Source organism: Trachypithecus francoisi, unplaced genomic scaffold (assembly GCF_009764315.1).
Source record: "Trachypithecus francoisi isolate TF-2019V2 unplaced genomic scaffold, Tfra_2.0 Lachesis_group8, whole genome shotgun sequence".
Classification (NCBI taxonomy): domain Eukaryota; kingdom Metazoa; phylum Chordata; class Mammalia; order Primates; family Cercopithecidae; genus Trachypithecus; species Trachypithecus francoisi.
The window spans coordinates 9,430,093-9,711,975 of record NW_022681473.1 but is presented as its reverse complement, the minus strand read 5'-3'; the positions used below and the strand labels follow the sequence as shown (position 1 = coordinate 9,711,975).

Below are 281,883 nucleotides of genomic sequence, written 5' to 3'. Positions count from 1 at the left end.
TGTGTCTGTCTGTGTCTGTCTGTCTGTCTATGTCTGCATCTGTGTCTGTGTCTGTGTCTGTGTCTATGTCTGTATCTGTATCTGCGTCTGTGTCTGTGTCTGCATCTGTGTCTGTGTCTGTCTGTGTCTGTCTATGTCTGCATCTGTGTCTGTGTGTCTGTGTCTATGTCTATGTCTGCATCTGTATCTGCGTCTGTGTCTGTGTCTGCATCTGTGTCTGTGTCTGTCTGTGTCTGTCTGTGTCTGTCTATGTCTGCATCTGTGTCTGTGTCTGTCTGTGTCTGTCTGTCTGTCTATGTCTGCATCTGTGTCTGTGTCTGTGTCTGTGTCTATGTCTGTATCTGTATCTGCGTCTGTGTCTGTGTCTGCATCTGTGTCTGTGTCTGTCTGTGTCTGTCTATGTCTGCATCTGTGTCTGTGTCTGTCTGTGTCTGTCTGTGTCTGTCTATGTCTGCATCTGTGTCTGTGCCTGTGTCTATATCTATGTCTGCATCTGTATCTGCGTCTGTGTCTGTGTCTGTGTCTGCATCTGTGTCTGTGTCTGTCTGTGTCTGTCTATGTCTGCATCTGTGTCTGTGTCTGCGTCTGCGTCTGTGTCTGCGTCTGCGTCTATGTCTGCGTCTGCATCTGCATCTGCGTCTGCCTCTGCGTCTATGTCTATGTCTGCGTCTGCATCTATGTCTATGTCTGCGTCTGGGTCTGTGTCTATGTCTGTGTCTGTGTCTATGTCTGCGTCTATGTCTGTGTCTGTCTGTGTCTATGTCTATGTCTACATCTGCATCTGCGTCTGTGTCTATGTCTGTGGCTGTGTCTGTCTGTGTCTGTGTCAGTGTCTATGTCTGCGTCTACGTCTATATCTATAGTAGTCAGGATTTTCCAGAGAAACAGAACCAATGGGATATAGATAGATGATAGATGTGTACATAATATACATAGATGGATAGATAGATGATAGATAGATATGAGAGGAGCGTTATTGGGGACCTGGCTCAGGTAATCAAAAGTCGAGAAGCCCTGCAATATGCCATCTGAGAACAGGAGAAATAGGGAAACTGGTAGCATGGCTCAGTCCAGGCACAAAGTTCTGAGAACCAGGGAGCCAATGGGGTAACTTTCAGTAGGAGCCAGGGGCCTGAGAAACAGGGATCTGATGGTGCAAGTCTCAGAGTCCAAAGGTCAGAGAACCTGGAGTTGTGATGTCCAAGGGCAGGAGAAGAAAGATGTCCTAGCTCCAGGAGAAAGAGAGCAAGCAAATTGGACCTTCCCAAGCCTTTTTGTCTGTCCTGGCCCTCAGCCAAGTGGATGGTGCTCCCCGCACACTGAGTAAGGGTAGACGTTCCTTACTCAGCTTACTGATTCAAATGCCAGTCTCTTCCAGAAACATCCCCAGACACACCCAGAAATCATGCTTTACCAGCTGTTTCATATTCCATAATTTTGTCAGGTTGACACCAAAAATTAACTATCACAATCTCTATATGTATGATCTAGATCTGTATCTCTATCTGTCTGTCATCTAGCTGAGAGATGTATTAGAAGGTACTGGCTCATGTTATTATGGAGGCCAAGAGGTCCCATACATAGTCTGTTGTTTGCAAACTGGAGACCCAGGAGAGCTGAAGACCCAGAAGCTGGAGACCTGGTAGAGCTGGAAACCCAGAAGCTGGAGACCCAGGAGAGCTGGTGATGTAGTTCGAAGGTCTGAGAGCTTGATGGTCAATGGTGCAGATTCCAGTCTGAGTCTGAAGGTGTGAGAACCAGGAGCACCAAGGACGGAAGATGGATGTTCCAGCCCAAGCAGTCAGGCAGACAGGGAATTCAGCCTTCCTTTGCCTTGTTGTTCTCATCAGGCCCTTAACGGGTTGTATAATGCTCGCCCACATTGGGAAGACCACCTGCTATCCTCAGCCCACTGATTTAAATGCTCATCTCTTCTGGAAACACCTTAATGTAAACACCGGAAATGATGCTTAGCCAGCTACCTGGGCATCTTGTGGCCCAGTCAAGTTGACACATAAACTTAACCATCACATCACCCTCCTCTTTCAATCAAATATTGGTTAGGGGGTCATGCACTCCAAGGAAGCTGGCCTGGTGGCTGGCCCACTCTGCACTGGCCCCTCTATGCAGGCTCTGGCCCCCTCAGCTTTAGAGGGAATTAAAGGGTACTTCTTTAAGGGTCATTTGGAATGAATTCATTCTTGCCAGGCACTGAGCCAGGGGATGCTGCAGTGACCATGACAGGCCAGATGCTGCCGTGGCAGAGGGGGTATCAGAGGAACCTAAACTGGCCATCATGGTGAGAGCAATGGTTTCTTTCGGGGAGTGGCATGATTCGATGGGGAATGTGGAGGAGGAAGAGGGAAGTCAGCCAGACCCTTGAGGAGGCCATGGCAGTTGTTCTCTGATAGTTCTCTGCATCAGGATGCTGGCCATGGAGACGGGGAAAAAGTGAACAGATTCAAGAAATGTCTTGGAGACGGAGCATACGATTTGGTAATAGATCAGATGAGGGGTTTTTAGATTATGTTGTCACAGAGGCAAACCAGGAAATGGGACTCACGTGCAAAGGACTTATTAAAGAAGTGTTTGCAGGACAAGTGGGAAGGACAGTGGCCATGCAGGACAAATCCCAGATGGCCTTGGCCACCCAGCTCTTCCCCACTTTCTTGCTTGTCATTTTCAGAATAACTGTTGATTGTGCTGGGAGTGCAATATCTTGATATAAGGAGGAACTGGCCGGAACAGTCCAGGGTCTCTCCCTGTCCCTCCTAGAACAAGACGTCCTGCAACATTTGAGCTCAGTGAGTCAAATTCCCCTAGGTATAAAACCTAGAGTGGAGCATCCTTTGGCATCCCTCAGCTGTGGTGCTGCCTAGGGCATGTGCAGATGGACTCCACCCTCCCTGGCCAGCTTGCCTGAGCCTTGTTGGGGGGCAGGGACCCTAGGCTCCTGCTGTCTCCTGATGCCGGTCTGTGAATAAAAAAGTTGCTTTGCTTAATTCACAGTGTGAGCTTTCTGTCTCATCCAGCTCAAGCAAGTGGTAGAGTAACCTTCCTTACAGAGGGAAGCAGCATCGGGAGGAAACCACACAAAGGTGCAGTCTCAGGTGAGAGCTGAGCCCCAGCCAGATCCCGCAGGTTACTCTGCAGCCTTAATGATGTCCCAGAGCTCATCCCACCTCGAAGCAAGGGAGCTGGGCTCTCACAGGGCTGCAGCAGTCAGCCACAGGCTCCCAGACACTTCTGGCTTTTAGGGGTATCTTGTTAAAGTGGCAGGGAGAAGACAAGGGAGACTTCAAGGATCACATCAGGTTATCTGCCGCTGGGTGGATGGTGCCACCATGATTGAGATGGAAAGATAAGGGGCGGCAGGGGTTCGGGGGATCAAGGACTGGACTCCTTGACTGTGAAGTGCCTGTTAGACGTTCCAGTGGTGATGTTAGGTAGACCATGGGTATGAATCTGGGGTCTGGGAATGTGTATGGGGGGGTTGGACTGAAGGTACGGTTCTGGGAGTCACTGGGTGTGGCTGGTGTCTGAAGCCATGCCAGTATCCACAGGACCTTGGCATATGCCATCCCTTCTGCTGGGAACTCGCTGGCCTCCTCCTCACTTGTTAACTTCTACTCATGCTGAGGCTCTTGGCTCAAGCATCGCTTCCTTAGGGAGTGTCTCTGACCTCCCTGGCTGCACCAAAGCTCCCTGTCAACCTTGTTCTCCTGAGAACCTGAACTTCCTCTCTGTAGCAATGGCCGTAGCTGAGGGTTGGATCTATTTGTGTGATTTTGTGGGTTTTATCCACCACGGGGCCCTCAGCTTCCTCCTCCCGTGCTTGACAGAGTATTGGAGTGTCTCGCCGCTGATGGCTCTGCTCTGACGAGGTCTCTCTAGCCCCAGGAGCTTGTTCACGGGGTCCCTTTCATCCCACCAATTTATTTGTCCAGCTTCATCTCTTGCTGAGCTGTGAAATGCCAGGAGACCTAACTGCTCACCCTCCCCGAGTCGGCTGTGTGCGATCCTGTCCCATGACTCTGCAGATGCCATGTGACCCAGTTCGCAGTCGCCTCCTGTCCCCATTGCTGGAGCCAGCCTCTCAGTGGTCCTTTCTGAGACCAGACAGATGAAATGAGGCGTGTTTAGGGTGGTATGGCTGTAGCCGAGGTGGCCTTTCAAAAATGCCTTCTCCTCGAGGCTCTCTCCAGCCCTCTCTCCTAGAGGAGCACGTTTCTCCTGCTCTGTGTCTCCCCTTGGACCCTGTAACGTGGTCTGTGTTTTTTGAATATCCCTCGGCAAAACTAGGGTGTGTGCTTTCTTGCCTGAGGGCTGCAACCAAGCCTGAGTCCACGTCGAGACTCCCTGGAGCAGAGCCCAGCCCTGGCATGCAGTAGTCAGAGTGCGTGGAGTCGCGCACTGCTGCTGTGTGCGTCTGTGTGTGTTCAGTACAAAACTGCAGAAGCGACAGCCCTTCATCCCTGGGGGTCACAGAAGTCCCTATTGTCAGGAAAAAGGCCTGAAAACCTCAGCCTCTGCTTCCAGATCCTGACTCACACAGGTCACCTCGACCTTATAAACAGCTCCTGCAAACCTGTGTTATTTTATGGCTTTGTTTTTGTCAGTGTGTTTTGTCTAACATATTCTGAAAAATTTAGGACTTCCCAAAAATATCCCATTTACATGTAAAAGAGTCTGCTGAGAATAGCCAAAAGGAATCACATACATTTTTGCATGGGAAAGAAGTCTTTTAACATTTAGTATTGTTTTTAGGGTGGTAAAATATACATAGCATCAAATGTATACCGTTTTTAAACATATGGTTCAGCGGCATTTAGTCCATTGACATTGCTGTGCAGCCGTCGCCACCACCCAGCTCCCGAATGCTTCATCTTTCCAAACTGAAGCTCTGTCTATTAAATACTCTGCTCCTCCTTCCCCAGCCCCTGAGAAACATTATTCTTTCTGTCTCTATGAATTTGGGTACTCCAGGCACTTCCTATGTGTGGAATTATACAGATTTGTCCTTTTGTGACTGGCTTATGTCACTTTGCATAATGTCTTCAAGATTCATCTGTGTTGCAGCCTGAATTTCCTTCCTTTTTAAGGTTGAATAATATTCTATCATCTGTAGATGCCCCTATATCGACAATGTTTTCTTATTTTCTGTGTTCTCCGTGCTCTGGCATTGGGATCCTTGATCCTGGAGAGTCTGCCCCCCACGGGGCTAGCTGAGTTCTAGAGCTAGCAGATGACTCCCCTGCAACACACCTTTGACACGCAGACCATCCAACCCGGAGCCCACATTCCCAGCCGCCTTCTTTATCACAAATTCACACACTGAGCCAATAATCCACCTGGCCAAGTCACCCCAGAGCCAGGTCCTGGACAAGTAGGGACAGGCCCTATACTCCAGAGTCCACCAAAATTATTCAAACCATCCAATTGAAACAGCGCACCTACCCCATCATGCCCATTCTATCCCAATAAAACCCCAGTAAGGGCCATGGGCCACTCTGTCACCTGACAGTCCTGATGCTTCCTCATGTGGCCCTGGGTGGCCAGCCGTGATCCTGTTTCTAGGGTGAGGACAAGCTTCCTCCTTCATGGTGATCATTTCCTTGTCTGGGTGTCTCCCCTCTCCTGATTAAAACAAACTGAGGCAACGTTTTAACACATCATGTTTATCCATTCATCCAACGATGGACTTCTGGGTCATTTCCACTTTTTGGCTGTTGTTTCTTAGTGGAATGTTTCAAGCAAAAAAAAAAAAAATTGTATGCAAAAGAAGCAGCAAGCATGGGCCGGGTATGGTGGCTCAAGCCTGTAATCCCAGCACTTTGGGAGGCCGAGGCGGGTGAATCACGAGGTCAGGAGAGCGAGACCAGCCTGGCTAACACAGTGAAACCCCATCTCTACTAAAAATACAAAAATTAGCCGGGCGTGGTGGTGGGCGCCTGTAGTCCCAGCTACTCAGGAGGCTGAGACAGGAGAATGGCATGAACCCAGGAGGCCGAGCTTGCAGTGAGCCAAGATTGCACCACTGCACTCCAGACTAGGTGACAGAGTGAGACTCCAGCTCAAAACAAAAAAACAAAAAAAACAAAAAACAAAAATTAGCCGAGTGTGGTGGTGCATGCCTGTAATCCCAGCTACTTGGGAGGCTGAGGCCGGAGAATTGCTTGAACCTGGGAGGCAGAGGTTGCAGTGAGCTGAGATCGCACCACTGCATGCCAGCCTGGGTGAGAGTGAGACTCCACCTCAAGAGGAAGAAGAGGAAGAGGAAGAGGAAGAGGAAGAAGAAGAAGAAGAAGAAGAGGAGGAGGAGGAAGAGGAGGAGGAGGAGGAAAAGGAGGCAGCAAGCATAACAAATACAAGGACTATCCATGTGCTGTCACCGACCTAAGAAACCAGAGGTTCCAACTTCCCCTGACTTCTCCTGAAGCCTCCATGTGTCCTCTGGTCCCCATCTCCTTCCTTCCCAAGGGAATTGCTCTACCCTATTAGCGTCATTGTTACCGAACGGACCTGGAGTCTGCTAGCCCAGCACAGTAAGCCAAATATCTACACTGAGGTTTTGAGGTGGGAGGAAGGAGGGTGTTTGTTTACTGGGTGCCAGTCGGGAGCTCCCGGAATCCATGGTGGCCTACACACAAGGGTTGTAAAGGCAGCGATAAATTTCAAGAAAGCAGAAGTTACAAGCAAAATCGTATCAGTACATGGAGGTTCTACCTTGGTCTGGCCTAAAGAGGAGGAATATCTTGAAGCAGAGGCTTGTAGGTCATAGGCAGATTCAAAGATTTTTGATTTGTGATTGGTTAAGGAAGCAAAGCTTTGTCTAAAAACTTGGGGTCAGGGCCAGGCTCAGCGGCTCACGACTGTAATCCCAGCACTTTGGGAGGCTGAGACAGGCAGATAACCTGAGGTCGGGAGTTCGAGATCAGCCCAACCAATATGGAGAAACCCCATCTCTACTAAAAATACAAAATTAGCCGGGCATAGTGGCGCATGTTTGTAATCCCAGCTACTCGCTTGAACCCAGGAGGGGGAGGTTGTGGCCAGCCGAGACTGCACCATTGCACTCCAGCCTGAGCAACAAGAGCGAAACTGTGTCTCAAAACAAACAAACAAAAAAACATTTGGGGTCAGCAGAAAGAAATGTTAAGGTCTGGCCTGTGGCTGTGCCCTCAGGAAGAAATTCAGAACAAAAAACAGCAGTCAGAATTCAGGCCTCAGTCCCCCTGGTCTAAGTCTACATGGCAGCCGATGCCATTTGCCATTCATTGGAGATCTGGGCTCTGAAAAACAACTCGGGACATAGGTCAGGATGTTGTATTTCGTTTCTGTAGGGAACCAAACCTCTGGTGGCACTAACTTATTTGGGCAGGTATCGCTTTAAGACACTGTTACAGTCTTGCTTATCAAGGAAGTTGCTGTTTACTTCTCGAGGCTAGCTAAGTGCAGGGAATTTCCCTTGAAGGAATTCAAGATTTTCCTTTATTTCCATGCTTGGGAGGCTCGGCAGGCCCCTACGAGGGGTCCCTGCTGTCCCCGTCCCAGGCAGGATTGCAACTTTCACTACACATGAATGTCCTCATAAACAGCATATGGTATAGTCTTGTACATTCTTGAATTTTACAAGGAATAGCATTATTTGATCCAGACATGGGCCTGTTTCATGCAGCCATATGTTTTTGAGATGCATTCATGCAGAGGCCAGCAGCTTTAATTCATCCGTCTTCCTGGCTGTGTAATATTCTGTGGTTCGAAGGCATCACATTTTATGTATCCACTCTCCTATTGATGAGCACTCAGATGTTTCCAGTTTTTTAAACTAAATCATGAACATTGTGTGTCTGTGTGTGTTGGGGGTGGGGGCATCTCTAGGGGACAGAGTCTGGAAGAGAATTGAGGGAGGAGGATATGTACATTTTTATTTTACCAGATAGGACCAAACTGTTTTCCAACTGATAAACCAGTTTGCACTGTGACCAGCCAGGTCTGAGGATTCCTGGTGAGACAGAGGAGCTGACTCCCACCCCTCACAGCTCCTCCACACTGGAGACATCCTTTTGTTCATGCTGCCCTCCCCTGCGGGTGATTTGGCATTTGGGAGAGTGGTTTCCTGGAGCTTCTTGCAACCACGAATGAAATTGTTTGGCCAGGACATTTCTGGAAGGAAACCCCTTGTTTCTGTTGCAGGGACCCCAAGGGGTGCATTAGGCAGCAGAGACAGCCCGGCCAACCATCACACTGTTTCTGCTTTTGAGAGAGTTCTCAGGACCCCGGAGAGGCACCCCCTGGCTGTTGGTGGATGTGCGTGCTGACTCTCTCCCTGTCCCTGGGAAGGAGATCTCCCTGAGACGCACCCCAGCCCCTTCTCTGACCTGGAGTTTTGGTGTCCTGCCGATCCCAGGCGACAGTGGACAGTGGCTCCATCAGTTTGTGGAAATCGATTTGGCAGATGTACAGGCATCAAACAAAAAAAAATTTGCTTAATAACGTGCGTGTAGTGAAGTGTTTTTGTGCCAGTGTGCTGTGACAATGCAAAGCGTTTCAGTAAAGAGGAGGCAAATTTCTTTGAAATTAGAATATTCAAAGTAACTACTCAACTCAGGCCTTTTGATATTGCCTTAAGAAATCTGTTTTGCCCATAAAATCATGTCTCCACTGTTCGCACCACTCAGCTGACATTTATTTCAATTTTCAGATAGCAACTTCTTCCACTTTGCCTTCTGTAATTCAAAATAGAAATCTTGACGTCCTCGGGAAATTGTTTTTATAATATTCTAAAGTGAAAATACTTGCAAATGTGTACTTTTTAGAACAAGCGTAAATTTTAAATTCAGGACTAAAGTAATCTTTTATGTGTGAACTTGTCTCTACTGAAAATCACAAGTGTTTTATTCTTTATTCTTTGAGCATGTCTCAACTGCCCTGCGTTTTCCTGAGACTGGCATTGCTGGGTAGGGGGTTGAGCTGGGCTCGGAGGCTGCTCTGTGTGCTTCATATGCTTCCAGTGTTTGCTTGTACAGCTGGTGCGGCCGCAGGCCTCTCCAGCCTATGGGCACCAATAATAATCTGGTAATGCCTGCTATGGGTTCTTGCCCCCATCCTCAGTTGGGGTCTTGGCTCCCTGCAAATTTCTCTCAATTCCCCCATATATCGTGGGTGTCCCACCTGTGCTCAGGCCCAGGCAGCTGCCAGCTGGCATCTGATGGGCACCAACACTGCTGATGCTTGGCACACCAGCGCTAGTCTTTGCTGGACAAAGCCATCTCTTCCCTTGGCCCAGCCCCTGGCGTCTGTCTCCTAGTGCTCTGGGTGGCAGGTGGGGAGAAGGCTCATCTCTGTGGTTTGCTGAAGGGCTCAGGCTATGCCATTAAGCCCTATGTGCCTGGAAGGTTTTGCAAGAATAGCTCTTTCACGTTTTACTTAGTCTTTCTAGGACCCGGATATGGCCAGGCTAGGCAGGGGCCTGGGCTGAGCACAGAGGTTGAGGCCGGTTATGGTCTCGGGGTCCTGCTCCCTGCAGTGCAATCTGCACTTGTTAATGCATCAGCCTCTGCTGCCCGCTCCTGCCCCCTGTTCCTCCAGGAAACAGGGTTCTAGGGCTGCCCCATCATTTGCTAGAAACTCGCATCCCAGCTTGAGCTCACACTGTATTTGGAATACAGTTTCCTCACAGCCAGAAATGCGCATCAACCCATTAGCCATATTCCTAAATGTGCAGCATCTCAGACCCTTCCATGGAGCATCTGGTACTATTGCTGTTGGGTGCCACTGAGCACAGGAAGGGTGAGGGACACCTTCAAATGTCAGGAGAAGGTGGGGACAGAGTTGAAGTCTCCAGAGTTCTTCTGATTTCAGTTCTCCAACCAGGAAATGAGCAGGTTGTACCCATTGACCTCCAAGGACACTTTAAGCTCTTTAAACTATTAGGAGAAAGAATTAAACCTTATTGGCTGGGTGTGGTGGCTCACGCCTGGAATCCCAGTCGTTTGGGAGGTCAAGGGAGGATCACTTGAGGCCAGGAGTTTGAGACCAGCCTGGGTAACATAGCGAGACCCCATGTCTACAAAATATTAAAAAATTTGTTGGGTGTGGTGACACAAACCTGTAGTCCCAGCTATTCAGGAGGCTGAGGCAGGAGGATCACTTGAGCAAAAGAGTTTGAGGCTGCAGTGAACTACAATCATGGCACTGCACTCTAGCCTGGGTGACAGAGTGAGACCCTGTCTTCAAACAAACTAACAAACAAAAGCTTACCTGAGCCGCCTCTCTTTCAGTGACCTCGTTTGGAATGTCCATCCATTTTCAGCCTATTTTCTTCTCAAATAGGAACATTATGGTTACGAATTTCCCTACAAGCATTGCTTTGGTTGCATCCCACAAGTTTTGGTGGGCAGTATTTTCACTACCATTCAGTTCTGAGTATTTTTAAATTTCCACTATGATTTCTCAATGGACTCGTGAATGATTTAGAGGCATAGGGTTAATTTGTCTTTTGATGAAAGGGTAGGTAATACATTCAAAAGTTTCAATATTCAAAACGCATAAAAAGTCTACAAGGAAAACTATTTCTTCTACTCCTGTCCCCCAGCCAGTCACCTATAGGCAATTAATATTATTCATTAGTTGAGAGTCCATCCAGGTAAAGTTTATGCACACAAAGTAAAATGTGTATATATTAATTTAGAAATATATATTATGTATGTGTGTAAATATGCATATATTGCTTTTCCTAGACAAACCTTACTCCTTCAACTCTGAAGTGTGTTTTAGCTTGTCCTTGGTAAAATGTCTTAGAGATCATTTGGCATCAGTATGTAAAGAGCTTCCTCATTTGTTTTTACAAATGCATTGTACTTCATTGAATTTGATGAGCCATAATCTAAATGGCAGGTTCTCTATTGATATATATTTATGTTGTTTATAGTTATTTGAAATTTATAAACAACATTGTAATAAAAACCCTTTCTTTTACACATTATTTCATAGGCAGCAAGCGGATCAGTACAAGTGGGGTTGCTAAATCAAAGTGTATGTGCATTTCAATTTTGACAGCTGTTGCCAAATGCTTTCCATTGAGGCTGCGCCGTATCCACCTAGAGTGCCCAGTGCTTTCCACTGAGGCTGCGCCGTATCTACCTAGAGTGCCCAGTGCTTTCCACTGAGGCTGCGCCGTATCCACCTAGAGTGCCCAGTGCTTTCAACTGAGGCTGCGCCGTATCTACCTAGAGTGCCGAATGCTTTCCATTGAGGCTGCGCCATATCTACCTAGAGTGCCGAATGCTTTCCACTGAGGCTGTGCCGTATCCACCCAGAGCAGCGTAGGGTGAGAGGTCGTATTTACCTCCTGGCTTTTCCAACAAAACATCCTACCAAATCTTGGTTCTTTGTTGATCTATTAGTGAGTAACAGCATCATTCTAGCTTTACTGGTATTTCTGTTATTGTAAGTGAGGTTGAGCGTCTTTTCACGTTTTAAAGTAATTTATATAGATCTTGGTTTTGAAATGCCATTCTCCAGTGAAAGGAACTGGGGATCCTTGGAGAAATGGCTGAATCTAGGTCTGGGGCAGGGAATATACAACATCAGCCTGAAGCATCTTGCAGTGTCAGAAGCAAGGAAGCACTCAAAACACAAGGAAACCAAAACAACCCACAGTGACGGGGGAATGTCAAAGGCTCACGGGAGCAAACTGCAAAGGCTCCCAGTGGCCTAAGCTAGAACCACCTGAGCAGCAAAATAAATAATGTAGTGCTGGACTATAACCCAACATATTAAATAAATATACATCGGTCCACATATAAATAAATACACATCAGCCCGCATATAAATAAATATACATCAGTTCACATATAAATAAATATACATCAGCCCACATATAAATAAATATACATCAGTCCACATATAAATAAATATACATTAGCCCGCATATAAATAAATATACATCAGTCCACACATAAATAAATATACATCAGCCCGCATATAAATAAATATACATCAGTCCACACATAAATAAATATACATCGGTCCACATATAAATAAATATACATCAGTCTACATATAAATAAATGATTGAATAAATAAATAAATGGGGGGAGAAGGGACAAATCATCCTTACAGAAGAATTCCAAAAATATATGTAGATATGTCCTCCTGTAGATGGTGAAGTTTAATTCCCCTCCCCTTGAGCGTGGGCTGGATTTAGTGATTGGCTTCCTAAGAATAGCAGATGGGAAGCAACAACAGTAACTTTACCATGGAGGAAATTGCAGACACCCTCCAAACCACGTGATGATGGTCAACATCACCAATGATGCCGTGTGAGTACCACACACACCCCCTGCTGTGATGTGATGAACAGAGCCCTTAAACTCATATCCCCTCTCTAGTCATGAAAAAAGTCAGACAACCCCAAATTGAGGGACATTCTATGAGATACCTGACTACTACTCTTCAAAACTGTCAAGGTTATGATAAACAAAAACAGATGGAGACACTGTCACCAACCACGGGACACCAAAGAGACGCGTACATATGAGTGGCACCCTAGATTTCAGCCTGGGACAGATAAGGGAATTATTGAGGAAAATTAGTAAAATATGAGCAAAGCTTATAATTTGGTTAATAGTAACGAATGTGCTAATGCTAATACTTTAGTTTTGACAAATACACCACCGTTATTATGTAAAATGTTAACATTAGAGGAACTGAAAGAAAGGTGTACAGGAAATCTTTGTATTATCTTTGTAACTTTTCTGTAAATCTAAAATTGTTCCAAAGTATAAAAGGTTATTTTTTAAAAGTTATTTGTATTATTTTATTTTATTTTATTTTTATTATTGTTTTTTAGACGAAGTCTTGCTCTGTTACCCAGGCTGGAGTGCAGTGGCGCAATCTCGGCTCACTGCAAGCTCCGCCTCCTGGGTTCACGCCATTCTCCTGCCTCAGCCTCCTACAGGCACCCACCACCACGCCCAGCTAAGTTTTTGTATTTTCTTTTTTTTTTTTAGCAGAGAAGGAGTTTCACCGTGTTAGCCAGGATGGTCTCGATGTCCTGACCTTGTGATCCACCTGCCTCAGTCTCCCGAAGTGGTGGGATTATGGGCATGAGCCACCGCGCCTGTCCTTTGTATTTTTTAAATGAATAGTTTACTCATCCCTTTTGCCCATTTTTTCTTTTAGTGTTTAGCCTCTTTCTTGTTTATTTATAGAAGCTCTTTACATATTAGTCTTTGATTATAATATGAGTTATACTTATTTTCTCCAATTTGACTATTTTTAAATTTTACTTAAAGTCATCTTTTCCCATTCAGATTTTTTTTTTTTTTTTTTAATACAGGATCTCTGTCACCTGGGCTGGAGTACTGTGGCGCAATCATGGCCGACTGCAGTGCTGACTTCTTTTTTTTTTTTTTTTTTGAGACAGAGTCTCGCTCTGTCGCCTAGGCTGGAGTCCTGTGGCCAGATCTCAGCTCACTGCAAGCTCCGCCTCCCGGGTTTACGCCATTCTCCTGCCTCAGCCTCCCGAGTAGCTGGGACTACAGGCGCCCGCCACCTCGCCCGGCTAGTTTTTTGTATTTTTTAGTAGAGACGGGGTTTCACCGTGTTAGCCAGGATGGTCTCGATCTCCTGACCTCGTGATCCGCCCGTCTCGGCCTCCCAAAGTGCTGGGATTACAGGCTTGAGCCACCGCGCCCGGCCTAGTGCTGACTTCTTGAGCTCAGGTGATCCTCCACCTCAGTCTCCTGAATAACTGGGACCACAGGTGCACATCGCCATGCCCAACTAATTTAAAAAACATTATTTGTAGAGACAGGTGTCATTATGTTGCCCAGGCTGGTCTCAAACTCCTGAGCTCAAGCGTTCCTCCCAACTCAGCCTCCCAAAGTACTGGGTGTAAGCCACTGCACCCAGCCCAGAAATGTTTTAATTTATATAGTCAAATTTCTTCATTTTTTATTTCTTTTGTGCCTCAACTTTGTATTATAGTTGGTAAGGGCTTCTCCCATTTCAATCTTATAAAATAATTATCCTATGTTCATTCAGAGCTTTTATTTTAAGAAGTACTGCTTTTACTTTTCCAGTGTTGTGTTCCACCAGTTTTTAGAAATGTATTAATTTCTGAAGCTGCATCAGTTAGCACACAGCCAAGAGACAGGAACCACCCCAGTTATTTGAACAGAGAGGATTTAATATAAATAATTGTTAACTAGGTAGAGAGTTGTTAACTAGGTAAATAAAATGGTAAAAAAGAGAAATTTAGCCTATCAAGGGATTAGCAACCACAGGCAGTAGCTGCCACCCCCAGGGCTGAGGGAGCAAAGGGAAGAGGCTGGAATTATTAAAGCTTAGTAATTAGAGGAGAGGCCCCCTGGGTCTGGGACCCAGACTTCTGAGGAGAAACTCTGGCTGGTGCTGGTGTATCTGTGGGATGTGGAGGGGACAAGATGAAATTGGTTTGCAAATGTCTAAAAAACTGCAAGCTGGATTTCACAGCTGCAGGAACTGCTGCAGCCAGGGTGAAGCAGCTCTGCTGGGAGGATGCTCATCAGAACAAGAAGCCGACTGGAAGGAGCAGGTCTGTTCTTCCAGCCCAGCTTGTTAGTCTGCCCTGTTGGCAGACCCTAACAGGGACGTGGCTGTCAAAGCAGAAATGTGTGCAGAGTTCCATCACCAGTATCACAAAACCGAATACAGAAGGCTGGTTTGGAAATGAGACAGTAGTTTAATAATGGACCCACCTGCTTATTGAAAACAATTTAATGACATTTGAACACTTCAATTCACCTTATTCCATCTTATTTTTTTGCCAGCAAATTACAGTGACTACAAAAAGTTGCCTTAGCTTTAGTTTGTTTTTAATATTTCAAAATAAGTAATATATTACTATTTTATATAGTCTATACATTTTAAGATTTATCCACATCACATGTGTACCTGTTCATTTGCGCATAATTTCTTCTTCTTTTTTCCTCTATAAACTTCTCCATTCTCCTATTAGTGCTTCCTAAGACTACAAAAACCATCAAGCTGTACACAAATACTTGTGTCATGGTCAGCTTCTAGGATAGCTAAAATTAAAACAAAGCCCAAAGGCTCCTGTATCAGAATTAATGAATGTAGCATTTTAAGCAAACTGTATTTATACTGTTAAAATAAATAAAAGATGGAATTGAAAACATGAGTAAGAAATAAGAGACTTCAAACATAACTAGGCACATTTTTTTAAAAAGCTTACAGAATTCCTAGAACTGAAAGTATTATTATTTATATTAAAGACTCAATGTATAGACTGCAGAACATACTGAACACAAGTGAAGAGAGAATTGGTGAAATGGAAGGTAGACACTATACAGTAAAAGTCTAAAGAGGAGTTGGGCGTGGCGGCTTACACCTGTAATCCCAGCACATTGGGAGGCTGAGGCAGGTGGATCACAAGGTCAGGAGATCGAGACCAGCCTGGCTAACATGGTGAAACCCTGACTCTACTAAAAATACAAAAAAAATTAGCCAGGACTGGTGGAGGGCGCCTGTAGCCCCAGCTACTCAGGAGGCTGAGGCAGGAGAATGGCGTGAACCTGGGAGGCAGAGCTTGCAGTGAGACAAGATTGCGCCACTGCAATCCAGCCTGGGCTACACAGTGAGACTCCGTTTCAAAAAAAAAAAAAAAAAGTCTAAAGAGGAAAGTAGAGAAAGCCCATGGATGCATTTCCAAGCAGGTGTCAATGTGAGCCACAGGAATGCAAACCAGAGGAACTCTGGAGACAGTACAGAACCTGCATGGGGGCTAGTCCAGCCAAGGGGCAAGAAATCTGGAGGTATTTATCCTCCAACTTCCTTTCATCACTGGCTGAAGGATGTTGCAGGGGAATTAATTCCCAGGCACCTCCAGTCTTCTCCCTGTGCACTGGGACAGAGCCTTTAGACAGACACTTGAAAAGGATGCCACCAGCATGCACTGGAACAGTGAGGGCTGAGGAGACTTGGGTGGGGCACCTATAACGTCTGCTGTCATTCACCCCTTTAACAGCTCAGATGCACTCATGCTCCATGTAAAGTTGACTCTGCTCCATCCTTGCTTCTTCAAAGTAGTGGCCTGTCACAATTTCTAAAAAATAACAGGCAGGTCAGGTGTGGTGGTTCATGCCTGTAGTCCCAGCACTTTGGAAGCCTGAGGCAGGAGGATCACTTGAGCCCAAGAATTCAAGACCAGCCTGGGCAACACAGTGAGACCCCAGTATCTACTAAATAAATAAAACAATTAGCCGGGCATGGTGGTGCACACCTGTAGTCCCAGCTACTTGGGAGGCTGAGGTGAGAGGATCACTTCAGCACAGTAGGTGGAGGATGCAGTGAGCTGTGATTGTGCCGCTGCATTCCAGCAGCCTGGGCGACAGAGTGAAACCCTGTCTCAATAAAAGAAAAAAGTACAACAGGAAGATTAGCAGGACGAAGTGCAGTCCCTGCCGCCTCAGTGGGTCCCAGGGCCATACCTGACATTCATGATCTCTTTCCTCTACTGACTATTCTGGATTCCCTGCACCCGGGACCTGCACTTCTGCTGGTCTCGGTGACTTGCCTGGTGGGGTGATGCAAACTTCATCCCTGAGGTGTCTGAGCCCCTGGTCACCACACCGTGTGAGACCATGGTTGCTGCAGTTGCCCGTTCAGACTTATCACTGTAGCAAGCACTAGGAGGGGCTGCAGCAAATTCCTCAGTCTTCAGACAAACTCCTTCCTGCTCCTCTCACCTGGCAGCACGCAACCACCCTCACCAAATGCCACCTACTAACTGGAATCCTTAACACGTCCCCAGTGAAGCATTCCCCTTCCCCAACAGGAAATAACACCTCTAGTCCAAGCAGAGCAAGAAGTCGTGGAGATGGGAAACTCATTCACCAGGGAGTCCTGGGGATGATGGTGAGAGCCTCCACCCCCTACTTCCACCCCTTGGGTCCTCTCACTATCAGAGACACACACCATGGAGTGGCCATTGGTTCAAAGTATAGATTGCACCTTCCAACTCAGTGTCCCAGTGCCTAGGGTGTCTTCCCCAAACTGATGTCTTCCCCAAACATTCCACCTGGCCAGCAGATGCTTAGATGGACACCCTAGTGGGTCCTGCGGTCCTGCCCGTCGTCACAACTCTTTTGCTTAGATGGACACCCTAGTGGGTCCTGCGGTCCTGCCCGTCGTCACAACTCTTTTGCTTAGATGGACACCCTAGTGGGTCCTGCGGTCCTGCCCGTCGTCACAACTCTTTTGCTTAGATGGACACCCTAGTGGGTCCTGCGGTCCTGCCCGTCGTCACAACTCTTTTGCTTAGATGGACACCCTAGTGGGTCCTGCGGTCCTGCCCGTCGTCACAACTCTTTTGCTTAGATGGACCCCTAGTGGGTCCTGCGGTCCTGCCCGTCGTCACAACTCTTTTGCTTAGATGGACACCTAGTGGGTCCTGCGGTCCTGCCGTCGTCACAACTCTTTTGCTTAGATGGACCCCTAGTGGGTCCTGCGGTCCTGCCGTCGTCACAACTCTTTTGCTTAGATGGACACCCTAGTGGGTCCTGCGGTCCTGCCCGTCGTCACAACTCTTTTGCTTAGATGGACACCCTAGTGGGTCCTGCGGTCCTGCCCGTCGTCACAACTCTTTTGCTTAGATGGACACCCTAGTGGGTCCTGCGGTCCTGCCGTCGTCACAACTCTTTTGCTTAGATGGACACCCTAGTGGGTCCTGCGGTCCTGCCCGTCGTCACAACTCTTTTGCTTAGATGGACACCCTAGTGGGTCCTGCGGTCCTGCCCGTCGTCACAACTCTTTTGCTGTAATTTGACTCTCTCAGTTCAAGGCCATGTTATTTGCAATCCCATAATGGCAAACTGGACACTCCGTGAGCCCGCAGACAGAGTGCTAGCCGGAGCCCTGCAGTCAGGCAAGGTAAATTCATACCTAGAGTATGGGTCAGTTCTGGTCCAGATGGCTCGCTGCTCTCTCCAGTGTAGGGGGATTAAGTGCAATCAAGCTGCTGCCACATAACGAGTTGGTCTCCTCCAGGGACAACACCATGGTGAGGGCCTAGCGTTAGTCTCTTCTGCTGAATACGCAGGTGTTTAGCCAAAGCTGGATCAGCCTTTGTGAGCCGGACTCCAGGCACGGATGGAGTGAACCCACGCACGGCCTCCCACACCGCCACGGTGGCGACTCCCCGCACACACTCATTGTGCAAGCGCAGAGGTGGCTGTGGGTAGAGGCTGGCTGAGCTCTGCTGGCCGAGTCACCTTTTCTATCTGGTTCTTCAGTGCTTCATCTGCAGTTGATAATTTCAGCGGGCCAGGGGTAGTGTTGACGTGAGACAATGTGCTCACTCCCATTTGCTCATTCCCATCACTCTTTCCCAGGCCATTTTTTTCTGATCTTCCAATCTCATTCCTTCCAAGTCTCTGACGAACCAGCCCAATCACTTACCATTGCGCAGAGTCTGTGTACATCCTTACCTGAGTGGATAACCAGGTGCTTGCCTGAAGCTCTGCTGGCTGGACTGGCCTGGAGTGAGGCAGCATCCATTTTTTATTCGCCCCAATATATCAAGCCAATGAATGAGGCCCAGAGGATCCCAGCCTCTGTCAGCCAGGTGAGGTGTGAGCTGAGAGAGGCAGCAATGCACGGGAGATGGGTGACGTGGGGTCTGGGCCACCTGTTTGTGTAACCTGTTTATACCATTAGGACCTGCTCAGGCATGTTGCTGGCTGTTCCATTTTCATCATTCAGTGGATTGTTGTCTTTACAGCCAAACACTCCAACTTGGCAAGCCTGGTAATGCCCAGCTCAAGATGGGCAGCTCTACCGCAGAGTCACTGTTGTCCCATGCCAGGCATGAGTGTCTGTCTAGGAACTACTTTTCAATGGTGACCAATTCTCTGCTGCTGCCAGTATTGCCCGGTTCTTGTGTCCACACCGTGAATCCCCTATCCATTCTTTCCAGATGCTTTCCACGCTTTCCACAGCATCCTTCTCTACCATGGGCATCTCTGGTACCACAGGATATGAAGAGACACAGCCCAAGTGGCAGAGTTCCTTATCTGGCACCTGAACCTTCTAGAGAGAGAGCCATTTCTTGCTCTCAGATTCAACGAAACTGGCAGTCTCCAAGTCATCTGATAAAGAGGTTGGAGCAGTATTCTCAAGTGTGCCATGACAAGGGATCATCTCCAAAGTCCCAAGAGGCTTACCAAGGTCTGTGCCTCTTCCTTAGCGGTAGAAGACACAAGATGATGTAACTCCTCCTTTACTTTGGAGGGAATGTCTCAGAATGACCCACACCACTGGATTTTTTTTTTTTTTTTTTTTAGTCTCGATTTGCTCCCCAGGCTGGAGTGCAGTGGCGTGCTCATAGCTCACTGCAGCCTCAACTTCCCAGGCTCAAGCAATCCTCCCACCTCAACCTCTGGAGTAGCTGGGATCACAGGTGCACGCTACCATGCCCAGCTAATTTTTAAACTTTTTTGTAGAAATGGGGTCTCTCTATGTTGTCCAAGCTGGTCTTGACCTCCTGGGCTCAAGCAATTCTCCTGCCTCAGCCTCCCGAGTAGCTGGAACCACAGGCATGCACCACCATGTGCAGCTACTTAAAAACATTTTTTTAGACATGGAGTCTTGCTATATTGCCTAGCATAGACCCCTGGATCTTTACTGAGATAGCAGACCCTTGAACCACTCTAGGGCTTATCTCCCACTCTCTGCAATGCATGGGTGCCTTACAAGGGCATGTAGGGTATGTTCCACTTCCTGCTTACCAGGTCTGATTAGCATGACATCTTCAATGTAGCATCCGGATGTGATGTTCTGTGGGATGTCCAGATGACTAAGGTCCTTGTAAATGTGTAATGCTGCTGTTCCAGGTAAATGCAAATCAGTTTAGATACATCTTCCTATAGGGTTTCAGAGGGTACACACACCAGATCAACAGCTTTACACCGAATTCCAAGGCTATGCTGATCTGTTCTACAGAAGACGTTGTACGTGGCACAACAGCAGCACTTGGGGCTCCCACGCAGTCAGGTTTACAGGAGTCCATCATCATCTGCTACGATTCAGATGACTTTTTCAAGGGCCGTACTGGCGAATTAAAGAGGGATATAATGGGGACCACCCTCTTTGCATCCTGTAAGTGAATAAGGGTAACACTCATCTCTCTCATAATGCTCAGACTTAGTATTGCTTCTGGTTTTTCATCTTGTTAAGTGTCTCCAACCTAAACATGCGCTCAGAGACTGAAGAAATGGCCACAGATGGTTCTCCAGACTCACTGGCTTCCTGAAAGGTAGACTTGGGCCAGAACTTCATTTATCACATGGCTTCTGTAGACCCCACTCTAATGGGGGTGGTCACGATGGTATTTTGGGTTCCCTGGTACCAGTGTCAGATCTGACCTGTATCCATCAGCCCTTGAGAGGTCTGGGCATCACACTTCCCCGCTATAAAAGCTATTCTGATAAATAAGCAGAGCAGAGGGATTGGGAGAATCCTACTATGTGGGCTTTCAGGATCCTTCCTCAAGAGGACCTTTCTTCCCTTCAATCTGCGGGCTCTGAGTCTGAGAACTGGTGCAAATCTAGAAGTTGGGGGAGAGATAATAATGCTTCCATTGAGGTGGCTGGCCTCAGCCTTCTGCTCACACATTCTTATCCTTTTTTCGTTACATAAGTCAAATAAGCACACTGGCTGCCCATCTACCCTGCCTCTAGAAAGAACACAGCCTTTTTTTTTTTTTTTTTCTTGTTTTTCTAGATGGAGTCTCGCTCTGTTGCCACGCTGGAGTGCAGTGGCACGATCTCAGCTCACTGCAACCTCCACCTCCCAGGTTCAAGCAATTCTCCTGCCTCAGCCTCCCGAGTAGCTGGATTACAGGCATGTGCCACCACACTCAGCTAATTTTTGTATTTTTAGTAGAGATGGGGTTTCACCATGTTGGCCAGGATGGTCTCGATCTCTTGACTTCGTGATCCACCTGCCTTGACCTCCCAAAGTGCTGGAATTACAGGCATGAGCCACTGCACCCGGCCAGAACGCAGTCTATTATTCATTACCACAGAGCCCTGCATGTCAGGCTCCTGGTGACCTTTCCACCCTCACTGCCCATTTTGGTAACGACATCGTCTTGCCTCTGAGGGTTAAGGGTGCTACATGGCCTCTGTTGTTTTGGGATCCTCTCTTCTCCACGGACACTAGGGAGGTCAGTTCTATAGCAGCCTCCTGTCATCAATCCTGTCCTGCAGATGATGACCACAACCGGACTTGGCAACACCACCGGGGCTTCCTTCACTAGTGCGTGTCTTACAGTCTTCGCAAGCAGAGTCTTCTGGGACTCCTTGGGAACATACAGAGGGAGTAAGTTCTCCAGTCTTCCATTGTAACTTCATTGTAACACATGCACCTTCCGAGCCATTTGATCCCTTTCTTGATCAAAATCTGCCAAGGTAACTCCAGCATTTCTTCCTCATCTACTGCAGGCCATTGTTGTTGCTAAATCTCAAGATGGCAGCCCAGTAGAGCATTAGGGGCGGCTCAAGCTGCCCTTGTCATGATGAAGACTCCTGAGTCACAGGACGGTGCCCCTCATTGTAAATTCTTCCCTACCTGGCCTGCTATTCCACCCCTAATCTCGCCAAGCACACTCCATCCACTCCCAGGCATGTGCTTCCAGGTTTGTAGGTGCACATTAGCAGGAACCTGCAGTTCCCCTCCCTCTCTTCCCTCTCCTCTTCTCTTGTATTCGGCCACAGCCAGGCAAGCCTTCCCAGCTGGCCATGCAGAGACTTGACCATCCATACAATCTCTGTGCTGCAGGTGGGATTGTTCTAGCCCACCTTTCATGAAGGAGGCAGCCTCTCAGGGGTTCCAGGCTTATAGGGAGGAGGGGGCTGTCGTTCCATCTCTTCCCTTCCCATGGGCTCCTAGCCTTATTTCCCATTCCCATGGGACTCTTAAAACCAAGACCTCCGTTCAATTCCACAAAAACCCTTTGCTCCTAATTGCTCAGGCTTTCTCTTCCATTTCCCTGTTTGTTCCATGGAGTATTTCTTTTACGTTCTTGTAAATGTTAGGCATTTCAAAGAATATCTGTGGTATTTAATCTAGCATGTTTACAGGCTTCATCGTTTTCGTTGTTGTTGCTATTGTTTTCATAATATTGAGTCCTTGATATTGTAGGAAGCAGAACTCCTTGTGGTTTCTCTTTGCTTTTAGCTTCTGTCACAAAAAAGTCATTTTCTGTTGCAGAACAAATTGAACCATGGTTTCCGTGCTAGCATGTTCCAAACAATTAAAGTACTTCTTGCCTCTTTCCACCCCCGGAACTTTGGGGGAATTAATTTGGGAGTTGGGAGCAGGTTGAAATTTGTAGTGGGAGGGTCGTATTAATGTAGGATAAAATCACTGTGATGTGGGGCAGGGCACATCCTATCGAGCCCTCCCAACGCCCACATAGAGCCTGCTTTTGATTGGTACTTTATCTTTATTTATTATGACTATTTATAAATATTTAGTTTTGTTTTCTTCTAGGTCTTTGCAGTTCATTTTTCCCCTCCTTTGACACATGTGCAATCTATTTCTGTGTGTGGAGTGAGCTATGAATCCAACTTTCCTCCCCCATATGGCCAGTGAATAGTCCTGGTTCTACTTCTGAAGACACTCCTGCTCTTGCCCACTGAGTATGACACATCCATTATTTCTGGGCAGGTGGTTCTGTTCCACTGACCGGCTGTTCATCCATGCATGGAATCAGTAGGAGTGTGTTTGGCTGCAAGTAGGAGAAAAAGAACCCCCAACCAGCTACACCTTAGACAGGTGGTGGGTCTCTTTTTCGTGTGTAGCCGTGAATCCAGAATGGACAGTTTCTGGCATTGGTTCAGTTACCTAACGTGCCACCAGGGACCACACCCTCCCCTTCTCTCTTTCCATCCATGTCATAACCATGTCTGTCACCTCCTGGGTACAGATGGCCACTGTAGCACCAGGCCTCTCCTCTGCTCTCGGGACAACAGAACAAAGCATGCCAGCAGCATCTGCCCTTTCATTGGGAGTGTGAGGTTTTCTAGAGCCCCAGTCGACTTCTGTTCATGCCTTCTTGGCCAGCACCAAGGCGCATTCTGCTTCCTCCAATTGTAGGGAAAGCTGGAAAAGTGGGTAACTGGGCTGTCCTAAGTGACTTAGAGCAAAGGTGATTACCTTGGGCTGGGTGTGAAGGCAGGAGCTCCGGTCTGAACCGCTGTAGCATTGCCCTAAGAGAATATTGTGCCTCAGGGGTACTTGTGCAGGAAAAACCAAACCAACGCCAGAATTCCTGGATGTGGCTGTTTTCCCACAGGGCTTGCATTCCACTGGTGGGGGGTGTGACACACCCAACCTCCCCCAGCAGGACTGGATGATCTGTTTAAACCACACTCCACTTGACTCCACAGGAGAAGGTGGAGAGCACGATGTGCCTTGGGGACCCCAACTGAGTGGGGTGGGCAGCAGAGGGTGGTATACAGAATGACACTTGTGATATTACCATACCATAAGAAATCTATATTTGGTCTCTGCTCCTGGTTCTTGGCACACAGCCTCTAAAACCCTTAGAATCTCTGGCGTGGTAAGAGTGCCTTTAGTATGCTCATCAGATGACTAGTGTCTGGGGGCCCCTAGGTAGCCTTAGGATGGGACTGGTCACCAGAAAGACCAAGGCAGGACTAGCCAGCCCTACCTCCCGACCTCCAGGGAGGGGAGAGGGGCTGAATGTGGAGTTGGTCACCAATGGCCAATGACGCAATCAATTCCGCCTACATAGTGAAGCTTCCATAAAACCCAAAAAGACTGGGTTTGGAGAGCTTCCGGGTTGCTGAACACGTGGTGGTGTCTTGAGAATGGCGCCCGGGTAGGGTGTGGAAGCTCCGCAGCCCCCCTCACAGCCTTGCCCCATGTGCCCCCCTCCATCTCACAGTTCATCTGTGTCCTTTGTAATCTTCTTCACAATAAACTATAACTGTAAGCGTCTCCCCGAATTCTGTGAGCAGTCCTAGCCAGTGAATGAACCTGAGGAAGAGGTCGTGGGGACCCTGACTTACAGCTGATTGGTCAGAAGCATAAGTCACCACCTGGGGCCTGTGGTTGGCATCAGAAGCAGGGGCAGTCTTGTGGGACTGAACCCTCACCCTGTGAAAATTGACGCTAACTGCAGGTAGGTGGTGTCAGAACTGGGTTAAATTATAGGACACCCTGCTGGTGCCCCCTGAGAGCCGCCACCCCCCGCACATCTGGGCACAGGCATATTCTGTGTTGAGTGGTGCGGGATGTTCAGGAGAGCAGAAAACGCTCTGCTATTTCCTGTATCTTACACAGCAGCTCACGCCCTGCCGAGGCTGTAAAAATTCCCCACCAGTGTAGTGGCTTAAGAGCAGCACTGACTTATTATCTTACAGTTCTGGGGGTCAGAAGTCTGAAGTGGGTCTCACTGGGCTAAGATGAAGGCGGCAGTGGGGCCAGTTGTTTCTGGAAGCTCTGGGGGTCCCAGCTACTGGAAGCCTCTCCTCCATCTTCAAACCAGCAGCCTCGCATCTGCCAGTCTCTCAGCTTCCGTCTGCACATCAGCTTCTCTCTTCGGAGGACCCCTGTGATTCCTTCCAGCCCCTCAGGATCATCCCCCACCTCCAGATCCTGAACTCGGTCTCAGCCGCAAAGTCCCTTTTGCATATCAGGTAACACTCACAGGTTCCGTGGGTTAGGACCAAGCTGTTCTCCATGTTGTCCCAGGTGAGAGGCAACGGTGGCTTCTCCCTGCAAACGGAAACCCAACGCAGGGTGAATCGTCCCAGTCTAGGAAACCAAGAGACTCAAGCATAACCAATGAGAAACTGCCAAGTAACCTCTAACTAGGGACTTTCCACTTTAATTAACCAAATGTTTTCTTTGTCTGGCTCTTGCAAACCTCTTATAAAAGTTTCCCCCTCATGGCCCCTTGGCGGAGTCCTGAGTAGCTCTAGATCCAGTGCTGCTCGATTCATGAATTGCTGACTGTTCAAATAAACTTATTGGAAATTTTAACGTGCTCAAGTTTGTCTTTCAACACACCCAGCAGGAATGAGTGTGGATGTCCCCCAAGACATTATTCCATGAGTGTCGATATCAGCTTTACTTAAGAGAGCCTTGAACTGGAATCACCCCAGTGAAATCTTGTAACAGCTCTGAACACTGAAGCACGGGGAGCTTCCTGGCTGGTGAGCACATGGATGTCCCAGGTAGCTGAGCTGCCTGGTTCTCTAGAGAGAAGGCATGAGGCTCGGGGTTCAGGACCCCCCCGACCTTGTCCCACACATCTCTGCATCCGGCCAGCGCCGATCTGTATATTTTATAATAAAACTGTTATTGTAAGTACAGTGCTTCCCTGAGTTCTGTGAGTTGTTGCAGCAATTTATTGAACCTGAGGGGTTTGTGGGAACTCCTGAATTTGTAGCCAGTCAAAAGTGCAGGTGGCCTGGGGACCCCTGAACTTGCCGCTGGTATCTGAAGTGGGGGCCGTCTTGCTGGGAACCACGTCCTCAAGCCGGTGGAGTCTGACACTAACTCTAGGCAGCTGTCAGAACTGAATTACCATCCGCCAGTCAGGGTTGAAACAGAATATTCAGAAATCCCATGTAGCTGAGCAGAAACGTGCTTGAGAAGGGAACCCCACATCTGTTTAGAAAACGGTTTTAACACAGACATCCAGAATCAAGTATAGCAATGATGAAGTAGATCAAAATGACAGCATTTATATTTTTGTGCTAAGTTCAGAAATATATATCTTTGGCATTTTAAGAACTTACAAAGTTTAAGAGAATTTGGCATATTTGAGTCTTCACATCAGACGTGTGATTCTAATTTTAAATGTGCTCTTGAGTCATGGATTTCGGAGTCCTTTCAGCAACCCATGAGCTCAACCCATGATCCCTTCAACCAACTAGCCTGACACCAACAATCATCCTCTGTGGCTGCAGGCTGAAATCTTACCAAGTTGGTAAACAGTTTTTGAATATTTAAAAATCACCGTAATTATACATTTAATGTATTTGATTTATAAGCATCACGTAAGGACTTGGGAAAATTTGTTAGTCAGATAATTGAAAAACTTAGAAAATGGAATATAATAAATTTTGATTGCAGCTTAAAATGTTTAAAGGAATTTAAATTAAGTAGGTAAATAATACAAACATTAATTAAATTCCTCCTTATAAATGATGATTAAAATTTGCTGGATCTATTCACAGAATAAGATTTGTAAGTTGCATTTGAAAGCTCATGGAGGGTGGGTTGAGGAACGGGCAGTTGCTGTTCAATAGGTATAGAGTTTCAGTTATACGAGGCGTCAAGTTCCAGAGACGCACACAGCACAGGGCCTACAGTTAACGGTACCACACTGTACACTTAGAAGCTTATGGAGAGAGTCGATCTTGTGTTAAGTGTTCTTACCACAATTTTTATAAAAGCAATAGAGCTAAAAGTTCAAGGAAGAATTAGGGCTTAAAATCAACTTTACTTATATTTATTTATTTGTTTATTTTTGAGACAGGATCTCGCTCTGTTGCCCAGGCTGGAGTACAGTGGTGTGATCATGGCTCCATCAGCCTCCACCTCTCAGGCTCAAGCAATCCACCCACCTCAGCCTCCTGAGCAGCTGGGACTACAGGTGCATGCCATCATGCCCGGCTAATTTTTATATTTTTTTGCGAGACGGGGTTTCACCATGTTGTCCAGACTGGTCTTGACCTCCTGGGCTCAAGTGATCCTCTCACCTCGGCCTCCCAAAGTACTGGGATTACAGGTGCGAGCCACCGAGCCTGGCCTAAAAAACAACTTTAAAAACCAAACTATTTCTGAAGTCTTTTTCCTCCTCAAAGGCTGCCTTCAAGAACACTCAAAAAAATCACTGGAGCTGGACCAGAAGGAGGCTGGAATAAGGTGGATCCAGCTGTCACCTGCCTAGATGAGGCCCACAACAAATGGGACGGTAGGCACAGCAGGCGGTGGCCTCGAGGGCTCAGTAGGAGCCCTGGACCTAGGCTCCCAGCATTGAACACGTCCCCAAACTCAGGGACAGGCTGAGGGAGCTCAGAGAGAACAGAGGATGAAATTGTGGATGGAGATGAATTACAAGCACAAGCAAAACAGGCTCTATTTATTCCTCACTTGAGGTTGTGGCCCAAGAATGGATCCACCTTGTTTCCTCCCAGGGACTGGAGGGGAACTGAAGGGCAGCTATGAGGTGCATCTCGCCGGCCAGAGAGGCGCTCAGTGCTGGGTAAGCAGCGAGCCCTGTGTCTCTTCCCCTCCTTTCCCTTTATTTCCTTTCTTCTTCTTTGCTTTTTAGGCTTTTTGCTGTTTTCTTGCTCCCTCCTCCTCCCTGCATCTTGCTGGTTGCACTGCTGCGGAGTCTGGGGCCAGCACGTCCGTCGTCCCCCGAACATGCGGGTATTTGCCCATCATGACACCCCCAAGCCCCAGCTACCATGGAGGCCTAGGGCGGGGGTCTGATCCCCGCGGGGGCCCTCCCCACAGTGCTCAGGCACTTCCTTATCAGCGACAGCTGTGGAACCAATGGAGAAATCACCACGACCTTGGCTAAGCCCCTCTCTGGAGATGGGTGGGTCTCACCAGGGCCCCATCTGGGAAAACAAAATAGTCCCATTGACGACTCTGTCCTCGGCACCCAGAGTCAGAGCTTGGGATGGGAGAGAGGGGGGTGGGGCTGTCTCAGACGTGGGGCCTCTGGAAAACACCGTTCAGATGCCGAACCCCAGGAGCTTAGGACTTGCCCAAGCACTCTGAGATCCGACTGTTGCTATAGGCTGTGTGACGGTCCCCACAGTGGCCTCAACCAGCCCAGCCCACAGCATTGGAAAGAACCACTTTTCTCATTTCCCTTTTGATCTTACTCTGAAAGTGAAACTTTAAAAGAAATGGGACTTTATTCTTGTGCTTATCACCTCGGTCTGCCACAGAGTACTCACCTTCAGCCAGCAGCTCCGGACCTGGAGGTGCTCCCCAAAGCAGCCCTCAGGACAGTCTGCAGTGCCCTGGGGTCACCAAAGCATCCCAGCCACTGTGCCTCACAGCCTCTGTGAACACGAGCCACGACAGCCCAACCACCCGGGTCTTCAGAGCTCCTTGCCTACTTGGCGTTGCCCTCTGTGACTGGCAGAAGAACGCCTCCCAAAGATGTTCAGGTCCTAATCCCTGGAACCTTATATGGCAACAGAGACTTTGCAGATGTGATTAAGTTTAGGTTCTTGAGATTAAGGGAGATTATCCCGCATTATCTGAGAGGTCCCTAAATGTAATCACAAGTGTCCTTCTGAGAGGGAGGTGGAGGGAGATTTGGTGAAAGACAGTCACTGAGCACTGAAGCCAGGAGCATGGCTTGGAAGCCGGAGGAGGTGAGGATGGGCTCTCCCCAGAGCCTCTGGAGGGTGCACGTCCCTGCTGCCACCTTGGTGTCAGCCCAGAGAGGCTGATTTTGGACTCTTGGATTCAAGACTGTTAGAGAATAAAGGTGTGTGATTTTAAGCCACTGCATTGGTGGTTATTGTTACAGCAGCTGCAGGAAGAAGACACACTTGCCCAGAGCCCCTCCTTGCTCTCGGCTCACCTGGATGCCTGAGCTCCTCCTCCAGGGCCCATGGCCCCTGCTGACCTCCCGGACCCAGCCATCATCTTCCCTGGCACGCTGCTGACATCTCACCATCTGGTGGAGAGCTTCTGGGCATCTGTCTCTGAACTTGACAATGACACTGCCCCCACCCCAAACGCCAAGCAAAGTTTCCATCGCAGTGCCCTCCTGGAGGTCTTCATCCGCCTGGACTCACATCAGCCAGAGAAATCCTGGTTATTCCTGAATCTACAGTGACAGTTTTTACACAAGCAAGGGGCAGGTGCTGGTGCAGGACACGAAGCCTGTGGCCAGACGGTGCACAACAGAAACCTTTTACTCCACCATTGCCACTGAGATGTGAGTCCCCACCATGCCCCACAGACTGTGGCTGCTTGGATATCTCCCAGGCCCTTCATGCAGGGGAGGGTGTCCACTGCTGCCTTCCATACAGGTCTGTCTCCTGGGACACAGTGCGGGTGTGGAAGGATGCAGAGTGTTTCTGGAGGTGAAAATGGAAGACATCCAGCACCAAAATTATTTACTCATTCACTCAACAAACATTAATTGGCATCCATGCAAGCCTAGCTCTGTTCTCTTAGGAAGTGACATGGTGGGTCAAAGCATGAGCCTTGGAGGCCAGTGACCTGGACTCAAATCTTGGCTCGACCACCTTCTGGCTGTGTGATGTTGGGCAACTTACTTGGCCTCTCGGTGCCTCAAGTAATTGTAGTACTAACTTGCTGCACTCCAACAAGGTAGGAGGAAGACATGCGATGAGGTGGGAATGACACAGCACAGCGCGTGGCATGCAGCAGGCACAGGCCCACTCAGCAAAGGGCAACAAGAGTCACAGCAGGAGAGGCAATGCGGGAATCAGTAGGATTTAAGGAAAGGTGGGTGCCCCAGACTTGAAGGACAGCAAGTAATTCTGGAAGTACCAAAAGCATCAGTGAGGGGCAGGGCCAGCAAGAATTTAACTTACAAGAAAGGCAGTGAGAACAAAGGGAAGAGACGGGCTGGCTGTGGCGCTGCCTCTCTGAGACAGATCACAGAGGGAAGTGGCCCGGATCTCCTCTCCTGCTCCCTCCACAGAAGATCCATGTCCCCTGCCATTTCAGTGGGGCCTGGTGTGTGATTCCCGGGACTCGAAGCAGTTGCCACAGGCCCTGCTCACAGGTGGGCAGCTGGTGGGAGGACTTGCAAGCAGCCAGCTGTCTGGCAGTTGAGCTTCCCCTGGCCCCGTGTCAAGCTGTGGGCTCTGTTCTCTGCTCCCGGTCTTGCAGCAAATGCCATTTCTGTGACCAGGTCAGGGAGGCTGTTGGTGCTGAACGGGGAGCTCCCTGCTGGCTGCTGTTATGGGCAGCACCTTCCGCAGTCACTGCTGGCTGTGCTTCCTGGTGGAAGTGGCTGAGACTAGCATGAGAATGAACTTAGGTCTCTTCTGTGAGGCTGCAGGAGGGAATCCCCCAGGGTCCGACATCAGAGCTGCCAGCCTTTTTCTTTGCCCACTGTCTTATCTGCTTTCTGCCGCTATGACAGAGTACCTGAGACTGGGTGATTTATAAAAACAGAAATTCATTTCTCCCAGTTCTGGAGGTTGGGAAGTCCAGTACCAAGGTGTGGGCATCTGGTGAGGGCTTTCATGCTGCATCACCTTATGGCAGAAGGTGGAAGGGCAAGAGAGCTTGGGGGAAAGAGAGGAGCACCAAGGGCTAGTCCTGCTTTATAACAAACCACTCTTGAGATAACAATCCCACTCCCATGATAACAGGATTAATCCATTCATGAGAGTGGGACCCTATGACCCAATTACCTCTTAAAGGCTCCACCTCCCAATACCATCACAGTGGCAATTAAATTTCAACATGAGTTTTGGAGGGGACATTCAGACCCTAGCACCTACCTTTCCTGGTGTGGCCTTCTTCTGCAGCTTCCCTGCTGTGGTGGAGTGTATTGCAAACTGGGCCAGGTTGTCACAGTGGCCATCACCACCTGTCACTTCCCATGGGCCTCATACTGCTGGAGTCCTGAACTACTGTACCCCAGACTGGCACCTCTTGTACCTCACCATTCCCACTCCCCATGGTTGCCCTCTTCCTGTACCCTTGGCAAGTGTGGTCTGGGTTCCCACGGTGGCTCAGAAGTGCCTGGTGTTGGACTTTGGGAAGACAGCCCAACATTTCCCAACAAACCCCACAGGCCAAGCCAATTCACATCACGGTTATGCTGAAGTTCACAGGAAACCAGATGTGTCTGTGTGACTGCCTCCAATTCAGAAGTCTCTAAGTAATGCCAGACAATTTGCTGGGATATGGGAAGAAATATCAGAACTTCCATTTACATTTATTTTTAGCTCATTCTTTTATATCGCCATTCTTTAAATATCTTTTATACTTAATATATTAAAACAGGGTTGTAAGTATATAATTATAAAGAAAGAAACATAAAACGGTAGTATAACGCTTCAAAATCTTTAGATATGATGACAACTAGTAAAGAAAGTTTTCCCACCATTAATCGAATTGATGAGCATTTATTGATCATCTACCATGTACAAAGAACTGTGCTAATTGCTGTGGGAATATTTTACAAAGAGAGAAAGCACAGGGTGTAGTCTTTAGCAGAGAGCGGAGAAGTGCCGAGTCTGAATGACCAACTGGGAGAATATTTGTAACTCATATCTCAGACAGGACTATAAGGAACATCCACAAATCAACAAGACAATGGCCATCAGCCTAATGTGGGGAGGGTAGAATGGGCAGAAGAGATTCACAAAGCGAGCTGTTACACAGCCAAAAAGATGCCCACTCATCAGAGGAGAGCTGCATGAGGCGAGGATGCTGAGAGGCCAGTTTGCAGAATCACACCCCCACATACACACAAGCTGGCCACTCATCTGGGAATTGACTGATAAATATCCTCACCTGTAAAAAATGAATTACATACATCCATAGGGTGGAGTATTACTCAGGCTTAAAGAAGAGTCAGGACGCCCTGTATGTGCTGATATGAAATGAGTTCCAAGAAATATTGTTAGTGGAAATGGCCAGGGGCTATGATTTGTAAACAAAAGGAAGAAAAAAGAATACACACACACACACACACACACACACACAGAGAGAGAGAGAGAGAGAGACTGAGAGACATATCCTTGGAAGGCAGGTGCAGAAGGAGAGGAGGGACCAGCACCTTGGCCAGGTTGGGGGGTGAGCTGGAACAGGCCTCGCTGAGACTGGGAGAGCCCAGCCCCAGGTCTTCATGGAGCTGTGCCAGCCTCAGTTTTCTTGTTGGACATGAACACCACCCACCCCTTAAGCCCCTAGGGTGACTGATGTCAGGTTGACAAACCCAACAGCTCTTCCGTCACTCACTGGGGGGTCCTCTGGGAGCCAGGGTCTCTGCTCCAAGCCTCACCTATGTGATCTTTAGGAAACCTCACAACAGCTACCTTTTGCATCTCAATTTCCAGGCCCTGAAAGTGAGGCTTCTAGAGGTGAAATAATTGGCCCAGGTCACACAGTGACCTGGCTGTGTCCTTGCAAAGCCCTCCCCCAGGCTGTGTCCTTCCAAAGCCAAGCTTTGTGTTCCTTTCTTGTCACTGTGAAACAACAAACCCAGCTGGTGCTGCGCATGTCATAAGGGCCCTGCTCACACAGCCCTTGTGCTCACCCGGGAGCACTGGTTCCTAAGAGTTGCTACCTCACATGCTGTCCTTGTCCCCATGGGTAGGTGCTGGCTGCCCCCCTCCTTCCTTCCCATCCTGGGGAACAAAGTGCCCCACCGATGGGGGCCCAGAAGCAACATGCTGGACGGCAACAGGGAGGGGGTTCCTGGCACCCAGAGAGGAGGCGAGGGCTGACACAGCCACAGAGGAGAAAAGTCCCCTGGTGCCCCTGAATCACCCTCACGAAAGAAGAAGAAATCCGCAGCCACACCAGGCGGGCCATCAGGGCTCTAATACCGCCTGCTTCCACTTAGCTTGACGCCTTGACTCCACAGTACAGGGACTCCGACCCGCGGAGGCACGTCCACCAATAATCCAGGCGCCCACTCTAGCTAACGCCTCCCACCTTCCCCTTAATTTCTTCTCTTCTTAGTGCTGCTGGCAGGCAGCAAGACCGGAATTCAAGTATTCCTCTCTCTAAGGGAAGCAGGGATGCTGGGAGGCTTTAAATTGCCCTTTGGGGACAGCAGGCAGAAGGAGGAAGATTTACAAATGGATCACTCAGGAGACTGAGCCCCAGCCACGTTCTGGAGTCACTCTCTCCACCACCCTCGCTGGGAAGGCTTTTGAAACTCAGCAGCCAGTCTGAGAACTGTCATCCCCAGGGAACATTCCCCAGGGAGAGGGAGGGCCGCCAAAGATCCTGGAGAAGGGGGTGAGGTTTGTAACTCCCCTGCTCTCTGCAGGCCTCTTAGTCATCTGGGGGGCAGTGGCGAGGCCTGCTCGTTGCATATCACAGGCAAAGCAGAGCGTGGTGGCAGGAACCTAGAGAGGTGGCCAGAGCACAGGAGAGCAAAGGGATGGCAGAGATGTTGACCACAGACTGAGGCAGAAGAGTTGGGCTGTGATGACTGGGAGGGATGTCCTGGTGTATTCGCTAACTCACCTGTTCCATGATTTCATTCATTCATTCAACAGACATGTATTGGGTCCTTACAAATGATATGTCTGATTCAAAGGCTAATAACCCCCTTCCACCCCATGTATTTGCACACCCCATACAAGTCCATGGATGATCAGATACAATTATTGAGGTGAGCTCTTGAGCTGCTTACTCCAGCCTGCGCCCACTTTTTGGTGTGTACTTTCGTTTCAATACATCTGTGCTTTTGTTGCTTCAAAAATATTATTTTGTCTAAAACTAAAAAAAAAGTATCAAGTTAACTTTGAAACTTAGAAAGCTAAATAAAAAGAAAACACTATAATGAACAGAGATCACAGCCACTCAAAGCAAACAGATTTTACGATTTTCTGCAAACATGACCTTTTGCAAGTTTCACCTTTTTTTTCCAGCTGTTTCAGGAGCTCTGCTGAGCAGAGCCAAGAAAGCTCCATACACCATGGTAGGCTGGAATTCCCAGGTAAGGAAGCAGATTTGGGGGCAGGAGTCAGGACACTGGGGAGGAAAGAAGGGACTTGGATGGGCAGGGGAGCAGCTGAACTGAGATGGTTGCCAGAGAGGCCCCAGACCATGCTAAGGGAGCTCTGAGCTGGGATGACACTTCAGAGGTCCCTTCCTGCCAGCTCTGAGCTGGGCTGGCTTTGGTCCTAAAGGAGGCGGCGGGGAGGGAACAGCAGCACAGACTACAAATGGTAAAGTGAGCCAAATGGCTCACCCCACTATTTCATTCCAGTCTCTGCTCAAATGCAACCTTTTCAGAGACTTTCCTTCACCACCTGCATTACAGGAATGCCCCAACCCCTCTTTTTTTAAATTTTTTATTTTATTTTATTTTTTGAGGGGAAGTCTCGCTCTGTCACCCAGGCTGGAGTGCAGTAGCACAATCTCGGCTCACTGCAACCTCCGCCTCCTGGGTTCAAGCGATTCTCCTGCCTCAGCCTCCCGAGTAGCTGAGACTATAAGTGTGCACCACCATGCCCGGCTAATTTTTGTATTTTAGTAGAGATGGGGTTTCACCATGTTGGTCAGGCACCCCAGCCTCTCTTGATCCCTTCTGCTCTGTCGTCCCCACCCTTGATTCCATCTTTGAGTATTTATTGCTTGTTGCCTCTCTTCTGCTGCAAGAATGATGACTCCGTGAGGCAGGGCTTTGTGTCCTATCTCGGGGCCTGCTACGCAGCATGCACTCGGGAAATGTCTGCAGCATGAATGAATGAATGAATGAACGAGAGTGTAGGGTTAGCCCCTGGAATTCTGCCTGCTCCCAGGGATGAGGACTGTGTGGGGAGACCTGAAGGACCATGATGAGTGTGACTCATCAACTGTCTCTCTTTGTATCCAAAATGATTGTCTCTGCAGAAAATCCCGGGGACTTATAAAACAAACAGACAAATAAAAACCTTCCTGTAACATAAGGGTTTAGCAAGATCATAGATACAAGGTCAATATACAAAAGTCAATTGTATTTCTACACTAGAAATAAACAATTGAAAACTAAAAATTTAAGGTGTTGTTAACTCCAAAAACTGAAATACTTGGGCATAAATCTAACAAAATATGTGCAGGTTCTGTATGGTGAAACTATAAAATATAGATGAAAGAAATCCAAGAAGACCTCAAGAAATGGGCAGAAGTACTGTGTGCGTTGAATGAGGGCTCTGAGTGGTTAAGGTATCAGTTCTCCCAAGTCCTGGTCCCTTTCCTTTAATTCTGGCTAACCCAGAACCTCCCTGGAGGCCATGCACCTTCCTGGCTCCATCAGGTGGCCATGGAACAGAAGTTCAGGGACAGAGGTTTTGGTTTATAATGACAATTGGACCTACTCTTTGGGAAAAAAAAAATCCAATCATAGGTAAGTATATAAAGCCAAAATTCAAGTTCTTTCTGAAAACTTCTCTCAGCTTATACTCACCACAGGAACCACTGCTAGCAACGAGGTCTCATAACAAGGCCTTAAGACAAGGACTCTGGAATCCAACTGTCTGGGTTCAAGTCCTGGCTCCATCATTCCTTGGCTATGTGACCGTGGCAAATTTCTTTCCTTTTCTTTTTGAGATAGGGTCTCACTGCGTCGCCCAGGCTGGAGTGCAGTGGTGTGATCATAGCTAACTGCAGCCTCAAACTCCTGGGGTCCAAGCCATCCTCCTACCTCAAGCTAGGACTACAGGCATGTACCATCACACCTAGCTAGGGTTTGTTTTTTTTTTTTTAATTATTTTTAGTAGAGGTGAAGTCATGCTATGTTGCCTAGGCTAGTCTCCTAGGCCTCAAGCAATCCTCCCTCCGCGGCCTCTCAGAGTGCTAGGACTATAGGCATGAGTCACCGTGCCTGGCCACCTCAGCGAATTTCTTAACCTCTATGAGCCTTAGTTTTCTCATGTGTAAATAAGGATTAAGTTTGATATCGATCATAAAGTTTGCATCATGTAAAAGCCCCAGTAGAAGTTAACTTTATTTATGAGGCTCTCACTATATACAAAAATTTGTCATTATTTTTACTACTGTGAAAATAAGCGAAGACCAACCAAATGAGAACAAGCAAAGCTGTTTGTTCAGAATTTGCTAGAGCCAGGGAGTCAATCACTGTCAGTTGTTCGGCAGTGACTCAAAAGTGGCCGGGGAGTGAGGACGCCAGACAGTGGGAAAGGTGGCGGGCTTGGCTGTGCCCTGATGCGGCTGGCACGTGGGGAAGCTGTAGGGCCTCTTGGGAGTCTGGGTAGGGAGCAGGTTGGCTTTCTTTTCTTTCCCTTCCCTTCCCTTCCCTCCCCTCCCCTCCCCTTCCCTTCCCTTTCTTTCTTTTTTTTTTTTTTCTGAGACAGGTCTTCTTTTTGTTGTTGTTGTTTTGTTCTGTCATCCAGGCTAGAGCGCAGTGGTGCGATCTCTGCTCACTGCAACCTCCGCCTCCCAGGTTCAAATGATTCTTCTGCCTCAGCCTCCTGAATAGCTGGGACTACAGACACACACCACCACGCCCAGCTAATTTTTGTATTTTTAGTAGAGATGGGGTTTCACCGTGCTAGCCAGGATGGTCTCGATCTCCTGACCTCGTGATCTGCCCGCCTCAGCCTCCCAAAGTGCTGGGATTACAGGCATGAGCCACCGCGCCTGGCCGGCTTTCTTTAGTTGATCCTAAATTGAAAACTGTGACCAAAATTAGGGAAACTGGCAGTTGCCGGCCAAGTCCTGGCCATCTGGGACGTTGCTGTGGAGGCTGTGGCTTCCTGTGCTGGTTGTGGCAGGCAGTGAGGCGTTCTGTTTTCTCGTGTGATCTGCCCTTTGTCCATAGTTCCTGTCACTATCCTCACTGCCCTGGGCTTGCCTTGGCACGCAGTGCTGGGGCACCCGAGGCCATCCTCAGCATGCCCCTAGCACAGGGTCACCCTCACTGGGCCCTGCAGGCTGTGTGGCGAAATGGCAACCTGCTGCAGGCAAAGCAGGATCTGGCATGCCTGCCCTGTGTCACTGCAGCAGCCTCTACCTGCACCTGGTGGAGCCGGTGTGCTTGTCACCACCTGGCACCCACGTGAGGTGTGCAGGGTGGGTGGGGCGGCCAGCGCCCCAGGGGTCCTCAGTCTCACCCACCTCTTCGAGCTGCTTCCTAGATCGCCGGACCCTGGATTCCTACTATCTGGGTTCAAGTCCTGCCTCCATTGTTTATTCTGTACCTGTTGGTTTTCTCAGATTCCACAAAGCCATCCACACAGACCCTTCTTCTTAGTGGGTGGGGTGGGCCGTGAAGCCACGCTGGTGGAGCCAGAGGTGGGCGGGGGGCTGTGCAGAGGTGGAGAGAAGCCTCAGGCTGCCGTGGGGGTCTGGGCGTCTGGGGGTCTGCCCTACCCTGACAGAGGACCTGAGGCAACAGGAGGAGGAGGGTGGGGCAGAGCCTGGCACTGCCATTCGCCCTGAGAGACATACATACCCTTCAGTGCCCAGGACTCCAGGGCAGGGACCCAGCTCTCTTCTACCAGGTCCAGAGCCCAGGTGCCCGCTTCCCCAACCAGAGGCAGCAGGAGGCTGGGCCTGTAGCCAGAGGCCCCCAGGAAGACCCCATCTGCCCCGGCCTCTCCTCTGGGTAAAAGCCCTGCCCTCATCAGGTGAGGTCTGGTCTGACCCAGGGCCTGGCTGCAGTGGGCTCAACAAATGTTCTTTACTGCCAGACTGGGTTCCCCAAGGTGGGGGCACATAGCCCTGTGGGGCAGGGATCCTCCACACAGCAGCAGAAAGGGAGTTCAACGTGCCTTCACACACTAGGATGCTTAGTCCCTTTTCAATTTTTTCTTTTCTTTCTTTCTTTCTTTCTTTCTTTTCTTTTCTTTTCTTTTTCCTTCCCTCCCTCCCTCCCTCCCTCCCTCCCTCCCTTCCTTCCGTCTTTCATGACGAGGTCTTGCTATGTTGCCCAGGCTGGTCTTGAACTCCTGGGCTTAAGCAATCCTCCCACCTCGGCCTCCCAAAGTGCTGCGATTACAAGTGTGAGCCATCGTGGCTGGCTCCCTTTGCAATTTTCTTTCAGTCCCCTTAAGTCACTCGAGCAGGAGAATCTGCCTCCTGAGGCTAGTCATGCCTTATTCTTAAAAACAAAGAGAACGCTGGCCTCAGTTCGGCGCCCTTGGCAGGCAAAGACACCCAGCCAGAACTGTCACACTCGTTTCATTTGCACAGCAGGATATTTTTACAGTTTTCTTCTATTTGTGGCGAGTGATCCTGGTTTTCCAGTTATGATAGTTGCTGTAGACATTCTGGGGCACATAAATAATTTAGAAGTCAGTTCACTGAGAGAAAACCATGAATTAGATAATAGTCCATGTGATCTGAGATGTGGCAGAAGTCAGAAAGATATGTAAATGACACAGGTTTGGAAAATGCTGCTCTGAGGCAAGACAAGGATCACTTGCTGGGTCAGGGATGCGTTATTTTGTGACTGCGTCTTGCTCTCGGGCTATCGTGGCCCAGAGGATTTGGGAGCCCCGGAACGGATATGAGTTGATGAAGCATACACATGGCACTTTCTTTGTGGCTGGGCACTCCCCTAAGTGCTTTTCTGATGTGGCCTCACTTCATCCTCACACACTATGCCATCAGTCCAATGTTCCCATTTTACAGCTGAGAAAACTGAGGCGAGCCGGTGAGTGGCAGAGCTGGGGTCTGAATGTGGCTGCCTGGCCAAGTGTCTGTGCTGTGAGCTCCCACCACGGTCCCAGCGTCTCAGCCCTTACGCCCTGCAGGGGAGTTGTTGATGCTGCGGTTGTGTCCCTGGGTCACCTTTTCAACGTGTGCCCTGAAGGAAACGCAGGCCTGGCCCTGCCTGGTGCTGGTGCCTCAGAGCCTCTTAGAGCTGTTTTGTCATTTACTGGCTTAGGGGCCGTAGCCTCCTCCAGGGTCCCTGCTGTGTGGGCACCAAGGGAGACTCAACAGCCTTGGGGGTGGAAATCCTCTCCTGAGACTAGGTGCTGCTGCTGTGGCTGGTATCCCCAGGCCAGGGAAGCTGAAGCACGAAGTGTGACGGTTACTGTCCTTCCAGGGCAGAGTTAGGGGAGTACTGGTCACCGGAGTGTGAAACGGGCACCACCAGGCTCCCCTCCAGGATGGGGCATTTGGAGAAGGTGCCCACCCTCCTTTCAGGACAGCGGCTGGGGAGTGGGTCAGATATAAGCTCACCCCCGGTTCTGAAGATCTGAGGATGCCTGAAGAACATTTCACTCCGCTCCCTCTTATCACCGACCACATCCTCCTGGGCACGGCCAGCCTGGGGAATTTTCTCCTTCTGCCTGGAACTGACATTACCCAGGACTCAGAGGACAGTGAGCAAGGTCCTAGAGAAAGGGCCGATGATGGAGAAACGTGAAGACAAGGTCTTAGAGACAAAGTTGTGAGGATGAGGGCTCCCTGGTGGCTACAGGGAGAGCCCAGAGGTGCCCAGGTCCTGCTGGGCTGGGATGTCCTGTCCTTAGTCTCCCAAGAGGCTCTGGGGTCCAGCTGTCTCCTTGGCTCCAGGTTCTGGTCTGCCTGCGTTGTCAGCAGCTGGAGGCCCCTACTCTGCAGGGGACCCTGCCTAGGGGCCGAAGTCACTGACCCAAGGCCTCAGTGGCCAGAGATGTCCTAGGCATCTAGGCATGATGGAACCCGTCTGGCACTCGGGTTCATGGGCTGCCAGTCCCTGTGCCGCCCTGGCTGCAGGTCTCCCAACCACATGTCCAGCCCCTCAAGAGGAGCATCTGCACTCCATATTCATCGTTCTAGAAGCAGGAGGAAGTCAGGAAGTGAAATTGTGACTATAATAGAAAAGGGGTCTTGATCCAGACCCTAAGAGAGGGTTCTTGGATCTCACCCAGGAAGGAATTCAAGGCAAGTCACAGAGTGCAGTGAAAGAAGCAAGTTTATTAAAACTCCTCCATTCCCGGCCTGGCGCGGTGGCTCACACCTGTAATCGCAGAACTTTGGGAGGCCGAGGCAGGAGGATCACTTGAGGTCAGGAGTTCAAGACCAGCCTGGCCAACATGGTAAGACCCCGTTTCTACTAAAAATACAAAAACTAGCCAGGCTAGGGGCTCGTGCTTGTAATCCCAGCTACTCAGGAAGCTGAGGCAGGAGAATCACTTGAACCTGGGAGGCAGAAGTTGCAGTGAGCTGAGATTGCGCCACTGCACTCCAGCCTGGGCAACAGAGTGAGACGCTGCTTCAAAAAAAAAAAAAAAATCCTTGAGCATTCTCAGAAAGCGAGCAGAGGACCGCCCCGTCCTTAAGTTTCTCTTATGTAGGGGTCTTATCTGTGTAAAGACTAACCTAAGCTGTGCCTACGTGTGGCTGGGCTGACAGCATGACAACAATGATTATGCTATTGATTTAAGAAAGCTATCCTTGACATCTTCGTGAGTGAGTACATCAAAGCATAACTATAATTTTTTGAAAGCGTATATTGTTATGGGTATTGGGACATCTGAACTTTCTGCTGTTGTAGGAGCATGTCCTTGCAAGCATCTTCAGGCTGTGTTCTTCGTAGATGTAATTATCTTATGACCCTGAGTCACGACCGGAAAGGAATGTGCCTGTTTGTGTCGAGATGGAGCCGAATTTAAAATGGCATCACTGTGGCTCTCCCTGCTCCCGAATTTAAAATGGCATCACCGTGGCTCTCCCTGCTCCTGCTTCCGTAACATAATCCTTCAAGGGAAGAAGAGAATCATCGAGTGAACATTGTGTCTGTACTCCTGGGGCGTCATAGAAACCTAGATTCAAATTTCCCTGCTTCCAAGACCCCCACCCAGAGGTGGCACTTCTGCTCCCCACACCCTGTGTCCCTGAGGGCAAGCCCCAAGAAGGGAGTGTGGCCCGAACCCCCTTGTCCCAGCCCACCTCACAGTCACCTCCCCTGCCGCCCTTCCAGAAGGACAGAGCAGCCTCCCACACCCCGTCATCTTCATCTGTCAGGGCCCTCCCCGCCCACCAATTGGCCCTGGCCTGAGGCATTGGGGGCTGAGAAACGGTGATGTGCTGAGAAGAAATCAGGGTGTGGATGAGCAGAAATACCTAATCGCTTGTGAAATCTCTAGCATGCTGGGGCAGCTTCCTCCGGGCCCTGGTGACACCGCAGTCTTTGTCAGCATAACCCGGACAGGAAGTGACAAGCCGAGGGCCCAGGGCAGCAGCCTGATGTGCTTCACATGCACTGGGTGGACAGCGGAGGCCCCGGGCCCGGGGAGGTGGCAGCGGCCACTCAAGTGACCCCGGGTCTGGAAGCTTCTTACAGCACGATGATGCCCAGGCCTGGCCGGGCAGCTCCCTGGACCCCTCGAGGAGGGTCAGGCACTGCTGTTACACTCCCACATCCCTGGTGGTCCTCATGGTTAGCATTTACCATGGTCTTTCCGTATTTATCCAACTCTCACTTAGTGCTTCCTTTTACTGTGTGTGGTCACTGTCCTAAGTGCTCTACTTACACCTTCAAAACAACCTACGAGACAGGAACTACTATTATACATTGTACATGGAAGGAAACTGAGGCACAGAGAGGGTCAGTCACTTGCCTGAAGTGACTGAGCTGGTAACAGGCAGAGCTGGACTCCGAGCCGGTGTGTCGGCCCCAGTGCAGTTGCCTGTTTTCTCATCTGTTCCCCTGTTAGACGGGGCTTTTGAAGTCAGGGTCTATGTCTGTTTTATTCTCCTTTACCTTCATAGGAATTGACAGAGCCCTCAGGTTGTCAGTAAAGATCTGCTGATTGAAATAATGAATGAGACTGGGCACGGTGGCTCACACCTGCAATCCTAGCACTTTGGGAGGCCAAGGAGAGCGGATCATTTGAGTGCAGGAGTTGGAAAGCAGCGTGGGAAACATAGCGAGACCCAATCTCTATTAAAAAAAAATTTTTTTTTTTAATTAGCTGGGCATGATGGCTGCATCTGTAGTCCCAGCTACTAGGGAGGCTAAGGCAGGAGGATTGCTTCAACCCAGGAGTTTGAGGCTGCAGTGAACCATGATCACACCACTGCACTCCAGCCTGGGCAACAGAGTAAGACCCTGTCTCTGAGATAGAAAGAAAGAAAGAGAGAGAGAGGGAGGGAAGGAGGGAGGGAGGGAAAGAAGGAAGGAAGGAAGGAAGGAAGGGAAAGGAAAGCAAGGAAAGCAAGAAAACAAGCAAGCAAGAGAGAAAGAGAGAAAGAAAGAAAGAGAGGGAGGGACAGAGGGAAGGAGGGGAAAGAAGGAAAGGAAGGAAGGAAGGAAGGAAGGAAGGAAGGAAGGAAGGAAGGAAGAAAGCAAGAAAGAAATAAAGAAAGAGAAAGAAAGAAAGAAAAAGAGAGAGAAAGAGAGAAAGAAAGAGAGAAAGAGACAGGAAGGGAAGGAAAGGAAAGGGAAGAGAAGGGAAGGGAAGGGAAGGAAAAAGATGAATGAAGGCCAAGGTAACCTATAAATTGAAGAGTTATGGTGGACATTTAATGTACAAACCTACCTCCATTCTTGGAGTTTAGACATTTTACCAGGCATGTGCCAATTTTTCATCCTTGCTACCCAAAGCTACTGGGACATTGTAGCCTAAACATTTCCATTTTCTTCAGCTCAGAGGTCCTTTCTTTTCTTCCTTTTCATCTCTCTGTGCTTTTGCACTGGATTCCAGGAAACTCCTTTGTCAAGAACTTCCAGGTCACTGTATTCCCCTCATTATTCAATCTATTAATTAGTGGTTTCAGAATTTGTCCGTCACGTTGGCAATTTCCAAAACCGAAAAGGTTTCCTTTTCTCAGGAACCTGTTTCTTTTAAAAAATAGATGTCCTCTCAAATTTCCCCGGAAATAGAAAGTACAGCTGTTTTACCTTTTTCTTCTGTTTACTGCATTACTTCATCGGCCTCCTGTGTTGGTTCTTTTGTTTGTCGAGTTTGGTGTCTCTCTTTCGGTGCATTGGATTCTTGCATTTTTAGTGTTTGTTGGTTGCCTCTTCATATTTGAAGATGGTGCGGGGAGGGATCTGGACAAAATTGTTGTTTCCTAGAATGTCCTTCCTCAGGCTAAGTGGGAATTCCTGTTGGCTTAGCCATGCATGAAATCTTTGTGCTGGAGAGCCCTATCTACAGTAATTGTCGCGTGTGGGCAAGTGAAAGAGGCCTGTGGCCAGGAGGAGCTGGTGGATCTGATTTTCTGAGTAAAGGGTTCTGCCTCCCTGTGGGACGCTTAAGTTACCTGGGGTGCTGCCCTTTTTCTCTGGCCTAGTATGCAGTTTCAGAACTCTATTTAGCTGTTCTTGCGCCGTGACCTCCAGGCAAACATGAAATTCAATGCCAAATGGTGTTTGGTGGAGGAAGGGTGGGACACAGTCAATCTGCTCACCCTGACACTGTTAATTACCCAGATGTCCTTGGCCTGTGCCCACTCTGCAGCCTCTCACCTAGTGCTGTCCTCCTAGGAAGGCTCAGGGGTTTGGGCCTCCTTTCCCTCCTGCATGGGGCGTGGGTCCCTTGGTCTGTGGGTTTCATTGCCCGTCTGTCCCATGACCTTTATGTCTTATGCAGATTCAGATTCTTTCCGTAGTTTTCCATTTCTCAGCTTTCCCATGCTGCTCTGGGACTGCCAGACTATTTCCTTCTTTGATCCACTTGGATTTGACTGGGGGGAGATAAATGAGTGCCCCATCAGCCATCCTGAACCCCGAGCCCCTCCATGTCCCTGGAAAACAGACAGCAAGTGGTCAGGAGACCTGTGTGACCCAGAACTTCGGGTTCCTGCATCTCTTGGGGGATGTCACCCAGTAGGTTCCTTAAGGGCAGGATTCTTAGTTGGCAAAGAAGTGGCTGAGTGAGCTCAGTCTGCAGCTGGGTCAAGACCAATGAAGAAAAGGGTCTGAAATCTACCTGCCGCCAGGGCAAAGGCACATGTGTCGGGGAGAGTGGGAAGGGGGGTGGGGGGAACGTAGGCCCCCAGGCTTCTGCCTCTCTAGTTGTCTGTGCAAAGAACAAATCCTAGCGCGTTGTGGCAGGGGTGGCACATCTCTTTGCTCTCACATGCCACTCTGTTCCTTGTTCCATTGCCTGATGATGCAGAGGATAGAAAGGGACTTGGCCCTGGCGCGCTGCCAGTCTGCATGGTGACACACATCCCCTCGTTTATTCAGCAAGCACTGAGTAGGCACCTCCAGTGTGCAGGCAGGGCTCAGGCACTGAAGGGTTTAGGGATACACGTTCCCATCCATAAGGAGCTTATATTTTGACGGAGAGGCAGACATGGAAATAAGCATAAAGCCCTTCCCGGAAACCCCTTCTGAGGAGACAGAAGGTGTGGAACAGTCGTGGCTGTGGAGAATGGTCAAGGCCAGGGCATATTAAACTTCAGTGGGCACATAGATCACTTGGGGCTCTTAGTAAATGCAGATTCTGACTCTGGAGGTCTGGGCTGGGATCTGAGATTCTGCGTTTCTAAAGAACTCCCAAGTGACACTGATGCAGCAGCAAGGGTAGAGGGAAGCCCCAGCTTCCTGCCATACCTTGATGCTGTCCTGTAGGTGCTGGGGGCACCTGTGGGAGCCCACCAGGAACAGTTGCCCCCGAGGCCTCTGAAAGAGGCCCTGTCCCAACCCCAGGCCCAGGGGCAGGATGGAGGCTGGCTTCCAGGTCAGCCTGGCCTGCAGTTCCCCCACTGCCCTTCATGCTGCTCCAGAGGGAAAGTGCTGGGAGGTGGCTTTGCCTGGACAGGACACAACCCAGCAGCTCTGGACTGGGTCAGGGAAGACCTCTCTCCAGAATTTTGGGGGTTGGCTCTGTTCTTGGGGGAAGCCTGGTCAGATGAGGTTCTGTGGCCGCCCACACGGCCCTGGGGCTTCAGAGCTTGTAGTAAGGTCCTCGTGAGCACTGAGACCTCTGCATGAAGCTAACACAGGGTGGGTGCCCAGGGACCCTTGGGTGTCTTGGGGGCCAGATGACTCAGCAGCGGTCACTGCTGCCGTCAGGCTTGGCTCCCTCAGGTCACTCAGGGTCAAGGTAAAGGCTCCAGACAACTGGAGAGTCATGCCCCGCTGCCTGTGACAGTGGCTCAGGGCCAGGTCAGATGTGGCCATCCTCGGGACCAGGCTGGGAACTCGCTCCCTAACCAGGGAGCTCTGGGGCTCCTTTCAAGGTGGCGGAGGATGTTGAGCCATGGTTAATAGGCTTACAGGTTAATCCAGCATGTGACCAGGACAGGCGCATGCTTCGGCGGGTGGAGGTCAGGATGCTGCCCCCTTACCAAAAAAAGATGCTCTGAAATTCTGGAACTCTGTGCATGCCATTGAGATCACTACAAGAGCCAGCAAGACTTTGCTAGGACCACAAAGCACTCTAGGCAGTCCCTGCCCATCCACCTCTGGGCTGGAGTGCAGTGGCACGATCAGGGCTCACTGCAACCTCCGCTTCCCAGGTGTAAGCGATTCGCCTGTCACAGTCTCCTGAGTAGCTGGGACAGGCAAGTGCTACCACGCCCAGCTAATATTTTTATTTTTAGTAGAGATGGGGTTTCACCACATTGGCCAGGCTGGTCTTGAACTCCTGGTCTTAAGTGATCTGCCCGCCTTGGCCTCCCAAAGTGCTGGGATTACAGGTGTGAGCCACTGCGCCTGTTCCCCACCTCTTTAAAATGTGTTGAATTCACATTCTCCTCACCATCTCCATAGTCTGTGCCCAGTTCAGGCCAGGAAAAGCCTCTTCCTGGTTCTCCTCTCTGTAGCCCTGTCTCATCTGAGCCCACCTTACATTTTCATCCATCCAAGACATTTTCCTAGTAATCGGACACTCCTCCCCCATCTCTCCTGGTCTGGCCTCAGGGCCTTTGCACATGCTGTTCTTGCTCTCAGAACACCCATCCTCACCTCCCCACACCCTCTCAAACCTGTGCTTTCTCTCAGCTCTTTCTTCTCTGTACTTCCTAGTTACGTTTTTGGCCTTTGTCCTGTGGTGTGCTGAGTTGGCTGACACTGCCCTGATGCAGTGGTTTTTACATCTGTCTCCCCACTGGACGCACCTCCTTGCTGGTTCACCTTGGGTCTCCAGGGCCCAGCATGGGGCCTGGAATCTTGTACACCTTTAATACATGTTTGTGGAGCTGACATGATGATGAATTATTTCACAACCTTCAGATGTGTATCTGTTAGGTGGAAGGAAATTGCTGGGAAACAATTTTCAGAACTAAGTGCATTTGCTGTTGCGCTTGGAGAAGCCATTTAACTTCTCTGAGCCTCACTACCCCACCGGTCACCCACCTGTGCAATTGTTCTAAGCATGACCAGGGGGTGGTGCCAGTGATCAGCAGGGGACAGGCTTGTCGTTGCAGGGCTGCCACTAACCAGCTGTCGCACCTCACAAAAGAGGGTTGGGGGCCGGGCGCGGTGGCTCAAGCCTGTAATCCCAGCACTTTGGGAGGCCGAGACGGGCGGATCACGAGGTCAGGAGATCGAGACCATCCTGGCTAACACGGTGAAACCCCGTCTCTACTAAAAAGTACAAAAAACTAGCCAGGCGAGGTGGCGGGCGCCTGTAGTCCCAGCTACTCAGGAGGCTGAGGCAGGAGAATGGCGTAAACCCGGGAGGCGGAGCTTGCAGTGAGCTGAGATCCGGCCACTGTACTCCAGCCTGGGCGACAGAGCAAGACTCCGTCTCAAAAAAAAAAAAAAAAAAAAAAAGAGGGTTGGGAACCCCGCCTTAAGTTGGGTCCCCTCCAAAGCCAACATAAAATAAAGATTTGAATGTAAATCATCTACTTGGGAGGCGAACCCAGGAGGCACTGGTAGGGGAAGTGAGACGGGGAATGGAAGAAAGTCAGCAAAGGGTGTGGCATCGAGCAAGTTATTGCTGTGAGCAACTTGGGCCAGGGAGCTGGGGTATTGATCCGCCAGGTCCCAACAGTCACTGAGTGGAGGCTACCCTGCGGGTACTAAGTCCTCAACACTAATTCTGTCTTGCTCTCAGTAGACCCTTTGAGTTCCTGAAGCCAGGGAAGTGCTGGAGTACTTGCAGTATGTGGTGTCAGAAGGCACCAGAAAAGAAGGCTTGGGGACCTATTCCTGGTAAAATGAAAGGAAATAAGCAGAAACCAAATAGCAAAGAACGAACCCCCATCACTGGAGCTCAGGGCAAGTCCAGCCTCAGCTTACCTGCTTTGAGCAGGACCTGCAGGACAGCTCTGTGGGTGGCTGTGTAAGTCTACCAGTTTTCAGACACTCTGATTCTTGCAGCCGGTCAAAGTCCAAACGGGCATATGGTGATGGAGACACATGTGAGAATGAGAACAAACCCCTGCCCAAGATCACATGACAGTCTGGACCCATCTGAGGAAATGAAGCCCACAGGTGAGACTGGTTAAAACCTGGTCTCCCGGAAACTGCAAAAAAAAAAAGAGAAAATTAATACACAGAACCTAGCAGTACATTAAAGAAATAACACAATCTGTCCAGCTCTGTGTGTGGCTGTGTAACTCTACTTAAACCTATGAATATGATGAATTATATTAATGGATTTCCTAATACTGAACCATCCTTTCATTCTAGAAGTGAGTAGAGATTTTACCAGAAAAGAAAGGAAACTACAGCCCAATCTCACATGTAAAGATTAAGGGAAACCTCTACATAAAAGACTAATAAATAGGCTGGGCATGGTGGTTCATGCCTATAATCCTAGCACTTTGGGAGGCTGAGGCCGGCGGATCACCCGGCCTCGGCCACCCTGCCTCGGCTTCCCTTTCATCCAATGAAAGGGTGGTTCAGCATTAGGAAATCCATTAATATAATTCATCTTATTCATAAATTTAAGAAGAAAAGTCAACTCTACAGGTATTGGAGAGGAAAGTGACAAATCCAACAAGCATTCTGGATTTAAAAATCCAACCATGAAACAATTCCTTTATCACCATGGAGTAGAGAGGGCTGTTCTAATGATGACTAAAACCCAAAAATCAAAAAAGAAAATGATAAATTCAATTACAAAAAAAATCTGCATGCAGAAAAGTATCAATAACAACATGAGTTGTTAAAAGACAAAGTGGGCTGGGCACGGTGGCTCATGCCTGTAATCCCAGCACTTTGGGAGGCCAAGGTGGGACGATTGCTTGAGCTCAGGAGTTCGAGACCAACCAAAGCAACATGTCGAAACCCCGTCTCTTCTAAAAATACAAAAATTAGTTGGGTGTGGTCGTGTGTACCTGTAGTCCCAGCTACTTGAGGGGCTGAGGATTGCTTCCCAAGTAGCTGGGGCTACAGATATGCACCACCTACTCCCTCTTCCACAGTAGTGGGAGGATCGCTTGAGCCTGGGAAGTTGAGTCTGCAGTGAGTCCTGAATGCACCACTGCATTCCAGCCAGGATGACAGAGTGAGACTCTGTCAAAAAAAAAAAAAAAATCCAGTCTCCCTAATTTATAAAGGGTTTGTAGATATTGGTAAGGAAATAACCTACAATTGAAATAGGTAAGTGGTATGAAGAAATAACAGAAAAAGAGAAATACAAATGCATCTCAAATATATTAAAAGGTGCTCAGCCTCACTCATAAGAAAAGAAATGCAAAGTAAAGCTACACTGAGAAATCACTTTTTATCCATGATATTGGGAAAACCCCACAACTGTGACACTGGCTTTCTGAGTTAAGGAGCTGGGGACAGGATACACACCTATGTCCTTGGGGAGGCAGTGGGCTGCCTCTCAAAACCACGGCTCACTCACCCTTCAAGGAAGCAATCCCACTTCTGGAATTTTATTCTACAGACATACTAACAAACATTTGAAATAGTATGTATGTAAAGTTATTCATTCGAGCATTTTAAATAATGTTTTAACTTTTATTTTAGGTTCTAGGGGTACATGTGAAGATTTGTTACATTGGGGAACTCATGTCGTGGGGTTTGTTGGTACAGGTGATTTCATCACCCAGGTACTGAGTCCAGTGCCCAACAGTTATCTTTCCTGCTCCTCTCCCTCCGCTCACCCTCCACCCTCAAGTGGGCTCCAGTGTTGTCTGTTGTTCCCTGCTTTGTATTCATGAGTTCTCATCATTTAGCTCCCACTTATACGTGAGAACATGTGGTATTTGGTTTTCTGTTCCTGCATTAGTTTGCTGAGGATAATGGCCTCTAGCTCGACACATGTTGCCACAAGAGACATGAGCTCGTTCTTTTTTATGGCTGCATAGTATTCCACGTGTATATGTAGCACAATTTCTTTATCCAATCTACCATGGATGGGCATTTAGATGATTCCATGTCTTTGTTATTGTGACTAGTGCTGCAGTGAACACACATGTGCATATGTCTTTATGGTAGAATGATTTACATTCCTCTAGGTATATGCCCAGTAATGGAATTGCTGGGTTGAATGGTAGTTCTGTTTTTAGCTCTTTGAGGAATCACCACACTGCTTTGCACAATGGGTTGAACTAATTTACACTCCCACCAGCGATTTACAAGCATTCCTTTTTCTTCACAACCTTGCCAGCATCTGTTGTTTTCTAATGTTTTAATCAATAGCCATTCTGACTGGTGTGAGATGGTTTCTCACTGTGGTTTTGATTTGCATTCTCTAGTGATCAGTGATATGGAGCTTTTTTTCATAGTTTTAAAAATACTCTTTGAAATATGAAAATTTTAGGGCCAGGCAAGGTGGCTCACGCCTGTAATCCCAGCACTTTGGAAGACTGAGGCAGGTAGATTACCTGAGGTCAGGAGTTCGAGACCAGACTGACCAACATGATGAAATCCCATCTCTACAAAAAATACAAAAATTAGCCAGGCTTGGTGGCAGGCGCGTGTAATCCCAGCACTCTGGGAGGCTAAGGCAGAAGAATCACTCGAACCCAGAGGTTACAGTGAGCCGAGATCATGCCATTGCACTCCAGCCTAGGGGACAAAGTGAGACTCTATCTCAAAAAAACAAACAAACAAACAAATCAAAATTTTAGACACAGTCCAAGTGACCATGAATGGGAGGGTGGTTAAATGTGTGATGGTAAATCCATGCAGTGGGTTACCATGCTACTGTGAAATGGGAAGGAGGATGTTCACAAAGCACGAGGAAAGGCGTCCGAGGTACACTGTTGTGGGAAATCAATGCAAAGGGGAAGAGTACCTTTGTGTAAAAAGAGTAAAATCAGAATGTGCGTCTCCCCTCGCTTATATTTTCAGAAAGAAAATCTGGAAGGATGCGCAAGAAACTAAAAATGGTTCCCTGAGGGTGGGTGGAGGTGGGATGGGAGAGAGCCTCTTCACTCTACACTTGTTCGTAAGTTTTCTATTTTTGAACGATGTGAATTTACTACCTATTGAAAAATTTTAAAACTTTAAGAATGTGTTTGAAGGTACATTATGATTTTTCTGGAAGAATATAACTTGTTGGTGGCAGTTGCCCCAGGCAGTTGGGGATTAGAGGAGAAAAGGACTTTTACTTGCCACTTTATACACTTTGAGATCATTTTGGTTGTTATCATATACATTAAGACTTCTCAGGTATAAATGACTAATGATAATGATTTATGTTGACATATTTCTAAATACGTAGGTGTTTTAAATAAAGGACCTGGGGTCCTTTGAGCAGTGTGATTGTTGGAGTCAGGGGGGAAAAAGGGGGCCTTCCTTTCATTCCTCACATGATTCTGTGGTTTTTGCAACATGTACACTTTAAGAAAAGACAAGAAAATTGAATTAAGGCAGTCCCTATCATCCTCCCTCCCTGCAAAAGGGCACGTGGGTGAATTTAGGAAGATTTGCAAAAATGAGTTCTTATAAGGCATAATAAGATCTAAGAGCTCTAAGCTGCTGCTGGGCAGTGAATTGAAGAGGAATTCAAAAACGAAGAAAAATGATTTAAGTTTGTAGTGTTACTGGTGGAGGAGGGATAGTCCCCAAATTTATGTCCCTCAAAGAGGAATTAAAGAACTGAAGAGGTGAGATCTGCTTTTGGCCTTATGTGGCTCATCAATATCTCCTGTTCAGTGAGGTGAGGCCTGTTCTCTGGAGCAGGAGGATAATTTGATATTTTATGGTTAATGTTTCTTTGACTTTCTGATGGATCATTGGGCATCTTTACAAGGGTACAGTGGAAAAAGCAATCAAACTGGAGTCAGGATCTGAGACCCTGGAGAGCCCTGTCCCTACAGCAGTATGAAACTAAGAAAAAGCTTCACCTTCTGCCGACTCCAGATTCTTCCAGGATTTCAGGGAGGAGTCAAACAAGAAATCCCTGTGATTCCAGTTGGATCTGAAATACTGCAGCTTCAACTGGAAAAGAAAAAAAGGAAGAACGATGGGTCTGCTATGATGGTTGTGGTGATGGTGTGATGGTGATGGTGGTGGTGGTGATGGTGATGATGGTGGTGATGGTGGTCATGGTGATGGTTGTGACAGTGGTAGTAATGATGGTGGTGGTAATGGTAATGATGATGGTGATGATAGTGATGGTGATGGTGGTAATGATGGTGGTGATGATAGTGGTGGTGAGGGTGGTGATGATGATGGTGGTGATGGTGATGATGGTGGTGTTGATGGTGGTGATGGTGGTAGTGGTGATGGTGATGGTGGTGATGATGGTGATGATGATGGTGATGATGGTGGTGGTGATGATGATGGTGGTGGTGATGGTGGTGGTGGTGGTGGTGATGGTGGTGATGGTGGTAGTGATGGTGGTGATGGTGATGGTGGTGATGGTGGTGATAGTGGTGGTGATGGTGATGATGGTAATGATGGTGGTGTGGATAGTGATGATGGTGGTGGTGATGGTGATGGTGGTGATGATGGTGGTGATGGTGATGATGGTGATGATGGTGGTGGTGATAGTGATGATGGCGGTGGTAATGGTGACAATGATGATGGTGGTAATGGTGACAATGATGATGATGGTGGTGATGGTGATGGTGATGATAGTGATGGTGGTAATGGTGGTGGTGGTGGTGGTGATGGTGGTGGTGATGATGGTGATGATGGTGGTGTTGATGGTAGTGATGATGGTACTGGTGATGGTGGTGGTGGTGATGATGGCAATGATGAGGGTGATGATGGTGGTGGTGATGATGATGGTGGTGATGATGGTGGTGATGATAGTAGTGGTGGTGGTGGTGGCAATGGTGGTGGTGGTGGTGGTGATGGTGGTGATGATGGTGGTGGTGATAATGATGATGGTGGTGGTAATGGTGACAATGATGATGATAGTGTTGATGGTGATGATAGTGATGGTGGTGATGGTGATGATGATGATGATGGTGGTGGTGATAGTGATGATGGTGTGATGGTGATGGTGGTGATGATGGTGATGGTGGTGGTGATGGTGATGGTAATGATGATAGTGACAGTGGTGATGGTGATGGTGGTGGTGATGGTGGTAGTGATTGTGGTGATGGTGATGGTGGTGATGATGGTGGTGGTGATGGCAATGATGGTGGTGGTGATGATGGTGGTGATGGTGGTGATAGTGATGGTGATGGTGGTGGTGGTGGTGGTGATGGTGGTGGTGGTGATGGTGGTGATGGTGGTGGGAATGGTGGTGGTGGTGGTGGTGATGGTGATGGTGGTGATGGTGGTGGTGATGGTGGTGATGGTGATGGTAATGATGATATTGGCGGTGGTGGTGGTGGTGGTGATGGCAGTGATGGTGGTGATGGTGGTGGTGATGGTGATGGTAGTGATGGTGGTGGTGATGGTGGTGATGGTGGTGGTGATGGTGGTGATGGTGATGGTGGTGGTGATGGTGGTGATGGTGATGGTGGTGATGGTGGTGATGGTGATGGTGGTGATGGTGATGATGGTGACAGTGGTGATGGTGATGGTAATGATGATAGTGACGGTGGTGATGATGATGGTGGTGGTGATGGTGGTAGTGATTGTGGTGATGGTGATGGTGGTGATAGTGATAGTGATTGTGGTGATGGTGGTAGTGATTGTGGTGATGGTGATGGTGGTAGTGATTGTGGTGATGGTGATGGTGGTGATGGTGGTAGTGATTGTGGTGATGGTGATGGTGGTAGTGATTGTGGTGATGGTGATGGTGGTGATGGTGGTAGTGATTGTGGTGGTGGTGATGAAGGTAGTGAATGTGGTGATGGTGGTGGTGATGGTGGTAGTGATTGTGGTGATGGTGATGGTGGTGATGGTGGTAGTGATTGTGGTGATGGTGATGGTGGTAGTGATTGTGGTGATGGTGATGGTGGTGATGGTGGTAGTGATTGTGGTGATGGTGATGGTGGTGATGGTGGTAGTGATTGTGGTGATGGTGATGGTGGTGATGGTGTAGTGATTGTGGTGATGGTGATGGTGGTGATAGTGATAGTGATTGTGGTGATGGTGGTAGTGATTGTGGTGATGGTGATGGTGGTAGTGATTGTGGTGATGGTGATGGTGGTGATGGTGGTAGTGATTGTGGTGATGGTGATGGTGGTAGTGATTGTGGTGATGGTGATGGTGGTAGTGATGTGGTGATGGTGATGGTGTGATGGTGGTGATGATGGTAGTGATTGTGGTGGTGGTGATGGTGATGTGGTAGTGATTGTGGTGTGGTGATGGTGGTGATGGTGGTAGTGATGTGGTGATGGTGGTGATGGTGTAGTGATTGTGGTGATGGTGATGTGGTGATGGTGGTAGTGATTGTGGTGATGGTGATGGTGGTGATGGTGGTAGTGATTGTGGTGATGGTGATGGTGGTAGTGATTGTGGTGATGGTGATGGTGGTGATGGTGGTAGTGATTGTGGTGATGGTGATGGTGGTGATGGTGGTAGTGATTGTGGTGATGGTGGTGATGGTGGTAGTGATTGTGGTGATGGTGATGGTGGTGATGATGGTAGTGATTGTTGTGATGGTGATTGTGGTGGCTAGTATTTATTGTCAAGCCCATTAATTATCTAATTTAATCTTATTACGTTAAGTGGAAGGCCCTATCTTAGAGATGGAGATACTGAAGTTCACAGCAGGTAAGGCAACCGCCTAAGGTCATTTGGTGGCCATGCTGGTCTTTGGTTTAATTGATGGGAAACCTGGGCTAGAAAGGTCAACTCCACAGCAACTCTACTTCTATGAATAACAGGGGTTTACTTTACACAAATTAATTTAATGAGGCACCCCGGAGGGCTTGACGACTATAATCGGGGGGCTGCCTGCCTTCCTCCCCAAGCCCTTCTCTCCCCACCCCTGCCTGAGGACCTTTGAAGGATGGGCACCTGGGCAAGATGTGCCTAGTTTGGGAAAGGCTACAGTCCCAGGTGTGACCGCCAGGTGGCAGAGCAGCTGCACCAAGCCCTGCCCCCAGCAGCCCCAGAAAAACAGAAAATACAAATGAAAAATTCCTTGGCCTGGAAGCGGAAAGTCAGTTGGAGATTCCGGGAGCCTTCTGGCAAGTCCAGGAGGTTTGACCTTCTGCTGTAAGCAAAGCCTAGGGGTGTCCATGACAGGCAAAGGGCAGGGAAGAAGAAAAAACGTGAAAGCATATGGACGGAGGAAGGAGAAAGAATCGAAGGGCTTCCTGGACACCTTGGGTTTCGGCAGCCACCTCCAGCCCAGAGATTTTCAAAGCAAGGCCGGGGCCCGGTGTGGTGCAATCAGTTGGGGACTTACTTTAAAACGTGCACTCCTGGGCCCAGCCCACCCTGCAGCAGACGCTCAAGAAACTGCTTTCTAGCCGGCACCCCAGTGGCTTCTGGCACATGCTGAGGTTTGCAAACACCAACACAGCAACACACTTCACTCCGCAGGCGAGAAGCCAGGAGCCAGAGAGAGGAGGCCACCACGGAAGGCCACGTCTCAGGGCCAGGCCTACCCCAACAGCACGGTGCTTGCTCAAAACAGGAATAGGGTGCAATTCTTTGCACGTTAGATTAGGCCTTTGGGTTGTTTTGGACTGGGGCTCTGTCCAAGGAGTCCCTCTCCTGCGGCCTCCTGGGCTTTAATTTGGATTGGTTCTCCACCTCCCCCAGTCCCTCTCTTTCTGCGATTTTAAAATTCGTAACGGTTTCCTGCCTGGAGAGGCCGAAGAAGGAAGGAGTCCCAGCTTTGAAGCCCAGGCCTAGAATCCGGCTCCTCAGCTTCCTGGCCGAGTTCCCCAAGCCCTCCAGGGAGGTTCTCAGAGGTTCAGGGTCCAGACACCCACCCACACCTCACCCACACTTCCAGCACTTCTCGGACTTCTCTCCGGAACTGACTCAGCCGCTTCCCTCTCGCACTCTGGGAGGTGACTTCGGGCTGGCCCTCATTCTGACCCAAATCCTGAATTCTAGCTTTTGGCCAGGATTTGGTCCATGACAGGCTGGAGACCACACCGCAGCTGCCCAGGGGCATCAGAGAAAGCTCAGGCTGTGGCGTCTGGCTCCGATCTGGACTGTGGCAAGTGACCTTGGGCGAGCTGCCTTGTCCTCTCTGAGCCTCAGTTTCCTTGTTTAAGGGAATTTGTCTTGTTTCTCTCGTGGGCTGCCATAAGGAGTGAAGGAAGGGGTGCAGGCAGTGAGGTCAGCCCAGAGCTGAGCACACTAAGAGGCACCACCCAGATGGCCATGGGGGAGGGCTGGCTTCACTCTACCTCGTGCAGAGCCTGGAAACGGGGCTGGCCTCAGAGGCTAGGTCACAACGTCGTGATTCTGCTCACTTCCCCAACTGCCCGCCTGCTCAGCTGCGGGCCCACGAGGGGCTTCAAAGAGAAGCCAGGAAATGGTAGCCATGGTTTCCACTGGGGGAGCTTACTGTCTAATAAAGGCAACCTAAAACCTCGGAATAGAAGCTTCCCGAAATAGTGAGTCTGCAAGCTGGTCTCCCCGGCACTGCCTGGTAGGAGGTTCACATCAGGAAAGAAAAGAGCACAGACTTGGGCCCTCCTGCCAGCTCATGCCCACCCCACGTCCTCTCCCACGCCCACCTGCACCATCTCCCCAGCTAGGGAAGGCCCTTCCCATGCCTCACATCTGGCTTCAGAGCCTTGAACAATTGTCAGGAGGGATGAAGTTTAGGCTGACCGTTTTCTGATTTAAAGGGCCTTGCGTAGAAGGTTCTAAAGATTTAAGAATGAGATCAACTGGCCAGTGGGGAGTGGCTGAGGCCTCAGGTCCTGAGACATGAACTGCCTTCCTCACTCAGAAGCCCACGCTGAGATTAAACTTTAACCAACTCAGTGAGGCAACAGTCCAGTTGATATTTCTTCCAAACTGTAATTCAGTAACATCAAAGCACCCTGTCTTTTTTAATAGAATCTGCCTGACTTTCACTTTTGGTGCTGGAGAACTCAGAAGGTGGCTCAGCCCTCTGGTCCACACTTGGTGGGCAGCTCAGATGCCCCAGGCAGCCTGAGTAGAGTGAGCTTAGTCCCATTACCCCCTCCGCAGAGTGCTGGGGCATCCACAATCACTCCTGGAAACAAGAGAAGGAGGAATTTCCCGGAGGCATCATAGGGTTTCCTGGGACCGACTCAACTGGTTATTGGACAGTGCTCCACCCTCAACCCAGCTGAGGGGTAGGAGGGCAGAAGGTCTTGGTGGCCCCGGATCTTGTGGCTGTAATCAGTTTCAAACAGCAGTTAGGTCAGCTGTCCGCTCAGCCGAGGCAGCTCCGTTCATGGCATTCTCAAAGCTCTTGGAGCAAGCCGGAGGCATGGGCCTCTTCCAGACCCTGCAGGTCCTCACCTTCATCCTCCCCTGCCTCGTGATACCTTCCCAGATGCTCCTGGAGAACTTCTCAGCCGCTGTCCCAGGCCACCGATGCTGGACACACCTGCTGGACAATGGCTCTGCGGTTCCCGCAAACATGACCCTCAAGGCCCTTCTGACCATCTCCATCCCGCCAGGCCCCAACTGGGAGCCCCACCAATGCCGCCGCTTCCGCCAGCCACAGTGGCAGCTCTTGGACCCCAATGCCACGGCCACCAGCTGGAGTGAGGCCGACACGGAGCCGTGTGTGGACGGCTGGGTCTATGACCGCAGCGTCTTCACCTCCACCATCGTGGCCAAGGTAGGGCCTCCCCCAGAGCCACTCGAGTGGAGGTCAGAGTCATGGATCAGGTTGGTTGGACTCCAAGGTCCAGTCCTGGGAGGGACCCGCCTCCTCAGGCCCTGCTCACTCTCGAGCCTCTCAGCCCCTCGTCAGCCACACACAGGGGAGTGGGTGGCAGGGATCAGTCTACAGATGGGGCCAGCCCAGGCTCCTGGAAGTGTGGGGTCACCTGGACGGGCACCTCTGAATGCTGGCACCTGGACATTCGCCAGCCTCGTCTGGTCCCGGCCCTGTTGACCCATCAGCCATGACTTCAGGCAACTCAGTTGCAGGAGGAAGTCAGGGGTAAGGGGGGAATCTGGCTGAACTGACCCAACAGGCTTCTTGCTGAGACAGGCCAGGGTGACCAGATATCACCCTAGAGGTGGGTGGAGGATGAGGAACCTGATTGGATATCGAGGATGGAGTCAGAGGGGATTCTTGCTAAACTGATTCAGCAGGGTCCTTTGCTAAAACTGGATTTTATGAGAAAGCGCCCAGATGGGCCCAGGAGAAGGTTCAGGAACCTGACTAAAGTTTAGCCAAGCAAAGACTTCTGGTCACCCCACGCCCATTTCCTGATTGCTGATGATGGGCCAGATTCAGATCAGGGCTCCGGTTCCAAGATGAGCATGGAGCCTTCAAGAAGCATCCATTCCACTGGTGAATTCACTCAGTTGACATCTAAACCCCTCCTAGCAGCAAAGTCACCCCTCGCCCTGCACCTGCGAAGTGGCAGACACATTTCCACTGTGTCTCTGCTGCCACAACCTCGCCATAATCTTGTGGGATGGATCCTATGACAGTCCCCATTTAATAACAGAGAAAAGGAAAACACAGAGAGGTTAAGGGGCTGTCCCAGGCTTCACAACTAGAGTGTCCTGGAGCCTGATTCAATCCCGGCAGTCTGCATGGGGGACAAAAGCAAGGTTGCGAGGGGCGAGGAGGGGCAGCCTCCTTCAGGCAGATGGTTGGGGATGGCCTCTCCAAAGAGGCAACATTGACACTGAGACTTGGATGGTGAGGGGAGGAATTGGTGAAGGTCAGGAGCCCCACAGAGCAAAGGTCATGCATAGAAGCATGTCTGGGATTTGAAGGAGCTGAACAAGGCCCAGTGCATCTGGGCACAGGTGCTGAGGGGCCAGAAGCAGGTGCTGAGGGGCCAGAAGCAGGTGCAGGGGCATGCTCTGGAAGTGGGATTTTCTTTTTTTTTTTTTTCTGAGACAGAGTCTCACTCTGTCACCCAAGCTGGAGTGTAGTGGCGCAAGTATGACTGACTGCAGCCTCTAACTCCCAGCCTCCAGTGATCCTTGTGGCTTGGCCTCCATACCACCATGCCCAGCTAATTTTTTTTTTTTTTTTGACACTGAATCTCGCTCTATTGTCCAGGCTAGAGTGCAATGGCGCAATCTCAGCTCACTGCAACCTCCGCCTCCCAGGTCCAAGCGATTCTCCAGCCTCAGCCTCCCGAGTAGCTGGGATTGCAGGCATGTACAACCACTCCTGGCTAATTTTTGTATTTTTAGTAGAGAAAGGGTTTCACTGTGTTAGTCGGGCTGGTCTTGAACTCCTGACCTCTGGTGATCCACCCGCCTCGGCCTCTCAAAGTACTGGGATTACAGGCATGAGCCACCACACCTGGCTTAATTTTTTAAATTTTTAGTAGATATGAGGTCTGACTACATGGCCCAGACTGGTCTCGAATTCCTGAGCTGAAAGGATCCTCCAGCCCCAGCATTCCAAAGTGCTGGGATTACAGGCATGAGCCACTGTGCCTGGAATTTTCTTTTAAATGCAAAGAACCTCATCATCGTCATCCTCATTGGAGGGTTTGGAGCATGGAAGTGATTTGGTCTGACTTGCATTTTCAAGAGGTCACTTTGCATGATGGAGAAGCTCTGTGAGGGCATGGGGGACCCACTGGAGGCTACTGCAGCTGCCCGGGTGGGAGGGGAGAGAGGTGGGGGGAGCTGTTGGGCCTCAGTGGAGGACAGGCTGGGGGACGGGTGTGGGGTGTTCAGGCAAAGGATGACCGGTCCTGGGCTAGAGCCACTGTAAAAATCCCAGCGAACCGTGCCAAGCTCTCTCTAGTCATCCTCACTGCTGATGAGAGGACCAGATCATGGCTCCGTCTCTAGAGGAGAGGATAGCCCAGCTGAGGCAGTGGCTCTGCCACATCCACCTGGCCAGCACTCAGTAGAAGTGGAAGCCAAGCCCGTCATGTCACCCCTGCCAGCCATTCCCTGCCCCTGCCTCCCACTGCCCACCTTGCCTGCCACCTTACTGCCCACCACTGCCAGGTACTGCCGGACACAGCCACACATTGCCTGCCAAACTTCTTTTTACCAAGAAATTGTTCATTTTCATACCACTTCTGCCCCTTCAAGGCCCTGCTGCCCATTAGAGTCTGTCCTCTGCATGAGGGGCCACTGGGCCCCGTGGAGAGGCCTCCACACAGCTGGCAGACACAGAGCCAGGTCGCACTCTGTCCTGCAGCTGGGCTTCCCGTGGGGGGTTGTAGCCCCATGGTCAGCAGGTCTCTTCTACCTCTGTGACCTGGCACTGGGAGTCCAGGGACCCTAGTGTGGGTGGCTGGCCCCAAGGGCTCAGGCTGGCCAGGCGTCCCTCGGCCACACCCAGCCCCACGATTCCACACCCCCCGAGCTGAGCCACTGCACCCTCCTCTTGCAGTGGGACCTGGTGTGCAGCTCCCAGGGCTTGAAGCCTCTGAGCCAGTCCATCTTCATGTCCGGGATCCTGGTGGGCTCCTTTATCTGGGGCCTCGTCTCCTATCGGTGAGTGCCTCCGCTCCTCCCAGCCCCCAGCTCCCTCAAAACAGAATTGAAGACTGTGGGGCAGAAGGTTCAGAAATGTCAGGCGAGCACCCCATCCCCCCCTCCATCTCCCTCCTGCCTCCTCTGTTTCTTCCCTCCCCTGGCCATCCCCACCAACCCACAGACTGTTCCGGGTCCCCACCTCAGCAAGTTCCCCCAGACCCTGGCCTGGTTCCCCTCACAGGGAGGCCACCCCAGACCATCTCCTACTGCCCCCATTCCCTCTTCCATACTCCAGCCAGATGGTCATAGGCCTCCTCCATGTGGCTGTGCTTGGACCCTGTGCCTCAGAGCTGTCCTGGCTCCCCATCCTCCTCTCTTCTGTCCTTTGTCCCCCAGTCTCAAAGCCTTTCCAGAAGCCTCACGTGGGCCAAACACTGGCTAGGTGCAAGGGACACCCCCAGCAGAGATGGGGGAAGGGGTGGTAGGGAGGCTGGGAGACAAGTGTCTGCTCTTCCCCAGCTTGGAGCCAAGCAGGGCTCAGGACACAGGTGAGTAAGTTAGGCCACCTTGGAACGTGAAGGGGGCTAGGGAACAGGGCACAGGTGATGGGCACGCCGGGGCCGGCCAGCAGGACTGGATACGTCTCATACCAGGTGACACTGAAACCCAGGCCTGCTGGCGGGAAGAAGCGTTCTCTATGACATACTTTCTTCTCTTGGCTTCCAGAACATCCTCACTGCTGGTTTTCCTTCCACCTCCCAGGAAGCTGTTCCCCTTCCCCCTCCTCCTGCTACCCCTCCTCCTGCTCCCCCTCCTCCCTCTCTTCCTGTTGTGGGAGCTGAGCTGCTGATTCCTCGCCACCCCACTCACTCCCCCAGCAGCCTCCATCAGAGGACACGGACCCCCGACCCATGGGCCCCTCTGCACCTGCGCTGTCCCCTGGCCTCCCTTCCTCACCCCACACTCGCCTGGCTCTTCCTCCAGGACGCACTCAGCCCAAGCCCCTCCCTGCCACAGCATCCGCTTGCCTGAGCCACCATCTCCTCCCACCAGGCAGGCCGCAACCCCTCGCAGGTGTCCTCTACAGTGGCCATCCACACTGCCACAGCACTGAGTGACTTTGCAAAATCTTGGAGGTTGATCTGGTCAATAAAAGCTGGCCGGAAGTCCTCCAAGGGCCCCACTGCACTGAAGACAGTCCCTTTCTGCCCACCGCCTGCCCTGTGCTGGGCATCCTCCCACCCCCAGCTCCACCAGCCTCCTCCTGGAGCCCCCTGCACCCCTGCAGAGCGCCTCAGTGACTGTGCTTCACCCAGAAGCTCCTGCCCATGCTGCCTGGTGCCCACACACAGGCCACAGCTCAATGCTCTTCCTTGGGGAGGCCCTCCCAGGCCACAGAGCCAGAGACTCCTGCCCAGCCCCAGGCATGACTATCCCAACCCCTCCTTGCTTCCCTCATCACAGTGCCTGGCTCTGACCATGACTGGCTGGCTTAAGTCTTGTTTATTGTCCATGTCCCCACAAGCACACAGGAACCCAGGGACTGTGCCCCAGAGCCCAGCTCAGCACCATGGCAGACATGCAGCCATTATTTTAGGAATGGAGGACTGCCTTCCCGCTCCCTCCTACCACCACCCTACCGGCTCTGGGGTCTGACTACCTGGGTCTGAATCCCAGCCTTATCACGCCCAGTCTTGTTCTACAAGGTAGATCTCTTCCCTTCTCTGGGCCTCAGTTTTCCCCCAGCAGTGGGGCCTCGCACCTGCCCACACAGTTGTTGTGAGGATGAAACGAGCATCCTTGCTCCTGGATGCTGCTCAGACAGGCATGGCCAAGGTCCACCTCGCATCTCCGTTCTGAGCAGCACGGGCTTGAGTGGCACTAAATGCAGTCTCCGGTTCAGGCTCAGCCAGCCTGGAGGCCACTGCGGCCCAGGGCACTTGGGCAGGGCCGAGGGCTCTGCATTGCCCCATGAGGACCCCTTTCACAGTGCACAGATGAGAGCAGTGCCTTGCAAAGTCTCAGCCTCCTCACTCCCCAGCCCCTTGCCCAGTGTCTCGATTCTCATAGCAGCCCTGTGAGGCATGTCCTTATGGATGCCCTTGTGTTACAGATGGGGAAACTGAGGCTCAGAGATGTTGAGTCACATGCTCAGGGTCACCCAGGAAGGACAGAGCTGGGGCTCAAACCCAGACATCTGATGCCCAAACCTGTGTTCTTTTTTATTTATTTATTAGAGACAGAGGCTCACTCTGTTGTCCAGCCTGCAGTGCAGAGGCGTGATGATAGCTCACTGCAGCCTTGAACTCCTGGGCTCAAGCCATCCTCCCTCCTCAGCCTCCCAAGTAGCTGGGACCACAGATGCCTGGCTAATTTTTTAAATTTATTTAGAAGAGACTGAGGTCTCACTATGTTGCCCAGGCTGGTCCTGAACTCCTGGCCTAAAGTGATCCTCCAGCCTCAGTCTCCCAAAGTGCTGGGATTACAGGCATGAACCACCGTGCCCAGCCCCAAACCTCATGTTCTTAAACATTGAGACCGAACTGCACCCTCCCGTGGCAAGGTACTGCCACTTTTATAACAGAAACACTCTGAATGTACCCCTAAAAGTTCCAAGAAAGATGAGCCTCCTGCAGGAGACCCCCTGGCGTTGTTGAACTCCCAGAAGGCAAGTGCCTGCCCACATATCCACGTCCTCAGGGGCCCCTCTCCAGGCCCCGTGTGCTTCTCTCCTTTGACAGGTTTGGGCGGAAGCCGATGCTGAGCTGGTGCTGCCTGCAGTTGGCCGTGGCGGGCACCAGCACCATCTTTGCCCCAACATTTGTCATCTACTGCGGCCTGCGGTTCGTGGCCGCTTTTGGGATGGCTGGCATCTTTCTGAGTTCACTAACACTGAGTGAGTCCCCAGCTCAGCGCGCTGCTGCCATGGGGGCGGGGGTGGCAGGAGAGAATGGGGCTCAGGTCGCCGCATGAGGCCTCACCTGCACGTGTCTGCATCCTGCAGTGGTGGAGTGGACCATGACCAGCAGGAGGGCGGCCACCATGACGGTGGTGGGATGTGCCTTCAGCGCAGGCCAGGCGGCACTGGGTGGCCTGGCCTTTGCCCTGCGGGACTGGAGGACCCTCCAGCTGGCAGCATCAGTGCCCTTTTTTGCCATCTCCCTGATATCCTGGTCAGTATGATGTGGGACCTTTTCCTTAGGAGACCCAGGGTGGGAGGGTAACCCTTCACTTTCACTTCTCTGACTGGCAGGAGGTCCAGAGCCATGGAGTGCCACAGAAGGGCCGTGGCGTGAGCGGGGCCCTCGCTGGGGAGGGACGTTGGAGATTGGCAGTCCTAGGCTGAGTGTTGCAGCCCAAGGTCTGTGGCTCCCATCCAGCCCAGACAGGCCAAGATGGGCCGGCACAGCATTGGTTCAAATGGCGATTTAAAAAATATATTTGTAACTAGTTGCTAACATTTAACAATCAGAAGATTTGGCCGGGCGCGGTGGCTCAAGCCTGTAATCCCAGCACTTTGGGAGGCCGAGACGGGCGGATCACGAGGTCAGGAGATAGAGACCATCCTGGCTAACACGGTGAAACCTCGTCTCTACTAAAAATACAAAAAACTAGCCGGGCAAGGTGGCGGGCGCCTGTAGTCCCAGCTACTCGGGAGGCTGAGGCAGGAGAATGGCATAAACCAGGGAGGCGGACCTTGCAGTGAGCTGAGATCCGGCCACTGCACTCCAGCCTGGGCGGCGGAGCGAGACTCCGTCTCAAAAAAAAAAAAAAAAAAAAAACAGAAGATTTTTAAAAACAAACAAAAGCAGTATTTTTACCTTCTCTGGAAAAACTGGAAGATCCAGGGGCACTGGGCCGAAGTTCGGCCACAGTGGAAGCAGCCGCTCTCCCAGCCCCCAGGCCCCACCGCCGCCGTCCCCTGGGCTGAGGCTGTGGGCATCGTCCCTCCCCAACGCTTGCACAGGCCCCACCCACCGGCTTCACTCCTTCACATACAGGGCGGACCAAAACTGGATATGAAAATAGATCATTGTCACTACAGTTTTAGGGGTTGCAAAAATCCCTGAAGTATGGAAATTCCTCCTTGGATTGGCACTGAGGAAGGAGACACAGATAGGTGCAGAGGGTCTTAGGTGCTAGGGACACACAAGTGAACAAAACAGGCAAAAACCAGGGGCCCCATGGAGCTTACGTTTCATACACAGATCAATAAGTGAAGAGGAAGGCCATCCCTTACAATAATTAGGCCATCCCTGCCACACTGATCAGGTGTGTACTAGGCGCTTACTAACATACCTTCTAATAAGGAAGATGATGCCATTACCGCCATTTTCTTTTTTTTTTTTTTTTTTTTTTTTTTGAGACGGAGTCTCGCTCTGTTGCCCAGGCTGGAGTGCAGTGGCCAGATCTCAGCTCACTGCAAGCTCCGCCTCCCAGGTTTACACCATTCTCCTGCCTCAGCCTCCCAAGTAGCTGGGACTACAGGCGCCCGCCACCTTGCCCGGCTAGTTTTTTTTGTATTTTTTAGTAAAGACGTGGTTTCACCGTGTTAGCCAGGATGGTCTCGATCTCTTGACCTCGTGATCCACCCGTCTCGGCCTCCCAAAGTGCTGGGATTACAGGCTTGAGCCACCGCACCCAGCCCTTACCGCCATTTTCAAATGCAGGACCGAGACCTAGAAAGGTTAGGTCACTCACCCGGGGTCACACACAGCCGGTGAATGCCAGAGGTAGGATTTGAACCCAGGCAGGCTAACTCTTCACCACTACGTCAAACTGCCTCCAGAAGTCCTTCTTAGATTCCCTGCAAAGAGGGCTGAGAGTCAGTGGGCTGGGCAGATCCTGTGCCTTCCACCAGCAAAATGCTTCTGGCCTATCTGCCCCTGAGGTTGGGGAGAAACAGACTGGTTTTATAAAATTACCTGGTTCTGCCTGGGAATGTTTTAAACATGCTTTAGAAAAAAAAAAACAGGCCAGGCGTGGTGGCTCACGCCTGTAATCCCAGCACTTTGGAGGCTGAGGCGGGCAGATCACAAGGTCAGGAGATCGAGCCTTCCTGGCTAACACGGTCTCTACTAAAAATACAAAAAAATTAGCCATGGTGGTGCATGCCTGTAGTCCCAGCTACTTGGGAGGCTGAGGCAGGAGAATCACTTGAATCTGGGAGGCAGAGGTTGCAGTGAGCCAAGATCACACCACTGCACTCCAGCCTGGGTGACAGAGCAAGACTCCGTTTCAAAAAAAAAAAGTACTAAGTGACCTTTCTATCCTAGAAATGGCCCCAGAATCATTGGTGAAGCAGCCAACTCTAGGGACACCCATGCCCAGGCCACCTGTGCCCTGGCTGTGTGCAGGACTCAGGTGGGCAGGCCCCAGTAGCCAGGCGAGCCAGGCTAGCGCCTGGAGGTGGCTCGCTCGCGAAGGTGGGCCGCCAGGCACTGGGGCTCAGTTTTATTCTGAAACCATTGGGGACTGCCAGGTTCATGGCTGGACAGCAGCAGCACAGAAGCATCTGCCTACTCGTCACTCATCTCAGCTGAAGGGTCTGTGCCCACTGGCCCTTTCCACCCTACCCCAGGGGACAGCCCAGCGTGCACCCCCGCTACACACCTGCCTCCTTACAGGTGGCTGCCAGAATCCGCCCGGTGGCTGATTATTAAGGGCAAACCAGACCAAGCGCTTCAGGAGCTCAGAAAGGTGGCCAGGATAAATGGCCACAAGGAGGCCAAGAACTTGACCATAGAGGTGAGATGCTGCTGTCTGTGACTTGACCTGGGACAGGACATGCACTGATGGATCGTCCATGTGGCCTCCAACATCAGTACCACCCACTCCAGCACCACCACCAGCATCTCCACAAACACCACCAACACCTCCATCACCACCTCCACACAGACACCACCACCACCACTAATCCCAATACCATTGCCAACAGCACCACCACCGTCCACACCCACCATCACCTTCACCGCCATCACTCCATCACCACCAGCACCACCAATACCATCACTAACCCCACAGCCACCATCTCTGCAAAACATCTCCACCACCTTCACCACCATCGTCACCATCAGTAACCGCACTGTCATTATCAACAGCGCCCACACCGTCACCTCTATCACCCACCACCTCCACCCGCACGTAGCACACGCCCACCTCACGGGGCTTCTCGATGTGTCTGGGGAAACAGAATGTGCTTATTTGAAGGTAGCTGTTTTCAGGAAGCAGGTGCTGCCAGAGATTAGGGTGAAGATGGGGCGGGAGGATCAAGGAAGACTTCCAGAAGCGGGCAAGCTAGAGCTGAGAGGACCAGGTCTGAGTCAAATCTGCAGAAGAGCCAGGGCCTGGAGAGAACTTTTTCTGCTCCATCCCTGCCCCCTCCCCTAGAGATCCGGCTTCCAGAGGCTGAGGCCCAGGACAGGCTCCCGGTCACTCTGACCACTTGGACAGTTCTCTGGCACAGGGGGTGGGCGGGGCCATTGCCCCACCATTCACAGTGCCCCCATTCTCCCCGGAAGGTGCTGATGTCCAGCATGGAGGAGGAGGCAGCCTCTGCAAAGGAGCCGCGGTCGGTGCTGGACCTGTTCTGCGTGCCTGTGCTCCGCTGGAGGAGCTGCGCCATGCTGGTGGTGAAGTATGCCGTCCTGGAATCCCTCCCCAAGGCAGGGCTGGGACAGGCAGGAGGCAGGGTGTCTGGGGGAAACAGCACCCACAGGCCTCAAGGGGGTGCATTTCTGTCTGGGACAGGACGCAGGCAGCCCCAGGAGGCAGGAGTCCTGGCAGACCCCAGAGAGGGACTGTGCACTGCTGGGGTCTGGAGGCTGCCATCTGCAGGAAGCCAGAGGGAAAGGGTGGGGGTCCCAGGGTCCCAGGGAGGTCCCAAGACAGGGGCAGAGCCAAGGTCCCTAAAGCCAGGGGACCAGCCGTGGCCAAGGAGTACCACTGTTTGTCAGCATTAGAGACTTACCACTTTCCTAGAAACTATGGCCATGCTCCTAGAGGGTGAACCCGCATTAGTTGACCCCTCCATGCAACCCCACTTCACTGATGGGGAAAGGGGATCCCAGAGGGGTAAGCAACAAGCCCAAGATGATAGAGCCTGCATTGGAACCGGGCTGAGCTAGCACTTGGCTTACTGGTACTGTCACCGCCCAGGGCCCGCACGACCAGACCCTGGCCCACCCAAGGTCATCTGGGCCCAGGAAAAGGCCCTTAAAACAAAATCACTTCCGCTGACGTCCAAAAGAGCATATTAAAAAGCAAGGACCAGGCCGGGCACGGTGGCTCACGCCTGTAATCCCAGCACTTTGGGAGGCTGAGGCGGGCGGATCACAAGGTCAGGAGATCGAGACCACAGTGAAACCCCGTCTCTACTAAAAATACAAAAAATTAGCCGGGCACGGTGGCGGGCGCCTGTAGTCCCAGCTACTTGGGAGGCTGAGGCAGGAGAATGGCAGGAACCCGGGAGGCGGAGCTTGCAGCGAGCCGAGATCGCGCCACTGCACTCCAGCCAGGGGGACAGAGCGAGACTCCGTCTCAAAAAAAAAAAAAAAAAAAAGCAAGGACCAGTCAGGCGTGGTACTCAAGCCTGTAATCCCTCACTTTGGGAGGCTGAGGCAGAAGGATCGCTTGAGCCCAGGAGTTCAAGACCAGCCTAGGTAGCATCGTGAGACACTCTTATCTCTACTGAAAATCAAAAAGTGAGGCAGGAGGATCACTGGAGCCCAGGAGATAGAGGCTGCACTGAGCTGAGATTGTGCTACTGCACGCCAGCCTGGACGACAGAGCAAAGAAAAAAACCTTAGGACCAGGTTTGACTGGGACTTCTATCTTGAAATAAAGCTAAAGCTTAGGAAAACGTTTCTTTTATGCTATATTTAACCACATATGGGTTATGATGGCAAATATTTGCTAATCTTAGAACAAAGATAGATCAAATGCCTTTTTTAAAAAACTTCAATGTGTTTCTGATAAATCAGAAGAAGTGCTCTTGCTGCAAACACCCGGGACCAGTTTAAAAAAAAGAAAAAAACAACCTTCCAGGATTCCTCAGGGGCCGGCTCTGCAACCTTTGTTATTCAAATCAGAGGCTTTGAAGCGGGTGACCTTGCGGGTTTTCTTGTCTTGACTTGTTAACCCAGTTGTTATCTGTCCAAGGCTCCAGCATCGGCCGCTTTTGAGCATCAGCCAAGTGACTCTCATGTCACTCACATAAACTTCATGAAACACTGCGGCTTGTGCATGAATTGCGATTTTACTCTGCCGTGGTTGGGCTGGTGTTGTCCAATGTTTATTGGGTGATGCAATCAGGTGACCCCTAAGGGGAGGGCCGGGAGGAGTGTCTGGGTTGAGCAGGGAGGGGCACAGATTTTAAACTTGGCGGGGAAGAATTTTACCTTGCAGCCACTTGTGGATCCAAACCCCGTCTCCAAACCATGAGAATTTAAATACTGTAAATTCAGCTACTCGTGAGCCGGTGGGTGGGGGAGTGGGCAGAAAGCAGACCCTGAGATGGACCAGAGAAGGGGAGGGGAGATGCAGCCACAGCCTGGGCCCGGCCCAGCCCCTGGGAGCATGGAAGCTGGGGCCCTTCTAGGTGGTCCCTCTGCCCCGTGAAGCAGTCACAGGCTGCTCACCCCAGAGGAGGGGCAGCACTCCCAGGGGCTGGGGGACAGGCTTTCCATCCTGAATGCGGTCTGGGCAGTGCAGCCCAGGGACTCCCGAAAGGCCCCATCCTGCCATGATTCCCACCTTCCAAAACAAGGGAACTGGCACAGTGTGATTGGTTATTGGAATCAAAGTCAGAGAGGGCTAGGCCGGAAGTGAGGGGCAGCTCAGAGATCCCCGAGGGCAGGCTTGGTCCCAGCCTGAAGAGGGGGCCGAGTCTCCCAGCCAGGGAGCCAGAGAGGCGATGCCCCAGTCTATCATTGCCCCTGACCCCAAGCCCGTATGTGAAGGGATGGGGGCACCACCCTGCCTGCCCTTTCCTGGAAGAGCCTGACCCTGGGATTGTGTCCTGAGTTTAGCAGGCTTCTGGGACGGCTGGCCGAGACAAGCCCGGGATTGTCCTCCGGGGTTGGCCATGTCCTTCCAGGCAGCTCCTGGTGGGAGGTGCTGTTGCTGTTGGGGCGCCCTCTCCCCGGCAGGGCAGGGGCCTGACTTCCAGCCTTGCCCGCAGCTTCTCTCTATTGATCTCCTACTACGGGTGGTCTTCGACCTGCAGAGCCTGGGCCGTGACATCTTCCTCCTCCAGGTCCTCTTCGGGGCCGTGGACTTCCTGGGCCGGGCCACCACTGCCCTCTTGCTCAGTTTCCTTGGCCGCCGCACCATCCAGGCAGGTTCCCAGGTCATGGCCGGCCTCGCCATTCTGGCCAACATGCTGGTGCCGCAAGGTGAGGCGGGAGGCCTGGGTGGTGGGACAGGGCCCTGCTTCCTCGCCCACCCTACTGCTCTCAGTGTGGGGCCACATCCCCTCCCTGGCCCCAGGAGCTGCCTCCCTGTCTTCTTTCTGAATGAGGGAGGCTGCGAGGACCTGGAATCCCTCTCCGTGTCTCCTTTTATTGCTCAGCGTGGGAGACTGGGCGAAAAAGACAGGGCCGCATGTCCTGTGGTGGCAGCAGAGCTGGGAGGAAGGCAGGAGGGTGCCTTGCGGCTGGCCAGGGAAGGCCTGAATGAGGACAGAGGCGGCCGGGGCCCTGCAGGCTGCAGCGAGAGCCTAAGTTCTGAGCAGCTGCAAGGAAACTGGCAACGGCGAGCCCCTCCCAGCAGTTCAGGTGCCTGCTCGGAACAACACATTGGGGATGCCAGGCCTGCAGCCAAAAGTGGCCCAGACCTCTGCCTCCAGGCAGGGCTTCTGCCTTCCCCACACAGGCAGGCTTGGGGCCAGCAGGGAAGCTGCTGTGGGCTGGGCCTGGCGCTCTCTCCTTCACAGCAAGAGGCACCTCGGGACCCTAGGAGCAGCGGGGGGCAGGCTTTGAGTGCAGCCTTCACAGCCAGCCAGGCTCAGCCACCCCAGACCTGGCTGGGTTTCTGCCTGTGCCCCTCAGGTCCACCTGCCACAATATCACATCCTATGCTCCGTCCCCCAACCCCAGCCCTGGGCAGCCCCGCACCAAGCCATCAGGGCTGGGGACTTGTAGGGAGCCCAGGGGCCCCTCTGCTCCAGGCTGGCTGGCCACACACTGACTAGCCCCTGGGAACCCTCCGGGGCCAACCCCACTCTCACCCCCTTCCTGTACCCAGATTTGCAGACCCTGCGTGTGGTCTTTGCTGTGCTGGGAAAGGGATGTTTTGGGATAAGCCTAACCTGCCTCTCCATCTACAAGGCTGAACTCTTCCCCACGCCATTGCGGTAAGCTGGGCTGCAGGCCATGCCCCAGGGCCAGCAGAGCCATCCTGGGAGGGCAGTGGGGAGGGTAAACAAGGGCTTGGTAGTCAGGGAAATGCAGCCAGGGCTGCTCAGGGCCCCCCCAGGACAGCTCCTCCCCACAGCGAGTTTCGGCCCAGACGGAAGCAGTACAGCAGAGCCCTAGGGACATCTGGGCCTGTGTTTTCAAACCGTTCTGAACCACAGAGTCATCTCTCCAGGTGGAATCTTATAAGAACCCTGATAAGGAGACCAAGAGCTGCCCTGGTGGCAGTGGGGACCCTCAACTCATTTCCCACCACTCCTTCCCTGCCCCAAGAGAGCCCCAAGTCACCTCCTTGGAGCCCAAGGGCATCATAAAACACAAGTGGAAAACCCGTGGTCTAGAGTCTAGGCCACCCCCACATTTGATATTTGGGTAAACAGGCTCGGGGTGAAGGGCTGACTCAGCAGAAGGGTAGGACTGGACTCCAGCTCTCCAGACTTTTAGCCCAATGTTCTTCCCACCACTCACTCATTTGTCCATTTTTAAATTTGTTGTTTGGACAAGCATTTATTGGTTTTGTTGATATCATATGGAAAGCCTGAGTTGGGAGCTCAGTGGCCTAGCAGGAGCATGGAGAAGCCCTTAAGTTGCCCAAGAGCAGGGAAAATGAGGTGGACCCCATAGATTTCCCCTGAAATACTAGATGCAAAAATCTGGGTAGGCTCCATGGAGGAGGTGGCATTAGAGGAGGCCTTGAGGAGGGCAATTCCCTCAGCCCAGCTTTCCTTCCCCTGGCATCCATGGGCCCAGCCAACCTGTCTTCTTGCCACAGGGCCAGCTATAACAGGGATCTGGGCCCTCCCCTTCACCCACAGGATGACAGCAGATGGCATTCTGCATTCGGTGGGCCGACTGGGGGCTATGATGGGTCCCCTGATCCTGATGAGCCGCCAAGTCCTGCCCCTGCTGCCTCCTCTCCTCTATGGCGTTATCTCCATTGCTTCCAGCCTGGTTGTGCTGTTCTTCCTCCCGGAGACCCGGGGACTTCCGCTCCCTGACACTATCCAGGACCTGGAGAGCCAGTGAGTGACCTGTGACCCCTGGGTATAGGGCTGGGCTTCCTCCTGGGCCAAGATGGGGACAGGCCTGGGTCACCCAGGGCAAAGGCTCAAGAGTATCAAGGCCTGTGTTTCTGAAACCATTTAATCTTTCCAACAATCCTGCCAGAAAGGTACTATTACTATCCCCGTACTATTACTAGAGTCAGAGAGAAAAAGTGACTTATCCAAAGTCTCATGGGTAGAAAGTGATCATACCTCATGCAGGAAAATGTAACGGTTGAAAGCCCAGGCTCAGCAGCCAGATTGCCTGGGCCCACATTCCCCACCTGCCTGGGCAAGTGACTTAACCTCTCTCAGCAAAACTGACAAAGGAAGATACAGATAGTCTCAAGTGTCCTAGTGAAATTTTCCCACAAAGAATTTCAGGCCCAGACAGATCAACAGGTGAGTTTTTTCAAACCCTCAGAGAACAGATTGTGCCATCTCACATCTGTTCTTTGAGAGGGAGAAATGAGGGAGCACTCCCTAGCTGCATTTTATAGCCAGAACCACTTCTGTGGGCTTTAGCCTCCTCCTTTGTAAAATGGTGTTTTTAAAAAAAAAAAAAAAAAACTAAACAAACAAAACCCAGCCTGGCTCACAGAGTTGTTTTCTGGTTTAAGGGAATTATTATTTTAAAGTGCCTGGGAAAATGCCAGGCTTGCAGCAAGCACTCTGGACATGTGGTTTTTGTGACCTGGGTGAGTGTTCACGGGGCCTCAATTCTGATGGTGACTGAGGTCACAATGATAGTAATAATATTGAGCTCTTATTGTTTTATGTCACCTTATTTAATCAATGCAACAACCACATGAGGTGCTATTACTGTCCAATTACTTTGCCAAGGAAACTGAGATGCAGCAGGGTTATATAACTTGCCTAAGGACACCTGCAGAGACCCGGAGAAGATGGGACTTCATTTTTTCTTTAATTTTTGTTTTGTACTACCTACTATGTTTTTTGTTGTGTACCTACTATGTTTCAGGCACTGTCCCATGCTTGGGACACAGAAGGGAGTAAAAGCCTAATGCCATAGAGTTTACCCCCCAATAAGACTTGACCGCCGTTCTGCCCCAAGCCCCAAGTGCATACCCACTTCATCACATAGCACTGCTTTTCTTTGGATTATTCTAGGAAATCAACAGCAGCCCAGGGCAACCGGCAAGAGGCCATCACTGTGGAAAGTACCTCGCTTTAGAAATTGTGCCTGCATGGAGCCCCTTTAGTCAAAGACTCCTGGGAAAGGAGTTGCCTCTTCTCCAATCAGAGGGTGGAGGCGAGCTGGGCGAACTCGAGGGCCTGGCATGGCAGAGGCCAGGCAGCCGCAGCCGAGTGGACAGCATGGCCATCTGCTGTGGCTGAAGGCAGCTTCCACAGCTCACTCCTCTTCTTCCTGCCCCACCTTACCCCAACCCTACAGGAGCCTGTGCAGGCAGCCATGCCCAACCAATAACAAGATGGTTCCCCTCCCTTTTCCTGCCAGGCTCATGTCTTTACACCTTCACTCAGCCACGCCAACCAGAGACTGGGTTCCAATCTCACCCCACCACATACAGAGCCCTCATCTGTGAAATGAGAATGATCACGTGACCCACCCCCAGGGCAGGTATCAGGGTGAACTGATCTTAGCACCGGCCAAATAAATGGAACTTGCTGAGAGAGCTGCCAGATACAGGTGTCCAGGTTGCACACTGGCCCCAGGCGTGTAGCCAAGGAGGCATGTGGGGTCTGAAACTCAGCCCCGGCTACACTGGCCCCACTACCTACCCTAGCAAAGGCTGTGTCCACTCCAAGAAAAGAGCTGTTTTAATCACTTTTCATTTACCCATCAGTGAGGGAGGGCTTCCAGCCCTGTGGTTACAAAGATGGCCAAACACATCATGAAACACCAGACAGGAGGCTGGCAGCAGGTTACCACACACATGTGCTCAGAGCCCACAAAGATGACACTGCACGCCATGCGGGGCCACACGGGACGGGGTGCACTGAGAATCTGAGCGAATGGCCAGGGCTGCGGGAAGGCAGCTTTGGAGCACAGAGAGGGTAGGGCAACTCCTGGCTTCCGACGGAGGGTGTAATTGGCTTATTCCATCATGCTGCGGGCTGGCGAGAAATGGAACCTTACAAGCGTAGGGATAAGAGGAACCGCCCTTGGTCCCCTCGCTGAGGGTCGGGCCAGGGAGCCTCTTCCACAGGGGTGGAGTGAAACGGGAGAAGGGGAGCTCACAAGCAGGCCTGCCGAGGCCTCCTGGCTTTGCCAGATGTCAAGGCAGCACATAATACTGAACCTTAACTTTTGGTTTTCAACCAAAGGGTACCCTTTTGCTGTTTGTTTTTCCGGAGGAGACACCTTTTCTAGATTCATGCTCAGACCTCCCTTGTCCAGGCTGTGAAAACTATGGGATGGTCGAGGCCGACTGCCCTTCTCAGAGGCAAGGAAGCAAAAGGGCAGAGTGGTGGAGGGGCCAGCTTGCAGAAACACGGCCAGGGCTCTTTCCAGCACACAAGGCTCCTAGCCCTCGTCTCCACCCCTCCACGCCCCTGATATCTGTGGCCCTGCCACAAAGTTACCCTCATGCCCTTCCCTGGAGACCCCATTCTGGGAAACCTCAATCTCAGGCCCCTCAACTCACCTCTCACACCCCATGTATACCAGGTCAATCACTCCTGCCCCCTTACAGCTCCCAAATCCACCTACTTCCCCTTCACTCTGGCTACACCCTAGTTCATACCATGGTTGTAGTTCCAAAATGGTCCGTGATGTCCATATCACACTCGGTACAATGGCCACAATGCTTATTAAGAAACGCAATCCAAACCAAATCCCTCCCTGCTGAAAGCCCTCCAGTGGCTCACGATGAGGATCACACTTCTTCCCCTCCCTGGTCAGGCCCCTATGGGCCCCCAGCCTTTCCTCATACTTCAGTACATTTTAAAGGATTCAGATCATACAAAGAATGTTCTTGAAACAGCATGGAATTAAATTAGAAATCAATTATGGAAAGAGATATAGAAAACCTCTTTAAACTATACAACACACTTATAAGTAACCCACGGGTCAAAGAGTGAATCTCAAAGGAAATAAGAAAAGATTTTGAACTGAGTGAAAATTAAAAAATTACATATCAAAATTTGTGAGATGAAGCTAAAGTAATGATTATGGGGAAATTGATATCATTAAATGCTAACATTAGAAAAGAAGAAAGTTCCAAATCAAATACCTCAGCTCTCACCTGGAAAGTAGAAAAAGAAGAGTTAATTAAAACTATAGTAAACAGAAGAAATAATACACAAGAGAAATCAGAGAATTGAAAAAATAAAGAAAATTAGCAAAACCTAGAGGTAGTTCTTTAAGATCAATACAATTTACAAACCTCTAGCCTTCCTGATCAAGAAAAAAAGAGGCTGGGCATGGTGGCTCACACCTGTAATCCCAGCACTTTGGGAGGCTGAGGTGGGAGGATCACTTGAGGTCAGGAGTTCAAGACCAGCCTGGCCAACGTGGTGAAACACTGTCTCCACTAAAAATACAAAAATCAGCCCGGGGTGGTGGTGCACACCTGTAATCCCAACTACCCTGGAGGCTGAGGCAGGAGAATCAAGGAGAATCACCTGAACCTGGGAGGCGGAGGTTTCTGTGAGCCGAGATCACACCACTGTACTCCAGCCTGGGCGACAGAGCGAGATGCTATCTCAAAAAAAAAAAAGAGAAGAAAGAAAGAAAAAAAGAGAAAAGACACCCACTACAAACCTCGGGCATGAGAGAGGACACATCACTAATAATCCAGACATTAAAACGATAATAAGGGAATATTCTGGGCAATAATTAACCAAATATTTTGAACACTTTAACAAATTTCTTGAGGAACACAAACTACCAAAACTCACTCAAGAAGATATAGGTGACTTGATTAGCCCTAAATCTGTTTTTAAAATTGAACTTATGTTTTAAAACCTTCCCACAGAGAAAATTCCGGGCCCAAATGGCTTCACTGGTGAATTCTGACAACTATTTAAGCAGAAAATAATAGCGATTCTACAAGCAAAACCTTCTAGAAAATTGAAAACGAGGTAACACTTCCCAGCTCGTTCTGTTTCCCTGAAACCAGAAAAAGACATTGCAAGAAAATAAAGCTATAAACCAACATCCCTTATGGACATAAACATAAAACTTTTTAAGAAACATTTAACAAGTTGAATCCAACTATGCATGTATATATATTTACATATGTGTGTGTAGTTGTGTGTTTTATATATAGGTATTTATTACATATGTGTGTAGTTGCATATTTTATATATAGGTGTGTGTGTATATACATAAATATAGAGAGAGAGAGAGCAATACATCATGACCAAGTGGACTTTATCCCAGGAATGCAAAGTTAGTTTTACATTTAAAATCAAAGTTAACAAACCAAATTATGAACAAGCCAAAACAGAAAAGCTATATGTCATGCAAATAAACAAAGAAAGATCATTTGACAAAATTCAACAGTTGTTCCTGATCATTAACATTCAGCAAACCAGGAATTCACGGTAACTTTTCCAGCCCGATCAAGGCCATCCCTGGCCTAGATGGGCACCCTGTTATCCCAGAGGTGCCATCATGCTTATGATAAAGGCTGCTTTCCCCTTCCGATCCGGAATGAGGCTAGGATATCCACTCTCACAGTTTGTATTCAGTGTTGCTCCTAGTCAGTGAGATAAGGCGAGCAAAATAAGTAAAAGGCATACACATTAGAAAGGAAGACACGAAACTCTCTTTATTTGCAGATGACATAATTGTCTATGTAGAAAATCCTAAAGAATCAACAAAAATACTACTGAAACTAATAAATTAGTTTAGCAAGGTCAATATACAAATGCGTATCGTATTTCTGTATACAAGTAACTACCAGCAATTGAACACTTTAACACAATACCATTTAATAACAGCATGGAAAAAAATGTGACACCCAGGGAAAAATTCAATAAAAGAAAGACAAGACCCATGAACTGGAAACTGCAGAACTGAGAGGAATTAAAGGGCTAAGTACATAGACGCATCTTGTTCATGGATCTAAAGACTCGATACTATCAAGATGCCAATTCTCCACAACGTTGTGTTTAGATTCAATGCAATCCCAGTCAAAATGCTAGCAGATTTGCTTTAGATAAATTGACAAGCTCGCCTTAATGTTTATATGAAAATGCAAAGGGCCTAAATTATCCAACACAATTTTGGAAAAGGACTAAGTTGGAGAACATTTTTTATAATATAATACAATCAAAAGTTCAGAATAGAGCCATGCGTTTATGGTTTACATTTAATAGATTTTCAATCAGGGTACCAAATCAATTAAAATGAGGAAAGGATAATATTTTCTGCAGATGATTCTGGAACAATTTGGATAGCCATATATAAACAAAGAAAGAAACAAGGAAAAAGAGGCAAGGAGGGAGAGAAAGAAGAAAGGAAGAAAGGAAAGATGGCAGCGGGGAAGGGAGAAACTCAACCCTAACTCACACCATTTCCAAAAATTAACTTTAACTGTATCATAGACCTAAATATAAGAGCTAAAATTATAAAATTTTTTGAAGAAAACAGGAGAAAGTCTTGGCAACTTTGGGTTTGGCAAAGATTTCTTAACTAGTACTCAAAAATATGAACTATAAAAAAACATATTGGACTTCATAAACACTAAAAACTTTTGCTTTCCAAAAGACACTGTTACAAAATGAAAAGGCAAGCCACGAACTTGGAGAAAATATTGGAAAAATCTGTATCTAACAAAGGACTTCTACCTAGAAAATGTAAAGAACATTTACAACGCACCAATCAAACGACAGTCCAATTGTAAAAGGCAAAAGGTTTGAACAGATGCATCGCCAAAGAGGATATGTAGGTACCCAATAAGCCCAAGAAAAGATGATCGCCACCATTAGGAAAATGCAAATTAAAACCACAACGAGGCCGGGGACGCTGGCTCACGCCTGTAAGTAATCCCAGCACTTTGGGAGGCCCAGGCTAGCGGATCACCTGAGGTCAGGAGTTCAGGACCAGCCTGGCCAACATGGTGAAACCCTATCTCTACTAAAAATACAAAAATTAGCCGGGCATGGTGGTGGATGCCTGTAATCCCAACCACTCCGAGTTGGGAGGCCAAGGCAGGAGAATTGCTTGAACCTGGGAGAAGGAGATTGCAGTGAGCTAAGATCATGCCAAGCACTCCAGCCTAGGTGACAGAGCGAGACTCTGCCTCAAAAAACAAACAAACAAACAAAAACATAAATTCAAATCTATCATTGAATTTACAAATTATCATCAAACAAATCCCACGTTCCCATGACCTAGCTGGAGAAGCAGAGCCTCACTGGTGCTTGATGGCCCCTGCATGGCCCTCCCCAGTCAAATTCTCCCACCCGAGGTAACTGCTATCCCAAATTATCTTGTTTTCCTCATAAACGTTCCACCTACTTGTATATCCTCCAGCAACATTCTGTTTGGTGACACCAGCGTGGGATTCCGTGGTCTCCTGTGACTTGCTTCTTCCAAACCATTATTATGTGTTTGAGACACATCCCCATTAGTGGTTGGGCTGTGCAGGACACGGAACAGACCATGCAGTGGAGCAGATGGGGAAACAGAGTCAGGCTGCCAGGCACACGGAGGGCCCACCCAAGTCCGGCCATGAACTTAGAGTGGCCTGTCAGCTGGGCTGTGTGTGTATTTTTTCCATCCACATTTGGCTGCTCAGGGGTGGGTGTGGGTTGTCAGAGAACCAGGAGCCCATAATAAAAGTGATGACCTCAGTGATAGTCCCCGAGAAACCTGGCACCGCCCTTTCCAATATCACTGCTGATACTGGCTAGATGTTCGTGCAGCTGTGCATGTACTCCCCAAAATGATGTGATGAGTGGGCCCTGCCATCTCACTGGTCTTCTTGAAAACCTGTAACCCCAGTCTAATCATGGGTTCAACCCTCAGTCCTTCTGAGATGCCTTGGGGCCCTGTGTGACCAGGCTTATCCCACACCAGCTTGCCTCCCCAACCCAGCCCCATCCTCATTCCCCTCACAGTTCCATGAACCTGACAGATTCTTGCCCATCACAGGGACCTTGCACATGCTGCTCCCCAACTGTATGCACCTCCCTTCCCAGCCTCAGGTGGGAGCTCCTGTTCCTTCCTGATCACTGGCTGGATGGCCCTCCACACCCCTTACAGTTATTCTATGACCTCTTGATTTTGTTCGTGACCCTTACAGAGTCTGTCTTCCTAATGGCAGTGGCCAGTCAGCCTGTCCTCCTGCCAGCACCATACGACCCAGGCAGGAAAGTTTCACCATCTTCTCCACTGTGTCCCCAAAGCTCTGCTCCAGGGCCTGACTCTGGTATATTTTTAATAACTGTTTACTGGATAGATGGATAGATAGATGGATGGGTGGGTGGGTGGATGGATGGATGGATGGATGGATGGATGGGTTGGTGGATGGATGGATGGATGGATGGATGGATGGATGGATGGATGGGTTGGTGGTTGGATGGATGAATGAATGGATGAATGGGTGGGTGGATGGCTGGGTTGATGAATGGATGGGTGGGTGGATGAATGAACGGATGGATAGGTGGGTGGGTGGATGGATGGATGGATGGATGGATGAATGGATGGATGGATGAATCGATGGGTAGATGGATGAATGGGTGGGTGGGTAGATGAATGAATGGAAGGATATGTGGATGGATGGATGGATGGATGGATGGATGGATGGATGGATGGATTGGTGGATGAATGGATGGATGAATGGGGAGGTGGACGAATGGATGGATGGATGAATCAGTGGGTAGATGGATGAATGGATGGGTGGGTGGATGAATCAATGAATAAATAGGTAGGTGGATGGATGGACAGACGAATGGATGGATGGACTAACGGATGGATGGATGGATGGATGGATGGATGGATGGATGGATGGAATGGATGGATAGATGGGTGGGTTGATGAATAAATGGGTAGATGGATGAATGGGTGTGTGGATGAATGAATGAGTGGGAGAGAAGAGAGTGAAGAAGTCAAAGACAGCATTTAAAAATATTCCCACAGAGAAAATTCCAGGCTTTGATGGCTTTGCTGATGAATTCTGACAAATATTTAAGCAAGAAATAATAGAAATTTTATGTAAAATCTTCAATAAATTTGTAAATAAGTGTGCGACTCTTCATTCAGTTATGTTTTCATTGCCTTGCCTCTGTCTGGTAAAAGCTCTACCCCTTCCTCAGGGCCATGAGGAACAGGCTTGAGCCCCGCCTCCCAGGTTAGAGTGTGGCTGAGAGCTTCCAGGAACCCACACTCATCCACAAATAACCCTCCCCCAGGCACAGACATCACAAGGCAGGAGATAGAAAAGGGGACGCTGGACAGGGATCTCAGGGACCTCAGGTGACCTTCCCTACCCAGGCTCTGCCCTTCCCATATCATCACGGGTGTTGCTGTGTTCTTTGGGTCCAGGAGGCTGCATGTGCCCTCACTGGGCCACCAGAGCCCTCTCCTGGGCCACTTGTAGCCAAAATGAAGAAAGAAAATCAGTTCCTCTCTCAGGGTAGAGCAGCAGGAGTTGGCATTTGGGCTGTCGGTCATGCTCTGTGCTTTGTGGAGAAACAGACCCTGTAGCAAAAATGAAAGCAACAGGGAGAAACAGAAGCAAGAGCTATAGGGAGGACAGGGTGGAAAAGCCACAGGTCCCCATGAGACCCCACAGACCAGGGACCCTGAGCTTCCAGGGAGCCCTTCCCCCTAAGTTTGTATGACCTGGGGCCCTGTCATTCACAACCCGAACATCCTACCACTGCGCGTAGGGGGCCTGGGCCTGCCGCAGGGCAGAAGCACCCACTGGAGCCACCTATGTATGTCCTCCCAGGAGTCAGCCTGTGGCAGGCTGTGCTGCTTGGGTGGTGATGGCCCTGGTGGGGCCACCTCCCCATCTGGGTCCCCAGGAAGCTGCCTAAAGGAGAATCACTGCTTTTCCAGCCAGTTATAGGTAGTATATGTGATCCTAACAGCTAAGAACTGAATTTTCTCAGGGATAAATCTGCATTGGCTTAGGAAAATCCGCTGGCTAGGCGGAAGGTGAGACCCTAAGGACACCTGTTTTTTTTTAGGAGAAATCGCCCCAAGAGGGAGAACAGGATGATTCTGGGTTGGAACTAACAGACCACCAGGGTGGGGAGAAAGCAGAGATGAGGCCGGGTGCGGTGGCTCACACCTGTAATCCCAGCACTTTGGGAGGCTGAGGCGGGTGGATCCCAAGGTCAGGAGATCGAGACCATCCTGGCTAACACGGTGAAATCCCATCTCTACTAAAAATACAAAAAAATTAGTTGGGCATGGTGGCGGGTGCCTACAGTCCCAGCTACTAAGGAGGCTGAGGCAGGAGAATGGCGTGAACCCGGGAGGTGGAGCTTGCAGTGAGCCGAGATTGTACCACTGCACTCCAGCCTGGGCGACAGAGCAAGACTCCGTCTCAAAAAAAAAAAAAAACAAAAAACAAAGCAGAGAAGTAGAGAGGAACTGTGTGGTAAACAGGCCCAGGGCATCCATCAGGAAGGAGGGTTCAGTCCATTATCTGTCTAGCCACAAGCTGTTCTCATGGCTGCAGGGCAAACTCACCCTATGTCTCTTTAAACCCTGAGAACTCAGGTGGACGGTGCAGGCATGTGTGTGCTCGTGTGTGTGCCTGCCTGCTGTGTGTGTGCATGAGCCTGCACATGTGCCCACCTGCTTGTGTGTCTCTATGTGTACGTGTGTGTGTGTAAAAGCTAGGGACTGCCATTCATGTTTCAAGGACACAGACCCCTCCAGGATAGAGACACAGGAAGGGCTGCAAGCCCCCATGGCAGAGGATGACTCTAGCAGGGACACAAAGTAAGGAGGAACACAGAGCCCCACATCTTCCTCAGCCCCAAACCCTCCTGCGCTTTGCTCAAAAGCATGAACGGGGAGTGAGCCGATTGTATTTAGTTCCCGAAGGTCCAGTGCCCCTGACATCTGTCATATGGGTGTTCTTTTTAGAAAAGAATAAGAGGCCTTTGTTAAAACTCCAAGCACACATTAGCCACAGGTGAAAATGAACATCTCACTCCAGGTTTTCAGCAGACTCATGATACTGTGTGCAGTTTGGTGCCTTGTCTTTCTTTTTTTTTTTTTTTTTTTCTTTTTTTGAGATAGAGTTTCACTCTTGTTGCCCAGACTGGAGTGCAATGGAGCGATCTTGGCTCACAGCAACCTCTGCCTCCTGGGTTCAAGCGATTCTCCTGCCTCAGCCTCCCGAGTAGCTGGGATTACAGACATGCATCACCACACCCAGCTAATTTTGTATTTTTAGTAGAGATGGGGGTTTCTCCATGTCGGTCAGGCTGGTCTCGAACTCCCGACCTCAGGTGATCCACCTATCTTGGCCTCCCTAATGGCTGGGATTACAGGCGCCTGGCCCTGGTGCCTTGTCTTTCAAATGATATCTCTGCCTGCCCGATCTAACCCTGGGGTGACCTGGCTCCCCATGGGTCCTTCTCAAGTTCAGCCTCTGGGAGCTTCCACGTGTTTCCCACAGTCTTCCTTGTCAAAAATCAATCACAATAACAACAACAATACGAATAAGGCATTCATTGCACTCCAGGGACTATTCCAGGTGATTTGTAGAAACTCATTTGGTCTTCTCAAGAGCCTGATGAAATCAGAATTATCAGTACCACCATTTTACAGAGGAGGAAACAGAGGCACAAAGGGGTTAAGAATTTTCCCAAGGCCACACAGCCTGGGTAGAGCAGAGATTCAAATCCAGGCAGCCTGAGCCCAGAGTCTGTGCATGTAACCATTGGGCCTCACTGCCTCTCATTTACCGGGGAGTCTGCGGGGTCTGTTGAATCCCTGGCCAGCACTGGCTGCTCTGAGCTCACTCTGTGTGGCTCCTGCATCCACAGAAGCAGGAAAGAAGGCTCCTGCTAGCACAGTGTGTTTGCACACGGCCGGCCAAATCCCACACTGTTTTCCGATGAGATGAGAGGAATTTTGCCAAAATCCACATCATGCCTTCCCCTGCCCTCCCCGCAGCTAGACTTGTCCTTGCATCCACTTAAAATCGCTCCTCTGAACAATAGGCTGCAACTCACAAAGTCAAAAAGAGACAGCCCTCTACTAGAAGACCAGCATTCTTGAGACTGCAGCTTAACCAGCATGAAACTTCTCCAATAAAGATGCAGCAATCATAAGGTAGAGGCCAAGAATCATGGGAGCCCACAGGAAGGGGGGCCCTGGGCACAGGCTCCGGAGGAATGACTCAGAGGGCAGCATTTGTACCCAGCCTTGTTAAAATGTGCCAGCCAGAAAATGCTGGCTATGGGCAAGACCCTCCAAAAACACAGAACGGTGCAAAGTTCAACCTGTTTGAGCAGCTCCCATTTTGACGAGCCTGGTTCCGACGTCTGGTTAACATCTCTGTGTTGAATTTTAACATAAAACATCTTTTTGACACAATAAGAAGAGCGAAGTCCCTTTGGAGCAGGAAGGCCAGGCTCACAGGTGCCACCAGGCACATGAAAGGGCAGGGCAGCTGAGCCATGCTGCCCTGCGCCTTCCTCGGTCTACTTTGGCAGATTTGCTCAATGGGCCAGAGGAACCCCTCAGGCGGAGGATCCAGTGAGGGCTGGAGAGAAGGGGTCTGCGTAGTGTGGGGCCTGCAGTTAGAGCCGTGCCAGCTCGCGCCAGGGGCCAATTAAAGTCACGAGTGTGCTTCCCCCAGCCCTGGCCACCTGCCTGAGCTGGTGCCGAGCCAGCAGCCCGTGGCTGCTTCCCCACAATACGGCCTCCGTGTGGGCGGCGGGACACACAGGTGCCAACCATCGCCTGCTCCCAGGGGTTAGCAGCCTTCAGGCCAGAGGAAAATGTATTTTTATTCAAGCGATGTCTGTGAATGCTCTAGAAGGGTGTGGGGAGGGAAGGACGGGCTGTTGAGTGAGTGCTGTTGAGGAGGGCGCAGGGGCCACATGTGTGAAGCAGAGGTGGAAATGGCTGTTCCCAGGGTGACAGCCCATGGGGAGGCTGTCCTTCTGGGAAAACTTCTTGCTGGGCTTTGGGGTACACAAGGGCAAAGCTAGAACCTGGTCCAGAGAGAGAGGAGGCCAAACTGGAGGGTGGGAAGTGTGGGAGCTCTTCCTGGGCTCCAAGGGCACTAGGACAGGATTGATTTGAGTCTCCCTCTAGGACTCCCTCACCACCAATCTCCCTTACCTCTCCATCACCAGCAGCACCACCATCTCAATCACCACCATCATCATCTCAGTCACCACCATCACCATCTCAATCATCATCACCACCACTACCACCATCACCACCTCAATCGCCACCATCATCATCTCAATCATCATCACCATCACCATCACCATCACCATCTCAGTCACCACTATCATCATCTCAATCATCATCATCACCACCACCACCATCACCACCTCAATCACCACCATCATCATCTCAATCATCATCATCACCACCATTACCATCACCACCTCAATCACCACCATCATCATCTCAGTCATCATCACCACCCCATCACCATCATCACCTCAATAACCACCATCATCATCTCAATCATCATCACCATCGCCATCAGCATCACCATCACCATCATCATCTCAATCAGCACCATCTTAATCATCATCATCACCATCTCAGTTATCACCATCTCAATCATCACCATCACCATTTCAATCACCACCACCACCATCTTAATCATCATCATCACCACCTCAGTTATCATCTCAATCATCACCATCACCATTTCAGTCATCAGCATCACCACCATCTCAATCACCACCACCACCATCTCAATCATCACCACCACCACCATCTCAATCACCACCACCACCACTATCTCAATCACCACCACCACCACCATCTCAGTCACCACCACCACCATCAGCAGCAGCACCACCATCATTGTCATTCCTATCATCACCATCATCATCACCGTCATAAGCACTGGGGCATTTCCCAGTTGTTCTGTGGGGAATTTCAAATTGAGCCTGTGGCCACGTTTGGGGCACATTTGATAGTGACAAGGAGCAAAGCCACTGTCATTTTTCAGAAAGACAGTGGCCCAGGCTGTTCCAAACAGAAGTTTGGAGCAAGCGATGCCCAGGAGAGCAGACCTTCAGAGGCTTTGGAGGAGCTGGCACTCCCGAGCCTCACATGGGTTGGGGGCCCTCATTATCCTCATGTAGACACTCCAGAAGCTGGAGAAGGACCCTCAGAGAACCAGGATATCTTGCCCTAAAGACCACCTCACAGAGTGGAGAGTACAATGCCCTTTCCACAGATGAGGAAATCAAGGCCCAGAAGACCTGGATTTAAACCAAGACTGTGAAGATGGCCACCCCTCTCTGCAGCCCTGACTGGGCCCTACCCTGTGCCAGTCCTGTGCTGGGCACTGTTAGAGGCACGATGACTTGGACCTGGCGCTTAGAAAACCTGCCGCCCATCACCTCACTCAAAGCACCTCCAGGTGGTGGGCACTGTTCTGGAGGGCCTCAGGGATAGGGAAGCGAGGAGAGAGGAATGGGCCTGGACAGGCGGAGACGGTGGCCACAGCATTCAGGTGGAAGAAGCAGCAATGGAGCAAAGACAGGAGCGCAGGGCCTCTTCAGAAGAGAGTTGGTGCCTGTGTGGGCAAGGCTGGGGCCACGTGATGGAAGCAGCCAAAGGGAGAAAAGAGGGTTCCGATGGCCTCAGCCTCCTCTCCAAAGCACTAGGGAGTTATCTCAGACTCTGAGCAAGGGGTGACAAGCTGAAGGCCCGCAGATCCTCCAAGGGGTCCACACAGAGCTTCTCCCAGGAGCGCCCTCTACCTCCAAGAACCCAGCGCACAGAAACAAGGGCTGGGAGAAGAGCAGAGGCTCTGATTCTGCAGTAATAGTTTCCAAGCCCCAGGCAACCTCGAGGGGCACAGAGCCCTGTTAAGCCCTGAGCAAGCCCAGCCGGCTTTGGCTGCTGCCTCCTTCAGCCGCCCGCCTGGATTCGGCCAGCCCTGCTGAGTCACGGACAGTAAGCTCTCCTGCCTGCCCTTTCTCCTGCCTGGCCTGGGACCAGAGGCAGCTGCTGTCACCACAGGACATTGGGGGCTGGGAGGAATCACAAAAAACCTGCTGCACGAACCAGCCAGAAAGATGCCCACCGTGCAACCCCAGGTCCAAAAAAAAGAGTGCACTGACAAACCACTTGCCTGTGCCCATTTTGAGAAAATCTGCCATCTCGCCAGTAACAAGGCGGGCCCGGGACAGGATTGAAGCCTCACGGCCACGAGATCTCCCTTCATTGATTTTGCTCCCATTGCCTCCACTCTCTGTTCCTTGACCCTTCCCCCCGCAAAAATCTCATCCTCCACCCGCCACTCACCCCTGTGGTCTAGGGCTCATCACTAGACCAGTAGCTGCCTGCGTCCCAGCTCTCCACCTGGGCTCCCCTCCAGACCTGGACTGCAACAGTACTTCCACACTGTGTGCTCTAAGACTTGGCGCCCCTCCTCTTGCACTGTCCCGGTGACCTTGAGTCCCTTTAGCCACTAGCTCAGGACTCCTCCGGGGAACATCTTACAGCCACTCCCTTGCACATGTGCACCATGCAGCAGCCCCACTCTCTCTCCTTTTTTGCTGCCTGGCCAGGTTCCTCCATGCCCAAACCTAACTCTGTCCACACCATTCCTGCACCCCGCAGAGAAGGCAAAGTCTCATCACAGACCCCCAAGGGGTACCAGCAGCAACCATCCCTCCCTGGTCTGTCGGCTCTCCTGCCTCTCTCTCTTCAAATTTGCAATACCTCCCGAAGCCCAACTGCCTACCTTGCTTCTTATTTCACCGGCCCTTGTTGTCCTCCCAACGCAGAGCTTTGTTTGTGTCCACACAATCACCCTCACCTCCTGCAGCTGGCAATGAACTCCTGGGGCCACTGTGCTCTGGGTTCCGTCCCCTCTCACAATCTCAAGGACTCTGCTCAGATATCCCTCCTGCCAACAACATCAAGGCTTCCCTTTCTAACATGTGATCCATCAGCACACAAGGGAGTTGTAATGACCCCCCTGCTTGAAAACAAAACTTCAATAACACAATTGGGTGAGCTCCCAAAGCAGAGATGGCCAACTGCCCACAGCACCCACGCTTCCCCATCCAGTGTTGAGATGTGGCCTGGAAGCAACAGTCTAGCCAGGAACTGTGTCCCTCCCCACCTTCTGCCTTGTCACCAGTTCTCAGCAGTGGGGTGTGAACGGAATAAATGTGGGTCACTTCTGGGCTAAGATGGTTAAAATGCAGGTGAATGTGGGCCAGGCGCAGTGGCTCACACCTGTAATCCCAGCACATTGGGAGGTTGAGGGGGGCAGATCACTTGAGGTCAGGAGTTTGAGACCAGCCTGGCCAACCTCGTCTCTACTAAAAATACAAAAATTAGCCAGGCGTGGTGGTGCACACCTGTAATCTCAGCTATTCCAGAGGCTGAGGCAGGAAAATCGCTTGAACCTGGGAGGCGGAGGTTGCAGTGAGCCAAGATTGCTCACTGGTGACAGAGCGCGACTCCATCTCAAAAAAATACAAATAAAAAAAATTTTTTTAATGCAAGTGGATGCTTCATCTTCTCTTCCCCTCTGTGGCTGGATGCACATGAGCACAGCCAGCGTGGACGCCAAGCACAGAGCTGAGAGATAGGGAGAGCCTGCATTCCCAGACACCTCTTGGAGGAGAGCTGCCCACAGTCAGCAACAGCCATTTGGGACTTTAAACTATCAATAAATAAACTTCTATTGTGTTTGAGCTGTTATACATTTCAAGATTGGCTTGCTACAGCAGCCAGCGTTACTCTAATTAATGCAAACCACATCCCCATTTTCCTGCTTCTCCTTAGAGTGAAACTCCATAGGTGAGCTGCCTGTGTTCACCAACTTCACTTCCCTGCCTCCAGCACTCTCACAGTCCCGTGCCTCTCTGCACTTCACCTCACCCCTCAACAGTAAACCCTCCAGCCAGGGCCCTCAGAGAAGTCCATGCTGCCAAATCCGGGGGCTAATTCTAGACCTTATCCCACTCCACCTCTCAGCAGGATGTGACTTTTTTGTTTGTTTGTTTTTGAGATGGAGTTTCACTCTTGCTGCCCAGGCTGGAATGCAATGGTTTGACCTTGGCTCACTGAAACCTCTGCCTCCTAGACCCAAGCAATTCTTCTGCCTCAGCCTCCCGAGTAGCTGGGATTACAGGTATGTGCCACCATGCCTGACTACTTTTTTGTATTTTTAGTAGAGGTTTCACTATGTTGGCCAGGCGGGTCTCGAACTTCTGACCTCAGACGATTCACCTGCCTCGGCCTCCCAAAGTGCTGAGATTACAGGCCTGAGCCACTGCACCCAGCCAAGGATATGACATTGCCGATTGACTCTGTCAGATACTTTTTTTTTTTTTGAGACGGAGTCTCGCTGTTTCGCCAAGGCTGGAGTGCAGTGGCGCGATCTCGGCTCACTGCAAGCTCCGCCTCCCGGGTTCCTGCCATTCTCCCGCCTCAGCCTCCGAGTAGCTGGGACTACAGGCGCCCGCCACTGCGCCCGGCTAGTTTTTTGTATTTTTAGTAGAGACGGGGTTTCACCGTGTTAGCCAGGAGGGTCTCGATCTCCTGACCTCGTGATCCACCCGCCTCGGCCTCCCAAAGTGCTGGGATTACAGGCTTGAGCCACCGCGCCCGGCCTCTGTCAGATACTTTTTACTCTGGCTTCCGGGACATCCTGCTGTCCTGGTTTCCAGGACTCATTGGTTTTGCCTTCACAGCTCTTTTGCTGAGTCATCCTCTTCCTCACCTCTCAAAATCAGAGACCAAAAGCTCCATCACAAATGTCATCTCTTTGCTATGAAAAGTTGCACCCTACGTGAGCTTATCCAGTCTTGTGACTTAAAATGCCTTTTATCCCCTAATTATTCCCAAGTCACTCCATGATGCCACCACCTGGATGGCTAATAGATCTCATCACAAAAAAAGATTCATTTTTCCTTCACACTTGCTTCTCCCCGAGTGTTCTGCTTCTCCATAAATGGCCCACCATCCACCCACCACCCACCTGATTATCAGTTTATCCTTTTCCTTCACCCTCGGCCCTATAGCTAATCAAAGCAAAGCAATATGCCCCAAATCCAAGCATTTCTCTCCACCTGCCCTAATCCCCTAGCCCTGACCCTCATTGCTCACATGATCCACCCCAACAGCCTCCTAGGGGAACCCCTTCTTCTGTGTTTGTCCCATTTCCAGTCTGTTCTCCAGGGGAATTTGTAAAAGCATTCGTCAGATCATGCTACTCCTCTCCTCAAAACCCTACAAGGATCTGTATGTTTCGGCCCCATAACTACTCTACTTTTCCCACTCACTTATCCCCAACCATACTGGCCTCCTTCCTACTTCTTGAGCATAAAATCACATGCCCACCCCAGGGTATTTGCATATACTCTTTCCTCTGCCTGCAATATTCTTTCCCCAGTCAACTGTGTGTCTTGTCCCTCATCTACTTGGGTCTCTTTCAATGCCACCTCCACAGAGAAGTCTTCCCCAACTGCCCCACCCAAAGTGGCAACATGATCCTTACTCTCTGCCCCTTATGCTCTCTTGCTCTCTCCATGGCATGATCACTACTTGTCACTACATTATATTCATTTATTTCTTGATGTGTTTCCCCTCTCTTACTGGCATGTCTTTCTACATATCAGTGAGAACAGGGAATTATCTTGTTTGTTCACCGCTGCATCCCTGTGCCTAGAGCAGTGGCTGGTGCATTATCAACACTCAGCTCAACAAATGAATGTTGATATTAACAAGAAAGACACTCTTTTTTTTTTTTGTCAGACACAGTCTTGCTCTGTCGCCCAGGCTGGAGTGCAGTGGTGTGATCTTGGCTCTACTGCAAACTCCACCTCATGGATACGAGCAATTCTCCTGCCTCAGCAACCCTGGTAGCTGGGATTACAGATGTCTGCCACCATGCCTGGCTAATTTTTGTATTTTTACTAGAGGCAGGGTTTCCCCATGCTGGCCAGGCTGGTCTCAAACTCCTCACCTCAAATGATCCACCCACCTCGGCCTCCCAAAGTGCTGAGATTACAGGCATGAGCCACCATGCCTGGGCCAAGAGACACACTCTTAATACCCACTAAGAGATCAAGGAAATTATTCCACCCATGAAACAAGAAGTGGAAACTAGGAAACAAGAAGTTATAGGAAGAACCAAACAGGGATTCTGAAATGGAAATTACACATTCTGAAATTAAAATGCTGGTGATTTGGGGCTGGGTGTGGTGGCTCATGTCTATAATTCCAGTACTTTGGGAGGCTGAGGCGAGTGGATCACTTGAGGCCAGGAGTTCGAGACCAGCTTGGCCAACATGGTGAAACCTATCTCTATTAAAAATACAAAAATTAGTCGGGCATGGTGGCGCATGCCTGTAGACCCAGCTACTCAGGAGGCTGAGGCATGAGAATTGCTTGAGCCTGGGAGGTAGAGATTGCAGTGGGAGGTGGAGATTGCAGTGGGCCGAGATGGCACCACTGCACTCCAGCCTGGGGAACAGAGCAAGACTCTGACTCAATTAAAAAAAAAAAAAAGTGGAGAAAGCTGAATGAGAAGCACTTTTTTGGGAGAGCTCAGCTTTGGCCACACTAAGTGTGAGATAATTATTAAGCACCTAAGATTAGGCAGTTGGATCAAATCTAGCATTCCAAGAAGAGGTACAGGCTAAAGATGTGAATGGACCAAATGATAGAGAAGATAGAGAAGACCAAGGAGTGAGCTCAGTGGCCTCCAATGTTAACAGTGTGGGGAGAAGAGGAAAACCCAACCAAGAAGACTGAGAACTGGTGAGTCCTGGAGGCCCAGGGAAGAAAGTATCCTCAGGTGGAGATCAGAGACAGATGGCTTGAGTAAGATGAGGACTGAAAATGTCATTGCATCTAGCAGCATGGAGGTCATTGGTGACAGCAGAGTGATGGGGCAAAGCCTTGATGGGAATGAATCCAAAAAAACAAAACAATGGGAAGAGAGAAACTGGAAATGAGTGTCAATAATACTTTCATAGAATGTTGTTGTAAATAGAAGCAAAGGCAGGGCAGTAGCTTAAGAAGAAAGAGGCGCTCAAATGGAGGGGGACTTTTTAGAAGACTACAGAAAAAATGGCATATTTGTACATTGCTGGAAATTATCCAGTAGTGAGGGAAAAACAAATGCCAAAGAGAGATGTGAACAGGCAAAGGGGCTCTAGGCACCCAGTGAGGGGTTGGCATGGATGAGAGAGAGACCAAACTGGGTGGAGGGAAGGCAGAATGTGGGGGCACCAAGGCAGGTGAGCTGGTGAGAGAATTAGATTGTTGGCTTCTGATGGCCTCTATTGTTTTAGTGAAATAAGAAGAAAGGTCATCTATTGAGAGAGAGAATGGAAGAGAAGGTGGTAGTTTTGAAGAGGGAAAGTGGTATCAAATAACCCCTGGTTTGTGTGTTCAAATATAAGGATAACAGAAATAAAACATAACTGACAGACCAAGACAGAAGTATATAACAAGAAAACTTAATTTATTCAGTAGAAATTAGGAACAAGGAAACCAAGATTTAAAGGGAAAATGTGGTAAACGAGAAAACGTATAGTAAGTCCAAACATGTCACTAATTACAATAAATATGAACAGGTTAAAATTGCTAATTAAAAGGCAAAGGTTTTTCTTTTGGATTTTACAAAAGGAAATGTAAAGCTTATTTGGCAGCTCAGGCTGATGAAGCTAAACATATCAGTTACGAAAACAAAGTCTGGACATATTTACACCAAACTGTAAACAATAGTGTAACTCACTGGTTGATGAGTATATGAGTGATCTTTATTTTCATTACACTTTTCAATATGTGCTGAATTTTTAAGGAAGTGTGTAAATTATTTCATAATTAGGAAAAAAAGGAAGTTTTTAAAAAAATCGTCCATGCACTTCAGCAAGTCTTCATGGAGCCTTTATTTGTTGTCCAAATCAGTTCCAAAGAGGCTCTAAAGAAGGGTCCCAGACTACCAGGAGCTCACTGGAAATAAGACCAACCGGACCATAATAGAAGAATGCAGGACATGGCTGGGTGCCATGGCTCACGCCACTTTGGGAGGCTGAAGTGGGCAGATCACCTGAGGTCAGGAGTTTGAGAAGAATGCAGGACAATGTAAAGATGGGATTCCACTGACAACTCTGAGCCCTGGGTGTAGGCAGGAATAAGCAAAGAGAGCCCACTGGGGGAGGCAGTATTTGGACTGTGCCCATTCCACACAGTATGTGGCCTAAGGGTGAGCCTGGAGACAGCATTCCAGGCTGGAGGTCCAACATAAGCAAGGGTGGGAATTGAGCAAGCATGTACAGGGCGTGTGGTGGAAGCAGTGGATGAGTCAAGGTGCAGAGTCCAGGGAGGCAAAGAAATTGGCTTGGGAAGCCACGTGGTGGGGCAGTGGGAAGACTGAGTGAAGCAAAAAGAAGCAGATGAGAGGGGCATTTATGCCTCAAATGGAGAGTTTTGTGCCCAAAGCACCTAACAGCAAACACCTGGGTTGCCATCACTGCTGCACTGCACATATACACATGCACACACATACACACATGCACTTATGCAAACACATGTGCACACATACACAGGCATGTGCACACAGCCACATACATATACACTTTTTTTTTTTTTTTTTTGAGATAGAGTCTTGCTTTGTTGCCCAGGCTGGAGTGCAATGGTGCAATCTCAGCTTGCTGCAAACTCCACCTCCCGGGTTCAAGAGATCCTCCTGCCTCAGCCTTCCAAGTAGCTGGAATTATGGCTGTACACCACCACCATGCTCAGCTAACTTTTGTATTTTTATTAGACATGGGTTTTTGCCATGTTGGCCAAGCTGGTCTTGAACTCCTGACCTCAAGTGATCTGCCCACCTAGGCCTCCCAAAGTGCTGGGATTATAGGCATGAGCTACCACACCCGGCCACACACACACACTTTTTAACTGCTTTGTGTTCTCTGGCCCTTTCGCCTAGAGAATTAGCTATCAAGACCAAGGGGGTTCTCTTGGCTTCGGTCCAGACTTTCCTGAACCCCACACCCTGCACCAGCACACACTGCTGCCTGCCCCCTGCCCTGGTAAGGCACCACTAGCTATTGTTGACTGGGAGCCCCTTGACTTTTAAGCAGGATTTGACCCAAGGGTTTGCAGTGCAGAGTGGGTCCAGGGACAGGAGTTGAGGCAGAAAGACAAGGGCAAGGACAGCTGTGGAGTTGGGGAGGTGGGAGAGAGACATCCTTAGGAAGCAAAACTAGCCAGGCTTGGCCTGTTGTGGGTTTGGGAGGCAGAGAGCAGGACGTGTGAACCAAGACGCTGGGTTCCAGGCCAGGGACCATGACATGGGAGGCCATAGCTGAGGTGGGGCTCTGCAGGAGGCGTAGATTTGGGGAGGCGACAGAGATCTCAGGGTGGCATTGGGCACACCGAACTTGGGGAGTCTGTGGGGTGTCTGTTGATGCTGGGAAGCTCCACCCAGGGCTCAGGACAGGTAACAGCAAAGGGGGAACAGGACACCAACCACAGCAGGTGAGTGGAGGCAGGAGCCACGGGTGGGGCCACGGGCAAGCCTGGGAGGCGCAGGGGCTGGGCAGCTGCCCGTGACCCAAGCCCACACAGAGACCTGCACAGCTGCCTCAGCCCCAAGTTAGGGGGATCCACGGGCCCGCCTTCTCTTGGCTCAGCCACCCTGGGAGGTGGGCATGCAGGGGCACCGAAGGGGGCAGGCAGCCCTGGCATCCCACAGCCGCCAGGAGGAGAACTTAGGCCTCCCCAAGACCTGGCAAAGAGCAGGCTGGCCCCGGCCCCCGAGCGGAGGAGGCTGCAGCTCCCTCACGTCTGCGCCTCCCTCAACGCGGGTTAAACTTTGACCAAGGAAATGATTGCTAAACTCGATTCCGTAAGTGTCCCCAGTCACACTTTAATTCCAGTCTAGAATTGAAGTCTTCAGTCTCCACATTTCCTACTTTCCAAATTCAGCTTTTCCAGGAGGTCTGGAGCAGCTGCCTCTCTGGGGAGATGCTGGAGGTCTCAGAATCACCTCACACAGCCTCAGGGCCCAGTTGGAGCCACTCCAAGTGACACCAGCAGGCAGATGACCAGAGAGCCTGAGCCCCCAGCCCCGAGCCTGTGAAGCCAGCAGCCACTGACATGCTCCCAGCCGCCGGGCTGGAGAAGCCACTGTGGGCACCACCGTGGAGGAAACAGGCCCGTTGCCCTGGTCCCTTTGCCTTGGGCCAGCCCTTGTGAAGTGGGCCCTCTTCTGGGCCCCTTGAGTAGGTTCCATGGCATTTTCTGAACTCCTGGACCTCGTGGGTGGCCTGGGCAGGTTCCAGGTTCTCCAGACAGTGGCTCTGATGGTCTCCATCATGTGGCTGAGTACCCAGAGCATGCTGGAAAACTTCTCGGCCGCTGTGCCCAGCCACCGCTGCTGGGCACCCCTCCTGGACAACAGCACAGCCCAGGCCGGCGTCCCAGGGGGCCTGACTCCTGAGGCCCTCCTGGCTGTCTCCATCCCACCAGGCCCCAACCAGGGGCCCCACCAATGCCGCCGCTTCCGCCAGCCACAGTGGCAGATGTTGGACCCCAATGCCACGGCCACCAACTGGAGCGAGGCCGACACAGAGCCGTGTGTGGACGGCTGGGTCTATGACCGCAGCATCTTCACCTCCACCATCGTGGCCAAGGTAGGGCCTCCCCCAGAGCCACTCGAGTCCTGCCACCTTGGAGGTCAGAGTCATGGATCACGGTGGCTCAGACTCAAAGGTCCAGTCCTGGGAGGGACCCACCTCCTCAGGCCCTGCTCACTCTTGAGCCGCTTAGCCCCTTGTCAGCCACACACAGGGGAGTGGGCGGCAGGGATCAGGCTACAGATGGAGCCAGCCCAGGCTCTTGGAGGTGTGGGGGGCACCTGGGCGGGCACCTCTAAATGCTGGCACCTGGACACTCACTGGCCTCACCCAGTCCCGGCCCTGCTGACCCATCAGCTGTGACTCCAGGCAACGCAGCCACAGGGGGACTCAGTGACCATTCACTGGATTCCCCAAGACCAAAGCACACAGGGTAAGGGACCACCCCAGGCTGCCTCCCAGATGGGGCGCCAGGCAAAGCCAGGCAAGCAGAGAGGGGTGGCTCGTCCCAACAAGCGGGAGGGACCTCTTTATAAAGAACAGGAGGGAAGCAGCCTCTGGGAGAGAGGCCAGGGTGTCAGCTTGGGTGGCTGCTTCCAAGTGGAGAGACAGGAGAGGGGGCAGATGTGGCTAGAAACCCACTGGGCAATAGGGAGCCATGGAGGAGTTTAGGCAAAGGGTGGCAGGATATACTCCTCGGAAGACCAAACTGCCTGTGGGTGCTCTCACTGTTCCACAGGGTCTTGCTTTAAAGCCCTAGAGGTCACCAGGGCACCCACCCCACCCAGCTCCCTGGGGACCCTCCCATACAGTTCCTCTGCCCCTCTGCACGGGCTCTCCCAGCCTCCAGAGCTCATTCTCCTCCTCTCCCCTCAGTGGAACCTGGTGTGTGACTCTCATGCCCTGAAGCCCATGGCCCAGTCCATCTACCTGGCTGGGATTCTGGTGGGAGCTGCTGCATGCGGCCCTGCCTCAGACAGGTGAGTACCCCCAGTCCAGGAAGGTCCCAGTTCCCCTCACGACCCTTGCTCTCCTAGGCCCCTGGCCGACTGGCCCCAAACCAGCCTCAAAAAACCAAGTCTAGACGCCCTCCTTGTTGGAGGTGGATCTCGGACCAGCCACCCTGCAGCTGTGCCATGTAGGGAAGTCTGGAACCTTCTCTGAGCCTCAAGTTCACCGACTTTACTCTGGCGGTTGTAGAGGATTGCTACTCCCCAGCAAACATTCACTACTAAAACTGGCTTGGCCACACGCCTGCCTTCAGCTGCAACCTGAGTGCTCCCGGTGACCAGAGCCCATCGTCTTTGGCTCCAGCCTCGGGACTCTCCTTGTGCTCCAGAGTCTTGCTCCAGAGTCTTCCATGGGTGGAGAATGCAGGTTTCACCCAGGTGGCGCTACAGTGTCTGCCTCAGCTCAGCGGGCAAGCAGAGAGTGGGCTCTCCGTGGTCCAGATCCCCGTGGCCAGTGCCATGGCCAGTCACAGACCCTGCCTCTTCCTGGTTTGTGCCGCAGGTTCGGGCGCAGGCTGGTGCTAACCTGGAGCTACCTTCAGATGGCTGTGATGGGCACGGCAGCTGCCTTCGCCCCCACCTTCCCCGTGTACTGCCTGTTCCGCTTCCTGTTGGCCTTTGCTGTGGCAGGCGTCATGATGAACACGGGCACTCTCTGTAGGTCTCTGACCTGGCGCCATGCGGGGGGCTCCATGCAGGCTCCAGGGCTGAACCACTCGGTCTCCTTGCAGTGATGGAGTGGACGGCGGCACAGGCCCGACCCTTGGTGATGACCTTGAACTCTCTGGGCTTCAGCTTCGGCCATGGCGTGTTGGCCGCAGTGGCCTACGGTGTGCGGGACTGGACACTGCTGCAGCTGGTGGTCTCGATCCCCTTCTTCCTCTGCTTTCTGTACTCATGGTGGGTGCTGTGCTCCAATTCCCTCCTCAGAGGAGATGCTGCCCACTCTCCACCCGGGGGAATGGGAGACTCTCCTTTCCCTGGGGGCTGGGGAGTGCTAGAGGCCAGGGGTGCACGGGCTGGAGGAAAGCCAGGAGCCTGGCAGAGTGGACCACCCACAAGCCCAAGACACCCACTCCAACCAGGGCTTGGGTCCCGAGGGCGCCTCCCCTGCTCCTCCCAAGTGCTCCTTCTCCTACTCATTCTTCTCCTTTCCTCCCTCCTTCTCCTCATCTCTTGGCCTGTTCCCCTCTCCTGTCTCTGCCTGCCTTGGCATCTGTGCTGCCAGGCCCATCTTCTGAGCCCCTCCTCTGTGCCAGGCATGGCAGTACTGAACTAGGCTAGGGGAGCGTGTGGAAAGATACAGCACACGCCCGCACATACAGCACACAGCTGCAGTCTGCCTCATGGGCTGACAGAATCAATGCAGGTGTCTGTCTGCTAGAGAACAGGGACCAGGACCCACTCATCAGAGAGGACTCCACAGTCCCCAAAGAGAGCCGGCATGTGTGGGAGGTTAGGAAATGTCAGCATTGCCCTTAAACAAATCAGGCTTGGCCCTTGCCAAGCACCTGGCACATAGTAGGTGCTAAATAAATATTTGTTGAATGGATGAATTATTAGGTAAGTAGAAATAGGTAGGTAGGTAGATAGGTAGGTAGGTAGGTAGGTAGAGACAGATCAATAAATGGGATGACGGATGTGTGGATTAGATGAGTGAATGGGTGAGTTGGTGTATAGATGGATTGGATTGTATAGATGAATTGAATCGATGGCTGAATGAATGGATAGAAGGATGGATGGATGGATGGTTGGGATGGATGGATGGATGGTTGGGATAGAAGGATGGATGGATGGTTGGGATGGATGGATGGATGGATGGATGGATGGATGGATGGAATGGGTGGATGGATGGATGGTTGGAATAGAAGGATGGATGGATGGATGGTTGGGATGGATGGATGGATGGATGGATGGATGGATGGACGGATGGATGGTTGGAATAGAAGGATGGATGGATGGTTGGGATGGATGAATGGATGGTTGGGATGGATGGTTGGGATGGATGGATGGATGGATGGCTGGATGGATGGATGGAATGGATGGATGGATGGATGGTTGGAATAGAAGGATGGATGGATGGATGGTTGGAATAGAAGGATGGATGGATGGTTGGGATGGATGGATGGTTGGAATAGAAGGATGGATGGATGGTTGGGATGGATGGATGGATGGTTGGGATGGATGGATGGATGGATGGCTGGATGGATGGATGGAATGGATGGATGGAATGGGTGGATGGATGGATGGTTGAATGGATGGATAGATGGACGGATGGATGGAATGGATGGATGGATGGTTGAATGGATGGATAGGTGGATGAATTGGATGAACTGGGTGGATGAATGGATAGATGGATGGACGGAGGCCATTTGAGGGCAGGTCTGAGCCTGGATCATTCATACACGGACCCTGAACTTAGTAGTTGTTTGGCCATTGGGACCACCACAGAAAGGAGCACAGTAGAGGGCCCAGTGGTGAGCAGATGCCTACACCCAAACTAGGAAGAAGGCTCACTCCACAAATCTCTCCCATCCAACAGTTTGGAGTGGAATAACAATTTGCAGCCACTCCTCAGAGCAGGAGACAATTACATCTCATACAGTGGCTCCACAAGGAGGCAACTGTGTCTGACAGCCTTCTGGGATGGCAGCTTGACTCCCAACACCAAGAGGGTAGAGAGTGGAAGGCAAAGGTCAGCGATACAAATTCCAAGGCACCCCTCCTGGTTCTCATGCTGATGCAGGGCCACAGAGCTGTACCCCCCTTTCCTTGGTAGACATGCTCCCACAGGGCTGAAGAAGTGCCCATTAATTCATTCATTACTTCATTCATTCAACAAATAACTACTGAGCACCTACCAGATGCCAGGAGCTGGCTGACACCAGCTATGAGCAGATATGTGGTCTCTGCCCATGTGGAACTCACAGGGAATCCCAAACATCATGGCCTCACAAACTGCGCCTAAGGCTTGATGAACAAGCTGGGGTGTGGACATCTGAAAATGAGACCCTGCTTTCTCCCTCCCAGTAACTTCCAACACATTCCAGTCAGCTTTCTCCCTCTTCTCCACCCAAACTGCCCTTCCCAGAGTCACCCACAATGATCCGGCCACCATCACTTGTGGCCCCTGCTGTGTGGCGGGCACGGTCTGCACTCTTTCCCTCAGGCAGCCTCACCCCTGCCTGCAGCCCCAGCTCCCTCCAAATGCTGCAGACTCCAAATCTCCACTCGGTCCTGCCTCCCCCACTGACCTCCAGCTTCGCGCCTCCAACTGCCTGTGTGATGGTTCCGTTATAGGTGTCTCATCTCCACAAACATCTCCTTAGACCTCTCCTCCCCAAGCCTTCCCCAGCGTGGGGAGCAGCCCCTGAACTCACCAGATGCCGAGTCACAGTGGCCATGATGCCTCTCTCTCCCTCACCATTCCCCCACCAAGTCCACGGGGTCACCAGGCTTCATCAGCTCTACCTCTAATATGCACCTGGAATCTCTACTTCTCCCCTCTGTTCTGCAAATACCTAAGGAGCTCAGGGCCCCAGTGGGTGTAGGGCAGGTGGTCCCCCCCGGCTGCTCATAGGGGACAACACGTCTGGCTGAAGGACCTGCAGGAGCCAAGGCCTAGAGGCAGGCCTTGTGTAGAGTGGTGGGCATGGCAGGCGCTCGGCAGGTAGGGCAGGATGGTGTGGCATAAGCTCAGTTTGACACTGAGGGTAGTGGGACCCAGGTCAGTGTGAGGGGCTGAGTCCTGCCACAGGGAGGGGAAGGTCTGGGCTCATGAGGCTGAGGTAACAGAGAGACTCAGGCGCAAGGGGTGCTGAAGGTGTGGGAATAGGCTGACTGGGTGCGGCCAGAGGGCACTGGTGCTGTTGGGGACCCTGCTCCCAGCCTGAGTCCCAGGGTGGCTGTTAAGCTGTTTGCAGGAGGAAGATGCAGCCATGGGGTGGACAGGAAGGCCGTGTGGTATGGGAGGTGCCAGGACAGGGGTGGACCCCAGCAGCCTTGGAGATAGCCAAGGTCCTGGCAGCGGCCAGGACCCAGTGGTCCTATAGCCCTAGGGGCCCTGACCGCAACCAGGCCAGGTTCCTAGTGAGGTAGGGGAAAGGCTGTGGGGCCCAGAGGGAGGCAGGAAGGGTTCAACGGAGTCGTCCCTCCCTCCATCCCAGCAGCCAGCCCCAGGATGAGAACTGCATACCCCCAACCGCAACCCCTAGGAGAGAGAAAGGAAGCAGAAGGGGTCTCCTGCTGGGGAAGGAGGGTGCCCAATGGCTGCCCTTCAGGGTCCTCAGCCACCCTGAGCCTTGGGCCTGGAGCAGTGGGTACAGGGGAACAGTCTGAGGCTAGCACAGGCCAGGCCCTGGGGGCCACAGGCAATGACCCCTCCCATGCCCCCTCCACTTAAGGTGGCTGGCAGAGTCCGCACGATGGCTCCTCACCACGGGCAGGCTGGACCGGGGCCTGCACGAGCTGTGGAGGGTGGCTGCCATCAACGGAAAGGGGGCGGTGCGGGACACCCTGACCTCTGAGGTAAGGCTGGATCCTCCTCGAACCTGGACCCTCAGACCCTCTCCCTGGCCCTGCACCCTGGGAGACCCACCAAGGACCTCAGCTCCCTGAGAAGAAGGTCTCAGAGAGGAGGAGGCACCTGGAGCCCCCAGTGCCAACAGCACCCACCCCGTCTCCACAGGTCTTGCTTTCAGCCATGAGGGAGGAACTGAGCATGGACCAGGCTCCCGCCAGCCTGGGCACACTGCTCCGCACGCCCGGACTCTGCTTCCGGACCTGTATCTCCATGTTGTGCTGGTAGACGCCATTCCCCCAGCCCCACCTCCACAGGGGAACCTGGAATCGGGGCTCTCGCTGGCACATGGCCCCGGCCTCTGCTGGCTCTGCTTGGTCCCGCTGGCCTGCAGCACAGACACCTTCCCCTCTGTCAGTCACTCCCGACAGGAGACAACCCAGGCCGGGTGGGCTCACGGAAGGGCTTTAATAAGGGGCAAGGCAGATAGAAGAGATGCGGTAGACAGGATCCTTAACAAAGCTTCTGGGAGGGCTGGGAGCCAGGCAGGACGATGGCGTGATCCAGGCAACAGCATGGGCAGCAAGTGCCCCTGCCTGGTGTGGAGGGGCTGGGGAGGGCAGAGCGGGCTCATCAGAGCCCGGGACCCACGGCCATCCAGCAAAGACCAAAACCGCCAAGGCCAAGGAGGAAGGCCTGTTTAGCAGCAGCTGGAGCCACGGAAGGAACATAGTCACTCCCAGACAAAGCCCCCACACAGGGAGGGAGGCAGAAATCCCCCGCTTCTCCCCTCCTCCAGCCTCTCACCAGCACCTCCCATCAGCCAAACCCAAAGGAAAGCCATGTTGGCAAAGGGACCTGGGAAACGGTCTAGAGACTGGCCCCACCCCACAGAGCTGCAGCTGAAGGGCCAGAACACTGACCTAAGAGCAGCGGGCCCCCACCCTGACCGCCCCCGCGCATTGTTCCCATCCTGCCCACTGTCCCCCTACCCCCACCCCCACCCTGACTCCCCTGACCCCCAGGTTCGCCTTTGGCTTCACCTTCTTCGGCCTGGCCCTGGACCTGCAGGCCCTGGGCAGCAACATCTTCCTACTCCAGATGCTCATTGGTGTCGTGGACATCCCGGCCAAGATGGGCACCCTGCTGCTGCTGAGCCGCCTGGGCCGCCGCCCCACGCAGGCCGCATCCCTGTTGCTGGCAGGGCTCTGCATTCTGGCCAACACGCTGGTGCCCCATGGTGAGGGGACAAAGCTGTACACCAGAGGCTTCCCTACCTCGGGGGGGGTCGGGTTGGGAACAGAGACCTCGGCCCCTCCTTGGAGGTGCTGGACTAGAGCAGGTACTCTATTAGGAAGGAGGCTGCTGGAGCCGTCTAGGGACAGACGGCAGTGTCTGCGCTGAGCCAGCGAGAACGGTGAAGGAGTGGCAGGGGTGGCGCCAGGGAAAAGTGTGGAGTTAAAATGAGAACTGAGCGATGGGTTGCAGGGGGAGGGAAATGGGGGTCAAGAGGACTCCAGGGCTGGCTCCAGATGTCTGAGTGGGAAGCAGATTGCAGGTGTGGCCATGAGGCCACGCAGGACAGGACCCCCAGATGGAGATGACTCCCAAGCATTTGCAAAGAGGCCTGCAGCTCAAGGACAAGCCCCCTGGGCTGAAGGGAGCCCCCATCTGATCTTGGGCCCCCCACCAAGCTCACTAATCCCATCTCTACCCACAGAAATGGGGGCTCTGCGCTCAGCCCTGGCCGTGCTGGGGCTGGGCGGGGTGGGGGCCGCCTTCACCTGCATCACCATCTACAGCAGCGAGCTCTTCCCCACCGTGCTCAGGTGAGGCTGGGCCTGGGCTCCAGGAGAGGGGAGCCCTGGGCTGAGCTGCGGAGCAACCCCAGGCAGGAGTGGCTTCTCCCAGACCTAGATGTTCATGCCATGCATCTCCCTCTTGCATGGTCCTGGGGCTGCTCAGGTGCGTCCCAAGCCCAGCCTGACCCCCTGGGCCTCCCAGGGCCAAGTGGGCCTGGCCCGGGTATGGGATCAAGGATGTGGGCAGGCAGACCAGGCGCTGACAAGCGCATCTGCATTGGCAGGATGACCGCAGTGGGCTTGGGCCAGATGGCGGCCCGTGGAGGAGCCATCCTGGGGCCTCTGGTCCGGCTGCTGGGTGTCCATGGCCCCTGGCTGCCGTTGCTGGTATACGGGACGGTGCCGGTGCTGAGTGGCCTGGCCGCACTGCTTCTGCCCGAGACCCAGAGCCTGCCGCTGCCCGACACCATCCAAGATGTGCAGAACCAGTGAGTGGACCCAGCCTTGGGACCAGCCCTCCCTCCCACCAGAGAACCCCAGCACAGGGCAGCCTGCTCACCCATTCCCATTACTGGACGGAGGGGGAAGCAGAGGCCCAGCCAGACAGGATAGGCCCAGGGTCACCCAGTACATCTCTGGGAGAGTGGCAGCCCAGGGCTGGGTCTCCAGCTGGCAGTGCTTTGACACGGCTTTGCCCTCTGCCCTTCCCTCCACCATCCGAGGCACAAATGGCCAAGCTCCCCCAGGTCCACCCCGAGAGAGGCCGAAGGGAGAAGAGTGGATAGTCCTTTGTGAGAGGGAGATCCAGCTCTTGTTGGGGGACCTCACAGGCCCCAGATTCTACCTCTAAAGCCCTGATGACTGACAGGGCAGTTACTGCACACATACTCCCCACCCATCACATGCTTGGGAGTTCAGTTCTGGGCCCCCGAGAGCAGGGTGGTGGCATTCCCTGGAGTCCCTGGGATGGATACAGGTCAAAGGTCAGGGGCTACTCTGCACCCCCAAGACACACCCCCGTGTGTTTCCTGAACAGGGCAGTAAAGAAGGCGACACACGGCACACTGGGGAACTCTGTCCTGAAATCCACACAATTTTAGCCTCCTGGGGAGCCTGCGATGGGACAGTTGGAGGAAGAGGCTTCTTCTGTCCTCTGGAGAAGGCAGGAGGAAAGCAAAGGCCTCCATTTCCAGAGGCCCAGAGGCTGTCCTCTGAGGTCCCCACTCTCCCCCAGGGCTGCCCCTCCAGCCGAGCCCTGCCCCTCTCACAGTCCAAAGGGCCCCCTTCAATACTGAAGGGGCAAAGAACAGTTTTATTTGCAGAAGGCGGCCCAGTGCACCATCACCCCGCCCTGCCCTCATGGCTTCAGAGAGCAGAGGGGTCAGGCCCAGGGGAACGAGCTGGCCTTGCCAACCCTCTGCTTGCCTCCTCACTGCCACTTGTTCGCCCACACCCGTCCACCTGCCCAGAGCTCAGAGCTAACCACCATCCAAGGTCAAGACGTCTCCTGGCTCTGCACAAGCAGTAGAGTCTCAGCTCCACAGCTTTACCCAGAAGCCCTTGTTAACCTTACCCCTGGCCCCTCTCCATGTCCCTCCAGACCTCAGCCACCTGCCCGCCACATCCTCTGCCTGCTGTCCCCTTCCCACCCTTATCCCTGACAGACTCCACTTAACCCCCAAACCCAGACCCCCTTCCAGGGCTCCAGGGCCAGCCTGAGATGCCCGTGAAACTTCTACCCTCAGTTACAGCCACAAGCCTGCCTTCTCCCACCCTGCCAGCCTAGGAGTTCCCAGAGGGTTGGCGCGGTCCGATGACCCCATGTCCCAGCTCCCACGCAGCGCTGGGCCAGTGGGGCATTGGTGCAAGGGATTGAATAAAGGAAAAACTGAATGGCTGCCCCTCACTGACTCCAGTGATGACCCCCCAGGGTCCTCCCAGGTCGGGGGAAGGAGGAAAGTTCTGGGGCCTCCTTGCTGGGATGGGCCTTTTCCAGGCCAGCTTTCCTGCCCCAGGTGCCAGGCCATGGTGGCTGCTGTTTCCAGCCCCTATTGTGGGCCCTGTGTTGTGCTGGACACCTCAAAGCATCATCTCACTTCACTTTTTCCTGAACCCTGTAGGGCAAACGTTGCCCCATTTTACAGATGAAAAAAACTTGAGGCTTGAAGAACCTGATTGCCCATGACACTCAGTTAGGTGGGGGCAGTATCAGGATTCAAACCCGTCAGTAGGCCTCCAGAGCCCCACTCTGGCCACAAACACCCCCAGCCTCTCCCAACCCAGCCTCACCATCTGGGTGTCCAGTAACTCTCCTGGAGGCAGCGGCAAGGCCAGGGGCCCACAGCGTCCACAGGCATGGCTCGCGGGGAAACGCAGTGCAGCGCACACAGAGGTCTGGGTGCAGGCAGAAGCCATTTGCTGCCCAGCCGGGTCCCGGTCAGCCCACCCAGTCACCTGAGCCACCCTGGGGCCATGCTCAGATAGTCACAGGGTCCACCTGTGCCTGCCTTGCTACTTCCGGGCACCTTGACCGAGGGCTGTGCCCCACCCCCCCCACACACACATTAGCCATGTGTGCACACATGTGCCCACGTGCACATGCACACGCATGGAATGGGAAAACAGAAAGCAACTCTTTGCCCCCACAGGAAGGGGGACACTTCTTGGCCTGGTCTTGTCAGCTGCAGCCCCTGGGCCTCTGGGGGGCCGTGTCCTCCGGCCATCTACCTGGGGTCACCCCTCAGTAAAGAACCCTGGGCAGGAATCCCATTTGTGAAGATGCCTGAATACAAAGTCATCTCAGCCTGCCCTGGACTTGCTGTCTTTTGTCTTATCTGCTGCCCAGCTGAGGCCCAGTGCCCTTTTGAACCCTTGAACAGCATTCTTGGGGCCTTAGGGTATCCAGAAGTTTCTAGAAGGCAGAACCCAGGGCTGGTGGGAGATGTCCCCTCCTGTCTTCTGGGATACCTCTCCAGCTCACCAAGGGGGTCTGGGCTACCCCTCTGCCCGCATCCTGAGTGGCCTTGCTCCTGGTCCTTCCAGGTAGTCACGACCTTCCAGGACCCAAGGCCTGTCTGCTTCCAACATACGTCACCCCTCGATTAACTCAAGAGGCCCTGAAAGCTGGGAAGGCCCAGGGCCCTGTTCCTCTGGCGAGTGAGCAGCCTTGCCGTGGCCAAGTGGGTGTCGGCGAAGGGAGAAGGGCCCCCCTCAGCAGCAGCCGCAAGCCCACCCGAATGGCAAGCCTATGCTTGGGACACACTCTGTTCTGATGCCCACCACAGGGGCTCCAACCTCAGAGCCTGTGGGGGCACCCTACTGTGGAGGAGCCAAGGGAAAGAAGAACCCATAACTACCCTCGTCAGTCTCATCCCCATGGCGGTGGAGGCCTCAGGCAGCAGGGATGAGGAAAGTGGCTCAGGACTCACTTTGTTCATTTTCCTGCCTCCAGCCAAGCCCATAGCTCACCCAGGAGGGTGTGTGGGAAGAGGTAGCACCAAGCCCCATGGGCTCCAGATCTGCCTTCAAGAGGGGGGGGGTTCTATCCAGAAGCGCTGGGCACTGGCTGGGCTGGTGTTCACTCTCCTGGGGGCTTGCTTGATGAGGGCAAGTCTGTGAACTTCTTCCCCAAATCCCTGTCCTTGAGAGGCCTGAGGAGGAAGTTCCTGACACATCCCTGTGAGGACCACCCGCCAAGGAGCCAGGATGCCTGGAATCTCAGCCACCATCAAGCCCTGGACACTGGGCCTGTCTGGGACACTCCTGGGGCCACTGCCAGGCCAGCCAGACCCTGAGGAGCTCAGCTCAGGCCCAGATGCTAAGTTCAACCTCAGAGGCACAAGATGATAAACTGAGAATCAGGTGACTATCTCTTACAGATGGGTAAACTGAGTCAATGACTGAGTCTGTCCTCTTATAACCAAGCCCTTGAGCTGCCTTATGCAGAGAGAAAGACCAAGTCCCACAGTCATATGGCAACCAGGAGGACTGGGGTCCATCCTTCCAACTCCTGGACTGCCCCTCTTCCTGCCCCCCTACCCTGATATACTGTCCCCTATCCTGTTTAGGGTCATTCCAGAAATTTCTGGAGTAAGGATATTCTTTCCCTTCCTAACACCAAGGAGCCCCTACCTGCCTGTCTTTGTTTCTTTGGCTAGTTGTGATGGGAGGAGGGGAATCCAAGCTGTCTCCGTCTCTTGGTCAGAGATAGTAGCGACAGGAAGTCCCAAAGGTTCCGATCAGCAGCCCAGGAACAGGACATCCTAGCAAGAATGCCCCAAACCAGGGCCTCTCCCAGACTTCTACGGGTGCTTAGAGCTGACCTCAATGATGCTGACTTTGGCTCCAAGACTGTGAGCAGTTGGGGGACAAGCAGGGCCCAAGCCTCACCCTCACCCCTCAGGAGCTGGATCAGAAGGGCAAGGAGGGGCTGAGTCCATAGAAATCCACACCTGGGGCTCTGCTCTCTCACCCTTGTTAGGATTTTGCAGGAGGAATCTCAAGAGGTCTTGGGGGGGGCACCATGGTGGGGAGGGTCCCAAGACAAAAGGTTCCTTCAGGGATGGAGAGAAGGAAGAGAGGGAGGTGAGACTGACCTTGGCCTCTGGAGACAGCTGGAGGCTGCTCAGGTCAGTACCTGCCACTCCCACTAAGGGATGTTCCCCAGCTGAAGGGTGGGGCTCCTGCAGGCATGGAGGCAGCCAGGCCTAAAGATGGACCAGGCTTTTGAACTGCAAAATGCCGCGAGGATGAGCTGGTCAACAGCCAGAGCCTGCTGCAGATGGAAGATCAAGATGCAGAATTGGGTAGTGGAGGGGATGGCAAGCCAAGGGTGTGAGGAAGCCTGGCAGAGGGGAGGGCTGAGAAGCCGATCGAGAGAGGGACCCTGAGTGACACAGCATGGCTGAGTCACGTCTCCTGTGCCAGGTGGTGCAACGCCCCACCACCGCCACCCTTGAGGTCCGCAACCCTCCTCGCTCTCCCCTCCTGACAATGCTGTACATGTGGGTATCTGTCCCTTGCGACTGAGAGGCTTAACAAATACAGACCCATCTCTTAACACGTCTGGACCATGGACCTGTTAGGGTCTCCACAAAGGAGTAAACACGGTGGACGAGGTGGCCAGCCCTGGTTCCACCTTCAGTTCCAGCAGCTGCCCACAGTCAACCAGAGTGGACTTGGGGATAGGTAGGGTACCAGGGTCCAAATCCCCAGAGAGGAAGAGCACAGACTCTGGAGTCAGGCAGAACAGAAGACCACATGGACTCAGTCATTCATTCACCTCGAGACCTGGGAGCAGCCACTGAAGGTCTCCAAGCCCAGGAATCACCTCCTCCCTCCAAGGGCTGCTGAAGGATGAGGCAGCATCTGTCCCACACCCAGGTCAGTGCCCAGGCACACATGCCCCGAGATGTGAGTCCAGTAGCCATCAAGGGGCAACACAAGGTCTCCAGAGATCTGTCTGCCTCCCTGAGAAGCTAAGGTCTGTGAACCGGCCAGAGACCAGCCACGTTCCTCAGCCCAGCAGGGATACAGGACACAGGACCCCGTGAGACAAAGACAAGTCATCCCAGGAACCCAAAGCCACGCTACGCCCAAAAGTTCGGGAGCAACTTACCAGATCTTGTGGGCCCCCATGTGGGCCCAGACCCCAGCCCAAAGCCAGGATCTAACAGCACCCACCCCGAAAAAACTGCACAGGACCGTTGGAATTTGGAAAGTTTTTGTTTTCTTTTTCCCACACATTTCCGGGGTTGGGGTGTTTTCCAAGACTCAGACACGTTTGTTAACAAAGAGAGAAAAAAAACTGGGGGAGCAGGGAGCCCGTGGGCAGAGAAGTGACCCCAGCAGTCTGTGGGCAATGCCTTGCTCCCTCTTCCCTGCTGCCCGCGCCCAGCAGGTGCCACAGGCTGCTGCTCGTGGAATCTAGAGTATTTGTCTGTAATATATATCTGCATTTGCCTTTCCCCTCCCTCCCACCCCCCACCCCTGCTCCTCCAGCAGCTTCCCCATCAATGCACGTCGCCCGGCGGCACACACAGAACAGGCCTTCAGCCAGGCCTGAGCCCCTTCCCTGGGCGGCACCAAGCAGGTGCCTCTCCTGGTGAGGGGAGTTGGGGCACTTGGGGACAAGCCCACTGCCCCACCCCACCCACCCACCCACTGGGCCACTCGGGCCCACCCTCCCACCCTTCTCCCACCAACTCTGGAACTCTGGAAACCCAAAGGGAGGAAAGGAAGGGAGAAATGAGACACACAAAAAAAGAAGTAGGAAAGAAGGGTGGGGACAGTGAGACACAGCAAGCCTGGGATGGGGACTGGAGGGCTTGGGGAGAGAAGGAAGGCAGGAGGGACAGAAGGAGGAAGAAGAAAAATTGAGGAAAATTAACAGAACGAGTAGTGGACACTTTACAAAACCCCCAGCCTTCCTTCCCACCCAACCCCACCAAAATAAAACTACACCCCTTAAAAAAATAAATCAACCCAGGGCTGTGAGCACGTGCCCTGCCTGGCAGGCGCAGAGCTGAGAGGGACAGTCAGCCCTGGGACTGACGAGGCCGCGCGGTGGACGGCAGGAGGAAGGGGCGAGCACGGGGTTTTTCCTTTTCTTTTTTTGCGTTTCCTCTTCGTAAGAGAAGCCTGAGGCAGCCAGGGAGAGGGTCCCCAGGCCCCTGGCAGGGAGAGGGTGGCACCCTCCTCCCGGGCCCTCCCAGGAGGGGCAGCTGGCAGTGGGGCGCAGTGCCAGGGGCTCAGACATAATACTCCTTGTCTTTGTTCTTCTTGGCCTTGCTGGGCGTCTTGGGGGCAGTCGGGGCCTTCTCTTTCACCACCGCCCCATTGCTCTGGGCCGAGTTACTGATGTAGTTCCGGCTCTGGTCCACCTGATAGGAGCCCTCGTCACGATTGCGGTACTTGTACATGGCGTAGAGGAGGATGAGGATGCAGAGCGCCGCCGCCGCCACAATGCCCACCACCATGCCCGTGGTGCTGCTGGACTCCCGGATCACCTCCACTGCGCCCGGTGGGCCCCGCTCCCCAGGCCCTGTGGGGTTGGCTGTGGGCAGATGGGGGAAGCCGGGGGCTGAGGTCACGCCAGGGCGCAGGGGAGGGGGCCTCCGCGGCTCAAAGGACGTGGGGGCCCCGGGCCCCAAGGGCGGGTTCTCCAGCAGGGGCTGAAGCGGATCTCGGTGGTTCATTTTGCCCGCCGGCAGGTTAGGGGCTGGGGCGGAGGGGGCAAACAGCACCCCAGGGGCACCCGTGGCCCCATCTGTCCTGAGGTTGGGCCGGGGAGCGGGTTTGCGGGGTGACAGGAGGGTGGTGCGGTCCGTGACCAGGGGAAAGGTGGTGTAAAAGTCCTCGTCGTCCGTGGGGGGGAGGCTGGAGTCAAAGACCTCCCCGGAGGCGAAGCCCGAGGCCTCGATGGGCTCCTCGCAGTCGCTGTCGTCCCGCTCGGCCTGGCACGGGCCCCCGGAAGGCGGGCGGCGCGCCGCGGGCGGGGGCAGCGTGTCTTGGGTGGCGCCCACTCCCGTGAGGAAGGGGTAGAAGGTAGGGGGCGGGGGCACGAAGGGGGATCGGGTGGCCACGGGAGGGGGGTCTAAGGAGTCCTCCGTGATAATGGGCAATATTAACTCTCCTCCTAGAACAAGAGAGAGAAGAGAAAAGAGAGGGCGTCAGCGAGGGCCAGGGCGCAGGCGGCCGGCACAGAGAGAGAAACAACAGCCTCACACACCCAAATCGGTTCCAATTGGCTTTGGCGGAGACTAGAGCGGGCTGGGCCCGCCCGCCAGCCGGCCGAGCACTGCGCTTTAAGCGGGCAGCGGCTCAGATGCCCTGGGCACCCCACGCACGGGCTCTGTGACACTCTGGGTTTTGGTCTTTTGTTTGTCTTAAGAAATCAAAAGGAACAGAAAGGAAAGGAAATTGAAAAGAAACAGAAAAAAAAACTCTACTGGTTTAAGGCTTTAAAAACAGATACAACAGCAGCATTTAAACAAACCTAACAACAGTATCTTTTAGGGTTTTTTTCTAGATTTTTCTCTTTTTTTGCTTTTTTTTTTTGCTTTTGTTTTTAAAAAAGAAGATAGCATACCACGGAATTCAGGCAACTTACATCAACAAATAGGCCGTGTGATTTTAGCATGAAGAAAAAAATTACAAACAGAGCTGTGTAAGCGGGTTCTCCCGGAAAAAATAAGAAAAAACAACTTTTCCGTACAACGTTTTCTGTCTATCTGTTTGGTATCTCCCTCCCTCACTCTCCGCTCCCTGCACATCCTGCCTCCTCCTGAACTCTCTCCGCCCTCACTTGTCCCTCTCCCCCTCATTCAACACAAAGCTGAACTCTGCACAGGGCAGGCTGGGGCTGAGGGGCGGTTTCCACCACTTGGTGTCAGCATATGGGGGAGGCAGGAACAGTGGGCAGGAGGGCTTGGAGAGTAGAGACATGACAGGCAGCCATGTAGGGATTGCTATATGGGTGAGAGGTCTTGGGAGGGGACGGCCATGGGAGGGGGCTTGGAAGGCTAATTGCAGGGTGGCCATGGGAGGGGAGACATGGAAAGTGGGAGGTGAGGTGGCCCATGAGGAAGAGTGGGAAGGGAGGAGTCGGATGCATTGGAGCAGTGTCCTGTCCCATAGGACTCTGGGAGGGGTAGGGAGAAGCCATGTAGAGGCAGGGAGGTGGGGAGGGACAAAGAAGGAGTGAGGGAAGTGGGCAGGGACACATGGTTCCTGAGCTAAGCCTAACTCCCCAACTTTCTCGTTCTTCACCCTCCACCTCTGACCCCCACTGACTTCCCCCCTCCCCCTCCCCAGAACCCCCATGGGCCGCCAGGACCTGGCCAGGGCTTGACTGCCTCTGGCCCTCTTATTATTGTTAAAACAATAATAAAACAACGGAAAGAAGAAGAAAGCAAAAAAAGAAAAGAAAATACATACACAGCCATCTGGGAGGGAAGCACCTGCTAAATAGGGCCCATGGGAATGAGTGGGGAGGGCTTTGTGAGGGGAGAATGGGTCTCCCCATCTCTAGGTCTTATAACTGGAGTCCCGTGGGCAGAAACTGCAATTCCCATCAGCCCCCAAAAGGTGAGAACTATAACTCCCATCAGTCCTTGGAGGAGTGTAGACCACAATTCCCATCAGCCACTAGGTCAACAACTGTGACTCCCATCAGCCTCCTGGGCCTCCTCTCAAAGCAAAATAGTGCAACCTCCTGGTTTGGGGTAGAAGGGAGCTGGGGCTGGCTCTAGGTGGCTGGTGGGAGGACTTGCTCCTCTTGCAGGGGCACCTCTGGGCCTTACAAGGGCTGGAGGTTTCCTCTCTGGCTCTCCAGCAGAGCCTAAGCCCTGCCAACATCTGAGTGCCTCTCGCTGGTCTCTGCAGGGTGTGGTCTTCCTAGATCGTGCCCAGAAGCCCCTCAGCCTCTTGGTGGAAAAGCACCCCAGGGCCTCCACTGCCAGGTCCCACCTGCCCCACTTCAACCCCACTGCAGCCAGACCAGCCACATTCCACCTTCACATCTTGGTTGTCTTCTCCTGCTCCCCACCCACCCACAGCCCTCTACCTCTGCGCCGAGTTCAAACACTGTTGCCAACCTTCAGATCACAAGCTCCAGTAATGTCGCAGAGCTGTTCTTGCCCACACAAGACAGCCTGTAGCCAAGACCTTTCCATTGAACTTGAAGCCTTGCTGAGCTCCCCAGGCTGCTCTTCCAACCAGACTCCAATCTCCCCTGGCCAGGGGCTCACCTACACCCTAGATTTTGAAACCCCAGGGCTCCTTGCCCTCCAAAGGCTCAGTCACAGTGAAAAACTTTGAGCTAAGAGCAAAGCAGCATGTTTTGTGGAGCTGGGACTATCCGATCCCAGCTCATTATGGATAAGAATGCTGAGGCCTGGGTGGGCAGGACTTCCCAAGGTCACCAGGTGTAGGTGCCCGACAAGGTAAGTGAGGCTGGGGAAGGGTTAGATCTCATAAGGAGCCCAAGAAAGCCTAAGTCATCCTCCCAATGTCTCCAGGAATCTGTTGGGACTACTTGACTCTTGGCTTGGATGTGAACTTGGATAACAGAACACCTATTCTGTCACTGAGTTCCTGTGTGACTGTGGGCAACTTTCTTCCAGTCTCTGGGCCTCAGTTTCCTCATCTATAAAACTGGGGTATTGGGCTCCAGGCCCAGGATGAGGCCAAGGCTTGGCTCTCGTGGGACCTCTAGCCTTTGGATGAACAAGTATGTCTTCCTGTACCCACCTGGGACCCAGACGAGGAAAGCCAGCACCCTGGTCCCCAGGTAAGGGGCAAACTCAGCTGTCAGCTCTCAGGAGGGTTGGCAGCCCCTCCAGCGGTGGTAACCTGGGCCCAATCATGGCAGGATTCCCCTCCCTGCGTGAACCCTGAGTGCCTCTGGGGTCCTTCCTGCTGGTCCATACCACCAGCCCTCTACCTGACCTTTGTCTTCTATTCAGAACACCTTTCCCTGCTGACATCTCAGAGTCTGGTCAAACACCTCCTCTTCCAGGCAGAGGATGCTCCCTGCCTGAGTGCCTCTGACACCATACCCCAATTCTGTCCTGGAGGCATGGCTTTGTACTCACTGCCAGGGAAGGGCCAACGGCAGTGGGCCTGGCACAGAGTTGGGGCTCGTTATACTTTTCCAGGGGAAAGGGAGCAATATTCCTCAGGCATTTCCTCTGAGCCAGGCCAGGCTAGGTATCTAGGGAAGGGAGTGGGCGTCTCTCTCACAGGCCAGAGCAGCAGAGTTCTAAACACCCCACCCCCTCCACCCTCTTAGGCAGCAGGCATTGTGGAGAGCTCAGCCTGGCAGGGGCCTTTCTCTACAAACCATCTCCTACCCCAGCTCGCCACCTTCCATCTTAGACTGGGCCACCAGCTGCTGCTGGAAACCCCAGCATCAAGGTTTGGCCTAAGCTGGCTGGCCATAGTTGGGGCCCCAGCAAAGTGCCAGGCCCAGGGCACAGGACCAGACCAGGAGGCCCTTGCTGAGGCCACATCCTGCCCTAGAGGGGCTGACAGGCTGATCAGGGCACAGAGCTCAGCTCTCTACCAACATGCTGTCCCCCAGTCAGGCTAGGGCATGGGGGGCTTCAGGTCTTGGACCACAGACAAGTCTTACCCAGCCTGAGCCCCCTACAACCATTTGCCCTAGCTAAGCCCCTGGGACACACAGGCTCCTTGGGTCACCCTTCTGCAGCCTTCCTCTGCCCCCAGACTCCTCCCAGGCCTGCTCACACTGACCTCTTGCTCCTCCAACCCCAGCTGCTTCCTGGTCTCCATATCTGGGTCCCAGTCCTGTCCCTGCACCCGCAGCTCCTCTGGGGTTTCTCTGCCCAAGGCTTTGACTGTACCATCTCCTAAGGTGTCCTCCCCTCACCCACACCCTCCACACTGCCATGACGCCCCCTTGATGCCCCCTTCTCATGGTAGCTTCTGTCTTCCACATGGCTTCCTCTCCGTTTCCTCCCAGTGTCCCACACCCCACTTCCTCTCCACAAGATAAAAGGCTCTGGAGAACCCATGAGAACGCATGAGGACTTCCTTCCCTGGGCTCACTCAACCCGGCCTAGGCTCTGGGGGCAGTCAAGTCACCTAACCTAGGGTGCTGGGCTTTCCTGGATCATACACCAGTTCAGGAAGGATCAGAAGAGGCTGTCCTGGCGAGGAGTTGGCAGGACCTGGAGGAGGGGAGGGCCAGAATCCTCAGACTCCTCCCTGCCAAAAGCCCCACCGCTGCCTGTGCTGCTGGGCCTTGTGGGTGCAGACTCACAATGACTCATGGTCCAGCTCTACACCAAGGATGCATCCTGGAATGGGGTGCTCCTAGGAGTCAGTGGCGTTTGGTAGGACCCCAGGCAGCCTCCTGCCTCTCCCCAATTTCAGGCAGCTGTGGCATTTGGAAAATACTCACAGGTGCATACTTACCACAGACACCACCCGCCCACCCAACACTCCTCTGCATCCTAAGAAAAGCTGAATTTCAATGCATGTGGGTCCCACTTACTAGAGAATGCCATCCCTGATCAGGGAGACCACCAGCCATTCCTGATCTCCCCTTCCTCCTCAACTCTCCTTCCTCTGGGGGCTGCCGGCCCAACAAACTTAGCCCCTTCTGCCCTTAGGGAACAGAAGGCCCCTGCCTGGAAATCTACCCAAGAACCCCATTCTCACCCAAGTAAGGTGTGCCCACTCCCAAAGGGGAGTCTAGAATTGAGGTTGAGCATGTCTGAGACTAAGCAGTGAGCTGGAGGCCCTGCCCAGGCTGTGAGGGACAAGAAAGCCACCAGCCTACATGGCATTTCACGGGGGTTAGAAAAGACAGTTCTGTGCAGACGTGACCCTGTGGTACATGACTTCACAAACAGTACCTTCATGGAATATTGGAAAAACCATTCTTCCTCTCAGTGGACGGTCCTATTCTGGTGCCCAGGACACACGGCTGGGCAAGCAGAGCTCTGGGCGGATGTCAGCCCCTACTCACCTGTGCAAGCAGAGAGCAATCTGTGCCACTGTGTATGGTGCCCTGAAGGAAGGTGCCCTCTACCACCCACAAGCACCAGTACAGCAAGGGCAGAGGCCAGGGTATTTCAAGGTAAGAAAAAAATGGTACATTGTGGCATATGCACGCACACACACACACAGAGGATCTGTGTTTCTGTGCCCCAAGCACATGTGTACATGCATGTACGTGAACCTAGATGGATCTGAGCACGAGCGTGTGCATGTCAGTGCGTGGACCTCTGGCTCTGGCATGTGCCTGCCGGCCACTGAACCTGGGTCTGAGTTCTATGTGCACATGTGCATATATGAACGTGCCCCAGAACATGTGAGTGCACCACGGCATCCGAGCACAAGCAGTGCACCCCAGGGAACGCATCCTTCACCAAACTCATTTTCCCTTCTCCTGGGCAGTAAGACTACATTTCTCGACATTCCTTGTGAGTAGGCCTGGTGTGTGACTGAGTAGTGGGCACTGCCCGTACCAGTGCCCCAGCAGCCTCCTGGTGCCACCTTCCATGCTCCTTCTCCTACAGTGATGTTGGAAACCACAGGTTGAAAATGGAGACGCCACAGATGGGAGGAGTGTGGATTCCTAAAGCACTCTTTGCAGCAGAGCCACCTGCTGATCAGCCACACCCAGGTAGGGTGCACCTGAGTGAGAAACGCCTCTTGAATTAACTACGGAGATCCGGGGCTTATCTGTTACAGAAACAAATGTTACTTTAACTAATATAGACACTGGAACCAGAAATGGATGTCACGATAACACAAACCTGAGAAGGCACTCGTGACAATCCAAGGCGTGGAGGCTGGGAAGATGAAACCCACGTAATGCAGTGGCGAAGCATGTGGTGCACACCGTTGCTCATGAGGACCTGAAGGGTAGGCACTGCCTGTGGACTCTGGGTACTGAGGGAGAGGGCTGGGAAAGGCCAGTGACCATGAGGCTTCTACTTTCTGCTTTTAGTGGCATAGTACAAGGAGGAGACCAAGGAGGCAAGGAGTATGAGGAAGCAAGAATTGGCTGATTTGCAAGCAGAAGTGAAAAGAATACAGACAGCCCAGAAATCTGTATCCCACAAGAGTCAGAAGAGGCCACTGCTTCCAAACAGTAAGAGAGAAAAGTGAAAAGGCTTTGAGAGACAATGGTGCAGTAAAGCTTCTCACCCTCACCCAATAAGAACACTCAGCCTTGCTCAAGGATCAGATTTAGGGGTTGCCCCCCAGCCAACCTCCCACCTATTGTTTCAAATGTCCTCAAGACAGTCACCACTGTATGAAGAGAAAGAGGCATGGGGGCGGAGCAACACGGAAATAAGTGAGGCTTGAGAACTGTGTCTAGGTATGGTTACTTTGAACCTTAAACCACTTGGGCCCCAAATCTGCATGAGCAGGGGTAGGCTATCATGCTACAGCACCCCCAAGGAGGACATTGTTCCCAACACCCACTTCAGACATTGTTCCCAACACCCACTTCAGACAACACCTATGGGAGGACCGGGAGGAACTTCCCAGAGGGGAGAGCCAGGGACCCCAGACAAAGGAGAGGGGAGTCTCCCCCAGAGAGCAGAGTCTCTTCCAAGGTTTAATGAAGAAATTTCCCCCACTGCAGGGGCAGAGCGCCTGGCCTGCCTGCCTGCTGGATTTCCTCAGCGCTAGGAGCACACATTGGCCTGTGTGAATCTAGGCTGCTGTGTGTCTTCCATTTTTCCCTTTTTCGTATGGGAGGTTGTATTACGGTTGTCGACTCTGCCCCACACCACAGTATTCTGGGTGTGTGCTGGGCTGTGGGAGCAGTGAGATAAATTATCCATTTAGTTCTTGGGTATCTGGATCACATATGGGTCCCCATTCCAGAGGAGCCAGGTCTTGACCGGATGTGGAGGGCCACCATCTCCCAGACATCATCAGCTTTGAGATGAATGCCCTAATGGTTGGGACTTTGGGTGGTCTCCTGGGGAGGGGTGGGTGTGTCCTGGAGGTGAGGAAGAGTGACATGGATCCTTGATGACCCACAGGCAAGCCAGTGACAAATCATTCACTAGTTGGGCCCCAGACCTGTTTCTGCTTCCTCCTGAGGGCACAGCAAGGCCACACCTCACAGCCTTCCTTAAAGTTAGGTTGGGCCCCATGACTGAGCTCCAGGCAACAGAAAGTGGGCAGGAGCCTGGGAGCCTCTCCTACAGCTGGCCCATAAAATCTTCCACTTCACAACTCCATGCCACTGCAACTCAGGAAGTCACCTGTTGAAGATGGTGCAGCCACAAGATGGAGAGGGACCAAGCCCTGAGTCATCACTTGGAAAAGAGTGGCCCACCAATCAGGAACACTTGTTTATAACTTACGTGAATGAGAAATACATGTCTATGTGTTAAACCAATAGATGTTGTCTATTATAGCAACTAGTGCTACTTTGAGACCCTCTTGGAATCTGAACACACTGTGGTTCTACCGGTCTGGGCAAATGTGTCTGTGACTCTGTGGAGTTAAGCCTGCATGTGCCTCTGAGGGTCTCATTTATGTGTGCATGAGGGCAATGCCTCAGGAGGGATGCTTGCATGGAGTAAGTGCAGAAGGCTGCTTCTATGGGTCTGAGCATATGTAGACCTGGGTGAATCTGAATACACATGTGTGTATGTGTGTGCTTTTGTGGGTCTAAACAACGGCGTATACTTGCCTGAGTGGGAGCACACAGGCATATAGGCATGCCTTGTACTATGTCTGAACATGTGTGCATGCCCTACAGGTCTGAGGATATGTGTGTGCCCTTCTGTGTGCCACTGCATGGGTACCTTGGAGCACAGAAGTGCACCTGCACCTGTGTGGGCTAATGGAGGCCCGAGAGTGTGTGTGTGTGTTTACACCTCTGTACAGGTCTGAGCACATGAACTTGCATGTCTATGTGTATGTGTATACCTATGTATTCTTCAGTGAGTGTGAACCAGTATGTATGTTTCAGCAGGTGAGCATGTGTGTGTGTGTGTACACTACTGTGGCACTCGGCACATGAGTGTGCATGGAAATATGAGCTTCTATAGGGGTGGGCTTGGTGGGAGAGGTGCAGGTCTGTGAAGCCGAACAAATTGTGTGTGTATGTAGACCCCTGAGGTTGAGCACACAGCCTGCCTCTGAGAATGTGCACACCTGAACTCTTGTGAGTCTTATCCAGGTGCACCTTTGTGTACATGTCGGCATCTGGGGGTTGGATGCACATGTTGGTGCATGAGTACACCCCTCTGCAGATATGTATGTGTGCATCATGGTGAGTATACTTACACACACATGTACCTCTGTGAGCCTGGTCATAGATGTGCATTTCTGTGAGTGCATGTGGGCACACATGTGCATTATGGTGGGTCTAAGCACACTGCTTACTTGCCTGATCTGAACATGCCTACATGCCTCTGCAGTTCTGAAACACATGTGAACATCTGCATGTCTGAACATGGGTGTAGGATTCTGTGGTCTAAGCACCTGTGCGTGTTACACAGGTGGATCTGTACACGTGTGCCACGGAGCTGAGCACAGATGTATAATCTGTGAGTCCAAGGGTGTGTCACAAGGTATATGTCTTACTAGGCCTAAGCACATACACACACACACTCAGGTCTGAACACAGATGTGTGTGTCCTGAGTGTCTGCAATATGCAAGTCTGTCTCTGGGTCTGAGCATGTGTGTGTGATTCTGAACATTCAGCATGGCTGTTAGCAGATAGTGTGTGTGTGCCTCAGTGGGTTTGAACATGCATGTACACACAACTCAGAACACAGTCAAGTGCCTTGGCAAGTTTGAGACACACAAAGTGTGTGTGTGCCTTGGTGCAACTGAACACACATGCAAGTGTGAACCTCTGGGAGCTGAGTAGGTGCACACGTGTGCATCTGAGTGCCTCTGTGGGTATTTCTGGAGCTCTAAGCACACACACGCAAGAGTTGGTAGCTCTGAGTACATGTGTGTGCTTTCATTAGGCTGTGCATGTGTGCATGAGTTTGAGCTTCTGTGAGTCTCAACAGGTGTGTATCTGTGTGTATGGACTTCAGAAGGCTAGAAGCACACACGTCTCTTGGAGTCTAAGCATGTGTGCGCCTCTGTTGGCCTAGGTATAAATAGTGTGTGCTCTTCTAGGTTTGAATGTGTGGTGTGTGTGTGTGTGTGTGTGTGTGTGTGGAAGTGGGTCCATGTGAGCTTGCTGGTGGGTCTGTAAATGTATGTGCAGGGCTGTATGTGTGTGTGCCTCTGGTCATACATGTGCATACAGACACTGCCTCTGTGGGTCTGAGCCTGTATGTGCTCTTCTCTTCCTATATGTCTCAGGTTGTGCAAAGTCAGATCCCCTCAGGGGCCAGGCCCAGAACACAAAGTATGGGTTGGGCCAGCTGAGACAACTAGCAGTGGGTCACATTACTAATGGTGCATGCCCCACTAAAGACACTCCCATTCAAAAGCCAACCTCAGCTAAAATAACCGTGTAGATGATGGTCTCACTAAACAAGGGAGAAAGTATGGGCCAGGGTCTCTGGAGGAGCCCAGGTTAGGAAAACGGTGGAAAGGTGAGCGAGCAGGAATGATCCTAGACCCAGGGATGGGGATCTGCAAGGTAGGAGAGGTAAAACACCATGGGGTCTCCTGCCAGGCTGCCCCCACCTCTGACACTGGAGCCAAGGGAGGCCTGGCCATCTGCTGGAGAAAAGCCTCCTTGCACTGGGGCCTGGGAGAGACTGGCTGGAGAGGATCTGGATGGCATGGCATGGTCTACACCAGCCTGGGAGACCCTGGAGTCATTTTGGTCCTTGCCTGGCCTCCCATTGGGATGATGAGGATCCATCGTTAAACCTTTCACTGTGGTACAAATGTGGACATGTAAGCATGTGCGATGCAGGCTTGGGGGAGAGGCTGTGGCTTCTGGCAGTTTCCTCTGGGGATTCCAGAGTGCACTCTGCCCTCCCTCCTGGCCCTATTTTTAAAGCTGGCTGCTGGAACGGCTACCAGTGCCTCCCTATCCCAGACTTCTAGACCTCCTCCACCCTTCATCCTCTACTTGTCCCTTTTCCCAAGAGGGTGGCTCAATAGTCAGTGACCTCACAGATCCCTGACTGGGAACCAGCTGACCCACCTGCTTCAACTCCTCCTCACCCTCTGCCCTAATGCAGCCTAAAAGAGTTCAGACCACCAATACACCCATTCAGCATCAGACCCAGGCCCTTGACTAGACTCCAAGCCAGGGCTGGGAGGCTAGAACTTCGGTGGACAAAGTATGGCCCAGATGGGGTCCAGTGTGTACTGCATGTCCCTACGTGGTGACCATCTGGCCCCAGATACCCCTCTACAGGGTGCAGGGAAAGCAGAGACTCCTCCTGTTACCCAGGAGTTCCTGTCCCAGAGTGTGTGAACATGGGCACCTGTGTATGAACACATGTGGTAATGCCACTCAGTGCCCTTTCCTCAGGACCCTCAAAGACCATTGTCCACAGAGCCCCATCCCAGAGCTTTCATGGGGCCACTCATCACAGCCACTTCCAGCAGGCCTGGACTAGCAGTGCTGTGTTGGCCACGGGAGTCACCAATAAGTGCCTAGAGCTCAGAGCAGTAAAGCAGGGCAGGGGGTGCTGTGTGTTGAAGCTGCCAGATGCCCAGAGCCCCCCAAAGCAATGGAGGCATTGAAGTGTGCATCCTTGAGCCAAGATCGCCCTGGGGGAAGAAGTGACAGCACTCAGCAGAGGGGCCTCCTAGAGACGAAGGCATCTGTCCCAGAAAGCACAGGCCCCGGGCTATGGAAGGGAAGGCCTTTCTGGCCCAGCAGCTGGCAGCTCCCCTGAAGGTCCCTGGGCCCGGGCCCATGGGAATAACCCCTCTCAGCTCTAGCCTACTCGGAGGACATGGAGGGCAACTGGGCTTCAGTCTCTGGATCTGGGGGCTTGTGCCCCAGAAACCCTCTGCCCTTGGTTTTTGAAGCTGAGCCTCTGCCCCAAGGCTCCACAGGCCATGCTCTAACCACACTCCTTCCAAGATCGTGGCCCACCCTCAGCCTGAATGTCTTTTCTGGAGCTGGGAGGCCCCAGGCCAGATTCACAGGATATACCCAGGGCATACTGCCCACCTTCTGACCACGTCATCTCCCCCAACCCCACAAGCACCTGCCCCAACCTCCAGCCTTCTGGTACCAACAATCCAGGTGCAACCCATTGCAAGGTAATGGGGAGAAGTCTCCAGCAGCCCAAGTGAGAAATGTGGGTGGCCCTCCACTCCCACAGACTCATCTGGCAGCCACCAAGGCCCACGCTCCTCCACTGGGAAATCTGGCCACATCCAGTCCTTTCTCTGTTCCCTCTGCCAGCCTCAAGTATCCCACCCTCCCCCAGCTGCTCCCGGCCACCCCCAACCTGCTCAAATGAGCAGCCTTGGCACTCGCTGCACCACTCCACACCCCACACTTCTCAAGCAGTACTCAAGGCCACCCCCGCTTTGCCAGCCTGGTCTCTCTCTGTGGCTGCATTCTTGGCTCCAGCAAGAAGTATCAAGCAGAGGCCTAGAAAGCACTCCCTGGCCCCAGTGCCCCAGGCCCTGGAAAGCCTTCCCTCCCAGCCCTGCTCTCCTCCTACAGCAGCTCCCCAGCTAGAATCTGGGCCAGACCTCAGGCCCTAATCTTCCCCAGGAGACCACAAGTCTAGTCTAGAGGGGACTTCCCACCCAGCACACTATCAGATTCAGAGCAGTCACTGTGTAGTAACTGCCTCACCTTGCCCTGGCAGTCCTGGCAGTGTCCACTCTGGGAACCCTTCAGACAAGAGCACAGGAGACCTCCCAACACCCAGGAGAAGAGGAAGGCCCAGGATCCAGGAGAGATCTCCTCTACTAGTGGCCTAGAGAGCACTAGGCCTCAGGAGCAGGCGGGAGTTGTGATTCTGGACCCAAGAACTGATGGGAGTTGTAGTTCCTAAGCCATGTTCACCCTCCCCCACCCCAGGGACTCATGGGAGCTGCAGTTACTCATCTTCTAGGGAAAAGTCTCCCTCCTTCTCTCCCAGCACCCCTTGGCTCTCAACCCCAGGATCCCAGGCTAAGGACCTCACTACCTCTGAGGGGCTGGGAACCAAAAGGCATCTTGCCAGAGAGCATCTGAGGGACTGGGAGGATGTTAGGCAAGGTGGAACTATCAGGGAAAGCTAAGGCCTGGCAGCAGGCCCTGGGGCTTGGGCCAGGTGGCAGGGACAGTCGCCCCCCTCCCAGTAGCGTCACAGAGGGCCCCGGGGCAGGGGAGGGGGGAAAGGCACTCACCAGTACTGGGCTCACACTCCTCCAGGTCCTCATCATCACTTGGACACTCAGCAGAAGCCACCAGGAGGTCATCTGTGTTCTGGGGGGCAAGAGAAGGGGTGGGGAAAGAGAGGTTCCAGGCAGGTCAGCAGATCCCATAGCTGCCACTTGAGGTGCATGGTGGTACACAGGATGCCCCTGGGCTGAGACGGACCAGCCTGGTCTGAGTCCCAGCCCTTCCATCTCTTGCTGGCTGACCTCAGGCCTCCACTTCCTCCTATGCACAGGGAACTTCCCAATAGCAGCCCTGCAGGTTTTCATGGCTTCCGAGGCTCAATGAAACAGCACATGTGGTGCTTTTTATTTCTGGGAAGTGAGGAGAGTGGACACCAGACTTTGACCTGCAGGGCCTGGGCAAAAGGGTCTAGGATGCCTCAGGGAAGGGGTGCTGGGGAGGCAAGGCCCTACGGGGCGGAGCCTGCAGAGGCCAGCACAGGCAGAACAGGACCAGGCCCTGGAGGGGTTTCCTGGCTCCAGTTTCACCACCCATCACCCCTCATCTCTTTCCCAACCTCCTTTCCTGGAGCCTGAGAGAGCCCGGCTGCACACAATAATTAGGGCTGTGGTTGCCATGACAACAGGAGTCGACTTTGTCAGCATTTTCTCTCTTACTGATTGCAAAGAAAGAGAATCCCCAAGATGAGTGAGTGTAAGGAGGAGGGGGGTGCCCAGGGGTATGAGGGAGGAGACCCAAGAAGGGAAACTGAAAGTCCAGGCAGGAAAGGAGCCCGAGAAACTGCAGGAAGGGGAGGAGAGAGCTAGGCTGAACGACAAGGACGAGCAGGCTTGAAAGGGTCATAACCTGCCTCCTCCCAGCCCCTGATCTTCAGACTCAACAGCCCTCACTCACCCAAAGGCAAGGTGGTGCCTGGAGGACCCAGCTCCCTTCTGCATTCTTGCCCCCTCAGCACCAGCCTCCATCATGAGCTTCCTCACCACAGCAGTGACTCTTGGGACCCCCACCTCTCTCTTCCACCAGGATGATCTGCCCATCACCCTCCCACTGAGACCAGACGGCCCCTCATCCCCTACGATTTGAAGGGCACTGGGCATGGTGGGTACCCAGCCTTGGGTACAGCCCAGACCTTTCCCCAAGGGGCTCCCTGCTCCCTAGGGGCAAAGTCTTCAGGTCCCCTCAGCTTTCTTGGCAGAGAGGAAGTGGGTACAGGCTTGTCTCTCTGATCTGGATGGCCCCAGCTAGCCTAGTCCCAGGCTTCCTGTAGCACAGACTGGCAGGGAGGAGGAGCCTTAAAGCATGGAGCCCACCCCTCAGAGGAGAAGCTGAAGACAGACTGGTGACAGAGGGAGGGGCACGTCTTCATGGCCACCCCCAGATCCTGCCCTCACCCTAGAAGGACAGAGAGTGCCTAACAGCCACAGGCTGCCAGACAGGATGATGGGGAGAGAAGGGGTGGCCAAAAAAGGCCTTCATGCCAGGTGTGAGCCCTCCCTGTGCTAAAGGTCAGAGCAGGCACTGGAGGCAACAACTAGAAAACAGCCCAGCCTGGGCTGCCTCAGGAAGTCACACAGGCAAGTCCTGCTCCAGCGGAGCCCCATTCCCCGTGTGCAGGCCCCTCCAGTCCTGCCCTATCACTAGGGCTTGACCTGACCCAGGAAACACCTGAGCAGGTGGGGTGAGCTCCATGTGCAAGGCCCGTCCTCCCCACCAGTCTGTGCTGCAGGCAGCCTGGGACTAGGCAGCTGGGGCCATCCAGATCAGCAGGTGGGGTGAGCACCAGGGAACTGTCTGCCCTGAGACTCCCTCAGACGCACAGACGGAGAGGACACTGAAGCTGCCTGAGTTGTGGTGCCTGCTCACAGTCACATAGAGAGGGCTTGTGAAGGCAATGAACTTGTAGCCAGGACTTGCCCACTGCAGGGAACCCAGAAAACAAGGAGAGGCTCCTCCTAGCTTCCACCAGCCTCTGGAGAGCGGCTGCCCATGCCAGGTGACTGCACCCAGCCCTCCCATGCTGTCACCCCTGCCCACAGCAAGACCAGCCTGGTACCATCCATCTCCCACTCTCTGCCCACACAGAACACTAGGCATGGCCTTCACTGGGGAAGCAGAAGGAGCCATCCCACTCTCACCCCGAGTCCAGACTTCATCTCTCTTAGGTAGGGTGGTCTTCTCTCATATAACTGGGCCATCAAACTCCTCCCCAACTCTGGGGATGGTCCCTCTAGAAATAGTGATCACCCCCACATCACAAGATGCCTGGTCATTAGGGTGAAGGCCACTTCCTGAAAGGTGACCTTGCCCATCACCATGGCAACAAAGTCAGAGACAGCAGCCTCCAGGATCCCAACAGACCTCTTGGACCCTCACTCTAGGCACCACTACTGTAGCTATGCAGATATCAGCTCCATCCCCACCTATCCCTGCCCTAATCCACCAGCCAGAGTGGGGCCTCACCTGGGTGGTGCTGTCCCTCAGTGTGGGGGAGCGGCCCCGGCGCGTGGTGGTAGTGGCCATGGTGGTGGTAGTCTCCATGATGGTGGTGGCCATGTCAGCCAGCAGGGTGGTGGCCGTGGTCTCTGCACTGAGCAGCACGGACGGCCCCTCCCCCACCAGGCGCAGGTGACCCTCGGTCCGCACATTGGGGTCGCTCTCGGCGGCCAGCGCCAGCACCTTGAGCCCATTGTAGTAGAGGCCGGACACCTGGCCCTGGAAGGGGCGGCCCTGATCCCGGCCCCCGATCTTGATGGCAGCCTGGCTGTTGAAGATGGTCAGCTGGCGGCCTTGGGGGAGGGGAGGGGGTGACAGAGAAGGGGCAGGCAGTGAGGGGAGACCAGGAAGGGAAGGAAGAAGAGAAGGAAGCCAAGGAGAGGAAAGAGGAATGGAGGAGGAAGCCAGTAAGGGAGGAGGGGACAGGGAGAAATGAGGAAGGGGCAAACAACCAAAGGAAAAGTCCTTGTCAGCCACAGCCCCCAGCCCAGCCAGGTGGGGACCCCAGAAGGGAAGGGCACCCAGGGCACACACGGGCTGGGGAAGACGAGCCCTGCCCCTCCTCCCCACCATGTGCAAGCCTTCCCACCTTCCCCATTCCCTCTCCTCTCCAGCTCCAAGGCCATCTCCCCTCTTCATCCTCTTCCCTCAGTCCATCCCCATCTTCTCCCTCTGCTTCCCCAAACATCCTGCCCCAGTGTCCAGCCCCGAGCCATGAAGCCATGGAGCCCCTGGAAGAGGCAGATAGAGGAGACACAGAGGCAGAGACAGAGGAGGTAGCTGCCAGGCCAAGGTGGAGTTGGTGCGTGTGAGAACAGAGAAGGAGGTGAGACAGTGTGATGGTGTGTGGGAGCAGCAACCTGCCCAGGCTGACCTCCCGCCTATGACCAGGTCTTCTGACCCTTGGCCAGGATCCCCTCTCTTCTCCCGGACTGCCAAGGCCCACCACTGCCTGGGACCAGGCCCTGGTAAGCCAAGCCCTTCCTCCCCACCTGGACATGCAAGCACAGAAATGGAAAATGTTAAAGGGACCTTGCTTCGCTCACTGACAGCCAATATAACCCGCTCCAGCTCTAATCTCACCCCACACTCAGCAGTATGACACCTCAGAATTCCCAGCTGGGTGGGGTTGGGCTGTTCTGTTTGTTTTTAGTGGATCTGGGGGTCGGTTTAACCCTCTGAGTTTGTCGTTTTGGTTTGGTTTTTAGAAAAGATGTTTATTATGTTTAAGTTTAGATTTAACTTTGGTTTTGGTGCTGCTTATTTTTTGGGGGGGGGGAGGGGTTGGGCAGAGGGCCTACTACATTGCCCCATCTCCCCCGGAACCTTCAGCTGCTGGCACTGGGGGTTTTAGACCTGGCTTAGCCCTTGTTAGCCTCTGGTTAGTGCCTCGTTAAAGATCTGGTTTAGAGTTAGGTGCCTGTAAGCCTTGCCCCCAAAACCTGGGCTGAGGAGAGTCCAACTTGTGAAGCCCACAACCTCTTTGGAAACACAGGTTCTCTGGGACACCCAGGCCTCTGGGACATCCAAACATCCTTCCAGCATCTAGCCAATGATGGCCACTGGTGTGTCTCCCCAGTCCCCCACTCAGTCTTCCTTCCTCCTCCAGCACCCTCCCACTGCCCACTCAGGCAAGTATAGCCCCTGGACCAGCAACGCCCACTACCAGTGGCCAAGAGCCCAAGAGGCAGAGGGCCAGTGGTGGCAGCTCTGGGACAGGCCCTGGAATGCCAGACCCAGAGAGGCTCAGGAAGACCTCTGCATCCAAGTTTATCCCCAGACACAGGAATCATGAGGAAAACAAAGGAGACAAGGATCACAGTGGTCAAATGAGTTGGGGAAGCAAACATTTCACAATCAAACAGGTTTCTTCCTCCAAGGGCTTCTCAGAGTCTTTATTAAACCAATGCACACAGGCATCTCCAAGAGGAAGAAACAGGATTCAGCACTTCCCAAACTCGTTCTACCACAAATCTCTCTATTGTGAAGCATCTCATGGCACTGTTTCATAGGACATGCTTTGGAACTGGAAAATGGATTCATCCAATAAATATTTATTGAGCACCTACCATATGTCAGGCGCTAACAATAAAATATGCCCTCCAAGCATCCCTAGACCTTGTTCTGGGGTACTTTCCTGATGTTTCTTTCCTCTCACCCTCATAACGTGCCTGTGAGGTGGGCTGAGTAACCATCACTGTCCCATCTTACCGAGGAGAGAGCTGAGCCTCAGAAAGGGGAAGCACTTCGCTAAGACCACAAAAAAGCGAGTTCCTTCTTTCACACTTTGGGAACTATCTCTCTAGTCCAATCGGTTATTTTCTAGAAGAGGAAAGTCAGATCTAAGGAGAAGGGGAAGGAGGGTCCTGGCTTTCCTTCATCTAAACCACAATTCCTCCCCTACCCCCCAGTAGGGCCTATCCAACTCTCCCTGCTATTGGGGTCACAAGTTGTCCCAGCCTCAGCCCAGGCTGCTCCCTTGGCCTCTCTGATTCTGGAAGAGGGAGGTGGGTAATAGAGAGGAAGCCACAGTGTTAGCAAACTTGGTCCCTGTGGCCCCTGGCCCCATCCGCCATGAACTCCTCAAAGGGTTAAAGTTCACCCCGCTGGAGAGAGCAGCCCAGTGTGGCTGGGGGCTGTAGGTTTTAGCGATGTCTGTTACAGTCCCTTTAACTTTTTGTCCTGTTATGGGTTTATCACATCTGGTTATCAGCAGGTTTAGGCCCCACAAGCATGGGGGGCTAGAAGTTACATTTGGGGGTTTTAATTGGGGAAGGCCCCAGTGGACATTTAAAAGCACAGTTATCAGCTGGTTAAGTGGAGGTTTAACAGTTCTACTTCCCCACTAGAGTTTAGCCTTAGAGGTACAGAGCTCGCCCCCCCCGCCCTCGCAAAAGGGAATGGGATGGATTTGCCCTTGGTCCCCAACTCCCTTGGTGACAAGAAGCCTTCTCTATCACACCCAGCAACACCTCACCACACTCGCGCCTCACAAGGGCTTGCTCGGTCTTCCCCATCAGCCAGGCAGGAGTAGAAATCCCTATGGGCCCACTACCTCCTGCCCCACCTCCCTTAGTCTCTCCTCAACTTCTCAGAGGCCTTCTGGACTAAGTTGGGCCTGTTCCAGAGACAGCAGCCCCACAGCACTCTCTTTGGGGGTCTTCCAGTAGGATCTGAGGCCCCCACTCTTCTCTCTTCTCCTCATATGGCTCTGGTGAAGCCTTCCTAACCCTCCTCAGGTCAGCCTTCCTGCTTCCCAAAGGCTTCCTGCCTCTGCATGCTCTGTAGCCCTCCGTTGGCCCTTTACCAAGCCTCCAAGATGATTCTGGGCAGAGGGAACCTACCTACAACCTGCATTCCCAGCCTGCTTGTGCTTTACTGCCGGGATTGCAGTGGGGAGCTTCCATGGTAGGGATCTTGTGGATCACCCTAGTTGATCCCAGGTTTAGAACAAGACTCCCCCTACGTCTAAGGAAAAACCCCACTCCTACCCCAAAAACCACCACTCTGAAATGCACAGACAGACCCTTGACTCCAAAGGGGAAGGGAGCATTCTGGCTAGCCAATTGTCCCTTCACTTGGGGGTGGGCGTTGGTGAAGGCATGGAGGGGGAAAGAGAGAGCTCTGCACCTTTAAGATAGTGTTTTTAAAGTTAATTAATTAATTAATTAATTCTGGTTAATTACCTTTGTCGAGCAGCCACTCATCTACTACTCGACCAAGCCGGTAGGGGATTCTCTGTCTAGCAATCGCCAGGCGCTCGTTATCAAAGTTTCCTTGGAAAAGTTTAGAAAGACAGTAGGTTTCTCAGGCGGCGAAGTCCAAAGGAGTTAGAAAAGTAATTATGCAATCCTCAGGAGACTCAGAGTAAGCAGCAACATCCACAGAAAGAGGGGAAGGGAGAAAAAGAAACGCTGGGCCCCTCTTCTCCCTCGACCCCCTCCCTAGGCTCTGTTCAGAGCCAGCCCCACCCTGGGGGCAGGAGCAACCCAAAGCAAAAGAGATGAGAAAAGAAGAAAAGGAAAGGGACACAAAAGAAAGGGAGCTGGAAGGTCAAAGGTCAGAGGTTAAACAGGTTTATCTGTGGTTCAGCTGCTGTGGCCCCCTTCCTTCCCCATCCCAAAGTGGGGGGGTGGGCAGGGGAGGGGCATTTAGCAGGTTTAAGTTGGGGGTGGGAGGCATCAGTGACCCAGCTGGTTCCTGCGTTTAGAGGGCGGTTTAGAAGTGGGAGGGATGGGTTAAGCGGGGTTTATGCGGCATTTAGGGGGCCACCCAGCACGCGCATTGAACAGTGAGATTTAAACCACTTCTCCAGGCCACCTCAACTCCCTTTGCCTTCGTGCTCCACTCCCAGCTTCCCCTCAATTTCCACCTCATACCACATCCCTGACCCCACCACCACCTTCCCCCTTAAGTCCCTCCTGCTCGCAACCCCACCACTGTACTCCCTGCAAGTCCTCCTCACCCTGGTCAGGGCTCCCATTCTACTCAGCAGCCACTACAGGTGTGGTGTGGGAGCTGGATCATCATCTAGCAGCCCCCTTCCCCTTCTCACCTTCTCTTTGGCCCCTTTTTCCTCCCGTGCAGACACTCCCCCGCCACCCTCCTCTGCACCCTTCTCTGCCCGGAATGCACCTTGACCATTTTCTGCTCAGAGCCCAGTCTCCTCTCCTTGCTGTCTCAGGACCTTATCTTGCTCACCCTGCCAGGCCCTCAGCCTTTCTTTTCCAGGCTCCTCCCCGCAGTTCCAACCCTCATCTCTTCTCCAAGCTTGGCTGTCCATCGGGATACCCACCTGTTCCTCTCTCCGCTCACCAATCTCCAGCCCCTGGAGACTGGGAAGGGGAATGTGTGTGAATGTGTGTGTGCGCACAAGCCTATGTGGAAAGGGGTTCATCAGTGCGCCTGAGAGGATCTGTGCTCCTCTGTGAGCTGTGGGTGATCCCGGTCTGCAGCAGTGGAAAGGGAACTGATTTCCATTGAGAATCTGGCCACTCCTCCCATTTAAGCCACTGACAAACTATTCAGTGCACACTGGTGGGGCCAGGAGGCTTTTCCTGTCATCTCTCACTGCACAGCTGCGCTTACCTGCCCAGAGACCTGGGCCTGGGCCTGCCTATGTACACTTCCCATGAAGGTGCACATGACATGTTCATATGGGTATGGATGGTGCCTCCTTAGGTGCTTATGAGGCAAGGAGATTCTGCTTTCCCTATAGATTCAGGACATTTGTGTTTAAATTAAAAACAGATCATTCAATCCTGTGTGTGTGTCTCCAAAAGGAAGAGAAGAATGTACATCTGCCTGGAGGGAGGCTGAGTATATAAAAATTCTAACAAAAGGCCTATTTATTGAGCACCTTTGCTATGCCATGTCATTCTAGTGTTTAATGACATTCTCACAGTATTGCTATGAGGTAAGTATCGTCACCTTTCAGAGGTAGAAACTGAGATTCAGAGAGGCTAGATGACTTGTCCCACACCTGCCAGTGGGAGATCCAGGATTAAAACCCAGGTCCTTCTGACTCAGAATCCATGGGCTGTGTCTCTGTGCTCTCAAAAGAGTCAGAGGGTCTCCCCTCTCTGGGCCCATGCATACTGCTGATCTGACCTGCTGGTATTGCTCAGGATCTGCCCTCAGTACACAAAGGCAACCACCAGGCCCTCATGTTACTCCCCTTTACAGGCATGGGGCACCCAGCAGCCTTTCCTCACCCCTAGTCAGGGGTCCCTGAGGAGAGGAGAGCAGGAATATTTCTTCCATCCTGACTGGTGGCCTGCTGGGCCCCAAGGGGAGAAGCTCTAGATCCAAGTCCTGGCTTGACATGGTGAGGCCTTCATGCTTCTGAGCCCAGCCCTGTCCAGCACAGGCCAATGTCATCACCGCTACAAAGGCTGCCCTAGTGTGTGTGCATCGGAGAATGAGAGAAGTCTGCTGCCCACAGGGATCATGCCTACGCAGCCAGAGTTGTCAGTGTTGACTTGTTGCGGGGCGTGGAGGGTAAGTGGAATTTAGTGTAGGAGGGTTGGTGGGTCTTGAGTGTCCCTACATGTACCCAGGGCCTTGATGTAGGCTGGCATCCCTCTGCAGAGCTGTTTTTTCATGTGTCTGTCTGACCATATGAATGTCTGTAGTTGTCCATATGTCTAAGGTTGACCTGTGTGTACATCAGCCTCTGTATGTATTAGGGGGCCACATGGCCTCTTTATCTCCAGGGACTTTCCAGAAATGTCTGGGTACAAGCCTGCATAACTGGTGTCATAAGCCTGTACTGGCATCTTTACTCCAGCATAGGTGAGCCCATGAAGGTTTACACATTGGCCTTTTGCCCCTGCCCCTCGCAGTCAGCATGGGGCAGCTTCTCTGCCTCAGCCTGGCTATCTCTCCGCCTGGGAAAGTGATGGAGGTCGCAGATGCTCACTCCACTTCTCAGTCAGGCCCTGACTGCAATGTCGCTCAGACAGTATCTCAGCATCTCTGTGTTTCTGCAGTTTTCCCTGCAGTGTTTCTGTTTCCCCTCCCTCTTTATCTCCCATGCTGGGGCTCTCCTCCGCTCCCTTCCAAGGCTCTGTCCACCTCTTCTCTCCCTGGGCCTGCATGTCAGCATCTCCATCTACCTCTCCGCATCTCTCCTCGTCTTTGCATATAGTTCAGTACTATCTCCGTATCTTTCCATTGCTTCCCCTCCGGTTTCCTCTCATTCTGAGGCTCTGTCTCTGCCTCCCTCAACATCTTTCAGTCTCTGCCTCCTCATTTCCCCCATGTCCTCATCTCTGTCCCTCTCCTGCACTCCTCAGACCTTGGTTTGTCCTTGGCCACCACAGCTGTCACCCTGGTGAACTTGGCCTGTTTGCATTCTCAAGGCTCCCTGCAAGCAGGGACTGAGTCCCCAGGACCTAGCACAAACCCTGATGCCTAAATAGGTTGTCAACAAAGGTTGTTGAATGCACATGACCCTGTGTTTCATTTTTGTTGTCACTTGTCTCTCCCTTCCTTTCACCATGTCCCTCACTGCCTTGGACACTGGGGGTCCTTCACTCTGAGTCTCCGTGGCTACTTCTCTTCCTTTGCTAGATCTCCTAAGTGGATCTCTGACTTGCTCTTTATAAGGACCTTGGTTCTTTCCTTGGCTCTGCCCTTGGTAACAGCCCTGTCTCCTTGCCAAGGCACATTTTATGTTACTTCTGGATTTTCTCTCCTGTTTCCGCATCTGTCGCCCTCATTTCTGAACTCAGCCTTTCCTCAATCGCATCAGATTCTCCTCACCTCTACCCTCCCTCCTCTTCTCCCCCCACCCCCAAACAGGACCCTAGCCTTGCAGCCTTCCCAGCTTAGCCCTGCACCCTCCCCTATAGGGGGCGCCTTCGCACCACCAAGGTCTCGCCCCGCCCCCACAAATCCCGACTTTTCCTAGCCACGCCCCTGCCTTAGTCCCGCCTCGCAAGCTTCATCTCTCCAGTAGCCCCGCACCGCCCCAGGGCCGCTTGGCCCCGCCCCAGTGCGGCCGCACTCCTATCAAAGGCCGCCACCCGCCCCGCCCCGCCACCGCGCCTCCTCCGCGGGCCCGCGCCGCCTACCTGCCGGGTACCGCTCGTTGACCGGCCAGCTGTCCACCTGCAGGGTGGCGTTTCCGCCGCTTCGAGTGAAGCGCACTACGTGGTATTTGCCGTCGCTTACGATGGCGTTGGGCTCGTCGATGGTAATGTCGTCCGTGCCCACGTTAAAGATCACCCCCACGGTGCCCTGGTCCTGGGGACAGGGAGGTGGAGGTCAGCCACCAGAGGGAGCAACCATTCATCCCTTGCAGTGGCTACTCCTGTGGCCACCACTAGCCCAGCTCCGCAGCACTGTACAGCTTTACAAGTCACGTTTCCCACGTCTCAACCACTGGAGGAGGTGGGCAGGCTTGCTACCCTTCCCCACATGCAAGAGAGTAACCTGAGGCTGGAGGTGGGGGCAGACACTGTGGGGTGCAGATCCTGGGCCTGAAGCGCCTTAGACTAACCACTCCTGTCTCTTGCCTTTTGGTTTGTCCTGGATATTCACAAATATTCATAGAGCACCTACTCTGTGCAAGGACCACTGGGCCCAGACAGGGGTGATTGGGCCAAGCTGGAGACCAGCTGGGGGTATAGAGGGCAGAGGCCTCCCTAAGGCAAGATCAGCAGATAAGTCCACGGAAGCTGGCCTCTGCCAAAGGAAGGTCTGATCCCCAGCCCCTCCCCAGTCCCCAGCCTCCAGCCTCTCCTCCCCAGTATGCTCTGCACCAGGCAGGCCCCCAGGGTGCTCCCACCCACACCAGGGCATTAGCATGCCTCTCCTGGCAGCCTCTCAGGCCCAAAGTAGGTCAGGCTCTAAGTATGGGGTGGCCCCTCTGCAGCCATGGGGGTAGAGGTTGGGGGTGTGGACTGTGTGTATGGTGGGATGGACACCAGAAGAGTTAACCGATAAACTATGCTAGACTGACCAAGAAAGGGGATCGTGGGGGTGTCGGGGTAGGGACTGGAGCTAGGGGCTGGGGAAGGACAGGCAGAGTACAGACAGGGACAGAGGCCTGGAGAAGGGGAGAAAGAGCCTAAGCAATCTCTGGGACCCAGGCCCATGGTACACCCTGCAAAGGCAACCCAGGATCAGCCCAGGAAGAGTTCTGCCTGTGGTGCTAGAGTGAGAGGGAGGGCTTCACTGAAACCTAAATCATGCCAGGCCCTGTGTGGGTACTGTACATGCATGCTCTCTTCCCCACACCAACCCGCTGAAGAAGCTCATAGCTCCCCATTTCATCAAGAAAGAGACTGAGGCTCAACATAGTTAAATAACATCTCAAAATCTTGCAGCTCATGAGAAGGAAGCCCAGATTTGAACCCCAGCTAGTCTGACTTCAAAGCCAGTGTTCTCTCTTTTTGCCCACCAGCCTAAGAAGATCCTGACTCAAAGAGGTGGGGGTGTGGGATGATCCAAGAGGCTGCTGAGGCCAACCTACCTTCAAAAGCAAAGGCACCTAACCAAGCCAATGAAGGCCCACCGGGCACTAAGCCTGAGCCCCTGTCTCATTTCCCTGCACCTCCCAGCAGCACTCCTGAATGCGGTCTCAGCTCTCCTCCCACAGGGAACAGACACTCACACAGGTTCACTCAGACCCCCTGGCTCACACACTCTCAGGCACCCAGTCCATCATCATAGAAACACACTACACTCTTGGGATCTTCTTGAAAGACTGCCCCAGACCTGGACATGTGGAACATTCAGCTGCCACCTCCTTCCTGCATCTAGCAGAGCCGAGAGGCTTGGTGGCACTGGGGTGTTGGCAGGGGTGGCTCACAGATGGGGTAAGGGTTAGGGTTTGGCAGAGAAAGTTGGGGGACAAGGTTTGCAGCTGTGGCTCAGAAGACCCATGTCCTATCCCTTCCCACCTGTGGGGTCCAGTTGTCTCCTTCTCAGAACCTGGGAAAACCACATACATATATGCATGCATGCACGTTAACACATACATGCATGCACACAGTCATACATGCATGCAGCCTCTCTCCTCAGATGCAGTAAAGCAGGGAAACTGAGGCTCGGCTTGCCTAAAAAGAGTATTAGCAAGCCCCACCCATCCACCACCCACAGACTGACAACATCCCCAGGGAGACGGGCTGATCATCTGCTCCCCACACACGGGAAGGGAACAGTCGATCCTCCTCGGTACTATTGTTAGTAATAATATCACCCAGAATAGTATCAGCTCCCTGGATTCCTCTGAGGATTTCTCCCCACAGGCTCAGCCCAGGCAGTGATGGTGGTCAAGGAGCACATGCGGTCTGGGAGCCAGGCTGGCAGAGAGCCGGCCAGGGAGCTGGGAGGCAGGACACCTGGGTTTCCTAGGAGGCAGTCAAGCTCAGGGCCCTGCACTCCGGGGGAGAGGCAGCTCCCCAGAGCCTCTCCCAGTGTGAAGTCAGTTGTCACTTCTGTTAAAGTCATTAATTCCTAATTCCCCAATTACCTCATTAGGCGGCGGTGGGGAGAACGCAGCCGCTCCTACAGCAAATAATTATGGGAGTCAAAATTAATTTGGCAAAGTGGAGCGACGCTTTATTAGAAACGTCAAATTGCTTTTCTCTTATTTTGCTGCCGCCTCCCCACTCTCTGAGAGCTGCTACTGACGCTGTAGTGGGAGCTGATGTGTCACCAGGGAAGGAAGGGGTTTGGGGGCTGCCCCCAGGGGCCCTCAGCCCATCTGGTGCCCAACTCGCACCTCATGGCTGGCTCCTGTCATGGACCCTCACCCTTGCCAGGCCTCTCCACCCTCGGGCAGACTCCCATCTTCCCTGCCCTCTGTAGTACCCGGCACCAGTACTTGTTCCTCCATAGCCTTGCACCAGTAAGGCCTGTGCACAACTGTTGGGAGGGAAAAGGAGGAAATCCCTTCTCCTCACACTCTGATCCCCCTACCTTTTCTCCTCAGTAGGGAGCCCTGTGCCCTAACCTAACAGGCACAGAAGTACACAGTCCTGCCCAGGTAGCTGATCAGAGATGGTCAGGATACTAGCTAACACAGTATGCTCCCTACGTGCTTCACATACGTGATCTCCTTCAACCTCCCAACATCCCTCTGTCCTCTTCCTATGCCACTCCATAAATGGGCGAACTGAGGCTCAGACAGCTGTGGTGACTTGCACAAAGACAGCAAGGAAGTGGCAAGCCATGCAGAGCTTCGCATGAGGGAGAAGAGAGAGAAGGAGAAGCCCTCACTCACAGAGGACACAGGGAAACCCAGTCACATCCCACCACCCAGAAAGGCTACTGAAACAACTGCAAACACCACTCCATGGGGAAATACGCATCTATAGATACACTCCATCAGAAATCACGAGACCCAGTCTCTGTCTTCATCCCCCACTGTCACAGCCGTCACTCCTGACACACATCACGGTGCATCCAGTCCCACACTGTCATCTACAGCCACACTGTCTCTCGCTTGCCGGGTGCCTCTCACCGTTCTAGATAACTGCCTGTTCTGCTGACACAGGTACAGAACTTCCAGGCCTCTTCTTGGGCCTGACTGCTGTCCTGCTTGCTAGTCCTCCTTCTGCACCCCTTCCTCATCCACTGCCACTTCCACCCCAGCTCTGCTCTGCCTACAGGAAGTCTCCCCTCATGCTCCTTCCTTCACGCCCTGGTGTTGGGATGGTGTGGGGTGGGGTGCAGACCTGGGATGCTTAAAAGCTATTGTGTAATGAAGGCCAGTGGCTGCATTCCCAAGCAGATGTGGAGAAATCAAAGCCCAAACAAGCCTCTCCCCTGGCTTCTTCTCTCCCCTTCCAACTAACTATGCCCTCCTGAAAGCCAGGGGCCCCTCACCCAGAGCTTTCCAGCCCACAGAGCCTGGCCAGCCTGCCTGATCCCCACAGCACAGGGGTCCGGGCCAGGGTGAGCATGTGAAATCCAGGCAGGGAAACAAGGTGGCTGTTAGGGGTCAGAAATGTACAGATGAAGACTGAGGGCAGAGGCTCGGGATTGAGGACTGTGAGGAGGGGTCAGGGGAGAGGCTGAGACCAGAAATGAAATGGAGCAATACCAGAGGTCGTAGGGAAGGGTGTAGGGCAAAGCCAGAGATGGGGAAAAGGGCCGGGAAAGAAAAGGGGCCACTTGCAGACTAGAGTTCGGCAGGACTCAAAACGGTGAGTCAAGGAGCTGCATATATGGTAGGAGGCTCAAAGGGAGACCCTGGGAATGAACCAAGGTCAACGTGGGGAGCAGACACAGGGAGGGGCTAGGGCCACAGGTGGAGCTGAGCAGAGAAAGGCAGAGCAAGGTGAGCCGAGGTCAGGGTGGGGATGTGGGGCTGGGCCAAGGGGTTAGTGAGGAGTGAACCTGGCTAGAGAGGCAGTAAGGGAGACAGGGTAAGGAGGCTGCTGGGAGGGCAAAGGGGCAGAATCCAGAGGCAAAATGAAGCTGCAAGGGTGGGCTGCCCTGGGGCAGGTAGGTATGAAGGAGGGGCAAGAACAGGTGCTGGACACAGTGGGCTGGCCTAGCTGGTCTAGGAGTGAGCAGGCAGCAGCCTGGGGGAAGTCACAAATGTGGGACACCTCTGAAGGCTGCAGGAGAATGGCCTGGAAGGCCCAAAGAGGCCCCTGACTACTTTTAGGAAGGTCAGAAAACACAGGTGGTCTCGGGGAGTGGGGAGCTGGAGAAATGTGAATCAGATGGGAGGGTGGATCTGGGAGTCTTGGTGAATAACTGAGAGAGGGAAGTGTCTCAGAAGCAGAACTTCTTAGCAGGAAGCTCCAGCGATGAAGGAACAGAAGTTCTGAGGATTCCCCATGAGGGAAGACTTGAGGTGCTGATCCCGTGGCAATGAAGGGCTGAACTGATTTGGGAGCAGGAAGCTTGGGGTTGAAGGGCTGGGGCCCAGGGTCCTTACGATGTGCAGCTGCAGGTAGTCTCCAAGGCCGGAGGCGCTGTCCACCCGCACCAGCACAGCGCTCCGCTGGTGGGTGCTGAAGCCCACAGCCAGGCGATCCATCCTCGTGCTGGGCCTGTCATTGGGGGGCCACGTATAGGTGATGAGTGCTCCCCCCTTCCCAAAGATGTATGTGGTCCCGGCTGCAGAGAGAAGGAAAGGGAGACAAGAAGAAATGACATCAGGAGGACGAGGTCAGCAGGTCCTCAGGGTTGTGACCAGAGAGGGATGGAACCCCAGGTCTAGCTGTGGGACTTCAGCTGTGATACCCACAGCAGCCACCAGCCGTGCCACCCCAGGGAGCAGTTGGCAGGCGGGTGCCTGGGTGAGAGCCTGTGCACGCGCACAGACAGATGTAGCTGCCTCATCAAGAAGTCTAGCTTTAATTACAGCAAAACGGAGAGGTAATAGAGTGACACAGAGAGAGAGCCCAGAGAGAAGCTGCAAAGAGACTGAGAAGACGAGAGTGCTGTGGGCAGGAAAGACCCAGGGGGCCCGGTCCTGACTAGCTCCACTTCTCCCAGGCCTGGCAGAGGTGACAGATCCAAGGTGTGTGCTTCTTTGGGGCCAGAGTTGAGCAGGCACCAAGGAACCCCAGGTGATGGCAGGAAGATGAGCAGAGCTGTGTGCAGCCCTGACTCACAGTCAGAGCTGGCGCCCTCCAACATCTCCCTCTCCCCACCCTTCTCCTGGCTTGCCCAGGACTCCCTGCTTCCGCTCTCACCCAGGGGGCTGCCTGGGTCCCAAAGTAGGAAGGTCCTGGAGCCCTGCCCAGAAAGGAAGAGACAGCCATGGGGTGGGGGGTGGGGGGGAGGGGAGAGGGGAGATTGACAGCCAGAGAAGGAAGGAGGCAGAGAGACAGATGGACAGAGAAGGACAGAGAGGGGTGTAGGTGAGAGAAACGGGAGAGTGGGAGCCGGAGATGAAGGCTCCCTCTCCCAGCCCTCCCCCACCCCACCCTCTCTCCCCTTCTCCTTCTCTTCTTCGCCAGCCGGCTGCTGGGGGCGGGTGTGAGGTCCCTAACGATCTCAGCCCCAAAATAAACCCCATTAGTCGCCATGTTCCCTCCTGCGGCTGACTGAGCTCTCTGGGGGTGGGGGTGGGGGGCTGGTCACCCAGTTTCCCGGAAAGGAGCCTTGTCTGGGAGGCCTGAAGGACTAGTACTCCACAGCCTGCAGAGAAGGGAAGGGAAGAGAACAATCTTGCATTCTTTAGAATATAAATGGAGCAGATGAGATTCATAAAATGCTTAATTAAATAATTAGCCACTGGCCGGGCGCGGTGGCTCAAGCCTGTAATCCCAGCACTTTGGGAGGCCGAGACGGGCGGATCACGAGGTCAGGAGATCGAGACCATCCTGGCTAACACGGTGAAACCCCGTCTCTACTAAAAAAAATACAAAAAAACTAGCCGGGCGAGGTGGCGGGCGCCTGTAGTCCCAGCTACTCCGGAGGCTGAGGCAGGAGAATAGCGTGAACCCGGGAGACGGAGCTTGCAGTGAGCTGAGATCCGGCCACTGCACTCCAGCCTGGGCGACAGAGCAAGACTCCGTCTCAAAAAAAAAAAAATAATAATAATTAGCCACTAACGACTCCTCCTCACAAAGCACTTCTTGTGGCGAGAGGGGTTCAAGGGAGGACTTAGAGAAGGAGACAGACAGATGAGGCCTAAGGGTAAAAGCCTAGAGGGGGAGAAAAATGTCCGTCTGGGGGTGGGAGAACTCTGGAGTCAGGAACTAGTAGCCTGCCGGGGCAGGAGGGCCTGAAGCACTTCTAAGGAGCAGGCCTTGCCAGCAGCCAAGGTGGTGGCCCAGTTGGTAACATTAGGCCGGGTTCCCTCAGGTACCACGGGGTCTCTCTCCTCAGGGACTTGAACCCCCTTGTAGTTGGGGCAATCAGGTGTGAGGAGCCTCCATCCCAGGGAGCTCCTAGGACCCCAAAGGGGAGGGCTGCCTGAGTTTCCTGTGGGGAGCCACCATCTGCAGGCCCAGGGAGGGGCTGAGGAGAGAAGGGAAGATTGTTGCCTGGTTCCCAAAAGGGAGTGAGGCCAGCAGGGGGTTGAGGTTGGGGGAAGCAGGAGCCATGGGTCCCCTTGCTGTTCCTCAGAGCACCCACCATCAACATCTTCCATCTCCCCAGAGTGAGAGGTGACCCCGGGAGGAAGGGCAGGAAGGAAAGAACTGCCATCTCACCTCTGCCTGTGGCCAGGAAAGCACCCCCAGCAGACAGAGGGGGCTTGGCTTTGCCCTCTCCAGACCCAGGTGTCCTTTCTACCTGAGGGCCCTGGAGGCACAGTGGTGAGCACTGAACCCTCAGGATGGGCCCCCAAGTCAAGGGTGGAGAGTTGGCTGACAGTGGGGTATGCAGTGAGCCCCACCCCCACACCATGTGGTCACCTGCCTGGAAGGGCAGGGCCTGGAGGTGGGGAGCCCAGTAGGCCTCAGCCGGTAACAGTCTTTCCACTCCCAGCACTGCAGTACTCCGGAAAATCGGCTGTTTCCATGACAACTGTAATACCCAGGGTCCTCCTCCCCCCTCCACACAAGCTGCACCTCTGAATTTGGGGGGTGGGGTGGGCCAGGGGAGCCGAGATGCTGACCTTCCTCCACACACATTCCTACCCTCACCTCCCTGATCAGAGGCTGCAGCCTCTTCACCCCTGGGCTCCAGGGCCTCCCATTCAGAGAAGGCTTTATTGGGTTTCTTGGTCCCTCAGACCGGGGAAAGAAACCCAGTCTACCTGCAGGCTGCCTCCAAATCCCCCAGGTCTAGGAGAAAAGAGGCCCTTTCTCTTCACTTCCCACCCCAGATCCCAGACAGCAAGCACATCACCATGGACAGAGCCCTGTCTGTGCCCAGAGAGGGCGGGAGGAAAAAGCCGGCCAAATGCCTCACTGGGCAGTGAGGCAGGAGGGATCAGAGGCGGTGTCCAGCGCCCAAGCCCCCAGGCCCCACACCCACACACAGGCGGCGACACACCCAGCTGCACACAAAGACCCAGCGTGGAGAGGCAGACCCCCGACAGGAGGCGAAGCAGCCAGGAAACATGGCGGTGAAGGCACACAGACCCAGGACAGGGGCTGGCCAGGCGTGGGACAGGGCGCACGCGTCCCCACTCCCGAGGCCCGGGCCGCACAGGCTGGCCAAGCCCAGACCTCCCCTGGGATTTATCACCCAGCTGTTCTCACACTGCAGCCAGTTTATTACGCTGGGCGGGCCTCTTAAAGCCTAAGGGCGTTTATTACACTGGGTGGGGGACGGGGCGGAGAGACTCTTCTTGGGCAGAAGAGGTGAAGGATGAATGGTTTATCGGACTGGGGCGGCAGTAATTACCCTGGGGAGACATTTCTCTCCCCAGCACCGCGGCTGCCTCCGGAGCGCAGAAGGCTGGGGTTCGGAGACCGTTGGGCTGGGAGGCGGGGCTTCCGCCAGGCCCCTCCCCAGCCGCGCTCCGGAGGCGCCTCCAGCCTCTCACCCCGGCAAGCTGTCCTCGGCCCTGCCCACGGACTCCCCCAGGGAAGGCACAGCTGCCTTCTAGGAGACATGGAGCCCAAAATAGGGCACCACATCTAGAACCTCTGACAGGCTCCAGAAAGGGTTTGAAAGGCAAGAGGGGCCTAAGTCAAGGCCCAAAAATGTTGCCCAATGGTGGTGTAGACCAATTGTTTTTGACCTTCCTGGGAAACCACCAGTGAGCTGAATTGTGCATAACATTTCAGAGAGAACTACACACCTGAAGCCTAAGGCAAGAAAGCCTCTGGCCAAACACAAGATGCCACAGGCCCAGGGTTGGCACCTTCTGCCCACTCCCAATATAGTCTCAATACCTCCTAGACCCAGAAATTCACTGATCCAGTGAAATACTCTAAATGTTCAAGAATCTTCCATGCAGTCCCACACACACCTGCATTCTAGAAAAAAACCAACCAACCATTAATAATGGTTAGCTAACCCAGACCCAAACAACATAATCATCCACGTAGAAAACCACCCCTGCAGTGATGCCCCTGTGGTTAAAACTACATGTGCAGAACCTCTGCCTGCCTGTGTCCCTGCAGCATCCGAAGCCATGAAAGAAAACCTTCTGGAAGATCTAGACTTGTGAGAGTATAAAACATCCTGCACAACCCAGAAAAGCCATGGCCCTAGTGCTCACAGCCCACCCCAGCACTTTGTACATGAACCTTTACATCCCAGACGGGCAGATCTCTACTGGTCCAGATCCCTGCGCTCAGCTGTCTCTTGATCTAGGATCCCAGAACACAGCCTTTCAATTGTTAACCCCCTGCTTGGCCATAAACCATCCAGTCAGAAATCCGAGTTAACACACCCTGTTCAGAATCAAAACAAATGCTAGCCCCCTTTATAAGCTGGGGTGATAAACCTGGAACCCATGGAAGCTACTGACTCAGAACTTAGCAGGGATTGACCATTCCATTCCTGGCCCAAGAGTACCAGAAATGAACATGGTGAGGTGGGAGGAACCTCAAGGACTCTGAAACCAGAATTGGGGATCCAGGACCAGGAGACTGTCGCCCCTGGGCTCAGCTCAATTTTAGGACCCAGGTGTGCCAGCCCTCCCATGCCCCAGACAGATATCAGGTACAGGAGTGGCAATGGGTTGTCTGGCAAATAAGGACATTATGTAACAGGAGGGGTTGGGGGGGATGGCAGGGTAAATGGGGGATGGTGTGAAGAGAAGAGAGGAGAGGACAGGTAGAAACACAGTGAGACCCCAAAAGAAGGCAAGTGGAGAAGCTGGTGCAGAAAGGAGAGAAGCTGCCTCCCACTGGGGATGCTAGGGAGACACTGGGCAGAGAGGAAGCCTGGCCTGGAAAGGCCTCTTGAGCTGGCCTGGTCCTCTAGCCAAGTGTAGGGTCCCAAAAAGAGCCTGTCTCTTCACCTCTCCCACCATGGTTAATGGTTAATGGAAGCAAAGGTGGGGTCCAGCCAGGACAGGTGGCCTCATCCCTTCTCCTCCTTTCCTTGGGTCCTCGTCCTTCCTCTCAGCTGCCCCACCCTTCACAGGTTCCTCCCCCACACCTCCCACCCCCTTCTATCACCATCCTGGAGCACCCTCCAGATGACTCCTCCTGTTTCCACTAGGCACTGGTCTTCTTTCTCCTTTGCGCAGCAAAGGGGTGGCTGTCTCCGAGGCGATCCCAAGGCCAACATTCCATACCCTGTCCCCCATACTCTTCTGGCCACTTTCATTCCCTCTGTCCAGCTTTTGCTCCTTCACAGAATCTTTCTTGGGCACTCTGGCTCCCAGGCCCTCCTTTCTACCTGCTCAGGTCCCTCAGCCAGTTCCTCTCTCCTACACCTTCCTCTTTCACACTCTCTTCATCCTGCAAAATCCCCCAGTATCCCTGATTTCCTTTACCTGTCTCACTCCTTCATACTTTGTCTCACTGCCCAGAGACAGTCTCACTGCCCAGAGACTCATGGCCTATCTGGGTACCTTTGGGGGCAACACTGGGCCTTGAGGGAGCCAGAAGGAGACAATGAAAGAGTGAGGAAGGTAACAAAGAGCCAGAGAGTTCCTGGGGAGGGCAAGGGAGTTAAGGTCCAGGAGCAAGGGGTTGGGTGGGGTCATGGAAGAAGAGAAGGAAACTGAAGAGTGTTGCCTGAGAGGAGCCAGGTGGGACAGAGATAAGATGAGGCAAACTGTGTTGGGGATGAGAGAATAAAAGAATGGAGGAAAGAGTTTGAAGGAAGTGCTCCAGAGAAATTGAAATGAAGAGAAAACGGAAGCATGAAAAGGGAGATAAAGTAGGAGAAAAGGAAGAAGACCAGCAAATGAGCAGAAAGATTGGAGGTGATACGGTGGCACGATTGGGAAGCAAAGATGGACTGGCATGGAGCAAGAATGGGAAGGCAACCAGGGTCACAGATGGGAAGGGCGAAAAATACAGGAATGGAAGATGATGGAGGAACAAAAATGGAGTAAAGAATGAGAGGGGATGGAGAGACAGAAACAGGAAGTGATGAGGGTACAAGGATAGGAAGGGAGAGAAGTGCAGAAATGGGAGGCCACCTGGGTACAGAGAGAGAACTGATGAAGGCACAGTGATGAGAGGGAATGGGAGCATGGAGGTGCCAGAGAACCCCGATGGGAGGCGATGGACATGGAAGGTGAGGAGAGAGGGGCACAGAGAGGAGAGGACATGGATAGGAGGACAGATATGTGAGGTGTTGAGAGCACAGGGAAGGGATGAGACGGGATGGGATGGAGGCACAGAAATGGGAGGTGAGAGAGGTACAGAGATGGAGGTAATGGGGCTACCCTCTGAAAGGTAATGACAAGGTGCAGAGATGGGAATTGATGAGTAGACTAAAATGGGAGGTGAGGAGGTCCCTGGGATGCAAGTGACAGAAGCTCTGAGATGGAATGTGGAGGGACTGAGGTGGAAAGTGATGGGCTGAAATGAGCTGAAATAAAATGTAAAAAGGGCTGGACGTAGAAGGTAATGGGGAGGACAGAGCTTGGGAGTGATGGGGGCACAGAGTATGGAGGACAGAGATGGAAGGTGACAGGTACAGAGGTGAGAAGAGATGGCATGGAGAGAATCTTAGGGGTCTAAGATATGAAGTAATGGGTGGCCTGAGATGGGGCTAAGGCAGGATGGAAATGAGAAGGTGATGGGGTCTGAGAAGGAAGGTGAAGTTTTTCAATGGATGGTTATGAGGGGTAGAGATAGGAGGTGATTGTAAGTGGACAGTGATAGAGAACTGACACAGGAGGGGAAGCCTGGAAACAGGAAGTGCTGGGCCTACAGAAGTGAGATGCTGGGGGTCAGAGGTAGAGACAGAGCAGAGATGAGGGGACATGGAGGGGAGACACTGGAGATGAGGGGAATGAGGATGGGGGAATGGTGGGACAGTGGAGTGAGTTGGGAGGTAATGGAAGGCCAGTCGTGAGAAAAGAAGGGAAGGTTGTTGGAGGGATGGAGGTAAAATAGAGATATACATGAAGAGGTCAAGGAGGAAGAGACATGTCAGAGGCAGAGATGACAGATGTGACAGAGGTGGGAGGGAGGTGAAGGGGGAGAGATGACAGACCAGCAATGGAAGGGTGAGGGTGAGGCAGAGGTGGAGGCAAGACAGATGGAGAGATGATAAGGGGCCGAGATGGAGGAGGTGATGTGGAAGAGAAATGGAAGGCAGAGCTGCACGGAGAGGATGAAAGGACAGACAGGGCGGGGAGGGTAAGGAAGTAGAAGGAGATAATGAACCAGACCTAGGGGTAAGCAGGTTTAGGTGAGGGGAGGTAGCAAAGTGCTGAGGACAGAGATGAGGGTGATGGGGGAGAGGAGAGATGGAGGCAAGGGTGGGGCTGAGACGATGGGAGCTGGAGATTGGAGGTGAAGGGGCTCCAGGACGCAAAGCAGAGGGGCCGGACTCGGCGTGCACAGCTGGGGTGGGGCACACGGGGGCCCGGCTGCGCACACGGGAAGCCCCCCCCCCGCCCCCGGGGCCAACCGGGTGGCCGGCATCGACAGTGCCACTTACCGTGGCCGCCGCGGGTGAGGAAGGGCATGCGGTTGATGGCGATGGGCACGGTGCCGTGCTTGCTGTGGAAGTGGTGGACGTGGTGGGTGGTGCTGAGGCTGGAGGAGACCCGGGCCCCCTCGGCCGCCCCCAGCAGCAGCAGCAGCAGCAGCAGCGGCAACAGCGGCAGCAGAGGTGGCGGCGGCGGCGGTGGCGGCGGCGGCAGGGGCCCAGCCAGGGCGGGGGGGCGGCGCGGGCACCCCCCCGGCCCGCTCCCCCCGGGGGGCATTTCGGCCCGGGGGCGACCGCCTCACAGCCCCATGGCCGGGGGCAGGGACGCGGGGCTGCGCAGCCCCGCGAAGCCCCCCTCCGGCTCCGAGCTCCGGGAGCGGGGTAGGGATGAAGCGGAGGTAAACCAGGGCCCAAGCCTCGGTCCGGAGCCAATAAAATCAACTGGATCCCGCCGGGAAATCGGGGGTCCGCGGAGCGGCAACACCAAGGTCCAGGATGCCTGGGTCCATCGCGAGGAGCTAGGGGTCTCTCTGCATCCCGGCGGGGTCGGAGCGGCGCAGAGGGCCGTCAGAAACCCGGGGGAGCGCCCGGGGGAGGGGGCATGGTGCCGAGTGGAGAGGGAGGGGAGCGCGGGGGCCAAGCAAGGAGGGGAGAGCGAGGGAAATCCTGCGGAAAAACCTAGCCGGGGAGGAGGGCGGTGCGGGCTGGAGGAGGGAAAAGGGACGGAGGCCTGGTTCCCCCGAAAGCAGGAGACCGACGGCGACTAGGGCCGGCCGCGCTGCTGCTGCCGCTGTCGCCCGACGGAGGCCGGGGGGGAAAGGAGGGAGCGGCCGGGGGAAGGGGGCGGGAGAAGGGGGAAGGGAAGCAAATCCGGGTGAGGGGGGAATGAAGGGATAGGAGAGGAGGGGAGAGGAGAGGAGGGGAGCGGGGCTGAGCAGAGGAAAGGCGCGAGCCTGCGAGATTCCGGCGGAGAGATGGAGGCAGCGGAGTGTTGCTGCAGAGGCTGAGAGGGCTGGAAGGGAGAGGGAGGGAGGGAGAGAGGGAGAAAGAGAGGGAGGGAGGGAAGGAGGAAAGCGAAGAGGGGAGGGGAAGCGCGGGAGGAGGAGGGGGCAGGGCAGAGGGACCAGAGCGGCTCCCGATCTGCGGGCGGCGCTGGGCAGCTCCGCAGCGCGGCACCTGGCTAGCCCGCTAGTGGCTCGCCTCTCCTCTGCGCGCGCCCGCCCCTCCCCCGCGCCTGGACGGGCGCGCTCCTGCTGCACCCCCCTCCTCGAGAAGGGACCCTGCTGAATAATGGAACGGGATTAAGGCTAGCAAGAGAGGCCACTTTCTTCCTCCCCACCCACCCCACCTGGATGAACCCCAATAATGCTCTCTGGCACAGCCTGCTGAGATGCCGCGGAGGCCACCTCTGCACGCACCCCTCAGAACGCACATGCACACTGAGATGTGTACCGGCTTGGGTATGGAAACATCCACGTGCCCATACGGGCACAGTGTGCGGGCAGGCACACAGACTCAGACACATACATGCATGCATGTGCTCACAAACATGGGCACACCAACTTACTCTCAGGGGAGCATGTACACATGCTCACAGGGCATACATGCGTGCACACACACCTTTGATCACAGGCCATGAATGGCCAACATACACACAAACATCCCTGCCCTCCAAGCTCACCCTCCAAAATAGAGTCCACAGCATACAGTGCACCCAGAGCCTTCGAGGTACTCAGGAGTAAGACATGCCACACCTCCCCACCACCTCCCCAAAAGGCTGCTCCCCCAGCCCCCTGCACAAGCCTCTCCTGGACTCCTCCAATCCTTCCTCTCCATTCCCACTGCCCCTCCCCCGGCTCCAACCTCTCTCTCCACGGTGGGGTCTAGAGGACACCTGCCCACGGAGTGTCCCACTTAGGACAAAACCCTTCCTGGGCCATGTATGTCAAGCTGAGGAAACCACTTCTCCTTCAGGATGCCCTCCAGTTGGGATCTGTCCCCTAAACTTTTGGACGGCTCTGGAAAGCACCTGTGGCCCCAGAGGTAAGCACAGAGAGACTCCTTTCCAGTCACCCGGTATGCACCAACCTGCTCGGACAGCGGAGAGGGTGGGAAGGCAGAGGGTAGAGGAGAAAGGAAAGGAGAGAGGTGGAGAGGGCACCTGGGGGAGCTGAAGAAACAGTGCAGCAGAGTGAGGAGGAGGGCTGGGTAAGGAAAGGACAGGAGGCAGGGGTGGGTGAAGTGAGAAAGGGGAGGGGCTGGAGAGAGCTGGCTCCTGTTTATTGATTCTGAACTCCATTTGGGAGCAAAAACTGTCACCACGGGCCCCATGTGCCACCCTCAGTTCCAGGATGCAGTCAGGACCCAGGACATCTCCCCAGTGCTGCTGCCGGTCCTCCACCCCTACTACATGCCAGGGCTAGATTTGGCCCCCAGGCCTTTAGAAGTGAAGAAAGCGGTCCTCAGAAGCACCCAGAGGAGGCTTCCGGTGGTGCAGTGCTGGAGGAGAGACTGCAGGCCAGGAGCAGGGCTGGGGCCCCCTGCTCCTGGTCCTCCTGACCTCTCTATCCCGTTCTTGGGCCCCTGGATCTGGAATATAGACTGACACAGCTCTGAGCAGGCAGAAAATTCATGGTCCCACAGGGAGGGAGGGAGGAGCTGGTGTCGAGAGGAGAGGAAGGGAAACCGCCTAGAGGCCAATCAATACCAGTGAGTGGGAACTGGAGAAAGATGGGGGTGGAGGGCAAGGTTGAGAAGGGAGGGGGAGACATAGAGGGTAAAAAAGAAGGGAGAGACAGAGGTGTGCAAGAGCTCAATAGAGGCTGCAGAGATGAACGGAGACAGGGAGGCAGAGATGGTAAGGAACTGGCTGCCGAGAGAGGCAGGAGTCAGGCTCTGAAAGACAGAGGAGCAAGCAGGCCTGATGGGAACACCTCAGTCCCAAATCTCAGCCCGGGGAAGTGTCTCCTTTTAGCCACCCTTTCTTATTTCATATTCTCTTTTTCATTCACTGTCTACTTTCCTCCATCATATCTTTTCTCTTCTGTCTTCCCAGAGGAGACACTCATAAGCCTTAAAGGGACACAAAGTTCCCTGCACCCCCAGGAGTAGCCCCCATGTCACAAATGGAGAAATTGAGGTGGTAAGTGGGGAAAAGTTGTTCTGCAGGTGTGACCTCTCCTCACCCTAGTCTCTTCCCCACCAGAGAGCTCCACCCCCCAGCCCCACCCTTCGGAGGACAGGACCTGCTCCTTCCACCCTTGCCATTTCCACCCTCCTTCCTCTCTTGAGACCAAGGCCTGCCTGTGCCCCCAGGGCCTCCCAGGGGTGAAGGCAGAGCTAACTGAACAAGTCTCTCTGCTGGGTTCCAGCTTGACCTTATATATCACAGGGCCCCAAGAAGACGTGCCATAGAAAGAGCATGAAAAACCAGAGACAAGCTAGGAAGGAGGAGTAGCCCTGGGAGAAGAGAGGATTGGGCCCCACTCCCCCCACTCCCAAGATTCCTGCCCTGCCCTCCAGGGGCAGAGATCTCAGCATTACCCCAGAGCCAGAGCTCAGAGCAGCAACACATTGAGCCCTGTGTGGCCCTCAGGTTGCACCCACCTTGTCTTAGCTCCACAGCTTTACAGAGGCCAGTACTTGGGGATGGTGACGCCTCCCAAGATGCGCCCTGCTCCCCAGCCCCAACTCTCCCTCCCTCCCACCAGCCTGGAACCCAAAGAAGTTGCTCTTCCCATCCCTGCTGAAAGGTGGCACAACCTCCACTTCCCATCCATCTTATGCCCCCTTTTTCAGAAGGCTCCACTGTGTGGGAGTGAAGCAGTGGCGACGGGCAGCAGCGCTTCGTGATCCTGATTTCTTCCACCCCAGGCAAGAAGTGCCCACCATGGGTACCACCACCACTCCCCTGGGGACTAAATGAGCAGCAGGAAGTGACAAACAGGCACACCCAAGTTCCAGCCGAGCTCTACCATCGACCCGCTATGACTTGGGGTGAGTAACTGCCTCTTAGTGAGGCCTGGGTTTCCTTATCAGTTAAACACAAAGCCCACTGCCTTCTCTGAAGATTAAATTAAAAGGGCTTTGTAAGCTGCAAAACATGAAACTATTAGTGGGGACTGTTACTATTAAGCAACGAAGTTACCATCATCTCCAGATCTGTGCAAAGCTGAGTTAGCTGGAGGGGAAGAGGTCCAGCCACAGCTAGGTCTCTATGCCTTGGCATTCAGGGCTGGAACACCCTCAACTGGCCATTGTCTGGAGGCTTTGGAAGGCACAGAGAGCAGCAGGTCAGGTGAGGAAAATCTTAGGGGACAGAGTGGGGATGTGGTGGTACCCAAGGGCTGGACATGCCTAAGAACACAAGGAAAGCACTGAGGGAGATAGGGTAGACATTTTTTCAAAGAGGAAAGAAAAACTAACACCACCCAAGAGCCCCTGGACCCAGTAGGTTTCTCCCGTAAGAAACTCAGGACTCATGCCCAGGTGACGAAGGTCCAGCAGTGGTATGGAGGCAAAGGCACTGACTGGGGTCTCACCCCAAATCTGCTATGAACTACTTCCAGAAATCGACCGTCCCTCTCCAGTCGTATTCCATGTCTGTAAAATGGAGACGTTCCATAGTGTGTGTGTGTGTGTGTGTGTGTGTGTGTGTGTGTGTGTGTTTCTTCCCAGGCAGCTGACTTTTCTACTTGGTCTCTCAGCAGGACCCCAGGGAAGATGATTCAAGCGATGCTGAGGAGGCTGCACTCTGCCCACCCACCCCAGCCCAGTCATCCAAGGGAAACGCCAAAGCTACCCCACAGAGTAGAAGGTTGCCTCTCCGCCATTCCTGCCTCAGCTGCCCTCCCTCTGCAGGGCTCTAACCAGCTGCTGGCCACCAACCGCTAGGGACTGGGAGCTGCTGCTGAACCTGCCCTCTCAGGGAGGGGCCTCAAACAGAATGCAAGTTGGCAAGCAAATGTCCAGCCTGGGAGGAAAAGAACCAAGTGAAGACAGTAGGGAGTGACCTTGTGGCTCAAGGGGACAAACTGCAGCTGGGATGCTTGGGGAAGAAAGAGGAGCCCATTCCAGGCAAACCAGCTGTCCAGCAGCCTAGCCTCCTGGGAGCCGCCAAAGCCTGTCCTCTGGGGTGTGGTCCTGCTCTCAGCAGGAAATAACAGATTCCCACTTCATGCCCTGAGGGCATCAAAGGGGGTGCAGGTTGTTAACAGCCCCCCTCCCTGTGCAATAGGGTGTCTGTGTGAGATACAAGTATATGTAAGGCCATCACCAAAACCACACAGGACAGCAGCAAGTTCACCCCACTGAGGCCAACACCTTTGGTTCTGGGTGAAGGGAGCAGGGTCCCATCAGCTGAGAACAAGGAGGAGAGGCCATCTATCAGTGGGCCCCTCCAGAGCTTCAGGCAGCAGCAATCCTGCACAGTCCCAGGAGAAAGACCCTATGAGGGGACAGCAGGCCGCAGCGCCCCTGGGACTCTGCAGACAAGGGATGAGAAGGAAGCAAGCAGCACAGCTCCTGAGTGCTCAGAGGCCCTCTTTCCTCCCTGGCAGCCCCTACAGCTGGGAATGGACCCTGGTCTCCCCAAACTGTCCCCAGCCCTCCCAGGCACTCACGATCATTGCAGACAGGGCCTCCATAGGAAGTCATGGTGCAGTCGCAGGTGAAGCCATCCCACTGCTGCAAGCAGACGCCCTGGTTGGCACAGGACTCTTCAGTGCAGGTGGTGCTGGGGCCTGGAAGGGGCAGGAGAAAGGAACACCCCTGGCTCAGCCAAGCCCCCTCTCTCCCCAGGAGGTGCGGAAGCTTCAGAGTCAGGCAGAGAGGTCCTACTCTGAGCTCTGCCTGGCTGAAAGGGCCAAGTACTGATGAGAGGGATTGGGACGGGCGGGTCAGGTCTGCGACGCTTGGCCTTGGACTGTGACAAGGGGCCAGGGTGTGAGACAACAGGGAGGGCAAGTGACTCTTCACACACCTGTATCCCTGCCCCAGAACTGTGGGGGCAAGCTCCCATAAGGCCTGAGAAGGAAGGCCCCTTTGCAGAGCAGAGGCTACCTGCCCTGGTCTGCCTCTGCAGCTGGCCGTCCTGTAGCCAGTAGGGCCACGCCTCACTCCTCCACCCTCCACTCACCATCACAGCCCCTCTCCACCTGCCCAATGCGGTGCAGGGCGTCAGCGATGAGGTCTGGGAGGCGTCCGTTGAGGTCCACTGAGGCCAGGCAGCCCTGAAAGCCATCCCGGGAGGCCACCAGCTTGGGCAGGTTGCTGAACATATTCTTGCTCAGACCGCCAATGTACAACTCCCCTGCAAAGGGAGTGGGGTCAACCAAGGCATCCAGGTTCCCATTCCCTTCCCAAGACAACGGCATCTGGCTGTCAGGTCCTCCCAGCCCTCTTGGGCTCTCTGCGTTCCATCCCAGATTCCAGGTCCCTAACAGAGATCCAGAGACCTGCACAACCCGCACCCCCCGACACCTCTTCCTTCTCCACTTTGCCATCTGCCTGCCCCCCTCCCAGAGAAGCCCAGATGCCTGGGAGAGTGGGGGCTGGGGGACAGCTGGAGGAACCTGCTCTGTGCTCTCTCCCACACATTTGATTCCAGTTCCGGCCCGTAATCAGGGCCTTTCATAGATGCGCAGCCTGATCCCCTCCACCCCCATTCCCTCCCTCCCAAAGTTTCCCATTCCCAGAACTCCTTCAAGCCTTTCCCAACTCTTGGGCTGTCTCCTACGGAGTTCAAAGCCCAGCTCCCTTCCCCCAACAACTAGGGCTTGGCCTTGGGACTCTGGGAAGTTCTCCGAAACACCTGATCCCCTGCCATAGAGCCTAACCCCTGGAATCCCTGGAAGCCCTGGCCAGCCCACAGCCGAGCTTTAGTCAAGACACTAGTCAGTCTGCTGCCCTGGCCACAGGCTCAGTACAACACAAGACCCGCCAAGATAACCCCCGGGTTTGCTGGCACTTTGGATTCTCTGTGACACATCGCCCCCTTCTGAGAGCAAGGGGAATTCACAGCACTACGTCGGGAGATCTGACAGATCTCAGATTTGGGGGAGTGGGGCAGTTAATTCCATGGTCTCTGAGGACTCTCCCCAAGCTTTGACAGTTTGAGTCAGGCTGACGCCCAGGGGTTCCTGTGGGCCTGAGGACTGCTTTGGGCATGTGCAAGAAGGTAGATCACATTGCCCTCAGTAGGCTCTGGAGAAGCTGCATCTTTCCTGTTCCAATGCTCAGGCCTTAGCTCACCCTCCTCTTCCCTGATCTCTCAGTTCACCCATTCTGGGGGCAGTCAATGACCGCTTCAATGACCACTGAAGAGGCCCTGGGGAATGTGGCACCCCGATGTGACCGTGGGCACACCAGGGAAGCCTAGGTCCAAAATATCCCTAAGCTAGCCCAGCCAATGCCCAAAACAGGTGACTCGGGGACTCTAGCTCCTGCTATGTCCTCCGCCCCATATCATCTACCTCACCCAGGAGGATGCTAAGCTCCCTATTCTCACTCCAGCCCTCAACCAACATAGGCTTCTCAACCTTGGATGCCCAGGAGGTCCTTGGAGGGCCTGGGCTACCTACTCCTAGCTCTGAAATGAGGCCACCAAGCACCCTGTGAGATGCATCCTGCAACCATTCAGTGGTGAGATGCAGACTCGCAAGAGAGCCGAGCAGAACTTGGACAGGAAAATGTCAGGCTGGACATAGTGGAGACAGGGAAAAAGAGATAGAAACTAGGGGCAGGGAACCGAGGGAAGCAGCGTCCCAGGAATGGGTACTCTCACTGGGGTGAGGGCTATCTGGGCTAGGGCCAGGCCTTTTCCAGAGGCCCCAGCCCCACCTTTGAGATCGAGGTTTCGGGCGCCATTGGAGTGCTGCGTGACAGTGCGGGAGTCAATCTTGAGCGTGTGCACGTTGCCTGGGTCCCTGGACACCACCACGTTGTGCCACTGGTTGTCATTGACTGGTTTGTCTGAGTTCCCCTTCATCAAGGACGGGCCATTCCCCAGGTCAAACACGTAGTGGATGTACCTGCCCCACAGTAGGGAGGAGACATGGGGTCAGGGTGGGGGTGATGCTGGGAAGGTGGGGTGATGAGAAGCTATGGCTGGCAGGGGTCCTAGGTGCCATGGAAAGAAGGGATTGAGAGGGAGACCCCAGAGGAGAGGGACCAAAACCAATGGCAAGAGTGCTATGGTGTGAGGTCCTGTCATGGGGAGAATGTAAGGAAGGAGGGCCACCAAGGAGCTGGCTCTTGTGACACAAGCTCAGAAGAGGAGCTAGAGGGGAGAGGTTTGTGGGCCAGCAGGGTCCTCTGGAGGCAGGGACTGGGCTGCTCTGGGGTGGGGTCCCCTAAGGCAACAGAGGGGCAAGACTGACTTCTGCCTGTAGAGAAGATGGCAGTGGACAGAGAACAGATATAACTGGGAACTCTGGCAAGGAAGCAGCTGGGGAGTCAGCAGAGTGGAAGAGGGTGTGCTTCTCCATCTTGGCTGAAGAGGGAGCCTCTCGACTTATGGTTGGGGACCTGAATCTTGACTTGTGATCTGGGGGGATTGGACACCTCAGCCAGTAGCTGGGGGAGCTGTATGTGGTTCAGCAGGGGGAGGGGGCCACTTCCTTGACAGCAGTGCAATGCCCAGCCCCTCACCCCTTGACCAGCTCGATGACAATGAAGTCATTGCCGTTGCCCGAGTTGAACAGGAGAAGCCCATCAGGGGCCGTGGTCTTGAACTGGAAGAAGAGGTGCATGGAAGCATAGGCTTGGAGTGTAGCAAGGGCCAGGTAGCTGCTGCGACTCTTGAAAGTGACGGGATCGGCCACGATGGCACGCAGGCCAAAGCGAGCATTGAGCTCACAGTAGGTGATGTCACCATCCTTGCACTGGTCCATGTAGGGCTGGCCGTTGAACACCAGCCCACTCAGGTGCCCGATGAAGTTGGAGGGCACCACGGAGATAAACCGCCGCTCCGTCATGATGCCCGTCTCAATGTTGTGGAACTCCAGCCGAGTATGGGCTCCTGCCATCTGTCCTGCTCAGGACAGGAGACCAAGATGAGGGGGACAGCTTTGGGGCAGGGCTGGGGCTTGGGTTCCCAGGAGCCCCCCCTCCACAGGAGGGCCACCCATGAGTGACATCAGCAGAGATGTCCTCAGCTAGGCACTAGCAGTCAGCACAGCTCCAAGAGGAGTGGCAGGACTCGCCAGTCAAGAGCCAACAGGCTGCCAGGGGAATGCTGCCTGCAGGGAGTTGAAATCGTTCCTGGGGTCCAGATGCCCATAACATTCACCCCGAAGGAGAAATGGCAGAGGCAGCTCGCCAGAACACTGTCCTAGGAACGGCAGCCCAAGCAGTGGTCACCAAGTACAACAGGGCCAAGCATAGGTCACTGGAGCTGTGTCCACCTCCCTGGGCCCAGACCACCTACCCTCCACAGTCACGTTGTCCACAGATAGCTGCAGGCTCTTGCCACGCCGGACCACCCTCACTGTGTGCCACTCATTGTCATTGAGCTTGTGCCCCGCAAACAGCGTCTCGGGGCCTTTACCTGCGGCACCAAGGGGGGAGTGAGTAGGGCACCTATACATGCTCACAGCTGACTTCCTATATCACCTTGGACACACAGACAGCCTCCCCACCCCCGCACATGCCACATATGAACACATACATGATCAATGGCTCATATTTGGCCATACAACACACTCATGAATACAAGTACACACACTCATGGTCTCCCAACACAGCCGGAGTCCATGCACACGCAGAGCTTTTATATCCCAGTCATACATCCACTCTCAGGACTGCCCTTTGTGTGACTTCAGAAGGTGCCATGCACATAGAATATTAAGTGAATGGTGCCTCTAGAGTTGTACCCTGAGGACCTGCACACAGACACCCACAGCTATGACCAACATACTCTTCCTCCAGATTGCTAAGGGCCTTCAGTGAGTGTGGCCAGAAGCTGTATTCCCAGTGTATAAACACAGACCTAAAACTTTCAAAACTTCACAGTACCCAAATGTAAATGCGAGCCCACAGCTTCAGCCTCCATACCAGCTCCTCCATCTACAATGGGACCCAATGGGACCTTTCTACATACACATGCCTGGTTAACGTCACACACCAACTCACACCACCATATTTACTGCTCATAAAAATGCAGGATGGCCAGAGAGGGGAAGGTTCTGTTTCTTAGGAATTATGGCCATTTACTCAAGATCAGGCTTATCAGCTTCCAGAGTCTAAAACAAAACATACTTATCTTTCAAATGCTGCTGGACTTTGTAGCACTCCCTGGTCATCCCCGGGCCCCCCAGTGCTCACTCCAGCACGCACACAGCATGCCACGCACACATGAAGAGCAGGGTGCCCGTGCCCAGCACACACAGTCTCTGTCCCTGGGCCTACCACGTGCATGTGCTCGCCCACGTGACCCCAAGCCACACCATGCAGAAACACCCTGAGACAGAGCATTGAGCCCAGGCGCACTGGGATGCCTGGAGATGTCCACCTGCTCACTCTCCATCTCACCCCTGCTGAGAGCCCTCACTGTTACCACAGAAAGAGCCCCCATTTGGCAGAAATTCACCCCAGTTGACACAGGAGCTGAGGAGAGCTCCCTTCCCACGCTCATCCTCTTTCCCGCATACCTCGCCTTCCCCCTTGTGGCCAACTCTGGAGATGCAGCAGCTTATTCCAGCCCCTCTTAGGCTCCTGCCTGCCAGCCCTTAGGACCTCAGAGCATCCTGCCACAGGTGCTACCCAAGTCTCTGCCCCAGCCCTTGATTTCTACCTCCTCCCCACCCTCCTGCTGACTTGGGCAAACGGTGTTCTTGTCTCTCCCTTCCTAGACCCAGTGAACATCCTGACTGCAGGCCCTCCCCCAGCTCTCCTTGGCTCTTCTTCATTTGGTCCCTCCTGCCTTCCACAACCACCCAACTCCACCCCTCTGCCTGCACCCCTCCCCACACCCAAGGCCCAACCGCCACTCGAGCCAGCAATCACAGCTTCTCTTCCTCCCGGCCTCCCTCCCTAAATCCCAGTGTCTAGCATCCCAGTCCCCTTGGGTCTCTGCAGAAGAAGAGGGAAGCCACTTACTGGGTGCGCAGCCGACGCGCAGGCAGTCTGGGGGGGCCATGGGGCGGGCAGAGGGGAAGGGGAGACAAAAAGGTAAAACAAGTTTTTTTTTTTTACATCCTTCACAGGGAGGGGTGTCTGCGGGCGGGGTTCCCCCCAGGGCCACTTTCCGGGGACCACGCGTGCCCAGGTGCCCTTTTCCCTTCCTCAGTTGGACCCCTGTCCCTCCTGCCCCCAAGAGGGCTCCAACCCTCCCCAGAGCTGGAAGGCAGGGCAGTCAGATGATGGGAAAAGGGCTTGTGTCCCCCTTCTTACAGGGGACCAGACCTCTAGTGTCTGAGGGAGACGGGCACCTTGGGAATCCCAGTCGTACAGGGGATCAATGGGGGCTGAGGGCTTGACCAATCCCACATCTCCCCTGTCTTTGGGAGGGAGATGGATAGGGAGAGCCAGAGTCCTGCATCCCCTGCTCTGGGACGACTCCCTCCTCAGAGTCCAGGTGTGACTTGTCACTCCCTGTTCCCCTCTGGACTCTGAGCTAAATGGAGGGGTCTGCCCCAGGGCCCCCTTCCCGAGGCCATACACCTCCCAAAGCCCCAGGGGCTAGTACCACCCCTACAGGAACCTTCCTCCCACCCCTTCCTATCGTGGGATATGCCAGGCTGCCACTGGGGATGGATCAGGGGAGTCCTTTACCCTGAAGAGGACCTAATATTAACCTGCTTTCCTAGTCAGAGGAGCCAAGGCGACACAGATGGAGACAGCGCAGCCCCCAAAATATGACTTCTCTGAGAACAAAAAGCAGCTGGGGACAAGTAACCACCATAAGCAAAGTTTCCTGCCCCTGCTCCAGTCCTTGCATTGCTATCCTCTGATTTCAGGACTGGGAAGGCCCCATGTGGTCAGAAAGCACGTGTCTACACAGAGCCAGCAGCCCAGGGCCCTGAAGCCTCTGGCCATCCCTCTGGTTAGACACATCACCCAAAGGTGGGAGCCAGTCACGTCTTGCAAAGGAAATAGTAGACCAGGGTCCTATGAATTCCAGATTTAAGGCCCTCAGGATGCCTGCACCGCTCCATCAAACCCCAAGCCTGACTCAGCCCAAGGGAGGGGGCTGGCTGGAGCTGCAGAAATCCTTTACTGGGAATCAGGGGAGCTGGGTCCTCATCTCCACCCTAACACTCACTAACTCACCGTGTGACCCTGGGCAAAGTACTTCTCTCCATGCCTCAGCTTCTCTCCACGTGAGCTGAGGGAATGGATAACAGTAGGATCCTGAGCAGGAAGTAGGCAGCAGGTGGACACTGGGTTGGCTTTGCCTTTCAGAGAAGGGCAGTCTCCTGGCCCTCAATTGACAGACCCAATACCCTGGCCTCCTGTCACTCCACCCCAAACAGGCTCTGCCTACCCCACAGCCCAGGAAGCAAAGGGGGTGAGCAGCTGGCATCCCCTGGGCCCCTGAAGGTTCCTGCAGTGGAGGTAAACTGATGCCCCTGTGGCTTTGAGGGCCACGGCCCTTCGGCAGTACAGCTGAGCTCCACACGCGTTGTCAACCGCAGCAGAAGAGTGGAGGTGAGCAGCCAGGACCCTGGGCCACAGCCTGGCACCAAGGGAGGAGCAGAGGAGCAGAGAAAGGTCAAAGGGCAGACACAGAGGGAAGTGAGAAGTCTCAGTGAGAGGAAGGAGGTAGAGAGAGTACAGAGAGAAAAGAGGAAGAAAATGGAGCAGAGGAAGGAGCAGCTGCACAGAGGGGACAGGGGAGGCTGGACAGAAGAGGAAGGGGAGGACTGTCAGGGTGAGGTGGAAGGGTGCCAGGCCCTGGAGTCAGGTCACGGGTACCCTCTCGGGGCCAGCAGAGTCTTCACCAATGAAGGGTCCAAAAAAGAAAAAAAGGGAGGCTGGACGGGCAAGCAGGTCCCCTACTGGGGAAAAGGCCCAAAGAAGGAGCTTGATTCTTCCCCTCCCCCAGCAAAGGAGCACCAGGAATGGGGGGTCCATCTGTCCAGGGAAGAGGTGTCAGCTCCAGGCCTGCCCCTGCAGAGACTCCACCCTCAGAAGCACAGGCTCCAATAGGGTTTGCAAGAGCAAATGACTTGAAGATAGGCACCCAGAGGGAAGCCAGCCCCATCCAGAAGAAAGCCAGAGACTGAGAGCAAGCAGGAGAAACCCAGTCCCTTCAACATACACATTCACCAAAGTTCAGGGGGGCACTAACTAGCAACCTGTTAACTAATGACCTGTGCCTCAAGTGCAGGGAATAGGCAGAAGTGAGTGGTCTTGGTGGCACAGACCCACAAAGGCCCTGGCTGGACACAGAGAGCAGGGTCGTAGTATGAACATGTGCTAGGGAGGTGAGACAAAGCAGTCTGCATGGAAAGGAACTCAGGGGAAAGAACACCAGCTTCCCAGCCCTGCCTCACCTGGGTTCCTTCCCCGCCCAGGCCCTATGGGTTGGAGAGAGTGGGCCCAAGGCTCCCAGGCATCTGTCTCAGAAGTGACATCACAGAGTGGCAGCATGCACTCTGTCATAGCCCTCCTTCAGAGCTGGCTCCCCGCAGCTCCCCTGATAATTATTGACCAGTCTCAGGTGGAAAGGCAATGCACCCTCCCATGACCCCAGGGATTAAAGGGCTTTGGGATACAGTGTGTATTTAGCCTGATTTAAAACATGAACGAGAGTTAGATTTCTCTGTTTGATTCTGGGGGCAGAACTAATGGGAATTTCACAACAAGTGGGAATTTCAGAAGGGCAGGATGACACTAAGAAAGAACCACTCAATGATCAGAATGTCCACCTTGGAGGTGGGAGGTAGAAGGCCTCCTACTGGTGGGGAGTGCATGGGTGATTCACAGGGTGGGAAGGGATGTTGAAGGAGGTAACCCCCTTGCAACTCAGAGATTCTTTAATTACACCACACCCTTCATGTCAGCTGCACTGACAGTTGGGACCCCAGGGGCACACCTAGTAGAGGACAGTGCCCAGCCTGGCATGTCCTCTCCTCCCCTCCAGGGAGGGACCCAGGCCATGCTGGGATAGGGCAAAGAATCCAGGGGACTCCACCATCCTCTAGGGACAGAGATCAACTTCCCAACTCAGCGGCTGCAGACAGCAGAGCTCAAGGAACTTGTTCAGTGTTTGCAAACATAGTGGGGGCTGAGGAGCTGCAGCAGGAGGCATGATAAGTTCCTTAGGATCCTCTGCCTGGAAAGAGGCAGCAGTGCCTTTTTGGCCCTCTCTTATCTAGCAAATATCCCATCTCTTGAGGCTAGCACTTAGCAATCCCACCAAGTGGTCACCCGCAGCCTCCGCTCCCTCTTCAGGCCCAGCCCGGGGTCTGTTTCAATCCACTGAGTGCCTGTGGAGCTGCAGAGATGCCTCCTGGAGCAATAGCTTCCCTCTCTACAGGATAAGATCATGAGGCCAGAGATCAAGCCTCACCAGGCTTCTCTCTGTTCCCCAGTAGACAGTCCAGCCCAGGCCTGGGGCCTTGGTGTTGCTGCCGGTCTGTGAGGCCCTGCAAGTCCTGGGGAGTAAGCAATGGGGGACAGGAATGGGGCTCTTGAAGTGATTCACGAGGGCCAGGAGGCTGAAGGAGGTGATGCCTTGCGGCTCAGAGATTCTTTACACTGCACTCTTCATATCAGCTGCACTGACAGCTGGGACCCCATGGCACACCTAGTAGAGGACAACTCCAGTCTGTCCATGCTATGTGGAAGTGGCTCCCAGGCCTGGCTCCAAACTCAGGTCTCTATTCCAATACGGTTTTCCTTCAAGAAGGCTGGGTGGGTCTCAACTATGGGCCTTGAATCTGCACAATGGTTTCAATGGTTCATTCCCATTCTTCCATCTGAGCCTCAAAAGCACCACAGACGTAGGCAGAGTGAAGATTCTTATCTCCATTTTAAAGATTAAAAAGAGAGAGAGAGAGAGACTCAGAGATGGGAAATGACTTACTCAACAGTAAAAGATACCAAGGTTAGGCCCCAAGTGTTCTGGCCCTGAGCCCAGAACTCTTCCCATCCCAACCCAAGGCTTGTGGCTGGGTAGGGACCACCTGCATGTCCACAGTGCCTACACAGGAGGAATCTGTAGACAGATGCGTTTGCACCAAGCTTTTGGTCATGGATTGTCAGGAGCCATGCTAGAGATGGCATCTCAGCTCATACGTTCTACAGATGGGGGCAGGGGCACAGCCAGGGGTAAGAAATGGGTGGGAGGACAGTCCTATTATCTGTCAGTCTGGGAAGCCTATTCTTAACATGATGTGTCTTCCAAGAGGCCACCTTGTTCTCTGACTTCTGAGCACTTATGTGGCACAGACAGAAAAGTGCGCCCATGGAGAGGAGAGGGTGGGTCCCAAGGGCCCACAGGATAGGTTTTCCTGACCAAGGACATTGTTTCCTGTCTAATCTTAAAAGACACAAGCTTCTTCCCAGGGGTGTAAGACCATCCAAATAAGCAAAACGCATCTGCCTTCCCTGCAAATCCAAGGCCCCAGATTTTTCCTGCTGTGTCCCCAGCAAGCACAGAGACATGTGCTTAGATGCAGACAACACACACATGCCTAGGCAAAGTGGGGGGAACTCACACTGGATACACAGATCTGGGCAGACTTGGAAGTACAGAGCCACTTATGGGGCTCTTGGCTGGGGCCATCCTCTTGTGACAGTTTCAGGGATGCAAGGAGCATTGTGCAGACTTGTGGAGCATTGACTAGAGTGTCTCCCAGCCTGCTTTCCCCTGCAGAGCTGCTGCACACCACCTGCTCTACAGGCTGTGATTGTGGTTAGAAACAGAGCTGAGGGGAACCCTTTAAACAACTCTGAGGCCCTGGCCACCTGCACATCTCCCCACCTCCAGTCCCCACCTCTCTCAGCAAATCTTTGTCCTAGGAATACAAAGGCCAGGTGACCAAAAGGGGAAAAGGAAAGAACATAGTATAAATATATTTACAAGGCAATGGGTCCCCCAAAGGCCACAGTCTGTCCCACAAATGCCCTGGAGACCAATGTTAGGATGAGACTCCAGATAAGTATTTAAAAGTTCAAAGTTCGGCCGAGCACAGTGGCTCACACCTGTAACCCCAGCACTTTGGAAAGCCGAGGCGGGTGGATCACGAGGCCAGGAGTTCAAGACCAGCCTGGCCAAGATGGTGAAACCCCGTCTCTACTAAAAATACAAAAATTAGCCAGGCGTGGTGGCAGGCACCTGTAATCCCAGCTACTTGGGAGGTTGAGGCAGAGAATCCCTTGAACCCAGGGGCAGAGATTGCAATGAGCCCAGATCATGCCACTGCACTCCAACCTGGGCGAAAGAGCAAAACTCTGTCTCAAAAAAGAACAAAAAACAAAAAAAAAAGGTCAAAGCTCTGTATTCTCTCCAGTCATGTATTCTAACCTGCTCAGAAGAGCCCTACTTCCCCTCTAGGTCCAGGACACAACAGATGACCCTGATGGCCTGCAAACTTTCTATATGGCAGGTGCTATACCTTTATAAGCTTTCTAGAGGCCAGTCTGAAATGGACAGATTTGACCTCAGCCTGAACAGTTTAGGACCTCCCATTTCCAGGGTTCCCCTGCTCTGAAAACTCCAAAAGGGTGGGGACTGCTTATTAACTGCTGTAGCCCCTGGCTTGAAACATACCTAGCATTTATATGGTGTCCCATAAATAGCTGAATGAGTGAACCTGCTGTTTTCTTTTTGCCCTGACTAGGAGAGCTGAAGCCCATGAGGAGAACCTAACAGGCTCATGGTCTGGCCCTCATGGACACCCCAGGGACTGCCAGGTGAAGTGGAGTCAAAGCCTGCTCTCAATCTTAGGCATGGGTGGAGACACGAGTCAGCATGAGTGGCCTGAGGGGGAGGGTCAGCAGCCCTGTCCGAGGCAATGGGAAAAGCACTGAACTTTTTTTTTTTTTTTTTTTTTTTGAGACGGAGTCTCGCTCTGTCACCGGGCTGGAGTGCAGTGGCCGGATCTCAGCTCACTGCAAGCTCCGCCTCCTGGGTTTACGCCATTCTCCTGCCTCAGCCTCCCGAGTAGCTGGGACTACAGGCGCCCGCCACCTCGCCCGGCTAGATTTTTGTATTTTTTTTTAGTAGAGACGGGGTTTCACCGTGTTAGCCAGGATGGTCTCGATCTCCTGACCTCATGATCCGCCCGTCTCGGCCTCCCAAAGTGCTGGGATTACAGGCTTGAGCCACCGCGCCCGGCCCAGCACTGAACTTTAAGGCAAATGACCCAGGTTGAGTCCTAGCTCCTCCCTCTGCCTTCACTAGCTTTGTAATGTTGAACAAGTCAATATACGAATGTCATAATCTATAAAACAGGGACAGTAATGCTTGTTTGGTGATCTAGTATCTTCACAGGACAGCCATGAGGCTCAAATGTGAAAGCCCACGGCACTAGAAAGAGGAAGACAGCACGTCTGTATGTCCAGTGTACACATATGCACCTCCACACACCAACACACAGACTGCTGTTTAGACTGAGCAGAGCAGTGGAGGGCAGCTGCGTGCAGGGACCAGGCCTTCCTCATCTCTGTATCTGCTACCACACTGAGCTCAGGCTTAGCATCCAGTAGGCATCAGCAAGTGCTTCTCAAATGAATGAACCAATGAATGAGTAAGTGGACGCGCCACTGACCAAAAATGAGCTGTGTCATCCGTGTGTGTGCAGGACAGATGCTGCCAAGATCCACATGGGTGACCTAGGAGGACAATTAGCATACCCCAGACACTCTGGGTCTTGCCCTTCACAGTATTGTCGAGCATGGAGTGTCACCCTACACTGAGCATCCTCACCAGGGACAGAGCTCTCAGGGTCTCTGACCCAGGCTGGCACCTCCCCACCTCCAAACTCTGCTGAGGGCACCTCTTGCTGGTGCCACCACCAGCTTCTCCAGACAGAGGAAGGTGTGGGTCAGAGACAAGGCCAGGTGAGGGGTCAGGAAGCACAGGGCAGGATGGTTACCGAGGTTGACAGTGAGCTTCATCTGCCCCCCATCCAGCTCCAGGCGCAGGGTGTCGGCAGACTCCCTGGAAGTGGTGGCCATCATGAGTCCGTAGGCCCGCTGGGACATGAAACGCAGGGACACATCCTCTGCCTCCGTGTGCATGGCGTTAGGTAGCATGATCTTCATGTACATGGAGCCATCGTAGCTCAGGACCGTGGCCTCTGCCCCATAGGAGTCGGGGAAGAGGGAAGGGGAAGACAGGCAGAGGCCAGGGGAGGGAAAAGACCAGAGAATCATTACAAGGGTGACAAGCCTAAGGCAGGTCTATGAGGGGATCCCCTAGGAGGAAGTGGCACAGGGATGGAAAGTAGGAGTTACCCTGAGAAGGAGCACAGGGATGGGAAGCAGGGACATCCAGGATGAAGACCAGCCTCACCTCTCTCACAGACCCGCCCAAGAAAGCCGGTCCCAATGCAGTCACAGACGAAGCGGTTCCAGCCTTCTCGGCAGATGCCCCCATTGCGACAGGGGGCAGATGCACACTGCTTCAGCGTCTCCCTGGAGCAGAAGGGGGCGACGCCCACAGCCCCCTGAGCCTCGGCCAGGCCCCGGAGGTCTCGGCTACGCCCATCTATGAAGAGGTCCCGCACACAGCCCACGTAGCCTGCCCGGAGTGCTGCTGTCCACACCTCTGGGGGCAGGGGCAGGTCCACCCGGCCCCCCTCAGGGAGACCGCCCAGGTACAGCTCACTCTCCAGGTCCAGAATCTCGCTGTCCCCAGTTGCCAAGAATGGTGTGCTGCGACTGTTCACTGAGATGGAGCCTGGGAATCAAGGGAAGGCAGGATGGAGAAAAGCCACAGGCCAGAAAGGGACATCCTGACTCTGCCAAGGAGGCCCCCACCAAGTGTGGGCCCCTCCACTTTGTGCCCTGCAGCAGGCTCAGGACGAGCAGCAGTCCTGGGCTGGAAGATCAGCCTCACTCACTGCAAAAACTGCTTAACAAAGGCCCCCAGGCTCAGAGGCTCCTGTGATGCAGCCCCAGCCCAGCTGCAGAATGCTGTGGGCCTCCGTCCATACCCCTCCTCCCCACCTCAGTGAGTCCTTAGAGGATATGCAGGAAGTGAGCATGCCCAGATCTTGAGCTCAGAAAGGGCTGGATCATTCACTGGGTCATTCCTGCCAGCCAGTTTCTTAGACTAGGAACCGGAAGCAGAGAACCTTAAGGAACAGAAGGGGCTGAAAGATCTTTAATCCAAAGGAGTTTTTTTCCCCCCACAAACATTTATTGAGCTATGACTAGATGCCAGGCACCTAACACTTTAAATATATTATATCACTTAAGTCTCATAATAACTCTACAAAATCGGTCCTTTATGATCCCATTTTGAAATGGTAGATGAGGCTTGCAGAGACTGGGGAACAGTGCCAAAGCACCACAGTGGGGAAGGAACATAGCCAAAGTACGGTCCCAGCAGCAAGAACTCAGAGCCTGTACTCTCCACCCCTCAGACAAGAGCCCACTCTGCAGCCAGCAAGGCCCACGAGCAGATTGGCTCCGGGGCCTGTGGGGCAGGATAGCAGTGAGGAGAAAAGAGGCAGGCACAGAATTTTTAGGTAGAAGAGTTCTTCAGAAATAGAGGGTGCTTGGCCGGGTATGGTAGTTCACGCCTGTAATCCCAGCACTTTGGGAGGTCGAGGCAGATGGATCACTTGGAGGTCAGGAGTTCAAGACCACCCTGGCCAACATGGTGAAACTCCATCTCTACTGAAAAAATAAAAATAAAAAAAATTAGCCGGGCATGGTGGCGCAAACCTGTAGTCCAAGCTACTCAGGAGACTGAGGCAGGAGAATCACTTGAACCCGGGAGGCAGAGGCTGCAGTGAGCCGAGATCATGCCACTGCACTCCAGCCTGGGAGACAGAGCATGACTCCATCTCGAAAGAAGAAGAAGAAAGAAGGAAGAAGAAGGAAGAAGAAGGAGAAGAAGAGGAAGAGGAAGAGGAAGAAGAAGAAGAAGAAGAAGAAGAAGAAGAAGAAGAAGAAGAAGTAGTAGTAGTAGTAGTAGTAGTAGTAGTAGTAGTAGTACTTGGTGATTATCATAGAAAAAAGACTTGGGATCAGGTGGGAGTTCCATAGCCTTTACTGAGACCTTAAGCTGCAGAAACCTCTACATTAGAAATTTTATTCTACTTGTATTTTTTAATTCCTTCTTCTGTCCTTTTCCAAGTTTGGAAGAACTGTTTAAAACAGGTCGGGGTGGGAGGTGAGTTCAATCTCTCTCCTCACTGCAAGACCCCATTGCAGTCATCTTAGTTAGAAAAAAAAAAAAAAAAAGACTGCCTAACTTCATGGGATTAAAGACAGGTTAAGGAGGGTTTGGGTCTGCATGAGGCCTGAATTTGGCAGGGAGCTTTGGGAGGAGAATCGGCATAGGGTGGGAAACCAAGAGGGAAGACCTGGGACCTCCTCTACAGACACATGTCTTCATTCAGGGCATGTTCTTCTTCTCTGCTCAAAACTCACCTGAGGCCAGGCACAGTGGCTCACACCTGTAATCCTAGCACTTTGGGAGACCAAGGCAGGCGGATCACCTGAGGTCAGGAGTTCAAGACCAGCCTGGCAACATGGTTAAACTCCATCTCTACTAAAAATACAAAATTTAGCCGGGCATGGTGGGCACCTGTAATCCCAGCTACTCAAGAGGCTGAGGCAAGAGAATCGCTTGAACCTGCGAGGCGGAGGTTGCAGTGAGCTGAGATCATGTCACTATACTCCAGCCTGGCAGCCTAGGCGACAAGAGCAAAACTCTGACTCAAAAAAAAACAAAAACAAACAAACAAACAAAAACACCTCACCTGAACCAGAGCTGTGCCCCCTTTTAGTAACATGGTCTCTAGCTTTTCTTTCCATACAAGGTGCCAGATGACCCAGGGTCCTGACTCTAAACCCACTTCCCAGGGCTGGGGGCCCACTCCCCTAACAGGCCACCAAACATGGCCTGCCTGATCACCCACACCTCTATTTATAGCCAGATTCCCCCATGCCTGTTCTGCCCACCCACTGCAGGGTCTCCTGGGTTCTACACGACCCAACCAGACTCTCTACAAATGAACCAAATGTTGGAGAAGGAAGAGAGAGAGAAGGAAAGAGATGGGGAAGGGGTGTATAATGGAGGGTCAACAAGAGGAAAACCTAGTGAGTACAGGCCTCTGCACCAAGATCACTCAACACATGGAAAAGAACAACCCAAGCATCCATCAACAGATGGATGGATAAACGCAAAGTGTATATCCAGGCAATGGAATATTATTGAGCCCTAGAAAGGAAGGACATCTTGACACATGCTACCACATGAACAAACCTAGAAGACATTATGCAAAATGAAATAAAGCCAGATACAAAGGGACAAATATTATATGACTCCACTTAACAGAGGTACCGAGAGTGGCCAGATTCTTACACAGAAAGTAGAATGGTGAGTGCCAACGGCTAAGAGGAGAGGGAATGGAGAGTTGGTGTTTATTGGGCCAGAGTTTCAGTTTGGGAAGATGAGAAAAGTTCTGGAGATAAATGATAGTTACCAGTGATATTTATACAACAATATGCATGTACTTAACACCAGTAAACTGCATACTTAAAAATGGTTACATCAAGACCGTCCTGGCTAACACGGTGAAACCCCCTCTCTACTAAAAAACGCAAAAACTAGCCAGGCGTGGTGGCGGACGCCTGTAGTCCCAGATACTCAGGAGGCTGAGGCGTGAGAATGGCATGAACCCGGGAGGCGAAGCTTGCAGTGAGCCGAGATCCGGCCACTGCACTCCAGCCTGGACGACAGAGCGAGACTCCGTCTCAAAAAAGAGAAAAAAAAAAAATGGTTACGATGGGCTGGGCACGTAGGCTCACACCTGTAATCCCAGCTCTTTGGGAGGCTGAGGCAAATGTATCACTTGAGGTCAGGAGTTCAAGACCAGCCTGATCAACATGGTGAAACCTCATCTCTAGTAAAAAAAAATATATATATATATATACACAAAATTAGCCGGGCATGGTGACACACGCCTATAATCCCAGCTACCTGGGAAGCTGAGGCAGGAAAATCACTTGAACCCAGGAGACAGAGGTTGCAGTGAGCCGAGATTGCACCATTGCACTCCAGACTAGGCAAAAAGAGCAAAACTCCGTCTCAAAAAAAAAAAAAAAAAATGGTTACGATAGTAATTTTTTTTTACTGTTTTGTTTTTCATTTTTTTCTCTGTCCCACATGATCTTCAGGAAAGGGTGGCAAATTTTGTTATGTATCATTTACCACAATTGCAAAAACAAAAATAGAAAAAAAATGGAAAAGATCTAAGATAGTTTTCTCGGAATAGCTGCCCCAAGTCTGTGTTTGTGTACACATATGAAATGGGTCATCAGAGGCCAGGCGCGGTGGCTCATGCTGTAATCCCAGCACTTTGGTACAGCACTTTGGGAGGCTGAGGCAGGTGAATCACAAGGTCAGGAGTTCAAGACCAGCCTGGCCAAAATGGTGAAACCCCGTCTCCAATAAAAATACAAAAATTAGCCAGGCATGGTGGCATGTGCCTATAATCCCAGCTACTTGGGAGGCTGAGGCAGGAGAATCGCTTGAACCCGGGAGGCGGAGGTTACAGTGAGCTGAGATCGTACCACTGCACTCCAGCCTGGGCAACAGAGTGAGACTTCATCTCAAAAAAAAAAAGAAAAGAAATAGGTCGTCAGAAATGTCCAGAATTGGTCAAGACAGGAATCCAAGGACCAGCCAGACCTGGTCCAGATTCTGGCTCCAGAGATTGGTGTGAGCTAACAGGAGTACTTCCTGAAAGCACAGAGAAGTGGAAGCCCTGCAGTGCCCTGCAAGGTTTGGGCAGACTTCCAACCTAGAGTGTTACTGACCACCTGGTGGAAACCCTGGGGCACAGAGAGCTCTGGGAAGAATTCCTGGTGCTGTCCTGAGACACAACCCGGGGATGAAACCATTTAATGTGAAGCCCGGGGGAAGCAACACTTCGAGGATGGAAGCGAAAGAAATAGAAAGCCCATGAGAAGCTGTCGTTCTCCGGGAGCCACAGGGGCCCCTCCTTCCTGCACAGGGAGGAACAGTCACTCCACCCAAACTCACAGGCCCAGCTCAGTGACAGGCGGAGGAGCACAAAAATTTAGCTGACGTTGGCCAGGTGCTGTGGCTCACGCCTGTAATCCCAGCACTTTGGGAGGCCAAGGCAGGCTGATCACCAGGACAGGAGATCAAGACCATCCTGGCTAAGATGGTGAAACCCTGTTTCTACTAAAAATACAAAAAATTAGCCGGGCGTGGTGGCGGGCGCCTGTAGTCCCAGCTACTCAGGAGGCTGAGGCAGGAGAATCGCTTGAACCTGGGAGGTGAAGGTTGCAGTGAGCTGAGATCACACCACTGCACTTCAGCCTGGGCGATAGAGCAAGACTCCGTATAAAAAAAAAAAAAAAAATTTAGCTGAGCGTTGATAAGTGCTTAAATAGGATAATGTGTCAGTTCTCATTTATATCAATTTCCCTTTCTTGGATAATTCTCTCATGCTCAACAAGATGGAGAAGAGTAAAGGAGAGAGAATCAGCAGACAGAAAACAGGAAGAGGATACAAAACACTGAAATGGAGGGTGAAGAAGAGAGTGGCTAGAAGCAACAGAAGGTTCAAGAACAGGCATCTGTTTGACCCCAGGACTCTCTGCCCTGACACTTTACTGTTCTAGAGCCCTCACTGCTAGGTGGGGGTGTGGGGCTATTCACTGTCTTTTTCACTCCGTGCTCTCCATCCCACACCAGAACAGGGGTTCTGTGACAGCAAAGATAGTCTTTTTAGTTTCCCTGCTGTCCATATCTCCAGAACCTTGGACAGCATCTGGCACACAGTGGGTGCTCAGTAACTGTTGAGTGAGTTAATTTTTTTTTTCTTCTTTTTTTTTTGGACAATCTTCCTCTGTCACCCAGGCTGGAGTGCAATGGCAGGATTTTGGCTCACTGCAACCTCCGCCTCCCAGGTTCAAGTGATTCTCCTGCCTCAGTCTCCCAATTAGCTGGGACTACAGCAGTGCACCACCATGCCTGGCTAATTTTTGTATTTTTAGTAGAGACGAGGTTTCACCATGTTGACCAGGCTGGTCTCGAACTCCTGACCTCAAATGGTCCACCCACCTCGGCCTCCCAAAGTGCTAGGATTACAGGTGTGAGCCACAGCGCCCAGCCTAGTGAGTTAGTTTTTTTTTTTTTTGTTTTTTTTTTTTTTTTTTTTTTTTTTTTTTTTTTTAAGTTGAATGGCTCTAGACAGAAGGGAGGCATGGCTGGGAAGATATATTCTCTTTTTTTTTTTTTTTTTTTTGAGACAGAGTCTGTCACCCAGGCTGGAGTGCAGTGGTGTGATCTCGGCTCACTGCAAGCTCCGCCTCCCAGGTTCACGCCATTCTTCTGTGTCAGCCTCTGAGTAGCCGGGACTACAGGTGCCCACCACCACACCTGGCTAATATTTTGTAATTTTAGTAGAGATGGGGTTTTGCCATGTTAGCCAGGATGGTCTCGATCTGACCTCACGATCTGCCCACCTTGGCCTCCTGAAGTGCTGGGATTACAGGCGAGAGGCATCACACCTGGCTGGAAGATATATTCTTAAAGGAGAATGGGGTGTCTACTCTATGTTGGCCACTGTGCTAATCCTTCTACAGGTGTGCTCTTATTTTCTCCTCTTGATGGCCCTTGTGGGATTATTCCTGCTACAGATAAGGAAATGGAGTCTCACTTGCAGCAAGTAGGGGAGCTGAGGTGTGATCCAGGTCTGACTGACATCAAATGCTGTGCTCTTTCTGCCAATGTCCAGAAAGGACAAGACGTGAGGAGGGGTGGAGGAGAGGTGGCAGGGAAGAGTATAGGAAATGGTGTAGAAGAGACCCACTGAAGAGAGACGGAGAGCATGTCAGGGCAGATGGAAAGGGGTGGCCCATGGAAGGGGAAGGGTCCAGAGGCCTCCTGACCTTTTCGCCCGTCCCTCTGGAAGTCCACGTGACACCACTCGCCATCATTGACCTTGCGGCTGGATGCCCGCAGCTTGATGCCCCCAGATCCCATGTCCAGCAGAAGATAGAGGTGGCCGTCCAAAAGCTCCATGGCAAAGTAGTCGGCCCGCTGAGCAGAGCTGTGGCTGCCAGCTCCACCCCCAGCCCGCTGGCCCTGGCTGAAGAGCAGCAGCCCGTTGGGCTCAGTGGTGCGGAAGTCTAGGGAGATGGAGCCAGTGCGCTTAGCACTCCAGCGGGGCAGCGCCACAAAGGCCTCGGGACTCTCAAAGGTCACAGGGTCCAGGGCAGCCACATCCTCACAGCGGAATGACAAGTCCCCCTGCAGCTTCATCTTGGGGTCCCCTTCCTTTGCCAGGCGGGATAGTTCCAGTTTGAAGTCATTGTTCTTATAGACCACCTGCAGGGAGGGGTGGCGTCAGGTATAAAGAATCAGAAAGCAGCTTAGGGCCTGGTCACTCCCACCCAGCAGTGAGCACCAGGGGACCCAGTCACCCACTCTTGTAGCCCCTGCTCAGTTCCACCAGACCACTCCCCTTAGGCCTCTGTTCCGGAGCTTCAGGCACAGAGGCTGTGAACAAGCACCTCCCTTGCCTGTCCTGTCCTGTCTTCTGGCCCAGCAGGAGCACAGTGACTTGCCCTGTGGGCTCTCAGTGCCCACTAAATTGCAGTTCATAATAATGACAAGGCCACTGATATGTGGTAGCCATTTTCTACTTGATGAAGTATGTTCACTTACACTGTCATGTGCGCCTCACAACCTTATGAAGTAGGCACTGACTACCCATCTACAGAGGAGGAAACTCAGCATTAGACAGTCAAGTAACTTGACCACAGTCACAGAACCAATGAGTGGAAGAGCTGGGACTCAAGCAAAGGTTTTTAGTCTTCACACCCAGCATTCTTTCCTCTGTTCCACAGCTGCCTTTGAGGGTCCTTTATGAGGATGGGGGTTTCTAAGGCTCAAGGAAACGAGAGGGGAGAAGCTTCTTAATGGGGTCAGTGGGCCTTAGGTTTTAAAAAGGGGGTGTCTCCCACCATGGTCTTGGAAGCAACAGAGGACCCAGACACCTAGCCAGGTCAGACTAAGTCACACTGAAGACAGGAGCCAAAGGGCTCCTGAACGGCCTGCAGCCCCTCCCTAGCCCTACTCACGTCCTTGAGGCAGCCCATGAAGTTGTTGCTGACGGGCGAGCCTGGCAGGTCAGCTGTGTTGGGGCTGCCCCCAATGTAGAAGAAGTCATCAGAGCCCAGCATGGTGTAATCCTCCTGCGTGTAGCCTGTGGTGGTCAGGATCCCGTCCACCGAGATGGTCACCTGCCCAGCCCAGGAGGGAGGGAGAAAGACAGGAGACAACCAACATCAAATCCCTAGGAAGAGCTACGGCTGGGCAAAGGAGGGGCCAGAGGGCAGCAGGGGAGGGGGAACCCCATTTTTATGTCTGCTTGTCTTGGAGAAGGAACAGTGGGGGAAGAGAGGGAATGAGGAAAAGGAAGCAGCACAAGATTTGATGGTTTCATGGTGGGCTAAGACCTGCCCTCTGGCCCCCAGCTCAGCAGGCAGGAGCCTGAAGGGTACTTGGAGAGCTCCCCATGAGGTCCCCCAAGAAGTTGTTCCTGGAAGGCACTCTGAACAAGAATGTGGGCTCCAGGACGGATCCCCCATTCTGGGGCATAGGATGGGTGCAGATGGCATCCTCACTTTTCTTCTCCTGAAGGTACTCTCTGGATACACACATGACTTCAGAACTTCTTTCAAAAGTGTGCCAGAGAATGGTGTTCCCCGGACCTTGGTGGCTTAGACTCACCTGCAGCCCTCTCCGCTGGGTGCTGGGAAGCCTTTCAGTCTGAACCCAGTAGGGAGATGGAAGATAGCAGTGTGAGGACCAGGAACTCAGATATTCCTAGAAAGACTTGAAACTTTCTGGGGTTGCCCATCGTGGCTGATTTCTACCCCTGCTGCCCAGTCTCCGGGTTTGTACTTCTAGCCCTTTCCTGAGTCTGTCTCTTGGCTCCTCAGATCTCCTTATATTCAGGTCACTCTCTTGCCTCCAAAGGAGAGGGAGCTCTTTAGCTACATTAGTCCACTCTTCCTTCTTCCTATCTAATTGCCTTGTCTACGAACACCACCAGAGTTACTCCAGGAAGTCAGGGCCAGCTTAGGGAACAGAGGGGGATAGAGCTAACCTCATGAATACCTTGCCCCTGGGCTGAAAGTTCAGTAAGAAAGCAGGATGAGTGGGAATGGGGGAGTACTTGGTGTTCCAGGAGGCACGGGTGCTCAGCGATGGCCTGGAGAATGCAGAAGTGATCTTAGGTGGGGCGGGGCAGGGCGTGACAAGGACAGAAAACTCTCTGACTTCCCCAGTCTCCCCAGGCAAATGTCCACCTAGTCTCCAAAAAATCTAACTCTACAAGCAGCCCACAAGGGTTCAAGACATCCAAAACGGTTATGGGAGAAGGGCCAAGGGCTATGAGACCATGAGCCCCTACTCTAGGAAGGCAGTGGTTTGGGAAGGTCAGCTGGGAAAGAGGGCAGAGCTCTGCAGGGTCAATAGGAAGCTGGCTCAGGGTTAGCCCAACACTGTGTTTCCACAGGCCACAGCTCACCCCATTTCTCATTCCCCAAGAGTGCCTCAGCACCCTCTTTCAGGAGCAGTCTAGAGATTGGGGCCTTCCAGTCACATCCTATGCCCTCCTCACCCACACCAGTCTATATGCACATGCCACCAGCCATCTTCCAGCGACTGGTCTCCAGGGGTCCATAGTCTCAGTGGGTGAGCGGAGGAACTCCAAAGGGACATGAGCAGAACTGGGGTAAGGGAGCTTCCTGCCTTCCCAGGACTCCCGAATCCCCCTTGTGCTTGGCTGGAGCCTTGCAGCGTATAGGGTAGAGCTGAGCCCCACTCTCCACCTCCTGGGAACCATCAAACCTTGTGCTGGGGTAACTAGGTTCAAGAGCAGAAGGTAAGGGGGTGTCTTTGTGGAAAGGGGCAGTCTGAAAGCTTTTGAATCTTATTTGAGGGGAGGGCCAGTCATTACCATTTATTTCTTCTTCCCTCCACCCCACCCTAAGGCTGGGAAGTAGGGGTCTGGGTAGAAAAGGGAAGGGTCAAAGTATTAGTCACAAAAACATGCAAACGAGATTAGACCTGGCAGAGAGGGGCTGGAGAAAGGGAAGAAGGAACCGGGATGAAAGGTCAGGGATAAGACAGGGAGTGGGCAATAGGCTGAACGGGCCTCCCTGGGACAAATTCAACTCCATCCAGCCCTCCACCTCCACTCTCCCTGATGCTGCACTGAGAGACCAGGAACTGGGCTGCTGATTACTTCCTGTGCCTAAGTCTGGTCACCCCAACTGGTCAGCTCCTGAGGGGTAGGCACCAGCCTGACATGTCCCTGTAACCCCACTAATCTGAACATAATCCAGGGTATACAGCACACAGCTATTAAAGATCATCTTATGACCCAGGGCCACATAGCTGGCATCTCCATCTATGAACCTAACACCTAGGGAGCCTGTGACTTTGGTGACAGAAACTCAAGTGCACTCCTGCTTCAGTGCAGGGAAAGGGCTCTGCTGGTCCCAAAGCTCCCCAGGAAGAGAATCTCCTCTTTTGGTCCCCAGCCCACCTGAGCCCCTCAGCTGTGTCCTCCCTCCCTGACCTCAGAAGCCAGGGCACCAGCCACTGGCCATCTCCCTCACCCTATGGGCTCTCTCTATCCCACTCCATTTGCCAAAGTCACCCTCCCTTTGCCCTCTCAGACTTAGACGAGGTGATAGTGTGGGGTAGAGAGGAGGAAATACCCTCCTCAGTTTCCCTCCTGACTGGGCACAATCTCACCTTGCCCCCCTGGGCTTTTTGCAGATCACTCCCATGTGCTTCCTACTGGGAAAGGGCTGCCTTAATCACCCTCTTATGGCCCAGGGCTGGGCCTGGGGGTGGGGTAGCAGGAGGAAGGACAACATAAGGAAGTACCCTGAGGAAGGGGATCAGCCAGAGGTGGGGAGTAGAGGGAGAAAGTGGGGATGGGTTCTGGGTGGAAAGGAAGCCAAGGGTAGAGGGAATGGAGGAAGGTCTCTGGGGAAGGCAAGGAGGGAGATGACTTAGATTAGTAAAATCCGACTGTTCCCTCAGACAAATCAAAGTCCAGACACAAAAATGGCAGGTTCGTTAGTAAAAGCAGGAAACAGGGGAATAATTCCCCCGGTCCCCCTCCACCCCAGGGGTTCATGATGCCCCTGCCCCCCAACCCCCCCCACGCATCTTCTGGAAGGGGTGGGGCCGGTGGGGGAGGAGGGAAAGGAGGGGGTCGTGCAACACAGAACAGCCACTGCAGCTGGACACATGCAGGTTAGAGGAGCAGGGTGAGTGCTAGGCCCAGCAGGACAGGCCAGAGAAAGGCAGCCAGGTAAGAAGGTGTGCAGGGCAGGGGCATTGGGAGGAGCAGAGATGGAGGCGACAGAGCTATGGGGTGCAGGTAGGGAGAGAGCTTCCTTCCGATGATGAGGGGAAAAGAGAGGAGTGACCACTAGGACAGAGACACTTTAAGGGTTGAAAAAGAAAGAGAAAAGACATTTGACTCTACTGTCCTCATAAGCAGGCGACCCAAGACTCATTCCACCACTCATTCGCCACTGATCACCAATCCCCAGACACACCTGCGTACGTACCACATCCTACCCAAGGCAGTGAGACGTTCCAGCTGTCTCCTTCCAAACAGCAGCACTGAGACATAGCAGAGTGTCTGCACCCAACCCATGCCAACCCACTCAACACAGACAAGCAAGCCAAGTGGGTACTGAACTGGCCAAGGGGAATGAGCCAGGGCTTCTGCCCTGGAAGAGTTGTGTCCAGCCAGAGGAGAAGGGAGAGGGTGCAGAGGCAGCAGGAGCCCACGGCCCAGCCCCCACTGTGCTCCCCAGAAGCAGAGAGGCTGGATGGAGGTGGCCACAAGGGGCAGCCTGTGACTTGGGTGGGCTCTCAGCCCTCCCTGCTGACCCCACTTCTCTTTCTGCTCCACGCACCTCCCCTGTGGCAGGCTGTGCAGGATACGAAACTAGGTCCTGGCCATAAATAACTCCACATTGGTGGGCACTTCATGCCCACCATGCCTTAGGAAGAAAGGCTGAGGAAGAGGGGAAGTATCCTTCTGCCATCTTCTGAAGCCTTTCTCAGTTGCCTGTGATGATCACAGGGTCACTGACCTCCTTGGGAGGGGGACTTATTCTGGGGAGAACAAGACGGAGGGCAGGTATTTTTAACTTGTGGGCAAGTTGACTGAGCTAGGGAGATTCCAAGTCCCTTGATATTGTGTGCAAAACTGCCTCCGTGGGCTTTTTTCCTGTGAGAGTCCATTGCTGTCATCAAATTCTCAAAGGTATCCAAGAGCCAAAGGTGGTTAAGAGCAACTAGTCTAGGAGAAAGGTCCTGGCATCCCCTTAGGATTGAGTGGGTGGAAATAAGGGACAAAGACAAAGGGGAAGAAAGGGTCTCCAGGCTGAGTGAGGTACTGCAAGTCCTGCTGAGGGTTTGGGTTAGCTACCTGTTCAATGAGAGGGCAGAAACTAACCAGAGACTCGGGCTGGGAAGATACACCACGAAGATGGACTGAACCGGCAGGCACAGCCCTGTCGTGAATCCTGAGGTCTGGATTTGATAGTTTGGGAATAGAGAGGAAAGATATCAGGTCAGAAATCCTGGGCTCTCATTCAGGCTTTATCCTTTTCCAAAACAATCCCATTTTACCTCTGACTCTCATCTGTGAGAGGAGTTTAACAACTTCTGAGGCTCCCATTTCTTCCAGGCTTACGCTGAGCATCAAATGAGAAAACTGAAGTGAAACTCCTCCATATCTGGCTATGTGACCCTAGACAAGGTGCTTTCTCTGGGCTTCAGCTTTCCCCATCTGTTAACTGGGAACAGTCTCTGCCTGCTACGTGCAACCCAGGCATTCATCAAGTTTAAATGATATTCGAAAGAGGAAAGCTATATAAAGACTCCCAGTGTGTGTACAAAGAGCTATCATTATTTTTACAAGCAAACTCCATTAGCCTGATCACACCTAATCCAAACTTCTCAACCTTCTCAAGGTTGGCCTTTTTGCTTTATATCCACCCTCTCCCCGAAGAAGAAGTCCTCAAACAACATGAAAAGAGTCCATATAAATGAGTTAGTAAAAATAAACTGGAAACTAACCAAAACCTGTCTTGGGAATCAGAACACATTGAACCCTGTTACAAGGCCTCAGACTCTGGTCTTGGCCGGAAAGAGCTGATTCCTAGTACAGGTTTATGAAGGTCTATGAGGCCACCAAAAGGCAAACAGATCTGTTTACCAGTCAGTATTGCTCATGCAGGAAAGTACAGACTTTAGAGACTCAGAATTGGGCAGATACTTTCCTTTTCAGGGCTGAAACAAGAGAGTATTGTTTACTTTTGTTTGTTTGTTTTGTGTGTGTGTCTGTTTGTTTTAGAGATAGGGTCTTGTTTGTTTGTTTGTTTATTTTAGAGATGGTGTCTTGCCAGGGCACAATGGCTCATGCCTGTATCCTAACACTTTGGGAAGCCGAGGTGGGTGGAATGCCTGAGCTCAGGAATTCGAGACCAGCCTGGGCAACATGGTGAAATCCTGTCTCTACTAAAAATACAAAAAATTAGCCAGGTATGGTGGCGTGCACCTGTAGTCCAAGCTACTCGGGAGGCTGAGGCATGAGAATTGCTTGAACTCAGGAGGCAGAGGTTGCAGTGAGCCGAGATCACGTCACTTCATTCCAGTGTAGGCAACAGGGCCAGATTCTATCTCAAAAAAAAAAAAAAAAGAGGGGAGGGGGGTCTTGCTATGTCACCCAGGCTAGACTTGAACTCCTGGGCTCATGCAATCTTCCCATCTCAGCCTTGAGTAGCTGAGATTACAGGTTCATAGCTGGTTGTCGGCTTCTTCTTTTTGTTTTGTGTTTTGTTTTGTTCTGTTTTGTTTTGTTTTGGAGATGGAGTTTTACTCCTGTTGCCCAGGCTGGAGTGCAGTGGCGCGATCTCGGTTCACTGCAACCTTGGCCTCCCAGGTTCAAGTAATTCTCCTACCTTAGCCTCCTGAGTAGCGGGGATTACAGATGCCCATCACCACACCCGGCTATTTTTTTGTATTTTTAGTAGAGACAGGGTTTCACCATGTTGGCCAGGCTGGCCTTGAACTCCTGGACTCAGGTGATCCACCCGCCTCAGCCTCCCAAAATGCTGGGATTACAGGAGTGAGCCACCGCACCCAGCAGGTTGTTTCCTTCTTAACCAACTTAACCACCTCAGCCTCAAGTAGCTGGGATTACAGGTGCCTAGCTGGTTGTTGCTTCTTAACCAATTTAATCAAGTCATTCATCTTTCCTCCTCTTCTCCAGCCCAATTCCTGAAGCATTCTAGGGTTTCACACAGTTATTTTGGGACTGATTCTTAAGAAGAGATAGTAATAGGATCTCCAGTGGGCCAGAGATGTTATATTCTCCAGGGTTTGCTATGGAAGAGAATCATTTCTTTACAAAACATCCCTGCCCTGGAAACACTGAGACAATCAGTTAACATTTTATAAAGCTTAGTAACATTACAATTTCCTTTACAGAGTACAAATGTTTTCACTTCTATTACTCTACTTGATCTTCACACTGATTCCATGTAGTAGGCAATGCAGGTATATTACCCCTATTAGCCCATTTGGTAGATAAGGAAACTGAGCTTTAGTAGACTCAACCCACGTGGTCAATTTTTAACCACATTGAGGCTAGATGGAAAGTCTGCTGGGTCCTAATTCTAGGATGGTATTACCCAGAGGCTTGGGGTGTACCACATGGCTTGATCTTGCCTCCCTTCTGTCCCCAAAGTCACAGGTTCGCTATCTAGTGAAGCACCATAAAGAAAGTTCCAAATGGCCAGCTCCTGACAGGTACTCAATGGCCTGGCCTGAGCCGGGCAGGTAGCAGCTAACTCCTAGAAGTAGCAGCTGGAGGAACAAGAAACCTGGCACTGTATGCCCCATTGGAACACCAAGACCACTGGGAGTGGTAACCTGAGATCTTAAATTGGGGAGGGCTGGAATGGCTTTGGCCATGGGCACTAGTCTATATGGGTACAGGAAAACATGGACCCGCAAAAGTTCAGGAAAAGCCAGATGTAGCCTCAGAGGTAGAGCCTCCTAGGAAAGTGGGGGAGACACTCACATTGGGAGCCCCAACTGTCACGCTTCCCTCCTCACCAGCCAGTCATGCAAACCTGGGTGGATGGGCAGCCCAGGCAGCTGCCCCAAGCAGCACCGGCCCCATGGGAGCAGACACGTCCATCTGCAGGGTCCCCAGCCTGGTGTTCAATCACTCTGCATTATTAATAGGCGATGACTAACCGGCTGCTGCTGCAGAGCCAGGACTGGGCAGGCACGAGGGAATCCCAGGGGATGGCACGCAGCAAGGCCTGCGGGCACACACTCTGAGGCAAAGCAAGGAGCAAAGAGCTAGCCCCAGTTCCTTCCCTGTTCCTGCCTGCCATGGCACTGCGACTGAAGGGCCAGTCCCCACAGTCCACCTCCACACAGAGTCCTCACCAGGCTCAAAAACCTACACAGTCACGCAGCCCCCAGCTCACACCAGCTCACACATGGAGAGTCACCAGCAGAGCCTCGCACATACACGGTACAGCTTCCCACTAACACCCCAAAATGTCACGCCAACATTTACACACAGTCACACCCACACACCAACACACACCAGCTGCATTTACACAGACACCCACACCAACACTCACCAGGACTGAGCCCAACCCAAACAGAGGAACTCGGTGACAAGGACAACCAATGCTGCCCCTTCTTACCCCTGCAGGCCTCCTCCTCTCACTCCCCTCAACAGGAAAGGAAACCAGCCCCTGTCAGAGGCCATGCGGGGCAGGCAGTGGGCAGAGAGGGCAGGGGGTGAGGGGAAGGAAGACAGTGTGAAACACAGTGTTAGTCAGAGCAGCGGAGCAGTTGCAGGGAACTGGACGCTATCCCTGGTCGGGGGAAAAGACCATTCATGCCATGCAAAATGTGGGGGACATGGAACCAGGAACTCTCAAGGCTGAGAAGTGAGGGAAGGGACGGCACCTTTCCTGGAGCAGCCAGCATGGGGCAGCCCCCAAACTGCTATGAACTGATGATTTGCATGAGGTCTGGACTGATCTCAGGCAGCTCCGCATCTCCCAAGGCCATGCCCCCCACCCCTGGGAACCCACCCCGCTGGCTGCCACTGGAGGTCTCACCCCCAGCCCCCTTCCCAAACTTGAGGGGCCCTGTCCAGGGAGCTGACAGTGAGCAGAGCATAGCATGTCATGGGATGGTGTTTTCCATGGATTTTCAGGGGACCAAGAAACTAAATCAAAGAGAAAAAACAAGGGAGGGGAGGGAAAAGAACAAAATAAAGCAATAGAAATAAGAAGCCTGGCATCGGGGCTGGTCTAACCAGAGCCGATGAACATGGGGCCTGCCCCCAGGTCTCTCTGGCCAGGAATCTGAATTCAGGAGTTAGGGATTACAGCAGGGACAAGCCAAATTCCTCGATTTCCATTTGTCTTTTGTATTTCAGTTTGGACCAAAAAAGAAAGAAAAGGGAAAGAGGGAAACTAAAAGAGAAGCAAAATCTAAAGATTGTCCAGGACGCAAAAAAAAATTGGAAGAGCAAAACAACCAAAAAACCAAACAGGGAGAGGAAACAAAAGAGGGAGAATCGAACAGTTAAAAAAACCCACGGCAAACCAAACGGTAAGACAATTAGAGTGATATCTACCAGATAATGCAGTTTGTTTACCATAGCGTGTCCAATCCCTGCGTGCTTCACCGGAGATATGGGGGGATGGGGAGGAGGGGGATGTCAAAAAACAACAACAAACACAACAACAAAAGAACAGAATGAAAAGAAAAGAAAAATAAAATGACCAACTGTGAAACTCAAGGAAGGAGGAAAAAATATATATCTATATATATTTGGTTGTTTGTTCCAACCCTCCCACCTTAGGTTCAGTGAAAGTATTTGCTTAAAGAAAATTAAATTGTAATGGGGGGAGGAGAAATAAAACACACACAAAAATTAAGTCCCCTCTTCTCCCCATCCCTCCCCCATCCCTCCTCTGGATTCCTCTCCCCGCTCATCCCCTCCCCGAAGAAGAGCCGTCTGCAGAGAAGGGGAACAGTTAGAGACCTTGGTTAGTAGAGAAGAAAACAACAAAAGAACTGGACCAAGAAACCAAAGACTTAAAGATGGCCGACATTCCGCAGATGAGACAGAAAGGTTAGTTCGGTTTTTCATTCATACCTTGCCCCACCTGTCCCTGCCCATCCCTTGGTCCCCTGGGTTATAAGCGCGTTAGTAACACACACAGAGTCGGCAACGGGGTTTTCCAACAGAGGGTGAGAGAGGGAAGGCAGGGGATTAAGAAGCAGACCCAATTATGCAGTATTAGTAAGTCCTATCAGCTGAAATGTTAGAGAGTTTAGGGGAAGGAAGGGAGGGAACAAGGGCTGTGAGGAGGATTGGGCTATTGGTTGGAGCCATGGACTTACAGGTTTGTTGGCTAACTGATCAACCAGATGGCTTTCCAGAGAACTGGCTAAAGAGCGAGTTGGTGCTGGCCAACTGGCTGACCAGTGGCCATGCCGGGTCAATGGATTAACCAGTTGGTGATGGGCCAGCTGGCTATCAGGCTGGAAGAAGAGTGGGCATCACCCCTGGAGAATCAAAGGACTGGCAAGAATGAGAGGCAATTTCATTTTGGAGGCAAAAGGAAGGGGTTCCCAAGGAGCATAGGAGGGACCATGGATGCCTGCTTTTCCTGGGGATGGAGAATACGCAAATCGATCCTGAGAGTCACTGAGGAGAGGGGCAGCTCCTCTGTTTTTGGTTTTTGTTTTTGTTTTTTTTTTCTTCTCATCCTTAAGAAAGGAAGAGAGAGTAAGTCGCCACCAGCACAGGGAAAAGGAAATGTTGCCCTCCATGGGCTGGCAGATGGCTCATACATTATATCAAATTATTGCAGACCCTCCTCCCTCTCCTCCCCATCTCCCACCCATAGCCAACTCCTCCCACATGTCCACCTTGACTTTTCAGAACTTTCACCAAAAGTTCTCCAGGCTCTTCAATCACCCCAACCCCATTCTCTTACTCTCCGGGCTATTGTCCCTCCCAGAATCAAGTGCCCACCACCACCACCTCTACCAGTCTCTAGAATTGGTAAGGCCATCCCGGCAGCACAGCCTCCTTTCATGTACACCCATAAACCCCTGAGTCTCCATTCCCCAGAGCCAGCACCAGAAATTCACTCCCCTACACCCATAAAAAGGAACCTCTAAAATCCCTGACTTTTCCCTAAGCTATAAGCGCACTCTTTCTACCCTAGTCTCTAGTGTCCCCACTCTCATGTGGCTCTAAGTTCATTTTCTCTTCTCATTGCCACAGACAGCAGCAACAACCACCTTCCAAATTATCCCTGTCTTTGGGGAGGACATGTCAGAGGCACTGAGGCAGCTTTACTTAAGAGTATTAGAGATGGAGGGACATTATTGCTTGATGCCTGTTAAATACTAAACCCCAGAGAGTGTGATTGTGAGAAGGAGAGGTATTCTAGGGACAGATCCATTAGTTAGAGAGTTGTTATAACCAGTGGGCACAGGACTAATTCAGTAAGATAATGAATAAGGGCCTCGTATAATTAAAAATAACAGAATTCAATATTTAGCAGCCAGAAGAAGTGCTGAATAACCAGTATTAATTATTAGTGATGCAGAAGCAGTTTACATAGCAAGAGAAGAGTCTAATTGCAGGTGCAGTGATGGGAGCCAGGGGATAGCGTGTGATAAGAGGATTAGTACTGGCGGCTGGTAGGACTGTCATGAAATGAAGAGGCCAACTAGTCAGAACAAGGAACAATTAGCTTCAGGGCAGCTAAACAACCAGACCCAAAAAGGTAAGTGTTGTCTGGTTTCACTGCCCTAGTCAAACAAGGCAGGAAGAAAAAGGCATTGGAGGTAAAAATCCAACTACTACTCTTTGAGTTAGAACTGGTTGTGGAGAATAAAATAAGATTTAAATGTTTTCAACTTTAAGAAGAAGATTCCATTTTAACAAGCAGAACAGCAAATTAAGAATCAGGATTGATGGTGGGGTGCGGTGGCTCACGCCTGTAATCCCAGCACTTTGGGAGGCTAAGGCGGGCAGATCACGAGGGCAGGAGATCAAGACCATCCTGGCTAATATGGTGAAACCCCATCTCTACTAAAAATACAAAAAATTAGCAGGGCGTGGTGGCAGGTCCCTGTAGTCCCAGCTACTCGGGAGGCTGAGGCAGGAGAATGGTGTGAACCTGGGAGGCGGAGCTTACAGTGAGCCGAGATCACGCCACTGCACTCCACCCTGGGCGACAGAGCGAGACTGTCTCAAAAAAAAAAAAAAAAAATCAGGACTGAGAAGAAAGAGATGTGAGTTCTAACCCTTGGGCCTTCCACAAATTTGATGAGAGATCCAGCTTTCCTCTTAAAAATAGTAGGGTTGGAGTAGATGAGATGGGGCCCCTCTAGACCTAGGGATTATGGATCCAGACCCAGTCCAATGGAGATCATGCTTATGGGGGCAATTGTCGTGAAATTCTAGAATGCAGCTTCCACTGGAACCCATTCCTGGTGGCCTGGGACACAGCACAGGGAAGGGGTACACAGCAGCCTAGGCCTTCCCAATGGCCAGGATCTGGAGAGCTGAGGCTTCAGAATAACAGATGAGCAACAAAGGCTTTATCCCACTCACAGAAACAGCTAGAGAGCTCCTGGAGCCTAGGAGCACAAGCATGACAACACATGATGAATGAGAAGGGTATCAAAGTCACAGAGGGGAGAAGTTAGGCATCATATCAAGTGGTCATTTTTACCAAGTCTTTCTGACTCAAACACCAGCTCTAGGAATTCACCAGGCAGAAAGGAGAGCCTCAGGACAAAACTATACCCCATCTCTACCTTGAAATCTGAGTGTAGCTCCAGCCTGCTCAAGAAAGCCAAGAGAGGGGAATATTTACATAAATCATAAAAATCTGGGGTGAAGACAATCTGTGGAACTTGAGTAAAAGAAGCTCAAGACAAAGAGAAGAGGAACCCACTTCACTTGCACATAAGAGGGACCCATTTTTCAGAGATACAAGCAGAACATTGAAATGGCTTCAAGATCTGAGAACATCCAGGCCGGGCGCGGTGGCTCAAGCCTGTAATCCAGCACTTGGGAGGCCGAGACGGCGGATCACGAGGTAGGAGATCGAGACCATCCTGGCTAACACGGTGAAAACCCGTCTCTACTAAAATACAAAAACTAGCCGGGCGAGGTGGCGGGCGCCTGTAGTCCCAGCTACTCGGGAGGCTGAGGCAGAGAATGGTGTAAAACCCGGGAGGCGGAGCTTGCAGTGAGCTGAGATCCGGCCACTGCACTCCAGTCCGGGCGACAGAGCGAGACTCCGCCTCAAAAAAAAAAAAAAAAAAAAAAAAAAAAAAAAAAAAAAAAGATCTGAGAACATCCAAGAATGACAGAAGCACAGGACAAACCCCAGCCTCCTTTGCATTTTGCACCAATGACAACAACGAGGCCCTCACTTGGAAGCAAAGGATCAGAGTGGTTTCAAAGTCAGACTTCCAACTCTACCACTTCCTAACTGGATAACCTTGAGCAAGTTCTTTAACGTTCTGTGTCTTCTTTTTCTCATCAGTAAAATGGGAATAACATCTCCACCTCACAGAGTTGTCATAAAAATTAGGTGAGTTAGTAAAAAGAAATGAGATCTTTGAGGCCAGGGGCTAGTGGGGAGAGACGTTACAGTGTGATCTGAGAAGTACTGTGACAGAAAGATAAAGCCCTGAGGAAATTTAGAGGAGTGACCAAGAGAGGTGTTCTTCTGGTCTTGTAAAGTGAATTAGGGTCGGGCGCAGTAGCTCATGCCTGTAATCCCAGTACTTTGGGAGGCTGAGGTAGGTGGATCACTTGAGGTCAACAGTTCAAGAGCAGCCTGGCCAACATGGTGAAACCCCGTGTCTATTAAAAATACAAAAATTAGCCGGGCATGGTGGCAGGAACCTGTAAGCTCAGCTACTGAGGCAGGAGAATCGCTTGAACCTGGGAGGCAGAGGTTGCAGTGAGCCGAGATTGCGCCACTGCACTCCAGCCTGAGAGACAAAGTGAGACTCTATTGCCAAAAAAAAATTAAATAAAATAAGTAAAAAAGTGAATTGGAGGGTTTTTTCCCAAGAGGACAAGAAGTAGTTCAGTGCTCACGTGAAGTAGTTAGATCTGCTACTTTTGGACATGGGTCCTCGCGTCCAAAACCTTACCAGTTGTCTTCAAGAAAGAGACCAAATGGATCAGAAAAAAACTACTAGGAAAACAACTACAAACACTCAATAGTTGCTGGTATTAAGCCACCAATTTTCTTACCATCTAGAAGTACAGATAAGGAATGAACACAAATATTGACAACACAGGCAGAATGTGACGAGAGGGCTCAAATACACGTTTCCAAGGGCTCAAAGAACATAGCCAAGAAGGAAGGTTGGCTGGAGGAATGGATCAAGGAAGGTTTTATGAAGATGGTGGCATTTAAGCTGGGCTTGAAGGATTGAAAAAAAACACAACTAATTCGTGCCAGGTACAGTGTTGAGTGTTTTAAGGCAATACCCCAGTTAGTCATCAAAAGGCTCATTCTCACTTTGCTGATGAGGAGCTGAAGCTCACAGAAGTTGTATAACTTGCCTAAAAGCACTCAAACTATTGGCAGAGCTGGGATTTGAACCTGGTCTTTCTGACTCAAACCTCAGATCTAGGATTTCACCAGGCAGAAAGGAGGGCAAATGAGTGGTGTCTGTAGGAGAACTGTGAAAACAAAGGGAAAAACTAAGAAAGCTGGCATGGATGAGTATGGAGAACAGCACAGCAGGCCCTGAGACAGGATGTATGCCATGCCAGAGAGGGAGAAAGGCCTGGGCAGGAAGGAGAGGAAAGGAATCTAATTGCCTGATGGACTCCACCCCTGGGGACTCCATCCTTAGGGGAATGCGTTCCTAAGGAAGGCATTCCTAGACTCCCAGGGGTCTCCTCGTCCTTAGTGACTCCATCCTTGGGGACTGCATGCTTGGGGACTCCATCTTTGGAGGACTACATTCTTGGTGGACTCCACCCTTGAAGACCGCATGTTTGTGGACTCCATCCTCGAGGACTGCATCCTTGGTGGACTCCAACCTTGGGGATTCCATTCTTGGGGATTCCATCTTTGGCTATTCCATCCTTGGGGACTCCATCCTTGGCAGATTCCATTCCTGAGGACTGCATCTTTAGGGTACTCTGCCCCTGGGGGACTCCATTACTGGGGAATCCATCCTTGGGGACTCCATTCTTGGGGACTCCATCCTCGGCAGACTCTATCCTTGGGGACTGTATCTTTAGGGGACTCTATCCTTAGGGACTCCATCCCTAGGAGAATGCATCCTTAGGAGACTCCATCCTTGGGGACTGCATCCTTGGGGACCACATCTTTGAGGGACTCCATCCTTGAGGACTGCATCCTTGGCGACTCCATTTCTGGGACCTGGAGGAGCTCCTGAAAGCCTCTGCACCAAGGAGAGGAGTTATCCAAGCTGGGCAGGAGGAAGCACCATGTGATATTTGGATAGCCAGCTTGTCTTCCAAGTTTGGTGCTGGCTAATGAGGAAATGGGTTTGCACACTGCTTGCATGGTGGTGGGAGGCAGTTGGGAAGCATACTGGGTATGGGAGGAGAGTGGGCCCAGGATTTAAAATAGACCTCGGGGAATCCTCAGAGGTAATAATTCCTGCCAAGATCCTCCAAGAGACACCTCCAATCACAGTGACCTCAAAGGCTGGATTTGAAAGGAGAGAAAGGAGAGAGCGAGACACTGTCTCATCAGGTGCCCCTGGTCCTAACTGCTATGTTCTGAGAGCCTCTAGATGATTCCAGGGATAATTACCAAGTCCAAGGGAAAAAGGGAAATTCTGCCTCCTTCCAATCTTTGGAGCTGGCCTTTGACCCACTCCCATGGCTGCAGAAGCAAAGGGAATGGAGACCCGCTCAGTGCTTGTTCTCAGGCAGGTCCTCCCCAGAAGGCCATCTCCCTGGCCATTCTAATCAAATGAGAAAAATAACCTGGAAACCACAGTGTTCTCAGATCCTGGCCCTCTATCCAATTAAGGCTGAAGACAGATGTCATTTCTCCCTGTCCTTGCTCCTGGCCCACCAAATGTGGGGGAGACAGAATATTGATTCAAATCACTCCACCCATCATCACCCTTCTTATCACATAAGTGTTGTTCTAATCCCAGGATGTCACCCAGACACTATAAAAACTTGATTGAGGCCGGGTGTGGTGGCTAATGCCTGTAATCCCAGCATTTTGGGAGGCCAAGGCAGGAGGATCATTTGAGGTCAGGAGTTCGAGACCAGCCTGGCCAATATGGTGAAACCCCATCTCTACTAAAAATACAGAAATTAGTTAGGCATGGTAGCAGGCATCTGTAATCCCAGCTACTCGGGAGGCTGAGGCAGGAGAATCACTATAACCTGGGAGACGGAGGTTGGAGTGAGCCAAGATCATGCCACTGCACTCCAGCCTGGACAACAGACTGAGACTCCGTCTTTAAAAAAGAAAGGAAGGGAGGGAGGGAAGGAAGGAAGGAAGGAAGGAAACTTGGTTGAGCAGGGCTTCTCCATATCAGCACTACTGATATTTGGGGTCAGATAATTCTTGGTTATGAGGGCTATCCTGTAAACTGTAGGGTGTTCAGCATCATCCTGGCCTCTAACCATGAGATGACAGTGGCACCCCCAAGTTACGACAGCCCAAAATGTCTCCAGATGTTACCAAATGTCTCCCAGGGAGCACAACACGATTGAGTGACTGAGAAACACTGCTCGAGGGACACAAGATCCAATAAATTACTCTTTGAGGCCAGGAAAAACAGGCCCATGAAGGGCCCGGTGAGGATGAACTTGGCCACAGTCTAGGCCTTGAGTGAGGGCAGTGGAGCCAGAGCATGGCTCTGAGGCTGACCTCCCCCTAGTAGCCATGATGACCAAGAGAGGACTGCTTGTCTGCAGCTCCAACACTTCATATTTATGGGTGTGGACTGGAGTCAAGAAACTCCCCCAGAATCCCTTTTTAAAGAGAATGCCCAATCAAAGTCTTTAAGCAGACACCCTCTGTGGACCTCAGGACCTGCTTTAGGGTCCATATGACCTGCCTCTGCTCTGAGCTCTCTGCTAGAACAATCCAGGGGAAGAGGTTTCCATCAGTTACCAGCTTGGACTCTGGACTACGGGAACCCCAGGAAGAAGCAACCAAGGGTCACTGTCTACACTCAGCACTACTGAGGCCGAGTGTCTCCTCCTCTGTGTGGCTTTCCCACCTCCCCTAGCCACAGACCTCTCCCTCGTCTTGGGTATCACTCTAGTCATAGGATGTTTAAGGTTTCTGCTGTTCACTTGGCACTGGCATGGCTTTGCTCTAGTCACTTTTAACAGACTCATCTTGTCTCCTCAAGAGCTGAACTCCTGGAAGGGCAGGGACCATGTCTTTTTTTCCCCCCTCTGTTCCCAGTATGGATGTGCCATGTATTTTTTGGTCATATGATGCATGGGGACTCTGAACTTGGAGCATCTTGCCGAAGTCAGTACCAGGTGACAGCACTGGTCATAGAGACAGCAAAGCGAGCAGAAAGCACCAGAGTCCTCCATACTCCCCAACAAAATGTGTGTGGCATCTGAAACTGTCACAAATGCACATGACACACTCAGGTGCACTCGGTAATGACAACACGGGACAGCCCTCTGATTGGGTAAAGGGATGATTTGACAAGAAGAGGAGTCCTGCATTGAGGAGTGACTCCACCAAGCATGTCACTCTGTGAAACTCAGGGGCCACTAAGAATAGGCACATTAGTAGGAGCCCGGCTGCAACAGGTAGTGGCAGGTCTAAGGAAAAGCAGAAGGACTAGCCACTACGTTCTCCTGGCAAGGAGGAGTGGCATTAATGAGGAGGTATCCCCACTAGATCATCATCCATGGTGTGAAATCAGAACAGGTAAGACGAGTGGGAGGCCAGCCAAGATCCTGAGCCCACTGACGAGCCTTTCAGTGGGAGGAAGGGGAGGAGAAGGAGGATGACAGGAGGAGAGACAAGGAAAGTTAGCCACCACACCGATAGAACCAGGAAGTTCAGAGAAGATAACTAGGAAGAGACTGGCCAGAGGCCTTGGGAAAGGAGAAGAGGACCACTGCTAAGAGGAACTGTCTGGTGGGAGCATCTGGGAACAGGAGCTCCTGTCTGCAGGAGCCAACGCAGGAAGGTCTCTGAGCACCTGTATGGGCTTGCCCAGGAGCTAGAGGAGGCAGAAAGCAAGCCATGGATGCTGGGAGGGCCTGGCAGCCCTCCCAAGGGCTGAAAGAAAGAGAAGGAAAAGAAGTCCTGCCTAGAGGAGATAAGGGGCCAAGCCCCCTCTCTGGTCCTGCTCTCTGTCACCCACCTGCTATGCCACCACCTCACTGGCTCCATCTCTGCCTCTGCCCTAAAAAGTCCTCAGCTGGGGGCAGAACACATCCTGCCCCCACACATAACACAGGCTTGCCTTCATGCTTTGCTGCCCAAGTGTTGGGACACCCTCATCTTCTCCACCAGGCCAAAGCCAGCCCACTCCACAGAACCCCCTCCCCACCCCCTGGCATCCAGGCACACCCATTCAGGCACTGGCTCACTCCTCCCATCTCCTGAATTGCCCTCCTGCTAAATCACCTGATTTCTTAGCCCCAGTCCTTGAAAGCCCAGCTGCTCCCAACAATCTGAGCCCAGTCCTTCCCCTACCCTCAGGATCCTGCCCAGGGGCAGCTCTGGAGCCTCCTCCTAGCTCAGTTCCCTGGTCTCTGAAGCCTGCCAGCCACTGCAGCCTTATGTTGGGACCCTTACAGCCCCAATCCCTGTTCTTCTCCAGAACCACACCTCACTGCCCAGCTCTGATCCCTCCATCACAAGCTCCCGGCAGCCCCCTCTCCCAACCCCCATTCTGCCCCAGGTATAGCTAATCCCTGGCCTTCTTCTCACTCCCCCTACCTGGCGCAGGTTTCGGGTGACCCGGACGTCGTGCCAGGCATTGTCGTTGAACTTGCCATTGACGGGTTCCACAAGGGCCTCGAAGGCACCTGAGCCTAGGTTGATGACCAGCCAGACAGCCCCAGACTTGAGGGACAGGTTGACGTAGTCGGCCGACTTGCCTGTGTGCAGCATCAGGCCGTTGCGTTGCAGGGTGCGGAAGGCCAGCGTGATCTCGTCAGTGCTGCTCTGGATGGGGTTGTGTGACAGGTCGTAGCAGAAGAACTCATTGCCTTTGAAGGTCGCCACAAACTCCTCCTTGCCTGGATGCCATGGTGTGGGGAAACGGGAGAAGGCTGAATGGGGTAGGGTACGCCAGTGCTTCCCTCTCCCGTCCAGCAACCCAGGCACTGGTCCTGGGCACCAGGATCCCAGAGGTCCCAACCTGTAGCTTTAGGCCCCTTTCCCTCCCTCAGCCTGTCAACCATCCTCTCGGGACCCTGCCGTCTCTGCTGTCAAAAGTCAATGTCCCCTGTGTCCATTTCCAAACCAGGAGGCTGCTAAGTGGCTCCCATACTGACAGCTGACAATTACTCTGCCACAGGACCCGGCAGAGCAGAGGGTGCTCACTGTCTCCTCCCCAGCAACCTTCCCATCGGCCACTCCCCTTAACAAAGGGACATAGAAGGGAAGTAAGAGGCTCTGCCTTACTTTTCCCTGGGTGCTCCTCCCATATGGCAGGGTCCACAAGGGCCTCCTATGCACAGCCCACCTCCCTTCCTGCCCCTCCTCCAGCGATGGCCAATCTCAGTGCCTGAAGACAGTTTCAGCCTCACCATATGGGATGGGACCAATAGGCCTGCTGTGCAACAGGGAGCAGATGAGGAGAATGGGAGGTGGGGGAATGGGGGAAGGGTCAGGAAGACGCACAGGAAGGCAATGCAGGTGACAGGGATATGCACCGGATAGCAACAGGCCACCAGGCAGAGCTCACATGGGTGGCCACCGCCCCAGCTATCATCTCCACCCCCAGCTCCCTACTCCAAGCCAAGGACAGCGCAGACAGGCCCAAGGTGGAGAGCAAAGAGTGCCTGGATGTGACCTGTGTGTGCCCAAAGAGTGACAGGGCAAGGGTAGGCCTGGGCCTCGTGTGTGCGCATGTCTGTGTATGTGCGTGTATGTCCGTAGGCACCTGGCACAGGGCCCTTCCACTGGCACTTTTTAAGCAGAAGCAAAAACTACTGGGAGAGCCTGAGGGATTGTCAGCGTTCTGTAAGCTGGTAACAAGTGAGAAGACAATGACTCAGTAGTACCAAGAAGTTTAAGTTTCCATACAACACCAGCACAAGCCAGAGTGCAAGCAGAGAGAAGAGAACCGGATATGAAGTCAGGACAAACCAGAGGACCTGGGCTCTACCAGTGGCTACTTCTGGCCATTAAGCAGTGGCACACAGCTGGCCCTGCCTACCTCACAGGACAGGTGCAGGGCAAACAACACTGGCCGTGAGAGTCTTTATGAAGAGGCCAAGCTAACCAAATGTGGGAATTCTCAATAGATGCTCCCAAGGCCCAGGCAAGAACAGGCACAATGCCAGGGTGCACGCAGGGCCACCAGGAGGCACTTGCCTTCCCCTGGTGGGGGCAGGGCTCAGCAGCAGTGCTATGTGTTGAGGCAATGGGGTGGTGGCGGGGGGGTCTTGGAGTGCAGATTCTGCAGATCCCCTCCCCTCCACACACAGCCTGTTTCTCTCTCTCTGGGCAGGCTGCCCACAGCCTCTGTCCCCACTGCCTCCGGATGCCAAGGCACCAGCTGCTGCCCCTGAGCCTGGCACAGCACTTGCTGCAGCTGGCAAGGCCTGGTTTCCTGAGGCCACAGGACAGCAAGGCTGGTGGGGGCCTGGGCAATATCGGGACAGTCTGAATCCCTTTCTCTGTCTACTTAGGGTACCAGTGGGGAGGGCCAGAAAGCAAAAGTGAGGACCCCAGCAGAGACAAGAGGGGAAGGCAGGGAAGAATGGCAAGGAGGAGGGAGGTGAGGCAGAGCCGGGGAAAGGTGAACCATCGCAGAGACAGACAAGAAATGAAGAAGGCTCAGGACTGTGAGGGAGCAAGAGGGGATGAGCGCGGCTATCTGGATAAAGGAGCAAGCCCTGCGGGGACAGGTACAGGAGATGGGAAGAGAGCCAGAAATGAAAGTGGACAGGGACCTCTAGGGAACAGAAACCATGGCTTTCTGGGGCCTTGCTGTTTCCATAGCAACGAAACCTGCTGCCCAGGCACCGGGAGAACCAGGGGGCTCAAGGACCAGAAAAAGGAATGTGTTTGACCTTGGTTTTGCCACATGTACTAGTCCCACCCAGAAGCCACTCCTCCCACTCCCTCACCTTCACTGTAGTCAAAGAAAATACCATTAAAGAGAGTCAAACAGAAAGAAAGAAAAGAATAAGGCAACTGTGTGAAAAAGTGATTTGGACAGAACAAAAGAGGCCAGCAAAAAGGACAGAGGCAGGTCTGGGGCTGGACCGTGGCTGCCAAGGCCAAGTGGAGAAACGAAGCCATTCCTCAACTCCTCAGCTCTGCCTCCAGTCTCCTGGGGCAGGTGGCAAAGCTAGCTACTCCGGAACCTGCGCCTCCACGGGCTCCAGTCCCTTTGCCACCAGAGACCTGGGTCAGCCCAGAGATGCCAAGAGGCCTGAGGAGCAGCCAAAGAGAACCTGAAAGCCTTTGAGAAGAGGGACAGAAAAGAGATGAGCAAGTGTGGAAAGAAAACCCGAAGATGGTGAGGAGAGAGAGAGAGAAGCTGAGTAGGGGAGGTCGGGGCATGACTTCAAGGGACTGGTGGAGGGATTCTACTGGGGTGAGCCTGTGGGGGCGACCAAGGGGCTCAGCAGAGCACAAACCAGATCTGGGCTGAACAAGCCCTGAAGCACCAGGGGGCGCTCTCCCCCATCTCGCCACTCCGGCGCGACTGGGAACTACGACTCCCAGCAGCGCTTGCACAGTTACCGCCCCTAATTGCTCCGACCCAGGAAGGAGGATAATAGCTGATGCTCGTTTATTTCCCACAGTTGGGGAGTCTGTAGCCCTACAAGTGTCCCCAGTGAAGATGAATGTAGCTAGAGACTAGTTGTTGTGGTCCTGCATTTTTGAGTCCCATGCATGAGGGACAGAGCAGCTGCCTCCTTTCCAGGCCCAGTTCCCAGACCTCCTCTGGGAAGGTCTCCAGCGCGCCCCTCCGCCCTCCCTACTCTCGAGCTCTACAGCTGTCTGTTCTGCTCACTTGGCACTTACTGCCTAGTAACATCTTGTACTGCTCCCTAGAGAGGAAATGTGATGTGAGAAAGAAGACCTGGGTGCTAGCGCTGGCTCCACCACCAACTTTGTGACCTTGGCTGGTCACAAAGCTGGGCTCTAAGTCCCAGTTTCCCCCTCTGGAAAATGGAGCTGATCATCAATAACTGCACAGGCTGCTGTGGGCATCTCAGAAAGAGAAAGGGTGGTGTCCAGCTTCCTCAACTGTAAAGCATTCCACAAATAAATGACTCGTGCCTGTTGGTAACTTTCTGCCTCTCCCTGTGTCTCCTCTCTTTCTCAAGGAATCTCTTTTTTTTTTTTGAGATGGAGTCTCACCATGTTGCCAGGCTGGTTTTGAACTCCTGGCCTCAAGCGATCCTCCCACCTCGGCCTCTCAAAGTGTTGGGATTACAGGCATGAGCCACCGTGCCTGGCCTCAATGAATAAATTAACTCCTCTGAAAAGAGCCTACACTTTTCATATACTTTGCATGGACCACACTTTATTGTAGTTATGTGTTAGAATATCAATCAGCCCCTTGGGAACAGAGCCCATTGGCTCATGTAAAATAAATTTGCTGAGCACACGGCTACTTATGTGCCAAGAGCTGTGTAAAGGACCAGGGGCATAGGAACAAAAATATCCAATCCCTGGCCTCAGGGAGCTTGGTCTAGTTTGGGAAGCAAACAGGTAAAGTGACAGTTATGATACAGTGTGAGGAGCTTTCTAGTGGGAAGTGTGGACAAAGGAAATACCACAAGTGACCAGGTCCACCTGGGGTATTCAAGGAGACTTCCAGTGTGGATGGCCTGCCTGCTTTTTTAAGAGTCAGACGAAAGAGATACACCAAGTCATTGGAGAGAGGACAAGGATGGCAGAAATCCAGGCAAACAGAAGAGCAGACTAAAGAATGGAAATAGGACTCCATAGCCCCAGTGCTTGGCACCCACTAGAGTTCCTTGAGGACTTGTTATAGTGGCTTGCAAACTTCTTAGGAAAGAGATTATCTTAAGAGAGGCAGCCTCAGTACAGAAAAAGGAGCTAGAGCCCCCAAGCAGGCTTAAAGGCCCTGTGCTGGCCACAGCTCCCAACCAGAATCTCTCTGGACTGGGCACCTAGCAGGCTTCCAGAATTTGATGGTTAAATTGGGGTTGCCCTGCTGCCTGGTTGCCTTACCAAAGAAACAGACACTTCCCAGGGATCAGTCTGAACAACTGCCACAAAAAAAGATACCTGTGTTCTAGAAAGAGGTCATCAGAATAACTGAGCTTTGCGAAAGAAATGGCGGTGTGTGGCCCTTCACACCAGGGCAGCTAATGGGGCCTTTGGAATGGCACTCAGGGAACAGGCCCATTAGTTCCCACAGGCCTCAGAGAGGACAAGGGGATGTGCCTGCATTGACTTGGCTTCCCCCCAGGAAGCACAGTTAGCCTGCAGCAGGATGAGGGCTGGGCTCTCTGGGGACCATGGGAATCACTGACCTTTTGTTGGCTGGTGCACATCGCCGGCTCCTCCTCTCCCGGCCCCCCCCTCGGAGAACAGTAAGGACCCTACTGGAGAAGCAGAATTGGGGAGTCAGGCACAGGGGCTACCGAGCCAGTCCCTCCCCAGCCTTGAGGGGATGAAGGGCCCTCTCCAGGGTGGAGGTGCTGCTTGCAGGGACAGGGGAGAAGAGGCTTTTCTGGGGACTCCCTTGCCTTCAAGACCTCTAAGGAAGGAGCTGCTTGACAAACCGAGGACAATCAGCCCCACAGACCCCATCAGACTCATGATCACCGACTTCCACTCTTTGCCTGGGGTGGGGAGACTGGGCAGAGGAACAGAGGCCTCACCATGAGTGCAGGATCCCTCCTTCCCCACAGCAGGCAAACAGGCCAGCCCTCAGCACTGGAGGCCCCCAGTTCCCCCTTCCAACTGCCTGCTCATTCTCCTAGCCTCCTTCATGAGGCACATTCTCCCCACCACTCTGCACCTTTGCTCACACCCTTTATGCTGGGTCAAGCTCACACTTCCCAACTTGTTCAAAAGCCTGACACAGGCACCCCTCTCATCCAGAAACTTCTCCAGATTTACACCCCAAGTTCCTCTTCTGTTCTTTCCTGTCCTTGAGGTTCTCACTACACCTTGAGGCCATTCACACCTGCTTTATTCACCACAGTGAGTGCTCAGAAGCTCACCCTTGTCCAGTTCTTTGCCAGTTAGACCCCAGAGCTTCCCAGAGATTTCCAGGGGCTTCCTGTAATTCCTGTCTGTTTTTCATCCCACCATCATGCCTACAAAACGGCTGTGCACGTCAAAGGAGATCCTGCCTGGAGCTCAGCCTGGATGTGGGCAAGTCTTTTCTCAGGAGTTATTTCTCACTCCCCACCACCCCCCTCATCAGCAGCACCTGGGCCTCAGTCCAAAGGCCCTGGTGGGCACATGTTACCATGTCTGGGTTCCAGGCCGGCTTGAACTCTTCACCCCACCTCTCCCCCTGCCAGTGAACCTGTATACTCAGCACCTGGCTTCCAGGTACCCAGCCCTACTTCCAGATCCACAGGATAGCTTCAGGATGAGAAAACTCAGTGATGAAGGGGAAAAGTCCCTATATGGGCTCTTACTCCAACACCAGTTGCAAATCCCCAAACTTGAACTAGAATAATACTTGAGCTGTGGAACTTTCCAGGGGGGCTTTCTGAGATCCTTTGGGAGGGCCTTCCCTTATGACAAAGGGGAGCCACAGCCAGCACCCATAGAACCAGGCACTGAGAGGCAAGAAGGATGTGAGTGAACCAACCAGGGCTCCTACTCCAGACTCTCCATTTGGGACTTCTTCTTTCCCCACACTTCTTGCCATAATTTCACATCCCTGCAAGACTCCAAGGCCTCTACCTCCCCAGACCTAAATCCAACCCAGATTTCATATCTATACGAGTTTCTCCCTGTAGCCCAATCTTGGTCCTGCCTATAGGCTAAGGACCCCACTAGGTTCCTCCGTAAGATGACCCCCTAACAGAGGGCTGAACTGGGCAGGTCCAACAGTGCCAAAGGGTCTAGAAGGCCAAAACCCTGAGCTCAGAGAGAATCAGTGACAGCAGAGGGCTGGAGTAGGCCAGAGCTGGAGGAGCTCAGACAGGACTCCAGGTTTACTTAACACCAGGGCTCTCAAAGATGGTAGGCACTTAGTCAAAGGAGTGCTAAAATTAAATGCCTAGTCCCAACCATACCACCAATTAGGGCTGTGGAATCACTAACGAGTCATTGCATCTCTCTGGTCCTCAATGTCGTCATCTGTTAAGTAAGGTTAAGAGATGTTCAATGTAATCCCAGCACTTTGGGAGGCCAAGACGGGCGGATCACGAGGTCAGGAGATCGAGACCATCCTGGCTAACATGGTGAAACTCTGTCTCTACTAAAAATACAAAAAAATTAGCCGGGCATAGTGGTGGGCGCCTGCAGTCCCAGCTACTTGGGAGGCTAAGGCAGAAGAATGGTGTGAACCCGGGAGGCAGAGCTTGCAGTGAGCTGAGATGGCGCCACTACACTCCAGCCTGGGTGACGGAGCGAGACTCCGTCTCAAAAAAAAAAAGAGACGTTCAAAAGACACAAGGGTGAAGGCGTGCGGGTGGGCAGGGGGTTGGGAATGCACACTGTGGAAAGGCAGAGACCCTACAACTCTACTCCCATTCCCTTCTAGTCATGGATGGGGGCCTCCCACAGTAGCAGGGTGAGGGTGATGAGACTGCCTAAGACCCTCTTTCTCCAGCCCATGCTTTTCTCTTGTTACTTAGGTCCATAGAAAAGAAAGAATGATTAGAATGAGTGGAAGGAAATCAAACACCACCATGAGAAAGAAAAAAAGCAAGATACACTACCAGGAAAACGCAAAAAAATGGTGACTGGAGACAACGGCAGGAGTTCAAACATCTCTTGATGTCAGAAACCAAGGTGAGATGTGGGTGGATGGAGTGCTTCAGGGTGGGCAAGGGAGAGGGGAGCACACAGACAAGGGCAGGCCCCCACCCCCACCCCAGCACCCCCCAAATAAAATTAAGAAATGGCAAAGGAAGCGGGTAGGAAAGGAAGGAAGGTGTCAGGACAGGTGGAGGAGGGGAAGGGGACAGGGGAGGGACAGGGAGAAGATCAGAAAATCCAGGCGCAGGTTGGGGGCAATCCAATCCAATCCAAACCAAACCAAAACTTCAAACCATACCTTCGCTGTTTAACGTCAGGTGAGCCGGACCTTGGAAAGGGGAAGGAGAGAAAGAAAGAAAGAAAGAAAAAGAAGAAAAAAGAAAGAAAAGGGGAAAGAAACAAAGAAAACACAAGTCATCAAAATCAGCCAGAGAGAAGGGAGAAAAAAGCTTTTGCTGCCACAATTTAAAAACCCTTTTTAACTTGTGACAGACATCGGGGGGGGGGAGCCCCAGCCCAGGAGCTGAGGAGAGGGGCCCGATGCCGAAACAGCGGGTGGAGGGCATAACAGGGGAAGAGAGAAAGAGAGATTAGGGGCTTCAGAGAGGGTGAGAAGGGTACAGGCAGAACTGGAGGAAGGAGGGGGCGGGGAATCGCTGCAGGGGGGAGAGGAGATTTTGGTTTCTTTTTTTCTTCTTGCCGGGAAAAAAAAAAAAGGAAAAGGAGGAGAAGCATTAGGCTGGGAGGGTTGCTTTTTCCTTTTTCTTTTTTTCTTTTTTTTTTTCTTCCGGGAGGCGGAGAGAAAAAAAAACGGTCAACGAGAAAAACGATTCAGATGGAGGAGAAAATAAAACACGACACAAAAATCAAAGCCACCTGGAGAGAGAGAGAGTGTCCTGTTAGCATGGGATTAAGCGGGCAAGGGGGCCTCCAACCCCCCAACACCCCTAATCCCAGTTACCCCTAGGGTGCTGACAGAAAAGGGGGAAAGATGGGGGCTATAAAGAACCCGGGCCTAAAAGGATCCTCCACTAAAGCGGGGTTTGGAAGGGCATCTGTTGGGTTCTAATCCTCCCAGGTACCCTTCCCAATAACCTCTGTAGGGATAGTAGGGACCCTGCACACCTGGGTTCTAAGAGGAAACTGGGGTTCAAGAGGACAAAATTAGAGAGGAAGCAGGTAAGAGACGGTACAATCTACGGAGACACTGAGAGACTGGGCTCAGAGCTCTCAGACAGCAAGGTCCAAAGAGGACAGCCAAGCCCTATGGGAGGAGGCCCAGCTCTCTGAAAGGTCCAAGTGCACCATTCATAAATTACAGACCCCCTTTCTCTGGCCAGGACCTCTCTCAAATGACCAAAAGCTGGATTTTGAAAATAGAAAATGGACTGATAGGAAGATCAGCTAGGATTTCCATCCAGAATTACACTGGCCCCTTGAGACAGCCTTGTCAGCCCTAACCCAAAGTATCCCTCCCCAGCCTTAGTGGGAAGGAATCTGGCCCACTGGATCAGTACCCTTGTCCCCAACGGGCACCAGCCAAGGAACGCTCTCTTCTAGAGAGGCTGGCAGCACCAGGCCCCACAGCTGGTCTGAGACCCCAGGGCTCCCTGAGATGTCCAGCCAGCTCCACCAAACCTCAGAGCCCCCCCAGTCCCACTCACTCCCCTGTGGTGTCTGGCCAAGAGGGTAGGAAAGGGAACAGCCCTGCAGTGCCACTGTCACCCTTGGAAACCAGTCCCACTGCTGTGGCAATGAGATGTTAACCCTAGGGATAGAAAGCTGGGGCCAGGATGGAAGTAGCAAGGTTAAAGAGTTATAAGTATTTCTGAGACGGGGGCCAGGATGCCTGGGTTCCAAGAGGAAAGGCAGTGAGGAGGCCAGGAAGGACGTGGCCACATGGTTCACATTTCCCTCTTTGCCCCATCTCTCTAGGGTGGCATTCCTTTCTCCCCACGTCTGAGTCTGAGGCCACTTGGAGGAGGAGGCCACAGCCGCTGAGGGCAGCCTTAGGACTGAACAGCTCTTGGGAGGACGTAGGTTTTTATCCATGACACAAGTAAGGACCCAGGCATTTGAACCAAGTCTCCTCATTCCTTATTCTGAATACCCTCCTACTCTGCCACCAACCCTTTCCCCAAGAACTACCAGCATCTCTGTCCAAACCCCCTAAACCCAGGACCCAGACCCAGAGCCCTCAACCCACATCCAACATTCCCTGTCAGAAGCAGCCTTGCTCTCAGGCTCCCACCCTTGAGAATCCAGGCCTCTGCCCATCCCCAGCCCAGGAGCCGGGTGCCCTGTGAACCCACCCTCTGTCTCCCACAGGCCTGACTGCTGCTGGGGGAAGCCACATCTCCCTCTCCCAGACCCTTCCACTGCCCAGCTCCTCGCCAGCCTCATTAGCATTCGGCAGTCTCCCTCTGTCACCACGGCAACCAGCTGCTCAGCTCCCTCAGGCGTGACAGCACCAGCCATCTTGGTGAAGGGGAGGCTGGTTCCCTTCCTGTCTACCCCTGGCTCAGCCCCAGCTGGCCCCAGGGTTTTCTCCCTAAAGTCTGTCTCCCTGCTAATCTGAAATCTCTGCCCCCTCCTCCTGGCCCCCAGCCCTACTGGGGTATTCACTTCCCCACATCCACCTGTGACATCAGCCCCTCCTCCCACCATTGGAGAAGAGACTGGCAGTGATGGATGGCACTGCCAAGGGTCCCTTCCTAGGGCACTTTATCCAGCTACTTCTGGTTCTCTTTGCCCTGCCACAAGAGGCTGGGAGGAAAAAGGAGGTGCTCGGCAGGGGCTGCAAAGCAGGATCTTGGGGTTCCTGGAGAAAGCTAGGCCTCGGGCACAGTGTCAAGTGGGAAGAGGGCGAAGGTACAGAGGACTCCTTAGAGATATAAAGAGGGCTGCAGAGTCTAGAGCACAGTGCCACAGAGGAAGCCCCCAGCCTACCCACGTGGAACCACCACCTGCTAAACCCACCTCCCCACCTTCAGTCTCATCCCCTAACTCTCCTACTGAAACCCCAGAGAGAACCACCATAGAAAGAAAGATGGTGATAGGTGACAAGGTTAAGAGACACAAAAGCAGGCACAAAGACATGTCACAGAGTGACATAGAGATGCATCAGACTCCTAGGTATGTATACACACACACACACACAGCCTCCAATACACAGCCCTGCACAGCCACTGACATGCAGGCACCCACAGTGCCACATCTAAACCAGCAGACCACCACGCCACCCAAAGAAACAGTGAGGTGGCATCCACAGGCCTCTTTCCCCATGGGTCCCCAAAGCCCAGCTTCCCTTCTTGTCCCTGTCTATCAGCCCCTTTCCTCTCCCCTACTCCCGCCAGACTCCTTCTTCCCAAGTACCCCCCTGCCTTTCTTCTTTTGGCCAAGTTGCTCCCCGTTCCTGCTGCTTCCTACAGCTTGAGGCTTGAGTCTTTCTCTTCCCACCCCTTCACTTGCCCCCTCTCCTTCCTCCATCTCTCTGCTCCTTCCTTTTTTCTCTCCTCCACCATTTTTTCCCTTTCTCTCTTCCTCCCTCCATCTCTCCCTTTGTTCCGGAGGAAACATGACATCAAGAGCAAGTAAAAGTCACATCAGCACTAAATCTTATCTCCAGCCCTCAGAAGGCTGCGTCCACCCAGACACGCAGACTCTCTCTCTGACACACACACAGAGGTAAACACTGACACACGGAGATGCAAACACAGATGCAGACACACAAAGATGCTGATGCTCTACACAGGCATACAGAAATGTGGGCCACACCACATATGCATCGATGGAGGCGCAGAGCACACCCACGCACTCAGACACAAAATCATGTTACATGTACACAGCATATATCCTCAGGCGTGCACAGAGACACAGAGACCAGCAGAGCTGTATACATGTATGTGTATGCAGACATACTCACACACACACACACACACACACACACATCTGCCAGCTGGGCCCAGGGGACCTAAGGACCCCAAGGAGAAGAGATTTCCAAGAGAGACAAGTCAGACCATGGACATCACAAGGAAAAATGGGTTCCAGCCCCACACTCAGGCAAAGAGCCCTTTGCTGCCTTTCTTTCCCATGACTACTGCATCCTTGGCACTTTCCTCTGCTCCTCCCCAGGGACACCCTTGCCCTCCCACTCCTCCTTCCCAGGAGAAGGGACTAGAATGCCACCTCATGCCTGTTCTGCAGCCTTCTTCATGGTGGCTATGTGAGCTCATCTTCAACACAGCCTTCAAGCCAAGACTACCTTCTTCCCGCTCTCAGTCCACCCCAGAGAAGGAAAAGAAACACAGGGAAAGCCAAACTGCTAGAGAAAGAGTCAGAGAATGACAGAAACCCAGAGAGAGCCTGGGGAAGGAGAGACACATGGTCCAGGGACAGAGTCGTAGAGAAAAGGAGGTAAAGACAGAAACTGGACAGGGAGAAGAGGCCAACAAAACAGGAGCTAGAGAAAGAACAGAGAGATCTCAGAGAGAGGCAGAAGCCCTACCCTTGCCCTCTGACCTGGATGAAGGAAGAAGCAGACCACTCCTACCTAGCAACCTGTGGGGCAGCGGCTAGGGGCCTGCTGCAAGTAGCAAGTGCTGATCACAGTGGGACAGAGAAGCTGCCCCAACTATACACCCCTGACCCCCTACTCTGCCAGTGCACTCCACCACCCTCCAGTCCCCTGAGCCCTGCACAGTGGCACCAGACTCCAGGGCAGATTTCCCCCAAGCACAGGTTTCTGGGGCAACAGCCCACCCCAGCCTGCCCCAGCATCTGGCAAAATTGCCTTTCTAAGTTTCTTAACTTGGGCTGGGCTAAACGTTGTCTACCCAATTATTTCTGGGCACTTCGGAATCCTGTCAGCCCCGTCCCTCCACCCCCACCGCTCATCTCTTCCCTAAGAAGAAAGGCCAGTCAGCAGCTCCCCTGAAACCCATGAAGAGGGGACGCAAGAGAGTGGGGCAAGGCAGCCAAGGGAGGATCCCAGCCATCCTTCTCCAGAGAGGCCATAAACATGGCAGGAAAGGGAGTCCTTGGGTAGCCAACGACAGCCCCTCATGTAGGATCCCCATAGCAACAGATCCACTACCCCAGCGACCAGGAGGCTTCACTCACCTTCCATGGGGTGCTCCTCTGCAGCCAGCGAGGTTTGGAGAAGGGGGAGGCAGAGAGAGAAGAAAAAGGAGGGCTGTTAGCAAAGGTACCACAGACAGGGGCTCCAAGGGGAGAGAGGAGTCCAAGCCCACCCAGACCCTGACATGAGTCTCCCAACGTGGAAGGCCCAAATCTCAAGAAACAGCTATGTTGGGGATGAGGCAGAGACAGAGCTACTCCCTGAGTCAGAACCTCACACACAGTCAGCCAGTACCCATCACACCCAAGCCTCAGGTTACATTTCAGGAAACTGAGGCCCAGGACAGGGAAGTAACCACTCAAAGTCACACAGAGAATCTGAGGCAGGGCCAAGAGTGGCAGTCAGGCTTCCCAGTTTCCCCAGACAGGCTCCTCCCCTGCATTCCATTGCATCTCAGAGACATGGGGACACACTCACACCACTAATTGTCTCCCAGGGTTTACTAGAGACACACTCATGCTCAGTGACACACTGACACACATAGGCACTTAGCAATCCAGTGACACACACCATCTCACACAATTCACATATAAAGCCTCTGTACACAGGACCCAACCACCTACAGCCCCTGACCCTCCCGGGGGTGAAAAGAGTGAGCAAACATGATTCTGCCACGCAGCACTGTGTGACTTTCATCCTATTCACTTAACCTCTCTGAGTCCCTACTGCCTCTTCTGCAAAAATGAGAGGGGTGGACTGGATAGTTTCTGAGGCCTCTTCTGACTCTGATTCTGATTCTAGGACAAACGTCTTCTTAACATCTGGATGAGGCCAAGGCTCCCCAGGTTGGATGGCCATGCCAGTGGGGGAAGAGAGTCCAAATTCAGTAGGCCACACTGGGCCCAGAGCTAGACCACGCCACATTCTTTGGACAGGCAGACCTCACCTATTAGGGCCCTGCCTGGGCTGGGCCTTGGAGCTCACCAAATGGGTCAAGGGAGAAGACGGAACAAAGAGAAGATGGAGACAATTCCTTCAACTAAGCTATAACTCCTCAAGCAGGCTGAGCTCTGATCTGCTTTGTAAGAGGATGGAGGTGCCCCCAGCTCCAAACATTTGCCATGTGCCCACCTCCTGGGAGCCTTTAGATGAAGCAATAGGCAGGAAGGGAGAAACAGCACAATCTACAAACACACAAACCCAGTGGGGAAACACATACTTGCATGTGCAGGCCCCAGGATACACACTTGTGTACACACAACTATCCAGTACACACTCATGCATGCAAACACTATCTCCTCCTACCTCCAACCCCATTTGGTGATATCTGTTCATTCACTCACAGAGAGGTAGCTATACTCTGAAAACAAACAGTCATTTGTCATACCTCATACCACTCCCATAATCCACGCACATACACAGGCTGAATGCAAGCACCAATACCTGCACAGTAATCCACTACATAACACTAGACACACACACCACCACCCCACAGTGACTCCAGTGGCTAAAGACACACAGCCAGCAATGAACACAGCTCTCTTTCTATCTTCCATTTCCTAAACCTACACACACAGTCTTTCCATGTCAATATGTGTTACAAACACACTCCTCTACAACACAGAGCTGCTTCTATCGGACAGCTGCATCACCTAAAAGCTATGTATCCAATAGTTTTCTTTCTTTCTTTTTTTTGAGATGGAGTTCTGCTCTTGTTGCCCAGACTGGAGTGCAATGGTGCGATCTTGGCTCACGGCAACCTCCGCCTCCCGGGTTCAAGTGATTCTCCTGCCTCAGCTTCCGGCATGCGCCACCACACCTAGCTAATTTTTGTATTTTCAGTAGAAACAGGATTTCTCCATGTTGGTCAGGCTAGTCTCGAACTCCCGACCTCAGGTGATCGGCCCGCCTCGGCCTCCCAAAGTGCTGGATTACAGGTGTGAGCCACAGTGCCCAGTAATATAGTTTTCTTTCTTTTTTTTTTTTTTTTTTTTTGAGATGGAGTCTTGCTTATCACCCAGGCTGGAGTGCAGTGGCATGATCTCGGCTCACTGCAAGCTCCGCCTCCCGGGTTCACGCCATTCTCCTGTCTCAGCCTCCCGAGTAGCTGGGACTACAGGTGCCTGCCAACGCGCCCAGCTAATTTTTTGTATTTTTAGCAGAGACGGGGTTTCACCGTCTTAGCCAGGATGGTCTCGATCTCCTGACCTTGTGATCCACCCACCTCGGCTTCCCAAAGTGCTGGGATTACAGGCGTGAGCCACTGCGCCTGGCAATAGTTTTCTTAAGTAAACTGAATCACATTACATTTATGGGGGGAGCTGGCTAATAAAGGGGCCCTCAGGAAAACCTTTGGCTCTCGTGAAGACTGTTGTGCCAGGATTTCTTTGGTCCCAGTATGCTAAGACCCTGGTCAGTCAGCACAATTGTCTCACCAGCACCTGTGCAAATAAGGAGGTGTAGTGATTTCTAGATAATCCAACATGGCAGGTATTTCAAAACATATTTCCACCTGCCAGAAATGTACATCATGCTATGCTCAAGAAGTTGAAACAGCCAGGCTTGGTTTGTTTCTGGCTTTGGAGAGACAGCACCTAGAAACTCACATATCTCTCTTCCTCTGCTGCCCTTTGCTTTCTGCTGATTCACCTATGCCCCTCCCCTGCCACCTCAGGCCCCCTTCAGGCTTGGCCCCTGCCCTCCACATTCCTCTTACTTCTCCTCGCTATCCTCAGTGTTGGCTCACTTTTGTGCTCAGAGACTCCCAAACCTGCACGGGTAGTCCCGGCCTCCTCCCTGAGTGCCAGTCCTGTATCACTATGTGTCCGCCCAGCAATGTAATTGCTCGGCCAACTCTCTGACATCTAAACTCCACCACTGAAGTCATTCTCGACACCTCCACTCCCACAGTCAAGTGCTTAGCAAAGCCCCTGCTTTCAACCAGTGCTGCCTGAGCTCCCACTACATGCCCCACACTGCCCTCACAGGATCCAGAGATGCCATTAGTTAGCCATGTGCTGGGCACCGTACTGACTCTCACATGCAATGTCACACATCAGCCTCACTGCAACACTGAGCTCAGTGTTATCTATCTCCTTGGTGCACAGAAGAATACACACCCAGGAGCACAGAATCACCTTTGCCCTTCTCCACTGCAATCCTAGGTCATCATAGCCTCTGGCCGTACCCCTTGTGCCTGGTTTCCTGCAATAGCCTCCTCTTGGTCAGTCTCCCTACCCATCCCCAGCCTGACCCTTTTGGCACAGGTAACAGATATGCCTTACTAAATACTGCTGTGATGAGAACTTTTCAGTGTTTCTGATACAAACCTCTCTCCCGTGCTCTTGACCTATGTACCCATCTGCCTTTAGAGCCGCTGTCTCTGAGTGTCTCATAGGCTTCTCACACTCAATATGTCTAAGGTGGGCCTCATAACCCTCTTCTTACCCCACTAAATTCCCTGATCAAGTTAGGCACCCAGAGAGCACTTGCTCCTTTTGTCAGGCCAATCACCGGATTCTATTGGCTCCACCTTCTAAAACCCTAAAAACAAAACTAAAGTCCTAGAAATCATTATCATCCCTCCATTTCCACTGGCACTGCCCAGGCCCAGCCTTGGTAAGGCCAGGCCCTGATCAGTCCCTCTCCTTGGAACATTAATAAGCCTAGGAGATGACGCCCTCTACAGCCACTCTTTTCACCCTGAAATCCATACACCACAGCATAACAAAGTGGTCCACTCCCACCATGTTACGACTCTGCTGAAAACTCTTCAAAGCTTCTCAGTGCCTGTAGGTTAAAGTCGAATCTTCTCAGAAAATCCCACCCGAAATTTGACTGTGCCTTCCTCTAACCTCTTTTCCTGCGACAATCCAGGCTGCAATCACCCCAGCCTCTTCCTGTTTCTATAATATGCTATGTTTCTGCACATAATATTCCTTGTGCTTGAAATACTCTTCACCTACAGCTGGCTAAGAAAATCTACTCTTTCTTTAAGACCCAAGTCAAGGGCTAGCTACAGCGGTTCGTGCCTATAATCCCAGCACTTTGGGAAGCCACGGTGGGAGGATCACTTGAGCCCAGGAGTTTGAGACCAGCATGGGCAACATAGGGAGACCCGTCTCTACAAACAAATGCAAAACTTAGCCTGATGTAATGGCTCGTGTCTGTACTCCCAGCTACTTGGGAGACTGAGGTGAGAGAATCACTTGAGCCTGGGTGGTCGAGGCTGCAGTGAGCCATAATGACACGACTGCACTCCAGCCTGGATGACGGAGAAAATCTTGCCTCAAAAAAATAAATAAATAAATTATCCAGACAGGGTGGTGTGCGCCTGTAGTCCCAGCTACTCAGGAGGTTGAAATAGAGGATCATTTGAGCCCAGGGGTTTGAGGTCACAGTGAGCTATGATCACACCACTGCACTTCAGCCTGGGTCTCTAAAAAAAAAAAAAGAAAAAGCAAAAAGATCCAGGTCAATATACATTTGTCTCTGTTCTAAACAAAGGAGAGCTAGCCTTCCTCTTTTGTGCCAACTCCAGAAATGTACATTCTATATTAATTATCTTATTAAATCTCTATTGCAACTGTGTTAACATGTCTGTTTCCTGACTTGACTGTGAAATATCCAGAAGTGAGGACAATGCCTCATTCATCTCTCTATATCCAGCTGCTTACATGGCTCCTGGCTCAGAAAAAAGGCATTCTCACATTTGTTGAGTGAATCATAAAATAACACTTTGCATATACTGAGCACTTAGGGTGTGCCTGGCTCTTTACGCCCATTGTTCCTTTACCCACCACTGCTACATTGTGAATGGATATTACTATCACTTCCTTTTAGAGCTGAAGAAACCAAGACTCCGAAAGTAGGAGTAACTTGGCTAAGGTCACACTGCTAGTTGGTGACAGTCAAAATTTGAACCCAAATCTGCCTGTCTGAAAACCTCCAGTGGGCTACGTGCTTAGCCTGGAAGTCAAGACTTCTAGAAACTGATTCTAATCTAAGGTTCTGACTTTATCTACCATAAAACACAACCAACTTTGTCTCTTCACCACGCCCTGACCCACTCAATTCACATCCCCTATATTCCTCATGTAGGCTACTCTCCTGGTGGGAAAGCCCTGCCCTTTCCTTTCCACCACTATAATTCACACTAAGTCATCCTTCTTCAAGGTCTGGCCAAATCCCACCACCTCCTTGAAGCCTTCCCTGACCACTAAAGCTAATAACCATAGTACCATTTATTGATCATTCAGAATAGTGCCTGGATTGTAAAGGATTTTCGTATATTAATTCACTTAGTTCTTACAACGTTATTACCTCCATCTTACAGAGTAGGACGTTGAAGAACAATGTGGATAAGTTAACTGCCCAAGTTCACACGGCTAACAAGTAGCAAAGCTAGGTTCAAACCATGGCAGCCTATGCACTTACCCATTTTGCCATCTTTACATAGAGGCATCTAGCTTGTCTCTGAGTTCTGAGAGCAGCTGCTGTCTATACCACCCTCTAGAGAAGCCTGTCCCATTCTACCTGAAGCCACTTCTACCCACAGAAACTGTCAGGACCACAGGTACTGGATGTTAGAGCTGACAGAATAACCCAACATAGGTGATTTCATTTGCTTAACTTTCAGACAGAAGACTTCATTCCCCCAGCAGAATACAGAGATGGTGTCATAGATGGTATGTCTTGCCTAACATGAACTCAGGATTCCAGCAGATTGGTGATCAAGGACAGTGATGAAGACCAGAACAAAAGGGAAAAGAAAAGGCTCTAAACAACCAAAACACACATCTAACACCTGTGCAATTAAGAATTGTTATTTTCTGGCTACTCTACACACACTGCCTAGAAGGTAGCCTTGCTCTATAGAAGGAGTCATGGAGCTGTAAAGCTACATCCTTAATAAAGCTACTTCTACAAAAATGAAAAAAAAAAGAACTGTTATTTTCTCATAGGGCCTCTCAGGCCCTAGCCAGAGTCCGCCTACTGTTAGTGACACACAATTCTAACAGCAATTCCTAGCTTAGGAATGCTGATTTCCACATTCACACACACACACACACACACACACACACAGAGAGAGAGAGAGGAGAGAGAGAGAGAGAGGTGTCAGTTGCTACCTGACAACTCCTCCTAAGAGTAGAGATGGAAAAACTAGAAAAAGCTAATATAAGAATTCAGAAATACAGCAGTCAGGCATCATCGCAGGCAGGGACAAACCTCAGTGAAGGAACCACTGCATAACAGTTTGATGTAATACCTGAGGGGAATCACGACCACCCTGAGTCATCTGAAAAAAGTTAAATCACATTCCAGCTATTATGCTTAGGGAGGCAGAGAGGTGTGTAACACATTGTGAAGAGATTTCCATCTGAAATGTGTTAAATGTGGCTTAGCTGTGTGTTTTAATAGGATAATGCCCTGCTCTATGGGATGGGTTCCTCTCCAAGGGCTTGGAAAACTGAGATTTTCCTGATCTATCTCCATCGTCCTTTCTCTGTGCTGGGACAGCTGACCGATAAACACAGGAACACCCTCAGCACACACTGGCTTAAGGAAGAAGCTGTGGCCCAAGGAATTTAGGGTAGTTACTGGTTTCTGATAAAACCTTGTCCCTAGGCCGGGCGCGGTGGCTCACGCCTGTAATCCCAGCACTTTAGGAAGCCAAGGTGGGCGGATCACAAGGTCAAGAGATCAAGACTATCCTGGCTAACATGGTGAAATCCCGTCTCTAATAAAAATACAAAAATTAGCTGGGCATGGTGGCGGGCGCCTGTAGTCCCAGTTACTCGGGAGGCTGAGGCAGGAGAATGGCGTGACCCCGGGAGATGGAGCTGGCAGTGAGCCGAGATCACGTCATTGCACTCTAACCTGGGCGACCGAGTGAAACTCTGTCTCAAAAAAAAAAAAACCTTATCCCTAAATAGCCCCAATAAACCAAATGCAGGTAATCAAACTGACCAGCTCTCCTTTCCGGAGGTAGCATGGAGACAGGTAGGGAGCAACAGGTTCTTGAGTCAGCTCAGGGCTCAGATCCCAACTCTTTTTTTTTTTTTTTTTTTGAGGCGGAGTCTCACTCTGTCGCCCAGACTGGAGTGCAGTGGCGCAATCTCAGCTCACTGCAAGCTCCGCCTCCCGGGTTCACGCCATTCTCCTGCCTCAGCCTCCCAAGTAGCTGGGACTACAGGCGCCCGCCACCTCGCCCGGCTAGTTTTTTGTATTTTTAGTAGAGACGGGGTTTCACCATGTTAGCCAGGATGGTCTCGATCTCCTGACCTCGTGATCCACCTGTCTCGGCCTCCCAAAGTGCTGGGATTACAGGCTTGAGCCACTGCGCCCGGCCTGATCCCAACTCTTAATCTCTGAGCCTCTCTTTGACCCTCTGTAAAATGGAGAAAGTTATCCTCATGTGGTGATCATGAGGACTAAATGGGATAAAACATCTAAGACACCCAGCAAATGCTCAATAGCTGCGAGTCTCCCCCTCTCCTCCCTTGACCTTCTGATCCAATTCTCTGTGTTCAAATTGCTTCTTTGCTGGGTCTGCAGCCACTACTACTCTTTCTCCTTCTCCCAGCTGTCGGCGCCGCTGAAGTCTTCTGCTCAATTTTCCTCACCTTCTCCTTAGCCACTTCATCTGATCTCAGAGCTTCAAATACTATCTCTACACACACACAGCTCCATCTGCAGCCCCAGCTACAACTCAAAGCTCTGGTCTCACATTCCCAATCACCTGGAATGTCAAGAGGCACCACCACTTAACACAAGCATGATCTATTGTGCCAAGCCTGCTCCCCTTCCTGGCACTCCCCTTTCCTCTCACCCCTCCACCAAACCTCCAACCGTGCAGACCTGAAACTTCATCATCTCTGACCCCTCTCCTCCCACTCCACATCCAAGAGTAAGAATCCTACAGTTTCAGGCTCAGCAATGGCCTTCAATCACTGCCACCACAACTGCCACCACCCTTCCTCGCCACTCCCCAAGACAACCAAGGCTCAGGTCCTCAATATCTCTTGTGTGACCTATCTCCCAACTGATTTCTTCACTACATAACTCTGTCTTCTATAATCCCTCTGCACTTCACTCCCAGCTCCCTAAGTACAGCTCTTATCTTATGCATTTCCCTCCTCAAAATTATTTTGTGGCTCCATTTGCCAGTACACTGTACCCAGTCAGCATTCAATGTGAGTCAAATAATTTAAGCCAGATCATCAAGACCTGGTCTCAACCTGCTTCTCCTGCTTTAGGTTCTACTATTCTCCCTATACTTCTTGGTGCCCTCTACAGATATGATGTACATTTCCCCGCATCCATGCCTTTGCTCATACCAGCTCCTTTGCTTCAAATGACCTCTCCCAATTAAGTTTATTAATCAGTGTTCGAGGTCAATTGCAAACAGCATGCCTTTCATAAATCTATTACTGATCCCCTCAACTTATAAACTCTCCCCTGCACTTTGCTTGTAATAATAACTACCATTTACTCATCACTAATTTTATATAGCAGATGCTAATTTAATTCTTACAACAAACCTATGAGATAAGCGTGTGTATCCCCACTTTTTTTTTTTTTTTTTTTGAGATGGAGTCTTGCTGTGTCAGCCAGGTTGGAGTGCAGTGGCACAATCTCAGCTCGCTGCAACCTCCACCTCCTGGGTTCAAGTAGTTCTCCTGTCTCAGCCTCCCAAGTAGCTGGGATTACAGGCGTGCACCACCATGCCCGGCTAACTGTTTTATATTTTTAGTAGAGAAGGGGTTTCACCATGTGGGCCAGGCTGGTTTTGAACTCCTGACCTCACATGATCCACCTGCCTTGGCCTCCCACAGTGCTGGGATTATAGGCGTGAGCCACCACACCCAGTCACATATCACCATTTTATACATAAAGAAAAATGACTCTAAAGGTTAGGTACTCACCTAATGTCACAGGCCTAGGGAGTAGACAAGACAGATTTAAACCAAGACCAAAGCCACAGAAGTCTATGGTTTAATCACTAAGCCACACTGCTTTACTGCATCTCTCTGGGCCACACACTATTGTGTTGTTTTTGTTTGTTTGTTTTGTTTTGTTTTGTTTTGTTTTGCTATTATGTATTGAGCATTTTCTACGTGCCAGGCACTGTTCTAAGCACTTTACACAAACTAGCTAATTTAATTTTCACAATAACTCTATAAGGTAGGTACCATTATTATCTTCATTTATAGATAAGGAAATGGGGGCAAAGAGAGTTTAAGTATAAAGTCACTGTCTGGGCAGTCTGGAGGCGGAATCTCTTAACACCACACTGGACAGCTTTTTTATCTGCTTCCTCAATTTCATAATATCTGCTTCCCTAATTTAATAACTCCCAGACTGGGTGCAGTGGCTCATGCCTATAATCCCAACACTTTGGGAGGCCGAGGCAGGCGGATCACCTGAGGTCGGGAGTTTGAGACCAGCCTGACCAACATGGAGAAACCCCGTCTCTACTAAGAATACAAAATTAGCTGGGCGTGGTGGTGCATGCCTACAATCCCAGCTACTCGGGAGGCTGAGGCAGGAGAATTGCTTTGCTTGAACCCGGAAGGCAGAGGTTGCAGTGAGCCAAGATTGTGCCATTGCACTCCAGCCTGGGCAACAAGAGCGAAATTCCACCTCAAAAAAAAAAAAAACAGTCAACTCCCACAGCACAGAGTCATCTTATTCATCTCTGACCCCACTGTAGCCTCCAACACACAGTCTATCACAAAGGAGGCCTTGATAACTACCTGTTGAATTAAATCACTAACACAAAACACATGAGACACGTGTGTCTATCTCCCTGCAAGCACACACATTACAACTAGTTTCCTATTTCTCTCCTGAGCAAATCATATATACCTGACACTCTGTTCTAAACACCTGCACCATCACTCCACCTGAGGTCTCACACACATGCCTGCACATCCCTTCTTCTTTGATCCCTTTCAGCCCCTTTTCCACACACACAGGTGACACGAGGAAGCACTGACATGCAAATAATTGCAAGATCCCAGTCTACTCTATCCCAGCTTTGGCAGATAATCAGCAACAATAGACAGACTCTCAGCCACTCCTACTGAGCTCTGTCTTCAATTATGTGTGGCCAGATCCCTGAGAGAGAGAGAATGCAAATTTCCTAGCATAGAGGTTCTCCATCAATGAGTAAGCCCAGACCCTGGGAGAGCAGGAGGAATTCCAAAGGATACACAAATCCGTATGCACACTAAACATCTGAAGGCAGATTGAAACATCTTGCATATAAAGCTAAAACCATTTTTCTAATGTATATTTTACTAACCACAATGGCAAATATAACATCAAAGTCATCTAAAAGCTTTTCCAAATTCATAGTAGCTTTGAGTCATTTATACTCACACTAAACAGATATAAAAATAATAACTACTTTGGAAGGGGTACTGTGAATTACTGACTTTTAAAAATGTCCTCAGTGGGCCAGGCGCAGTGGCTCACGCCTGTAATCCCAGCACTTTGAGAGGCGAACGCGAGCAGATCACCTGAGGTCGGGAGTTCGAGACCAGCCTGACCAACATGGTGAAAACCCATCTCTACTAAAAATACAAAAATTAATTGGGCATAGTGGCAGGTGCCTGTAATCCCAGCTACTGGGGAGGCTGAGGCAGGATAATCGCCTCTGGGGAGGCAGAGATTGCAGTGAGCTGAGCTCGTGACATTGCACTCCAGCCTGGGCACAGAGTGAGAGTCTGTCTCAAAAACAAACAAACAAACAAACAAACAAAAAAGTCCTCAGTCTCAGAAAGAGTTGGGAACCACTCACAACAGATGATAAAGTGATTATAACTCCAAGGAGGCCTGGGGATTCTGACCCCTAGAGTTGTCTCAGAGATCAGGAGCCAGGCCTGCTCCCCTTAAAATCTTCCTTCCTCACCCCAGTACCCAACTGTGGGAGCCCATGTCTTTCCTCCTTGACTGGATGAGAAAGTACTCGAAGTATAATGAGCACAGGATATTATAAAAGCTACCCAGGAAATAAGGAACAAATCGAAGAAGAAATGAGGTTGCAGAGTGGGGAGAGAAAAGAAGGGAATCAGTAGGGTTGTTGCTGTGCCTGTCATCTCCAGATGCAATCAGTGCCTAGAACCCCCGTGCCCACCCACAACATATATCTGAAAATATACATACATGTTTTCATATGTATGTACAGCTTTGCCCCAAGCCTTTATTCTTTCAATTACTTATTAACATCTCTCCATTTATTCTACAAATCTTTATCAAACACCCACTATGTGTCTGGTACCATATTAGGTGCTGGAAATACAGAAATGAATAAAGACACAACACTCCCCCTTTACCACAAAGCACTGCTCTCTCAACAGATACCACACACACACATCACACACACACCACATACACACAGGCAACCCTGCCCCTACCAGCTGGCACCCACCTTATATCTCACTTTCCCTTTTTTTTTTTTTTTTTTTTGAGACAGAGTCTCATTCTGTCACCCAGGCTAGAGTGCAGTGGTGTCATCTCAGCTCACTGCAACCTCCACCTCCCAGGTTCAAGCAATTCTCCTGCCTCAGCTTCCCAAGTAGTGGGGATTACAAGCACCCGCCACCATGCCTGGTTGATTTTTGTATTTTTAGTAGAGACGGGGTTTCACCATGTTGGCCAGGCTGGTCTCGAACTCCTGACCTCAAGTAATCTGCCCACTTCAGTCTCCAAAGTGCTGGGATTACAGGTGTGAGCCACCGCACCCGGCTCACATTCCCTTTCCTTACATGAATCTCACACACACACACACACACACAATGGGTCAGATACACATATTCAACCATCTCTCACAGCTTCACCACAGCTGACACAAACATTCATCTGATACCAAGCCATATTATACACACATCCATCCCTCTCCTACAGTTACTCAAACACATCTTAGACACACAACCACACAACCCATATTCAGAAGCATGCACTTGTTTGCCTCACTGGAAGCCTCTGGCCAATGAATCCTCTCAGGGAATGGATACAAAGGCTCTGGTTGACCAAGGTGCCTCTGGCTGCATTTTTCATACACCCAAGCCCAATTCAGCCACAGTGAGGCCAGGGACCAGTTACCCTAACCTCCTGCAGCTCGAGCTTTCCCTCCATCAAATTAGAGGATGGTTCATCCTGTTTTCTTTTTTTTTTTTTTTTTTTTTGAGACGGAGTCTCGCTCTGCCGCCCAGGCTGGCGTGCAGTGGCCAGATCTCAGCTCACTGCAAGCTCCGCCTCCCAGGTTCACGCCATTCTCCTGCCTCAGCCTCCGGAGTAGCTGGGACTACAGGCGCCCGCCACCTCGCCCGGCTAGTTTTTTTTTTTTTTGTATTTTTAGTAGAGACGGGGTTTCACCATGTTCGCCAGGATGGTCTCGATCTCCTGACCTCGTGATCCACCCGCCTCCGCCTCCCAAAGTGCTGGGATTACAGGCTTGAGCCACTGTGCCCGGCCTCATCCTGTTTTCTTAGGCGGGCTTTGGGGGAAGGGTAGAGGAACCAGAGGATCAAATTAAGGTTCTGGAAAGAAAGAGTCCTCATACATTCCAGCTGTCTTACTGAGGCCTCACATTAAAACACAGGCACATGAGCAGACACCCTCACACTTGGGAACTACTCACTCTACTAGGCACTAGGCTCCTATCTGCAAACACTGCTATTCAAACAGACCCATTCACACGTCAAATACACACTGCCAGACTCGCGGGCCTCTACATGCAGGCAAACACACACCGACACAGAATTTCACAGTTTAGGGAACACCTGAACTCCTTGGAGAAAGGGTGAGAAGGTGTCAGCTTAACTTAATACACAGTTCCTCATGAGGTATCCCACAACTTTGTACCAATAACCCCAAGAAAACAATCCCCAGAACTTTCGAATATATTCATCGACCACAACTACAGATACGCAGGAAAACGACACTCCCAAGTGCAGGCTTCCCACACCCAGGGCCACACCTGCAGGCTGGGCCCCTCCCATGGCTGCCCATAGGCACACAGCCACAGGACACTTATCCCCAAAGCAGTACCGGGCCATTTCGTTTTGCTGGCGCGCACGTGCACATGCACACGCTCCCTCAAAAGCCTCTGCCCCTGGGAGGACGAACACACACACACAACCGCTGAGTGGCCCACAGCTTCTAGAGGGACCAGGGGAGAGGAGGGCAGGCCTGAGGCACACACGGGCTGGAAGAACAGGGACGAGGTGCGGGGAGAGACGCGCATGCGCCGCCCCCAGACTGATGGAGGAGCCCCTTCCCACCGCCCAGCCAGACCCTTAAGAAAGAGGCTCCTCCAAGTGCCTCCTCCCCTCAGCCCCCGGACACCACAGCCCCGCCCCAGGCCGCTCAGCCCAGGGCCCGCCCGCACTTCTCCACTGCACGTCTTGGAAAGACTCTCGGCCTCGGGCAGCGCGGGGGCTGGCCGGACCCCTCCCTCCGCTGAGCCTCTCTCCCAAGCGCCATTCCATAGTCAGCCCCACAGCCCAGGGTCCCACCTCGCCCTGTCCAGCCCAGCAATCTCCCACCAAACCCGACGCTCTCAGGGGCTCCACGCCCCGTCTGTCATCAAGAGAAACTATTGGCCATCTCTGCCCCTCACCCAAACTGTCCACTCCTCGTCAGGAGCCTGAGAAGCCTCAGCCACCCTCTCCTTCGTTTTCCCTTTACTCTTTGAAGGAGCTCTGAGGATTCTGTGGTGAAAAAGAAACACTCCCTTCCTGGCCACAGCTTCGCAACCCCCATTCTCCCTCGCCTGCCCTGGAAGCGCTATTGTGCCCTTCTCCTTACATTCAGCGTCCTCACACCTAGGCCCTCATCCCTTGGTGCTTGTCCAGGCCGCACAGGCCGCACTTCCCGCCCTTCGCTCGCGGACCTTCAAAGACTGCGACTCACTGTCGACTACGCCCCCCTGCCCGAAGGCCCCACCACATGGCTTCGATCCCCGTCTCATGGGCCCTGTCCACACTGGCCTCTCCACACAGGCCCCACTCAGCCCCTCACGGTTTCACACGGGGCCCCGCCCCCTGTGTTATAGGCCCCGCCCACACAGGCACCGCTCAGCCCCTCATGATCCCACAGGAGGCCCAGTCCCCTGTCTAATAGGCCCCGCTCACACTGGCCTTCCACACAGACCCCACTCAGCCCCTCACAGCCTCATACAAGGTCTGCCCTGTCTCGTAGGCCCTGACCACACTGGCCTTCCACACAGGCCCTACTCATAGCCCTTCACGGTCTCACACGAGGTCCTGCCCCCTTTCTCATAGGCCCCGCCCACACTGGCCTTCCATACAGGCCCCACTCAGCCCCTCACGGTCTCACATGAGGCCCCGCCCCCTGTCTCATGGACCCGGCCCACACTGGCCTTCCACACAGGCCCCACTCACCGCCCCTCATGGCCTCACACGAGGTCCTGCCTCCTGTCTCATAAGCCCTGCCCACACTGGCCTTTCACGTCGGCCCCACCCACCGCCCCTCACGGCCTCATACGAGGTCCCGCTCTATGCACAAGCCCCACCCACTGTCCTCCAGGGGCTCCATGGTCCCCGCCCACTGCCTTTAATGGGCCCTGTCCACGCAGACCCCATCCACAAGCCTTCACCAGAGCCTCACAGCCCCTCACCCACCAAGCCCACAGGGCTTCGTGCACCCCACCCTCAGCAGCCCCTTCAGAACCTGACCACACAGGCTGCCCACAGGTCGCAGCGGGACTCACGCTGACCACGCCCACGCCGGCCACGCCCGCTCGCCCCGCCCACCGCCAACCCCACGCGCCCTCGCCCGGACACGCGTCCCGCAGTCCTGGAGCGCTCGCACCCACTCACAAGCCCTCGCGCGCAGCCCCCGTACCTCAGGAGCCCCCACAGGCTCCGACCCCCACGGGGCGCCCCAGGCCCTCACCCCTGCGCCCAGGCGCCAGGCGGCCGCTCCCCGGAGCTCACCTTCGCTGCAGAATTTGCCGCCGAAGCCCGTGTGGCTGCAGTCGCAGCCCACTTCGCCGGGGGCCAGCACAGTGCAGAGGCCGCCGTTGGCGCAGGGGTTGCGCGCGGGCGCGCACAGCGGGTCGGTGGTGGCGCCGCGCAGGCCCTGGCTGCCCAGCAGCGCGGGGGGCCTCTCGCCCAGTTTCAGGTTGGCCAAGAGGCCGCGGAAGGGCGGCTCGTACTTGACGGTGCTCAGCGTGAGCGCCGAGAGGCGCACGTCTGGCGGGATGCCGCCCACGAACAGGTCGCTGGCCACCTGCATCTCGCGCCGCTTGGAGCGCACCTCGGCTGCGCGGGCCTCGCCGTCCACCGCCAGCGCCGTGCGGCGCGCGTCGCGGGTCAGCAGCACCATGTGCCAGCGGTCGTCGGCCACCGGCGTGTCCAGCTGCAGCGTGGCCGGCTCGGCGCACGAAAGCGTGAAGCGCAGCCGCAGGCGGCCGTCCACCAGCAGCAGCTCCAGGAAGTCGCAGTCGCCGCCGTCATCCAGGTAGAGCAGCAGCGCGCGCGTGGCGTTAGTACGCAGGCTGAAGCTAAGCTCGCCGCTGCTCGCCGCGCCCGCCCAGCGCGCGTAGCGAGCCCACTGCCCGGGTCCGCCGCCGAACTCCAGGCCGTCAGCGCGCGCCGCCAGCGCCAGCAGCAGCAGCAGCACCAGCGGCGACGGCGGTGGCAGCCGCCACCGGCTCCCGGGCGCCATGCCTCCGGCGGCCCCGGCCCCGCCCGGCCCCCGGCCCCCGCTCAGGCTTCAGAGCCGCGGGCGCATGGGGCGGGAGGGGGCCGGGAGCTCCCCGCGCCGAGCGTGGCTCTCTTGCCGGCTCACAGTGCCATGGGCCCGGCCGCGGGGGGAGGCGCGCAGAGGGCCAGGCCCCGGCTTCCCTCGGGTGGCGGCGGCGGCGCCCCTCCCCCGCCGCGGGCTCGGACGGAAGAGCGGGGAGGGATGCCTGCGGGAGAACAGAGAGGAAAGGGTTAATGAGGGGCTCCAACGAGAGGGGCTGTCGGTGCCGGGCTCCCCACTCGTATCAGCAGGCACCAGACTGTTTCCCTACATAACTTAGAGAGGCCCTGACCTGCAGAGGGTTCCGAGGCAAGAGACACGGATTCCGGAGACCAGCACTTGGGAGAGATGGCACGCACTAGGGGCAGCATTGGTTTGAGATGTGGACAGGGAGAGGTGACACGTTCCAGCCCTATAAGAGCCCAACCCATCTGCCCGCACCCTCACCCTCTCAAAGGACCCGGGTGTCAGGACCAAGGCCAGCTCCTCGGGCGAGGCTAGTCACTCTCCTCAGCCTGGTGACCCCAGCCCCTTCTCTGAAGCGCCCAACCTCTTTGCCTGGCTCCCACCTCCAGCCACTGTTCCTCTCATCAGCCCTTGATATTGGATAATGAAGTTGCTAAATAATTCATTGGGATTAATTAAATGCCAATTCGTCAATGGTATCACAGGGTAACAAGACTGGGAAGGGGGCAAGGGAGAGAAGCCAGCCAGGACCCAGATATCCAGGCCCCAAGCCCTCTCTATCCTAGCAGGGACACTGGCATCCAATTCTGTGTTTCCAGTTCCCCCAAAACCACGCTCGCCCCTTCCCATGCCCCAGCCTCTCTGCTTATCAACCCAGGTCCTTTCTGAAGCTAAGTGTCTGTCATCCTCAACTTCCAGTTCTCGGTGCTCAGCCTCAGGACTGGCCCCACTACCTGGGCCCTCTTCACCCTTCAGTTCCCTCTGCCCACCCCCCACCCAAGATTGGGGGAGCCACCAGGAGGCAGGCAGGCTCATTTGCATAAAATTGCCTTTCTGAAATGATTACCCTTGTAACGGGCTGTCAGAGAGCAATTTATACCCCACGCCGGGGAGGGGAATTTGCATCTCGTTAAACTCCAAGTCGTAATTATTTATATCCAACAACCCTCCTGAATATTGCATTGATTTTATTTTGGGGAGGGAGGGAGGGAGGTGGGGAGAAGCCTGGGAGAGAAACAGGGAGGGGCTAGAGTTTAGGAAAAGACAGGGAAAGACTGAAGCAAGAGGGGAGAGAAAGAGGAAGGAGAGGAAGAAGTGCCTGAAAAGTGACAGAGATGGAAGAGTAATGGAGGAGAAAGGTGGCCTAGTGGGGAGAAATGAAAGAAAAGACAGAGAAAATTAAATTCCAAATCCAAACAGCATTTGTCAGTGCCCTGGGTGCTGGGCATTTTTACAAATGTCATTTTACATAATCACTCTGAGAAGTCCCATTATTCTCATTAACCCCTGGAGAAACCCAGGTAAAGAGATCTGGGGACTTGCCCAAGGTCACACGGCCAGTCAGCAGGGAACTGAGACTCAGATTCAAGTCTGCTTAACTCCAGCATCCCAGGAAATAGAAAAAAAAAAAAAAAAAAAAAGCACAGGACAGCCACAGGTGTAAGTCAGTGAGGTGAGAACCAAAAGATAAGGAGAGGGCTGACTTCAGGAGGGGAAGGCTGCAGAGGTGCAGTGAGGAGCCAAAGAGCTATGTGGGTGGAAACGAGGGACCCCCTAAAAAGCCATAGTGAGGGGGCATCTGGAGAGTGACCCTTGTGCAGAGGAAGATGGGACAGAAAAGGCCTCAGAAGGTAGTCGGGAGCGTTGGGGGAGCCATCTCCAAGAGGCCCGTAAAGCTCAGCCCTTGGGTCCTGCCATCCAATTCCTGACTGCTGCCCTCCCAATCCTACAAGGCTCCAATATCCTGCCCCAGCACCCCTCCAAGGACTGCCTCTGTCTGGGCAGTGGGGAGGAGATCGAGGCAAGCAGCCCCCACTCCTGTCAGGTTATATATAGCTTTGCCACTGCCTCTCCTCATTGGGTAATGGAGATAATTAACATGTGCGGGCTAATTAGCCAATCAAATTAAATGCAACACCTGCTCCCAGCCTGATTGACGCCCTCACCCCCCCCCCCCACACACACACACATGCATCCCCAGCCCAGGGCAGGGAAGGGGGCTCCTCAGGCTCCTCAGGGAAAGGTCTAAGCTTTTCCTCTTTTCCAGAAGGGGTAGCCAAAGACCCTCAGCAAAGGGACAGCCCTGTGGCCAGAAGAGTGACCAGCATGCCTCCCTCCCTCCCTGCTAGGGTCTCCATCTCAGTCTGGCCTGGCCTAGCCTCTGTCTGCTGCTCTCCCAGCACCCACCCCCACCTCCGGACACTATTTTGGGGAGGGAATTAATTAGCTATCGATTTCCACTGGCGGAGGGAATAGGATTTCGTGCTGCTGTCCACTCACCCCCAAGCTCAGAATAGTAGGGATTCTTTCATCTGCCCCACCCCCAGCCCAGCCCCCCTGCCATGGTCACATCCACCATCCTTTAGGGAGATGGCAGACAGGTTCTGTGGGAAAGGCTAGGGGCAGGAAGTTGGGGGGAACAGATAGAGTGAAAGATGGTGGGGAAGCTGCCAGAGGCTGGAAGGCAGATGCCTGGGTCCTGAGAGCCAAAGGGAATGTTATCTGGGTGGAGGGGCAGGGAGGCAAAGCGGGTGAGAGTCCAGGGGGCAGAGGTTCTACTGGTCCGTGTGGAGGGAGAGTGGGAGGGGTGCCGTGCAGGCAGGCTTCTGTGAGCTGGTTCAGGGACAGAGGCTGGGCTTATGCGGTGCCTCCAGGGAGGGTCAGAAGCAAGGTCTGGGCCTGCGGCCCCTCAAGGCTCATTACTCATTCTCCCCACAGCCCACAGCTCTGCAGCAGAGGCCAGCCAGGCTGCCAGGGGCACAGGGGCCGCGGGGCTGACCAGGAGGAAGCCCCAGCACTCCCTGAGTTCTCTCTCCCCAGGGATCCACAGGCCCTTGGGGTGGCTTCACGCTTGCCAGGCAGAGATGGCCCCAGGAGGAGTGAGCCAGTGGACACCTGGGTCCTTTCCATTCCCACACTCAGTGTCCAGGAAATGTGCTGCTCTTCCCCTCGCCTTTCCCCTCCCTGCAACTCTCCCACCCCAGGCCCAGGCTGCAGCCGACCCAGCCTCCAACCCACCCTTCTCCCAGAACACAGGGGGCTCCTGCTACCCTGGGATGCTCCATCCTTCCTCAGCTCCTGGAACTCAGCAGCTACCCTTTCTCCAGAGGTCTCCCCACAGGCCAGGGCCATTGCCTCATATGGGCACATCAAGTAAACGGTGTCCCCTGGAGTTGTACAAGGCAACAGCTCCTCCCCAGGTTTATGCAGTGCAGAGGAAGCCCCCCTGCACCCACAGCGTCCAAGTACTGCCCCCCCAGGGCCCACTTTTCTTCTTCCATTGCCCACCGCCAGTGCAGGGACACTGCAGGGTGGCCCTGGGGTACCTGCCTGCTTACTGACGTCAGTGCAGTGCACACTGCCACCCAACCCACTGCTGGCCCAGAGCCACCACACCTCTGAGGAGCTGACCTCCTGAGTAATCCTGGGGTTCTGCAGCCAGTCAGCTCCCTAGTGCCTCCCACCCTGCCCCCGCCCACAGATAGACTCAGCAGCCTTGGGCCAGTGGTGCCCAAGCTGGAGTGGATGGGGCAGGGAGTGGCTAGGCTGCCCTCAGGACTTCTGCTGCCTCTCCCCAACATTACCCTCTCCCGATAACTCAACATTACCCTCTCCCGTAACTCAACATTACCATCTCCCGGTAACTCTTCCTGGGTCCTCCTAGGCCAGGGCATCCTCCTCATCTTCCCATGGCCAGGTTAGTGCCACTGAAGCCTCTGGGCTGCAAACTTTGGGCTCCATCTGCATCAGATACCAGGCCGGACCCCATGTGCACTGTCTTATTCAATCCTTCAGCTTCTAGGAGGTCATTTTGTCACTCTGGCTTACAGACCAGGAAGCTGAGCTTAGAACGATGAATTCACTTGCCTGAGACCACAGTGCAGGTAAAGGGTGTGAGGGCTCCAAGGCATTTCTTTTACCACTGTGTCTGGAGGTCAGAGCCCACCCTCCTCTGATCTGGCCTTCACAGGCGACACGGCTCTCTCAGGTGCCCCACTCTAAAGCCCACTCTTGGGACTGGGAGACAGAGACCTCAGAGCTCATGGGGTTCATCTTCTCCTTTTTTCCTGATGTGGAAACTGAGTCCCAGGGAGGGCCAGTGAGCTGGCCTGGGATCACACAGAAAAGCAAGACTAGAACCAAGGTTGCTGGCCTTCCATTCCAGACACCTCCCATTGCACTTGCTGACCTAGACCTGGGCCCTCCTGCCTGACCAAAGGCCTCAGCCCCACACCACCAGGGGCAAGTATGCAAATGGTGATCCATGCCCACACAAGCAGAGCCCCTGGCCAAGGGCCCTCTCCGCACATCCACACAGCCCCCTCTCTGTCAATGCCCACACACACAAACACACGCCCATACACACACCTCCAGCCGTGGGGATGCCGGCCTCCCTCTGGCTCTCCTCTCCTCACGCCAGCATCCTCTCATGCCAGCTGGGAGTGACACAGCAGGGGCCTCCTCCAGGCGCCAGGGAGGAAGAGCTGGGTTTACACACATTCTGGTGGCCCCAGAAGGCAGCCTGTGGACAGGTGGGAGAAGTGCGTGCTACGGGGGGAGATTTTGGCTCAGGCTAAAGACAAACTTGCTGGCTGGCAATCTAAAACATCCAACAATGGAGTAGGCTGCCTCGGGGGGCGGTGAGTTCCCCGTCTGTGGAGGTGTTTGAGGTGAGACCGGATGACTGCTGCTCAGAGAGGCTCGGCGTGGGGGAGGCTCTTGAATCATATGGAAGAGGACAGCAGACTGCTTGACCCCTGAGGTTCTTTTCAGGTGCAGAGTGTTTTCTGGAGGGTCCCCTCTCCCCCATGAAACTCCAGGCAGGATTGGCAGACCGTGAACAACAGTTCCTACCTCCCCTTCCTTCCAGCTGAGATGATCTGGCAGAAAAAAAGGGAAGACCCCAAGCCTGTCCACACCCAGCCATAACCTCAGCAGCAGCAAAAACAAGACAGCACAGTGGTTAGAGGCACTGGCTCCAAAGCCTGGGTTCAAATGCCAGCTGTACCCCTACCCAGCTGTGTGATCTTTGGTAAGTTACTCAGCCTCTCTGTGCTTCACTTTCTTTCTGTATAAAATAGAGATAGTAATAGTGTTGTCAAAATTAGAATTAACATACATAAAGCACCTAGTACAGTGCCTGGCATAGACTAATGTGTGAAAAAAAAAGTGTGTCGTATTAATGATTATTTTTAAAACTTCTCATCTCGGCCTTTTACAGTTTGCAGTACTGAGTGCCTAGTGTTTCCTTTGATCCTCACCAGGGCTTGGTGAGAAAGGTAAGCAAGACAAGTATTATCACTGCTCCTTTTACAGATAAGGAAATAGATACTCAAAAGGGAGAAGGGACCCACCCAAGGTCCCACAAATAGTAAATGGCAGAGCTGGGATTCAGATTTGGTTCTGTCTAATCCCTATCCCTCGTGTCCTCCTCAACTCTGCTGGTCAATTGTCCTGACTCAGAGGGCAGGAGAAGGAACAAACAGGTCTAAAGATAAGTCAGAGTCCCATGCCAGGGTGGGCTGGGCATGAGTGAACATGTCCACGAGTCTCCAAGCAGCTCTCTGTGTCATGGAGAGAAGCAGGGAGTGGGCTGGGCCCAGGAGCTGGTAGCTCAGGGTGCACAGGACAAGGCTGTTGCCACCTCGTGGAGCTGGGGAAGCAGGTGGGCTGGGGACGGAGATGCAATGGAATGACTCGGTGCAGTGGGGGCCGGAGGACAGGTGCATGGGAGCATGGAGGTAGGTGGTGGGAGGGATAAGCACCAAGCGTACCTATGCTGTGCACAGCTGCGGCACAGCAGCCTGGGTGGGTGCACCCCAGTGATGCAGAGGGGACAGATGGCTTCCAGGGGCGGCCTTGTGAGTAAGCATGAGGTGCCTGGGAATGTTCCTAAAGGTATCTATGACAGGTGTGTGTGTGCGTGTGTGTGCGTGTGTGTGTGCACGTGTGTGTGCAGGGAAGGTTATGATAATGACAATAAAAATAGCTACCATTTACGGGGACCTTTTATGTGCCTGACAAATACATCAAAGTAAGGTTTACAGAGTGCTTCGCACAGGGCCAGGCACACAGTAGGTTCACAATAAATATGCTTGTTACTACTGTCATTGCCATCATTGTCCTCTCAGTGAGTCCTTGTAATATCCCATTAGGTAGGGATGAGGATCCCATTTCACAGGTGAGGAAACTGAGGCTCACTGAGGAGCACAGTGGAGTCCCAGCCTCACCCTCACCCCACCATGCCAAACAGCGGTGGTGGCAGTGGGGAAGCAGCTTCATAAATGCTAACAAAGTGCCACGCACACCCCTGAAGGTGTGCACCAGACTGTTTGTTGAATGAGTCTCCGAGAGCCCACAGGCCCGTCAGTGTGGAAGGGGCAGGGGTGGGGGAGCTGCACCAACAGATGGAGCAGCAGGGTGAGCGGCGGGTGAGGACACACAATCAGGGCATCCCCGTGGGGTCTGGACTTGGGAGCTGCGAATGAAAGGACAGTGTCTCCAGTGCACAGGCAGGTGTAGGGGCCCCTGTGCCTGAGGACTGATGCGGGGGGTGGGGCCACTTAGAAATGGGAAGGCTCCCAGGGAAACCAGGTATAGCTGGGGGCTGGACTCCACCAGGAAGGGTCGTGGTTGTGACCAGGAGGGGTAGGAGGCCCTGGGTCGAAGGTACAAAGATAAGCGAATGAGAGAGAAAGTAGAAAAGAGGTTTAGGGGGTGAGCCACAGCATAAAGTGTATTAGCAAGTGTGTACTGGGGTGCACACACACGTGCACACACACAAAGGCCTGGGGCAAAGTGCTCAGCACCCAGACAGACATGCACATGGTACTTCAGGATGAGCTTGCTGGGGTCAGGGGCTGGTGTGTCTAGGAGGGTGTGCACACGTGCTGTGAAGACCTTGGAGGGATGGGGTGTCTAGAAGGAGAGGGTGTGTTGCAGGGACTGAAGGTGTATGAGGAAGAAGCACAGGTGTGCCTGCAATGGCTGTGAGCCTGCAGAGGTGAGTGGTTGGATGGGGGCTGTGTGCATCCAAGGGTGAGGGCTGGCAGTGCTGCGCTTGGGGCTCTGGGGGCACATAGTGACCGTGTGTGTGTTGTGTACATGACAGCAAGGCACCTGGGGGAGGTCTCAAGGAGGCAGGCACGAGGTGGCAGCCTCTCTGGGTGGGGAATGTGGGCAGTATGCTGCCAGGAGGTGTATTGTGTACGCAGGTGTGTGTGCCTGTGTAGGTGTGTGTCTGGGTGGGTGCCACCGAGCATGTGTATCATTGTCAGAGTGTCTGTGTCACTGGCAAGGGCAGGCGGGAGGGAGCAGCTGGACCTGGGTAGTGACTGAGCCTGGAAGGAAAGAGGGGTCCCCACCAGCCACTCAATCACCCAGTCCCTCCTCTCAGAACTCCACTGTCATATGGATTCAACCCAGGCCAAGACGCCCAGGAGAGGCCCAGGCTCCTGGAAAGAACTGCCCAGCAGCCGTGGCCAGTTGATCCATCCCACCCACCCCTGTGGATCTGAGGACAGGATGGGTCTGAGAACACTTCCTCTAGCATGAATGGAGAGCCCCCAGCACACCCTTCTCCCCTGTCTCCCAAAAGATCCAGCCACACCTCAGATGCTAGCATCCCTGGAGCCATCCCTGGAAGCAAGAGGAGCTAGGGACTGAGGGGCTGAAGCACCCACAAAACAGAAGGCCTCACAGTTAGTGGACCACAGACCTCCCTCCCCTTCTCCTTCCCTCCCCCTTCTTTCTTTCTCCTTCTCTGGCAGAAGACAGAGAAAGTAAGACCCTAATGTCTATCCTCCCCCAAAAGGAACACCCAGACACTGGGAAGGTGAACAAGAGGGAAGGATAAGAATGAAAGGAAGAGGAGAGATGCCCACCCGCCAACACATACAAAGACAGGGCTATCTGGAAGCCCCCAGGGCAGCCAAGGGACTGCGGACCCAAGACCCACCCCCTAAAAATCTATTTCATTATTCCAGGTGGACAGCCTCCTCCTTCACCTCCAGACACCAAGAAAAAGCCCCTCCCAGCCCTTGCTAGCTCAACGAGGCATCGAATGCCCTCTCCCAAGACTCAGGAGGGGGGTGAGAGTAAAGGAGACAACAGCACCCCAAAGCCAGTTGTGCCCCAAGAGCCCATCAAGGGTTCAAAGGCTCATACCCCAACCCAAAGATCCCAGGGAAGACTGCTGCTTCAGCTGGGGGAGGAGGCTGGGACATGAGAAATGGTCCCTTCCTCTTTAGGGGTGGGGGAGCAAGCCAAGGGCCCTGCAGCTTCCTCTCCCCCTGCAGCACTCTCTGACCAGAACCCTGTCACCGCCCCCAGCTCATTCCCACCCCAGCAAAGCCCCCTCCTACTGATTTCCCAGTCTCCCTCTCTCATCACCCCCAGCCTTCCCCCGCAAGCTTCCGCTCCTCTCCCTCAGACCCCATCTTCCCCAGCTCTCCACCAGCACAGACCCATCTCTGCCTGGAGCACCTTGGCACATTCCCCTCTGCCCTCTCCCAATAACCTCTTCTCGCCTTGGCTCCCATCCCCCAGGAAAGCCTGGTCCTCAGTGGGTCCTCTCAGGACGAAGCCCTTGGCCTGGCCCCTTTCCTTCCCTCTCCACTTCTCTCTCCTCTCCAGCCCCCTCTCCTCTCCTCCCACGAAGCCCAGTTTCTCGCTGGTTAGACCCTCCAGAACACAACAGCCCCTCTGGCCCGGCGCTGCTTCCAGCCTCTGGGGCTAGCACAGACTGGGGACCCCCCTTTTAGAACCCCCTCACAGTCCTCTGGATGCCCCTCCTTCTCTCCCCCAACCCTTCCCCCAAAGACCCTCCCTCCCACCCCTCCCCATTCTCCCCAGCTGTCAGGGCCAGTGCCCCTTCCACAGGAGCCTCCGACCCCCAAGCCCCCAGCGGCTTTGCCTCCTCTCTGTCACCCGGCCAGCCCTGTCAGCGCGGCGCCCCCGCCCCCCAATTCATACGTCCTGCCTCCCCCGCCCCCTCCGATCCGCTCCCCTCCCCCGATCGGCTCCCGCCCCCCGCCTGTCTCCGCCGCAGCCCCCCCCCCCCGCTTTTTACCTGGTTCTCGGGGCGCCAGAAGCTGGAGGGTGAGTAGCAGAGCCACAGGGCCGCCCCGTCTCCGTCTCGGGCGGGTGGCAGAGCCGGGGCTAGCGGTGTCTGCCGCCTCGCGCCTCTCTCACTCCCCGCCGCGTCCCCGCCCGCCCGCCCCGCCGCGGTGCCTCTCCGAGGAGGATGCTCCGCGAGTCAGGGCGGCTGCTCCCGCCGCCGCATCCCTGCAACACCGACTGACGGCAGCATCAGCACCAGTGCCCGCCCCCGAGACGCGTCCATTGGACCACACTGCGCTGACGGACGAGCAGCGCAGCCAATACAAGGGCGCAGAAGCCGACAGTCCGGCGGCTCCCCAGGCCCACTCCCTCCCCTGCGCGGGACCCAGGCGTCCCGGCTCCGCGGCACCCGCGCTCCTCCCAGCCTCTCGAGGTTCTCGGGCGCCCGCGCCCCCAACCAGGCGGGCCCCAAACCCGGCGGGCCCCAAACCCGGCTTCAGTGTCTTTTCAGGGAACCCAGGCACCCTCGCCCCTCGCCCCTTGGTTCGGGGCCTTGGGTCCCGCACCCTCCCACAACGGCCAGCGGGTCTTCGCGCAGCACAGGGGCTGGGACGAGCCGAAGGAGAGACTGTGGACCCCGACTTGGGGCGCCGCGGGAGCAGGGCTGGTGCGGGGCCTGGGCCGCAGCGCCCTCTGCCGGCTATGCTCAGGGGCGGGCCCGGGCTTCGAGGAGATTAGAGAAGGGGGACCCGGTGGGTCCACGGCTGCTGGGGTCTTTTTCCAGCCGATAGCCTGGCCCCCTCCTCCCACCTTCCAGAGGGCCCCTGGTTTAGAGCCCCCAGCACTGAAGAGGAAGGGGCTTTGCTGGGATAAAGACGGAGGCAGTGGGGGAAGGAAAGGCAGAGATGGGGGCGGGGTAGACCTAGGACTTGGGGGTTTCCCAGTCCTGCCTCATGGGAATCCCAGAGTTTGATGCCAAACTCTAAGTTCTGCCTGGAACCCTGGACTGGGGTACGAGTAGGTGTGGGGGCGGGGTTGCGGCTGCACATGCCTGGTGACTGAGGGCACCTGGCAGCAGCCCCCTTCTCTGTTCTCCTCCTCCCATCCATGAGTTTCAGAGTTAAGAGTGGTGCTGGGGGTCGCAGGTCTCGCCTGTAAGGGTAAATGCATCACTGTGCATCTGTACGAGTGTCGGGGACTGGGGGACACCCTTCACTCACTCCGCCAATAAAAGTGTACACACACTGGCACCTAGTGTGTGTACCCGGAGGCTGGTCACTGGGCCGCTGAATGAGACAGTGTGTGCGCGTGTGTGTGTGTGTGTGTGCGCGCGCACGTGCCAGACCATTCTGCCAGCTCACTCCAGGACCCTGATTTCTGTTGCAGGGTCTGTGATCTGCACAGCTGGTGGTGGTTGGCACTTCCTTAGCCAGAGGCAACATGCAAGAACACTTACATTCAACCACCAATACATGCACATCGGGCACTCACAGCCATGCACACCTAGCTGTGAACACTGGGCATTTCCAGAAACACACAAGAACACTGCAGAAATGCCCCACCACGGTAACACACCCACAGGAAGTATATACTGCCCAAGAATACACACACTTGTGCACACAGGTACCCACACCAGGCAATTAATGCATGCCCAGAACAGGTGCACCCAGGAGAACTGCCCACAGTCATCCTGGACCCCTGCCCAGACACTTTGAAGAGAGTGGTCAGTTACTGAGTGGCTTAACGCGGACACCAGCCCCCCAAAGGGAACCTCCTTCCCCAGCCTGTGACGGGGTAAGAGGGGGACCCAGGCTGCAAGGAGTGCTTCCTAGGAGTCGAGAAGGGTGATCCCAAAGCCAGGTCCCAGACTTAGGGCCCACTCTGACCTTGGAGAGACCCTCAGGGCATCCCCACCAAAGCCACTGAAGGAGCCAGAGAATGGAACTGCTGAGTCAGGGCCTATGAATGTGAAATCGCCTCTCTGACCCCACAGCCCACTTTCCTGCCCATCCCCCACTGTTCCTCTTCCTGCAGCCTCCTCACACTCACTCAGACACATACACACACACACACCTGTCCATCCAGGCATCAGGGCATAGACAGACAGGTGTAATGGTTCACAGAGACAGACTCAGACTCTTACAGAGGAGTCTGGGCAGGGAGGGAGGTAAGTATGAGCACTTGTCTCCTGTCCCCACCCCCGGCTTTGCCCATCAAGGGCAGAAAAGGTCACTGGGCAGCTGCTGCACCTCCCTGCCCCTCCCACCTACAGGGACATCTCTCCTCTCTGCAAGGTCCAAGGTTCAGACTGCCTAAGCATTTGGGACCTGCCACTTCAAGACACACCCCATACTCACACATCGCACACAGGCACCCACCCAATGTGGACAGTTGAGTGATATGCTGAGCACATGCCCTTCTCCCATGTGCAAAGGCTAGTGGGGACACATGGGGGAGGGGAAACAGAGATACAGCACGCATGTCTGTGCACACACATGCACACAGACACATACAACGTGAAGCTCAGACACCAAATTCAGACACATGCAACCATGAAGACTGCTACACATCACATCCCGACAGGCAGACCTGGACACACATATGCATGCACGCACATACACACACACACACCAGGAAGAGGCCAGACTGGTACTAGAGGGTGGTGAGGAGAGGAGCCGACTGGGCTGCAGGGATGGAGGCAACGCAGGAGGCAGGCAGCACAGGAGCGAGCTGCTCTTCACAACACAATCGCCGTCTGTTGTTATAGCAACTCAGCCCCCAAATCGTGAAACGGATATTACAGCCTCAAGAAGGGGAAGGGTGTAGGGGGCTGATGCAGAGACAGGGCTGGGGGGCCCAACACGGGGTAGGCCTGCAGGAGAGGTATAACTAGGAAAGAGAAAGGAGTGACACAAAATAAAGAATATGCCAGGGGGAGTGGGGTCTCAAAGCAGGGATGGATGTGATGTGGAGAAACCCTGGAGTGGGGGACCAGGGCATTCATGGGGGAACTGAGGTCATGGCCAGGCCCGCAGATACTGGGCTTTGGAGTTGAAGGTGCTCAGGTCTCCACCCCCACGACAATCCCACAGCTGCTGTGGGACACCTCCCAGTTTGGGAGACTTAGGAGGTAGCTCCCATTGTCAGGACTGCTGTCTGGAGTCTCCTGACTCTAAGGGCAGCCCAGCCCAGCTTCAGAACCTTTAGTAAACTCCCAGACCAGCCTTAGAAGTGGCCTTAGCCGGCCAGGTGCAGTGGCTCACACCTGTAATCCCAGCACTTTGGGAGGCTGAGGCGGGTGGATCATGAGGTCAGGAGTTCAAGACCAGCCTGGCCAAGATAGTGAAACCCCGTCTCTACTAAAAGTACAAAACTTAGCCAGGCATGGTGGCGGGTGCCTGTAATCCCAGCTACTCAGGAGGCTGAGGCAGGGAATTGCTTGAACCCAGGAGGCGGAGGTTGCAGTGAGCCGAGATTGCCCACTGCACTCCAGCCTGGGAGACTTCATCTCAAAAAAAAAAAAAAAAAAAAAAAAGAAGTGGCTTTAGCCTTCTTCAGGTAGCAGTGACCCCCAAAACCTCCATGCTGCAGGCTCAGGAGGGAAGAGCTGGGTTGGGAGAGGCTGCCACCGGAGGCTGAAAGCAGGATCGATATGCATTTCCTCTGGAAGTCGCTGTCCTTCCGGCTGGCAGCAGCACCAGGCCAGGAGGCTGCAAGGCCGAGAAGTGCAGCCCCCGCCCTGAGGCACAAGCCCAGCAGGGCCCTCGGACTGCCCAGGGCCCTCCCTCCCTTCCCCCACAGCCAGCAACTCTGCACTGCCCCCCTCCCTCCCACAATTTCTGCAGTGAGGGCCCTGTTACTGGAAGCGTACAAGCAGGGGCTGAAAGGCCCCCTGTCCAGCAAGGGAATTTTGGCCATGGGCTGAAGGCTTTGGGTATGCAGGACCACTGGCCCCGCAATTCTCGGGTGCCAAGTCCTACTAGTTTCAAGTTTTAGATGTCCAAGAATCTGGTCTCCTCAAGATCCTAGACCCTCCCCAAGATTCTTATATTCCAAGGTTTTCTGCTTCTAAGATTCTCTCCCCCAAGATTCCAGACACATGAGATTCCAGACCTCCCAAGTTTCTCTTGCTACAAAGTTCTAGCTCCCAAGATTGTCATCCTGTAGAGTATAGCATCACCCCACCCCCCGGGATTCTAGGCACTGATGGTGAAGATTAATCACACGGGCCTTTTTATTCCATCTGGAAAATACAAATATTCACAAGAGTCTGTACAACCTTAGGGATGCCAGCCCTGGCCCTGCCCTCAGCTGCATGCCACCCTCATATCCCACCCCCAGCCCCAGTCTCCTGCCCCAACACCCCCAGGCTTCCTGCTCTGGCTGAAGTCTTTTCTCCAAGGCAGGAATGAGTCCTTGATCCAACCACAGCTGGGAAGAGAAAAACAGGTTGTGAGGAAGACACCCCCCTCAACAACAAGATAGTAGCCCACCTGGCTTGGGGCCATTTGGATAAAGCACCCATTTCCCTGATACTCCCCACCCCTGCCCCAGCCCTCAGTGGGGAGCTCTGGTGCCTGCTGTGGGAGGACTCACCATCTATTACAAGTGGATGTCAAAAACCCCATCCTCCACCGTCTGTACCTCCTCCTCACGGATCTCTGCTGGGAGGCGGATTGCTGCAGAACACACTTCCAGGTCCCTGGGACTTTGGCAACCCTTCTTCCCCTCACCACAGGAGGCGTCCACATCATCCCAGAAGCAAACCCATCCACCCAAAATCAATTCCCTGCATGACCTAACGGCTCAGTTTTTTTTCTGAGACAGAGTCTCTCTCTGTTGCCCAGACTGGAGTGCAATGGCATGATCTCGGCTCACTGCAACCTCTGCCTCCCAGGTTCAAGCGATTCTCCTGCCTCAGCCTCCCAAGTAGCTGGGATTACAGGCGCCCGCCACCACGCCCAGCTAATTTTTGTATTTTTGTACTGTAGAGACGAGGTTTTGCCATGTTGGCCAGGCTGGTCTCCAACTCCTGACCTCAGAGCCCGCGCTGTTGCCCAGGCTGGAGTGCAGTGGCGTGATCTCAGCTCACTGCAAACCCAGGTGGAATCACTTGAAACCCAGGTTCAAGCGATTCTCATGCCTCAGCCTCCCAAAGTGCTGGGATTACAGGCGTGAGCCACCACACCCAGCCTCAGCCCAATTTTTGAGGCTCTTTTTCTATGTTTTCGTTTTGCCACAGTTTTTTTGCCACCACAGATTCGTCAGCGCAGTTTGCTTAAATGTCGATTTTGTGTGTATTTCACATTTTAGACCCCAGCACTTCTGGAAGGCTCAATGCAGATGGATTTATCTTTTCCATTTTTGAGGATGTATGCCCTGTGCCTGCCTCTGTTTTTTGAGGACTTATGCCAGCGTAAACAGTTGTGATCAACTACCTTAGACCCCAGTTTAACATAGTTGTTCGGACTGTTCTCAGCAAAATAATCATTTGGCCAATTGTCATTCAGCAAACTGACCTAAAACCATCAAAGACCCCAAGAGAGCTGCCAGGACATTATCAGGGCAAGGGACTTTCCCCAGAAGAGCCTCCAGAACAGCCAAAAAGGGAAAGGCAAGCCAATGGCTCATATAACACCTTCTCCAATCCTTCGTTAATCCCTCCAACAAAATAAGACTAATTGGAATCTTAAAGCCTCTTTCACTATTATACCTCTTTATAAATTAGGGTCTTTCTCCTCAGCCTCAGAAGGTCCAGGGCTCCCTGGCCACTTTCTGGCACCCTTACCTGTCCCTTCTTTATTATCCCACCACAAAAAGAGAATTATGCACTTTGGAATGGCTTCCATCCTGCGTTCTTTGCCCCAATGGCCCTGCATCCCTCCCTCCACAGGCCGGTACAGAATGAGTCCCTCTTACCTGGAGGCCTGGAGCCTCGCCTGCCAGGGCGGGGCAGGGAGAAGCTGAAGGCGCGGTGATGGTGGCTGTGCGTGGGTGAGGGTGAGGGTGCAGACCCCTCCAGGCTTACACTCTGGGCCCTGCGCCGACACTCAACTGACAGGCGATCCTTGCACTGCTTGTGGCAGTTCACACCACAGGCTAGGGGAGGGCAAATGGAGAGCCCAGCCAGGGCCATTGGTCAGAATACCCTCCATCCCATTCCACAGGCTTGCGCCCCTCCCCAGGAACCTTTGTTCCTGAACAGCTGCCCCACCAAAATGAGAGTCTCCTTCCAAAGTATTCTCCTCCTCCTGTCAGTCTATGCCCTCTCCCACGTTCTGTTCCTGGGCAGCTGCCTCATCAAAATAAATAGTCTCTTAAAGGCCACTCCGTTCACATCAATCATCTTGCACCTCTGATTTTGTGGGGTTTTGGGGTTTGTTTTTTGTTTTGTTTTGAGACAGAGCCCGCTCTGTTGCCCAGGCTGGAGTGCAGTGGCGTGATCGCAGCTCACTGCAAACCCAGGTGGAATCACTTGAAACCCAGGTGCAAGCGATTCTCATGCCTCAGCCTCCCGAGTAGCTGGGATTACAGGTGGGTGCCACCACGCCCAGCTACCTTTTGTGTTTTTAGTAGAGGCGGGGTTTCCTTGTGTTGGTCAGGCTGGTCTTTAACTCCTGACCTCAGGTGATCCACCCGCCTCGGCCTCCCAAAGTGCTGGGATTACAGGCGTGAGCCACCGTGCCCGGCCACGCACCTGATTTTAAGGTACTTCATTCCTTGGCAATCGCCCCACCAAAATAGTAACTCTCCAAAAAAAAAAAACCACTGCCCAGCAGCCCTACCAGTCATTCCATCTCACCTCGGCATTTGAGGCCCTGCTTGTAGATGCCCAGGATCTGTAATAGAGGAGGGGCCGTGGTGGGAGGTGGGATTTAGAGGTGATGACTCTACTTCTTTCTTCTTGAGGGTGGGACTGGGGCTTTAGAGCCCGCCTCAGGGCCAGGGGCAGAACCGCAGTAGGAGAGACAGATGGAATTAACCAGGTTTTCCAGGCTTGAAAAGGGCTCCGGCAGAGGCGGGGCTAGAAGGGAGGGCGGGGCCGGGGCTGGAGGGGCGTGGCTTGGGCGGTGAGCCGGGAAGGGGGCGCTCACCAGGGCTTTGCAATGGCGGCAGGCGACCGGGCGCAAGGAGTTGCTCTCCTGGAAGTTGTGTACGAAGCCCATGCGGCCCCCCAGCACAGAGCTGGAGCGCAGGAAATAGGACACCATCTCCTCCCTGCTGATGCAGCCATCCCTGTGGGGAGTTGGGGGGCACCTCAGCTCGGGCCCTCCCCAGGAACATCCACTGCTGGCCTAACCCATCCTACTGTTCCCAGTGTCCTCATGGAACTCCTGATTTTGGACTCCTGGTGCAGAGTAAAGAAAAGACAGCACTGGACTAGGGGTCAGGCAGATGTGGGAAGTGCCGCTAACCCGTGTGTGGTCTTGGGCCAGTCCCTTTCCCTGGGTTCCTTCTCAGAACAGTGGCCTGCCCTGCCCACTTCACACTTGGTTTGCAAACTAAAAGGACTGTGTACTTTCCATGGAACCATCAGCCTCGGGCTCCCAAAGTGTACTGTGTGCAACACCAGTAGGGAGCCCTGAGCAAGGAGAACTCTTAATGAGTTCTGGGACCAGGAGAGACTGGGAGAAATCGCACCCCTCTCTCTCCTGCATCATCCTGCTGGAAAGACATCTGTAAATCCAGGGTTTCCCACATAACCCAGGGCTTTCCGCGGAAGCCCTTTTTCACCTATGAATACATTTTAGGGAAAGAATGAGCATGTGTTCTGGACACAGACCTCAGTTCAAATCGCAGCTCTACCTCTCTGCCTCTTGACAATTTGCCAATGAGTAGCTGAGTAATCTCCCTGCCCCTCCGTTTCCTTATCTATAAATGGGTGTAATGATCATTCCTACATTTCATAGGATTTGGGTGAGGATTAAATTAGATAATGCAAGTGAAGTTTTACAACAGTGTCCGCACGGATAGGAGGGTCCTCAGCCACCAAGAGCTTTTCCCATCGGGACTGGCCCTCGCTTGAGACTCCCACCTGCTGTATGAGGGGTCTCATAATGTGTGATCCAGGTGGTCCTTCAAATCAAGGGAGCATTAGGATAACTGGCCATTTAGAAAAAATTATAGGGGCCGGGCGGTAGCTCAAGCCTGTTATCCCAGCACTTTGGGAGGCCGAGACGGGCGGATCATGAGGTCAGGAGACCGAGACCATCCTGGCTAACACGGTGAAACCCCGTCTCTACTAAAAACACACAAAAAACTAGCCGGGCATGGTGGCGGGTGCCTGTAGTCCCAGCTACTCAGGAGGCTGAGGCGGGAGAATGGCGTAAACCCGGGAGGCGGAGCTTGCAGTGAGCTGAGATCCGGCCACTGCACTCCAGCCTGGGTGACAGAGCAAGACTCCGTCTCGAAAAAAAAAAAAAATGAAAAAACTATAGGGCCGAACGCAGTCGCTTACGCCTATAATCCCAGCACTTTGGGAGGCCGGGGCGGGTGGATCACGAGGTCAGGAATTCGAGACCAGCCTGGCCAACATGACAAAACCCTGTCTCTACTAAAAATACAAAAAATTAGCCAGACATAGTGGTGGGCACCTATAATCCCAGCTACTCGGGAGGCTGAGGCACAAAAATCACTTGAACCTAGGAGGTGGAGATTGCAGCAAGCCAAGATCATGCCACTGCACTCCAGCCTGGGTGACATGGCAAGAGACCCTGTATCAAAAAAAAAAGAAAGAAAAGAAAAGAAAAAAATATAAGCCTACCCGAGAGGCGGAGGTTGCAGTGAGCTGAGATCACACCACTGCACTCCAGCCTGGGCGACACAGCAAGACTCTGCCTCAAAAAAAAAAAAAAAATACAAGCCTACATCCTTCATACTGTGCATGAAAACTAAATTCTCACTGTTCTCACTGGACTTTTTGTAAACACTCCTGCAAAAAATAAAATTATAAAATTATCTGAAAAGATATGACAGGGTGGGCCCGGTGGCTCACGCCTGTAATCCCAGCATTTTGGGAGGCCAAGGCAGTCGGATCACTTGACGTCAGGAGTTGGAGACCAGCCTGGCCAACATGGTAAAACCCCGTCTCTACTAAAAACACAAAAATTAGCCAGGCGTGGTGGCGGCCAACTGTAGTCCCAGCTACTCTGGAGGCTGAGGCATGAGAATCACTTGAACCTGGGAGGTGGAGGTTGCAGCAAACCAAGATCATGCCACTGCACTCCAGCCTGGATGACACGGCAAGAGACCCTGTCTCAAAAAAAAAAAAAAAAAAAAGATACAAGATAATAATTTTATCATCTTGAGGGGCTGAGGGCCTTTCTACACAGAACACAAATCCGAGAAGCCAGAAAGGAAAAGACTGACATATTGAGCACACAAAAGTTTTTAAATTTTATGTGGAAAAAGACAATATAAATGACAGACAGGGAGAAAATATTTGCAAACACATTCAACAGCAAAGGGTTAATATCCATTAACAGAGATTCTAAAAATCAATGAGAAAAAGACCAACAAACCCAGTAGAATAATGGACAAGGAATCTGAACAGGCAATTGATAGAAGAAATAAATGGCCAATAAACATATGAAAAGATACCCTACCCCCTTTAGTATTAAAGAAATGCAAATTTAACCAAGATACCACTTGCCAATGAGACTGGCAAAATTGTGAAGCTTTTTATAGCATCCACTGTTGGCGAGGAAGTTGGGAAGCAGGCACTCGTACACTGCTGATGGGGGTGCAAAGTGGTACAACCTTGTCTGAGGTCAGTTTGGCAGTCTCTTTCCTAATTTAGAATGTGCATATCTTTTGATACAATTATCCCACTTCTAGGAATTTCTCCTACAGAAATACTGGCCTGAGTGGATCAGCAAAAGGGCGTTCACAGCAGCCTGGCGTACAATCGTCGTGAAAAACTGGAACAGTCTAACTGTCCATCAGCAGGAGGATAGTTAGGGAAATGATAGACTAACCAGACAGTGGAATACTGTGCAGTTGTTCTAATGAATGAAGTAGTTCTACATGAATCCACATGGAAAGATGTCTGTGATCAAGGGTTAAGTGGAAAACAAGCATGAAGACAAAAAAAAAGCAAAAAGCAAGGTGTGCAGTTCTGTCAAGATGGTGATTTTTAGGCTGGGTACGCAGTGGCTCATGCCTGTAATCCCAGCACTTTGGGAGGCCGAGGTGGGCAGATCACCTGAGGTGGGTAGATCACCTGAGGTGAGATCAGGAGTTTGAGACCAGCCTAGCCAACATGGTAAAACCCTGTATCTACTAAAAATACAAAAATTAGGCCAGGCGCGGTGGCTCACACCTGTAATCCCAGCACTTTGGGAGGCCGAGGCGGGCAGATCACCTGAGGTCAGGAGTTCAAGACCAGCCTGCCCAACATGGTGAAACCCCATCTCTACTAAAAATACAAAATTAGCAGGACGTGATGGCAGGCACCTGTAATCCCAGCTACTCGGGAGGCTGACAGGAGAATCGCTTGAACCCGGAAGGCAGAGGTTGCAGTGAGCCAAGATTGTGCCACTGCACCCCAGCCTGGGCAACAAAGAGTGAAACTCCATCTCAGAAAAAAAAAAAAAAAGAAAGAGGCCGGGCGCGGTGGCTCAAGCCTGTAATCCAGCACTTTGGGAGGCCGAGGCGGGCAGATCACCTGAGGTCAGGAGTTCAAGACCAGCCTGCCCAACATGGTGAAACCCCATCTCTACTAAAAATACAAAATTAGCAGGACGTGATGGCAGGCACCTGTAATCCCAGCTACTCGGGAGGCTGACAGGAGAATCGCTTGAACCGGAAGGCAGAGGTTGCAGTGAGCCAAGATTGTGCCACTGCACCCCAGCCTGGGCAACAAAGAGTGAAACTCCATCTCAGAAAAAAAAAAAAAAAGAAAGAGGCCGGGCGCGGTGGCTCAAGCCTGTAATCCCAGCACTTTGGGAGACCGAGACGGGCGGATCACGAGGTCAGGAGATCGAGACCATCCTGGCTAACCGGGTGAAACCCCGTCTCTACTAAAAAATACAAAAAAACTAGCCAGGCAAGGTGGCGGGCGCCTGTAGCCCCAGCTACTGGGGAGGCTGAGGCAGGAGAATGGCGTAAACCCAGGAGGCGGAGCTTGCAGTGAGCCAAGATCCGGTCACTGCACTCCAGCCTGGGCGACAGAGTGAGACTCCGTCTCAAAAAAAAAGGGAAGGAAGGGAGGGAGGGAGGGAGGAGGAAGGAAGGAAGGAAGGAAGGAAGGAAGGAAGGAAGAAGGAAGGAAGGAAATTAGCCAGGTCTGGTGGCACGGTGCCTGTAATCTCAGATACTCGGGAGGCTGAGGCATGAGAATTACTTGAACCTGGGAGGCAGAGGTTGCAGTGAGCCAAGATCACGCCATCGCACTCCAGCCTGAGCAACAGAGCAAGACTCTGTCTCAAAAAAAAAGAGGGTGATTTAAAAAAAAGAAAGAGGGGCCGGGCACGGTGGCTCAAGCCTGTAATCCCAGCACTTTGGGAGGCCGAGATGGGCGGATCACGAGGTCAGGAGATCGAGACCATCCTGGCTAACACGGTGAAACCCTGTCTCTACTTAAAAATACAAAAAACTAGCCGGGCGAGGTGGCGGGCGCCTGTAGTCCCAGCTACTCGGGAGGCTGAGGCAGGAGAATGGCATGAACCCGGGAGGCGGAGCTTGCAGTGAGCTGAGATCCGGCCACTGCACTCCAACCTGGGTGGCAGAGCAAGACTCCGTCTCAAAAAAAAAAAAAAAAGAAAGAAAAAAGAGAACCCCACTACTACAAGTACCTAGATGCTGCGTAAAGATATATCAACAATTGCTGTAAATGCATAGATAATTTTGTAAGAAAGAAATGGAAACCCCCAAGTTCCAGAAACCAAGAGGGAGCTTTACAATGAAGCAGTGAGTTGGGCCCGGTCTCCCTCCTGCTGAACCAGGTGCTAGGTTTTGATAACCAGCCAAGGCTTCCCCCTCACCAACACACACATACACACACACACACACACACACACACACACACACACACGGCCTGGGGCCTGCAGGAGGTAGAGGGTTAAAGCTAAGAGCGCTGCATGAAGCCGAGGCCTCCATCATCTCCAAGGGTCATCTTCACTGGGTCTAGATAAAAATCCACCCACCAACCCAGGGAGAAAACATGGAACGTAACTACCTCTGCCTAAACTCTGGAGAAGAAATAAAGCAGCTACGATAAAAGCCACAAGCAGAATTGGATTTATACTCTAATCCTGTTTGTCCACGAAACAGACACCAAACAAACAAAATCTCTATCAATGTGCTCATGCCTGGGAAAAGAAGACTGGAAGAACCCACATACTGCCAAGCTTAATATTGTCAACAGTGTTTAATCATGGCAACTTCTACCAGTGGAAAAGGAAAGAGGGGACTTTCATTTCTTCCTTCTTTTTTTTTTTTTTGATGGGCGTGGTCTCGCTCAGTCACCCAGGCTGAAGTGCAGTGGTACGATCATAGCTCACTGCAGTCTCAACCTCCTGGGCCCGAGGGATCCCCCTGCCTCAGCCTCCTGAGTAGCTGGGACTACAGGCACGTGCCACCCACGCCCAAAAAAAATCTTTTTAGGCTGGGAGCAGTAGCTCATGCATGTAGTCCTAGCACTTTGGGAGGCCGAGGCAGGTGGATCACTTGAGGTCACGAGTTCGAGACCAGGTTGACCAACATGGTAAAACTCTATCTCTGCTAAAAATACAAAAATTAGCCAGGTGCGTGGTACCTGCCTGTAATCCCAGCTACTTGGGAAGCTGAGGCAGGAGAATCACTTGAACCCAGGAGGTGGAGGTTGCAATGAGCCAAGATTGTGCCACTGCACTCCAGCCTGGGCAACAGAGTGAGACTCTGTCTCAAAAACACACACAAAAAATTAATTTTTGTAGAGACAAGGTCTTACTATGTTGCCCAGGCTGGGCTCGAACTCCTGGCCTGAATTGATCCTGCCATCTCAGTCTCCCAAAGTGCTAGGATTACAGGCATGAGGCACTGCACCTGGCCTCTCATTTCTTACTTTAAACACTTTGTTCACTATAAATTTATTTTACTACCCAGATTTTATTTTACCATGGATTTTTGTAATGTGGAAATAAAAAACAACAGATTTTTGAAATATAGGTAACATTAAAAAATAAATCGACCTGAGATGGACTGTAAATTTTGAATGGAGTTTTGTCTGCTCAGCAAAAATAGGGCATGAATCTGGCTGCAGGGGGCATGTTTCACCTACTTCAGAGAACCAGCTGTTTTTCCAAATTGTCAGCATATGAACTGTTGATAAGCAAATGGGTACCACTAATTACAAACCTTTCTTATCTATTCATTAAAACAGGCTATCCAGGAGTTCAGCTTGCCCACACTTCTTGACAGCTGTGAGCTCCACAAATAAAACAGCACTTCTGTAGCCAATGTCCCCAGGCCACAGTCTTTGCAAGACTCAGGTGGAGCCCCCCATCTGTCTGAACTCGTGAGATACCACTGCACCTCCACAGCTGGCAGCCTCTCCTCCCCACAAAAGCAAGTGCTCCTTCCCACACTGGTAGCTTCCCAGGCCAAGATGGTCTGGTTTAGTGACCTTCTCTTGCACACAAGAAACTGAAGCCGAGGCTAGGTTGTGGGCTAGGTTGCCTTCCCTCTCCCCCAGGCCCCCAGCCCTCCTCACTGGTTCTGGTCGAGGTCCCCAAAGGCGCTGAGGTAAGGGAAGTTCCCACGGATGATCTGGAATTCTTCCTGTGAGATGTGGCCATCCCCATCGACGTCAAAGTTCCGGAACACAGACTGGGGCATACAGAGGGACACACAGAGCCAGGAGAGGGGAGAGTAAAGGGGACATCAGGTCCTGTCCTTTCCCACATTCCCAGTCCATTTGATGAGGTGTGTCTCAGAGAGGTCTCTGACACTGCCCCTGTTCCATAGCCCCGCCCCCACCCTACCCATGGGCACCTCAGCCCAGTGCAGATGGCCAGCCAGTCCCTGTGACTCCTGGGGGCTTAGTGCTGGGTCTTGAACAGGACACTCGTGCTGGCTCCCAGGGCAGTGCTCCGGCAAACTGGCCTCTCCCCACACACTGCTCAGGCACTGCAGGAGCTCACCTCCACCATCTTCTCGATGTGCTCCACCACAAGGGCTTGATCCAGCTTAGGTTTGGCAGCCGAGGTCCACTCCTCCAACACCGGAGGCCGGGGTGGTGGGGTGCAACTCGGGGGGCTGGTTGGCTATGGAAATGGTCAGGTCTAAGCTAGGGCCAGAGGCAGGGGGAGCCCAGAGCCCAGGGGAACAGAGAGGAGAATCCCTGGGAGAGGGAAGTCTGCCCAACGCTATGCCCTGCCCCCAGGATGCCTCTGTCCTACAAGAAGGATGGTGAGGTGGCTGCTAAGAGCTCCTCCCGTCCTCACATCCTGGGATTCTCAGGAGGGAGGGGCAGAGTGGAGAGGAGAGAGTACCCCCTCACCGAGGACTTGGAGCGCGGCTCCCGCTGCAGGGACAGTTGGTACAGCTCATCCTCCGTCTGATACTGGTCCAGAGACACCTGGGACACACAGGTCTGATCACACCCACTGGCCCCTGCCCATGGCCACAGAGCCCAGGGTCAAAGGTCCACCTAGAGGCCACAGCTCAGCCCAGAGCTCGGGTCAAAAGCTAGACTCAGGACAAAGCCTGGCTTAGAACACAGCACAGCCACCCCATGCCGTCCACAGTGCACAGATCAAACCACAGCATGGCCCCAAACCTTGAACATGACATATTGCCAAGATGTCAGGGAAGAAGCTAGGTCAGAACCCAGCCACAAGCTCTGCTTTCAACCCTGATCCCGTCCAGAGTACAAAAGCAGTTAAGAATCCACTCCAAACCTAACACCTAAGCCCCAGCCCAATGTCTAGAACCTAGTCTGGATCTAAACCAGAACCCAACTCCCACCCTAGACCCCAAGACCAAGTGCAAAGCCAAGCCCAGAACTTCACTCCCAGCCCAGGGCCATGCTTAGAAACCACCCCTGCACGCAGAACGCAGAGCTTGGCCCAGCCCTAGAACACAACCCACTGCCAGAACTCAAACCGGGACCCAGGCCCAGTTCAAACTGCCCACAGTCCACATGCCAGACCTCAGTCCACAGCCCCAACCAGAGCCTGGACCCCTCCTCAGCATCCACTCCAAACCCCAGAGCCCATGCTAGATCTCAGTTCCCTGGTCAGAACCCAGAGCCCCAGGCCACGCCCACCGCCGGGCCCAGGGAAACTGTCAACCCCTGGTGCCTAGCTCCCCGCCTCCCTGCCCCCTGCTCCTCACCGTGAGCAGGCTCAGCAGGTCAGGGTTGGCCTGTACTGGTGGCCGCAGGCTGGTCACCATGGCCAGCTCCTCCAGGATGCTAAAGAGCTGCTTCATCTTGGCCCCATTGAGCCGGGTCCGGGCTGGGTCCAGCCAGTCAGGCAGTGCCAGCTGCAAGGCCACCAGGTCCTTCAGGTGCACACCCAGAATAGGGAAGCGGAAGCCCACACAAGCTGCCAGCCGGCGCCGGTAGTTGCCATAGTTGCCTGTCGCCGTCACTAGTTCTGTGAGACCCTCCCAGAGCTGGGGGACAAAGGGCAGAGGGGTCATACCCCCACTACTATCCTCCCTATCTCAGCCCTGGAAATGTAGGAGTGAGTGAGGAGGAGTCAGGGTCAGGGACAGGTGAAAGAGTAAAATTCTCCATTACTGTCCCCCAGGACCGGCTCTCTCAGCCCCTGGGGATTGAATTCATTGCCATTAATTCAAGGCAATACTCAACTGCCAAAAGCACCACACTTTTAAACCAGGCTTGGACGCAGAGTATCATCAACATTTAACAGGAGAATCAGAGGCTCAGGGAGGCAAGGCAGCACAGGACAATGACCTGGAAGAATGTACTCAGCCGCCCCATCCAAACAGCAAAAACTGGAAAAACCAGCCGGGCGCAGTGGCTCACGCCTGTAATCCCAGCACTTTGGGAGTCCAAGGCAGGCGGCTCATGAGGTCAAGAGATGGAGACCATCCTGGCCAACATGGTGAAACCTCGTCTCTACTAAAAAAATACAAAAATTAGCCGGGTGTGGTGGTGCGTGCCTGTAGTCCCAGCTACTTGGGAGGCTGAGGCAGGAGAATCGCTTGAACCCAGGAGGAGGTTGCAGTGAGCCAAATTAGCGCCACTGTACTCCAGCCTGGCGATACAGCAAGACTCTGTCTCAAGAAAAAAAAAAGGAAAGGAAAAACCCCAACATTCAACACAGAATCAATACATAAACTGGGATAGGCTGGGCGCGGTGGCTCACGTCTGTAATCCCAGCACTTTGGGAGGCTAAAGCAGGTGGATTGCCTGAGCTCAGGAGTTCAAGACCAGCCTCAGCAACATGGTGAAACCCTGTCTCTACAAAAAGTTGGCCAGATAATCTCAGCTACTCAGGAGGCTGAGGCATGAGAATCACTTGAACCCAAGAGGCGGAGGTTGCAGTGATCTGAGGTCTTGCCACTGCACTCCAGCCTGGATAACAGAGAGAGACTCCATCTCAAAAAAATAAATAAATAAATGAATTGGGGTAGACATACAATAAAATATTATATGGCAATGAAAATGAAAAAACAATTGTTTCACATAACAGAATGAAAAGGCTCTCAGAACCATGTGGAATGAAAGAAGCAAGACATAAAATAACACAAACAATATTCCATTCATAGAAAGTTCAAAACAGACAACAAAAAGCCCCACATTGTTTTGGACCGCATACCTACATGGTGAAGCTATAAAGAAAAGCAAGATCATCATTGCAAAAGTCGTGGGGAGGGAGTTATGCTGTAAAGTGCTGGGCACTTGAGAGCCTGGCAAGGTTCTATTTCCCAACCTGGGCAGTAGTTTACACAGCGTTTTCTTTATAATTTTTCTTTAAACGATTCATATGTTTTTATATACTGTTTTTTTTTTTTTTAGACAGAGTCTCACTCTGTCACCCAGGCTTGGAGTGCAGTGGCACGATCTTGGCTCACTGCAACCTCCGCCTCCCAAGTTCAAGCAATTCTCCTCCTGCCTCAGCATCCCAAGTAGCTAGAATTACAGGCACCCACCACCATGCCTGGCTAATTTTTGTATTTTAGTAGAGATGGGATTTCACCATGTTGGCCAGGCTGGTCTCAAACTGCTGACCTCACGTGATCTGTCCACCTCAGCCTCCCAAAGTGCTGGGATTAGAGGTGTGAGCTACCACGCCCAGTCTCATAAGTTTTTATATACTTTTTTATATGTGTATTACTCAGTACTTCAAAAATAATAATAAATGAAGGACAAGGAAAAGAAGAAAGTACAAGTGTCAAGGCATAATGGCTCACACCATAATCTCAGCACTTTGGGAGGCCAAGGTAGGTGGATCACTTGAACCCAGGAGTTCAAGACCAGCCTGGGCAACATGGCAAAACCCCATCTCTACCAAAAAAAAAAGATTAATAATAATACAAAAATTAGCCAGGCATAGTGGCGTACACTATAGTCCCAGCTACTCAGGAGGCTGAGGTGGGAGGATCAATTGAGCTCAGGAGTTCAAGGCTGCAGTGAGCTTGTGATTGCACCACTGAACTCCAGTCTGGACAACAAAGAGAGACTCTGTCTTAAAAAAAAAAAAAAAAAGTACTAGCTTTGGGGTCCATGACGACCTGTGAGCCCCCAATCTGCTGTTGCCATTGTGCAAACTGGGAAAAGCACTTAACCCCTCTGAGCCTCCATATCCGTATCTGTCAAATAAGGACAGTTGTGCCCAGCCCCCAGTGCTGCTGGGAGGACCCAGTGAAGACAGATCTGGGAAGCACCTGCCCCTCCCTAGTCCCACGCACCTTGATGGTCTCAGGGCTAACGTGGCTGTGGGTCTCCTTGAGGCGGGAGATGGAGCTGTGGCTTAGGCCCCCGACCACTGCCATCAGCGTGTTGAAGTTCTGCAGCTGCAGCAGCTTCTGGAAGGCAAATGGGGAGGCAGAGGCAGGGAGTCACTGAGTGGGCCCAGAATTTGGCCCAGCCTTTCTGGAGAGAAAGCAGTGGGTTAGGGAAAGGGAAGGGTTGGCCTGACCGGCATGTGGGGAGGTTGGGAGACACAGGGAGAGAGGGACAGGCACCTCTGCCACGTGGACAAAGTGTGTGATGACCAGGGCCCGCTGTGGGGCTGTAGGTTTGCTGAGGATCATGAGCTGCACCCACTGCGAGACACTGTTGAAGAGGGAGATGAACCGCTCCAGGACGGGGTTGTCCACAGTGCAGCCGTGAGTCACGAAACTGTGATAGTCCTGAAACTGGGGGCAGGAGGAGTGGCCTCAGCACCTTGCCAGCCTCTCCTCTCACTGATGGCCACTCCTCCTCACTCTCCAGCTGACCTTCAGTGGTTGCACTGAAACCCCTGATGCACCCTGTGACCCAGCCTACCCCAGGGACCCTGCCCCTCCTAGAACCCCCTTCCAGCCCACATTGGACCACTGCCCCCACCCTCGGGCCGCACCAGGATCTTGCAGAAGGAGCGATACTCCAAGTAGGTGAGATGCTCCGCCAGCTCCATGGGCTCCAGGTGGTCAAACAACAAGGACATCTTGCGCTTTTTCTGTCCCACAGGGTTCCGCTGAGTCACCTGCCGCTTCCACTTGTAGGTAGGGCTGGGGGGGCAGGAGTAGTGAGCCCTTTGCTGGACATGCACATGCCTCGTGGCCCCCCACTCACACAGACACACCATTCACACTGTGAGGACCTACACAATGCGAAGCACTGTCCTAGGCACGAATGTTCCCAGTCCCAGCAACTCCTCTGTATCTCCCCCAACCCCATCATGCATTCAACACACGTTTATGAACAACGTACTCTGTGCCAGGCACTGTGCTAGGCGCTGGGAATACAGAGATGAGTAAGACACGGTTCCTGCCCTCGAGGAGCTCACAGTCTACTGAGGGAGACAGACACAGAAACACATGATCACAAAACAGCGTGACACATGTACAGAAGTCTTTGTACAGGAGTCTGTACAAAGTGCCATGGAGAACAGAGGAGGGAACGACAAATTCTTCCCTGGAAGAGCCCCGAACCCTCAGAGCCCGTGGAGACTTCATGCCTGAGCTGCGTCTTGGTAACACGGAGGAGGCAGCAAGGGGATGATATGAGCAGAACACCATGGTGGGAAAGGACTCGGGAGCTCAGCTGACAGGGAGGCGACCCAACGCAGCTACAGGAGGAGGTGTGTGGGATGGGCGGTGGCAGTGGAAGATGAGGCAGGAACACCAAGCTGCCCAGAGAAGGCATATTGAAGGCAATAGGGAGCCATGGAAGGTTTTTAAGCGAGAGAGTGACATGACCCTCACTCATTCAGTTCAACAGACATTTATTAAGCACAGATGGTATAGGATACTGAGTGCCCCCCCAGCCCTCTGTACTCCCCCCACGCACACGCTGTCTATGTCGATGAGGCTGCTGTGCCGCCGGTTCCCTTCTTGGTCTAACAGAGCCTTCAGCTCCTTGATCTGCTCAGCCAGCTCCGGGTTTAAGTCAAACTCCGCTGGGAAGGCAGAGATCCAGTACCTGGAGGAAAGGGGAGTCACCCAAGACAGCCCTTCCCCCACCATCACCCAGCAGGCTGCAAGGGGCTCTTTGAGATTGTAGTCACCCAAGGAAAAAGAGCCTTAAACTATGGTTCCAGCTCTTTCCTTCTCCAAGTGTACATTAGACCCTTTAGACAACCACCCGCACTGCGCAGAAAAGAAAATTAAGGCCCAGACCCAGGAAGGGGTGAGCCTGTGACAGCACAGCCCACCCAGACAAACCAGGGTTCAAACCTACTCCCAGAAGCAGCGCCCTGCCCCCTCCTCCAGGCCAGCCTGAAGCCAGAGAGAAGGGAGAAAGAGGAGGGGTCAGAGCCCCAGAGGAAAGACTCACCTGACCAGGTGGCACGTTTTCACCTGCAGGGAATTGGAGTTGTCCTTGCGGGATTGTTGGTAGGTGAAGGAGAGAGTTAAGGAGGCCGCTTAACTCTAAAAAGGGAGGCCCGAGGGGAGGGAGGCTGGGGGCGGGGCCTGGTTCTAGGAGACACGTTCTAGGGATGGGACCTGCGCTCTGCGGGAATGCTGGGGGTGAGACCTGCGCTCGGGGAAGGATTGGAGGTGGGGGTGGAGGACTAGGTGCTGAGGGAGGCTGAGAGCAGAGCCTGGCCTCTGGGAGAGAGAGATGCACGGGGCGGACCCAGGCCTGGAACAGGGGCAGGCCCTAGACTCTAGGGAGGAGGAGGACAAGGCCTCAGCTGGGGACAGAGCCTGAGGACAGGGCCGAGTCACCAGGAGCAAGGAGGGGGCAGAGCCTAAGCCCTAGTTGGAGGCTAGACGACGCCTGAGCGCTGGGATAAGGAGCGGCCTATACTTAGGAGCGAGGCTCATTCTGCGCCTGGGCTGGGCAGAGGGGCTGCGCATGGGCTCCGACGGCGGGGGTCTTGGCAAGGCGGGCGTAGGATATATGTGGAGCAGCTTGGCCGCCAGCTGAGAGGAGGGGATGTACCAGGGGTGCATCATGAGGAACATGCGCACCAGCTGCGGGTCCCGTACCTTCCCGGAGTCATCTGACTCCGAAGGGTCAAAGACAGGTGGCTGAGCTGGGTCCGCAGCGACCATGCCTCACCCCCACCCTGCAGCCCGCTGGGTATCGGCCCTTCGGGTGCATGCTCGACCCCGCCCACCTCCTGCTTGCCCAGGACTCCGAGAGCAGGAGGCTAATTAGAGAGGAAAGGTGGGGTGGGCGAGGGATAGGCAGGCCCTGAGGACTGGAGGAGAGGAGCGCCCGAGCCGCCCATCGTCCGGAGGGGAACCAGCTGGGGCGGAAGGAGCCTGGGTTCCCAGGGGTCAAGAATCCAGAGGTCATTTCCTGAGCGCTTGGGGGAAGGGGCACCCCTTCACCAGATAAGCCGCCCCCCATTAGCCGGAAACAGCTCCCAGGCCGGAGATAGAGAGTTCCTCCGGATTCCCCAGGAGACAGATAATGCCCCTCAAGTGTCAGAGTCAGGGACTCGGCTCTCCCTTCACCGCCGCTGGCGAAGGGCGTGCATCTCTCTGCCCTGCGATGCAGAGGAGGCTTTAGTTAAAGACACTGCACGCTGCGAAGCTGGGTGGGTCCGGGCCAGGGCTGTGCCCTGGATGGTGCCTGGGAGGCAGGGACCCGGGCTCAGACTCGGGGCTGGGCTCAGGCTCCGTGTGCCCTCCCGAGCCACTCACCGAAGGCTTCGATGCACCCGCGGAGCAGCTCCTCGACCGTGCAGCCCTTGTCCAGGTCCAGGGTGCCCGCCATGGCCGCCGGCGCGGGGTGGGCTGGGCTCAGACTGCGCTCCGGGAGCCTCCCACCGGTCTCGGACCGAACCCCTGTCCCGGGAGAGGCAGATCGGGAGTCTGCGGAGGCGAGGGCGGGGGAGCAACCCCGCGGGCAGAAACGGGGCGGGGCGGGCACGCCCCCTGCTGGACAGGGGCGGAGTTGTCCGCCGCGGCCACCCCCGGGGTTAAACGGTCTGGCCTGGGATGGTGCAACCCGCCAGTTGGGAAATGGACCCGCGGACAGGCTTCCGGCCCACCCTCTGAGTCGCAGGAGGGCCAAGGGGCTTCACGAGGACGGGGGAGCCAGGATCCCAGGACTGGCTGCCGCCCAGCCCTCCGCAGGCCCCCTTCTCCTCGCGTCCTCTCCCCAGAGGCACCTGCAGCACCCCGCAGCTCGGCTCTGCGCCCCTCCCGCTTCCCTCCCTCCACAGCCTCCCTTCCCCCGCAGGGTTATTTTGGGAACCCGGAGCCTGAGGGGACCTCGGAGGAATTTCTCCCTGGTATGGGAGGGGGGAGGAGAGAACCCAGGCGTCCTGCCCGCCTCCCCTCTTCCCGGGAGCCCGGGAAGGCGAGGCGGGGCTGCGGCAGCCCCCAGGGGCCTGCCCTAGGGGAGGCGGACTGGATGGGAGAGGAACATTCCTGGGGCGGGGGGAGACCGCTGCGGCCCGGAGGCGTCAACGGGAAGCCTGAGCCTGGGAACTGAGCGCTCCCAGGCCACCTCCGCAAAGATCCCAGGGGTCCCGGCTCAGATCGTCCACAGGCCCTCTTCCTCCCTATCCCCGGCTCCTGACCCCGGCCCTGGCCCCGCACAGGCGAACTGTGAGCGCGCACGGAGCAGGGTGTCCAGAGGAGGGCGCTCGCGCCGGAGGTGGCCGGTGGGTGCATGACACCATTAGCAACTCCGGTCACTGGTCATACGCACCCTGGCAGGGGCAAACACTCCACACCCAAGTTATTCGTCGGAGGCCGGGGACCTACATGGAGGTGCAGGTGCCCGCACTTACACGCACCGGGCCACAGGCACCAGCCTCCCATCCTCCGTCTCTCACACACAATGGTACCCACACCCCGTGCACACCTGCACGAAGCAACCCTCAGGCACACATACCCGGCTCGTCTACCCCAGAATGCAAACCCGTGGACGAGGTCGCCTCCTGGACCTGCTGTTCACTTGAGCCAGGCCAGCCTCGAGTCCCGCGGCCACACAGGCGCTGACATCCTTACACGTGTGCACACACGCAAGGCAGTGCTTCTCCACGCATGTACACTCCCACACACATGCACACACCCCCATGGGTGCGCACGCCCATTCCGTCGCCCCCCTCCCATCTGCGGTGTAGGGCACGCCCCGCGGTCCCAGCGCCCTGATTCCCCTCACTCCCAGATTTTGGCAGAGCCTTGCCCCACGGAAAGGTACCCTGGCCCTACACACACTCACTCCCCCAGGCTGAAGGACCGGGGAGCTCCTGTACGGAGTGCTCAGGCGGACTTTTCCTAGAAGCCACCCAGAACCGTCCCCGCCTGGCTCTGCCGCCTCCTCGTGTGACCTTGAGAATCACTTGGCCTCTCGGAGCCTCAATTTTCACATCTGTCAAATGGGGGTTCGCGGGGGAGGGCCCCGATGGAACGTGGCTAGGAAAAGCTGGATGCGCAGCGGAGGTCCTCCGCCCTCTGGGGATCCAGCGCGCCTTAGCTCTCGTGGCCGCTGCCCCTCTCCCCGACCCGGTTCGCAGACTCCCCACCCGCCTGCCGCCCCCAGCCCGCCCGCGCCACCCTTGGGGGGTGTCCCTCCTCTGCCTAGCGCCCCGCGCGCGCGCGCTCACTCACTCTTGGGACCTGCCGCAAGGAGCCCGCACCGGCCCGGCCGGCCCCACCTCCGTGCGCTTCCGCCCGCCGGCCTCGCTGCGGCTGCGGCTCCCGCCCGCTCTCCGCGCCGCGGCCCCGCTCCCCGCCGCCCCGCCCCCGCCCCCGCGCCAGGCCGCCCCCTCCCCACTCCGCCCCTGCGCCGGGCTCCGCACCGCCGGCTGCGCCACCCCCACCGGGGGCTCCCTCTCGCCCCGCACGCGGCGGTCCCTGCGGCAGCTTAACCCCTCCCCTGCCGCGCCGCCCGGGAGGCCAGGGCCACGGGTGGGGGGCTGCGCCATTGGCTGCCCCGAGGGTGGGCGAGCGCAGGCCCCGCCGCCCGGGACGCGGAGGGGGGACCGAAACGAAGAGCCCCTCCCCCAACCCCGGACGCCCCAGTGCCCCCCGCCCTGCCTGGGTGTCGGGCGGAGGAAGCCGGGAGGGGCAGGAAGCGGACTGCGGTGGGGAAGGGGCGCCCCGCCCAGCCCCCAGCCCGGGTTCCTGTTTTCGAGACAAACCGTTCCCACGGGGCTAACCCGGCCCGGGACCGGGCATCTTCCTGCAGGCAGCGGGAGGCACAGGCCTAGTGGAGGTCGGGGGCGTGGGGACAGCGGGTCCTTGAGATAGTCTGGGGGAGGGGCTAGGGCAAGATGGGAATTTTTTGGGGAGAAGGGCCTGTGGGGAGCGAGGAATGAAATTGTGGCTACCTGGAGACGTGGCCTTGATGTCTGGGCATGGGGGTGGGGGGCCCAGTTCACACAGGAGGAACGGGGCCCCGGAAGCCTGGCATCCCACAGGGCCGAATGGAAAGGGGCAGCCGCATGTGGCGGTCGGTTCTCCGCAGCTTGGAGACTGGGGGCCTGGATGCCTGGCCAGCAGGGAGGAACTTGGGAGGGGCAGCCGCAGGCGGTTGGGGTCCCCACTAGCCGGGCCTAGGAGAGCGGGTAACGGTTTCCGGCCATTTGGCTTCACACACTCACTGTGAAACCACCGACCCCAAACCTCCCTTCCGAGGCGTGCCCCTCCCAGCCTCGGGGCGGGGGAACCAGGACCGCCCCCGCACCTCAGTCTTGGTAATGTAAGACCTAGAAACAGGCCCTTTCTGTTCCTTAGTTTCCCCATAATGAGGGGGTGACATGGCCTAGCCTAGGCGGTCTGCGAGTGTTCCCTGTCCTAACACTCCCCCGACTTTGGATCGAGCGCAGCCACCTGCTAAGAGACCCTTAAACGCCGCAGTAGGGCGGGGCTAAGGGCGGAGCCAAGAAGGCGCCGAGCATCCTCTGCTTTCTCCCCCTCCTGGGTCCTGCCCTCGGCAGCGTGGATCCTCCATGGTCCGGGAGGCCCCAGCCCGAGTCCCGGCGGGCCCCACCCAGACAGACGCCCCGCCCCCGGCCAGCTAGGCAGGCCGCTGACCTAGTATGGACACGGCACTGGAACGAGAGGCGTGGAGGGTGACGCCAGGAAAGGGGCTGGAGAGGCCTAGGCCCCGCCCCCACGGGGTCGCCCCCTCCACCTCCCACCACCGCCCCCGCCCTGGGACGCACCTGCCGAGGGTGGAGGATAAGGGGGTGATTGCGCGGCTGCTGTTGAGCCCGCCAAGAGCTAAAAATATTTCCCAACAACAAGAAGTAAGGACGCTCCCAAGGAGAATCAGTTTATTGGGGAGTGGGTGCAGTTGGTCAGACCCCATAAATAGGAGGGGACCGGGAGCCCGAGGATGGAAGGGGGCCCGTGTCCTTAGTCACGCTGGACACTGGGACATTGAGAGTGGGGAAAATGAGACTTCCAGGAGGGGGCTTAGAGATCTAACTCCAGTACCCCACCCTCTGCATGAGGCGCTGGGGCTGGCCCAGGGGATTCTGACAGGCTCAAGGGCTGGTTTGGGGTCTGGACTGGAGGCTCAGATGGCCTCATCCGGGGCTGGCAGGCGCTGGCGGGAAGGCTCCACACCCCAGATCTCCCGGGCATACTGGGCAATGGTGCGGTCACTGGAGAACTTGCCAGAGGTGGCTATGTTCCGGATCACCATCCGCGTCCACTCTCTTGGGTTCTGCAGGTCAAAGGGAAGCTCTGGTTCACTCTGCTGGCAGGATCTCCACCTTTTGCCTCATCCCAACCAGGGCCAGGAAAGCCCTGCCAACCCCTGGCCCAGGACCCCTCACCTTGTACAAGGCACTGACTTTCTCCTGACATTTAATGTAGTCTTCATAATCTGCGAAGACTTTAAACCTGGAGGGGAAAGGGTAGGCATGTGCTATTCCTTTAGGGGCTAGGTTAAGTTCTATGAGGTCAAGGGCCAAGCCTGCGCTGTCCCAGTGGACAGCTGGGGACCTGGAGGGTCATGCTGCTTCCAAAGGTTCCTGGCTTCAACTGCCAGGACCCCTGTCCAGCTTCCCCACCACAAACCTGAGCCTCGATCCACCCAGCAGCCCCACCTGCGTGATTCCCAGGCCAGCCAGCTCACCGGTCATGGTGCATAAGCATATTGACAATGTCCTTGAACAGGTCGGGCTGTTTGGGGGAGAAGAAGCCACTGCTCAGCTGCTCAATGACCTGCCGAAGCTCAGGAATGCGGTCATAGTACTCCTGGGCATTGTACCTGCCAGGACAGAGCTGCAGTCAGCTACCCAGAAAGGGGTTCCTGACTCTTCTTCCAGAGAAAAGCTGAGAAGTCCCATGCCCCAGGGTCAAAACCCAGGCCCAGCCTGCTGCTCCCCAGGGCTGCCACACACACCCCGGAGGGCCTCCCTGCAACTCCCCTTCTCTGCTCAGCTTTTCATTCCTCCTTTGTGAATGAGGAAACTGAGGCCCGGAGGATACACAAAGCTAAGTGTTAGAGCCAAGGCCCCCGAACAAGCCCTTTTCCTTCCACATGCCACTGCTGTCTCTTAACCGGTTTGTTTGCTCCAAAATGGCTTTTCTCCTCCAGTACCCAAGTCCACATCTGGCCTTGCCCTCGGACTGCAAGAGCAGCTAACAGGTACAACCCTTCAACTGGGCTGGGCACGGTGGCTCATGCCTGTAATCCCAGCACTTTGGGAGGCTGAGGGGGGCAGATCATCTGAGGTCAGGAGATCAAGACCAGCCTGACGAACATGGTGAAACCTGGTCTCTACAAAAATACAAAAAGTAGCCGGGTGTGGTAGTGTGTGTCTGTAATCCTAATTGTTCCTCGGGAGGCTGAGGGGGAAGAATCACTTGAACCCGGGAGGCAGAGATTGCAATGAACCGAGATCATGCCATTGCACTCCAGCCTGGGCAGCAGAACGAGACTCCTTCTCAAGAAAAAAAAAAAAAAAAAGATAACCCTTCAGCTGACCCTCAGCGCCCTCACCACGGCTCAAAGTGCTCCACAGGCCAGTCTCAAACCTTAACCCTTCCAATCAGAAACCAGGGCTCCCCACAAAGTCTCTAATCCCTGTCCCCTCATGCGACTCTCAGGCGACTCTCCCTGCATTACGGTGTCAGCCCCCACAGTGGTCCCCCATCTGCTGCCTCCAGCACTGTCTCCATCCTGCAGCCAGAGGGTTCTTCTAGGCCTAGTTCTGGGCATGGGGGACCGCGATCACAACATCTCACAGCTCCCTCCTGCCCATGGGACAGCCAGCTTTCTAGTGAAGCCTCACAGGAGAAACTCCTTTCAGTGTTTAGTGCCAACTCTGGGAAGCTGTTGTGGGAGTGTAAACTGGGAGAAACTTTCTGGAAAGCAGTTTGGCAATCTGTATCAAGAGCCTTAAGAACTCATACTTTTTAACTCAGAAATATTGCCTTTCCGATAATTATCTTAAGGAAGTCATCAGACGTGGACGTAGATGTTAAAAGGTTGTTCATCACAATAATATTTAACAAACCGGAAATCAACCTCAGTGTCCAGCCATATGGAATTGATTAAATAAGTTGTGACATGCTCATAGGATGGAATGTTATACAAACATTTAAAATATTTTTGAAGACTAATAACATGGAAAATCTCTCTCCAGGATTCAAGCAGGCCGCGGTGGCTCATGCCTGTAAACCCAGGACTTTGGGAAGCCGAGGCAGGCGGATTACTTGAGGTCAGGAGTTCCAGACCAGCCTGGCCAACATGGTGAAACCCCATCTCTACAAAACTACAAAAATTAGCTGGACGTAACGGTGGATGCCTGTAATCCCAGCTACTCGGGAGGCTGAGGTGAAAGAATCACTTAAACCTGGGAGGCGGAGGTTGCAGTGAGCCAAGATCATGCCATTGCACTCCAGCCTAGGTGACAGAGTAACTCTGTCTCAAAAAAATAAAAATAAATAGGCCAGGCACAGTAGCTCACCCCTGTAAGCCCAGCACTTGGGAGGCTGAGGCGGGTGGATCACGAGGTCTCCTCTGAAGAACTGTTTCTGACCATAGGCCCCTTGTAACTACTGTGCCCATATTTCCTTTTGCCCATGACTTCCAGGGAGCAAGGATTTTTTTACTTCCATTTCCCAAACAATATTATCTCTTAGGGTTGGTATAATATTCTCTTCCTTTTCCTTTGGTTCTGTGTTACTTCTTTCTTTTCCCATTTCATTAAGCTTATTTGCTGTAAGCACCGTCTAAAGTTTCCCAGAATCCTGCTGGCCATGACCAAGACCTTGCTGGGCCTGAACCAGTCTTTCCAGACATGCCTCTTGCTCCCAGCACCACCCTTGAGCAGCCACACCTGAGTGTCTTTTGCCCGTGAACCCTGACCCCCATACCCTCTTTGGTCAAGCTTATCCACATCCTCCACCCGCATGCCAAAGATGAAGAAGTTTTCCTCTCCAGCCTCTTCTGCCATCTCCACATTGGCCCCGTCCATGGTGCCAATGGTCAGAGCCCCGTTGAGCATGAACTTCATGTTGCCGGTGCCTGAGGCCTCAGTGCCCGCAGTGGAGATCTGCTCAGACAGGTCTGCAGCTGGGATCACTGTGGGGTGGCAGGAGGGGGACAAGTCAACTCAGGGAAGACCCTCACACCAGCTGGGGACTCTCGGATTAGGCTGGCCCCAGGCATAGCCGGACTCAGAGTCGCTCCACCCCAAACTCCCAGTCTTCACCCGCTAAGCCTGCCTCTCACACCGCACCCCCACTGTCCTCCACCTCTTGTTGATTCTTGACCATCTAGGTCCAACCTGGATTTCCCCACCTTGCAGATTTGAAGGTAATTTCACCGTGTACTGCCTGAAAGCCCACCATGAGAGGGCATCCTCATGGGGTTTTTGCTTTGTTTTGTTTTGTCTTGTTTTGCTTTTTGAGATGGAGTTCTGCTTTTGTTGCCTAGGCTGGAGTGTAGTGGCACAATCTCAGCTCACTGCAACCTCCGCCTCCCAAGTTCAAGTGATTCTCCTGCTTCAGCCTCCCGAGTAGCTGGGATTATAGGTGCCCGCCACCACGCCCGGCTGATTTTTGTATTTTTAGTACAGATGGGGTTTCACCATGGTGGCCAGGCTGGTCTTGAACTCCTGACCTCAGGTGATCCACCCACCTTGGCCTCCCAAAGTGCTGGGATTACAGGCGTTGGCCACCACGCCTGGCTTCCTCATGGTTTAAGCATTGCCCTCTCCAGATTCTTCTTTCAAGTACAAGTATCCCAGGAAGAGATGACTGATGCCTCTTCCTGAGACTGAACTAGTCAGAGCCTCCCTAGGGTCCCTGTTGGCAGCACCCACCTTTCTCAGCCAGTGAGACTCGGTAGTTCTCCAGGAAGATGACACGGAGGCGGTCACCCACGGTCGGGTCATGGTTGACCACATCCCCAATGGCTGTGATGAGTCTGATGATCATCTTGGCCATGTGGTACCCAGGTGCAGCCTGAGGGGACAAAGTGTGGGGTCAAGTCTACTGCCTGGCCCCCCACCCCCTATCCTGCAACTCAGCTGGGCTGACCTCAACCTGGATATATCAAAGGATGGGAGCCCAGGGCTGGAGCCTGGCTTCTCACCTTCCCTCCAATCATCACAGTCCGAGGCACAAAAAACTTATTGGGCTCCCTCTTGATGCCTGTGGAGAAACGAGAGGGATCCAGTAGGCCTACTTTTCCCTCTGGGTAGTAGCTCCTGACAGAGGCTGGGCTGGGAGACAGTAGGCCTGACTCAGAAAATCACTTGCTATGTGAGTGTCACTTTCCCCTCTCTGAGCCTCAGTTTGCCCATCTGTGAAATGGGGATAATTCCATGCCCCGAGAGTAGTCCCAAGGCCAAAGGAGATGTTGGGTGGGCAGCATGTACTATGCCTCAGGAACACGGGGGAGCCCTGAGAGACAGGGTAGAGTGGCTGCCACTCACGATTATACAGGGTGATGACATGGAGGCAGTTGAGGAGCTGTCGTTTATATTCGTGAATCCGCTTCACCTGGATGTCGAAGAGTGAGTTGGGGTTGATGTGGACTTTGTATTCCCTCTCTAGGTAGGCAGCAAACTTCAACTTGTTTTCCTGGAGGCAGAGACAGGGAAGGGCTCACCAACAGGCCACAGCCTCAGGAAATCCTACAGTCCACACTCCATTCACTCAGCCCCAGAAGGATGGCTGCCAGGAGGCTCACTGGCTACTTCTGTCCACTCCCGCACCAGGGTAGACATTGCTAATCAACATCAGCACTGTTCACATGAGGTCAGATGATGCCTTCCCACCGCAGACTCCAGCCAACTTCCACCAACGGCCTGGGCTGGCAGGAGAGATGAGCTCTATTTGCCACACCTGACCCAGACATCTGGCCCCCTCCAGCGCTCTCCACACAGCACAGCTGTCCCACGTTGCAGCTCTCCCCACCTGTTTCACTTTGGCCACATCCCGAATGAAAGCTTCATCATCCACAAAGGAGAGCAATTTGCGCAGCTGGTCCAGGTCGGAGATGAAGTCCTCCCCGATGCGCTGTGGGAAGATGGCTCTCAGCCAAGCCCATCCCCCTGTCCTCCCTCCTCTCAACACAGAAGGGACCCTTTCCAGGTCGGCCAAGCCCCCTCCACCCAGCAGGCTGCTCTGGGGGGCCCTCCCAGCCCCTCCTCCTCCAGCCTCCCAGATGGGGCACGGGGCATCCATGCACCTTCCTCCCCTCCCGTCCTTGAGCTCTGATGGCTGACCCCATCTGACCCCAGCAGGCCTTCCTGGCTTCCTGGCCTTTTCCTGACGCCAGCATGACCTTGCGCCTTCCCTACCAGATATCTGCCCCCTTCCAGGCTCACTTCAGATGTGACCCATGGATGACTCCCTCCATTAGACTGTGACCTCTGCTGGGTTCACCTCCACAGCCAGGGCCTCCATTAGCACACAGAGCACCCTCATGCAAATAAGATGGTGTCCCTCCTCCAGGCGGATGCGAGGCTTGGGGAACACAGTTCAGGAGGGATTTCAGCCTCAGTGAATCACCTACACGACCATACCCAGCTGATCCCTGCAGGGACCCATGTTGACTCTGCTGGCCCTATGGTGGCCTCTCACCTCAGCAATGACCTCTGCCAGCCCGGGGTTACACAGAACCAGCCAGCGCCGAGGGGTGATGCCGTTGGTCTTATTCTGGAACTTATGAGGCTCTAGCTCATAGAAGTCTTTGAAGCTGCAGGATGAGGTTGGACGAAGGTCACCACTCGCCCCTGTACGATGAAGGCCTCTGCCCTGGGACCCCTACCCTGGTGTCTTGCTGAAAGGGGATGCAGGGAATGCAGACCTGGGGAAGGCTGGGGGTGCTGTGTGTGAGAGGGGATCATCTCAGGACAGGGTGGCACTGGAAGGGGCTGCTGTGCTTGTAAGAATGACACCACCTGTGAAAGGCGCCAGGAGCCAGAGAACAGAGAGCGGTCGGTGAAGGGCGGAGCTTCTTGTGACAGGGGCGTGGAGTGGGTGGGGCCTGGAGGGGGCGGGGTCTGCAAAGCGGGGCTCACATGGTCTTCTTGAGGATCTCGGAGTGGATGCGTGCCACGCCGTTGACAGCGTGCGAACCCGCGATGCACAGGTGTGCCATGTTGATGCGCTTCACCGCGCCCTCCTCCACCAGCGACATGCGCCGCAGCCTGTCTACGTCCCCTGGGAATGTGGCTGCCACCCGCTGTGCCCAGAGAGCCCAGAGCTAGGACCAGACCCAGAAACCCCAGTCCCCAGTCCCCAGCCCCATACCCCCAGAGCTCTGCCCAGAGCCACCACTGCCCCAGAGTCTCAGGGCCCTGGCTGGACGCCCCAACTCCCAGGCCCATACTGGGTGTCCTCCCCCTCACCCCCACAGTGTCCCCCAAGCCTCCCGACTCACGTTGAGGAAGCGCTGGTTGATCTCGTAGATGATCTGGAGGTGCCGCGGCAGCAGCGTCTCCAAGAGGTGCACCGGCCAGCGCTCCAGGGCCTCGGGCAGCACCGTGTGGTTGGTGTAGGCACAGGTCCTCACTGTCACATCCCATGCCTGGCACACAGGTGGGCAGTCAGGATGCTGACCTCAGCCCAGTGGGTCTCCTCACACACTATGCAGCCCAGTGGGTCCCCCCACACTGCAGTGCCAGGTTCCAGGATGGTCCCTCTGGCCTCAGGCTCCAATCTGTTCACTCCACTCATATCCTCCCACGCTCCCAAACTGGGAAGGGAACTCTGAAGCAGAGAGCATCAGATGGGGCAGAGGGGCCCTGAAGCCCACCTTATCCCAGTCCATCCGCTCCAGGTCCACCAGGATCCTCATCAGCTCGGGGATGGCCAGGGAGGGGTGGGTGTCATTGAGCTGGATGGCCACCTGGGGTAGAGGGAGGAGTCAGTCTGGGCTCCAAACCACATTCCATGCTATGGTCACTGTCTTGTGCCATTTGGAGGCCCCCAGAGAGCCCAGCACGGTTCTGTGACTGGGCTGTGGGCAGAGGCAGGCAGGCGCTCACGGGGTTGGGAGGAATGGGGGAGTGGGGCAGGAGGAGGAGGGAAGTCCAGATTATGAGCCTGTGGATTGTGGATCCTGAGCAACTGACCCTCCCACACTCCCATCCTCCACTCCCTTATCTATTACATGGGGCAGGCAGGCTGAGGCTGGAGGGAGAGGCCTGGCACACACTGTCCGGTCACAGAGGCACCCTCCATGCTCATGCTACCTTATCTGGGAAGGCATCGAAGTTCGTGCGCACGGGATCCCGGCAGCCGAACTTGGAGGACTTGAAACGACGGATGATGTCCTGGAGGGTGGCGGCCACCACGAAATACTCCTGCTTCAGCCGCAGCTCCTTCCCTTCGAAGAACTGGGCACAGCACGAGGCAGCGTGAGTCAGGGTGGTGGGGGCGTGGCCTAAAGCTGCAGTGGGTGTGGCCAGGAGGGACTCCCACCCATACCGGGACCCCTGAGTCCTGAGCCGTCCCCCTCTCTGGGACCCAGGGGCCTTTCCTCCACCAAGAACTAGTGGCGAGAGACAGTGTCAGGAAGAGGTGCACAAGAACTGAGTGTGTTGTGGGTGTCACCAGGGAACAGCCCCTCCAAAGTGCCCTTCACTAACCCACTTTCCTCAGGACTCAGGTGTCCTTGCACTCAAAAGACTTGAGGTGGGGGTACAGGATGCACAAGGCCAGCAATATGCCCTGGGTGTGACTAGGGCACCAGCAAGTGTCCCTCCCCAGCTCTCCCTGACTCCCGCTCCCAAGGACTCAGGGTTCCAGCCCCCAGCCCAGGGGGTGACGCACATTATCATTGGGGTACAGGACACGAGAGATGTTCTCTGCCAGGTTTCGGTCCAACACAGCCTGGATGTAGCCACCGACGTTGACTGAGGGACGAAAGTGGGGACAGGGTAAGGCCTGTGCTGGGCGTGGCCAGCGGGCAGGCTGGGGCTGCTGGCTACCAGCGGATGAACTCACAGTCCTTGAGGTTGAAGTCATTGGGAGCCTTGGCAGACCAGAGGCGCATGGTGTTGACAACGTTGTTGCGATAGCCAGGCACAGGCGTATCGTAGGGCATGGCCAGTACCACCTGTGGGGGCAATCCTGTCGGGAGCTGGCCAGCCCGGGCAATTGCCTCCCTCCCCTCAGGGCTGGGAATCAAGACTTTATCCCTGCACTCTGCAGACACAGGCTCTCGTCCTGACACTAGCATCGACGAGCTGGGTAACCATGAGCAAAGCCCGTAGTCTCCCTGGACCTCATCTAGAGCAAAGACACCCCCAACACCTCCCTGACACCCATAAGCCCTGCCTGGGCAGACGGTGGTGAGGAGAATGGAAGGAGGCAGGTGATAAGCCCGGAGCCCAGAAGGGGCTCTGTTGGCGACCACTCTGCCGCAATGGGGGCTGGGCTGGCCAGCCTGGCCTGAGCAAAAGCTAGAGGACACTGTGGATTCATGAGAGGGGTCGGGAAACCCAGGGCCAGGCTGAAGGGGTCACAGAGGTCAAGTCCATCCAAAGGTCTCATGTCTGGTTGACCACAGGGCTAATTCACGGTGACTAATTCTGCCCCGCCTTCCATAACTAGCACACATCAGTAATTGTCTGCTACCACGGTGCCAGGGGTACATTCAGTCCTCCAAGGGAGCCCTTTTAAGGGGCATCGCCCTCCCTCCCCACACTCAGTCACCCTGATTGGAGCAGGGTGGGAGCTGACACACAGAAAGGGGAGGGACCCATCCCCAAGCACACAGCTAGGCTGGCAGCACCAGAGGGAGCCAGGTCTCCTGCCTTCCAGTCACAGCCACTTGTGCCAGCTGCCATGTGCACCTGGCATGGGCTGCCAGCAGCCCCCACTGCATCTTAACCTGGATGACAGCAAACAAATGCTCAGTTCTGAAAGCCTAGTGGTTTATCTGCAGCCCATCTGGGGGGCGATGACCTGAAGCTTCCAGCAGGAAGATTGCCTAAACTGGGATTTGTTTTTTGTTTGTTTGTTTTTGAGATGGAGCCTCACTCTGTTGACCAGGCTGGAGTGCAGTGGCACTATCTTGGCTCACTGCAACCTCTGCCTCCCAGATTCAAGCAATTCTCTGGCTTCAGCCTCCTGAGTGGCTGGGATTACAGGCACGTGCCACCATGCCTGGCTGATGTTTTTGTGTTTTTAGTAGAGACTGGGTTTCACCATATTGGTCAGGCTGGTCTTGAACTCCTGACTTCAGGTGATCCACCTGCCTTGGCCTCCCAAAGTGCTGAGATTACAGGTGTGAGCCACCATGCCCGGCCTAAACTGGGATTTGGACACCTGGTTTGGTTTTAAGGTTTTCAGTTTTTTGTCTTTTTGATTTTTGAAACAGAGTCTCACTCTGTCACGCAGGCTGGAGTGCAGTTGTGCAATCATAGCTCACTGCAGCCTTGAAATCCTGGACTCAAATGATCCTCCCACTGAAGCCTCGGAGTAACTGGGACTACAGGCATGCACCAGCACCCTGGCTAATTTTTAAATTTTTTTCTTTGAGACGAGGTCTGGCTCTGTCACCCAGGCTCCTGGGCTCCAGCAATTCTCCCACTTCGGCCACCCAAGTAGCTGGGACTACAGGCGCACATCATCATGCCCGGCTAACTTTTGTATTGTTTGTAGACAGATTTTGCCCTGTTGCCCAGGCTGGTCTCGAACTCCTGAGCTCAAGCAATCTGCCCACCTTGACCTCCCAAATTGCTGGGATTACAGGTATGACCCACTGCCCCAGTCTATTTTTTTTTTAATTTTTTGTAGAGACACGGTCTCTCTGTGTTGCCCAGGCTGGTCTTGAAATCCTGAACTCAAGCCATCCTATCGCCTCGGCCTCCTAAAGTGCTGGGATTACGGGCGTGAGTCACTGTGTCCAGATTTGGTTTGGTTTCAGGATTCCTCTAACTTGCTGTGTGGTGAGTGAATTCTTTTCAGAAGGTCCCAATTTTCTCCTGTCCCCCTTTCTGGGCTGCTGCTATCAAGATGTTCAGGGCAGACTCAAGTCACCAAGATGGTCCTTTGATAAATCTCATGGTGTGTAGTGGAGCCAGGTCATGGGGGGACGCTGGGGGAGCAGGGCAGCCTCTCTCCCCTTCCAGCCTCAGTACTTAGACTGGCTCCCCTGTGTCCCTGTATCCAGTCTTTCCTGGCTTCAGCTGTGTGACTTTGAGTAAGTCACTTAACCTCTCTGAGTCTCAGCATCCTCAGTTGTAAAATACACTGGGTCCTGCTTCCTCTCTGGGCTTCCTTCTCTTCCCTCCCCTTCTCTGAGCTCCCCTGACCCCCAGCTTCATCCTTACCTGTGTGTCCACCCACTTGGCACCCTGGCTGGTGTGCTCCACATGGCCGTAGAAGTGCACGGGTAGTGTGAACTCGGGACGGGCCTTCTCCCAGGGGTTGCCGTAGCGAAGCCAGTCATCAGCCTCCTCCATCTGCACCCAAGGCAGGTCAGGGAGAAAGGCCAGCAGTATCAGTGCAGGCATTCACACCACAGTGCACGGTGGGGCAGGGCAGGGGCTGTGGGCCCGTGTACCCTACACAGTATAAGTTAGGGGCTCTGAGGTCAGCCCCTGGTCTGCTGGGCTATCCAGTGGGACATGGACCACCTGTTTCAGGGACACCAGCTGGCTTTGGGTTGGGGGGTGGGGAGCAGCAAGGATGCTTTCCACAGAGCTTGGGGGGCTGTTTCGGACCTATTCAGAGATAATAAACAAGTGGGGGTCTTCCTCATCCTGACTAGACCCCACAAGGTTAGAGCCAAGGCTGCTCACCTGCCAGCCCCCGGAGATCTTCTGGTTAAAAATCCCAAACTCATAGCGAATCCCGTAGCCATAGGCGGCCAGGCCCAGTGTTGCCATGGAGTCAAGAAAGCAGGCTGGGGGTGTGCAGGGAGGCAGGTGTCAGGGACCCAGCACGGAGGACCCCATTGGCCCGCTCCACCCTCATGGCCCTGTCCACTTACCTGCCAGCCGGCCCAGGCCCCCATTGCCCAGCCCCGCATCCTCCTCAATTTCCTCCAGCTCCTCCATGTCCAGGCCCAGCTGGAGGGGTGAGGGTGACAGTGGTCAGGGTCAAGTGTCAGCAGGGGAATCCCCCAGTCCCCATGGCTTGCCCCACCCCACACACACCTGGTAGGTGGCCTCGTCACACGCATTCTCTAAGGCCAGGTTCACCATGGTATTCTGTAGCGTCCGTCCCATGTAGAATTCCAAAGACAGGTAGTAGATCCTCTGCCCAGAGAGACGGACGGGCAGGGAATGGGGTCAGGGCCACACACCAACACTCAGCCAGACCCAGCCCCACCTGGACCTCTGGCCCGCCTGCCCTGCTCAGCAGTCCCATCCCTGTCCCCAGTTTGTTTCTCCCTGTCTCAGGCTTTGGGGCCCAACGGGTAAGGTTCTGGTCCCAGCATTCCTCTGACTTTGAACAAATCACTCTCTTTGGCTTCAGTTTCCTCATCTGGGAAATGGCGCTGGCCATACCCACTTCAGGGACTGAGGTGCTCGGGAGAGTGGGAACCCCTTCCCCCTGCACACACGCCCCCGCACAGCCCAGCAGGGCGCCAGGACATGCAGAAGCGCCTCCAAGAGCTCCCCAGGAGGGCAAGGCCAAGGCCCAGAGAAAAAGGTCATTTGCTCAAGGTCACACAGTGGCTAGAGACTGGGCTAGAGACTGTCACCTCCCATCCTTGCACTGCCCAGTTCCCCTTGGCCCTCAAGCCTCAATCCCAAGGAGACCCAGAGGCACCAGAAACTAGGATGCTGCCAGTGCCTGGTCTTCTGGTTGCCTGGGTCCCCTCCTGGGCCCCATCTGCCTGCCCCTCCCCCACTCCCCACCGAGGGGTGTCAGGTTGCTGACATTTACCAGTGACCCCACCGGACACTTGATCTCTGCCACCCGAGCTGCCCCAGCCCCTCCTGCTGCACAGGCACACCACGCATACATGCAGCAACTGACATGTCCTTCCACCTGGGCCCAGCCAGGCCACAGGTGCCATCCTGCCCACCAGCACCCCCTCCAACCTTCTCCAAGTGGGCACTTTTGCAGCCAGACCACCTGCTCAGAGCTCCCTGACCCCCAGCCCCGCCCCAGGTTTCTCCCTCAGATTGTCCCAGCACCACTTGTGCCTGGCACCCCTGGATTCTCCAACCCCAAGAACCTAGAGTGACGAGGGGCAGCCACTTATATCAAGATCCCCAGCTCCCTGGCAGTGCCTCCATCCCATACCCCCACCCCAGGTGTCCCCAGCAGCACCTTGGGGTCCTTCTCGTAGTAGTGTTGCTGCGTGCGGATCCAGCGCCCCACGAGGTGGTCACGCACGGTATGGGCCAGCGCAAAGTAGTAGTCTCGTGGGGTGGCCACATTGCGGTCCTTTACGAGTGTGAAATGCAGGTGCCGGTTGAAGTTCTTTTTCAGCTCAGTCACATTCTCCACGCCGGCCAGGCCACGCACACTGATTTGCTTTCTTTTCTCCTGGTCTGACAGGGGCCGGGACATGGCTGCAGGAGGGCGGGCCGGATTGGACTGATGGTGGAGGGGACGGCAGCCTCAGCACTGCCTCCAGCCAGGGAGTAGAGCTCCCCAGCCTCAAGGGGATTTAAAGCCTGGCTCTGGGCAGCACGCCCCGCCTCCCCTGCAATGGGAGGGTCTTGGCCTGGCAGCTCAGGGAGCTATTTTGAGGGTAAAGGAAGGAGGGCAGAGGGGAGGGAGAGGTGAGCTCCACTTGGGCCGCCAAGACTGGCCTGGCTTGTTCATAGGCCTGTGCTGACCCACTTCCTCCAGGCCTTGCACACGGGTCTTCTGTCCCTTGTCCCTGCCTTTTGCAGGGTTGGATACAAGAAAGAGCAGGCAGAGTGCTGGATCGGCTAGCTGTCTGTCAGTGGCTGAACCAGGATGGGAGGCCATGTGTTGTGGTAAAAGGAACCAGGACCCCCTGCAGGCTGCGGTGCAGGAGCCAAGTCAGTGTCTCCTTACAGAAAAGGTGCAACTAGCAGAATGTCTTCAAGACAGGGGGCCCTTCGAGAAAGGGGCCCACGACCCTGGTGGTGTGAGGGAGGTTGTGTGAGGCAGGGCCACAGCCCTCACTCCACCCCCACTGAAACTGAGCAGCTCTGGGCTCCCCCTGTTGCTGTCCCTCAAGGAGCTCTGAAGTGACCTTTTGGAGAGGGATGCTCAGGTTACAGGCCAGCATTGGCGGGAGGCCGCTAGCCTGCAGCACGGGGCCCTGGGAACTGTAGTCCTGTAGGCCCTCAGGGGTGGGAGAAACTGAGGCATTCCCCACCCCATCATCATACTGGTTGATGACAGTAAGTTCTCCCTATGATTCCACTGCTTAGGAAGTGATTGGAGGCCTTCTCTCACTCCTTCCTGCCACTTGGGGCCACACTCTGGGCAGGGATTTTGTGAACCAGCTCTGTGACCTGGCCTATAAAATGGGTGCCTAATCTGTACCTCGGGGACCTCACCCCATTCGTGTGCAGAGCCCCACAGCTTCGGGCCCTTCCCTGGAGGCTTTGGCTATCCTCCCATTCCATGCTTTGTCCTGGGCCCAGCACTGACTTGCTGTGTGACCTCAAGTTTGTTGCTTTACCTTTCCGCGCTTTGGATTCCTTCATCAAATTTAGAGTCTCCAATGAGAAAAAAAAAACCCTGCCTCTCAGCTGCTGCCTGAGTCCTCATCTTGTGAGGGCAGGCTTTGGATCCTGCTGTTCTTTAAGCGAAAGGAACCAGGACCTTGTGCTAGTTCAAAGGCTGTCTGGGCCTCCCGGGTGGTGGGCCAGTGGAGGGGAAGAGCTGGGTTTCTGTTCTGAGGGCAGGCAGCAGGTCAAAAGCCTGGACAGCTGCAGGATACTATTGAGAGCCTGGTTCAGGGAAGGCCAAGCTGTTTCTGAGAACTTTTTTTTTTTTTTTGAGATGGAGTTTCATTCTTGTTGCCCAGGCTAGAGTGCAATGGCATGATCTCAGCTCACTGCAACCTCCGCCTCCTGGGTTCAAGCAATTCTGCCTCAGCCTCCCAAGTAGCTGGGATTACAAGCACCCACCACCATGCCCAGCTAATTTTTGTATTTTTAGTAGAGACGGAGTTTCACCATGTTGGACCAGGCTGGTCTGGAACTCCTGACCTCAGGTGATCCACCCACTTTGGCCTCCCAAAGTGCTGGGATTATAGGCATGAGCCCCAGCGCCCAGCCTCCGATCACCTTCTGAGCCACGGCAGATGCAGCCCTGGAATCACTGGCTTAGTATGTGGGCCAAACTGCAACTCCTACAGGTCTCCAGACTCCCAAGCCCTGCTCTACCCCTGCCCCCAAAAGGCACGGCACACTGTCTTCTGTAGTGCCTGCCACATTTCCAAGTAGAGAAAAAAGATCGGGAAAAGAACATCAAAATGCACCCCCACAAACACAGGGACGCAAACAACTTTTTCTTACATTTTTCTCTAATTTCCAATTTCTTTAAGAAGTGTTCCATAAACCATTAAAAAACAATGCCGGCCGGGCGCGGTGGCTCACGCCTGTAATCCTAACACTTTGGGAGGCCGAGGCCGGTGGATCTTCTGAGGTTAGGAGTTTGAGACCAGCCTGACCAACGTGGCGAAACCCTGTCTCTACTAAAAATACAAAAATTAGCCAGGCATGGTGGCACATGCCTGTAATCCCAGCTACTCAGGAGGCTGAGGCAGAAGAATCACTTGAGCCCGGGAGGCAGAGGTTGCAGCGAGCTGAGATCGCCACTACACACCAGCCTGGACAACACAGCGAGACTCTGTCTCAAAAACAAACAAAAACGCAATGCTGGCAGCTGTCAGGTCTCTTCCCCTTTCACAGGTTGCACCCCAGCCTCAGCTCCTGGGCCTCATCCCTATCCTCCACTAAGCACAGCTTGGACTCCAGCTTGGCCTGGCATCCAAGGTTCTTCACAGCCCACACTTGTCCCTTGGAGGGTTGCTGTGAGTAGAGCTGACTTCTTGGCAGTCCACTGCCAGGCAGGCAGTAGTTAACCATGCTGTCACCTCACAGCCCAATCGTGGCAGCCTGCTTTGGCCACACACACCTTCTTCGCATTGACCCCTATTTTCTGCAAGACTTTCCGTTCTGCCACTGAGGACCGATCCCCACAGACCATCACATCTTGCAGGCAGGGCAGGCCAAGTTCATTCCATCCTTCCCCAGCTACCCTCCCCTCTTGCACCTAGGGCGCTTGCTGTCTCATGAACAATTTTACTGGGCAATTTTTAACTTTCTCCAACTACCTTTTCTGTGACTTCTTTCAGTCTTTGTCATGCCATCACTCCCCACTGTTTCCAGGCTTTGTCCAGGGGTGACACTGCATGCCCCAGCCCCGCATGATCAAACCTGGGCAGCACGATCTCAGATTCTGTTTCCCTGCTTCCTTCACCCCTCCTTAGTGTTGTGTGTGCAGGTTTAATGAGCCCTGAAGCACTTTTACAACCTGAACTCACTCAAGGTTGTTTATGTCCAAGTTTCTAACTAGAAACCCGGCCTCCTTCCTTGAACCAATCATGGGTTTCTCCAGAACCCTTGGCTGAACTTCAGTAACACAGCTCTGAGGCTGACCTTTCTCCACTGGCATTCCCCTTGCCAGGCCTTGAGGGACCGGGACAGTGCTGCAACAGCAGCAGCAATGAACGGGGAGGGGGGTGGGGGAGGGCGGGGCAAGCACTGCCCTGTCACAGCGTGATGGAGTAAGGGCTTACTTTCCCACCCCAGGTGTCTTCAGACAGGTGGGCAGGCCTTTCTGTCTCTCCGATTCTGCCACAGAGGCAAATGCTTGCCACGGTGCAGAGGGCCAAGCTTTCCTGCTGTCTCTTCCATTTCAGGGCCTCCAGCACCTTGGAGACTGATGCCTTAGTCAGCCACTTCCTCTCCAAAACCTTAACAAAAGCTGACGGCAGGGAGCAGAGAGAGAGGGAGCACAGGAATGGAGCTAGCCTCGGGGGAGAGAAGGGGAGGAGATAGCTGGGCTGTGGTTAAGTCATTTATTGATTTTATTTCTAAAACCCACATAGCGCCACTTTGCCACTTCCAGAGCTTCAAAGAGCTAATTAACCGCCCAATGAGCCCACCAGGGAAACCAAGCTTGTGGGGGAAGCAATGAGGTGAAGCCAAGGTCAAATAGGGTAGCCAGGCCCCAGGCCCTGCCCCCATTCCGTCAGTTAAGGACAAAGGCAAAAAAGATGTCCTTCTTTTGGTGAGCCGAAGTTTAGGGCTTGGCTGGGGAAACGCACTGTGCCTGCCTTGCTTCTGAGGGCTCCCTCAAGCCCGGCAGATCCATAGCAAAGCACAGGCCTCCTGGACGGGGACCAGACACCCCAGTAAACAGCAGTAGCCAGCCCCAGCTCACAGCTGGAAAGCAGCCCAGGCCACAGTTGCTGGCCCCAGCAGCCAGGCAATGGGGGGAGCCTACTGTCCCTCAGCCGCCCTGAAGAAAGGAGAGGCAGGTGGAACCAGGGCAGCTCTAAGGCACCTCTCCCCAGGAGAGGACCTCACTACCTGGTGGAGACTACACATGGATTTCTCTGGAACCATTGAGAACAGGAACTACCCACTCATTGTCCAAGACATTAAAAAAAAAAGCAGAAGACCCTTCAAAAAGTGCTGGCAAAGCACAAGGTGGAGCACTTTATCCTGTCCCTGCCCCCCCACCCCAAGCCTACAGTGCTGGCAGGCTGCAAGTCACCAGCAGAGAAAGAAAAAAGCCACTTGGCGGTTTTAATTTTAGCTGCTCTGTGGCTGACAGGCAGGATTAGTTGGCTTGACCTTTAGTGTTGATGCCTCCCCAGGCCCAGGGCCTTAGGTGGCAGCTTCCAGGCACAAATCACCACTGGAGCTCATCAAACATGGAGGTCTGAGCCCCAAGAAAAGGCCTTCAAAGGACAGAGACTAGAAAGATGAGCGGTGACCAAGGAGGGGCAAAATTGGTTCTCAGCGATGTTAACTAGTCACCAAAGGGGAGACTGCGGAGCCACCCACACTCAGCTCCCACCACCACCAAAGCCACAAACAGGAGGCAGGTGGTGGTGGGCTTCCCTAAGTAACCACCCACAGTCTCACCCCCGGATCAGGTGCTGAACAAAAGTTAAGGCAACTTTGGTGCTGCTGCTGCTGGTAGAGGAAGTTTATGTGAAAAGAAAAAGCAGGGGGTGGGGAGGGCATTAAAAATAAAGAAGCAGACCCAGAAAACCACACTGCTCTTTTATTCAGTGGAACATCCCCGCTTTAGCGCAGTGTTGAATCTAACACCAAAAAAAGCCCAGAGAAATTTCTGCAGATAAACCAGTGAAGAGAACTCGCAGTATACATTATCATCAACATAATCACTCCATGGAGAGGGAAGCGGGAGGAAAAAGGAAGTAGAATGAACAAGGGGCTCAAACCCCTAGACACTGCAAAACATTCAGACATTTGGGATTAAAATAAAACACAAAAGAAAGCCTTCCAGGAAGGAGAGGACCAAATGGAATCTGAGGCAGCTCAGGTGGTCAAGGAGCACGGGAAGAACTCCAGGCTGGCAGGCAAGCCCAAGGGAGCTCAGGCTGCCCACCCACTGCTGGCAGGAGCGCCAGGGCGGATGGGAATCCCGGAACCTGGAAATGAACCTACCCTCGGCAACTGTACAAGACTCCCTTGACAAGGGTGGCAGAGACTAAAAAACCTCACACTTTAAACATCTTCGGGGGTGGCTATGGCACCTTGAAAAACTTAGAACCAAAGAACCCCACAACCAGCTTGACGTGAATGGCCAAAGCCCATGCCCAAAACCATTTGCTCCCCTCTCCTTGGTAAGGGAAGGAGAACTGGAGAGAAGGGAAAGGAATCTAATTGCAGCAGAAGACCGGGGAGAGCATCTCCTTGGACGGAGTCTGAAGAAAGGAAGAGATAAGGAAATAACAAAGGAAAAAGAAAAAAATTAATAAAAATTTCACGATATGGAGCCAGCGTGTTCCGATTCCGTCCACAAAAATAACTCAGGCTGCTTTGCCGAACCATCCTGTCCACCAGGGGCGCTGCTGAGGCTGTCTGCCTGGAAGGGTCACCAATGGGCGCGGAAAGTCCTCACTCTCATGGCTCGGGCCATCGCCGCCGCGGGGAGGGATCCTGGCGGCCCGGTTTGGGGAGAGGCAAAGGGAGTTGGGTGAGGAGAGAAAGAAGACAAAGAAGACACTCGATGCTACGGGGCGCCAGGAGAGCTCAAGCTGGCGCCCCTACTACCACCTGCCCGTTCCCAAGCGAATCCTCAGTCGCTTGGCCCAGCCCAGTGCGTGCACACACACACATGCGTGCACACACAATCACATGCGTGCGTCCCAATGTCTGGCTCCATATGGTGAGGTTCGGCGTGTTTAAACGAGACCAATTCTCTCTATATATAATATATATTTTCTTAAAAAACAAGTCTAGTTCTGTGGTGGAGGCGGTGGGGGAGCTGGAGGCATCCCGAAGGGCGGCATGCCCGCCACCCCCATGCCCATCATGGTGACAAAGTTAGAAGGGTCCATGGGAGGCGGAGGAGGAGGGGGCGGGGCATACATCATGCCGGCGGAACCAGGCGGTGGAGGCGGCGGAGGGGGAGGGGCCCCAGGCGGCAGAGGCGGCTGGACCCCGGGGGGCAGGGGCACCATAGTGGGGTTGCCTTGCATCTGAGGGGCTCCTGGAGAAGCTGCGGCAGCCGCCTGCTGCTGTTGCCATGGCGGGATGGACCCTGTGCCAGCGCTCGTGGTGGTAGTCGTCGTATCTGGGGTGGTAAAGAAGCCCAAGGTCACACGCGCGGGGGCACACCGCGGCTGTCTGCGGCTGCTGCCTTGGGATGGGGGCGAGGGGCGCCTGCTCCTTGCTTGGCATGCGGTACGGTGGTGGGGGGCGGGCGGGCGGGGCTGGTGATGGGGAGTGGAGGGGTGGGCACGACTACCCTGGGGTCAGCCTCGAGGTCTCTGGGCTTAACAGAGTAAGCCCTTTGTCACCAATGCCCCTGGAAGGGCTGAGGGGAAGGTACCAGACACAAGAACAGCTCTGATGTCCCTCCGCCCAGCCGCCGCCACCACCGAACGGCACATTCAACCTCAAGGCCACAGCTGCTCTCTCCCCACTGCCCGGTCCTAGCTCTGCAGTCTCTCACCCCAATCACAGCCCTCGCCAGAGCAAGCATGCACCATCCCACTCGACCCATATGCACCAGGCTCAGTCCAGCCAGCCGCTCACTCAGCCTGCGAGGCTCTGGACTTCTGGCCCCCTACCTACACTACCAGGCTCCCCTTCAGGCCCCCACGAACCTCTCCCCAGACACAACCACACCAAACATCAGCTCTCCTCTTCAAGATGCCCCTCCACCCCCTGGACCAGGAGGCCCTTTCTGTTTACAACCCCAGCAGAGCTCAGGGGCTCATCCTAAGGCACCTGCCTGCTTGTGTGAGGCTCTATGGTTCCTGTCAGCCCCACCCCCATCCCACCCACCCCCACAAGCCCAAAATATTCTACTCACTTTGCTGCCATGGCAAGGGGGTACTGGAAGCCATACTGCTGCTGGGCGGAGGGGGTGGCGGAGGCTGCTGCTGCTGTTGTTGCCATGGGGGAAGAGGACCAGAGGGAGGGGGTGGGGGCTGCCCACTGGGAGGCGGCGGCGGTGGCGGCATCATGCCCATAGGTGGCGGCGGCATCATACCTGCGGGTAGGTGGAGGCAAAGATGAGGCCTCAGGGAAACGGGGGGATTTGGGCCACAGCCCCCACTCACCCAAGCCTAGGTGAAGACCCAGTCAGCAGACAGCCATTACCTTTTCCTTGATGCAGGCGATAGACCCCAGAGCCCACAGGCGTACTTCCCAGGTACTGATCTTGATGGAAGGAAAGAGCAGGGACTTAGCAGGACATTGGAACTGGCCAGGGAAGCCACCCCTGTGATAACCTGAGTTGCTGTCCTTACGCGAGTTCTGAAAACCATGCCTGTAAAAGGCAGGTCTACCCAACACAACATCACTCCCTGACCCAGAATGGAGTCTTGCTCCTTCCAGAGCCATAACCCTGGCAAGTCAGGCAGATCTGGCACATTGCCCAGCTACTTGAGAGTTGCTTCTAGCAAACACTGACCTGACATAACCCCTTGCTCATCCCAAAGCCCCAAGGTTTCTGGTCTGACACTTACTTACCCATTGGAGGAGGGCCATGGTGCCCAGGAGGGTGGGGGCCCTGGTTCATCGGTGGTGGTGGTGGCTGCATCCAAGGGGGTGGGGGTCCATTGGGGTTGTGCTGCATGGGATGTCCACCATGCCCACCTGTCAGGCTGGGTAATGGGTGTGGGAAGCTGTGGGGGCCACCTCCGGGCCCACCAGGACCACCTCCATGCATGCCATGGTAGGGCCGACTCTCTGAAGGGCCAGAATTCATCCAGGGTGGGCGGCTCTGGGTGGTAGACATGAGAGACTACGTGAGAGCATTTCCCGCCAACGTCCCTGCCTGTGCCCCCTAGTGGCAACATTGTTCTTCTGGTAATGCCACAGGACCAGAACACAGTAACAAGGTCTTCCCAAAGTGAGAAGTCCCCAAACTGGCCTGAGATCCCGGAAGAACAATGTTGCCATTCACATCCATCTATCTGCTCTACCCAAACCACGTGGCCATAGCTCCCAGTCTCTGCAGTAGAGAATGGGGAAGCCAGACCAAGATAACCAGCCCCTAGGCTCACCGGTGGAGGTGGGTTGTTGGCGGGAGCAGCAGGACGAGGTGCACTGGCCAAGGGTGTGGTGGCAGGCCCAGAGGTAGAGCCCACAGATGCTGGGACAGGTGCTTCACCCAGTTCAGCCATGAGGGACAAATATTCTTTATCCATCCGTGCTTTATCCTGAGCTGACTGGGGATCACCAGGCCTGAAGTGGGGTGAGGGACACAAACAGAGAAGGAAAAATTTGTTAAGGAGGAAGCTTTTATCCTGAGGAACCAACATAAACTTTTGAAGAATTCAATCACCAGATCATCACACATCTTTCTAACCCCTTACTGGGCATGGCTCTCAACAGTCTCATTAGATCTTCAGTTTCGTGCCCAGTTCTGCATCTGGGATCACCAGAGCAGAGGGGCCCTGGGTGAAGAGCACAGGAGACCCTGACCATCGATGAAGCACAGGTTCACTCAAGTCAATTTCATCAAAATTCATTCCCAGTTTGAGGAAAGGAAAATCTATGCAAGACTGGCACAACTGCCAGAACGAACTTCCTGAACAAAACCTTACATATTTGCCAGCCAGTCAAAAAGTGTTGATATCCAGTGCTGACTTGCAACTGGTCAGAAATCTGTAGAGATTGCTTAGTCTTCTTGAACCAATTCTGAACAGCAAAAGCAGTGAATTTCCTATTGAGCCCCAGTGAAAACATTTATACCCAAAATGGAAGCTTCCAGTTTTCTTGGGCTTAAGACAAACAAGGGTATCTGTACAGCCTATTTCTAATCATCCTGGGCTTTAAATCACACCATTACAGCCGACACTAACAGAAAGGATGTTTCTCTTGGTAAGATTAACAGCAACCAATTAATGTGACAAAAGAGTTGTCCTGCACATTGCAGGCTACCAGAAAACCACAAGAGCCAGCCCCTCACCTTTGGAATTTGCAGTCTGAAGCAATGTGGCCAGCCCCTCCACACTTGGTACACACTGTGGTGTTGGTAATGCTGCGGGTCTCTGAGCTCTGCCAGGGTCTTAAGATCCTATTAAGGGAAAAAGAGGTCAATGCAAGGGGACAATCTGTACTTCCACAGGTTCTTCAGGTTTCCACACTCTCTCCTTTAAACTGATCACATACCTGTTGTCGTCTTCCCGAAGGGTCCCATTCAAGCGAGCCAACTCCCGAAGCTGCATCTTCCGTAGATCATTCTGGTCCTCTGGGGTCTCGATACCCTGCTTCAGGATGTTTCTTATCTAGTCAATATGCAATGAACAGTTAAGTGCTTAGGGCCTCCACCTAGGTTTCTGCCAAGGCGGCTTCCTTTCTGGGCTCACCACTCACCTGTTCCACTGCCTTTTTGACGTTCTCCATTGTGTTGGCGGTGACCAGGGCATGAAGTGGTTCATCTTCTCCTGGCAACATCTGGCCATCTTTGCGCCCAACCTTCCCTTCTTTCACAGACCCTTTCCCCCGGATCATAATCTTGGCATTGCACTCCTTCTCTATGTTCTTCAGGGTGTTCCCTCTATAGAGAGGCAGAAATGACTGAGTTTATACCTGACAAATTCACACTCAAGAGGGAATAGAGGCTGGACCAATTTGACACTGGTGGGAAACCACAAGCGCAGAGAATTGGATTTTCCCACCAAAAGCTCCATGAACTCTACATTACAGTCAGCCACAGTAAACCTGAGGATTTGACTTCTCCGCACTAGCGCGGAAGTTAAGACAACTTCTCAAAGAAAGGCATTAACTCAGTCAAAATGAATGTCCTACCAAAAAGGGGAAAAGTAAGCCAACGGTACCCAATTAGGCACAAAACGGACACATCTCAGAGGCTCTAAAGGAATTCTATATCCTATAGACTAGCAGTTACTCACCTGGGCCCAATGAGCAGCCCCACAAAGTTGATTTCTGGGTACTCATCTTGTGGAATCATGACTTTATCACTCACACGTGTTGCTGGAGGTCTAAGAAAGAAAAGCCTGTCACTGCACACATTTCTGGAGAATGACACAGTCAGTAGCTTTTCTAAAACTAACTACTGGTACACCAAGTGCTAATTATGGGTGATTTGGGGTAAGAGGTGAGTAGTGCCAATACTGTCCCATCCCAGCAAGTCACCCATGATCTGCATGTTTCCTCATCCCAGATGACCTAGGCCCTCTGCTTACTTGTAATCTGCAGGTGGCTTGAAATCTGGATTGAGTGCAACCATCTCTGTGATGAGGTTGTGCCGCTCCTCTTCCAGCTTTTTGCGGGTGCGGAACTCTCGGGTGTTAAGCCGCTTCCCCTCACTATTGTAGATGGGCTCAGGGGAAGGGGACCTGTGGGAAACAGACTCCCGTTTACTATTCTGCCCCGACTTCTCTCATTCCCACATGGACTATTAACAAGTCTCTCCCAGCCCCTCTGCCTCTCAGACCCTAATACAACATTCCGGAGGAACCGACCATAACGTGTGCTACTCAAGATCGTGTGGAATGGGGAGATGGAAGCTGGCTGAACATTAAGGGTCTGGGGTGTGTGTGAGAAAGGAAAAAAAAAAAAGTTTTGCATCTAGAAGTGATGAGAGGGAAAAAATGTCTATCCTTTGGGGAAAATCTCTGGACTATAAGTGGCAAGGACAGTATCATCCCCTGGAGTCTTCTTGCCAAATATGGATTTTCTTCCATTTCGGAAAAAATTACAATATTCCAACTTTATGAACCACAGAAACCCCAAGTTTAGGCAAAATGTTCACTCTTGGAGAGCTAATGCCCTAGGAGGAAAAGCTTCTGTACCCCCTAACACATAGTGCGCATGAGCTCTTTAACCCAATGCAACTGGGACTGAAGGCTACTGCAGCTACTGGCCCCCACAATGGAGAGAGATGGTTCAAGGCTTCGTCTTTGCTTTTCCTTCAATGGCCTGGCTGGCTGTGTCCAAGGCCCAGGAGACAACCTGTTTTCTGGGTGTTCGAGGTTGGGGAGTCTGAGTAGAGAAAAACGTTAAAGTGCTAAAGCAGCTTCTGCGAGAGGCTGCAAATGCAGACTTGGTCAAATACTTGTCTAGGGTCTGAACCTGCAAACAGCAAGGGGAAAACCTATGATTCTCCACCAGAGTTTACAAGTCCAGAAAGCAGATTTTCTCTCTCTCATTTTTTTTAAGGAGTAAAATGCTGTTGCTACAAGTAAAAAAATATAATGATAAAATGGTCAGTTTACCACAGCTGGATTTTGCGGTAATAAAAAAGAGAGGTTACACTCCTAGAATTTTGAGTTAAGATTACAAAAAGGACCATAGCTTGATATTCTGAATGAAAATTTAGTAGCAGCTGCAAGAAGGGAAGAGACCATGTGGATCAGGTTATTAAAAAAACATCCTGAAAGTAGTCAAGACTCCTATACCCTTGGTTTAGTTGAGAGAACCTTGCCTAGTTGGAGAGCAAGGACTGAACTCGGCTGCTCCCACTGTCTTCAGCCTAAAGGGAACCATGTCACACCACGTTACACACACGATGGAATAAAAGGTCAGGTTTGTTCATGGCTAATGACGGCTAAATGACACCTCCGTTTCTAGCATTTGTATAAACTGTTAGCACAATCCAGTAAAAGTGAACAAAAGCAAACATACCCCAGCTCATTAGACTACCATCTTATACATTTAAGTCTACAAGAAAAGTTTTAAACATGTTTTACTGTGCAAGTTAAGCAGCATCAAAATAACAATAAAGTGGCTTAATTGATATAAACACCTTTTTAATAAATTATCTTAATTAAGAAAACCCATGCATTTCCCTCCAACCTGGGCTCAAAAGCAAAACCAATCAGGCATTAGAGCCTCTTTCAAAACTGAATACAAGGGAGGAAAAACCCTGCTCTGGTTTTATTTCTAACATGCTTGACATTTCTAATTCCCACCCCATAGCTGTCTAGAATTAAGCACTCTTGGCTAGTTACAAAAACAAGTCTTACCAGCACCCAATTGGCCATGTGAAGGCCTCACAACAGTTTAACCTCTTCCCAAATTGCAGAAGTGAAAGGCAAAAACTAGTATTCTAGAGGTTAGACTGGCCCGACTTCTTCACCTCCAATAGGCATCGGCTAGATCAACTAAATTCTAATCCCAGTTATCCAGGAAGCAAAGAAGGTTTGTTAAAAATTCAACCTTTGGAGGAACTGACTGGTGACCTGTAGACACATTATTAAAGGGAAAAAGGCCAAAAAGGCACTAAACAGTTGTGGTCTGTAACCTACAATGTAAATTTTTTTAAAAAAACTTCAAAAAGAAATGAAACACAACACAACCCTACAACCAAAATCTATCTATAGGTAAAATATAGCAAACGTAGTAAGTAAAATTAAAGAGTCAATATGGAGAAACAAGGATGTTAATGTTTCCTGGCAAAGAGCGGAAGAAAGATGCATGAGTGAGTGACTTCTAAAGCCATTACATCATCTTCCAGATTTAAAAAGCTATTAACTAGGTAACAAAAGCCAAAAACACTACTTTTTAAAGCAAAGTCTTTTCAACTATGCTGTATGCACTAAGAGAAAATTCAGTGAGAGGGAGAGACTTACTGCCCTTCAAATTAAATGACCAATTTTAGCTGTCCAATCAGCTAACAAAATTCCAGTTTAAAAAAGTTCATCTCCCCCACACAAATTATTTTTCTAAGGTGAGAGAAACTGCAAATTGAAATGACATGACCACAGCTGTTTGAGGCCCACACTCCCTTTAAGGAAAAAAAAAAGTAATTTAGGGTTGGTTGCATGCCTTCCCAAAATAGGTGAGAATATTCTGGCCCCTCCCAATACCCCCAAGGCAATGGCCAAGGCTGAAAGTTAACTGGCAGTGAAGGAAGTTGGTTAGAAATCTCATCTGATTTTGAAACCATCTCAAAACCATGAGCAGGAAGACTGCAGCAATGAGCGGACCAGAGCTCCTGGCTTGCTCAAGTTCAGTGATGCTCAAAAATATTTTTAGTCCCTGCACCGTGTACCTGTGAGAAAAACTATGCCCTGGGCTTTCGGCCAAAGCAGGTACTGAAAAGGCAGGTTAACAGGTCACCTCACTGTCCCTAAGGGTGGGTAAATCAGGTTAAGATCTACATGCTTACCAATTGGAAACCAGTTGTCCATTTTCCTGTAACTTTTTATTCTCCCAACATTTAAGTTTTATTCCAATTTTCTAACTGTTGACTGACCATACATTATTTCTAATTAAACCTTAATCCCCAGAGTGGTCAGGGTAGTCGTCATACTAGGATTTTATTGAACTGACACAATATGTTGCCACCAGTAAAACGTATTGAGAAAAAGGTAAAAGCGTTACTGTCAGCTGGTTAAAACTGTTTCCCAACCTGTCCTCAGGGTTAGGGGGGATGCCCAGGTCTCCTGTGCGCAGTTTACGAGTCAGGTCTTCTATCTGCAGTTGCACTGGAAGAAACCAGGTTAGGAAAGAAAAAAAAGGATGGAAAAAAGACAATGTTACCAATAAACATCTCAAATCTCAACAACAAGCATGAAGAACTCGGAGACTTTGAAAGGGACGATTGATCAGTGAACACATTGAAGCAAAAACCCCCAACCACCTATCGGCAGGAGTCCTTTTACATCTATAGGTTTTTTTCACTTCAAAATGGTTATCACTTAAGGAAGCAAACAGTTTGTTGGAAGAGGGGTTAGCAATAAAGACTGTTCACTAAGGCTAACATCCAAGCAATTATGAGGTGTTTCACCTCTTCCTCCCCACCAAGGCTTGCTTACAATTGGTACCCAGAACCAAAAACCATGTTATGTCACCAATACCCGATTCCCATCAAATTACTTGAGGGCAAGAACTGAGTTTTTCTTCATTAAATATTAAACATAGCCCAAAATGAGACCCAATTAACAAGGGACAAGGAAAAATACCATTTGAGCAAAGATCATTTTCATTAATACCGCATTTAAAATTCCTTAAATAAGACATTTAACAACAAAATTCAACACCTTACAGAAATTTGTACATACTCTTTCTGTACAACCAGACCTGTACTAGTAAGGGTCTCCCAATACCTGTAGCTTTTATTCAATTATATGAAATATTTATTCAAACATTAAATGACAAACCACATATCTTAATAAACCAGTAACCATAAGTGCTAAGAATTTATTTTCAGGCTCGCTATTCATATGGGGAGTAGGCGTGTAGAAGAATGGAATGTGTGATCAAGGACAATGTACGTGGCTCTTGGGCCTTGACCAATGAGGCTGTGCATGAAAAAGAGAGATGAGGGTTTCACAAAAGTTGCCAGTGACTCCAGGGAAATGTTACACGGCTGATTTTCCAAGATAATGGGAACTGCAGAGCCAGAGCAGCTTTCTTCAACGTGCGGAATAACCACCTGTTCCTTACCTTAGTAGCATCTGAGAATTTTGAGCAGGCATCTCCAATAAGGGCAAGTGTTACTAGGTTGGGTTAAAATTGAGCTGGTTCCAAGATAGGATTAATGCGTCTAACCAAAGATTGCTTCTAACTTTAAATACATCCACAGGGCTATACCACACCCACACACTGAAACCGTGAAGAAATGAAAACCCATTATTATCAAAAGATACCGGCCAGACGCAGTGGCTCATGCCTGTAATCCCAGTACTTTGGGAGGCCGAGGCGGGCAGATCATGAGGACAAGAGGTCAAGACCATCCTGGCCAACATGGTGAAACCCTGTCTCTACTAAAAATACAAAAAAAATTAGCTGGGCATGGTGCCATGCGCCTGTAGTCCCAGCTACTTGGGAGGCTGAGGCAGGAGAATCGCTTAAAGCTGAGAAGGGCAGGCTGCCGTGAGCCGAGATCGCGCCACTACACTCCAGCCTGGTGACAGAGTAAGACTCCGTCTCTCCAAGAAAAAAAAAAAAGACACTGAGGGCATCCTGAACAAAGCAGTATGTACTGTGGAAGACAGAAAATTAGTGAGACACATGGCTCCCCAAGCTCTTTTATGCTAAAAAGTTCTGACTTTGCAGTTGAGTATTAAGCTCAACAACTCGAGGTGAAAGTCACCTTCACTGAGAGGGGAAGGTGAGTCTTCCTAACTGACTATGGAGATGCGTGGCCTGATCTAAATAAATAGGGTCATTCTCTTCTATGAAGAACTACACCTCTCCTTTGATTCTACCTATTTTGATTATAGCAATAAATAGTCCTTAGGGCCCAGTGAACTAACCAGCCCTCTACAGAAAGAGAAATGGAGAGATGTAAGAAATTTGTGCTCTTCCCATTTTCTAAGTATGCTTGTGTTCTTGGGATATCACTCCACTAGGGGCATTTCACAAGGTTGTAAAGACCCAGAATGGTCTAATATGAGACACAAGGGAATGGGTGGGAGTAGACAGGAACAGTAGGGGAAAGAGTAAGTATTAGTAGTACTGTGAAAGGAGACAGACAATTCCAACGCCTCAAAATTCTCAGCAGTCTAAAAAACAGGAAATTAAGACCCTCAAGAGTAGTTAACATGCTGGCCTTGAAGCGTTTTGGTTGTGAAGGCCACAGCCTCGTAGGCTTAGGAGGTCTTTGCCCGAATTTCCTCCAAAGGGGATGTTTATTTGGTTAGTAGAAAATGTTTATCAAGTGAACTTTTTTGAAACAGCTTTAAAAGGTAAAACTTTCATTAAAAACTTTTTTTCAAAAAAGCAATTTTGAAGTTAATTTCAATTCCACTGTGGACAGTCATTCTTAATTCTCAAAACCTCCCAGCAGATAAAACCTTTTTATCCTAGCACTTCATTCCATATCCATGCAATATCCCTTTCCCAGCAGAGTTAAGAGTAAATACAAGAGCCTTCATTTTAAGACAGCTCTCCATAAACCAAACCAGCAAAGACGTTGAAGGGAAGGTTAAATTCTTAAATTCAAGAAAATAAAAAGGGATAAATTGTAAACACATTTTCAGAACCACTTTTTGTCATTTTTTTTTTTCTTTCAGAAAGTACCTATAAAAAGTAAAAGATCACATTTTAGGGGGAGAAATATGAAATTATGGTGAAAGGCCATGCTGTGAAAAGTACTTGGTTTACAGTACCTGCGGTGTTCTCCACTGGGGCCTGTCCAGAGAGGCAGATGACACTCACCTCATCAACTGGCAATGAATAACAGCAGCTGAAAAGGGTGGGCTGCTGGTCTGGGGACTGTTCTTACCCCTAAGTGAGACCCTACCTTCCTGACACTCATGAAGAACACTGCAGTTATGAACAGACCAAAACAAGGAGCTGCAAATGCAGAACTCACTGGGCAAAAACTGACAGATGATACCAAAGTCATGAAAGTATCTCATCTCAAAAAAGATAACTACAATCTCAAACGTTCAAGAAATGCAGATCTTGCTCAGAATAAATCATAACAATCTCAAAGTGCATTTGGATGCAGAACGTATATTTACCTATATAAGCTCTTTCTTGTTCTCGAGTAAGTCCAGGGGGAATAACTGTAGGCATTCCCGGAATCACTGTCTTCTGTTCCATTGTGTCTTGGTTCCAGCGGCTCCTCTTCCGCTTCTTACTTGGGAAGTCTAAAGGCAAAAACAAAATCCATCAGATGTAAATATAAATAGTTACCAACAGACAGTTAAGGGTATTTAACGTACTACACAGAAACTCAGCAGATTGTGAAACTGAGAACTTAACCTAAAACTTAAACAGCAAAAAAACAGAAAACAAACCTCAGAGATCAGAGATTTAAAGCTTATGGCCACTACAAGGGTATGTGGTCCTGGGTCAGGCAAGTTAACATTTCACCTTCTTTTGTCTAGAGAAACTGTCAAATATATAAACATGGTAATCTTAATGTATAAGACTGCAGAGAGTGTTAGATACGTACTACATCAACCATGAGTGTTCTGAAATCCTCAGGGGAGACACAAATACACTGAAGAATCATAGGTTTGTAAAGCAGCCCTGATGGGACTGGAGGCTCCGCCCACTTCCACTCCCCTCACCAGTCACTTTTCTATGAGGCAGAACCGAGAGCTAAACCTAGTTACACCCTACCGAGTGGGAAAAGCCCAATTCTTCAACACGATCACTTTTGTCTTCGTAAGTTTGGCCAAGATCAGCATTCAATTTTCCTGGCCAGTTGGACACTCAGGGTCTGAACTTTTAAAAGGATCTATCAAAAATTCAACACAACCACCACCTATACAACAGCAGCCAAGTTCTCCTTCCCCCATACACAGGCAGAAACTCCCTACATTTAGCACAAGAGTCCTTCTATTTCCCAGGGGATACAGGATCAGAGGGAAAAACTTTTTAAAACAGAGTGACAGGGGAGCTGGTCAGACTGAGATCTAAGGATACCAAACGCAGATTTAAAAAAACAACTAGAGTTCTCTCCCCAAAAGAGACCAAGAAAGATCAGACCCAACCATCACCTGAAGCATGCCACCCTCTCCCGGATGAAAACCCTGCCTTGCTATACAAGCAGAGAAGCTATCCTTGGTATGGTTCCCATTCTGGCTCCTGAACCAGAAAGGATCAGCCGCACGTTATCAGGTGAGGCTTTCACGCCCTGCTGGCATTCACAACCAGCACCCCGTCCAGTGCTTAACATCCACCACCCCTCTTCCCCACACCAGCGGACTGAAGGGCAATAGGGTGCCCAGAGTCTATAGAGCTGCGCCGCACAGCCCGGCCACCTCACTGCGTCTGCGCACAGAGCGCCTCCCGCCCGCCCAGCCCTCCCCAACAGCGCGCGTGCGCACTCGAGGCCTTAGAAACAGGCCGCGCGCGCCCTGGGGCGCCTCCGCCCGGGCCTCCCCGTGCGCGCGCGCGCGCGCGCGCCCCTGCCGCGTGCAGCCGCCGTCGCCGCCGCCGCGCGCCCCTCAGGCGGCCGGGCCCGTCCGCGCGACGCCTCTCGCGCTCTTTCGGCCCGACTCACCTCCTCCGCCGCCGGCCGGGCCCGGCTGCTGGTCCTTACGCGGCGGCTGGGGTGGCGGCGGCTGCGGCGGCGAGACGCGCTGGTAGAGCGCCGGCGGAGGGGGCGGCTGCGGCGGCGGGTACGAGGCGCCGGGGGACGGTGGAGGTGGAGGCGGCGGCGGCTGCTGGGGAGGCGGAGGGGGCGGCGGCGGAGGCGGCGGAGGCAGCGCCGCGAAGGGGAAGGCCGCGGTCAGGGCCCCCATCGAGCTCACGGGTGGGGGCGGCGGCGGCCCGGGAGCCAGCAGCCCCGCCCCAGGCCCGGGTGCAGGCGGAGGGCCCGGCTCGAAGCCCCCTTTGGGTCCGGGAAGCGGGGGGAGCCCGGGGGGGCCCAGCTTACCCAACGGCGTGGCGTTCGCTCCGGTCGCCATGGCGCCCCCGGGAACAGGCACCGGCAGCTGCTTTTCCTCGGCGGCGGCTTCTCCTTCGCAAGCCTCACGGGGGGAGGGGACCCGACTGCGCTGCCGGAGCGCGGAGCCCGTCCTCTCACGCGGCGGGCGGCGGCGGCGCGAGACGCACAAAGAGGGAGGAGAAAGGCCGCCGCGGGGGCGGGCCGGGGGCGTCGGGACCAGGGACTGGATTGGGCCGGGCCGAGGCGAAGGGTCGAAATCGGGGGCCTCCGATTGGCGGAGCCTCAGTCCTCCTTGATGAGCGCTGGGATTGGCCGAACCGTTAGGCCAGGCGAGGAAATGGCGGCGGAGTCCGGTGGGCTGGGAGGTGTCTCAGCGCGCACTTCATTTGTTACTGCGTGAACTGAGCTCGGAGTCCAGAAAGGAGGGGATGGGGTGGGGCGAGCTCTGTGACGGAGCGTCGACGAGCTCTCTCATTGGCTGCGGCGGTGGAGCCAATCAATTTCGCGTGCGTCGTAGTGTCGCGGGATTGGCTGTCGCTGGTTCCAGCTTTTTTCTACTCTCCTCCCTCGGGGGCAGTTTCTCCGGGATTAAGCGAGAAGTCGCGGCGGAAAAGGCCCAGCCGGAACGAGATTTATGGCGGGGGAATCCTGGAGCAGGAAGTGCGCATGCGTAGATAGAGCAACACCGCCTCTCCGCTAGTCTCCCTTCACCATCGACCCTCGGGTCCAGCATGGAAGCCCTAAGTGACGTCAACCTTTGTTCCCATGGTAACGCGGAACCTTGGGGCAGGAGCACGGGAGGGGCTGCTGCGCTCCGGAAAACCGGCTCCGTTACGCCGCAGGTAAAGAGACTTCCTGTTTTTTTTAAATAAAAAACCAAAAAGCTATGAATAGAGAAGACTTATTGAAGGATTAAAAACAGTATTTGAAGTGATGCAACAACATATTAGATGAAAGATAACATAAGGTTGTCAACTCAAAAGTTATAAATACACACTTCTATTGGAATCTCAACGGAGTTCAGAGGATTTAATTAAATGATCTTAAAATCGTATAAAACAATAACTACGGCCGGGCGGCGGTGGCTCACACGTAATCCCAGCACTTTGACAGGCCGAGGCGGGCGGATCACAAGGTCAGGAGTTCGAGAC

General features: G+C 53.1%; 6 protein-coding genes and 2 long non-coding RNA genes across 51 annotated transcripts; 3 read left to right on the top strand and 5 right to left on the bottom strand.

The window, feature by feature from the left end:
- Nucleotides 1–55,894: 55,894 nt before the first annotated feature.
- Nucleotides 55,895–73,949, top strand: SLC22A11 (solute carrier family 22 member 11). Its single transcript, XM_033205749.1, is given in 11 exon segments — nt 55,895–56,696; nt 59,409–59,512; nt 62,236–62,390; nt 62,499–62,667; nt 65,122–65,242; nt 66,016–66,131; nt 68,676–68,701; nt 68,704–68,889; nt 69,740–69,848; nt 70,725–70,931; nt 72,084–73,949. Coding segments are annotated over 11 exon segments (1,650 nt in total). The 5' UTR covers nt 55,895–56,303; the 3' UTR covers nt 72,148–73,949.
- A 1,372-nt stretch (nt 73,950–75,321) lies between these two features.
- On the bottom strand, nt 75,322–85,477 carry LOC117080729. Its single transcript, XR_004435932.1, has 3 exons — nt 85,369–85,477; nt 77,407–77,527; nt 75,322–75,640 (listed from the first exon to the last, which is right to left on the bottom strand). It is a non-coding gene; the product is annotated as an uncharacterized LOC117080729 (long non-coding RNA).
- A 7,499-nt stretch (nt 85,478–92,976) lies between these two features.
- On the top strand, nt 92,977–102,901 carry SLC22A12 (solute carrier family 22 member 12). Its single transcript, XM_033207320.1, has 10 exons — nt 92,977–93,734; nt 94,554–94,657; nt 95,190–95,344; nt 95,419–95,587; nt 99,091–99,214; nt 99,375–99,490; nt 100,232–100,446; nt 100,927–101,035; nt 101,293–101,496; nt 102,045–102,901. The coding sequence occupies exons 1-10, from the start codon at nt 93,333–93,335 to the stop codon at nt 102,106–102,108; spliced, it is 1,662 nt and encodes a 553-aa protein (XP_033063211.1). The 5' UTR covers nt 92,977–93,332; the 3' UTR covers nt 102,109–102,901.
- Nucleotides 102,902–106,717: 3,816 nt separating this feature from the next.
- On the bottom strand, nt 106,718–225,002 carry NRXN2 (neurexin 2). Of its 19 annotated transcripts, none has more exons than XM_033207297.1 (23): nt 224,760–224,998; nt 214,693–215,669; nt 199,765–199,782; nt 194,942–194,971; nt 192,228–192,299; nt 187,474–187,775; nt 178,146–178,169; nt 169,483–169,644; nt 168,289–168,727; nt 161,699–162,085; nt 161,280–161,483; nt 154,330–154,356; nt 152,660–152,788; nt 151,882–152,263; nt 151,072–151,262; nt 149,369–149,542; nt 148,854–148,973; nt 135,692–135,873; nt 130,866–131,037; nt 126,975–127,064; nt 123,256–123,581; nt 120,801–120,879; nt 106,718–108,644 (listed from the first exon to the last, which is right to left on the bottom strand). In XM_033207297.1, the coding sequence occupies exons 2-23, from the start codon at nt 215,423–215,425 to the stop codon at nt 107,758–107,760; spliced, it is 5,130 nt and encodes a 1,709-aa protein (XP_033063188.1). In that variant the 5' UTR covers nt 215,426–215,669; nt 224,760–224,998; the 3' UTR covers nt 106,718–107,757. The 19 variants fall into 19 exon arrangements, with proteins under 19 accessions (XP_033063188.1, XP_033063189.1, XP_033063196.1 ...); XM_033207298.1 differs by having other exon boundaries at nt 152,660–152,779; XM_033207309.1 differs by having other exon boundaries at nt 106,720–108,062; nt 224,760–225,000.
- LOC117081428 lies at nt 145,193–148,422 on the top strand. Of its 2 annotated transcripts, none has more exons than XR_004436160.1 (4): nt 145,193–145,275; nt 146,288–146,374; nt 147,031–147,228; nt 147,942–148,422. It is a non-coding gene; the product is annotated as an uncharacterized LOC117081428 (long non-coding RNA). The 2 variants fall into 2 exon arrangements; XR_004436161.1 differs by having other exon boundaries at nt 147,939–148,422.
- A 3,957-nt stretch (nt 225,003–228,959) lies between the features above and the next one.
- RASGRP2 (RAS guanyl releasing protein 2) lies at nt 228,960–248,525 on the bottom strand. Of its 9 annotated transcripts, none has more exons than XM_033207292.1 (17): nt 248,461–248,525; nt 246,008–246,151; nt 245,256–245,358; nt 244,686–244,748; nt 244,200–244,331; nt 243,268–243,418; nt 242,891–243,064; nt 242,615–242,731; nt 240,068–240,349; nt 239,232–239,309; nt 238,873–238,995; nt 238,443–238,558; nt 231,844–231,985; nt 231,552–231,588; nt 230,669–230,848; nt 229,346–229,440; nt 228,960–229,180 (listed from the first exon to the last, which is right to left on the bottom strand). In XM_033207292.1, exons 2-16 carry the CDS (start codon nt 246,078–246,080, stop codon nt 229,352–229,354), a joined length of 1,860 nt encoding a protein of 619 aa, XP_033063183.1. In that variant the 5' UTR covers nt 246,081–246,151; nt 248,461–248,525; the 3' UTR covers nt 228,960–229,180; nt 229,346–229,351. The 9 variants fall into 9 exon arrangements, with proteins under 9 accessions (XP_033063183.1, XP_033063186.1, XP_033063181.1 ...); XM_033207295.1 differs by having other exon boundaries at nt 229,346–229,410; XM_033207290.1 differs by lacking the exon at nt 248,461–248,525 and adding an exon at nt 248,119–248,251.
- Nucleotides 248,526–249,571: 1,046 nt separating this feature from the next.
- PYGM (glycogen phosphorylase, muscle associated) lies at nt 249,572–262,806 on the bottom strand. Its single transcript, XM_033207268.1, has 20 exons — nt 262,031–262,806; nt 260,905–261,006; nt 260,739–260,817; nt 260,548–260,651; nt 260,077–260,208; nt 257,744–257,855; nt 257,570–257,652; nt 256,990–257,133; nt 256,551–256,643; nt 256,176–256,322; nt 255,814–255,977; nt 255,374–255,488; nt 254,705–254,806; nt 254,221–254,368; nt 253,878–253,936; nt 253,606–253,747; nt 252,656–252,863; nt 250,407–250,541; nt 250,105–250,171; nt 249,572–249,992 (listed from the first exon to the last, which is right to left on the bottom strand). The coding sequence occupies exons 1-20, from the start codon at nt 262,271–262,273 to the stop codon at nt 249,843–249,845; spliced, it is 2,529 nt and encodes an 842-aa protein (XP_033063159.1). The 5' UTR covers nt 262,274–262,806; the 3' UTR covers nt 249,572–249,842.
- A 4,164-nt stretch (nt 262,807–266,970) lies between these two features.
- Nucleotides 266,971–281,608, bottom strand: SF1 (splicing factor 1). Of its 17 annotated transcripts, none has more exons than XM_033207273.1 (14): nt 280,721–281,126; nt 278,853–278,981; nt 275,792–275,867; nt 272,622–272,774; nt 272,328–272,417; nt 271,789–271,972; nt 271,585–271,700; nt 271,382–271,489; nt 270,474–270,654; nt 269,938–270,211; nt 269,566–269,625; nt 269,276–269,455; nt 268,327–268,531; nt 266,971–267,894 (listed from the first exon to the last, which is right to left on the bottom strand). In XM_033207273.1, exons 1-14 carry the CDS (start codon nt 280,749–280,751, stop codon nt 267,765–267,767), a joined length of 1,917 nt encoding a protein of 638 aa, XP_033063164.1. In that variant the 5' UTR covers nt 280,752–281,126; the 3' UTR covers nt 266,971–267,764. The 17 variants fall into 17 exon arrangements, with proteins under 17 accessions (XP_033063164.1, XP_033063161.1, XP_033063170.1 ...); XM_033207270.1 differs by having other exon boundaries at nt 280,346–280,751; XM_033207275.1 differs by adding an exon at nt 280,346–280,508 and having other exon boundaries at nt 266,977–268,531; nt 280,721–281,608.
- Between the last annotated feature and the right edge of the window lie 275 nt (nt 281,609–281,883).

Coding starts and splice junctions, on each gene's coding strand:
- SLC22A12 (XM_033207320.1), top strand. CDS start 93,333: ATGGCATTTTCTGAACTCCTGGACCTCGTGGGTGGCCTGGGCAGGTTC. Junction 95,345..95,418: donor GATGAACACGGGCACTCTCT/GTAGGTCTCTGA, acceptor GTCTCCTTGCAG/TGATGGAGTGGACGGCGGCA. Junction 99,491..100,231: donor TGTATCTCCATGTTGTGCTG/GTAGACGCCATT, acceptor CCTGACCCCCAG/GTTCGCCTTTGGCTTCACCT.
- NRXN2 (XM_033207297.1), bottom strand. CDS start 215,425: ATGGCGCCCGGGAGCCGGTGGCGGCTGCCACCGCCGTCGCCGCTGGTG. Junction 187,776..192,227: donor TGTGCACCAGCCAACAAAAG/GTCAGTGATTCC, acceptor CATGGCATCCAG/GCAAGGAGGAGTTTGTGGCG. Junction 149,543..151,071: donor CCGAAACCTCGATCTCAAAG/GTGGGGCTGGGG, acceptor CTCCCTTTGCAG/GGGAGTTGTACATTGGCGGT.
- RASGRP2 (XM_033207292.1), bottom strand. CDS start 246,080: ATGGCGGGCACCCTGGACCTGGACAAGGGCTGCACGGTCGAGGAGCTG. Junction 243,065..243,267: donor GCTCCTTCTGCAAGATCCTG/GTGCGGCCCGAG, acceptor TCCTGCCCCCAG/TTTCAGGACTATCACAGTTT. Junction 229,441..230,668: donor GCGAGGCTCCAGGCCTCCAG/GTAAGAGGGACT, acceptor GGGACCTGGAAG/TGTGTTCTGCAGCAATCCGC.
- PYGM (XM_033207268.1), bottom strand. CDS start 262,273: ATGTCCCGGCCCCTGTCAGACCAGGAGAAAAGAAAGCAAATCAGTGTG. Junction 256,323..256,550: donor AGCGGATGGACTGGGATAAG/GTGGGCTTCAGG, acceptor CCTGTGTGCCAG/GCATGGGATGTGACAGTGAG. Junction 255,489..255,813: donor GAGATCCTCAAGAAGACCAT/GTGAGCCCCGCT, acceptor CTCATCCTGCAG/CTTCAAAGACTTCTATGAGC.
- SF1 (XM_033207269.1), bottom strand. CDS start 280,751: ATGGCGACCGGAGCGAACGCCACGCCGTTGGGTAAGCTGGGCCCCCCC. Junction 278,982..280,345: donor CCCGGCCGGCGGCGGAGGAG/GTGAGTCGGGCC, acceptor TTTTGCCTTTAG/ACTTCCCAAGTAAGAAGCGG. Junction 270,212..270,473: donor CCAACAACCCACCTCCACCG/GTGAGCCTAGGG, acceptor GCTCTCACGTAG/TCTCTCATGTCTACCACCCA.